The 278,758-nt window shown below is 38.7% G+C and overlaps 2 protein-coding genes and 1 non-coding gene across 53 annotated transcripts; 1 reads left to right on the plus strand and 2 right to left on the minus strand.

The window, feature by feature from the left end:
* Positions 1–95,724: 95,724 nt before the first annotated feature.
* IPO8 (importin 8) lies at positions 95,725–167,017 on the minus strand. 2 transcript variants are annotated; one of them, XM_069491799.1, is made up of 25 exons: positions 166,744–167,017; positions 161,724–161,805; positions 155,538–155,694; positions 151,881–152,039; positions 150,611–150,767; positions 136,213–136,302; positions 134,956–135,050; positions 134,262–134,346; positions 131,736–131,870; positions 129,979–130,078; positions 126,880–126,956; positions 126,434–126,550; positions 125,550–125,639; positions 124,105–124,270; positions 122,939–123,099; positions 121,364–121,489; positions 118,385–118,451; positions 116,049–116,174; positions 115,285–115,382; positions 111,791–111,886; positions 108,524–108,744; positions 105,854–106,059; positions 102,134–102,337; positions 99,310–99,426; positions 95,725–97,766 (listed from the first exon to the last, which is right to left on the minus strand). In XM_069491799.1, the coding sequence occupies exons 1-25, from the start codon at positions 166,825–166,827 to the stop codon at positions 97,669–97,671; spliced, it is 3,114 nt and encodes a 1,037-aa protein (XP_069347900.1). In that variant the 5' UTR covers positions 166,828–167,017; the 3' UTR covers positions 95,725–97,668. The 2 variants fall into 2 exon arrangements, with proteins under 2 accessions (XP_069347900.1, XP_069347901.1); XM_069491800.1 differs by lacking the exons at positions 150,611–150,767; positions 151,881–152,039; positions 155,538–155,694; positions 161,724–161,805; positions 166,744–167,017.
* Positions 167,018–178,344: 11,327 nt separating this feature from the next.
* On the minus strand, positions 178,345–222,324 carry CAPRIN2 (caprin family member 2). Of its 50 annotated transcripts, none has more exons than XM_069489911.1 (19): positions 222,124–222,324; positions 220,724–220,939; positions 218,800–218,862; positions 208,732–208,818; positions 203,875–204,113; positions 202,484–202,566; positions 200,256–200,423; positions 198,814–198,857; positions 197,216–197,890; positions 194,465–194,587; positions 193,203–193,284; positions 192,085–192,140; positions 189,108–189,212; positions 187,698–187,844; positions 184,771–184,939; positions 183,218–183,340; positions 182,327–182,427; positions 180,414–180,477; positions 178,345–179,267 (listed from the first exon to the last, which is right to left on the minus strand). In XM_069489911.1, the coding sequence occupies exons 2-19, from the start codon at positions 220,898–220,900 to the stop codon at positions 178,699–178,701; spliced, it is 3,075 nt and encodes a 1,024-aa protein (XP_069346012.1). In that variant the 5' UTR covers positions 220,901–220,939; positions 222,124–222,324; the 3' UTR covers positions 178,345–178,698. The 50 variants fall into 50 exon arrangements, with proteins under 50 accessions (XP_069346012.1, XP_069346040.1, XP_069346010.1 ...); XM_069489939.1 differs by having other exon boundaries at positions 178,345–179,311; XM_069489909.1 differs by having other exon boundaries at positions 183,218–183,397.
* A 50,081-nt stretch (positions 222,325–272,405) lies between these two features.
* LOC138397670 (U6 spliceosomal RNA) lies at positions 272,406–272,512 on the plus strand. Its single transcript, XR_011235803.1, has one exon. It is a non-coding gene; the product is annotated as a U6 spliceosomal RNA (small nuclear RNA).
* Positions 272,513–278,758: the final 6,246 nt, after the last annotated feature.

Raw genomic sequence — 278,758 nt, forward strand, 5'->3', positions numbered from 1 at the left:
TACATGCTCCCACTGGAACTTTTGTCTGACTACGCTATGCTGAGTGTACTTTAAGGCAGGTAACAGAAACTGATTTTGGAGAACTTAGATAGGAAGCAGAATCTACTGCAAGGGTCAGGAGGCCCACATGACTGAAGGGAACACTGAGGAAGCCGGCTTGTGGCAAATAAGAAGTGGAGGGTGCTACGGACTGACTTGTGTCCCCCAAAATCTGTAAGTTGAAGCCCAAATAGTCCCAGTACCTCAAAATGTGACTGTATTTGGAGACAAGGCCTTTAAAGATGTGATTAAAGTAGAACAAGACTGTTCGGGCTAGGAGGGGGGGGTCCCAAATCCCATCTGACTGCTGTTCTTATAAGAAAAGGAAGTTTGGACACACAAAGAGACAACACTAGGGGGCCAGAGGGGGGTGTGTGCTCATAGCAATGACCATGTGAGGACACAGCAAGAAGATGCCATCTGCTAGCCAAGGACAGAGGCCTCAAGAGCAACCAACCCTGCCAACACCTTGGTCTAGGACTTCTAGCCTCCAGAACTGTGAAAAAATCAATTTCTGTTGTCTAAGCCACCCAGGCTATGATGTTACGTTATGGTTTTGTTATGGCAGCCCTAGCAAACTGCAGGAAGAGTTGACTGTACAGGAGCCTTGAAAGTAAGCTCTGAGAACCATCCCTGGAACAAATGGGCAAATGCCCACTGCTTTTGTCTGCCCTCACTTGGAAGTCCCAGAGAGAATGCCATTAGCTGAGCTTGAATTTGGGTCACCTCTCCTTGTCCCCACCAGGTTAGATTCCATGATGGAGGCAGCAGAGTACCTTGAGTGCCACCAAGACTGCACACAATGGGCAGAAGGACTCCCTACAGGTAAGTCAGATGTGGCTTGGAAGGAGAAACAGATTCTGGGATGGCAAAAACAATGACAGGTATTCTCCATATTCTACTTCTGATAAACTATTTTAAAATAAATGTATCCATTTTTTAAAAAAAAAATTTATCTAATTTTTAAAAGTTATCTGATTTTAAAACCTTTATTTTTTGCTGGAAAACAAAAATTCACTTTGGCATGCATGTCTTCAATTTCTTAATACGCTATGTAGTGCTGGGTAGAGACCTTTGAAATTAACCTTCGCTGTTGAGTTTCATTCAGACTCCAGCACCAGTGCACCTTCAGCATCATTAGGACAGGCCACTTTGGACATGTTCTCTCTGACCACCCAGGGCCAGTCTTTCTGTAAAAACAGACTTTAGCATCCAGTAAAGTAACTTTCTTTTAGCCCTTTTTTTTCTTAAATGTTCTTTTCACCATTTCGTTGTCAGAGCTTTTATAAAGAACTTCAAGAGAGTTCTCCCCTGTGTTAAGCTTCTGTCTGGACAGCAACCATGTCTTACTCTAAGCAAGCTTCGGGACTGGCCCCTGAGAAGAAAGCAACTTATGTCAAGGATCACAGGTTGGGGTTCAAATCCTCACAGCTCTTGCCAACACTTCAAAGAAATCTCTTTGACCTTGACTATGCATCTAGAAAGGTGTTGTTCTTTTTGAGAAAGTTTGTAATAAATCAAGATTTATTAAAACACAACTCTTATACCTGTGTGATAAAAGAAACTTTGTAGTCTTAGAGGCCAGTAAGGAGCACTTGAGAGAATTTTACTAATATGCAAGAAAAATTATCGCTAGTTTTAAAAACCAAGACTACCGACTTTTTTTTAATTCTATGTCTTAAAATACCGTGTAAGAATCTAAAACTTTAAATATTAATATATACTTATTCCCTCAAGGCCAGATGTCTCTATATATTTGACTATGCTGAGTCTAACAAACATTTATTGCCATGAGGCAGTATAGGGAAATATAGCGCTTCGGTTTCTGTGGACTGTGCAGTCAGACTTCACGAGTTCTTCTCCCGGGTTTACCACTTAGTAGGTGTGTGACTTTGGGCAAGTTCCTTAGCCATTCTGGCCTCTGTTTCTTCATGTATAAATTGGATGGTATGGCGGTAAAATGAGACAGAACATGTACACTGCAGGCACGTGGTAAAGCGATGTAGGCTATTAGCATCATCGCTGTGACCTAAGCACCTAGGTGCACAGACCATGAGAAATCTCTGCCCCACAGGAACTGGCAGCGCGTGAGACAGATGCTGAAGTCAGCACAGAGGCCATTCAGGGAGGGCACAGGCCTCCTGTGCCCTCCCTGGGCACAAGCCAGGCCTTCAAAGACGCTTGTCTTTGGGTCCTGCACCAAGCTTCAAAGGATGAGAAAATCCCAAATGAACTGTGCTGGGCAAAACCCAAGAGCTGGCTATCCTAAGACATGCCAGTGATTTCATTCACTTGCATGTTGAAGTCCTAATTGCCAATTTCAACATGATCTACTTCAGAAAAGTAGCAGAAATGTCAACCGTTTGGGTGAGGATGATGTTTTGGCAGCGGCCCTGCGCCCGTTCCTCCTCTGTTCCAAACTATAAGCCCACTCAACCATCCCCAGGACATATGGTCCACAAAGGCCTCTCTAATTACGTGGAGTGGTTTTGCTTGGCAAGACTAGAAAGCAATCTTACAGAATACCTTAGCATAGGCCTTTGTCTTGGAGAAAATCCAAATTTCAGTTAAGTTCCAGCCTTTTCAAATGAGCTTCTTTGCACAAACAAGATCCCACTGTCTGATGCATTTTCAGGAGAAAAAGATGACTGGGCCCCCCACAGGTTCCACTGGCAAGAGTCTTATGCACAAGAAGTACAAGCACTTAGGTGCCATCGGGCTGCATAGCACTGCTAATGAGGGCCTCCATTCCTGGGGATGCTGTGCTCACTGGTTTACACGTTTTAACTCAGTCTTTAAAATCCCATTTTACACATGAGAAATCAGAGGCTCAGCAAGAGCAAGTCATCTGCCCAAGCTAACATAGCTAGTAAGAGAACCAGAATTTGAGCTCACATCCAATTTAAAAGTGCAAGAATACATATACTTCTGTTTTTATGTTTTTCAATCAAACTAGATTCAGTCAGTGTAAGAAAAGAGAAATGTTCATAATGATGATCATGTTGCAAGGAATTTTCTCTAACAAGAAACCACCTGATGTCCTGACTTGGGGACAGTGATAACCACACATCTTCACCTGGTTATAGTCACAGCCCATGCTACCGTACACTTGTTTGGATTGACACAATGACTGAAATAACATGATTTTTCCTCCAGTCTTCAACATACCAAGAAAGACACGGAATAAATTATCTTTTCTTTTATATCCAGTTCATGGACTCTCTGAAACTTGCTTAGGAATGTCCACAGACCTCAGGTTAAAAACCCATGGCCTTAATCAGGGGTAGAGACTAGGAGTGAGGACAATATTCCCTGACACCTAGGATACCTAGGATAACTTTCTTTCCCATTGGGAGAAAGTTAATGGGCTACTGAGGAAGTTGAGCTCACTGTGATTTATGGCCAAAAAATAACACTTCAGACCAGAGGTCAGCAAACTGAGCCCTTTGGGTCCAGTCCAGTCTTCCACCTATTTTTTAGGTAAAGTTTTATGGGAACACAGCCATGCCCATTTGTTTACCTATTTCATATGGCTGCTTTCATGCTACAGTGACAGAGGTGAGCACCAGAGATGGGATGGCCAGCAGATCCAAAAATCTTTGCTATCTGGCCCTTTAAGAAAGTGTTCCCTGATATTCACGTAAGTGCACATTTGGGAATGACACCAATTGGGTGTCGGACAGATGTGGGGGGGCGGAGGGAATGGGTGTGTACCTACATAATAAGTGTGATGCACACTGTCTGGGGAATGGACACGCTTGAAGCTCTGACTGGGGGGGATGGGGAGGGCATGGGCGGTATGCATAGCCTAAACTTTTGTACCCCCATAATATGCTGAAATAAAAAATTAAAAAAAAAGATATCAGTCTAAAGACAGCCTGGGCCAAATAGAACTACGTATGTCAGTGGTACCTGATTAGGGTTGCCAGATAAAATACAGAAGACCTGTTAAATTTGAATTTCAAATCAACAATGAATAATTGTTTGGTATGCAAAAAAAAAAAAAAAAAAAAAGGAAGTGTTCCAACCCCGGCCAAGGTTACCCACCCCCTCTGCAGGAAGCACGTTCCTCTTTTCTATTCTCTGAATTTCTGAGCCAGAGAGAATAGCTGACCTCCTACTGCTATAAACTCTGTGATAGTAAAATCTTTATGTTGCTTGTTTCCTGTAGTGCTTTTTGGTTTTGCATTACACATTGGCTTAATCTCAAGACTGATTTTAATCATGCATAGGAGATAGTTAAACATAATGACCAAGAGCTTGAAGCTTTGTTCAAATTCCTGCTCAGCTACTTTCTACCTTTGTGACCTCAGAAAAAATACTTAAGCTTTCTGTGATTAAAATGGAGATGACAATAATACTACCCACCTGATAGAGTCATTGATACAATTAATAATCATTGGTAGAATTAAATGAGTGAATCCATGAAAATGTTGTGTTTAGCCCAGAGCTTGATTTGTAGCATGCATTCCGTAAGAACTAGCTCTTAGAAATGTAGCCGTCACCAAAACTAGAGGCCAAGTCAAAGGAGGTTCCAAAATTTAGGGGGAAACAAATTTTCCCTTTCCACTCCTCTTGGCATCGCAGAACACACTCTGCCCTTTTCACATTTCCACAAGACCACTTGCATTTCTCATTTGAAACGTAAATTAGAGTAGCTGTACTAACCAAGCAAGAAGGAAAGGATCAATTTCAATAAAAGGGCACTCCTATCAGTGAGTGATAAAATGCTTTTAAATGCATTAAGAAGATGATGATCTTCTACCTCCATTGTCTTTGCAACCTACATCTTGCTCAGCACTCTTACCTTTAAATGGAATTTTCTTGGCTAGAAATCAGAAATGGAAGCCATTTCTACCACCATAATGGAGATCCTGCTCCTGTGCGTAAATTCTTAATTCATTCTGGGAAACATTTTTTTTTTTAAGTTATATTTCCAATGCTCGTGAACTCGTGTTGCTGGAAAGTCAATGAAGCAGCCACTTGTAAGTCTGGGACCTGTTGCTTCCAGGGGTCTCTTACTTCCCACACTTCCCGCCAAGTCTCATTTCTTTGAGGTTTCTTCAATCTCCCAGTGAGAAAGCAGCCTTGGCTGAGTCCTAACGTGCAAACAATCTCTTATACGCAAAAGTGTCAGCCAAATTTCAGCCAATGAAAGTTTACGGTGTCCAAACATATTTATTCAATAGGCTCCAACACTTAATACAAAATTTCCCTATTGATATTACCTTTACATTAAATATTACATTAGTTTTCTAGGGTTGCACTAACAAATTACTCCGGGTGACCAAAGACAATACATAAAAACAATAAATTTTTTCTCTCACGGTTCTGCAGGACAGAAGTCTGAATCAAGGTGTCAGCAGATTGTCAACGGGACAATCTGGTCCATGCTGTTGTACTAGCTTCTGGTGACTGTCAGAAATCTTTGGCGTTCCTTGGTTTGTAGCTGTATAACTACGAAGGTGTCTGTCTTCACATGGCCTTCTCCTCTGTGACCTCTCTTTCTTATAAGGACACTTGTCATCGGATTAGGGCTCACTTGGATAATACAGGATGATATCATCTCAAGATAACGTAATTACATCTACAAAGACTCTTTCTTTAAATAAGGTCACATTCACAGTTTTTGGGTGGACGTACTTTTGGAAGAGCCACCATTCAAACCACTATAAATATTAAACAAAAAGATGCTGTCTTGGGAAAGCGTGATTGTCCAGAAAGGAGGCTGTCATCGGTAACTTCTTCCTCTAGCCACTCCCAGCTTCACCAACTGGCCTTTTACCTTCACTCTAATCAACAAGAAGTCCAGATAATTTTTTTCCAAACAGACTCAGCCCATCTATTTTTATTTTTTTCCACTGTCAAATTCCCTTGTTAAAGTGAGGGAGCAGGGACTGAGCCAAAGTACTTAGGTTGAAATCCCAGCTGTGCCACTTACCAGCTGTGTGGCCTTGTGCAAGTTACGCAATCTCTCTGTTCATCAGTTTCCCATCCATAGTTTGGGAGTGATAGGGTTATAAGGACTGAAGGAATTAATACAGGTAAAGTGCTTAGAACAGCACCTGGCACAGAGTAGGCACTCATGAACGCTAGCTGCTATTCTTATTCTATTGTGAAGTCACAGAATTACAATCTCATTAAATAAACAAATTAGTTCTCATCATTTTCATTTTAAACTCGCTTTACTGGCAACTTTAAAGTCCAAACAAACTTAATAAAAAAAGTAACAGAAATTCCAGCACTTTGGGAGGCCAAGGCAGGAGGATCACTTGAGCCCAGGAGTTCAAGACCAGCCTGGGCAACATAATAAGATCCTGTCTCTACAAAAAAATTATAAAAATTAGCTAGGTGAGGTGGGGCACACCTGTAGTCACAGCGACTCAAGAGGCTGAGGCAACAGGCTCACCTGAGCCCAGGAGTTTGAGGCTGCAGTGAGCTATGATTGGGTCACTGTCCTCTGGCCCAGGTGACAGAATGAGACACGGTCTCTAAAAATAATAATAAAATCATAACAAAACATAAATATTGATGACCCTTTTAGGGGAAAAAAATCAATCAAATTATTTTCGGAATTCAAAAACTATACAATATTAACAAAGCCAATGTCAAAAGCCTTGCGTTTAGCTTAAGAATTACCAAGTAAACTAACAATTCAAACTTCCATTGATTGAGGTGCAAAAAGAAGAAATTCAGAAGATGGAAAATTCATTTTCTTATTAAGTTATGATACGTCTGATTATTAACAAATGTGGACTCTAAAAATACTGGTTGGTTTTTTATTTTGCCTTTCATATATGAAAATCAGAACAAAGAACGTTATTCTATCAATGTCACAAAAGGTAGAAGTAAGTAAGAATACCGATGAGTTGAGAGTTCATAAAAAAATCGTCCTTATTTTTGCGACAGACACTTGGGGGGAGGCCATAATGGTCTCTATTCTAAGAAATTTGCACTAAAGAGGAAGAAGGAAGGAAAGTAGGAAGGAAGGCAGTAAGGATGGGCACTGACTGATCATCCAGGGTTGTTCTACCAGACATAGCCCCCTACAAATCCAGCCACTCTGCATTTCTTGCAGTCCCTCAAAAGCCCCACACTCTCTTTTCCCTGACCTGCTGCTTAAGACATTCTGTCCTGGATACCCCTTCTCCTCTAGAGACTAATTTCTATCTCTTCTTAAAGCCTCAGCTTAGCTGCCATTGCCTCCTGGAAGCCTTCCTTGGTCTCCTCGTCTGGGACAAGCATCCATTCTTCTGCTTCCGTGGCACCCTGGGCATCCGTTGTAACAAGTAGCTTTGTCATTGCCCAGATTTCCTGCCCTCACGTAAGCTCCTTGAAGGCAGGAACTCCGACTGTGCCCAGCTTCTGACACAGGGCTTACTAGGTAGCTGGCCTGCATCTTTACTGAGTGACCACACCAATTATTTCAGATCCCAGAAATGCTTGACAATTAATTTGTTCAAAACCATCTCACTTCTGGAATTTTCCTTTATTAATGATTCTGCTGTGGTTTGTACATCCCTTCACCTTTTCCTTCCTTCCATTCAATTGGAACGCTACTGTTTCCATTGTTGGCCAGGCAAGGAATGGGATAATTATCTCCAACAAGCCTGACTTTACCACTTACCATAATTGAATAATTAAGGACTTTTCTGAGTCCCGGTGCACAGCCCTAGGATTGGAATGTGTTTTCCTTCCAGCGCGGCCCCCTGAGAACTGTGCACACTGAGGAGGAAGCAGCGATTCTGCAGCGGGAGGGAGGTGGAGTCTCTCACACCAACCGTTTGCCTGTGTTTATTCCCGCGTGGAAGGAAACTTACAGAACGGACGGGAGGGGAAGAACAAAAGGAAAGAACGCATTGAATAAAAGACACCACATGTTGCATCGCGTGCTTTGTAGAAGACGTGGTGGTTATGAGCTATTCCTATTTTATGAAAACCATTTAATCTTTTCTTTCTCTGGTTCATTATTGTGCACGTTGAAATTATACAGGCTGTTTCCTCCAGTCTCCATGAGTAAGAAGCCTGCCGCCGAGACAGACAGGAAAGGAAGGGTTTTCCTAAAGCTGAAACCCTTCCAGAAGGGCAAGTTTTGTCATCAACCTCTGCAGGGTCTCACTCTGCAGCAGCCCCAGTGTTGTCCCATCTTCTGCCCCCCGCACCCTACATTAGGAACGCCAGATCGAACCAATCACTGCAGGGCTATGCGTGTCCCTTGTTGTATGATGTGTTCTCAGGTCTGTCGTTGGGCCCCGCTGTGCCCCCCAAAGAAAGCCTCAGGAAGGACAACAGAGCCTTGCCGGGCTCCAGCTGTGTCCCTGGCACAAAGGCCCTTATGTTTACATGCTAAGCATGTTTTGTTCATACACAGATAGTGTGTTTGTTCAGATGTGCACACCTGTCTTCGTCATTTTCCAGATAGGCATGTATCTCATTCACAATTTTGAAGGTCTTAGAGAAAACAGACATTTCAAATACAGGTGTATAAACTATGAGTAAAATGTGAAGAACACTGACAACATTCCTAATCAGTACTCTGTGTTGCTTTTTAAAAAAATGTGTTACCTTCCTTGTTTTTATCCAGTTAGTCAACTGCATAGTAGACAGATTTAGACCATTAACATGAGTCAAGGATACGCCATCTGGAAGCCCTCCAAAGGCCAGGAGAAACACAGAAGCCTTTAAGGAAATCAGAAACCCATAGACACACTTCAAATTCTACAAGGACGTGCCATTGAATCAATGAGAGCAGTGGGTTGATAAAATAATTATGTTGTTCACAGTTATATTGTGTAGGGTTGGGTTCTTGTCCAGCCTTTCTTTTTATAAAGTAAATCAAAATATAAAATGGATTTCCAATGAAGGGACTGATTTATAGACTGTAACTGTTCCACTTGGAGTTGTTTTTGGCATAACTGTGCTTTCCTGTAGGGTATACTATTAAGTTAATCCTTAACCTTACCCAAAACCAAGAAAAGGAAAAGAATACTGACTAGAGTTATGCATTCAAAAAAAGATAATTTTTAAATTCTTACGCACATACAAAAATATATCCAGCGTCCAGGAGGATGTTACCACATCCCCACATAGTAGGCCTCCAAGCTGGTGTTCTGGCTGCTCTTTCAGCAAGCCATTCCAAACCTCTATGATGCTTATGACTTCTGGGTGGTACGTATGGGGTGTGACCAGTGACTCTTGTGGTCTTGAGTCCACTCCTGCACCTGCTTTTCTCTAAAGTGGGCTCCCTGATCCAATGCAATCCAGTACTCTGTGAGTCTTCGGTTAATAGTGCCGCCTGAAGCCTGGTAGGAGATAACTCCACACCTGAATGTCCATTTTAGCTTGTCCCCACATGCTGAGCCAGCCCCACCGAAAATTAATCTCTGGCTTTTTACTCCTGCTTAGCTGATCACACAGGACTCCCTGTAAGGCCATAGGTACAAGCTGAAGAAGGGGCATTGGCGCGACTGTTGTGTGTGATGTCTGGGCTGCCTACACGTGCGGTTTGCTTTGTCCTCTGCCCCAACAGGGTTTGTGCCTCCTTCATGATAGGAGGTATGAAATGCACGAATTTGGCTTTTTGTTTTTGGAAGGGACATCCTGGCATGCCCCCTCACCCTGGATCCCTAAACATTTTACAGATGTGGATTGTCCCTGAAACACTTTCTGGAGCTCCTGTGTCACATAAAGGTTTCCAGTGTGTCCATCATCGGCTGATCTCACTAGTCGACATTATGTCATTGATATAACGAATGGATATGATAATCTGCAGGATGCCGAGATGCAAATATGTTTGGACGATATTATGGCAGAGGGTGGGAGATAGCCCTGAGGCAAAAGTACAAATAAATGTATATTGTTGTACCTTTTATGTGACTACAAACTGTTTTCTGATTGTTATTTAAAATATAAAATAGCATGTAAAAAATAAATAAATAAAAATAAAAAATGTGTTAATTTTAGGTCTGAAGTTCAAATTCTGCTCCACGATGCCAAAGGTCACCACAACTATGCCAATTTCCTCAAGACCAAGGTCAGAACAGGCAAGCGAGCTGCTACAGACCGGCCCTCAAGTAAGTGCTGTACAGGGAAGGTGTTGGCTGTTGTGCTTTGAAAACCCTTGTGTATGTCATCTATCCGCTCCCAGTATATGAGGGGTTTGTTTGTTTCTCTTGACAGTGAACATACCCTTGGAGGTGGTATAGTTCTTATTCTCTGAGTCTTTTGGCCCAGTATTCAAGTCTGCTATAAATGTGATAACTCTAGCTCTTGGTGTTTCCTGGAAAAAATTCTCTATTGCTATACATTACGCAAATGAAGTGACTCTCAGTTGAGGACATATATGCAGGTAGATAGAAATCAGTTGTCAAAAATATACTGGAAAGTCCTCAGGGCATATATTCCAGTGAATTATTAATGGTGTATATATACAAACTCTAGTCATCACATTGCTTGAGAAAGATTTCTATGGAGACATTTGAAAACAATGAAGACGGCCTCACGTGTTGTGTTAGATTAAATGTAAAAAGAGAAGGCATTTCCTCAGGCCTGTGTCCAAAAAAAATAAAAATAAAAAATAAATAAAAAGAGAAGGCATTTTTATTGCCAGGTTTGGACTTTAAGCTTTTAAAAAATATGTATGCATTGATATTCTTTCAAGGTAGAGAGTTCTGATAGTTTCCTCGCACCCTTTGTCAGAAGCAGCATAACAGGCAAGCTGACAGCTGTGGCTTTATGTCACTCTTAGGAAGATCCCAGAGCTGCAGTGCTCTTGGATACTCTTTTCATATCTCCAATACTGAGTTCTCATGGGGGCCATCTCTCAAGATTTCAGATAAGAAATATATTTGACCTTGAACATATGAAGACTTGATAAATAAAATACATGAGAGCAAAATATATGAAACCAAGGTGAGTTCTCCCCTCCGTTGAATACCAGGACACTCACAGATGCCTTTTCAGTGGGATTCTGGGCCCCCCACATGGGCCCTGACTTCTTTCAAACAGTTCCACTTTTGTAAATGCATAAAACATATATACCAATAGGTATGTATAATAGAATAATATGTTTCCCTAAGATATTGAGGTCTGTTTTCTAAAGTTGCTGCCAAGATGTTCTTAAAGCTTGTGTTTTAAAAATTATCATTCTTAGGGTCGCCAGAATTTTCTTAAATTATCTTTTGGAACAGTATTTTGTACCGTGTATTATTGATCAGTTACTTAATATTCAGCATGGCCAACAACTTAAAATAATGCCCCAAAAGTTAGCCACCAAAAACATTCCCAAGGACCATAAGAAATAGAAGTTCCGGCCAGGCACGGTGGCTCACCCCTGTAATCCTAACACTCTGGGAGGCCGAGGTGGGAGGATTGCTCGAAGTCAGGAGTTCGAGATCAACCTGAGCAAGAGCGAGACCCCGTCTCTACTAAAAATAGAAAGAAATGATCTGGACAGCTAAAAATATATATAGAAAAAAAATTAGCCTGGCATGGTGGCGCATGCCTGTAGTTCTAGCTACTTGGGAGGCTGAGGCAGAAGGATTGCTTAACTCCAGGAGTTTGAGGTTGCTGTGAGTTAGGGTGTCTAGCCAGGGTGACAGAGCGGGACTCTGCCTCAAAAAAAAAAAAAAAAAGAAATAGAAGTTCCAAGTGGAAGTTAGAACAAAGCCTCATGTTTTGATTGAGACGTGGAAGACATAAAGTTTTAGTAAACATTTGTTAGGAGGCAGTTTAACAAAATGTTATAGCTCTATCTTAGATTGGAGAGATTCTGTTGATTTTTACATTCTTACACTGCTGTACTGTAACAATAAGAAAATATGTTAAATTTTAAGGGCATGGACCAGGTATATTTTGGATTTAATGGTGAATTAACATTTAACAATTTTACATGGCATTCTTTTGGGGAGAAAATGATCACTAAGTTTACTTGAAAAAAATATAAGATGAAAGGAAATGTTTTAGTATTTTATTTTGCATTCTTCAAAATCTACTCTCTGTCAGCTTTAAACAGAAAAACAAGGCAGATTTTAAGCCACTTAGACTAGGGAGTATAATTCACTGGTAGCTGATTTTAAAGGATTATCATAGTTGGTCAGATACTTTAAGCTTACCTCCAGTGAAACAATAAAATAAATGTCGTTTCATTGATTATGCTTTTGTGATAAATATGTCTCTTGAGAAATAAAAAACAAAACAATTAAAGCTATAAATATATCATATAGCAGTTGGTGAAATAGTTTATCTTCTCAGTCGAGACTCAAAATTCTAGCTGGTTGGAAAGTTCTCCCTCTGGCAAAGAGGCCCCTACTATCAATGGATGTTGGTATCTTTTGAAATAAATTTTCACTCTTTATCATCATTAGAAGGAAAAGAAACAATACCAGGACTAGTCATCATTCTGGCGATTATTTATCCCAGGTGACCCGCAGACTGCCCTTGTGTGGATACTGCCAACTTCCCATGAAAGTTGCTGAGGGAGAAATTCTTTCCCCTTCCAAATGCCTCTCTCCCCACTTCAGTGCATCTCATTTTTTCCTTATTTGTGTACAGCAAGAAGGAGAATGATGAGGAAATGCAAGGCTAAAGGATCTGAAATCGGTTTCAACAATCACCCACCACAGCTGTCAATGACTTCAGGGATTCCAGAAGCGGTCGTGGAGTTAGCCGTCAAATTGTGCATATGGACATCCAATCATTTTTTGACTGGCTTATCGTTCTCAAGCTAACTCAGTATTGTAACTAGCAATTATATACAACGTGACTACTGCTTTTAAATTTTTATTTTATTTTTACAATATTGCAGAATTACCTCTGTCCCCCTTCCTTTTGGCCATGGCCCTTTTAAATATGTGTGTATGGTGTGGGAATACCTCCCCCAGAAAAATACTGTATTTAAAGCCTACAGTTTCGGATAAAAGCCTGAATCATAAAAAAAAAAAAAAAAACTCAGAACATTTCCCTTAAACCTTGAACAAACATGACTGTTAGTTTTGCTTTGCCGTGAGGGGCAGCTCTTATCTTTATACCTATTCTGGGTTCTAGAAAGCTTGGGATTATATACGATGAAGAATCAGAAAACTACTGGCAGATTTGCCAAATACCTCCAAAGCTTTCTGACCATTCAGCTGCCTCAGGAAAGTTCACGCGATTCCACCTCACCTGGTGGGAGAAGAGAGTCCAGAGACCACCCAGTGTCTCAGTTCTCCCTACACAAGAACTCCCATGAAACACTTCCTCCAATAATCCCAAAGGGATCCGGGGTGACCCTAGCTGGATAGAGTGCAGGAGATGCTCTTTAGAGAACCTCTAATTGGCTAATGGTTGCTTGATACATTTAAAAAATTAAATTGGAGATTCATAAAGCAAATAATATATAACCTTGAATATTTTATTTTAACCTAAAGCATAGAAATGTACATTCATTCACCCATATTTTAAAGTCATGCGAAGCCCTTTCAATAAGAGCCCGTCACCATTTTCACATAAATCATATCCAAAATGCACCATCTATGATTAATATCAGTTTGGATATCTTTAAAACAACAATAATTTAAAGATGCTTGCCAAGTAAGTAGAAAATCCATGATTTTCATGATTTTTTTTCCTCCAATCTTTTACAGCATCTTGACACCTAACCAAACAGCAATTTTGTATTTCCTAGCAACCTTGTTATTTTAGTTGTTGTATAGTGTTCACTTAGTTTTTGTAGAAATGACAGATCTTGTCACACTCACATTTTATACTAATTTATGCAATTATAATAAAAAATGCAACTAAAATAAACTTGGGAATACAACTGACTCCTAGCAATCGATGAAACCAGTGGAAACAGGTATGCCCAGGCTTAAGAAAAAGCAATGCGCTTCCTCAAACGTGTATGAGGGCAAAACTCAGTCAATTTCAGAGGGATTGGAGAATCTCTGGTAATCTGGTGACTTTTCCCAAGTGGAGATTATTTAAAAGAGTTTCTACTGAAGGTGAAATATATCTCCTACAGGTAAAATAGTGAAAACTATATCTTCTACTATTGTTCAGACTTACTGGGTGATAATTACTGGTTGATTATTTTCAGCTGATCCTCAAGAGGCTTGCCTCCAGGAATGCAGAATAAGGTTTGCTACTGCCCAGGGAGTCCTGCTGGTCTCTCCAATGATACCAGAATATTAGCCCATGTTCCACTGAACATTGTTCACCTAGATGTCCTTCCTGCCACTCCATCCATAACACCCTGCTGTACCCAGTACTCTAAGAGTTGCTGATATGCCCCAGGTGTTTGGATACCAGCCATGTGCAGGATTTAATCCTGATAAAAGGGCTGAGAGCCTCAGTCACCCAGACAGCTATTTTCTTCACACATACAGTTTCAGCACAAAATATACAGTAAATCAACTGAGGTTGATTTGTCCCCCTAGTATTGCGGTCGAACAGGAGATATATTACGCTGCCCCTTGAGAGACTCAAATCTGCCTGGGCAGCCATGGGCAGCTTTAGAATGGCCCTTAATTGCTCATAATTGGTCTGTTGTTGGTATTTTAAACAGATAATCTGAAGGAAAAGAAAACTGTGTTCAAACAGGATTGACGTTCCTGATCATGTTGTTTTCTCTTTGTGTAACTAAAAAGGAAGAACTATGCTTTTCGTGATTCTGTACAAATGAAACCCTATACCACCTTTGAATTTGCTAAAACATGGTAAAGGAAGGGAAACTGTTTTTACCAAAACTTGCTTAATTCATAAAGTAGAGACAACATATCCACATTATGATAGTAATGCTCATCGATGTAGTACTTAGTCATCCTTCTTGTGTAGGCAACTGCAACGTATCAAGAAAATTCCATAAGATGTGGATAAATATTTTTTCAATACGAAAAAACATTTCTTATTAAAAAATATTTCATAAAGAAATAAATGGGTGCACATTAAAGAAACATATTATTATAGCTATAATGAAATACAACAAAAGCTAATTGCAGCTGCCAATTAACCTACTTTTTGATGACATCCTAAGTACATCAAAGACATTATTGTATTACATTTCCTATGAAAGGCTGCTCAATAAAACGTACGTAATTTGAACATTGTAAAAAACTAGGACCCATGGAGTCAGGAAAAACACCACCTTATTTATACAGCCTATTTTGAATGAACTTTTAAAATAACTTTCACAACTACAGATGGCCTTCGATGCCAGCTGCCATATGTTTTTGGAACGAATTAAAATTCCAACACCACTTGTTGCCTGGATTTAACACGTGGAGATAGTTCCTCTGCTGGTGTGTTGTTATTACTATATTGGTGCTCACATTTAGAGCCATGGATAGGCCTTTAAGGATATCTCACATGGAGACTTGACATTTTTGGGTCTTCTGTTGATGAAATTACATTTTCACTATACATGTTGTGTTAATGAAGTCTAGCAGTTTTGTTCGTGAAATCCAAGAAGCATTATTTTATGTAAAATATAAACTAGAGATTTTTTTTTTTAGTCACATAGTGGTCCCATGTGTAGATATATTTTAAAATCAAAGCACTATAATTTTTATTCAAAAAGACTTTTCTGCTTCATACCATTCTTACACATCAAAAACTAACCTGATGATCTGCTATGAGTCAATGAGGTAATTTTAACAGGATGTTGTTTAGATTCTCCATTAAAATGGGGATAGTGGTGTTACCTATCCACAGAGCTCTTGCAAGAATGAAATCAGTTAATTCACTTGAAGCACATAGAGCAGCATCTATCGGGTACTAACTGGTAAGGTGTCTGTACGTGTCAGCTGTTATTCCATTTAGCCTCTGGCCCGGCTCTGTGCCCCCACTTCCGCCTCCCCCCCTCCAATGGAGCCACCCTATTCTCCAGCCCGGTCACTGTCTTAGCTCCCGCTGGTCTCTCGCCTCCACCTTTGTCCTCTGCCCCTCAGTTCTCACCAGGGCAGTCTGGGACGGGAGCACTGGCTCAAGGCGCTCTTTTACTAACGGAGCCCTGCATGGGCCCTCATCCAGAGTGGAAGTCCATGCAGCCTGCGCCGTCTGGCCCGTCCCCTCTCTGACCCCATCGCCTGCTGCTCACTCTCTGCTCCACAGCAGCTCCAGCCACGCGGGGGTCCTCGCTGCCCCTGGAACTGGCGCCACAGGCACGGCCTTGTGTCTGGGCTTCTGCACTTGCTGTTCCCACTGCCCAGAGTGTGTTTCCGCAGCACCCACCTCCCCACTTCCTCCAGGCCATCTGTCACCTCTTCCATGAGGCCCTCCCTGACCACAGACATCACATTGCAACATTCCCCCGACCCCCGGTACCTCCTGTCTCTCTGGTTTACTTTCTGGTTTTGAGTCAGAGTCTGGCTGTCGGTTGCCCAGGCTGGATTGCAGAGACATGACCACAGCTCACTGCAACCTCAAACTCCTGCACTGGAGCGATCCTCCTGCCTGGGCCTCCCACAGTGCTAGGATTAACAGGCGTGAGTCACCGCGCCCGGCCCCCTGATTTGTTTTTTCTCCATAGCTCTCATCACCCTTTAATATACTTACTTAGGGTTGTGGTAACTGTCTCCCTTTTCTAGAAGGTAATCTCCTCAAGACCAGATATCCTTGTTTATACCCCCGGCACATAGGATAGCATCATGGTAGGTCTACAATAAATATTTGTTGAATAAATTAACAGTGCATGTAAACACACACTACTGCTATTTTTAATATGTGAACTATCTGAAATCAAAAATATTGCTTTATTAACACCTTTTTTATTTAAAATTTTTTCTTCTTCTATACCTTCCATTCTTCCAAGGCATTATCTGTTGTGCTTACTCATTCTTGTGTTTCTTCTATTTAATCTTTATTTCTAAACTCATTTTTTTGCTTTATTTCTAATTCTTTTCTGAACTCAGTCACCTTGTTTCTGTGGTTTTTTTTAATTCTGATGTGTTTTAGCTGGGTTGTGGATACATCTTCCCGGTGTGCTTTCATCTTCTCTGTACGTGTTATTCTGCTTTGTTTTCCTATAATAGCCTTATATGGGATTTTCACTAGATACTATTGTGATGCTCATGTTTACGTGAAATTAGCTTTCCTGAACTTTCAGGAAATTTTGGGAAGCTTTTCTAACTGCACAGAGCTCCCTGTCTGTGGTTTTGTGTAGAGTTCTGGTATTTCCTGCCTCCTTCACCTTGATCTAGATCTTCTCTTTCCATTGCTGACTGGCTCCACTCCCAGCAGTTTCTCCTTGGTGTGGGGCCCTGCCCTAACTGGCCAGTTGTGAGAGTTAGTGGGCCTCACGGCTACACATGCCTAGCCTTCCATTTGATAAGTCTTCCATTTGATAAGTGAAAAGACATGGAGAAACGTCGGTTTGGTGTCTGTGGGGATCAGCTGCTTTGGATGATAAAGCATCGATGCACTTTGGAAGACATGCTCAACAAAAAAACATTCCTGCTTTGTTAAAAAGGAAAGGGTCAGTCGTCCTTCACACCCCGGATCACACAGTGTGGAGGAAATGGATGGATACAAGATGACTTGAGTGTTCACTCTGTTAGTGATGAAGAAATAATGGATGATATTTTGGTGGGAGCAAGTCGAAGGCTGTGGATGGCAATGAAGAAAATTAGTTTCCAGAAGATGAAAAAGCCATGGGAGAGACTGAGAGCTGTGTATTTCTGCCTGGCACGGCTTCATCAGTGCTATGGATATAACTGAGTCACCACTCGGAGGTCCTGCACCTGCACGAGCTCCCTTTCCTCTCTATGGGGAAGATCCAAGGATCTTAAGACACACTGGTTATTGGAAGGAGTCAGCACGGAAGAGAAACAACCACTTTTGTTAGACAGCCTGTAGCAGGCGTAGCCATAGGTACTTTTACATAAATCACCTCAGTGGTTCACCAGCAGCCTAGTGACACGTGCTATTGGTTTCACTTTTGCCCAGAAAGAAGCTATGAGGCAGACACAAATCCAAGCCACACAACTGGAAAGTGTCATAGTTATAATGGATCTTAGGGCTCCTGACTCCCGATCCGATTCTGTTCCCATGTCTCCAAAGCAGCTTTCCATCCATCCTGCCCTCAAAACAAGAAAAGGTTAAGTTATGTTCACAATACTCTGTATACAAGGGCAGAGAAATGTGATAGTGCCTCTGAAAAAGAATTTCATCAGATAAGTTCCCTACTTTCTGGTACTTACAGGATTGAGCCTCAACTCTCAGAACAGTCAACTGTTTAGAAGATTTATTTCCTACCTCTTCGGCCTTGGTCTTACTCTAAATCTTGTCAGCAAATGAACAGGAGGGAGGTTTTCTGGATCACCCATGTTATAACAGGAGCTGAGTTCAGCTTAGATTGGTTGGTCATGACTTCCTGGAGATAAGGGAAGAGCTTGGGCATAAGGGAGGAACCCCACACCAAGCAGACTAACAAGGTGAGAGCATGGCGCCACATCCTGAAATTGAGTTTACCCAGGCTACTTTTTTAGTCCTGAAAAATCCAGGTTTTATGGGTGATTTGTTTTACAGTCGCGTTGTTCTCTTTAATTTTTTTCTCAACAGGAAATAGAAAATAAACATCTGACCTTAAATGTAGTTAACCTCCAACAAATAAAATCTGAGAATGAAAATCAGGCAAGTAAATCAGGGTGTGTACACTCAAAGGAAATTGCAAACTAGAGCACATGACACAATTTTACTTGAATACGGAAATTTCTTACAAATCACTTAAACAATGAAAAATTGACAACAGCCATGATTTTTAAACAGATTGTGCAAACCCTAAAGGAAATGCTTGAAATAAAAAATAAATCTAAGCTTCTGTTGTGTAAATTTCATCAATTGCTAATCTCTGTATGGCCTGGTATATGATCCTTTTATTTCTTTGAGACTCAAGCCTATAGAACTTGGGTCAAAGATAGAGCTTAAAAATACTAGAACCAAAAGCTCTGCTATATAATTTTTGTATGCTACTTGGTGAGCCAAGTCTTGTTCACTTGCTGAGTGTTATGGATTCTAAATAGGCTTTCTATGATGCCATAGTTTTCAGAGATGTAATGTTCATTTTGTGTGATAGCAAGCAAATTTTTCCAGTTAAAGAAGAAATCTAATTAGTTCAGTTTCTTTAGATGTATTTTACTTCTCTTTGAGTAATATATGCCAAAATATTATAGTTGAGTGGATTGGCCCAGGAAGAAAAGCAGCAGTTCTTCCACAATGAAGATCTGTTGGTAGCAATATATTTACAGCACATGCTATATGACTATTGAGCTATTTGACTATAGCTCAGAGGGCTGTCATCACTGTCAAATTGAAGGTGAAGTTATTGCTCATGTTGTTTGGGAAAGCAAATAGATTTACCAGAATCATCTGCCTCTTAACACTGTAGAATCACCGATGCTTCTGAGGTACTAGTTATTGTATTTGTTTGTTTATTATGATTCATAATTTACTTAATAATTTTAACTTAAAACATTGTAAAAATTAAATTAGGTAATACCTGGAAAAGTATTCTATAAGCTGCAAAGTACAAGACACATATAAGATGTCATTACCACTATTTTACATCATTTGGACTTATTTGCTTGTATTCCTGCATTTCTTTTTTTCTCAAGCAAATGTAATGGCTAGGAGGGAAGAAAAAACTTTTCTTGCTGACTTACTTAATTTCTACTTAATGAAATGCAAAGTAAGAGCTTCTTACACGCGTCTTAAATATATGTTGTGTTCATCAAACATTTAATCTTTCCAATATTTGAATATAAATTCTCAATAGATTAGAGATTTTTCCATGACAACTATCTCTTCCTCTTCCATGCAGCTCATCGAACTATTTATCTCTTCACTTATATTTATCTTTTAAAGTGAAAAACTGTTACTGGAGTATACTACACATCTCTTATAATAAAAATCTTTTTAATCGATCTTATAGAAAAAAATGATTTTAAAAAATTTTGAGAGCAACAAAATCATGTTTACACTGAGTCTTCAAAAGCGGGCTAGAACTCATCAGTCTTTTCCAGTTTGGTGAGGTATTTGCTTGTTATATCAATAGGATTCCAAGTTTCTTTATATGGGATCAGAAAAAACTACAAACAGAACTTTTATATAACATACCTGTGGACGTCAGATTCAGATATGCTTAAATTTATTCAGACAATTCACATGGAAACACAGACACCTTTTAAATTATTCACCTTTCCAGTAGAAATAATCCCCTCTTGGCTTTTCTGAAGACCTTGAGTTCCAATATAATTTAAACACATGTTTACTTAAAGAAGAAAAACACAAAGCAGGTTTCATCCTTGCATGGGTCCATAATAAATAAGAGAAAAGTATATGTTTTATAAAAGCACATTTATTCAAAAAAATCAAAAGTGGTATCTTTTACTGGTTGTTGAAGAATATTTTTAATAAAATTCAGCTTTGTTTCATAAATAGTATAGTGCTCGCCTGTGGTTGGGTGAAGCCTGCAGAAATTTCTACCTAGAGAAAAAGAAGATATTACTTGCAGACCTTTGCTATTACCAAGAACAAAAAAATGTCTACACATTATCCAGATGGAGATGCTGCACTTGGTAATAGAATCAGTAAATTACAATAAATGCCAGCAAGCCAATTCTAGTTAACAGCTATTTGTTATAGCAAAGTCTCCACTCTGACTTTGAATGCAATGTATATTAAAGGCCTTCTCTGCTCCCAGAGCTTTTTTGTTTTTCTCCTCCTTCATGTTTGTTTCTGGTTTTGAGAGCTCAGAGTGAATTTATTTCATGTTTCTGATCAAAAAGAAAAAGAAGAGGAAAACAATTGCATAGTTGGTGAACATGACTATCTAAATGCTGGTGGGATCACGAGTGAATACGAAATCCAAGAAGATGGGCTGAGAACCAGTGGAGAGGACCAGCTGCGTGCAGAGCAGACAGGCACCTTAACATACAGGTGAGCCCATGCGGGCAGCGCTCATGGAATTTGGTCGGACCTTTCTCATGGTTACTGCATTCACCTCAGATATTTATTTCAAGGGCCCAAAAACCCAGGGGAAAAAATGAGGGAAAAAAAATCAAGTTTTAAGAAACTACCTCTTCTGTGATAAGGGGAAGAAAATGTCCCAGGGATGCTTTCTATTTCTGCTTGTCAAGGAAACAGCAAGCATAGGAATTGCCCTCACCATGTTCACAGGAGACCCCTTAAATCTACTAGAGGTCAGAGAGGTCTACATACATCAATGAGTTCTGGCTGAGATATGCTCTTTGCAGTCACTTCCAGGGAGTAGCAGTGTAGTTCTCGAGTCTGAGTTACCCAGGATCCTTCATGGGCAAGCAACAAACACAAGAGTGTTTTTTTCTGGTACACGAGTATGTTTTCGCCTCGTATCCTAGTTATAATACTCTTTGGCTTCTCTCAGAGACAGCACTTGGGATTTTCTGTCCCTCAGTCACTGCTGACAAGATGCTTGGGGATATACAATACTCTAGAACTGTCTTTGCCAACTAAAGGTGCCCACAAAGAAATAGCAGGACATGTTCCAGCTCCATGTGTTTTCTCTGTCCAGCTGCCTCTAATAATATGTCTCTCAAAATAGCTTCCTAAGCTGTTGTGTGGGCCTTTTAAGCCAACACAACTTGCCTTCCTTGATCTTGCAGTAGGAACTTCTCCTTCAGAATTAAATTGATCTTTTTAAATAGGGAAGAACAGAGGGGCAAGCATGTCCTTTTATAATTACTTGGACATTATTTTGGCTTTTCTATATTAAAAGTCAGCTCCACAGTTTTGTTCCTTGGACAACAGAGATGGCAAGAACCTATTAAATCGCAAAATATGTCCACTCTAAATGTAGCAGAGATATCTAAATTAAGAAGCTGTGCTAGTGTGGCTTTTTGGTGTTTTAGGAAGTAAGCTGAACTCCTTGTCTCCTACATCAGCACAAATTTTCTTTATTGGTGTACATGCAGACCTCCTTGGCATTTGCTTTTGAACTTTGGGAGTGTTGGCCTTTTCTTTTAACAGAATTAGGCATCATTTAATATATTTGTGTGTGTGTGTGTTGCCAGAATTTTCATGCTATGAACTACACCAGCCAAGTGGAACCTCATGGCAAAAATGGGAAATGAGACAAAATGATGAATCCAGTTGAAGAAACATTTTAGAAGATAATGTATTTTTACATACATACATTTTGTATAGCTTCCTTCTTAGTAACACTAGCTTTACTGATGCCCTGATCCGAAGATGTTTATTTAAGTCCCTCAAATCCTAACTGAAGAATTCCCACCACCTTGTATCAGTGGAAGGCACTATACAACAAGCAGGTTGTCAGCAATTCCACCAGGCCAGAAACTCAGCACCTCATCAGGATTTGCCACCGAAAGAACTCGAAAATAACTCTATAAGCCAGGAAAGGTTGAAATTTAATCACGCTAGGTCTGTAAGTATTTCTAAATCTCGCATTACTTAAGGTTTATATTTATACTAATATGTATCAGATCTATGCTCTCCTGCCAAATTTGTATAACTCCAGCAGCAAAATTTTTAAACAACTTTAAAAAGCTATATTTTTAAAACTAAAAAGGTGACCATAAAGATCGGCACAGTCAAAATAAAGGAAGAATTCAGTGTTTTATTTTAGTCATAGAAAACCTGGGGGGTTAGAGAAGAAGGAAACTGTGCCAAAATGAGAGGTGTTTGAACAGTCATGGCTTAATTTTTCCAATTTCTGAGGTCATATCACACTGCAAGTGCCCTGAATAATGTGGGACCGCAAGAGACACAGCAGAGGCAAAGACACACTAGTAGAGGGCTCTCCAGCTACATCCACAGCATAACCGGGCTCTTTGCAATCTGAGGAATTTCTTTAAATAAGTGGAACATTAACCACTGATGAGGCAGCCTTGTGATTCCAAGAAATCCTTTCCTTCTCGACACTCATTTATTTAGTCGTGGCGTCGTCACGTCTACCCAGAGCTGAGTGTTAGGAATTTGAAGCTTTGGGAGGATGAAACATTTACCTGAATTGATTCTATCCCTTGTCAGTCAAGAGAAGCATTTGCCAGAGTATCTGCCTGGAAACATAAGTTCTGAGGGAGGTAAGTGAGGTTGGGGGGAGGGAGGGGTCTAATGGTCAAATAAACGTAGGAAATGCTGAGTTAAGCAAAGATAAATAGGTTCTTTTGTTATGAGAGTCATTAATATCCACTAATTCATTTTATAACTTTTCAAGAAAGGAATATGGTATCCAAAATTCCATAAGAAAATCTGTTCTTGGTAGAGCTTTCCCAGGACAAGGCATTCCATGGATAGACTTTTCGGGAAACACTGGTCTAAAAAAAAAAAGGATAGGGGAGTGATGTAAGTGTTGTAACCGGAATTCTAGAAGAAAATGTAGGAAAGACTCTTACAGACATTGGCCTAGGCAAAGAATTTATGAAGAAGACCCCCAAGGCAATCACGGCAGCAACAAAAATAAATGAATGGGACATGATTAAATTAAAAAGCTTCTGCACAGCCAAAGAAACAGTCACGAGAATAAACAGACCACCTACAGAATGGGAAAAAATTTTTGCATACTACACATCAGATAAAGGACTGATAACAAGAATCTATTTAGAACTCAGGAAAATCAGCAAGAAAAAATCAAACAACCCTATCAAAAAGTGGGCAAATGACATGAATAGAAACTTCTCAAAAGAAGATATAAGAATGGCTAACAAACATATGAAAAAATGCTCAACATCTCTAATCATCAGAGAAATGCAAATCAAAACCACAATGAGATATCACTTAACCCCAGTGAGAATGGCCTTTATCAAAAAAACCCAAAACAACACATGTTGGCGTGGATGTGGAGAGATAGGAACACTCATACGCTGCTGGTGGGACTGCAAACTAGTGCAACCCCTCTGGAAAGCATTATGGAGGTATCTTAAACAGATTCAAGTAGACCTGCCATTCGATCCAGCAATCCCATTATTGGGCATATACCCAAAGGAAAAAAGGTCATTCTGTAACAAAGACACATGTACCCGAATGTTTATAGCAGCACAATTCACAATAGCAAAGATGTGGAAACAACCCAAATGCCCATCAATACATGATTGGATTAGTAAGCTGTGGTATATGTATACCATGGAATATTACTCAGCTATAAGAAATAATGAAGATACGACATCTCTATGGTTCTCCTGGAGAGAGTTGGAACCCATTATATTAAGTGAAGTATCCCAAGAATGGAAAAACAAGCATCACATGTACTCACCAGAAAATTGGTTTCCCTGAACATCACCTAAATACACATCTGGGAAGGACATCAATCAGATGTCAGACTGAGGTGGGGGGTGGGGGAGGGGATGGGGGTATGCCTACACAATGAGTGCATTGCGCACCGTTTGGGGAATGGTCATGCTTGAAGGTGCTGACTCGGGAAGGGGGGGTGGGGAAGGGAGGGATATATACCTACATGATGGGTGCAACGCGCACTACCTGGGGAACGGACACGCCTGGAGCTCTGACTTGGGGGGAAAGGCGGTACATGGACAACGTATGTAACCTGCAATTCTGTATCCCCCGTAACAATAAGATGAAATAAAAATAAAATAAAATAAAATAAAGTGTTGTAACCGAAACAGCATGACTGCAATTTGTGACTCCAACAATTAACACTAAAAATAGGGGGGAAATGAGATTTACCTGCAATGAGTAGTGGTAGCTTTTGATCTTATTTATAACTCCTAGACATAATAAATGGTGTTTGCTTTTGCACTTGCTGCTCACTTAAAGGCTGGCAATAATAATCAGGGTTGTTGAACCCTGGGCACCAAGTGGGGTTATGTGTGTTGTATTCCTGTGAATACAACATCACACATTCCTGTGATGTCAGGCATGGTGGCAATGGTGGCAAACGTTGGGGAGGTCTACTGGGGAGAGTGGTGGGAGTAAGTGTTGAACTTCTGAACTTAATAGTCATGTTGAAAACAATATAAATGGTAGAACAAAGTTAAAATGGTTGAAATAATGGAAAGTAGAGATATATTTATCTCTACTTGTTAGAATATTACCAATGAATACTCATACTGAATTGGTTTCCATGTTTATAAGCTTTGGGAGGCCAAGACATATATATGTGTGTGTTTGTGTGTGTGTGTGTTCATTTTTGTACATCGCAAAGTACTTAACAATATTCCTTGCTTAAATAAGGCAAAGTAACTCATTAGAAGTTTAATTCAAAGGATTTTTTAACTCAAAATTTAATAAACTATTTTAATATGGTGATGAAGCTAGGTTTGTCTTTATGTATAAATGTTTAAGTCTCATCTCAGTTAATAATTATTCTAGAATTTTTTTTCTTTTTTTTTTTTTCTTTTTATTATTTCAGAATATTACGGGGGTAAAACTGTTTTGGTTACCTGGATTGCTGTTGTACTGCCTGAGTCAAAGTTATAAGTGTGCCCATCACCCAGATAGTGTACATTGTACCTGTTAGTTATGATTTCACCCATACTCTCCTCCCCTTCCCACCTACTTGATTTCCACTGCCTTTTACTTCCCTCTTTTAGTTCCAATTTAATAGTGACTACATGTGGCGTTTGTTTTACTATTCTTGTGATACTTCACTAAAGAGAATGGTCTCCAGTTCCATCCAGACTGTTGCAAAAGGTATTAATTCATATTTTTATGGCTGACTACAGAATTCTTAATTTGCCTAGGAATAAGGTGGCCCTAGGTTATGGACATGATACGTTCTTGAGAATATCTTTAGGTCAGATTTGCATGTAACTCAGATCCCTGATGAACACCGCATATACAGAATAATAACAATATTAATAAAAATACTATAATGGCTCATATGTGGTAATAATAATACAGTGTATTACTGTAATAATTATAATACCCCTAAATTGTAATAATAATAAAGTTACAGAAACTATTGTGCTCTTTTTTTTAATTCAAACAAACTCATACAAAATGTTTAGGTATGAGGTAGGAGAAATTTCAAACAAGAATATTAAAGGATAACACTCACCGAATGTTGCATCAACGTCCTGCTTACTGCATTTCTGAGGCAAGAAGGTAGCTGACAGTAATGGGAAGATGATGATGGAGATGGTGCTGGAGAGGGTGGAGTGGTCGCTGGAGAACCAAGATTTAACTCTTGCTGGCAGAGGGGAGCTGGCCACTGAAGTGAGTTTCCTGAAAGAGTTTGTTTGCACAGACTTTTTCTTTGTTCATCATAAACGGCCTTGTAGCAGCTGATGTTTTCACTAACTGCGTGGTAAACCTTTTTAAACCGTTCAGTGTTCAGATCTCGCTCCTCAGGCTGCTTCAATGAGACGAAAGGCTTCAGCTAATTCTTTTGTCACGAACTTTCTTGGCTCTGGATCTTCTGATTCTTCGTGTCCTTGTGTTTCTATCAGCTGCTTCTTGCTCTATCTTTGAGACTAGCAGCTAGCACAAAGATACTGTGGCCAAAGAACCACTTAAGCCATGTGGATTTGTTTACATGCTTGAAAGAAACTAGTTTCCAAAGCATTAATTTAATTATTTAATTGTAAATTATCCTTATGGAGAGCCTTGGGAGACCGTTCATAAGTATGGAACACCATAAGTCAGTTTATCGTAACCCAGAGACCACCTGTATATAATTGTCTTATGTATGCACTTGAACTTCCATAAGAGGCTGTTTTGCTGGCTCGGTCCATCTCTGTGAAAGTCGCAGATGAGCAGACATATACACAATGGTTGGCAGACTTACCTCCACTAAGGTCTTTCATTAAGACCCTGTCAAGGGCTCCATGTGCTCTCTTACCATTCCCCCCACTTGCGCTGCTTACCCTCTTTTCTCCCCCTAATCTAACTCTGCGGTCCCCAACCCCTTGTTAGGAACCAGGCAGTGTATAATGGCCTGAGCTCCGTCTCTCCACCCCGCCCCACCCCATCTATGGAAAAATTGTCTTCTATGAAAGCAGTCCCTGGTACCAAAAAGGTTGGAGGAGACTGCTGATATAAATGACTTAATCACTTCCACACTTCAGTGTAATGCAACTTCTTTCAATTCCCTCTTAGTGGCATATTCACATAGAGGTTTTCCTCCTTATTAATTTATGTGTGCATGTGCATGTTTATCTTCAGAAAAGCGCTGATTTGAGTTAATCATGAAATAATCTTAACATAGTATGAGGTGATAGATTCTATCATGTGTGTTTAAGGATGGTTTTATCTGTCTCGTCAGAACACAAAACCTGGGGGATATACTACACAAAATAGATGTGGGTAAAATACTATTAAAGAAAGTGAAAAGAAAAATGTAACTCAGTGCAAGCTAAATAAGTTTGAAAGTCAAATAATTTATTGCTATAATTTTATATAAAGTAAAAATGGTGAAATTCACAAAGAAATGAATGCTCTGAAAGTTATACCATTTTTGCACCAAGAAATTCCCTAAGGAAATAAAAGGGAAGCAAAGAATGGGAGAAAATGAGTGCTAGTTATTGATATATTATTTGGTTTTTAGAAACATGTGATGCTTATTATTTTACTCTACTATTTGTAAGCTTTTATGGCCACATTTATATTTTAAATCATTGCCATATCTCAATACTTGGGGACTAAATAACAGAAAAACTGAAAAAAAATTCCTTTCAATGCCTTTTTGGGTCCCTGGACCGTGTAGTATCATTAAAATCTTATTTCAAGACTCATGTGGATGTCTTTTTTTTTTTTTTTTCTGGACAATTCTTTCTAAAGAAGCCAGCTTTAATAGACTAGCTACAAATGCCATTTCATTGTAATGGAAGATTTCTTTCGGGTATAGATATAACATTATGCAAAATATGACTCCAAATGAAAATGATAGCAGAGATTCTCTTATATTTCATTTTTTCAAGTCCTAAGCAAGAAAATGATACTGCAAACTTTCCTTATAAATTTGCATATTATTTTTAATTAGTATGTGCAAATTAAATAAAGAAAAAGGTGATTTTTTGATCATGAAAATGGTTACTTTTTTTTAAAGAGACAATGTCTTACTCTGTCACCTAGGCTGGAGTACAGTGGCTCACAGTAGCCTCAAAGTCCTCTGCTCAACCAATCCTCCTTCCTCAGCCTCCTGAGTAGCTGCAACTACAGGCACAAACCACCACGTCCAGCTAATTTTTTTATTTTTTGTAGAGACATGGTCTCGCTATGTTGCCCAGGCTGGTCTTGAACTCATGGGCTCAAGCAATCCTCCCACCTCAGCCTCCTAAAGTGCTGGGATTACAGGTGTGAGCCACAGCACCTAGCCTGAAAATAGTTACTTTTTACAATAAAGAATATTTATGAATAATCAATCAATTAAAAAATGTTTAATTCCATTTTGGTGAAATCAAATGTAAGGCATTGTTGAAGCCAATGATAATGCCTTACATTTGTATATTATTTTGTAGATTTCTGAGTGCCAGTTATTATTTCATTAGAACACAATTAGTCCATTAAATAAAAAGGGACAGAGGCAATGAAAGCCCTGAAGATCCAATAACTTATTCAGGGACACACAGAAAATTACTTTCAGGTCTGGGGTTGCCACCCTGCTTTGCCATCTGCTTCTCCATGGGCAGTGTCTGCATCTCTGTAGTACAAATTGTACGCTCTGTAGGGAACTCAATCCAGTGGATTAACATAGTGATAATACATGGCCGGAAGCAGTGGCTCACACCTGTAATCCTAGCACTCTGGGAGGTCAAGGCCAGAGGATTGCTTGAGGTCAGTACTTTGAGACCAACCTGAGCAAGAGCGAGACCCCATCTTAAAAAATTAACAAATAAATAATAAAATAGTGATGATAGCTAACATTTGAATAATACTTTCCAGGTTGTAGAATTTTTCCGTATTCATTATTTAATTTCATCTTTCCAACAACCTATTGAGATTGGTAGTATTATAATCATTCCCATTTAAATATCAGGAAACTGAGGTTCAACAATATTATATGGCTTTGGCCTTGGTTGTAGAAGACTCAGGCCTTTGATTCCTAGTTCCTTATCCATTATTCTGTGCTGCTCAAATAACTCTAAATGCAGAAATTTATATTTAATTTTATAACCATGTGTTTCTGCCTCTTTGGGAAAATGCATCTTCCTAACTACAGTTATGCCCCTACATACCAACATTTTGGCCAACAACAGACCAACTATATGAAGGTGGTCTCGTTAAGATGATAAACAAAGCTGAAAAATTTCTATCGCCTACTGACGCCCTAGCCATCCTAACCTTGGCATAGTGCAATGCATTGCTGACATGTTTGCACTGACGCTGGTATAAACAGACCTACCACGCTGCCAATTGTGTAAAAGTAAAGCTCGTACAATTATGTACAGTATATAATACTTGTTAATGACAATAAACAACTATGCTATTGGTTTATGTATTTACTATACTATACTGTCTATCATTATTTTAGAGTGTGCTTATAAAAAAGAAGTTAACTGTAAAACAGCCTTAAGCAGGTCCTCGGGAGGTCTTCCAGAAGAAGGCATTGCTATCATACGTGACGATAGCTCCGTGCATGTTACTGCCCGTGAAGACCTTCCAGCGGGACGAGATGTGGAGGTGGAAGACAGTGATATTGATGATCTTGACCCTGTGTAGACCTAAGCTAATATGTGTGTTTATGTCTTAGTTTTTAACATAAAAGTTTCAAAAGAAGTAAAAAATGTTAAAGATAGAAAAGCTTATATGAAATAAAAGGATATAAATAAAGAAAAATATTTTTGTACAGATGTAAAAATGTGTCTGTGTTTTAAACTAAGAGTTACTACAAGAGTCAAAAATTTAAAATTTTTTTAAAGTCTCTAAAGTAAAAAAGTTACAATAAGCTAAGGTTAATTTATTATTGAAGAAAGAAAAAATTTTTTATAAAGTTAGTGTAGCCTAAGTCTACAGTAGAGCACAGTAATGTCCTGGGCTTTCATATTCACTCCCCACTCACTCAGTGATTCACCCAGAGCAATTTCCAGTCCAGCAGACTGCATTTATGGTGAGTGCGCTATTACAAGTGTACCATTCTTAATCTTTTATACCATGTTTTCACTATAGCTTTTCTATTAATACATTTAGCTGTATTTAGATACACAAGTACTTACCATTGTGTGACAATTGCCCACAGTATTCAGTACAGTAACATGCTGTACAGGTTTGTAGCCTGGGAGCACTAGGCTACACCATATAGCCTAGGTGTGTAGTAGGCGAGGCCACCATGATTTGTGTAAGCGCGCTCTATCATGTTCGCACAAGGACAAAATGGCCTAACGACGCATTTCTCAGAATATATCCCCGTCGTTAATCGATGTATTGTTGTATATCTTTCTTTCGGAGACAATAAAGTTAGTGTTCATTTCCTGACCCAGCATCCCTCAGTGACAGAGAGAAGTGACCTAGAAAACAGCAGAGATCATGCAAATTTAGATGACTCTGAGCTTTAATACACTTTCCTTAAGTTGTATCTGCTACTAGAATACAGCAATGGGTCAAAGGCAGAAAGAGAGAGATTTTCAATTTGATTTTTACTTAATTAACTTTATTTTTTTAAGATTTAATTTTTGCTTATTTTTCAAGGGCAGCTAACCTTTTTTTGTACCCTTTTAAACCATTGTCCTGTATGTAATTTATAGAAGAAAAATTGTTAAAGATTTACAGAGAACTGATGTAATGCAAATGATTCTTGTCCACAGAGATGTAAATTATTTCCAGTGAAATGCAATGGATTATTGCCCTGTGAATACTGACCAGTTTTATTTCTATTTGGAAATTCATCCCAACGTTCCTCTGAATTCTCATTTGAACTAGTTACAACATTGTACCGGCTCTCTCATTAATTAATGAGTTAAATAAAATCTTTAACATATGTTTAGTTTATAGTTGTATGACAGTCATTATTTTACCTTCAAGAAAAACCCCTTAATTCTGGAATGTAATATTCATTCTAAGAATTCAAGTTTACTCTTTAGATGTGATGATATTAGACCAGACTTGAGCATCCTTGTAAGGTAAATACTATTAATATTCTTATATTTGGAATATAAGAAACTAAGAATTAATAGAAGTACTGTAGTTTGAATATTTTGTCTCCCCCAAAATTCACATGGGGGTTGAAATCCTAACCCCCAAGATGAAGTTATTAGGGGCCTTTGAGAGGTGATTAGGTCATGAGGGCAGAGCCTTCAAGAATGGGATCAGTGTCCTTACAAGAGAAACCCAAGAAAGACCCTTCACCCCCTCCACCATGTGAGGACACAGCGGGGAGGCACCGTCTGTAAGTCAGAAAGCAGGCCCCGACCAGACACTGAATCTGCCTTAATCTTGGTCTTCTCAACCTCCAGAACTGTTAGAAATAAATTTCTGTTGTTTATAAGCTACCTAGTTTGTGGTATTTTGTTATATAGCAGCCCAAACAGACTAAGACAATCCAAACATAAGGCAACAAGACTGAGAGATGGGCAGGGTGCCGGAAACTCATTGTCAAACCATAAGCATAAGCATTACACTCTACTTCCTGTGCTCCCTGTGGCTTCCTCAGGCTGGGTACTGCCAAGAGGTCTTTATTGGTGGCTCATGCCAGTAATCCTAGTTCTCTGCGAGGCCGAGTTGGGAGGATCCCTTGATGTCAGGAGTTAGAGACCAGCCTAAGCAAGAGCGAGACCCTCTCTCTACAAAACATGGAAAAATTAGCCAGGCATGGTGGCATGTGCCTGTAGTCCCAGCTACTCGGGAGCCTGAGGCAGGAGGATCACTTGAGCCCAGGAGTTTGAGGTTGCTGTGAGCTAGGCTGATGCCATGGCACTGTAATCCAGACAACAGAGCAAGACTCTGTCTCAAAAAAAGAGTTCTTTATTAATGACCTGAACCCTAACAGAAATGAGAAGTTCTGTCCAGCCCCAAAACTCTAATGACATTGCTCAACCAAAACATCTGATTCCTGTAGGAACATCTTACAGCATTAAGAGTAAATTTTATCTGGACCCTTAGATCCATATGGCAGGCCAGCTTTGGATCTTCTCATAGCAGTAGACCACACTGACTGATACCACACAAACACATTAGGCTTCTCCCACGACCATCTCATTAAACCTTGAAGCTGATCCATTAAGATTCTGTGCAGCACAGTTCCAGTATGAGACACTGACAAGGAGCAATTTTCCATGGTGACATCCTTAATTTACATTAATTACTGCTGGTTTTGCTTGGAAACTAAAATATGAAAAAAATTATATTTCCTGGAAGTAGGCAAGATTAACATAAACTTTTTATGGATGAGCATATGTCCCTAAAGGATCATAAGATTATAATAGCAGATTTAAATTTAGGCTTGGGTAAAATGTTTGTTGATGCTCCTACTGAAACTAAAGATAAAGAAAACTTATATGTGTCACACCTACCCCAGCATGCTAATACCCTCAGCCATAACATAAACATTGCTAGAATAAGCTGCACAAACAATATTCATTGAACTATGTGCAAGATTATTTTGATAACAGTACATGTTGAGTGTGTTTTTACTCTGATTCTTTAGAAAATTAAATTTCAATAAAATTAAGGGACGAGAAGAAATGAAATCTTTTTTAGTAGCAATTACTTTTGAAATACATTCAAGTATTGGGGATAAATTTTTTCATAAGACTTTTCAACCAGCTATACTGTCTTTCATTCCATTTCTATTGTATCAGGATTGTAATTCAATCCTTTTCTACTTTCTAACTGAAGCTTCACTAAATCCATAATGCCAGGCCCCATAAGTAATGAAAAAGCTTTGCAGAGAGCCATGGCATCATGTTGTCATGGCAACACTCCAGTTAGAACTCTGGGAGTGACAAGCTCTACACCCTCATCCTAGAGTGAAATGTAACTGTGCCCCATGGAGACCCATCGATATTCCGCATACCTCCAACCTTCCTCTTCCCTCATCTCACCCCTCCCTTACATCCTACTCACCTTCAACTTTGTCCAACATATACCTGTCCCTTTCCAAGTTCCTTTGCCTCCTTCACTCCAGGGCCCTTAATTTCTACTCCGCAGCATAGAATACCACTGACTTCTGTATCACTAAGACCTGCCCTTCTACTACCTAAATTTTGAAATGTTCCCTTTTGACCTTAATCTCTTACCTCTACCATTCCTCTTATTCTCCTACACTCTCATTCTTGCTGACCCTAATCTTTGGAAGGGTCATGGTGGAGAACTGAAGCTGTTCAACCTTTCTCTATGCTCACCTCCCTCTTCCCAGACTTTCACTGCATTCCGCTCCTTTAATCTAAATGTCAGGATTTCTCCCCTCTCTCTCCTTCAGTCCTGCTGGCCTTGCTTGATACCACTGCTAGTATTTCTGGTGTCTCTACTTTTCACCATCTTCACAATCCCTGAGCCCATCTACACTCTCTCTTGGCCATCTCAGTCATGTGTGTGCTGTCACCCTAGACTTTTTCACATCCAAAAATACAAAAGACCTCCAGAGACTGTTATAAACAACTATACACTCACAAACTAGAAAACATAGAGAAAATGGATGAATTCCTGAAAACATACAACCTCCTCAGATTGAAACAGGAAGAAATGGAACTTCTGAATAGACCAATAACAAGCAGCAAAATGAATGAGTAATAAAACAATCTCCCTTCCCCCTCCAAAAAAAAGCTTAGGACCAGATGAATTCACAGCAATATTCTACCAGACGTACAAAGAAGAACTGTTGCCAATCCTACTGAAACGTCCAAAAACTTGAGAAGGAGAGAATTCATCCTACCTCATTCTACAAAGCCAGTATGACCCTGATATGAAAGCCAGGAAAGGATACAACAAAAAAAGAAAACTATAGACCAATATCTCTGATGAACATAGAGAGAAAAATCCTCAACAAAATACTAGAAAACCAAATCTAACAGAACACCAAAACGATAATTCACTACAATCAAGTGGGTTTCATCCCAGGGATGCAACCATGGTTCAACACATACAAGTCAATAAATGTGATTCAACACATAAACAGAAAAACAAAAAAACAAATGATCATCTCAATAGATGCAGAAAATGTTTTAAGATAAGTTAAGTCTCTTAATCAGAGACAAGCTACCGTACATATTTGTTGTGTAAATTGAGGACCTGCAGGTTTGTCTTGCATACCCTTAGGCCTGTTAATGGGTTACAAAGGATGTCTCCAAGAAGGGAGGGGGTATGATGAGGCCTGTCTGACCTCTCTCCTCGTGTCAGGCAATTTAGTTTTAGGATATTCCCTTGGTCAGGCTGGGGTCCCTTCCATCAGCCAGTGGGAGGCAAGCCTTAAGATTTTATTTTAGTTCACACTATACACCAAAAGAAAAAGTCATTTTTTTATTGAATGCAAAGCTTAAAAAAATAGTGGATTGAGACATCTCTGTTTTATTATTTATTACCTTAACTCTTCCCCAGTTTTTCATAAAGTGTCTGTGTTGCTCTTCTCTAAATGAGCAACCTTCCTTAATCTGTTTTTTACTAAGTCATGCATTTATCAATTTGTTGGTTACTTCTAAGTTTAGTACATGTAAGGTGTGCTGCATAAATATGGTTCAGGTTTTTGTAGGCAGAATTTCATAGATGGATGAACCTTACATATTATTTTCCTATTCACATATAAAGGTGTAGATTTCTTTGACATTAGAAACTGCCTTAAAATGTTTTCTGTATTAGACTTGAATATAGTCATTTGCCCATAAAAAACTGAGCTAAGGCTTGTGTTGAAAACCAGAAGCTAATGGTGTACAAGAGCTTCCACTCTGGGTTCATAATACTTGCTGTCTACCATTCATCACAAGCATTATAGGTGGCATTACTGCTTGCATCATGCAACATTTGCTATATATATTCTAGGTTGTTTTTCAGAACGTTGCCTGTGTTTGTAATTTCTGCTATATATCAGTGATGATCATCTTATTTCAGTTCTCCCTCTAATGTTGTGATATTGAAAAATATATATTTTGTCTTCATCCCATTTCCTGACATATGCTGAGGTCAAAATAAAAATGTAGAGACAAAGAAAGAATTGCCATTTGGGGCATACACACAGACCGGTTGGTCTTTTGTACATCTGGAAGAACAAAGAGGAGGTTGCAGGTTTTACAGAAAGGGGAAATGTTCAGTATTGTTTTGAAAGAAATTTTTTTAAAACTAGTAAGTTTCCAGGCAGCTGTCAAGTTTTGATTGGTGAACGATGGTGGTGGGTAAAATTTGTCTTAGAGTTGTAGCAGGTCATTTCAGCAGCTATACATTAGACATGTTTTAGGTTACAACGGGCAGTTTCCGCAGCTGGACTTGCAAACAATTAACATTTTTGGAGCAATGTTATGTGCCCTGAGTGCTTTTCCCCCTTGGCTTCTCAACTCTGTCTTAGTTGTGTGCAACAAGAATGACCCAATTTGTAGGATCAGGTTTCACACAAACAACTCCTAAAAGCCTTGGGATCTCCAAAGTAATGTCTTTTTTGTATGCTAATGATTGACTGATGGCCTGCAGCCCCTAGGTAACTTCAGGATGGGGACTGGTCACCAGAAAGACCAAGGCAGGATTAGAGGGTTGGGACTCTCAGCCCCACCCCCTCACCTATGAGAAGCGGAGAAGGGCTGAAAGTCAAGTGGATCACCAATGGCCAACAGTTTAATCAATCCTGCCTATGTAATGAAATCTGCACAAAAAGCCTACGAGGACTGGGTTTGGGGAGCTTTGGGATAGCTGAACACCTGGAGGTCCCTGGAGGGTAGTGCCCTGAGGAAGGACATGGAAGCTCAGTGTCCCTTCCCTTATCTGGCCTTATGCATCTCTTCATCTATATCCTTTGTAATATCCTTCATAACAAACCAGGAAATGTAAGTAAGTGTTTCCTGGGATTCTGTGAGCCACTCCAGCAAGTTAATCTAACCCAAAGAGGGGATGGTGAAAACCCCAACTTGAAGCCAGCTGGTCAGAAACCCTGAGGGCCCAGACTGAGGACTGGTGGGAGGAAGGAGGGGGGCTGTGTTGTGGGGCTGCGCCCTTACCCTGTGGGAGCTGATGCTATCTCCAGGTAGCTCCTGTCGGCATAGAATTAGAGAACACCCAGCAGGCATCCACTGCAGAATTCATGGCTTGCTTGGTGAGTGGGGAGAAACCCTCACACCTTTGGTCATAGAAATATTCCATGTTTATTGTGGATTGAGAGCAGAGGAAAAACAGTTCCACGTTTTCCATTCACAAATGTTCTTTTGTGAGGCAGCAAATACCACCATGGTGTCACCACAGCAGTCCTTTATCTGGAACCCCTGCGGGAGATGACATCACATACATTTATGTGGGAGTACATGTTTCTTCTGTACCTGTGTAAAAGTGAATTCAGTATCAGAATAAATCCAATTGTGCTAATGCAAGGTGTTTCAAAGGAACAGATGAAGAGAGGATTGAAAGCAAAATTACTGAGTACCTACTCTCTGTCAGACCCTGTGTGAGGCCTCATATGTGAGTCATCTCCGTCTCTGCTATCTGTGCAGAATCAGAACTTTTGAATAATTTTATTCCTCCACCTTCAGCTGGGGAGAGTGAAATGCCCCGAGGCAACCAAAGCTTTTCTGATCACATTATGTGGGAGGGGCTCCCAGGCTGCCTCCCAGGGTTGCTGCAAAGACCCAAATCTGATACTGCAACTGATCAATCAGTTGATTGCCTCTCTGATATTGGAACTGAAAAGGTTTCTTCCATCGCCACCACATACTACGAATTTATATCCTCCAGAAAGTTCTTACATATGGCTTCTGTATAAAGTCTATTCAGAAGAAACCCCCTCCCCAAAACTAGATGTTATATTTCCACTGTATTTCCCAGGGATGCATTTGGAAAACTTAGCAGTTTATGTAATTTCTAAGATCTTTCTGCCCAGTCTAATCATTTTTGGATAAGGAATTGAGGCTTAGGGAGTTTATGTGACTTGTTCAAATTTGCACAGCTGATTGGTGACAAATCCCGGACTGGCATTGAGTGTCATAAACACTCATATGACTTTCATTTTCACCGGGATTGGCATGCGTACTAAATCCACTTACATCATAATTAACTAGCCTATCGTGGTTTTACATTGACCAAACTCAAATTTCTCAGTTCCAAATACACTGACACCTAATCTACTCATAATTATTACTAAATTGCATTTTTAGGCACACCCTTCTTCCCCTAAATGGATAAAAGATGAAGAAGATACTGTGACAAATTTTGTGGAGAAAATTAAAGGGTATATTTCTATAGAACAATAGATGTTTTTGCAAGTTATTGTTACATCTTGAACATATAAAGGACTACACAGAATATAATCCAATTTTCCTCTCTTTGTACATAAGTGCCTATTTAGACTGGGTAACAGAGCCATAAAAAATAGGTGCTCTAAAAAGATTCTCTAGTTCAGACTTTTTACAATGTAACTCTTGAAAGTCAATATTTTAGAAGAGGTTATAATATCTGATCTTTATGCATAATTGTCAGAAAAAAGAAAAGAAAACATATTCTTTTTCATTTGAAACAGACGTCGTTTGGGGATCAAGAACAAAAAAGAAAATTTTTTAAAAGACTCCCACAAAGGAATAGAAATTAAGACGCCCGCCCAGCAGTGTGGATGCATGCTGTGGTTAATAGGGAGCTTACTGCCACCAAGTGGTTTGCTAAATCCAGTAAATTCTGTAACTGGTATTTTAAATTCTCCCAAAGCTGTTTCTCAAATTCTTTTTCAAACCATCTTGTTAGTCAGTTAGCCACTGGCTGTGCTTCACAAACTTTGCTACACAATAAGATAATGTAGGGATCCCTTTGAAAGTATTGCTGTCCGGCTCCCATCCCCAGACACTTCAATAGATTGGTATGAAGTGTGACCTGGACAGTTTTTTTGTTTGTTTGTTTGTTTTCAGAGATAATGCCCAGGCTGGACTTGAATTCCTGGACTCAAGCAATCCTCCCCGCCCCCCGCAGCCTGCCAACTAGTAGGAGTTTTAAAAGCTCTCTGGCCAATTTTAATGTGTCAGAAAGTTTGGGAACCTCTATCCTAGAGGGTTTATAAATCACCACCTGATGGCTATTTAACAGACAAGGAAACACAGGTGCCAAAAAGTGTTGACAGCGCCTAATCCTAGAGCCACCCTTACTCCAAGGTGCTTGTCTCAGTTAACCGGGAGTCCTAATAGTTGCATCAGTGTTAACTGAACACCGTTACCAGAAGTTTCCAGACTCTTTTGTGTATTGCCCTCAGTATCACAGAATCTTCAAAAAGGATTCAGGGCATTCTTCTCGGTAATTCGTGTGGACTGAAATGGACCTCTGGCTAATTAAACAGGGTGTGTACTGAGGTGGTGCCTACTTGTACTGCTTTTTAACCGTTTCGATTTTAACCATTCCTTCAACAAATATTGGATAATTAGCTCAGGCTGTGCTCATTAATATGGAGAAACAACCTGGGAACTTGTTAACCTATATCACATGGTTGATCAATTTAGAGGAAAATGTTATTTTACTGATTTATTTTTCCGCTTTCTGAATTAATCTGTCAACTCAGCCAAAATGGTTAACAGTATAATCCTATATAGATGTGATTTAGACCCATAATTGCCTTCTGGATTCCCAAAATTAGTTATTATGCAATCAGAATTAATACATCATGGTGTTTCAATAGTGCCTGCTGCCACCTCAGCGATGATCTGTGTTGTCAGAGTAGATGTTCTATTTGCATTGTTCAGAAATTGCATAACGCCCATCTGAAATTTCCTACATGTCTTTCCCCTTTTAACATTTAAGTAACTCCTAAAAAGCTGCTCTTCCAGGATGCTTGCTAGTCTCCTTAAAATAGAGTTTTCAAATGGCTCTTGGTTGTTGCTTACCTAAATATTCGCCTATTGTAATCACCCACAAAATATTTCATAACACCCACTCCCTTGCCTGGCCCTTACCTCAGCTGAGTGGATTCTGAACTATTTTTCTGCCATTTAGGCCTCCTCACCTCAATGTCTGCCTTAGAATGAGGCTTCTGGGGGTAATGACTCTGTTACAATGTTATTTTATAATTAATGTAGTACTATTACTATGTGTTTAATGGTGATTATTATATTGTTAATAAAAATCTATCATGGTATCATACATGAGGGAAACTCATTCTGGGGGTGTACGGATGTGCTCCTAAAAGACAACATTTTCATTTCCAAGGGAACTTTGTAGGACTCTTTGTACCAAATCTGGGAAAGTAACTAGCACTTAAGACACTCAATAAGCTTAAATACTTGGGGTCTTCCATTAACATCAAAGTCACACGCTGGGAACGGTCCTTCTTATGTAAAACTATGCCCGTAAAAACACCTGAGGGGATGACATATTCCCAAGAAACATATCTCATTGGGTAATTTAGTTTTATGTGGGAATATTAAAAGATACAAAGACTTCAGGCATAAGATTTCTTTTCTAGAATAATCCTACTTTTTCTTGGGAATCTTGTGGGTGTAATTAGTCTCTGGGGGTTCAGGCTGATAGGTTTAGTATACCTTTAAAGATGGTGTAAAATGTTTTTAAAGGAAGTCCTTGAGTTCAGAAAGTTAGTAGGTAGTCATTTGATATTTTAAAGTCAGCTTTACTGAGGTATAATACACACACGATCAATTACACATTTTAAGTGCACAATTCAATGAGTTTGGGCCCATGTAACTACCACTGCATGAAAATATAGAACATTTCCATCATTCCAGAAAGTTTCCTCATTTACTGAACACTTATTCTCTGCCAGATACCTTGCTAAGTGATTTATTTGCATTATTTTTGTTTAATTCTCATTAAATATTAGGCTGTTACGGGCTGAGTTGTATTCTCCCCTCCCCCAAATTCATATGTTGAAGCCTTAACCCCCAGTAACTCAGAATACTACGGTATTTGAACATAGGCCCTTTAAAGAGGTGATTAAGTTAAAATGAAGCTATTAGGGTGGGCCCTAATCCAGTCTGACTGATATCCTCACCAGAAGAGGAAATTTAGATACACCGAGACACCAGAAATGTGCACACGCAGAGGAAAGACCACATGAGGACACAGTGAGAAGGCGGCCATCTCAAGCCAAAGAGAGAGGCCTTAGGAAAAACCAATTTGGAAGACACTTTGATCTTGAACTTTCAGCTTCCAGAACTGTGAGAATATAAATTTACCACCCAGCCTGTGGTATTTTGTTATGGCAGCCCTAGCAAAATAAGACACAGGAATTAGCTTTCCTTTTTAACAATGAAAAACAAAAAACAGGGCTTAGGCAAGCCACAGAAGTTGCCCACAGTCACCCAGCTACTTAGTGGTAAGGCAGTGGGTGGATCCTGGGTATGTCTGGCTCCAATGCCATGCTCTTAACCACTGCATGCATCAACTCCCCAAGGACCCCAACACTAGGATATTAGTGACTACATGGGGACCTTATGGCTCCCTTTGGCACCAACAAGACAGATCCAGCTTCTTGCAATACAAATATGCACATTGTATTGCTGATCTTTTTTTTTTTGGCTGATGTTGTACATGCCTCATAGTTTAATAAGTGTATATAAAATTCATCCATCTTTGATACATGACCAGGCCTATCCCTGATAGGTGCTTTAGCTGCGCTTGCATCACAGGCTGCAGTGGTGTGACTAGTTCCTTAGAGTCCCAGTCATCCTCCAGAGCATTAGCTCCCAGGCCACCTGTACTGCCCTGGAAGATGCTCTCCCGAAGGTCAGCTGAAGGTCTTGTGAACAACTTGCCAAGTACTAAACAAACCCCCAAGCAGCACAGCAGGAATACAGGAAGCAAAATCAGAGAATTTCCTACAGCTCCACTTAAATCTTAACATCTCTTTCTACTGAGGATTCAGAGGCAGAGAATCTGTTAGCACATTAAGAAAAGTCTAGTTTCATGGACTTACAGTGAAAACCCATAGTGCTAAAACTAATGGGATTTTAAAATATTTCCAAAATATTTAAACAAAATGAAAGATATCCCTTCTTTCCCCATAATCTGTGGGTCCCAGGAGAAAAACGAAGAAGCTCTCATCTAACGGAAGGATTCCATTAAATTTGGTCCAGAGTTTGCAGGTGCATTTTCAGTTTTAGCTTCATTGTTGGCCAAGCAGGTAATTATTTCCATTCAATTTCACTCAATATTTTTTTAATTTAACTGTCAATTTTATAAATTAATCTTGCATAGATTTTCACATTATGGGCTCTAATTGGTAGGTCATGGTGGACATTGTATTAGTCTGCTCAGGCTGCCATAGCAAGATACCACAGACTGGGTGGCTTCAGTTCTGGAGGCTAGAAGTCCAAGATCAGGGTTCCAGCAAGGTTGGTTTCTGGTGAGCACTTTCTTCCTGTCCTACAAAGGGCCACCTTCTCTGCATGTCCTCACATGAACTCTTCTCTGTGTATGAGTGAAGGGGGACCGATCTCTGGCGTCTCTTCCTCTTCCTACACAAGGCTCCAGTCCTATTGGTTTAGGGCCCCACTCTTATGACCTCATTTAACCTTAAGTACTCCCTTAAAGGTCCTATCTTTAAATACAGTCACATGGGTGCTGGGGCTTCAACATCTGAATTTTAGGAAGATCCAAAACAGACATCTGATACCTATGTCAATTTTCTTCTTAAGAAAAATTACAAGCCTAGATTTCTCAAACAAAATTCGCTATTCCAGTGGTGTAGGTAGGTTTTAAGCCAGAAAAATCCACTATCAGCCATTGATATATTCTCTTTCAACTTGGGGAAAAATCTATCAGGAAAAAACATAAGCTTTTTGGCAGGCATTATTACCTTTTATTCATCAACCTTTGCTGGCAAGTAGGTTATGGATAAAAATGTATGAACTCGATATAAGCTCAATTATTATTAATAATAAGCAGACAGAGCCTGCATCTTAGCACCTCTCAAAAGATCACAGAGGATTGTAAGGATGTGCTCCTAAAAGACGTTTCTAGTGGCAAGAAACAGAGATTATCTTGACCCCCTTCCTTCTTTTAACTTGCTTCTAAATAATTTAATACTACTTTTCAATGTTCTGGTTCCATGCCCTCCTGCTATTTAGATTTTTTTAAAGTAAGTTCATTGTATTCTCTAAATGGATACATAGTTGTATTGATACATCAAAGTACCCTTAATAAGCAAGAGATTATTATGCTTGTGCCAAATAGAATGTTTTAAAATCAAATTCATCACCTTTGCCAAATGCACTACAGCTTAAATATAATGGTTTCTATCTAATGACTTAATTAGCTTATATCTAATGAGTAACTCCATATGGCAGGTCAGTTACCTAGAGGTACAATTTGCATTTTGCATTTAATTCATTTAATGGAGAATTCATCAGGAAGAAAATATATATTTTAGTGAGTTTTCCATGGCTGTGTTGAGTATATTTAATGCATATTTAAATGAATACTTAAATAATTTTGATCATGTTCTATGATACATACTGTCAGTCCTCACCCACCTATGTGTCTGTACATTGAAGCAGACACAGATTTCTGGAGAAAATCTGGGCTCTATTCATCCATATTCATCCACTCAGCCCTGAGTCCTTTGTTTTCATGAAAGGACCCTCCCCTTGCCTTGTCTGGCTGGTTATCAAGCATATGAAACTCTTATTAACTTGTAAACAAGAATAGACCCCCTACCCGTTCTCAGAGAATTTAACCCTAGAACCCTCTGCTTTCCCATTCCCACGAGTCCACTGTTAAGAAATAAAGAATATGAAGAACGAGTCATCCACCATTCCTGCCTGTGTTCTAATTTTACTCTTTTTTCAAGACAGATCATCAGTCAGCTGGACATACAGGCCTCTCTATTTTGGCCATAACCAAACTGCTTTTACTGGGCTCTGCCTTTGTTGGTTTTCAGACTTGTCTCCTAGCTAAGCCTCTCAGTTTCTTTAAGAATAGTGCTGTGTCCTCTTTGTATACCCCGTCTTCTTGCCAGGACTTAGCACAGTATATTGTACAAGCCAGGCAATCTCTTGGTTTAATTTACTTTGGGTTTCAGTTACCCAGTGGCGTTCTATAAAGAACATTTGAGTGTGAACTAGAGACCTGAGGTCTAGACCTCACTCCCCAAGTAACCAGCAGAACTGGCTTGGGCAGGGACTTGTCTGTCCTCTCCTTGGCCTATTTCCAAATCTGAAGATATAGTAAATGATCTTTAATGTCTTTTTAAAAATAGTTTAATCTTTTTGATAGAGGCGGTACCTGGCTGTGGAGGGTGTCGCGATGAGCTGGGCAGAACACCTGTGTCTCGCTGGGAGACTTGGATTCCAGCAGTTTTGCAGAATAGTGCTTTCTATGGACTCTACAATGAACTTCATTTAAAGAAACCCACGGACCATTAATGGACAAAAACATGAATCATTATGTATTGGGGCATTCAAATCCTGGCACTTTGGGAGAGCATCAAGTCCTGAGTATTTGAAGATCATGGCCTACCATCATTGTGCATTCAGGATTTGAGTCTGAATAACCTCATCAAGACTTAGGTCTTCTTCAAAAGCTTAAAGTCTCATCCACAGTAGAGCTCTCCATTAAACCCCCTCACAGAAATGAAAGCTTAAAGAGACTAATATCCATAAGTACATTCCATTTTGTATCCCTTCCTCTGTTCTCTTCAATTTCCTCAACCACTAGAGTCTTTCATATTGCTTATGTTTCTTTGCACTAGAGCCAAAGAAACAGTGCTTTCCAAAAAATACATGTCCTGTGGCCATCAGTTTTCATTGGTAGAGAAGCATATACTTGGCATGATCAATTCAGAATTAGGTCTTCTGTTATATATTCATATACATATGAAATGATCAACAATTCAAAAGTAATGAGCTCCAAGTTTATGAAAAGTCACTATTTGGAAATGATTGAGATGTTTAGTGACCTTGAAATTGAGTTTAGTCTATTTCTGCTATATTTCTGCACTCATTCTTACTCTTGACAATTTTTTATTGGAACTGGAAGTTAAAAATGGACAAAATATACATTTTGTACCTCATTTATGTTTAAGAAATGGCAGATGAATCATTAATAAAATGTTTGAATCAATAATAAAATGTTTCAGCTACGTAAACCACAAGGGTAAATTGATGAGAAATTTTGCATTTCACATAGCTGACATTGTGAACAATTTTTAAGAAAAACAGCATATTATTAGTAAGAATAAACCTTTTCCTAAATCCAAAGGTCACACATTCTTTGCCAATCTTTCATACCTTAAATGTGACACTAAAATGCTATGAGCTCTAAGAATGTAGTTGAAAGACTGCAAAGTTGTCACCTCACCTCTTTGGGCTATTTTAGGACTAACTTCACATTGCAGCCCGTCTCCCCCCGCCCCCCAACAATGGTTATTTCCTCTTCGTGTGTTGATTTCTATAGAATGCCTTAGACATGCCAGGCACAGAGACCCTATTAAAGAAAAATTTATTTGGCTCATTCTTTGGCAACAAAGAAATTCATTTCATAGTGACACCATTTTGTTCAGCAGCCCAACAGTTCAGGTGCCTACAGTACATTAAAGCATTGTGTTCAAATCTCGACAGGTCTGTTGGCGCTCCTCCCACTTTCACCTGAGAGCCTGCCATGTCAACGAGCCCAGCCATCATGGCACTTGTGTGACCTCCTTGTATGATCTCCTTTTTAAGCTGAACACCCTATTTCTTTTTACCTCTTCCTCATTTGCCTTGGTTTCCTTGCACTTTTCTTTCTGATCAGATTGCTCGTATTACCTCTCTATTGTTCATTCCTCCCATTAAAATAAGACACCCAGAATTAAACTGGTTTCCCCAGCTCTGGTTCAATAAGTTGAGGGTAAAGTAAGGAGGTTTACTTCCCTTGCTCTGGACCCTATATCCTTCGTACTACCTCAAAATGACTTTGTTGGGTTTTGCCTCCCTATGACTGTTGGCTAATATTGAAAATACAGTCAACTGAAACTTCTGCTGATCTTTTCTGTTCACATGAGCTTTTGTTAAACCAAGTCTCACCCATCCAGCAGCTGTGCAGCCGATTTCTTACACCTGAGTTGAAGGAGTCATATTTTTCTGTACTTTATTTCATCTTCTCAACATTAGTCTAAAATTTTAGGCTTTGAAGGACCTTTTTTTCTTTTTCTGACATTCATTACAAAGACAGGTTTTTCTATCTATTTTAATTGGACAAATTTGATGAGAATACTTTCTGATTATTTATTTAAGTGATCAAGAAAAATGCTGGAGAGATCAGCACCAGAGAGATCAGTACCCTGTGGTATGTCTGTAGAACCTTCTTTTCAAGTTGATCTATACCTTAAGATTCCTTGTAGTTTGTCAACCAACTATGAATTCACTCAAGTCATTCATATTATCATCCAACTCACATTTCTCAGTTTTAGCTACAAGGATGTCAAAAATACTTTTGTGCTGAAACTGTCCGCTTGATCAAGGCTAATGAACTCTGTCAGAATGAGTCTGGAATGCCTTGGTCTCCTTGCTTCTACCAACCACCATTTCGTGTCTTCAGTGACAACACATGTGTGGGTGCCACAGTTCTTTCTAGTATTTGGTCTCGACTGAAAGTCTGTTATTTCTAGACTCTGTTTTTCCAAATATTTAAAAACTAGAAAAAATATTAGCCATTAACCATATTCCATAAGCATGACGCTATCACAACATACTACCTACTATTTGTATAATACTTTTCAAATGTTGCATCACATCTGACTCTCACTAGGATTCTCAGAAAGTCCATGCTAATTAGGATTGAGAATACAAGGAGTAAAGCATCCCCAACATTGCTGTGATAGTTAACACGGGCTTGAGAGTGGATTTTGAGGGAGGAACCAGGAATATTGATAGATATGCAGCATGGAAGTGGAACCCAGAGAGACTTCTGGCAAGGGTGGAGAATTTGAGATGAGGATATTTGTAAAATGAGGTAAATCATTGAAGATAAATTATGTAGGAGAGGACAGTAAGACCAACACTGGAGTCCAAATTTGAAATTCATAGATAATAGACAGCAAAGGTAGGTTTCTGAGGAGAGGAAATATGTAGGGTATTTGGGGGCTATTAAATCCATTCTGGCTATAGTGGCCGAGCGCTCAAAGTGTGGTAATGGATAGAATCTGTTGTAGAAGATTCCACTTCACTTGGGGATAATTTGAGTCTAAGAGGTAAAAAGAAAAGAGAAGAAAATTATAAACTCCAGGGCAGAACGCCTAAAGGACTGAGAAGATACACAGCCCCCCATAGCCGAGGGGAAGCCAGGGACAGGCAATGGATGTGGTCTCTGGGTTCCTGATTCCCCTCTGGTCCTCCTTTGGCACTGAGAACCGGCTGTCACCCAGCTTTCCTGACAGACTTGTAAACATTTACAGGCCCACAAACATTATAAGCTGCCTAGTTCTGCCCCAGGTTACAGTCACCAGCAGTAAAACAAATCAGAAAATCAATACTCTTTTATGATTCTTGCCACCTATAAATTATTACTAGCCTCAGGTTTGTGAACTGTTGAAAAAAACGAGACTACTTAATTTAATAGTACATCCAATCTAATATTTTCCTTTCATGCATTTTGGTCTCTGTTTTCACTCAGAACAAAAATAAAAAGGAAATTGGGCCAATAAAATGGGTGTTTGCAGTAGAGACTTAGACTCAAGGATCCAGAGTCAATTTCTCTTCTTCTACAAGTACAATCCTTTGTGTATTTTCATGCATGCCACTGTCTGAGTGGGCAAGTCAAAATAAACTGTACTTTAAGGATTCCGGGAACAGAAAGAAGGTCGGTGTTCCTGGAAGTGTGGAGAAGGAAAGCAAACGTGTGTGAGGTGAGCGTGAGCGTGGAGAAACAGGAAGCTGTAATCACCTGCCACGCGGTGTTCTTTCCTTTTCCTCCTACCCCTTCCCTTCCATTTTCAGAGTCTCCTGACCATGCCATACCTCTGTGTTTGTGGTTTATGGCTCATGTCACACTTTCCTTCAACTTTTACAATCATTTGCATTTCCTCTTTAAAGTGATATTTCTCTCTCGCTTAAATTGTCACTGTGTGTTGTGTTGATCACACCCTGCTGGGTGCTGAGAAAACCCCGAATTAGGAAAAAAAAAAAAAAAAAAAATTTGCTGGGTAGGTGGGTAGACAGAATGCCAGACTCAATGATTCATCTCAACTGTATGAGAAAGATGAACTAGAGAGCAAATACTGAAAAGTGTTTCTTGCAAAATGTCCACACTGATGACAGATGAGTGAGTGGGAGGACGATTTTGTAGCGAGTGTAGAGGAAGCGGCATCTCTGCTTTATTTTTTGAATTGGTGTGTCTTGTAGTGCATGTTTCTTAGAAAAACAATTAGCGTAAGCCTACACTTTCATCGGTCCTCAACTTTTCTAGAGGTGTCAGATGACTTGGAAAGTCATATGGCGGTTGGGACATAACTCCGGATCTGTGCTTACCTGAGGGACTAGAGTGAAAGGACTTCCAGAAAGTGCCTCAGGCACATGACTGTGATGTCAGGACTCTAGGCAAGTTTCCAGAAGTGGCAGCCCACAAATCCATCTCCCCTTCCACAGCTACTTCACCACTTAGCATGCCACACATTCTCTCTTCTAGACAGTAGGGTACACATTATGGTAGGCCATCCATTAGGTAAATGCCCATTTCTCCTCCAAGCCGTTGCTACCAGAGTTACAAGGACGGGCTTCCATCTGTATTAGTTGTGCCAAGAAAGAAATTACCCTTCAAATATCCTTCGTGTTCTTCAGAAAATCTACTTTTCACTTTTTCTTCCTGAAGATAAAAAGTGTGCCAGAGTGGGTGATTACCTTACAGAAGAAAGGGGTGTTTGCTACGTTCTGTTCTCCTGCATGGCTCACTTTACTTTTCGCCCCGCTGCAAATGTTTGTCATCCACAGAGAGGACCCACCGTGAAATGCTGCCTCTCAACTTGCTGTCCTCCAGGATGATGGGCTGTGAGGTAGTGACGGATTGGGGACTCTGGTGTACAGCAGCCAGCGTGGTTGTCAGGGTGACCTCCAGGAAGCATGTGTTTTTAATTAAAGGTTTCCTATGTCTGCTTTATCTTCTTTTCCTCCTGAACAATGTCAATAGAGACCATGAATGGCCAGGCTTAGTTCAGAACCTTCTAACTTGAGGAATTAAATGGAAGTTGAACTGCTTGAACTTGAGCTTCAGTAATTAGACTACTTAAAACAAAATGTATTGCCTTCTCAGAGAAAACAAAAATAGGCTTTTTGCAAATTTCCCTTCTACAGTGCTTTCCCTTTATATATTTTCTAAGCAGAGCCTTAATCACTCCTTGAAATTTAGAATCGTGAGAGAACAGGAAAGAAAGCCAGTTCCTGAGAACATTTTCCATTAAGCCAGAGTGCTGAGGCTGTTCTCAAGGTTGAAGTTGTTAAAGAGATTATTTGCTCTTAAAACGCTTGGTTTTCTGGGATCCCTTGTTACCTTTTTGGACTACAAAATTGGAATCCAGCTCAGAAATTCAGAAATGGGGGCCCAGAAATTTTAAGCTAAAAAAATATGATGTCTTTGCCCATTTTAAGTGATAAAAACGTTAGCAATTGCACTTTGGAAAACTGTTGTTCACTGTTACATTTTACTTCTGAAAGTGACAATGTGAGGAAATTGATTTTAATATATCTTTTCAGGAAAAAGATTTTCAACTCTAAGAATTTGGTTAAAACAATGCTTTTGAAATCTAAGGTATTCACAGATTGTTTTTTTTTTAAGTAACTTTCTATTACCTAGGCCACAGGAGTTAGAGATAACAGCTGTAGTAGGATGGGCTGGCATTTGGATCTTGACGGCACCTGATGCGAATTTCTAACACATTTTTATTCACAAGCTAAAGGTGTTATATCTGAGAAATTGTTAATTTAATTATCACTCTACATTCCCTTTTCATTTTTCTGGTTGAATACTCAGTAGTAGCACGTTGGCAGACAGTTATGAAAAATGTCCATACTCGGGGCATCTTAAATAAAATATTGCTGTGGAATTTATGCTGGATCACTTGCTTGAACTTGACCTTCAGAGCTATACCATGAAGTCATGATATTGTTTCATCATGGTTGAATCTTAGTAGTTTAAATTTATTAATTCAATTCTATCAGCTATCATGTAAAGGCGAAAATCTGATGAAATGATTTGAGTTGTAAAAAATGCGTAGTTTGAAATCTAAAAGCTTATACAATAAGTGTATGTAACCGGTAGCCATGGGTGGCATCTGGATTGCTGCGAGCAGCTACACCCCACTCCTACAGGGCACAATTTTTTCTTAAGGAAAAATTAAAGTAGACCTCTCCCGGGTACCTGGTTTTATCCTGACTTGGGTTGTAGGTGCAAGTGGTGGTGTTGGGTGGCTCTGGGACATGGCATGGAGCCATGGCTCACTGGCCGCAGTCTGTCTGCTAGTTGGTGACACTGTCCTGCCACAAGTTAAGACAAGAGCAAGCAGAGCAGCATGGACAAAATTGCCAGGTACCTGGTTAATCAGGGCTACTAAAAATGTATCAATGGAGTGGACTCAAAACTTCCCCTCAAAAATGAATTAATGGACAGAGAGAGAAACCCTGAGGATGTGGTTAAAAATGACCGAGAGTTAATAGGCTAATCCTGATCCCTGCTGGCCTGTGACCAGAAATGAATTAGCGGCATGGGCATGTTCTCAGTTTGATGTGTAAGGGTCTGCACAAATGAATCGAATTAAGAGTGAAAGAGACTTAGTGTTGTCAAGTGTTTATTCAGGCTGTATAAAAGGCCTTAAGAATGAGATAGGTACTAGAAATAAACAAGGCAACTTGATAAGCAAGAAGACAAGCTTGCTTTGTTGGTAGCTGGGTTCATTCAACAATGAATTTGCACCCTATGCAAAGCCTGGCCCAAGCCAGCAGTCACACATTCAAATGCCCACAGGCGGGTCATTTAAGTGAAATGAAGAGCCTGTGTCCTCATTTAATAAGGAATCAGCTTAAGCTAATTGTGTCTATTAGAGACGTGTGAGTCTTGTGATGCCAGATCTTTCAGTTTTCCAAGAGAAGCCCAAAGTCTAGAGTTCTATGTAAAACTTCTCAATATTTGCAGCTAATTAAAAAAATTTAATTCATCTTACGGGCCAAACTAATTATGGCGCGTTTAATTGGGTGCATTCTCTGGCCTAGGCAGTCTGAGCCTGATTCTGCCCTCATGGGAGAGACAGAAGTTTGACACTTGTTATACAAGTCAGAAAGAGATAATGCCCAAATGAGTATGGGTGCCAAAGACTTGAGGCAGGGGCAACGAGGACAGGGCTCACAGGAAATGACATTGATCTGGGCTCTGGAGCATGGGTAGGATTTACAGGTGGGTCAGTGCCTCCTGCCCAGAAAGGGGTAAAACACAGGTTGGTTATTTAGCATGGCAAATATTAATAGTTCAGCCTAACCAGCCTTGGGCTGTGGAAGTATTCCAAGTAAGGAAAGGGTAAGTAAAAGCCTTCCCTATAATGAGCCCCCATCATCACACAGAACATCCCCAAACGAATCATGCAGTGTGGGTTAAAAGAGAATAAGAATTTTTTCCAGCTTTATTGAGACATGATTGACAAAAATTGTTTATGTTTAAAGTATACTACATGATGACTTGATACACACATACACTGTGAAATGATGACCACAATCAAGCTAATCAACATATCCGTGACCTCACATAGTTGCCTTTGTGACCCTCTTAGCAAATTTCAAATATACAATACAGTCATGCATCACTTAATGACAGGGATATATTCTTAGAAATGCATCGTTAGTCGATTTCCTCCTGCAAACACCATAGAGTATACCTACCCAAACCTGGACGGTATAGCCAGCTATACAACTAAGCTATATGGCAGCCTATTGCTCCTAAGCTGCAAACCTGTACAGCACGTCACTGCACTGAATACTGTAGGCAACTGTAACGCAATGGTAAGTACTTATGTATTTAAACATATCCAAACATAGAATAGGTACAGTGAAAATATAGTATAAAAGATTTAAAAAATGGTACACCTGTATATGGCACTTACTCTGGTGAAGCTTGCAGGACTGGCAGTGAGTAATGAGCGAATGTGAACCCCAGGACATTATTGTACACTGCTGTAGACTTCATAAATACTGTACACTTAGACTAAACTAAATTTATTTTTTAATGTTTTTGTCAATAATACATTAACCTTAGCTTAATGTAACTTTTTTACTTTATACATTCTAAAATTTTTTAACTTTTTGACACATTTATAATAACATTTAGCTTAAAACACAAATGCCTTGTACAGCTGCACAAAAATATTTTCTTTCCTTATATCCTTATTCTATAAACTTTCTACTGGTTTTATTTTATTTTTCAAACTTTTTTGTTAAAAACTAACAAACACACACATTAGCCTAGGCCTACGCTATCACTGCCTTCCACCTCCACATCTTGTCCCGCTGGAAGGTCTTCAGGGGCAGTAACATGCATGGAGCTGTCATCTGTGATAACCGTGCCTTCTTCTGGAATACCTCCTGAAGCACCTGCCTGAGGCTGTTTTGCAGTTAGCTTTTTTTTATAAGTTGAAAGAGAACACGCTAAAATAAGGAAAAAAGTGTAGTATAGTAAATACATACACCAGTATAATCATTTGTACTGTACATTTGTACCGTACAGATAATCATTTGTTATGATTAGCAACATGATCGAATAGTATGTTCTGTATGTGCTGTACTTTCATACAACTGGCAAGGCAGTAGGTCTGTTTACACCAGCATCACCACAAACACGTCAGTACCATGCTGTGTTACGATGTTAGATCAGCAAGGACACTAGGTCATAGGACTTTTTCAGCATTATAATTTTATGAGACCACCGTTGTATATGTGGTCCATTGTTGATTAAAGTGTCATTATGCAGCAGATGACTGTACATTAATATTAACTGTAGTCACCATGCTGTACATTGGACCTACAGAACTTACTCATCCTAACTGAAACTTTAAACCCTTTGACCAACATCTCCCTGTCTCCCCCACCTCCCAGCCCTGGTAACCACCATTCTACTCTATTTTTAAAATTTCAACTTCTTTAGATTCCACATATAAGGGATGTCATGCAGCATTTGTCTTTCTGTGTTTGGCTTATTTCATGCAACATAGTATCCTCCAGCCTTATCCATGTTGTCACAAATGGCAGGGTTATTATCCAGCCTTTGAAGTGTGTGTGTGTGTGTGTGTGTGTATCACATTTTCTTCATCTATCAAAAGGCACTTAAGTCATTTCCATATGCACAGTGCTGCGATGAACATGGGATTGCACATACTCCTTCAAGACAGTGATTCCTTTTCCTTTTGATACATACCCAGAAGTGGGTGGCTGGATCATATTGTAGTTCTATTTTTAATTTTTTGAGGAACTCCCATACTATTTTCCATAACTGCTGCACCAATTTACATTCCCACCAACAGTATACAAGGCTTCCCTTTTCTTCACATCCTCACCACACTTATCTTTTGATTTTTTGAAAATAGCCTTTTTACAGGTGTGAAGTGATATCTCATAGTGCTTTTGACTTGAATTTCTCTGATGATTAGTGATGCTAAGCACCTTTTCATATACCTGTTGGCCATTTGTATATCTTTTTTGGAAAAATGTCTGTTCAGATCTTTTTGCCCAATTTTAATTGGATTATTTGTTTTTCTGCTATTGAGTTGTATGAGTTCATTACGAATTTTGGATATTACTCCCATATCAGATATATGGTTTGCAAATATGTGCCTGAACAGTGCTGCAGATCTTGCATTTAAATCTAGTCATGGTACATGCTAGACATTAGTTCCCACAGATGATACAAACTTTTAGTATTGTTTTCTCTTTCCTTATTTAATATATCTTATTGACACAATATTATAATTGATAGGATGCTCTTGTATGGCCGGTGCTATATAAAATACACTTACTGAAGCTTATTTAATGTAAAATGTACTGAGCAGGAATTTTATTTTTTTATGATAGTTGTAGAGCTTCATTTATTGTTGACATGTAATGAATACTTATGAATAATGGAAAGAAAGATGTTGAGTTTGATACAAGAACATGATTTCATTCTCATTGACTAATAGACTTGCTGCCTACAGCAAAATTCAGTTTTAATTATTTTTTTAATAAGACAAACTCAAAGAAGTTTTTATTTTCTGGTACATTTGGAGTTTTTCTGTTTCCTAGAACATAAATTATATCATGAATTCATTTAAAAATGACCAGCCTAAGACATCTACTTTTATTCTTGCATGTAAAATTGCTAGATAATCTTACCGACTGATCTATAAGCAACATAATACGAATTAGAAGTCATACACATTAAGTAATTAAAAACCAGAATAGACCTCGAGAAAATTATTAATCTTTTTTCTTCTACTTCAATAACAGACAAACTCCCAAATCGACCCACTATCCACTGTATTTATCTGGCCCACAATGTACTTTCTCTTTTCCTTTGTATTTTCATACTATGAAGTTCCCCAATTCCTCCCCTGCCACCTGCTGTGTATAGATTTTTTTTCAGTAGAGTATCTCTTGTCTCCTGCTGGTCAAACTTGCATTCTAAGGCAGCCTGCCTGGAAAAATTACTGTGCAACTATCTGGGGGATGGGCACACTTACAACTTTGACTCAAATGGTACAAAAGCAATTTATGTCACCAAAATGTTTGTACGCCTGTAATATTCTGAAATTTAAAAAAAGAGAGAGAGACAGAAATTGCTGTACAAAAAATAATCATTCTGTTAGGGAAAATGTATATCAAGTCCAGTTATCCAAGTTCAGAAATCTTACTAGGAAGCTACTTTGGAGAAAGTTATCTAGACTAGAGAGACCTAATTCTACTTCTCACTCTAACCCTATCTTGCCCTGGGATCTTTGTCAAGGTACTTAACCTCTTTGTGCTTTAACTTCTGTGTTCACAAGGTGGTAGTTTTGTCTATTTGTTTTTATCGCTTATAAATCAAAGGGGCTTTAGGTAGCTACATGATTTTTTTTAGATACTTGCCAGGATCATGTGAGATCATGTAAACAAGTGTCTTAATCCATATACTACACTAGGCAAATACAAGGTAATGTTGTTACTATAGTATGGTTAAAAGTTCTGTTCAAGTAAATCCCTTTAAAATAAAATTGTAGTTTTAAAAAATTCAAGTTCTAACTGATATACACTTACTTAAAGCAATATCTTCAAAGTGTAATAATTAAGAAAGACCCTTAGAAATTGCTACAGGATGGTTTTCTTTGTGTAATATTCAATCCTTTTATCTTTGTTATAGGATACAAAGATATTTGAATAAATAAGTGTCCCTGATCATTTCAAAATGTCATATTAGCTGGGATATTGTTCCACAAAAGTTTTTACTAAAACATCTCAAAAAGCAAAAGAGAGAGGTTTTAATTGTTATTGTTATAATAATTATATATCAATATATACTTGTAAATAATAATGCATGATTCTGTATTTTTATTAAACATAAAAATTATCATCATTATTGTTACTCTGTTATGATACTCTTTGAGGCTAGAAGTAAATAGCAAAATACTCTAAAGTTAGGCAATGGCAAGGAAAAATATTTTTAAAGCATGCTAATTTACAAACTGAATAACTGATGGTATGACTCTGTAATAATGAGGAAGCTCAACATCAGAAGAATGACTGAAGAAATCAAGTGTTTTAGGAACAAGGAGGATTTTGCTCTTGCCAACCTATAAGTGGTCAGAGGGGATCCAGAAAAGGCAGCGACCGGCAGACCATCCACCCGAACCCAGTTTATCTCATGGCCCTGGGGACGCTGGGGAGACTCTGCAAGTCATCGAGAGAGAACAGTGTGGCTGAAAAATAGCACAAATGCCAAAGTTCCTTTTCTTTACTTTGCAAGCTGCTCAGAGACATCAGCAATTGCCCATCAACGTTTCAATTAATTAGAAGAGACATGATCTTAGGATATTCGCCAATTTCATCAGTTTAGATGGTACTGATTTTCTTTCTCAAGAGAATAATATATAGCACATAATAGATGGTATCCTAATTAATCACTGGTTAGAACACGGGGTTAACGAAGCCAAATGTGAAATTAATTCCCATGAACTAGTAACTTTAACAATGGGAGTAGATGCAGGACTGATCAGAGGGCAGAGGGGGAATGACCGCTGGGCTTGGCTCCCACGTTGTTGGCTCAGTAGAGGGAGGCATTGGAATATACACATGGAGGCATGATGACATTTTTTTTAACCTTTTTCTTGATAAAATCTCAAAGACCATGTTGGCACAAAATTCAGTCCTCCCTAAATCTAAATTTATACCTTTTAGAAATATACCTGTTTTAAAAAATGAAGTGTGATTCTCTGTTTTTAAAACTCAGTGCACTGCAAGTGGCCCACAAAAGGGGATATTATCACGCTCGGGCGTGCTGTATTAAAATACTGGCAGCGCGAAGAGGCTGTGCAGGTTTACTGGGAAGCTCCAGCGCTTCTGCCCTCCCCCGGGGTATTCTGCCTGGCACTGGTGAGTAGAATAAAATGCAAAAACAACAACAAAAAAAGGAAGAAAAAGGACCCAGGGAAATGAGCATGACCTGTAACATATGGAGGCTTTAATAACCTTCAGAATGGAACTAGAATATCTGTGGTAAATCCATCTTATAAGTATTAATGTGACCCAAATGTCAGATCTATTTACCAAAGTTACAGTTACAAAAAAAAGAAAATGCTTTTTTATCTCACCAAAAATCTTAAAATAAGTTCGTTCTTCTCATTAGAAATGCAATCCACGAAACGTTTCTTACAAACACACTGTTGTGTTGAAAACATAAGAAATCGTTCAGCATTGTAGTTCTGGGTCATGATTTGATGTACTTAGTCAATTTTTTATTTAAAAGCACAAATCATTTCTGCGGGTGTCTTTTGGCCATCCTTGCTAATCACACATATGCGCGCGCACACACAAAACTGTCAACTGGGGTACGTGCATCCCTAGCTGTGTGACACTAAATAAATGCTGCAAGTGTTTGTCAGAACAAATATAATGTACTATGATGTAATATAGTGTTCGCAAGGCATTTTCTCAAAGCTCCTATTCCGGAATGTTTTATTTGATAAGGTAATACAGTGTCTGCTAAGCCAAGCTCCATGTGATTTTGCAGGCTCAGGTTTGGGCCATGATAAGTCCCACAAAAGAAGCTGCAAAGATGACCAACCACATTGTGTCAGAGGAGACGGAAGCCTTGAATGCCACCACCTTTTGTCAGGAATCTACAGCAAGCAGGAACTCTTTGGTGTTGTGTTTGGACTCAAAAGTAGACAAAGATGTAAGCATAAATAATTCATAAATTTGCACATTAAAAAGGCTGAGCAATCTCGAATTTTGTCAATTGGCATATTATCCTCTCTGGTAGGAGCTTTTCATGGACATATTCTTAAAACTTAGATTTCCCTCTGAAATTTTTTTTTTTTTTTTTTTTTTTTTTTTTTGTTGAGACAGAGTCTCACTTTGTTGCCCAGGCTAGAGTGAGTGCCGTGGCGTCAGCTTAGCTCACAGCAACCTCAGACTCCTCGGCTTAAGCGATCCTACTGCCTCAGCCTCCCGAGTAGCTGGGACTACAGGCATGCGCCACTATGCCCGGCTAATTTTTTCTATATAGATTTTTAGTTGTCCATATAATGTCTTTCTATTTTTAGTAGAAACGGGGTCTCGCTCAGGCTGGTCTCGAACTCCTGACCTTGAGCAATCCACCCGCCTCGGCCTCCCAGAGTGCTAGGATTACAGGGGTGAGCCACCGCGCCCGGCCAATTTTTTTTTTTTAATCTCACCTTTGAGTTAAAGATTTTATGTGGTATTATCTCATCTTGTTCTCAGCAATCTTTATAATAAGTAAAGACTAACATTTGTGCACAGTGTGCTTTGCCATCCTCATGTTGCTATTGCGAAGTAGGTGAACAGCCTTCTGTAGAAGCTGTTATTATTTCTATTTTAAAAGACACATGACCAGTAAATTCATGAATTAAATCAACAAATATTTTTTAACGTCTCATATACTAGGCACTCTGTGGGTATCCAGAATTAAATGATGGGAAGAAAAAAGACACTGCCTTTGTCCTCATGAAGCTTACAGTTCAGGAGGAGGCGTACATCACACAAATAATCACAAAACAAATGCAGAATAATAGCTGTGCTCACTGGTGCCATAAAAGGTGACGTCGTAGCTAGAGAGCATGTAATCCAGAGACCCAAGTTGTCTGGGGGGCCCTATTTTCCTGTGGAGTGATGTGGAGGTGAGAGCTGGGTGATGAATAGGAGTTTTAGGGTAAAGAGGTGGCAAAACAGCATGTGCAAAGGCCCTGTGGCAGCAGCAGTATCTTGAGAGATGGGTGTGAGGGAGTAGGGACACGATGTGAGATGCAGATGCGGGGTTGGTGGAGACTGGACCCCACAGGGCTTGAAAACCACACCAAGAATTGTGTTCCTTATTCTGGAAAAAGGTTTGAGGTTTTAAGGAGAAGTGCAACATGGTCAGATTTGTACTTGGAAGGGATCTGTGGCTGTGGTGTGGGCAGTGGATGCTGGGAGCAGAGTGGGCACCAGGACCTCAGAGGAGGCTGTTGGAGTGGTCCAGGGTGGGGGGGACAAAACTAACTCCAAATCTTGTTTTCTTTCAAATATGTCACACAACCACAGCAAAGTGGTCAAGGACATTTTATTGTCATGAATCTATAAATGGGAAACCTAGATAGAGTATGGGAAAATTATTTTGTCAGGGCTAAATCATTTCTCAATGAGAAAGTCAAGAAGAATAAAAAGTGTGAGTGCTTTGATTCTCACCCCACTGTACTGTTTGACGTACCACGCCAGCTAATACATAGGAATAGGAATTAGATAGCTTATGGTTTTAGCAGGTTTTCCCTTAATCTGCTTTCATTCTGTCTTTACTTCCTCTAGAGGCGCTCCGGCTAAAATCAAAGGACCCTAAAGTCATATCTGAGTTTTGATTCACACAAAGAAACTCACTAAGAAAGCAAAAACTTCTTGACAAAGCTCTTGAAGTATGAACATTTATTCGAGTCAAGACATTGTATTTACGAATTAATATTAATACTCCTTCCATCTTTAAGCATATACAGTAATATCAAACATCATTGGCATGTTTGTCTATTGGATCTTTTGGTTAATTGATATGCTTTAAATTTGTTTTTGTAAGAACAAATTTGAACCCTGATGAAAGAAATTGTAGCTAATACAAACAAATGGAAGTATATCCCATGCTCATGGATCAGAAGAATCAATACCGTTAAAATGACCATACTTCCCAAAGCAATCTATAGATGCAATGCAATTCCTATCAAAATACCAACATCATTTTTCACAGAATTAGAAAAAGCAATCCTAAAATTCACACAGCGCCTTCCTTGCATGGAGTGAACACTCCAGAAATCTTCGAAATGCCTGAGGGAGTGAGCGATACTATGGGGTTTTTATAAGACCACTACAGCAGTGGTGTGCAGGGTATAGCAGTTACAGATCACAGTCATTTCCTATTGTCTAATGGGGAGTGGGATGACACTGGCGTTAGAGTTGGAATAAAGATGTTCTGCAGGGAGATATGAATTCCATTTTGAGGGAAATAAATCTGATTGAACTAAAAAGCCATAGTAGTTTGGCATCTCTCCCACAGCAATTTAATGGAATACAAGCTGCACTTGCTGACCCGTTGTTCTTTTTTTTTCCTATTTAGATGAAATTTGCCACTTCTTCAGAGGTGGTATCCAAATGGAAGGGCTTGGGATGAAGGAGGAAAGTGCTGATCTGAGTATTTATTTATCAGACATGAAACCTGCATTAGATTTGGAGCAGAAGCCATCAACTGAATTGGGTTTCAGGCCCAAGAATGTCGGTACCATACTGCTGTTCACCAGCCTTTTTGCAATATGTTTAACTCAAGTAAATACAACTTTAGTTGTGGAGAACTCAGCACTCCAGTGGGAGATACTGGGGTGGACAGAGACTTCATGAGACAAAAAGTCTGCCCTTGAGAAGCCTGAAGAGTACTGGATTCCATGCACTCCTGCCTGCTCAAGGACGTCTCTCCAGCAATTTCCCCTTCCCTTCTGACGTCGTGGTCATGATTTTGTGCTCTCTTCTCAATTACTTCCATGAGTATACAAATATGCTGCTATTTCTCCCATTCTGTAATTAAGCAAAACAAAATTTCTTTTTTTTTTTTTTTTTTGAGACAGAGTTTCGCTCTGTCACCCGGGCTAGAATGTCCTGGCGTCAGCCTAACTCACAGCAGCCTCAGACTCCTGGGCTCAAGCAATCCTCCCGCCTCAGCCTCCTGAGTAGCTGGAACCACAGGTGCACGCCATGATGCCTGGCTAATTTTTTCTATTTTTAGTAGAGACGGGGTCTCACTCTTGCTCAGACTGGTCTCAAACTCCTGACCTCAAGAGATCCTCCCACCTCAGCGTCCCAGAGTGCTAGATTACAGGTGTGAGCCACCTCACCTGGCCAATACAAACTTTCTTTAGACTCCAGTTCCTCTGCAAGCTACTGCTCTATTTCTTTTCATTAAAACTTCAAATTTGCAAACGTGTCAGTCTCATGAAAGATTATCTGGGGGGAAAAAAAAGAGTGGGGGAATGTTCTAGATCAGCCGTTTCCAAAGTGTTGTCTGTGAATCCCTGGGGGTCCCTGAGGCTAGGAAGACCACAAGGTCAAACTATTTGTGTAATGATATGAATAGACTATTTGCCTTTTGCACTGTGTGGAAATTTGCAGTTACAGTGCAAAAGCAACGTGAGCAAAACTGCTGGAACCGTCCCATGAACCAAGGCCGTGATACCAAACTGTGTTAGTAGTCATTGTACCCCTCACCACCAGGCACTCACAATTTTTTTTAAAATGCCAGTTGTACTTAAGAATGCCCTGGAAGCAGTCAAAATTGTTAATTTTAATAATTCTAACCCATGAGTACACATCTTTTTGATATTCCGTGTGGCAAAATGGGAAGTACACACAAAGCACTTCTGTAAACCAAAGAGTCATAATGGTTGTCCTAAAGAAAAGTACTCAGATGATTGAACTGCCAGCTGAGCTAGCCACTTTTTATCATGGAATAACTTTTATGTGAAAGAACTACTGATAGACTCATGGTTTTTTAGATTTAGGTATTTGGCAGACACTTTCTCAAAAAATAAACAGAGCCTGTCACCAAAGAAATCACTAAGAGTGTTTGTTGCCAATGATAAATTCTAGCTTTCAAGCAAAACTTAGAATCTTGGAGAAATCATATTCATCATCGTATTTATGTGTGTTCATCATCTGCTTTTCAATGCTCACAGACTTTTTTGGTGAGGTTGGTGGTGGCAGCAATGTATGTAATTTTTGATATGGAATAATGAAATGTGCTGACATCAGGGAGATCTGCATAACTCCGTGAATCGATGCAATGGCCAATGCATGACGGTACAAAACCCTGCATAGATAAAAGCTTCATTCCGTGCAAGACAGACCAACGGGTTTTAATGTAACACAGCAGGAAAGGTTTATTGATATGGCTTCAGACTCCATATTGCAGCTGACTTTTCAGAAACACCTCTTGTCCGGTGTTGATGTAGCATCAAAGGAAAAGAGAGCACTAACATTTACTGAGTACTCACTATGTGCCAGGCACTGTGCAAGTAGCTTAGATACTGTGCTACACCAATTTGGATTTTCAGCAAGCCCGTGACAGGGTTCCACCTCAAAAGCAACTGGAAAGAAGAGTAATATGGGGGTTGTTGAGAGAGGGGAGTTTTGTTATGCATTGAGAAATGCTTTAGATGCAAAGCAGACAAAAGGAAGGGCAAATGAGTATAACATGTTAAATTAGAAATTTTAACTAAGGCACCAAGATACAATACATACCAGATTCTAAAACTTTCAGAGTTGAGAGTGAGCAGATGCAGAGGGCATCCTCCATACATTTCTTTAGAGAAAACAGTTGGTGCACTGTGGCTCCCACCCTTGTGGAGGAGGGAGGGATGGGTGTTCTTCCCTCAACTTAAACTTAGGGCCAAAAACTTCAACAGGATCACTTGGAGAACTTTCTGTGCCTTGCAGTGGTGAGGGCACAAGGCACTGTGCCTGACTCACAAGAGGGACGCTAACGTGGCCTGGCACAGCAGAGTAAAGGGCTACAGGGAAAGCAGCATGATCCTCAGACGTTGTCAGGGCGACAGATGCAGGAGTGTTTCCCAAGACCAGATGTGGACCAAGAGGGTGACCTGGAGTCATTTTGACTACAGCCTAAGAGGGAAATGGGAATCTGAGGGTGAAAATCTGTGCAGAAAGGCCTAGCAGGAAAACGAGGGCTGACGCAGAGAATTGTGCAAAAGAAAGAGAACACATAACACATGTCAAAAAAGTTGTAGTGAGAGAGTAGTGGCTGGGCACAGTGGCGCATGCCTGTAATCCCAGCACTTTGGGAGGATCACATGAGCCCAGGAGTTGGAGGTGGCAGTGAGCTATGATGAAGCCACTGCACTCCAGCCTGGGTAACAGAGCAAGACCTTGTCTTTAAAAAAGAAGGTTGTAACCAAATGAACCAGGAAGGTGCCCAAACAAATCATTTTTAGACATGTGCCAGAGAGTACAAAGCCGCCTTATGATGGTAAGAACTTCCTGCCCCCTTTCTCTGCTTCCTTCTCATGTTTTGGAAGGAAGTCACTCAGGTAGAGGGGAGTACAGAAGAGGCCAACTGCCTCACCTTCCCAGGAGCACAGGTGACAGCTGGGAAGGGAGAGGGGAACGAGTCTCATCTTTAAAGCAAGATTGAAGTTTGCTTAATATACTGAACGTGACATCCTAATCCATGAATCTTCCAGATTCATGAATCCTTTCAGGATGTGAGCTTCAGGAAGAAATGCACAATGAAGTCCTAGAAGCTTCCAAATGACACCAAACTTTGCCACCTAGGGAAGAGCTGGACTGAAGGACGAGGCTAGACCGTGGACCAAGTCTGGTTAGGGAAAGGCCACACGATACGCCTGGGGAAAGACTCACTCAGGGGTCTGGAATTCCCTCTGGGGCTTTTCTTGTGATGTGCCTGGAGTGTTTCCTGGAGGGGCTGCATGTGGCCTCATTCTGAGGAATGTCGCTCTATCCACAGTCCTTTGCTTGGGGTTTTATAAATGCTCAGAGGTTGTTTTATCACGTAACCCTGACAATGTGGACACGACTCACCAAAAACAAACACACAAACCCCAAACCTGGCCCTTGACCACAGGTGCTCTAGAGGCTGACCACCCAGAGGCCTTCCCTGTGGTTCCGCCCAACAGGTGCCTTCTACATTGGAGGGCGACCCATCAGCCAGCTGCGTCCTCTCTCAGGGTGCTCAGAAAGCAGAAATGCTGAGAGGGTGACGTGTGGGTAGAGGGAAGAAGATGAAGACAAGCGCAGGGTAAGAAGGTAAACAGAAGCCATGACTTTGAGAGCCAGGTGTGGGCCATCCAGTGGAAAGAAAAAGCTGAGGGAAGAGAATCAGGTCAAAATACTGAGTCCAAGCAAAGTGACTTGGAAATCTGGGGCCGATCACGAGAGCGACTACCAGACTGTGATCCACCGCCGCATTCTGAATGGCAGTAAATGATGGTCCTATTTTCAGTGTGTGCAGTAGGTTAGATTCTCTTCCTTGCCTTTCTTTCTCCATCTAGTCCTGCAATTAAACCGCCATTGGTCAAGGCGACCATGCCACTGTTCCCAGTAGTCTGGAAGAACTTCAATCAAAGCTAAGGTGAATTCTGCCCAGTTTAGGTACTAAACAAATGACCCTTGGATCAGCCAGCAACAGATGTAAACCATCCCGCTAAAAGGTTATTAATACTTTCCCAATAATTTCCCCCTCTTGGATGGCCTAATTCAAAGGTCAGCAAACTTTTTCTGTAAAGGGCCAAATAGTAAATATTTCAGGCATTATTGGCAGTCTGGTCTCTGTTATAACCACTCAACTCTGCCACGGTAGCAAGAAGAGTCATAGACAATACTCAGACAAATGAGCATGGCTATATTCCATACAACTTTATTTATGGACACTGTAATTTGAGTCTTACATACTTTTCACACATTGCAAAATATTCTTTTGATTTTTTTCAACCATTTAAAATGTAAAAACCATTTTTAGCCTGAGAGCTATATAAAAATAGGCAGTCAACTGGCTTTGTTCCACAAGCCATAGTTTGCCCACCCCTAGCCTACCCCTGTAACCAAAAAGATAATTCCTTTTTTTTGGAGACACAGTCTTACTCTGTTGCCCGGGCTAGCGTGCCGTGGTATCAGCCTAGCTCACAGCAACCTCAAACTCCTGGGCTCAAGTAATCCTTCTGCCTCAGCCTCCCGAGTAGCTGGGACTACAGGTATGCACCACCATGCCCAGCTAACTTTATATATATACTTTTTTAGTTGTCCATATAATTTCTTTCTATTTTTAGTAGAGACAGGGTCTCGCTCTTGCTCAGGTCTTGAACTCCTGAGCTCAAAGGATCCACCCACCTCGGCCTCCCAGAGTGCTAGGATTACAGGCGTGAGCCACTGCGCCTGGCCGAGAATTCTTAAATGATTGGTACAGCAATACCAAGGCTACTGATTATGAGGTTTGGCTTATTAGGGCAAAAACTCTGCCTCCCCATGAACAGATAAGAATTGGGTGGGAAATCAATGGAATAAAGTAGATAGAAGTTTTTGTATAAGAAGAAAAAAATCAAAGGAGTATTCAAGAACAAAGAAGTAACTTGCACTTTATCTCCATGTACTTATATGTCATTGTTGTCATCTTTGTTATTCTTTAAGTAGAATCTAAAGCCTGTTATCATCAGCTGGGGCTGTAGCAGCAAAATGATGGGTCTAGAATGAGACCAGCAAACGTCCCAACCTGCCGTGTTAAAGCAAAGCAATACTGCAGGCGCGGAACTGAACTGCTGTTTATGAAGTTATAAGCCCTAACATTATGTGCTGTTTACACAAAGAAAAATTGCTACCTACAGAAAAAGTTCTTTTTCATGTATGATTTTACCCCAGGAGGTTCCAGGATAAAAAAAAGTCAAACTTTTGGGTTCTTGAGTTATATTTAACATTGGTTGGAGTTCTATATTTACCCTTCTTTATATAACAGCATTCAATGTTTTTTGAGTTGTGGATATATTTCAATATTTTATGAAAACTGTGGAATCTTCCTCTATAAAATATACATATAGATAACATTTTGCGTCCAATTTTATGGAGTTTGTGGTATCCCTGAACTACCAGGGACTCACATCGGAAAAAGTGGTTCCAAAACATGAAGGGTGAAGACACTTGTCTTGGGGTCACTCGACCAGCCATCAGATTCCACAGACGCCACTTTCTCTGACACTTTTCTTTTCATAGTTCATCTTTGCATACGTCTAATAGTTCAGTCACATTAGAAGTACTGAGGTGTGAAATCTTTCTTCTTCGGCAGCAATATAGAAAAATCATGTGCCATTTCAGGAAGTTTCTAGAAGGATTTCAGGGGTCAGCCTCTGGCCTCACCCTGGAGGTGCCCTGGCCGTAAATGATTTAAAGGATGCCTCTTAGAGGAGAAGGGGAGATACCACGTGGGGATTGAATCTGCAGTGCCTTCCACATTTTTCTCTTTCTCACCCTAACCCGGAGACTACCTTCATCCAGCTCTTCATGCTGTCTGACATCATCGTAAACCCACGGAACACTGGGTCTAGAAGCCCCCTTTGAAATCGCCTGGTCCAGTGCTTCTCAAACGTTAGTGTGCATCAGAGTCACCAAGAGAGCTTGTCAAAGCGTAGAAGCCTGCCCACAGCTCCCCAGTCCTGACTGAGCAGATATGGGTGGTACCAGAAGTTTCTAACAAGCTCCCACATGATTCCAGGCTGCTTTTTTGGGGATCACACTTTTAAGTCACAGATCTAATCTTCTTTTATAAATGAGGGACTGAGACCTTCCTCTTATTCTGCTGTTCTTCCCTGTTTGTACCCTGAAGATGGGTGCTTAGTTGACAAAACTGTTTTGATCATCAAATGAGATACTGTTTGCCAACATATCAAGCTCATTCCTGCCTCAGGGCCTCTGTACTGCATGTTCCCTCTGTATATTCAAAACAATGTTCTGCTCATATTTTCCTAATCGGTTCCCTCTGGTCACTAGGCCTTTGCTCAGATTTCCCGTCCTCAACTTTCCCTGACTATTCTGTGTAAAGTAGACCCCTCTACACTACCCCCATTGCCTCTCTTCTCTTACACTATTTTCTTTTTCTTCATAGCACTTACCCCTACCTGAAATCTGCATGTATTTCTTTACAAGTTTCTTGTCTTTGGCTGCAGCTCCCTCAGGACAGCTTCCAGCACGGTGCCTAGAACATAAGGGCCCCTCGGGGAATATGTGTTGAGAGGAGGAGTGAATAAGTGAGTGAAAAAACAAAGCCTTGATTTTATTCTGCTTTTTGATATTCCTTGAATTTATAACTTTTTCTGTTTCTTTTGATCTTTCCAGACACAGAGAAGAGAGGAAATATTTATTTTCTGCAAGCAGTGCTCATAAATCAATGTGATGGGCAGCGTATGGAAGCCAAGGTGGCCATAAATGAAATGAGTATTTGTAGAGAATTATTTAATTCAGAGAGAATTAAAGGAAATAGATATGTGGTTGCTGTCATTCATTCAGTTAATAAATATGTATGAAAAGCACAGTAGGGGCCAGACTAGGGTAAAGCACAGATCGGAGCTTTCACGGAGCTCACATTCTTAGAGGAGGAAGGAACAGGACAAACTACACAGTAGGAATACGTAAACGAGAGTGGATTAGAAGGCAATTGGTGCTTTGGAAAAAAAATAAAGAAGGTAAGGGGGAGTGCTGTGATTTTCAACAGAATAGTCCAGGAGGGCCTGGCTGAGAAGGTAACATTGGAGCAAAGACCAGAAGGTGGTGAGGCAGAGAACAAGAGCAGTTTCTTGAGGAAGAGGAAAGAGCAAGTGCAAAGGTCCTGGGGCTGGACATGCCTGCAGTGGCGGAGTGCACAAGAGGAAGCGGAGTAGGAGATGAGGTGAAAGCCAGTGGGGGTGGTGGATCACGCAGGGCTCCGTGGGCCACTGTGAGAACTCTGGCTCTTCCTCTCAGTGACCTGGACCTCCCTGGAAAGATGTGAGCAGAAAAATGACTTGATCTGACTTAGGATCGCCTTGCCTGCTATGTTGAAGAGAGGGGCTTGCCTCAGATCCAACTCTTGCTCTTCCTGCTCAGGAAAGCAGACTCCAGAGCTGTTTTAAAACAAAAAACCAATTGTTAACAACAACAAAACAATTTTTAAATGGGCAAAGGATGTAAATAGGCATTTCTCTAAAGAAAATATACAAATGGCCAATAAGCACACAAAAAGATGCTCAACGCCCCTAATCATTAGGGAAATGTAAATAAAACCACCATGAGATACCACCTTGCACCCATTACAACGGTTACCATAAAAAACAGAAAATAACAAGTGCTGCAGAGGATGTGGAAAAATTAGAACCCTTGTGCGTAGATGGTAGAAATGTAAAATGATGCGGACACTATGGAAAACAGGAGGGAGGGTCCTCAAAAAGTTAAACAGAATTATCATAGGACCCAACAATTGTGCTTCTAGGTTACATACTCCAAAAAATCGAAAGCAGGGACTCAAACAGACACTTGTACAACAATATTCATAGCAGCATTAGTCACAACAGCCAAAGTGTCGAAACAACTCGAATGTCCATCAACAGATGAATGAATGGATAAATAAAATGTAGTATATACATGCAATGGAATATTATTTGGCCTTAAAACAGAATGAATTCTGATGCATGCTACAACATGACAGAACCTTGGAAACATCATTCCAGGTGAAGTACGCCAGACAGAAAAGGAAAAAATATTGTATGATGCCACTTATATGAGGTACCTAGAATGGGCAAAGTCATAGAGACAGAAAGATTACAAGTTATCAGAGGGCAGAGGGGAATGGGAAGTTACTGCTTATTGGGTACAGAGTTTCAGTTCTGCAAGATGAAAATGTTCCAGAGATGGTAGCACAACACTGTGAATGTACTTAACATCATTGAATTACACACATAAAAATGGTTAAGATGGTAAGTTCTGTTGTGTATATTTTACCACAATAAAAGTATTTTTAATTGTTCCAAATTTCTAAGTTTTGCCTCAATGCAGTCTGTCATTGAACAAATATTTATTATCAGCTGTGAGCCAATGTGCATAAATTTTTTTAAGTAAAAAAAAAAGAAATGTAACCACCATTTATTGAATGCCTACTCTGGACACATTGGCTGTCTTATTTTCAGACTGTTTGTCTTCCTTGCGATTTTGAGATGGTAGAAGTCAAAAAACGTGCACAAACAACAGTGAGGACTCTATGAAAGGACTCCCAAGGGTACAAATAAAGCCCTACTGGCTTTGTGGAACGAAACAGGGCCCCCCCGCCTGGGTGCTCGGTCAGGCTTCACCGCATGGCCAACGCTGCAAAGGCCCAGGGGCCAGCAGTAGATGACCGGTGGTGGGGACAGAGCGGAGGCAATCATGGTGAGCACTCGGGATTCACAAGCAGAAGTAGGGAGAAGAAGAGGAGGAGGGAGAGAAGGAAGGAAGACAGGAAGCCAGGGGAGTGGGCTGGCTCCAGATCCTGAAGGGGTCTTGAAGGCCAGCTACAGCCTACGGGTCAAAGAGTCACTGAAAACATCCAAAAAGGAGACACCGTGGCAAAGTCACAGATGCCTGCAGGTGGTGGGAGGTAAGAAGCTCCTGGGTGGGAGAACAGCAGACGGAGGAAGGAGGACTGAGATGCTGCCTACGGGAAATTCTAGTCTGAAATGACTTCGTGTTGATACAAAGCATTTCTTGCTACCTTCTAAGCATATGGAAAATCTCATCTGCACACTCCAACTCCTGCTTGGGGAGGCAGAGCCAAGTGAGAATTTTTCCATTAAGGCTGTGATTAGGGAAAAATTCCTTAGGGCAGACAATTATGTCAACATATTTTTCTAATTTATATTTTAAAATGTGCAAATGTTCCCAGAGGCCTGGTGGCAGACACAACTTTTATAAATATAAAAACGTCAATCTGCACACAACTGCCAGCCTGCCGAAGACTCCCACCTCCTTCCAGATTTAACCAGTCTCGTTTTTTTTAAAAGACAATCGTGTTTTGAAATTTTAAACATGCAACTAATCAGTCTAAAGAAAAACAGAGTTTACTCCAATAACACTGCAAAAGAGCATCCCCCCCAACCCCTGTTCCTTCGACATTAGAGTCTGTCTCCTTGAAATCAGAGCTGGGAGACCCATTTATAGCAGCGAGCACGTGACGTGAGGAAAATGCAAAGCAGGTGGGGGGTGTGGAGTAATGAAGGCAGCCTGGGATCTGCAGTCAGAGGACAGGTACCAATCCCAGTCTCCTCCCTGCTAAGCGGCGCGCCCTTGGCCAAATGACCTAACCTCCCTCCTAAGAGGCAGCTCAGTGTGGTGGCTGAGGGTGGCTGACTCTGCAGCCAGACCTCCCCAGGCTCAAATGCTCCTCTGCCCCCATCCTCGGTGGTGACCTCTGGCAGCCACTTAACCTGTCAATGGGGCAATGATAAGGGCAGTACCCTCCTATGGCATTATTGAAGACTAACTGAGCTAACACATGTAAAATACCTAACAGGGTACCTGTCTCCTAGAGAGTAATGCTAGTTTATTATCAGTTAAAAAGACAAAAGGATTTAAGTCCTCACAGGGCACCTGTGACAACTGAGATGGGGGCGGAGGCACACACTCTATGTCAGTTCAAATCCTAGCTCTACCACTCATCAGCCGTACATGCCAAGACAAGCTCCTTTATCTTTCTGTACTTCAATTTTGAACTTGAGACGATGCACCCTTAGCATAGGACCTTGCACAGAGTGAGTAGGCAGGAAATGTTGGCTACTGTCCTGTCACATCAGGAAAAAATGTTACTTTCTCCTGTCCTGGTCATTCTCATTCCAAGATGTTTTCTCTTAAGAGGACAAGATCCTCTGGTCTGTTGGAGTCAATTCAGGGTGGTCTCCAGATGAGGGTTGTTATGGGCTGAATTGTGTATCCCCAAAATTCACCTGTTGAAGTCCTAACCCCCCAGGACCTCAGACTGTAACCTTATTTGGAAATAAGGTCTTCAAAGAGGTGATCGAGTTAAAGTGATGCCATTAAGGTGGGCCCTAATCCAATCTGACAGTTGTCCTTACAAGAAGAGGAGATGTGGACACACGGAGAAACACCAGGGACGCACACACAGAGGAAAGACCATGTGAGGACGCAGCGAGAAGGCGGCCATCTGGAAGCCAAGGAGAGAGGCTCAGGAGACACCAACCCTGCCAACACCTTGATCTTGGACTTCAGGCCTCTAGAACTGTGAGAAAATTCATCCATTCTGTTGTTTAAGCCAGCGGTCCCGAACCTTTTTGGCACCAGGGACAGGTTTCATGGAAGACAGTTTTTCCACAGGCTGGTGGGCAGTATGGTTTCAGGGTGATTCAAGCACATTACATTTATTGTGCAATCAAACCTCTCTGCTAATGATAATCTGTATTTGCACCCACTCCCCAGTGCTAGCATCACCACCTCAGCTCCACCTCAGATCATCAGGCATTACATTCTCATAAGCGGTGTGCAACCTAGATTTCTGGCATGTGCAGTTTACAGTCGGGTTCGCACTCCTATGAGAATCTAATGCCACTGCTGATCTGACAGGAGGCGGAGCTCAGGTGGTGATGTGAGCAATGGGGAGTGGCTGTAAATACAGATGGAGCTTCACTTGCTGGCCCGCCACTCACCTCCTGCTGTGTGGCCTGGTTCCTAACAAGCCATGGACTGGTACCAGTCCTCGGCCCAGAGGTTGGGGACCACAGGTTTAAGCCATCCATTCTGTGGCATTTTGTTATGGCAGTTCTAACAAACTAACACAAAGGTATAAATCTCTTCTCTTACATATTTTCAAGAAAAGGATACACCACTTTCAAAGTCCAAAGTGGGTGTCGATGTATTCAGCAAGCATTTGTTGATCAGTGCCTGACATGGAAGAGGCACTGTCATGGGGCTCCAAGCACCACGATGAAGCACTGTGCGTCCTTGGGGAGCTCCCAGTCCAGGGGGTGACTCTGACACTTAAAGGAGGAATCATAATTCAGGGTGATGGATGGTTTAATAGAGCCACACACAGGGTAACGAATTGGCACAAAGGGGAAAGAGCAACTCTGGGAGAGAGGGAGGAAGCCTTTTCCAGGAGAGGAAGTGGTGAACTGGGTGTAAAGGTGAGGAGAGTCTTGGGCAGGTACGGAAAGCGTCCTAGACAGAGGGTCAGCATGTATAAAAGACTCTCTGCTCAAGATGCTCACCACCTGTCCAGGGAGGCAGACTTGTAAATCTTGAGTATAATTATGTTGGTGGAGCAATAAATATTCTGCTGTGAAACTAAAGTTAGGAACATCTAACTGAGGCAGAGACCAGGGAAGGTGCTACTGAGCCAAATCTTGAAGGATGTGTGAGCACAGAAGGGCATTCCAGGTACAGGGACAGCATGAAGGCTTGAGAGACATGGCACGTGACGGAGCTCAGGGCAAGCATGTGCAACTCAAGACAGGATAGAAAGGTGTGTATCGAGCACTGTGCTAGGGGCTTTCGTGTGTTATCTCAGCTGATCCTCCTGACACCTCTGTGGGGTAGTTTGTCAAGGGTATCAATGCCGCTTCTTATAGAAAAACCCTGAAATTTAAGGGACTTAACACAATATTGGGTTTTCAGCCCACCTACGTTTACTGGCTTGCCATCCTGAGGATGCGTCCTCCAAGGTTGTCAAAGCAGGAAAAGAGAAAGACAGAGGAAGGTCACAGGGCTCACATCATCCCACTCCCAGCCAACTAGCCAGAAGTAGCCACATGGTCCTGACTTAACTTCAGGAAAGGCTGCGAAATGTAGGGAAGTGATGAATATTTGGTGAGTAACTGACAAGTAGAGATCTTATGTCCTCATTCTGTTAGGTTAGGTGTTTTTGCCCAAGGCCACACAACTAATGTGCAGTGGAGCCAAGAGTCTCACACAACTCACTCTACAACTTGCATTCGAGCCACTGCACTGTATTGCCAGATCATGCAGGGCCTTGCATTAAGGCAAGATTGAACATTATCCAGTAGACAATGGGGAGTTACTGAAGAACTTTAAGCAGAATGGCATGATCAGATTTTCTTTTTAGATAGATCACGTGGGCTGTGGTTTGAAAGATAGCTTTGAGAAAGCAATGTTAGAAACCAAAAAGGCCACATACGAGTCTCTTGCCATAGTTCAGATGAGAGATGATCAGGGTCCCATGTAGGGCGATGGTAGAAGGAACAGAGAAGCAGGACAGATTGTAGATGTTTTGGGGACATGAATAAAATTAGCCAGACATATTTAGTATGGGGGTGATGAGGAAGGACTGTTCAAGAAAGATATCCTTGTATTTGCGTGATGGCCTGGGAAGATGGTGTCACCAATGAAAGCAAAATACAGAGGAAGGAGCAGGTTTGCTGGAGAAAACGATGATTTCAGTTTTGAGAAATGCTGTTTGAGGAACTTAGGAGACATCAAGTAGCAAGGCATATTCAACTGCTTATAGAACAATTTCAAAGCTTGGGGAAGAAGTTGGGGAATGGAGTCATGGATATGCAGGTGGTAGTTGAATAAAAGAGGGAAAGCTGGAATCCTATGGAAAACAATCATCAAAAGACCAAGTTGCTAACTCTCCGCATCTACGCCAACATTTATTGTTTTGGGACTTTTTGATAAAAGCCATTCTCACTGGAGTTAAGTGATATCTCATTGGGTGGGAGGGGGCAGGAGGGGATGGGTATATTCACACCTAATGGGTGCGGTGTGCACCATCTGGGGGATGGACACGCTTGAAGCTCTGACTCAGGCTAAGCAAAGGCAATCTATGTAACCTAAACATTTGTACCCCCATAATATGCTGAAATTAAAAAAATGTTTTAAAAAGACCAAGTTCCCAAAGGAGAGCTGGGAGAAAGACCACGTGATGGCAGAATCCAATGCCACAGACCATCCAGTGTAAACAACAGCAGCTGGGTTTTGCCTGTAAAGTCATTGATGATGTCAGTGGAAACAGCTTCAGCGCAGTGGGAAAGGGCGGGGCAGAAGTCAGTCTCATCCCTGAGTGAACGTGAATGTAAAATGCTACCACTTTAATCTTCTCACTAAGGTAGTATTATCATCCTCACTTTATAATGAAGCTGTGATATTATGAAATATGTATTTGGTTTTTGTCCAAGTTTCCTGGCATACAGCTTCTATAATACTTGGAATCTCTGAAGTACGAAGAGTGTCTTTTTGTATGTATGAGATGACAGTCCCTAAGTAGCTTCAGGATGGGGCTGGTCACCAGAAAGGCCAACTCAGGATTAGAGGGCTGGAACTTTCAGACCCACCCCCAACCTTCATGGAGGGGAGAGGGGCTGAAGGTTAAGTTGATCACCAATGGCCAGTGGCTTAATCAGTCATGCCTACATACTGAGGCCTCCATAGAACCCAAGAAGACAGGGTTCTCAGAAAGCTTCCAGATAGCTGAACAGATGGAAGTTCCTGGAGGGTGGCACATCCAGAGCGGACATGGAAGTTCTGTTCCCATTACCCCATTCCTTGCAGTATCCATCTCTTCATCTGGTGTTCATCTGTATCCTTTGTAATATCCTCTATAATAAATCAATAAATGTAAGTAAGTGTTTCTCTGCGTTCTGTGAGCCCATGTGATACCAGCGTGGACCACTGCCTGTGATGGGTAGAGAAGGTTCTTGACCTCCACCCAGGAAGGAATTCAAGCACAGAGTCACAAGTGAGAGAAAGAACAGATATTAAGTATCGGCAGAAGCAGAAAGATTTATTAAAAGCAGAGTACACTCTTAAGAAAAGGCAAAAGAAGGGACTTATTCCAGAAGGAATAGTGCCACCCCAGGGTTAGGGTCTGTCCTTTTATGCTAATCCCTAATAATATACTAAGCTGGGGATGGAATATTCATGGTTTTTCTGGGAAAGGGTGGAGAGTTGCTAGAACTGAGAACCCTCCCCTTTCTTGACCTTCTAGGGTCTCTCCTGGAGCTGTCATGGCACCAGTGGGTGTGTTTTTATCATATTAATGAAGATAGTTCATTTAGGGACACTGTCCCCTCAACTGTGCATACGCTCCAATTAAAGGCATGCCCCTTCTGCTTCAGATGAGGATGTTATAGTCAAAATGGAATAACTAACGGGTCCCTATTGGCTACACTTATCTTAGCTGAGCATATTCACATTCTTGTAGCTTTCTTATCCTACTGGCCTTTTCCTTTGGGCCCCTGCCCTAACTGCTTGCAGGATACCCTGCTCCTATCTCAGTTCTAGCAAATAAATCAAGCCTGAAGAAGGGATCATAGGAGCTCTGATTTATAGCCAGCCAGTCAGAAGCACGGGTGAAACGACCCTGGGGCTTGGGATCGGCATCAGAAGTGGGTGCGTCTTGGGGACTGAGCCCTAGCCCTGTGGGATCCAATGCTACCTCCAGGTAGATAGCATTAGAATTAAATTAGACGACACCCAACTGGTGTCCACTGCAGAATTGATTACTTACTTGGTATGTGGTGAACAAACCACACACATTGGGTCACAGAAGTCTTCTGTGTTGATTGTTGAGTGGGAGTATGAAAGAAACTGAGTTTGGCTTTTTTGGCTATAACCTCAGGGAAGCTCAGAGTGGTGGCTATCAGAGTGGCGATATCATACAGTGGCTAAGAACTCAGAAGCTGGAACACAGCTATCTCAGACTAGGTTCCTTGGACTGGACTCTGAGATGGATGTTTGTATGCAGGTTTATTGGGGAGCATTTTCAAAACCAATACCTGTAAGGAAAGAAGGAAGCAGGACTGGGCAGAGGTGATGAAGTAGCCACAGAGGACTAATCTGATCTTGCAGAGAGCTCTGGAGTTGGAAAGGGACTTCGAGATGCTTCCAATATAGGCAAATGGGTTTCACCAGATATTGGTTATGGAGTAACCCTAAGAAAGGACCTAACCTTGGGCAAGGCAGCTCCCTTTGGTCAAGAGCAATGCCCAAAGAGGGGCTCATTCGAGAGCCGTCAGGAGCCAACCCTCCCAGCAGCGGGGGCATGAGCGCTTTAGTTCTGGACAGAGAATCTGGGTGGTGCATGACAGCATCCTTGACATTGCCTCAGTTCAGCCACCGACTAGCTATGAGGCCTTGGTTATGCTTAATCATTCTGTGCCTCAGTTTCCTCAACCCTAAAGTGGAAATAATAAATTTACCTGATAGGATTGTTGGTTGATGAATTAAAACTGCTACAAACACACCTGGCACAGAGCCAGCACTTCATGAGGATACACTACTCTCATTAAAGGTAGAAAACCCACGACGACTCAGGTTTTCTGATTTCCAGTCCTGTGACGTGTCTTCAAACCCCATTCGGCCCCCTCCATTCTCATTCTGTTTCCAGGATATGTAGTACGTAAGCATTGCATGCCACATTGGCAACCCATAACTATTTTGCTCCTTTACAAAAATGTGTATTAATTTAGTATTACCAAAACAAGAATGCTTAACAACCTGGAAGTTTCAGTGGCTTGCAGCAATCTGTTGCTCGCTCATGCATCTATGGGTTCACTGATATGGGCTGGGCGTGGCTGGGCCTGACTCCTAGCTGCAGGCTGGATCCAGACCTGCTCCACATGTCTCTTATCTTTCTTAGATTAGCAGTACCCACGACACGTTCTGTTCATGGTGAAAGGCAGGAGCTCAAGATGTGCGAGCACATTTCAAGCCTCTGCTCACATCAGTGGACATACTGCTAGCTAAAGCAATCCAGGTAGCTAAGCCCAAAGTCAAGTGCACACAGCAAGGAGAGGAGGGTACCCATAGCATCCATAAACGTTGAGACAAGGGGAGGATTGGAAATTTGCTGAACAATCATCTTCCACACATCCTGGTGAACAAAGATTCTGTGATAGGAGATACTTGTGACCAGATTGTTTTTAAAGCTGGAATCACAAACCCCCACTAAATACTTATTGCTGGCATGTCTAGATACATCCTTCTAGCCTCTCGCTGACTCAGTCTTCTCATTTGTAAAAGATGATTATAATACCCCCTTTCTATTTACCTCACAGAAATGGGATATCATCATTCTCATCCATATATCATATTTTTTCATGGAATACTGCAGCAGCTTTTTATGAAAAATTGGCATTTTCTGCCATCTAGCATGCTTGTCCTTCTGTATTGAGTGTTCCAACATGGAACTGATCTCCCAGGACTGCCATAAAAAGATGTGAGAATTACAGAAGTAATGATCTTATGTAGACAGGAGGGGCTGGAATCTAATTACTACAGATTTCTTAATCACTGGGTCTTCATCTTATAGGCTTCTCTCTACCCTGACAGTGCTGAGTATATCTAAGCCTTCCATTATAGCTTGTTGAATTTTCCTGTTTTCAAGATTGGTTAAATAGAGGTACTACCAAACACCGCTGAGATACCATTCAGCCAGCGGCCTCTGCTAAAAATCTAATGCAAGCCTCATTGCCTATCTTAGTTACTAAATACCCGGCTCAGCACTTTCCTTCATAATTCTAAAACCTTCTGTTTGGGCACTACCTATGAAGCAGCAGCAAATTTCTTCAAACTAGAACAAAAGAATGATGGCTCAGCAAACTACATCTTCTGGTCCAAAAAATTATATTTCTAATCCATTAAATTATAGCGAGACAGATGCCAAATTTTTATGGCTTCTTAGTCCAATCAAATTTGTTTACACAGAGATGAAATCCTCCTCTCGCTGCTTGCCAGAAACAACGCAGAATCTTTATTCCAACAAAAACATCAGTGCTGCAAGCATCACCCAGCTCCTTAAAGAAGCTCCGAAATCTTTGATCTCAGGAACTCTTTTTTTTTTTTTTTTTTTTTTTTTGTTGAGACAGAGTCTCACTTTGTTGCCCAGGCTAGAGTGAGTGCCGTGGCGTCAGCTTAGCTCACAGCAACCTCAGACTCCTCGGCTTAAGCGATCCTACTGCCTCAGCCTCCCGAGTAGCTGGGACTACAGGCATGCGCCACTATGCCCGGCTAATTTTTTCTATATAGATTTTTAGTTGTCCATATAATTTCTTGCTATTTTTAGTAGAGACGAGGTCTCGCTCTTGCTCAGGCTGGTCTCGAACTCCTGACCTCGAGCGATCCACCCGCCTCGGCCTCCCAGAGTGCTAAGATTACAGGCGTGAGCCACCGCGCCCGGCCTCAGGAACTCTTTCATACCTCTTCCAGACTGATCTTATAAAAGTGCTACAGGACTTCTGGGGGAAAAAAAAATAGAAAATCTTAGTGGTTTAGTGATTATTTGCTAGGGAAGCTATAACAAAGCATTGCAAACTGAAAACAAACAAATTTATTATCTCACAGTTCTGGAGGCTGGAAGTCCAAGATCAAGGTCTTAACAGAGTGGGTTCCCTTCATGCCTCTCCTCTTCTGGTGCTTTCCAGGCGTTTGTGGCATTCTTTGGCTTGTAGATTCATCACCCCAACTCCACCCTTATGTTCACATGGCTTTCTCCCTGTGTGTCTGTCCTCAAATATGCCCTTTATATAAAGACACCAGTCCTGTTAGATTAGGATCCACCCCAAAAACTCATTTTCATTTCCCTGCCTCAGTGAAGACCCTATCTCCAAACAAGGTCACATTCTGAGGTATTTGGGGTTAGGACTTCAACATATGAATTGGAGGGGTAGCAAAATTCAACCCATAACAGTGACCTTGTGTTAGGCAAAGATTTCTCACAAACTATAGAAGAAGAAAATTGATAAATTGGACATTATCAAAACTAAACACTTCTGCTATTTGAAAAATATCATTAAGAAAATGAAAAGACAAATCAACTACAGGCCGGGTAAAAATGTTTCCAAACACACATTTGATAAAGACCTTGTATCTAGAATATATATATTTTTAAAAATTTACCCAGTGATTCAATCAAAAAATACAATTCCTACTGAGACAAACAACCCAGGAAAAAATGGGCAAGAGATGTGGATGCATCACCAAAGAAGTTACACAAATGGCCAACAGGCATGTGAAAAGATTCTCAAAATCATAACTGGTCAGGGAAATGTAAATTAAAACCACAAAATACTTCTGCATACCAATACAATGACAAATCAAAATGATTGACAATGCCAAGTGTTGGCAAGGCTATGGAGCAGCTGAAACTCTCACACACTTTGGAAAACAGTATGGCAATGTCTTGTAAAAGTAATCACACATCTACCGTACAACACACCAATCCAAATCCTAGGTATTTGCACAAGAGAAATAAAAACCGATGTTCACACAGAGACCTCTACGTGAATGTTCATAACAATTTTATTCATAGCAGCCCAACACTGGAAACAACCCAAATGCTCATCAACTGTAGACTGGATACAAATAATGATATGTTTGTACAATGGACTACTACTCAGCAATAAAATGAATGAATTTACTAATACATGCATGCAAAAGAATACATGCTCCACATTTCCATTTGTATCGCACTCTAGAAAAGGCAATACTCTAGGGGCAGCAAATAGGCCAGTGGTTGATAGGAGCTGGGGTTAGTGGAAGAGAATTGACTGAAAACAACATAGTGGAACTCTTTGGGGTGACAGACATTTCTGTGTCCTGGTTGTGATGATGGGTAGATGACCGTATGGTTTGCCAAAACTCATTGCACTATACACTTAAAAAGATAATTCATTTTATGTAAAATATTCCTCAATGTTTTTAAGGTGCTCCTGTATCTTTTCCTCCCTCCAGCATCTACAAGGATTTCCAGAAAGCATCATCCGGTGCTCAAGTCCCCCAGCACAGAGTCTTCAAGGATGGTCAGTATAGCTCACTCCTTTCAGCTCACCACTAGAGCCAGCTTCCCCGTAGAACGTCATACTCACCTGCTGGCTTTGTTATTCTCCACCCAGTCATTCTCTGGGATGACATAAAATGGTAAACACACGCGGAAGTCTTCCCAGCCCTTCTCCCTGCCAGGTAAATCAGGTTCTGATTCTGCTCACTGTTCAGTTCCTTCCCCTCCTCCCGCTCTGAGCATATTAAGCAAAACTCAGGTTCTTGGGAGGCAGAATTAGGAAAGGAGCTGAGGAATGAACAGCCTATTCTTGTGAGAATAGTGGTGAGATTAAAAAGGTACTTCCTTCCCAGGAGCCATTGAGTGAGGAAGGATCTCAGGCCTGGAGAGTGTGCAGAGCCCAGGGCGGAGCTGGGAGAGGGGGTGAGGGGTGGCTTAGGGGTGGGGGTCCTTCTGTGAGAAAAGGGTGACAGGCCCCATGAGTTGCCAGATGGCAGAGAATATGAGGAAAGGGGACTTTAGTAAGATCTGCCTCAGAGTTGCACATTTGATTTGTGTGTGATTTGAATTCCTGTTTGTACTATTCTTTGAATGTTGCCCCATCCCTCAATGAACCACAAGGATCATGATTTCAAGATGATCATAAATGCAACAAGCACTTATTAACACCTTCTGGGTATCCAATCTTACTGCGCAGCACAGGGGAGGCAAAATATATAAAATACGATATTAGAGACACTTGGTTAGCTACGAGATAAAACATAACATTTGTGCAGCCATTAACAATTTCCAAAATCTTATATGTTTGATACATTATGATTTTATCGAATCTGGAGGTAAGAACTCTGCAGGATAGGGAACAGGCCATATTTTTATCTAAACTAAACGATCTGAAAATGGCTGATGTTCAACTCAGCAACAAGAATCTGAACCTACATCTGGGGACTCCAACGTTTGTTCTCTGTGCAACTTCTCGCTCTCTCTGGTCTGGGAAGAAACATGGAACACAAGACAGAGACCCTGAAGGGGAGGCCCAGTTTCTAGTGTATAAGGTGGCTTTTCAGGCTTACAAGAGACATGCCTGGCTACCTTTAGTGCAAGGGTCTCTCACAAGGATTCAGGAGCACATAAAGTCACAAGTCATCATCTCCCTCTTGGCTAGACGGTCACTCTTGGTCTCAAAGCCTTGGCCTATCCCTTGGCAAACACTGGGTATACCTTGCATGTCTTCATGTCTTCTAGAATCCATATTTGTTATAAAGAAGATCAAATTGATCAATGTGTCACCATCCCACTTGGAGTTCCTATAAAGAGCACAGTTTTGCCCAGGACCCCACAAAGACATGCGGCCGCCCTCATTTTCTTTAGAAAAGGGCTGTGGGTGTGGGAGGCAGTGATGTGTTGGGAGGCAGTGGTGAGTGCAGAGGGGCTGTGACTTGGAGGAGATAATACAAGTAACCCTGCTATGGTGCCACTTAATCTCCTGAAATAATAAACATGCAGCCTTGTTATTTCCTTTGGTACAATATAAACCTACTACCTCATGTGCACTTACATTTTTGTCTTCAATCCTTTCGGGCACCATGGGATTTTTAGAGCACTTGTTTATAATGCCCCCCACTCCCCCACTATTCTCCACTTCATCCACACAGCTTTGAGAGTGAGTTGATCCAAATTCAGTAAGGGAGGAGAAACATCCATGCTATTATTTTTTAAATGACTCTGAACCCAATTCAAAGGCAGCACTCATATGCACGTATCACTTGGCATTAAGGGATTAGAAAGGTCCCTGAAAGAAACATTTTTAAAAACTGATACAAATTATCAGTGGGTTATATTATTTACTATATTTTTAAGTTTCATGAAAAAGCATAAACAATCTGATCTATAACTCAAGGTTTGAATGTTATAAGATTTAAAAATACATAATTTTTAAATTAATATAGTACAGACTAATGAAGAGTCATGCCTATTGTATTCAGAGGAATTTAATATCATTCAATTCTATAACACCATCATAAAAAAGGATTAGGAGTTCAACAGCTGCACATAAGTACAGCAATTACTGTTGTTGGGATTCAGGGTTCTATAAACAACCCTGTCACATTGGACTAAATCAAAGCATATAGAGAACAGTTGTTGATTCAATATAGGATTAAAAAAGGACTGTTGCCATTACATCACTCAGATCATAGATCTTAATCCCTATAATAAAGTCAACCGTTGCAGTGTTTGCAAAAGAAGAATGAGATCATAGGATTGACCTTTTTACCTAAGATGAAAGAATCCATCTGGAGAGATCACATTACAGCCCCAGCCCTTGCAGTCACTCTTGTGTCCCGTCTCAGCATTTCATGGTAGGCATTCCCATCTTGTCTGGGTGAGTTTATCAAGAGTTATTAAGACTAGACTTAGGGGCTGAGAATTAGTAGGCAACTACCTACATTATGATTTGGAGGATTCTGGAAAGGATCCCCTTCACCAAATATATGTCCTTTACTATCTATTAGGATATTTTTTGTTGCTGAAGAGGTCAATTGGTTCTTTTTCCAAAGCAGAAGACTTTTAGAGATGACGCCTGATATGTGATGAGATTCATAATCCAGTCATCTATGCCTTTTCTGTTAAAAATAAATACTGGCTAGATAGACAATATAACACATACAGCAAGATTTAAAAGAATTACATGATACCTCTGTAATTTAAAGTCTATCACTTGAAACTTGACTTACTCTCAGCTTACAAACCTAAAATGAAAATTTTCTGAGAATATTACAAGGCTCTGAAATTGCTTTATTCAAAAAACCATGTGTCTACTTTTATGTGATTATTTGTCTAACTAGAAAAAGATCACTTTTTTATCTGGTCCTAGTCATTAGCAAAGCATACTCTTCACTTGCATGTTTTGTTCCCTTTTGCAAAACTCCATAACCTTGTGTGTGTGTGTGTGTGTGTGTGTGTGTGTGTGTGTCTCTCTCATCTATCTCTTTTTAATCTCTGACTTCTTTCCCCAAGATTAATTGAAAAAAAATCACCAATAAGTTATGATACTCTTCTACTTGCTGATGGCCCTCTTAAGGGGCTTTCCCAATCCTACTCAAAATCCTGCTCAACTTAGACATGTGACCAAACTCCTATGACATCATCCTGGTCCCCCGTCCCCACCCCCTGCTTTGTGTGCACTGAAAAGAACAAAACAACGGCCACAACATTTGCTTTTATCTTGTCTTTCTTCTGGACACTGTAAATAGATTTTGAAAATATGCTAGCATTTATAACATGTTGTAGGACATTTGGTATAAATATAGGGGTAGCTTAATTATGAATATTCCCATGACTTCTCCTGAAAACCACAGGCAGCAATACAGAGGATTTTTCTGAAGACACAAATTCAATTTTATGAAACTAGAATACAATTTTTAAAAACTCACTAACTCTAAATTGAATAAAAGTGTTTTCAAAAGTAGCTGCATTCAGCAGAGCTCTTCAAGAGACAGAAAGGAGAATAATATTAATAGGCGATAAAGGAGAATACAGAGGGCCTTAGCAGTAACTGGCCTCAGAAATCACCAGCAAAAGTAATCTCCTAAAAGGAGAAGAACCTCACCCTGAGTGAGAACTGCTGTGGGCAACGCTGAGCTTAAATAGGTTTCAAGTCCAAAGGAAGAGAAAGAAAAAAGGTGGAAGGTGCCCAGGAGTATTCAGAATGGCAAATATCAAAAGCAGCAACAAAAATATGCCCTTTAAAAATGAAGAGATCACCTTTGTCAGATAGATATGGCATTGGGTGAAGGAACCAGGGGAGGGAAGAACTGGCTGTAAATACATCCTGAACCAGGTGAAGTTCAGAGGGGCATGGGAACTATAGCTACACAAAGGTGCCATATTTAGAGAAAAAGAGAAAAAAGGGCAGAAAAAGATTTGAAGTAATGACTGAAAACATACCACAGTTGATGAAAAATAGTCTATGCATCCAAGAAGCACAATCTCTAGGTAGGATAAACTCAAACAGATCCACACCTAGACACTCCATAATCAAACTGCCAAAGGACAAAGAGGAAATTTTGAATATATTTAATAGCAAGAGAGAAACAATTCATCACACAGGCTCTACGATAAGATTAACAGCTGACTTCTCATCCCAAACAATGGAAGCCAGAATGCAATGGGTTGACACATTCAAAGTGCTAAAGAAAAAAACAGTCAACTAAAAGTTACATATCCAGCAAGACTGTCCTTCAAAAATGCAGGTGAATTAAAGACATCCCCAAATAAACAAAGATTGGGAGAATTTGTCACTAGCATATTTGCCCCTACAGTAATTACTAAAGGAAGTCCTTCAGGCTGAAACGAAATTATACCAGACAGTAACTTGCATCAACATTAAGAAATAAAGAGCACCAGTTAAGTAATTACAGTTAGTTTCCTGTGTCTTCTATAACAAATTACCAAAACTTAGTGGCCTAAAACAATGCAACTTTATTACCTTACAGTTCTGAAGTTTGGAAGTCCAACACACATCTCACTGGGCTAAAATCAAAGTGTCAGCAGGCCTGCATTCTCTTCTAGCAGCTCTGGGGGAAAATCCACTTAGTTCCCTCTTCCACATTCTAGAAGCTACCTGCACTCCTTGATTCATGGTCCGCTTCTTCTATTTTCAAAGTCAGAAATGGTGGATTGAATCCTTCTCATATCATATCAGTCCTTCCTACTTTTCTGCCTCCCTCATCTACTTTTAAGAACACACTTCACTCACCTGGCTAATCCAGGATAATCTTCCTTATCTTAAAGTTAGCTGATGAACAGCCTTAATTCCATGTGGAATCTCAATTCCTCTTTGTCATGTAACCTAACATTATCACAGGTTTCAAAGATTAGGACATGGATATCTTTGAGGGGCCATTACTTTGCCTGCGATATATAGGTAAACATATAATAAAAGACCCCATAAATGTATTTTTTTACTTCTTCCTCCTAATTGACTTAAAAGACAGCTACATAAAACTATACTAATACAGCTATATTGATGTACTTACATAAAGAGGTAATTAATATGACAGTATTGGTACAAGGTGGGGGGAGGAAAGGGAACTATTGAAGCAAAATGTGTATATACAATTGGAGTTTGGTATTACTCCAGATTTCTTTATATTAAGATGCATATTGTAATCCCCAAAGTGACCACTAAGAAAATAACTCAAAAAATATAGTAAAAAGAAACCATAAAGGAATTAAAATGGCATGCTAGAATACATATATTTAACATAAAAGTAGACAATAAAGAAAAGACAAAAAAAGACATAAGATATATAAGGAAAACAGTTCTTCACTTTACCAACAGAGGAGGTAATCCTTGCTCCTACTCACTCACACTTCCCCAATCACTTGCTAGTAGCTGGTTCAGGGAAGTTCAGTGCATTCAAATATGAATTACAAAAATAAATAATATCCATAAAAAATTCTATACAGTAGGAAAAATGTGGGAGAGCACAGCAAAACTTTCCTATAAAAAATTTCATGAGGCCGGGCGCGGTGGCTCATGCCTGTAATCCTAGCACTCTGGGAGGCTGAGGCAGGAGTATCGTTTGAGCTCAGGAGTTCGAGACCAGCCTGAGCAAGAGTGAGACCCCGTCTCTACTAAAAATAGAAAGAAATTATATGGACAGCTAAAAATATATATAGAAAAATTAGCCGGGCATGGTGGTGCATGCCTATAGTCCCAGCTACTCGGGAGGCTGAGGCAGGAAGATCGCTTGAGCGCAGGAGTTTGAGGTTGCTGTGAGCTAGGCTGATGCCATGGCACTCTAACCTGGGCAACAGAGTGACACTCTGTCTCAAAAAAAAAAATTTTTTTTCATGAGAAAGACATGTCACAGAGCAGATAAAAATCATATTCCAATAAAATCATAATTATGAAGGAAGATGGCAAAGCAGAACTAGAAGAACTGAGAGAAGGAAGGAAGAGACGGCAGATGGTGATGGTATGGTAGATACCAGGAAGAAGATAAAGCGGAACTGGCAGGACTCAGAAAAGAAAGCAAAACGATAAACAAATATAAAGAATAAGTTATTACAAAGCATGAAAGAAAATAGATATTATAGAAAGCACAGTAAGAGATGGACAGGAATGAAATGGGAACAGCATGCAAAATGAAACCAAAATAGAGAAAGAGATCATAGGAATGAGAGACAAAATCATAAGACACAGCACACAGGCAAAGGATATCCTACATATGTACAAATAATAGAATGTAAAAGAAGAAACTTTTTTAAAAATAGTGCAATACAACATATATTTGAAAATATAATTATAGGAAATATTCTTGAAATATAAGGAGATTTAAGTCTACCTATTGAACAGGTACACTGTGTGTCAGGGACAGTTGGCCCAGCAACAACAACACTTAGGCACGTCTTAGTAAAGTCACAATCTTTAAAGATGAAGAAAATCATTTGGAAATCCAAGCAAAATGATTATGTCACTTACGGAAAAAAAAGCAAGTAAATCAGAATGACATTAGATTACTCAAATGCCAGAAGATAGTTTAAACACTTACACACTTACAATATACTCAAAGTAATAAATAAGAACCAGCCAAGTTTTACTTCTAATACAAAGCCTACAGACCATAGCTTTATTTAGTTTTGGCCTCAGATGTATAAAATTAGATTAATAAGAATTCTTAGTTCATGACATATTTTCATTCTTAGTCCTTATGTATGGATGCATATATACTTAGTTAACCTAAGAGAAATTTGTTAAATTATTTTATTAAAAGAAATCATATTAAATAATATCATAAATACCCATGAAACCAACATGAGAACTAGAATAACTTTCATCTTTCTGTGCTCCACTCCCAGCCACTCTATCTGCCTTCCCCTACCAGAGGTCATCACCATTCTGACATGTTTGTTCATTATTCCCTCACACATATTTAGTATTATCATATATATGTACTCATAAATAGAAACTGCATAGTTGTAGTTGTTTTCAACTTTATACAAAAAGCATCACATAGCATGTAATCTTCTGAGACTTTATTTTGTCAAATAATAAGACCTCATCAAATGTAAGATCCAGAATTGCTTTATATAAGACTAAGAAAAAAAATCTTCTAATGAAACAATGACCTGCCGTCCATTGTAAAACACATCAAAATTTTATAGATGCTAAAAAGAGAAAGATGAACATTAATAAAATACAGCACATTGCTAAGATTCATCTGTCATGTTGGGGGTGACTGTTATTTTGACTGATGTGTAAAATTCAATTTGAGGTCTATACCTTGATTCACTTGTCCATTTGCTGATGGGTATTCAGTTTTTGCTCTCATAAACAGTGCTGTTAGGAACCTTCCTGTATGTGACTCCTGTTACGCCTGTGCAAGAGTTTTTCTTGGTAAGAAGGAAATTCCTGCATAACGAATGTTTAAGTTTTAAGTTGTTGCAAATCTGTTTTCCAGTGGTTGTCCCAACTGGCACTCTTGGCAGCAACGGAGCTCTTGATCACATTCCTTTCAACAGTTACTACTATAGAATTGCTTGGAACATTCAAGAATTCAGGGAATGCTGTTCATGTGAATTCTTATTTCACATGAAGGAAGCTACTAGAGGAAAATCTGTAACCAATCAAGGGATGACTGGGGAAATCTTAACAAAAAGACTTTTCGTGGGCAAATATGTCTGTTTGTATATAAGAGAAAAACAAAGGGGAAAATAAGGGTGACAGAATAGAATGAAAGTGATATAAGATCTGATAACTTTAAAAAAATGAAACTTTTTTAAAAAACCAAAAATGAGAGACAGAAAAGCAGACGAAAAGAGTAAGCCCACTGATTGCTTCATCTGTAATACCTGGAAACCAAGAGATATTTAAAGTTGAAAAGTCAAGTTTTATTTTTTTTTAATGTTTTTTATTTCAGCATATTATGGGGGTACCAATATTTAGGTTACATATATTGACCTTGCCCCACCCAAGTCAGAGCTTCAAGCATGTCCATTCCCCAGACAGTGCGCACCGCACCCATTAGGTGTGTATATACCCATCCCCTTCTCCCCACTCCCATCTGCCCAACACCCAAGGAATGTTATCACTATATGTGCACTTAATTGTTGATCAGTTAATACCAATTTGATGGTGAGTACATGTGGTGCTTGTTTTTTCATTCTTCGGGTACTTCACTTAGGAGAATGGGCTCCAGCTCTATTCAGGATAATATAAGAGGTGCTAGATCGCCATTGTATTTTGTGGCTGAATAGAACTCCATGGTATACATGTACCACATTTTATTAATCCACTCATGGATTGATGGGCACTTGGGTTGTTTCCACATCTTTGCAATTGTGAATTGTGCTGCTATAAACATTCTAGTGCAAATGTCTTTTTTACAGAATGTCTTTTGTTCTTTTGGGTAGATGCCCAGTAATGGGATTGCTGGATCAAATGGTAGATCTACTTGTAGCTCTTTGAGATATCTCCATATTACTTTACACAGAGGTTGTACTAGTTTGCAGTCCCATCAGCAATGTATGAGTGTTCCTATCTCTCCACATCCATGTGAACATTTATTGTTTTGGGACTTTTTGAAAAAGGCCATTCTCACTGGAGATAAGTGATATCTCATTGTGGTTTATGATTTGCATTTCCTTGATGATTAGAGATGTTGAGAATTTTTTCATATGTTTGTTGGCCATTAGTCTATCTTCTTTTGAAAAGTTTCTGTTCATGTCCTTTGTCCACTTTTTGATAGGGTTGTTTGATTTTTTTCTTGCTGTTTTTTTGAGTTCTATATAGATTCTAGTTATCAGCCATTTATCAGATGTGTAACATGCAAATATTTTCTCCCATTCTGTAGGCTGTCTGTTTGCTCTGGTGATAGTTTCCTTGGCTGTGTAGAAGCTTTTTAATTTAATCAGGAAGAAGACCCCAAACGCAATCACAGCAACAACAACAATAAATAAAAGTCAAGTTTTAGAAGTATAGCATACTTAGCAATATAAAAGTAAACACTAAAAAAAGACAATACTATCGAAGAAAATTATATGATTGAGGGGAAGGGGTGAAGGAGGAAAAATAGAATATAAGCTAATTTTAATATTGCTTATATTAGGAAAATTAGATATAATTCTAAAGAAAGAATAAAAATAGTAAAGGTATAATTATGTAGCCACTAGAACAAAAAGCAAGAGACCACATAGAAGAGATTTTTAAAATTTTATAGTATATAATACTATAGAACTAAGATTAATCATACCAATAAATTTAAATAAGTTCAATTTATTTAGTAAAAGAAAAAGACTGATTTTCAGATTAAATCACAAATCTAGGTCATAAACCCAGGTCCTGTGCTATACACAAGAGTCACCTTGACACATTAGGCATTTAAAAATTTGTTAAGAGGGTAGATCTCATGTTAAATGTTCTTACAAAAAGCACCAAAAAAAAAAAAAAAAAAAGGCACAATGAACCTGAGGTGATAGATATGTCTATTACCTTGATCATGGTAATTGTTTCATGGGTGTATGCATACGTTCAAACTCATCAAATTATATTTAAATATGTGCATTTTTTATATCAAGTATACCTCCATAAAGCTGTTTTTCTAAAGAGGCATCTTGAAAACAAAATTATTCCAAAAAGTTAAAAGTAAAAAGATGAACAAAAACATACCAGGAAAATGCAGAACAAAAAGAAAGTGATGGTTGCAATATAATACGAAAGGAAGCAGAATTCAGGCCAAAAAAGCAGTAAAAAAGACAACTTATAATGCTAATGAATACAAACCAAAATGAAGATGTAACAGTTATAAATATCTCTATCCTAAACAATGTAGCAGCAGAACAGAAGTCATAGGAGGCACAGGAAGAAATAGATGAGAACAGTAGTAGGAGACTTCATTTCTCTCAGCCCAAGTCAGATCAAATGGACAAAAGTGAGAACACACCTAAAAAGACAAACACTAAATAAAATATATTTCTGTTTCTGGATATGATGGAATTCATAGCAGGAAAATGTTCCCACTGAGAACAACTACAAAATCTAGATACATTTTTAAAAATTATATTTGCTAAAGCATCAGAGAGCTGTAAAAGCAAACAGTACTAGAGGGACTAAAATCCGAGGTACCAAGCAGAGAAAACCTTGCACAAATGAGCTGAGAATCTGCAGCTGCCTTCTCCAGGAGACATTTGCCAATTCTGGGAATAGGCTGGAGCTGATGGAGCTGGTCTTGGTCCAGGCAGAGGATCTCTTCTGGGGAGACAGAGAAACTAACAGAGCTTTGGGCGGTCATTCAAGGCTGGAATGACAAAATTAGAAATCTATTTGTAGCTGGTCTCCCCTCTCAAGGCATTCAGCTAATTCCAAAAATGGCTATAGTGGGAGACTAAAGAGCTAAGCTGCAAACCTCTGAAAAATAGGACAGAAATGCCCACAGTCCATTGGTACTGAGGAAACAAAGACCTACTCATCTTTTAACTAAAAACCCTGGAGGGCCATGCCCTAGGTAGAGGGGCACACATAAAGTGGACTAACTCTTTCCAAAACTGCACTTTAACCTCAACTCAGTCCTTGATTGTATTTAAATGAGTTCCCCCTTTATTCAACTCTAATTTCTTAGCAAAGAAAAATTTGAACTTTCTCTATTCAGTGGCATCTTCAACAGGAGCCTCTATTTTTTTAACACGATTTCCAGCATTGAATCAAAAATTACTAGCATGCAAAGAACTATACAACTAATAATCTAGAGAAACAAACAACATATTAAAGGGCTTGTGAAGGAGGTCTATGCAGAGTTTTCCCTAAATATGTCTTAGAAATAGGGGCAGAGGAAGCAGCCAAGTGTTTGGCAGTTTGGCAGAGTTCCCCCCACCCAACCCCAAACTCTAGCATTGCAGACCACCTACAGTGCTGGCCACTCTCAGTTTCTCACCTCTCAGGGATAAGGCCCACTTTGCCCTTCTAAATTCCTTCTTTCCTCATAGCATAGCAGAAAAGAGGAAAAAAAACATATTCATAATAGGAAATGATAAAAGTTTAGGGACAAAAAAAGCCTAATCCAAAATCCCATTAAATGGCCACCCCCACCCCAGTCAGCAGTTTCCCAGGCAACTAGTTTCAATTTTTTGACTTTCCTTTGTTCATCCAGGAGACATCTAAGTACGCTGTTTTTCAGCTCCTTTATGATTGTGGTTTCCTAAAATTTTTATAGCGTGCCCTGAGGTACAGCTGCACTACTTTTAGGAACCAAGCTCTCTTTGAAGAATACAGTATTGTTATAAATACAAAACAAGTTGTTTTTAAAATTAAGTATAAGATAATTTCTACATAACTTTTCCATTTTCCTCTCTCCCTGGTTTTTATTTTAAATTACAAGTTAAGGAAAAAACTAAGAATGAAGACAATCTTCCTTTTATAAAATGTCACACTCACAATTATGAGGGTATAAGTCACCGGGAAAGCCAGGTCTCCCTCTGCAAATCCTTATTCTACAGATAAAGAAAATCCTATCAAGCCAGTGGCAAAATCAGGAACTAACATGCAGAAACTCAGATTTCCTAAAAATTACCTTTCTCTTGCTGAATAGCTTTGGCTAATAATTAAGAGTAATATCTAACAATAATATTAAAAATAAAGAGTCTATAAAACAGAATCATTGAGTTACTGCTTAACCTTCTGAATAAAGAATGTAGATTTGTTTCTGGTTAGCACTAAGACAGTTGGCTTAATTTCCAAAACAAAAAAATATCATTTTACCTTTCCCTCTTTGATTTTGATTTTCATAAAAATCAAAGCATAGAAACCGGCTGTTTTCCAAGAGTCTTAGTTCACAAAGTCCATCTGCAATTTTAGAAACAAAAATAAAAACAACCAAATGATTGGTATACTCAAGTTGTTTTCTTGAACTGCTATCAAATTGATAGTAGCCTTTACCGTCCAAAGCAATACACCCTTTTAATACTTTATGTCTAAAATACTAAAATAAAATTTAAAAATTCAAGTCATCCTACAGCAGCTCTAATAGCTTGCTCATCATGAACAAGCTTCCATACTTTTTCTTTCCACCTCATTTTAAGTTTATAGGTAGGGTGTGTTAACAAATGGATAATTAAGTCAACTTCATTTTCTGCCCTTCAGGGCTGTAAGAATGATCTCTTCTTGGCTATGTTCTATGTTACTGAGAAGAGCGGTGGGAAATCAACAAGTCGGAAAATAACAAGTACTGACCACAAGTGCTAACAATAAGTCACACCTACTGTGTGCGCCACACAAAGCAGGGGACTGGGGCAGGGGTGGGACAAGTAGAGGTACAACGGAAAAAGATATACATCTCAAAGTCGTCACCGTGCCATCTCTGGCATCAGTTTCAGCACCATGATCACCCTTCCACCCCACACACAAGCACACAACAAAGCCTTTGGAACTGTGCAGGTTGGGTGAATTTTTCACTGGGAAGATTTGACTGTGTTCCCAGCTTTCCCAATGAGGGCAACATGTTTTATACCATTAATCACTTTGTTCCTACATCTACTCTTCTCCCTCCATCTGTTTTTTTTTTTTATATATCAAATAGTCAAAATAGAGTGAACCAGATTAAGAATCATTCCATCTCTAAAACTCTAGTAGATATTTAATGAGCTTAGCACTTACAGCTATGTTTCTAATAAAAACTAAATTATTAGAGTGAAATAAAGAAGCATATAAAGAAAAACTAAGAAAAAAAAAAGAAAAACTAGAAATTGGAGTGTAAAATAAATGAGAATGACAAAGTACAAAAACTTGCCAAAAATGATATCAATGACCTTTAAAAGGCATGTGGGCATATAAGTCCTCTTTTTAAAGGCAAGAAACAATATATCAAGAGTTAGAAATTCTAGAATGTTTTAGAGAGTATCAGGAAATGTGGGTAGGCAAAAATACTCTTTGAAATGCTGGGGATAAGCAAAGTCACCCTATCTCTGTCCAGTGTTAGTAACTGAACGAAGGTGGCCCTGGGGTGAAGGCAAATAGCTTGATAGCCTCTCCTCTGTTGCCAGTGTGCATGGCCAAGGCAGGAGCTGGCCACGGCCCAACTCACTTCCATATTCTTACATGGTGATTTTGAGTCATTCTTCCTCCTCCATTTCTGGTGACTTCTGTACATTTCTACAGCTTTGAAAAGAGGGAATTATACAAAGGTACATTAACTCCATTTTTAGGACATTCTCCCTCATGTTTTTAAACTCCATACTTAAACTTTGCTTTAAAAGGGTCATAATATCCTGAGGACCACATTTACAATGCTCTAGAAAGCACGCAGTGGAAAATAGATCCACTATACAGAAATGCACTTTACATTATTTAAAAAACCTCTCTCTTTAATGAGGGTATACTGTTAATCACAGTTAGTACAACTGGACCATGTTTGATTTCGTCCCACTGCAAAATCTCTTAGAGGTTCTGTCAAATCTGATCGGCAGCACAATCCATGACTCTAATTTAGTGGTTCTCTATACGGCAGAATAAAATTGACAGTGTCACCATAGCCAAGTGACAGCTCAACAAAAGATGTGGGGGGCCAAAAGCCTGTGTTATTACGTTACGCGAGCGATTCTGTTCGTGTTTAGACCCCACAATTCACTGTAAACCAAATATCTCTAAAAATCGGATTTCCAAGTTGAACAGAAACATGAGATGGTAAAAATAGAACCCAAAGGCAGAGAGGCACGCCCAGGCTTGTGAGTGCTCTCGAATAATTCTGAGAAACAGCTTTGCAGCAGTGCCAGTTTGTCATGCACTTTACACTGATGTATTGAAGAACTATCCCAACTGCAGGGGTTAGGAGATGATCCGCTAAGTCACAGACACAGCCATTACTACAAATGAGCACATTCAAAAGTATAACTCAAGATAATGTCTGAAAACATGAAAAATTAATTCACCCATGGCTGCAAATAAGGTTTTATGGTCATGTAAATATGACCTATAAATTAGATCATGCCTTTTCATTTGTAGAAAGTTTTACATATTAAAAAAATGAAGGCTGCTAAAAATAAAAACAAATAATAGTCCCAGAGAACAAAGGCCTAACATCTGTAAACATACGCAAACTGAGTCTAAGCTACAGATTGTCCTGTTTTTAGGTATAGCTTAGTTTGAAAGTAGACAATTGAGACCATTTTTAGGAAAATTCAGGTATTATATTCACTCTCCGTTTTTAGCCTATCATAGAATCTTGATATGGAGGAATTTTGGAGATTGCCTAGTTCTGCCTCAAATCACATGTCCACACATTGCCTTTCCAGTGTTCTTGTTTGGGCAATGTCTGACTGTTTTGCTAGCAATACAGGGTATGTTGTCCTTACTCATACTGCAAAGCGTAGGAGAGAGTATGTAATCCTAGTTTAGAAGACAGATAGGATTTCTGATAACACAAATAATCCATCCTGTAGTCCTCAAATAAACAGAAGGCTTTTAAAGGCTTCTCCTGCCTCACTTGTCAAAATGATTAATCAGTGTCTTCACACTCATACTGGAAAACATAGTTTATCCTTTGTCTTCTGTTCAATTTCTCTTTTTAATAACCTTTGTCTCATTCTCTTCATCGTGCCTTTCCCCCAATATTTCTCACAGATTTCTACATTTTCACAAAGTACTAGAGAAAATATTTATTGGAACTTTCTGAGCTTTGTGCTATATTTTACACAAAATCACTGCTCTTTAAAATGGAATACGTTTATCTTTAAGCAGGTCACTTTCAAAGGTAAATGGTAAATAAATAGCAACAAGAGTCAGAAGTGATGTCAGAAAGCATGTGGACTTTTATTTGCCAACAGACTTCTACCTTAAGAAACAGGGAAAAGTTAAAAGTAGCTTCCTTGAAATCAGAAAGTTGTTTTCCATGTGCTGATTGAAGCCTCAGACCCCAGGATGATTTCTGTACCCACAGGATGGATGATTTTAGCAGACAGTGAAATCTGTCTTCCCACGTTCCTCAGAAAGATATCTCTTATCAAGAGGTAGTCTGTCTTCAAACTATACTACAAGGCTATAGTAACCAAAATAGCATGGTATTGGCACAAAAACAGAGACAGACCAATGGAACAGAACAGAGAACCAATATATAAAACCATCACATACAGTCAACTGATCTTTGACAAAGCAGACAACGTACACTGGGGAAAAGAAACCCTATTTAATAAATGGTGCTGGGAAAATTGGCTAGCTACAGGCAGAAGGTTGAAACAGGATCTATATCTCTCACCACTCACAAAAATTAATTCAAGATAGATAAAAGACTTGAATGTAAGGCATGCACCATAAGAATTCTAGAAGAAAATGTTGGAAAAACTCTTCTAGAATCAGCCTAGGCAAAGAATTTATGAAGAAGACTCCAATGGCAATCACAGCAACAACAAAAATTAATGAGAATTTATTACATTAAAAAGCTTCCGCACAGCTAAAGAAATAATCAACAGAGCAAACAGACAACCTACAGAATGGGAGAAAATATTCGCAAGCTATGTAACTGATAAAGGGCTAATACACAGAATCTACAAAGAACTCAAGCAAATCAGCAAGAAACAAACCCCCCCCCATTAAAAAGTGGACAAAAGACATGAACTTTTCCAAAGATGATAGACAAATGGCCAATAAACATATGAAAAAATGCTCAGCCACGGATGGTGGCTCACGTCTGTAATCCTAGCACTCTGGGAGGCCGAGGCGGGAGGATTGCTTAAGGTCAGGAGCTCGAGACCACCCTAAGTAAGAGTGAGACCCCCATCTCTACTAAAAATAGAAAAATTAGCCAGGCATGATGACGTGCGCCTGTAGTCCCCGCTACTCAGGAGGCTGAGGCAGGAGAATCGCTTGAGCCCAAGAATTTGAGTTTGCTGTGACCTAGGCTGATGCCACGGCACTCTCGCCCAGGTGACACAGTGAGACTATCTAAAAAAAAAAAAAAAAAAAAAATGCTCAACATCACTAATTATCAGGAAAATGCAAATTAAAACCACAATGAGATCACCTTACCCAGTTAAAATGGCATTTATTAGAAAGTCCAAAAACAACAGATGCTGGCCTGGATGCAGAGAGAAAGAAACACTTACACACTGTTGGTGGGACTGCAAATTAGTACCACCTCTGTGGAAAACAGTATGGCAATTCCTCAAAGAACTAAAAGTTGACCTACCATTTCATCCAGCAATGTCACTATTGGGTATTTACCCAAACGAAAAGAAGTCATTTTATCAAAAAGACACTTGTACTCAAATGTTTATTGCAGCACAATTCACAATTGCAAAGATGTGGAATGAATCAATCCAAGCACCCATCAATTCATGAGTGGATTAACAAAATGTGGTGTATGTATACTGTGGAATACTATTCCGGCATGAAGAAGGATGAATTAAGGCCTTTCGCAGCAATCTGGGTGGAACTGGAGACCATTATCCTAAGTATTTAAAGAATGGAAAAACACACACGGCATATACTTGCTATTAAATTGAAACTAACCAACGAGCACACACGGCATAGACAGAAGTAAAACTCAATGGAAATCAAGCAGCAGGGAGGGAGTGGGGAGGGATGGGCGAAAACCTACCTAACAGTTACAATGAACACTATATGGGTGATGGGCACACTTGTAGCCCTGACTCAAGCATTACAAAATCGATACATGTAACCAAAACATTTTTACCCTTGTAATATTTTGAAATAAAAATAAAAATTAAAAATACATTCACCTACTGATGGGCATGTGAGTTAAGTTTCTGGCTATTAAGAATAAAGTTGCTATGAATATTCATGTACAAAAAAGCTTATAGAATAACGATATAAAGGAAAATATTTTTGTACAGCTGTACAATGATTAAGCTAAGTGAGTCAAAATGTTAAAAGTTTATAAAGTAAAAAAGTTACAATAAGCTATAGTTTATTAAAGAAAAAGATTTTTATACACAGTGTAGCCTAACTGAACAGTATTTATGCAGTTTGCAATAGCGTAGTGTCCTAGACCTTCACATTCCCTCCCCACGGACTCACCCACAGCAGCTCCCAGTCCTGTACGCTCCATCATGTTAGGTGCCCTATACAGATGTACCATTTTTTACTTTTTATACTGTATTTTTACTGCACCTTTTTTATGTTTAGATATGTTCTGATACACAAATACTTACCATTGTGTTATAATTGCCTACACCATTCAGTACAGTTAACATGCTGTACAGGTTTATAGCCTAGGAGCAATAGGCTATACCATACAGCCTAGGTGTGCAGTGGGCTATCCCATCTAGGTTCATGTATGTACACTCATGACATTTGTATGATGATATTGCCTAAAAAAGGCATTTCTCAAAATGTATCTCTGTTAAGCAACACATGACTATATTGAGAATCAGAAGGCCAGCATTTACCAGTTCAGTTTTGACCACTCCTAATTTGATAGTAGCCCATCAGAAAATGGCTCCATTTTAGTGACTTGTCCCTTTCCTCCAAGGTCCTGAAATGGACCTTTCAGAGCCCTGTCACTCTTGTTGGACACCCTGGTTTGAGATGGGCTCTGGCTCCTACCATTCTCCCCATGCTTTAGCTGTTCCTGAGGAGACCTTGTTACCCTCCCAGGCCAATGGTCACCTTGCTTCAGGTCCCCAGAAATCAGGAAAACATACTGATGGGTTTTAGCACCTGCCCAAGGCACCTTCCTATTTCAGAAAACATTTCACACAAGAAGACTTCAGAATCCTGGGAATCAGTCCGCATTTTATTTTACAGTACATTCGTGTAAGTTCCTGCATTTCCAAAGTAACCAGGTCACATTCAGGTTAGCGCTGCTGGTAACAAAATCATACAACTACCCTGGCTTCAAAAACAAGATAGGGTGATGCACATTAATACTTCTTTCCCTTTAATACTGTAGAAGACAAACATCACAAAATAAAATCTCTAAAATCAGATGCCTTTTACAATCCAGTGTGAAGGCATACTATTTACGTTAAAATTAATATGAGGAGAATAAAAAGAGTTTCAAAGCTCTCTAAAATTTCCCCCAGTGCCATCTTTCTCTTCTGACTGTCGTTGGCACATTCAGCTTCAATGCCTTGTGAAGGGAAGGACAGAGGAAAGCAGGGGGTCATTTAGCTCCAAAACTCATCGTTTTTCAGGCTACTTCTGTAAAAATTACTTAATCTAAAAGTCTAAAAAGAGTTAATACATGAATAGGGAGGGCAATATATGAAGCCCCTGAAAAAAATTCCTCCAGTCACTGATGGGAAATTTAAGCTGTGAATTTCTGAATTTTCCATTTCACAAAAATGAAAAGTTGTATCACATCCAGTAATATGTTAAATTCTGAAGATACATTTTCATTCCACTGAACGAAAACACTGTGATCCATGTTCTGGTCTTGAACCAGTTCAGAAAAACAATTGTGATGTCCATCTGCAACATTGTCTATAGGCTATCTTACATCATAACCCATCTAAGAGTGCAGCTGAACCAAGCCTTGGAAAAAATTTTCTTCTTCTTTAACATGGAGTCTGCACAACCTTTCAAAAACTTCAGTTGTCAAACTGAGCTATAAATAAAGACTAGAACAAATTAGGCAGGAGAAAATTCAAATGTGTGAGAAAGCAAAAAGTTAGATTTGTTTGGGTCTTTTTGCTAGATTAAAAAAATCATTATAAAATGCTTTGGACCCTGGTCCAACATAGCTGGAATGATAAGTTATTGAAAATGCAAGCCCCCATATCAAGAAAGACAGTGTGCCTATGTAGCACCTTTCTCCTAGAAGTTCAATGTGCTTTAGGTATAACTATGAATTAACTGTATAGTTAAGTATGTGATTCAGAATATATTCAGACTTACTGTTGACTCCAGTGACTAAAGAGCCCCTGCCACTTGTTGCCAAGAAACTGTTGGCAGGACCACTCGTAACTTACAAGGTTATGAGTGAAACTGATATGCGTATTTCTTGACCCCAAAAGAAATACCACCCCTTTCAAGGCAGAAAAATATGATGGAAGAAGGAATAAGACACTTCTTAAGAAAGCCACAAAACATCTTATAAAAAACCAGAGCCAGTGCATGTTTCACAACCCCTGACGCAGGCTCCCGGCAGCAGGGTGAGCAAAGGGAGCAGTGATGTTTTTGAAACCAGAGTGACTCGCAGCTAACTGCCTAACAGTAAATTCACAGAGTAAAATGCAGAGTAAGTTGACATATAACCAAGGTTTACATTATATCTAGAAATATGTTTTATGCTTTAAAAAAAATTGCAATGCACTCCAAAAAAATTTTTCTGATAATTCATGTACAACAGAAGGCACTGTTATCCGCATAAATCCATTGATTCTGCATGGCAAAAACCTGAGACGTGCAAGTCGATCCAATCCTCTAAAACCACCTTGGGCACCCAGCCTTTGAAGCGTATGGTTTGTCCTCTTCAATCTGATGATTCTGTTTTTCTTTCATTTCATACGTTACAGTAGCTGTTTATTAATAAAATATCTAGATTTCCGAGTGAGAAAGGTCAAAGGGGAAAGGGAGAGTGGAGAAAAGTGCTGCCTGATGCCAGATGGGAACTAGCACAGCAGGAGGGCCCTGAAAAGCAGCCCCTCGTTTCTCCCCCTCTTGACCCTCACGCTCCCCTTGTGAAATAAAATGTGGCCATGATCTCTGGTCGGCTGACGTCCCCTCCTTCAGTTGTTGCTGGGCACAGTCCCAAAGTTAAATGCAGAGAGGATGCCTTTGTTTTCAAATGTGAAGCCTCCCTGTTGTTCAATCTTCTTCTTTGCCTCTAGCATTTTCCAAAAGAAAGGAGTTGCAGGAGAGAGGGGAAAAAAGAGTATTTAAGGTGACAAGGTTGGAGATAATGTCAAAGGTGCCAAATTCTTTATATACTTAGAAATCTGAAGGAATGTGACTTGTGGTAATACTTACTCTGCCAAATTGAATGTCAGCGTTTAATAGACCCCAACTATCAAGGAAAAACTTTGCAAAAAAATGAATGAAATGAAAACCAGTCTCAAAGTTGTATTCGACTAGCTTCACAGTCTCTATTGCTGAAAGGGCACCCAGATTTCTCACATTAGGAGGGACAATCTGTGCGTAGAACTGAAAATCTAAGTCCATGCAGAAGAACCAGAGTTCTAAACTGTAGATGCCTAGTGCATGATGTTTCCCACTAAATTTTTTTTTTTTTTTTTTTTTTTTGAGACAGAGTGTCACTCTGTTGCCCGGGCTAGAGTGAGTGCTGTGGCGTCAGCCTAGCTCACAGCAACTTCCAACTCCTGAGCTCAAGCGATTCTCCTGCCTCAGTTTCCCAAGTAGCTGAGTCTACACGCGTGAGCCACCATGCCCGGCTAATTTTTTGTTTCTATTTTTAGTAGAGACTGGGTCTCCCTCTTGCTCAGGCTGGTCTCGAACTCCTGACCTCAAGCAATCCAGCCGCCTCAGCCTCCCAGAGTGCTAGGATTACAGGCGTGAGCCACCGCACCCAGCCCTACTAAAATATTTTTGTAACTACAAAATCTTTTCCATTAATAATCTAAAGTGGCCATAATAATCAACATAAAATAATTTCTCCAGTTTAAAAACTGAAAATCAACAAGAATCAATAACACATAAAGCCCAACAAATTGGAATGGAGAGCATTTAATTTCTAGGAACACGACCTCCTCACAAGAACTCATTATGTCCCTTTGGTCCACCTGTGGCTGAGATGTTTACGTGGGTGATCTAGCTAATTAAGTCTTCCTCAGTAAGAGGCATCCCAACCCTCACTTTGTACCTTTGCCTCCAAAATACAATAAGGATGTGAATGAGAACACCACTAATAGACATGTGTCAATGCATAGGTTTTTGCAGAGCTAAGACATCACGATTAAAAAGAATAATCAGGCCAGTCACAGTGGCTCAGGCCTGTAATCCCAGCATTTTGTGAGGCCAAGGCAAGAGGATGACCGGAGGCCAGGAGTTCAAGACCAGCCTAGGCAACATAGCAAGACCCCATCTCTACAAAAAAATCTTAAAAATTGTCCAGGTATGGTGGCATGTGCCTGTAGTCCTAGCTATTTGGGGCGCTGAGGCAGGAAGATCACCTGAGCCAGGAGTTCAAGACTGCAGTGAGCTATGATCGCACCACTGCCTGAGCAACAGTGGAGATGCGGTGTCTTAAGGAAAAAAATAATAATAATCCTACAACAATGACAATTCCTTATTATCTTGAAGGCTGTTCTCTAACAATTTTAAAAGCAGTATTTAGACAACCCTAGCTCATCAAGCAAGAATGACTGTTGGCACTGACACATGCGTCCAATCGGGAGGTGACTCCAGCTGACCTGCCACTGTCCTGCGGTGCTCTGCCAGTGTGTACACCTCCTGCAGTGCGCTCCTCTGGTCTTCGCTGAGTGGAGCCATCAGCAACTGGTACCAGGCAGCATCCCGACTTTGCACAGCTGTTGCATTTTGGGGGCAAAAAGGGGGAGGAAGAAAAGATAAGATAGTACAGTGACCATTATTATTTCAGAGAACTGGTAACATGATCAAATTACGATGAAATTATCACAGACAGTAAGAAACAAAGAGTACAGTACTGTAATGAACACAAGATAATCCAACAGAGGATTACCTCTGAGCACCCACTCAGCACCCAACTACATGTGGTGTCAAAGGAAGGTTAGGACATGGTGAATCTCTGCCTAGTTCTCTGCCTCCTTCACTGTCTTCTCTCTATGGATGTTCTCTAAAATCTGGGTCTTGGTAAACACCTCTACTCACTTATAACCATTTTCCTCTTGAATTTTCATACTACTTGCAGCTTCAGCATTGCTCCTACACCAAGGACTCAAATCTATACATTTAGGCAAAACCTTCCCCTAAGCCTACTGAACTGCTCCATTTGAATACTGCACCTCAAACAGCACAACTATTACAAAACCAAATTTGACATTTTCCTCCCAAGCCCTCTTTATCTCATGTTCCTCACCAGTTTATTAGTCCCCCAGTCAACCACTGTAAATCCTTAACATCTTTGACCATGCCCCCCTCTCCACACCCAAACTGTTGCTTTTTTTTTTTTTTTTTCCAGACAGGGTGTCGCTCTATTGCTCAGGCCCAATGACACTTCATTGCAACCTCAAACTCCCAGGCTCAAGCAATCCTCCTGCCTTATCCTCCCAAGTAGCTGGGACTACAGGTGCATGCCACCATGCCTGGCTAATTTTTTGTTGTTGTTCAGATGGGGTCTTGCCATGTTGCCCAGGCTGGTCTTGAACTCACAGCCTCAAGCAAGCAATCCTCCTGCCTCCTCCTCCCAAAGTGCTGGAATTACAAACATAAGCCACCATGTCCGTCCCCTCTGCTTCTTTATATCTTTCACCTATATGCTCCTTTCCATCAAATGCCACCCTCCGACTCCAGGTCCCTCAATAAAGGGATCAATCTCATGCTTGGTTCCTGCATCTCGCCGCCTTCAGCTCTTTCTGCATCACCTGGTAGCTTCCCTGATGTGAACCACCACATCCCCAAGGTCGCCCTCGCACGGAACAAGTTTCAACACTATTCCAGGGGGAAATGGGATAAAGACCTCCTCAGTCTAGAATTCAAGGTTACTACAATCCAGTCCGACTTGATACCTTCATAGAGACTTTGGGTAGTGGACCCTACATGCTGGTCCCAAGCTGGTTGCCTAACGTTGACTTGAGCGTTTTTAAAATACATTTCCTGAGATAGCACCCAAGATCTAAAAGCTTCCTTGGTGACTGTGACACACACCCATGTCCAGGAACAACTGCCTAAGAGCACACTCTCCATATGCTCATATTTTCTCCACATTTTAGAATATCATTCCCTATGCTCTCTGCGTCTAATTCCTGCTAAATTTCAATAAAAACATGAGGGTGTTTTTTTCATCATTAATGGTATTTGTAGCGACACTAAATAGTACCAATGTACTAGTATTGCCTTGTTAATAACAATATTTTCTACACAAGAATGTTTACTTTAATATTGCTTATAATAGCAAAAAATTGGAAATAATTTTAAACATCCAACAGTTGAAATAAATTATGGTATCACTGTAGAAATACCATCTAACCAGCCAGGCACAGTGGCTCACGCCTGTAATCCTAGCACTCTGGGAGGCCGAGGTGGGTGGATCGTTTGAGCTCAGGAGTTCGAGACCAGCCTGAGCAAGAGCAAGACCCCGTCTCTACTAAAAAAAATAGAAAGAAATTATCTAGACAACTAAAAATACATAGAAAACATTAGCCAGGCATGGTGGCGCATGCCCATAGTCCCAGCTACCCAGGAGGCTGAGGCAGGAGGATCGCTTGAGCCCAGGGGTTTGAGGTTGCTGTGAACTAGGCTGATGCCACAGCACACTAGCCCAGGCAACAGAGTGAGACTCTGTCTCAAAAAAAAAAAAAAAGAAAGAAAGAAATACTATCTAACCATAAAACAAATAATCTACATTAATGGGATTCTGAATAATTTCTTTTGTTAATAATTTCCTAAATATTTTCATTGGCTTTTTATTTATTTTTATTCTGTAAATTTTCCATTTACATCTCCCATTTTTATACTGGGTTACTGGTCCTATCCATTTGTAGATGGCCTTTGTACCCTGTGTACATTGAACCTGTAATAGTGTACGTAGCAAATATTTTCTCCCAATCATTTATGAGTCCTTTAACTGTATTTATAGCTTCCCTTGCTGTACGAAATTGGCAAACTGCTTATATAACAGAAAGTCACACCAGCAGCTCCTTCCCACAGGGACTGTGAATTACTAATAAGTTTGTGGCCACAATTTTTAAGCAACATATGCCTGAAGTTTTTCATTCTTTTCTGTAAAAATGCTTGTCCATTCATACCTAAAATATATGCAGATATTCTTGCCCAAAATTGCTTTTGTGAGGATAATCTATAAGCTCACCCTGCTACTTTACAATGATGAAGGTTGCTAGGATTGGGTGATAGGTTTGTATTATTTTAATCGCTCTCATTTCATATATGCTTGAGGATTTCTACAACAAAGAACAAATAAAATTTAAAAAAAGAATCTAGACCAATTTGGGGCAGATCCCAAAACAACTTCTAACAGGAAGAAATGAAGAAAGAATTTAGGAAAAATATATGAAGATTCAGAACATAAAGACATACTTAGCAGAGCTTGTGTAAAAAACTGATATTCATCCACACTACTGTCAAGGTCAAGCGGAGTGCTGAATCCCTCAAGGGCAGTTTCTTCCAATATTTCTTCATCCCAGTCATCATCGTCTTCCTCCTCATCTTCACCTCTTCCATTATTTGACTGCATTGCTTGGGCATTTACATTCGTCTCCTCTTCATCACTCGAAATCTCCTCTGTGAATCCGTTCATGTTTTAAAAGGAATCAAAACACATAAGGACAAAATATAAAATTTCATTAAAAAAAGGTTATAAAATAACATTCTGGAAATGGAAAAACTATCACATAATTTTACCTAAAATTATAAATTAACCTTATCTTTCCTGTAATTTGCTAAATTGAGAATGACTTTATCCTCCTCACTGAAAAGCCTCTCTAAATCTGTCATCTGACTGAACAGTACTACTGCTACGCTATGGCTGCCCCATGTTCGTTAATGTAAGAATACTATTTAATTAAAGATGCCAAAATTAATTTTTTTCCTTTTTAGAGACAAGGTCTTGTTCCATTGCCCAGGCTGGAGTACAGTGGCCCAATCATAGCTCACCAAAGCCTCAAACTCCTGGGCTCAAGTGATCCTCCTGCCTCAGCCTCTCAAGTACCTAGGACTACAGGTACTCGCCGCCACACCCAGCTCATTTTTTTTTTTGTTTTTGGTAGAGATGGGGGTCTTGCTATGTTGCTCAGGCTGGTCTCAGACTCCTGGCCTCAGGCAATCCTCCTGCCTTGGTCTCCCATGCTGGGATTATAGGTATGAGCCAATGCACTTGGCTCTTCTCTTTAAAAAAAAAAAAGGGGGAAGGGAGACATAAAATGATTGTGCAGCCAGTGCATGTGTTTTAAACAACAGTGACCTCCCATTGAGAATTCAGGTCTCTTAATTAACTAAGTTGTTTATGAACTGCTTGCAAATGCCAAAATGATTTCATTTCTGCTAATAGAAATAGTAAAAATATAGATCCAACAATCCCACTTCTGGGTATTTATCCAAAAGAGTATGTGGAACAGATATCTGCACTCCCATATTCACTGCTGCACTATTCACAATAGTCAAGTTATGATGAAATCAACCTAGTATCCATTAACAAATGAATGGATGAAGAAAATGTGGTGTATATACACAATGGAATACTATTTGGACTTAAAGAAGAAAATTGTCATGTGCCACATGGATGAACTTGGAGGCCATTATGCTAAGTGAAATAAGCCAGGCATGGAAAGACAAATATCACATGTTCTCATTATATGTGGAACCTAAAACAATCAAACTCATAGAAGTAGAAAGTAGAATGGTGGTTACCAGTGGCTAGAGGGTGGGTGGGAATGGGGAGATGTTGGCCAAAGGGTACAAACTCTCAGACAGGAGGAATAAGGGTTTTTTGTTTTGGTTTTTTGAGATCTATTGTCAGTATGGTGAATATAGTTAATAATGGTGTACTGTACATTTCAAAATTGATAAGCCGGGCGCGGTGGCTCACGCCTGTAATCCTAGCACTCTGGGAGGCCGAGGTGGGCGGATCGTTTGAGCTCAGGAGTTCGAGACCAGCCTGAGCAAGAGCGAGACCCCACCTCTACTAAAAAATAGAAAGAAATTATATGGACAGCTAAAAATATATATAGAAAAAATTAGCCGGGCATGGTGGCGCATGCCTGTAGTCCCAGCTACTCGGGAGGCTGAGACAGGAGGATCCCTTGAGCTCAGGAGTTTGAGGTTGCTGTGAGCTAGGCTGACGCCACGGCACTCACTCTAGCCTGGGCAACAGAGTGAGACTCTGTCTCAAAGAAAAAAAAAAAAATTGATAAGACGGTAAATTTCAAATGTTTTCACTACAAAAAATAAGTATTGAAGGTGATGGATACGTTAATCAGTTTGATTTAATCACTCCACATATCATAAATCATAACATCACTTTGTACCCCATAAATATATATAATTAAAACTTGTCAATTCAACTAAAAATATATAGAAAAAAATTAGTCAGTTATGGTGGCGCATGCCTGTCATCCCAGCCACTCGGGAGGCTGAGGCAGGAGGATTGCTTCAGCCCAGGAGTTTGAGGTTGCTGTGAGCTAGGCTGACGCCACGGCTCTCTAGCCCAGGCAACAGAGTGAGACTCTGTCTCAAAAAAAGAAAAAAAAAAAAAAACCTTTCAATTTATAATTCAGAAAAATAGTAAAAATGTAAATATATATATATATATATAAATATATAAAGTAGTTAGCTACGTGTGACTTGAAAAGTTATTATAAAAAGCCAAATTGCATATCACCATGGATTCTGTATCTATTTGTAGCGCCAATCTGTTCCTAGCAGTTAGATTGTAACTGGAATACTGTAACAGGAAGACAGCAAATATAAAACAAAAACCATAAGAGGAAAAACCTGGAGTAAACCCAAACCAGGCAATATTAATCTAAAACTAGTTCTATAAAGCACACCATACTGAAGCAGCTAGGTTAAACTACAAGATAGTTTTAGGAATGAGGCAATTAACCATAGTTTGGACCAAACTACAAAAAAAATACATGCTAAAGATATAGTTATAAAGAGAATAAGAAATAAGAAATATCTTTGCTAGTTAATCATTCCACACTTTGGTAGGAAACCAACAAGAAAGTCTGGGGTATTATTAGAAAATTTTCCTTCAAGCCATAGTAATATAAGCCAATAAAGAGTTTGCAAAGCAAAAAATTAGAGACAATAACATACTAAAAAAAGGAATTCTATAATTGTTGGAACATATTTAGCCAAAAATACAAAACAAATTAAACAAGCAAACAAAATTTCTAATAAAGAAGCATTACTTCAAAAGACCTACATAAAATTCAGAAAAAACAAATTCAAAGCTGTATTGTGTTGAGGGTAGAAGAAAGGTAGTTTACAATTCCTGTACATGAACAAACTGGGATGATGCCAGTTAAGTTAAAAGTGTTTGAAATCTATACATGCTAAAAATCACAGAATTTAGCATCAAAAATAGAGTTGTATGTTTTTGAGGAAGAGTTCTTATTTTTCTGAGCTAACAAAATGTCTGTTTTTAACCAGAAGAGGAAAAGCTCCCCTTGGAATTGGATAATGCTACCTCCTGGTCTTTGGCAAGTAGTTTTAATCTCATTGCTAAGCAAAATAAAAGCCTTATATTCTTGACTCTAACAATCTTATTCTGATTCAATTAAGCAAATCACCTTCATTTAAGTACTTTACCCATAACTTATATTTAAATCACAAATATATCTCTCAAATACTTTTGGTCATGAGTCACTTAAGAACCTTAAAAAAAAAAAATCACTCTCTACTAACTAATCTGTTGTACTAACACTTCTGCTCTTAATCTAATGGTTCGTTTAACTCATGGCTGCTGCCTTCATTGAGGCACAAAGAAGAAGAAAATGAAATACTAGGTTCTAACTTGTAGTCAAGACCACTTGATTCTGTTACAAATATATTTCCTAATGTGTAACATCTACTAGTCTCCATAAAAACTCATTGACAGTTTTAAATGTCAAAGGGTGCACAAACCTAAGTTTATGCCACATTATATAATTAATATCAAGTCAACCAGGCCCAAACTATTTGTTCTATGTGCAGAATGTAAATCTGTTTTATGACTCCATATAGACAGATATTCAAAGAAAATGCATGCTCAAATCAAAATCAATTCTAGCATTCATTGCAATGAGAAGACTTTACCATTTTCTTCCATATCAGCTTTTTCTGCTTTTGAGTGATCTTCCCGGTTTAGCAGTTGCTTAGTGGCACAGATCTGCTTCAGGCCAAGGAAAAGGAAAAGAATTGAGGGAACAATCTGTCCCACCACAGCATCTACTGCAGGAGGTCGATTCTGCAATTCCAAAAGAATACTCAGTCCTATTATACACATCTTCCGGTCATGATGCCTGCAAATTTGGGGGAAAAAAAATGGTGAACATGAGAAATGCAACAAAGGACAAATTCTGGAGAAACTACAAAAACAAATGTCCGAGGTGTGCTCCAAGGTTCATTCATCTTGTACTATATGACAGCCTACATAAATCAAATTTTGTAAACCAGTTATATATCTTCTGCAGTTAACATGGTGACTCTTAATGCAACACTAATTTATGATTAATATAAATGCTATATATGAGCCTTGGCGTAATGAGTTTTATTAAAACAGGAATACATATTTTATGTTCCTGTTTTAATAAAACTCATTTGTATTTGACAGCATAAAGTTCCCATACAATGGGAAAAAAATAAAGAGTTTCTTAGACTTTTCCATCATTAGACTGATCTACAAGTTTCTTGGCACATATACTTTACACTAACCCTGGATGCCAAAAGCTATTTCAAAAAACGCAGCATCTAGTAAGTTGAACTTAATGTAAGTAGTCTATTAAAAGTCCTCTGCTATAACACAGATAAGGAAAATTTAAGGATAAGAAAAATTTAATTCTGAGGGGGAAAAAAAGTTCAATATACATTAAACACATTTTTCTACTAAATGTTCTTCTACATTGTTTAAAACTAAAAATATTAAGAATTAAACTACTACTATATTGGTAAAAACACTCTCCAGATTGCAGGCATGAACAAAAAATTCACTAGCCATGACTCAATTTGTTTAAAGTGGGAGCAATATAATGGAACAAACCCAATAATGAATATAGTACAAGCTTCTGTAATTCTTCATTATTTGCATTCCCTGATTCATTCAAGTTACTGATGCCCAAGTAGGATGCTATAATAGGAGCTATACTTGACTGAGGGCTTTCTCATCCATATAGCCCCTAACCGTAGTATGCACCAGATGTCAATTGGATCATAGCAGAAAAGATGATTATCAAGTGGGGCTCTAAACATTCCAAGGAAGCACAACACAGGAACTCCCTGTCTATGAAATAGCTAGGAGAGATAGCCTTTCTATCTTTGGACAATTGCTTATAGATGCTAATAAAGACATAAGCGTACCAACTGCTCAACTTTGAATGACCAAATCTCTACTTCCTAAATCTTTGTCAGAGAAAACTTTAAGCATAAGTTCTTTTTAACGTACATTGTTCCCTTTAAGGATTTAATAAAAAAAATCTCAATAAGGACAGAGTCCAGTGGCCTGCAAGTAGACAAATTATAACACACACAGCAGCTTGTAAATATGTTCCTCCATCCCTAGCCCACCATCCTAGTCCAGGCCTCCATCTTCTCTCACCCACGTAGCAGTGTCCTAACCCTTTCTGCTGGGAGTCTATTCCTCTCAGCAAATTTTTCTAAATGGTATCTGACAAAACTTAAAAAGAACACTGTTTCTACTGGGTAGACTCCAATTCTAAAGTGTAGTACTGATGAACTCATTAGAAGTATTTTCTGATAGTTATTTTCAGTTAAAAAAGATGGGCTGAAATGATTTGTATAAAATATAACTCTGAAGTCTTAATATGAGCCCCTTTTAAAATTAACTAAGTAATTAATTTTTTTTAGAGATGGGATCTCACTCTGGCATCTGGATGGAGTGCAATGGTGTGATCACAGCTCATTGCAGCCTCGAACTCCTGGGCTCAAGTGATCCTTCTACCTCAGACTCCTGAGTAGCTGGGGATTACAGGTACATGCCACAACTGGCTTTAAAATTTTTAAACCATAAAAATCAAAGTTTCGTGCAGAAGTTTAAGAGTTAAATTTAAATTTGCCAGATTTAAATAGGCCAAACTATACAAACATCTGGATCAGAACATTAGTCTTATTTAGGATGACATATTAAATCAAAACAAGTTAGACAGCGATCTAGCTCAAACTGTAGCATAACACAATCACTAATATGTATTACTAGACTTGAGGTGGGCACTAACCACTAGTTGGGACCTCACTCTTCCTATGTTTGAAAACTAGGAGGGTGCTTGACAAAAAGCCAAGTACTACGGGAGCAGGACCCAGGCTACAACAAACAAGCCTTCTGATCCTACATTTGAGAACAGGCACCCTTAAGATCTACAAAGAGTTAAACATCCTGGGATATTACATTATTACTTTGCCAGACTGGTATCTTCCTTAGAAACCTGACTCCATTTAGAATCTTTTTGCCCACAGACACTTAAGAGTCACAGAACCCAGATGGACACTGAATTCTCGTTGCCTAGAGATATGACATACATTAAGTCAAAAATAAGTGGGGCAGGACTATATCTAATTTTCAGAGCCTGCATTATTTCCACTACATTATACTGTGGAAATACACTCTTAATTTCCTAAAAATTAATTCTATCAATGCACTAAAAATAATTCCTAAGATATGGAAATTATCTTTATACATGCTATTATATGCATATATTAAAAAGTAAACTTCCCAGAAACAGAAAAGCAGTGTAAAATCCAAAAGACACATACCCGAGAAAACAATCTGTATCATTCATCCACTGATTTATAAACTGTACAGTGATAGGTCCAGGGTTGTGAGGCAACTGAATTCGTTCTAAAGTATGTAGCAGCAAATCAGGATTGTAGTACAAGGCAGCAATTGCAACCTGAAGACACATAGTACGGAGCTCACTAGTTTTGACCCCTCGAGTTAATCTCTCCAAAACAAGCTGAATGAAGAGTGGAATACACTAGAGGACAAAAAGAAAAAGAGTCAACCATATAGACAGCAACCAAGTAACTCTGACAGAAAGCTGAATGTTGGCAAAGAATGCTTTCAATAAATAAGACAGGCTTAATGACAATGAAACTTTTGCTTATTGAAATAATTTGAGTTATTTAAAAGATTTATATCCTCATAAAAACCTACAGAGATTAAATAGATGAAAAGAAGTCCTACAGCAGTGCCAGATAATCTTCCTTTTTAAGTGCAGATTAGAGTTAGTTGAAGATTGATCTGAGAGACTACACACAAATGGTGGCAATAATCCACATGTGGACTCAGTCACCTCCACGTTTAAGGTAAAATGACTGCATGTCATTTTCTTTGGCAAATAAAATTGGAAATAAATAAATAGAACTGAGAATAAATATGATGTAATCAAATTGTTCCTTGAGAAAGAAAATTGCTCTTAGTATAAGCGAAAGAAAAAGATTGAAGAAAAAATGGTGGACCCCACACATTAAAATCATCTAACTCCAATTCTAAAGTGCAATATTGATAAAGCAATTTTATTAGAAGTATCACCTGTTATTTTCAATTAAAGAAGATGGGCTGAAATGATTTGTATAAAATAAAATTTATAAATTTTTATCTGTCAATTATACCTCAAGGAAGCTAGGGGGGAAGGTCACTCTCAAAAATAATTAAGATTTTGGTGGAAAGCAAATAAGAGGAAGCTGGTAGTTACTATATTGAGAGCAAAAATATAGGCCAGCAGTTCACTGGAGAAAGCAAGGAAGGAGACAGCCAAGACCCCACCTGGAGTCAGAACAAAACTCAAAGATAGACTTTGAAAACTTCACATCGGCCATTATAAATGTTTAAAAAATAAAAGAAACCATTGTAAAGTAAAAGAAGCTATGATGACAATATCTCAAATATAAAATATCAATAAAGACAGACACAAAAAAAAGCAAATGGAAATTCTGGACTTACTAAATACTATAAGCAAAATGAAAAATACACTGGAGGAGCTCAACACATTTGAACTGTCAGAAGAATTGGTAGACTTGAAGATAGATAGATAAAGATTATGCAACCCAAAGACCAGAGATAAAAAAGAGAATGAAGAATGACCAAAGTCTCAAAGAAATGTGGAATACAATTAAACACACCAACATATATGTAATGAGAGTACAAGAGAGAGGAAAGCAGAAAAAATATTCAAAGACATAACAGTTGAAAACTTCCCAAATTTGACAAAAAAAATCCCTACACATCTAAGAGGCTCATGAATTAATTCTAAGCAGTATAAATGCAAAAAGATCCACGCACAGAGACATTATAGTATAAATGCTGAAAAAAAGAAAATCTGGACAACAGCACCAAGAGAAAAACATCCATCATCATAACAAAGGAACTCCAATGAGATTAACAGCTGTTGATCATTTCTCATCAGAAACAATGGAAGCCACAAGATAGTGGGGTGGGATGTACAAAGTACTAAAAAAAAAAAAAAAAATCGTCAACCAAAGATCCACCAAAACTCTCTTCCAAAAATGAAGGGAAAATAAAGATATTTTCAGAAAAACAAAAACTGAGATAATCCATTACTAGAAGATCTGCCTTAAAAGAAATACTAAATGAAGTTCTTCAAGCTGAATGCAAGTGACCCAGATGGTAATTCAAAGTCACTCACACACACACAAAAGAGCAATTATGACTTTGTATAATCATAAAAGAAAGTACAAACAATATTTCTTTGACTTATTTCTCTTAACTGTTTTAAATAGCAATTGCATAAAACAATGTTATAATTGTATTGTTAGGCCTATAAAATAGAGAAATGTAATATACTCAACATCAACAATACCAAAGAGGTAGGAACAAAGTTGTATCAGAGTTACAAAATGATACCAGATGGTAACTCAAAGCCACAGGAACAAGTAAGGAGAACCAGAAATGGTAAGTGAGGAGGTTAATATAAAAAACTCCATAAATACATATTTGTCACATTTCTTTTCTCAGCTTCTTTAACAGACATAAAATTACAAAAAGTAATAATTATAAACAATATACTGTTGGGTTTGTAACATATATAAATGTAACATGTATAATAATGATGCAAAAAGGGGGAAGAGGGAATATAGTTATATAGGAGTAATGTTTCTGTATCTCACTGAAATTAAGTTACTATAAATCTGAAGTAGATTCTAGTGAGGTAAAATATATGTTAAGCCACCAAAAAAATAACAAAAATAAATGGTGAAAAAATATAGAGCAGCCACTAAGAAAATAAAAAGAAATAGTGAAAAAAAATTGAAGGAATTAAAATGTGACATCAGAAAATATTTACTTAATTCAAAAGCAGTAAAGGAATATGGAAACAAAAACATGAGACATATAAAAATAAAATAGCAGACTAAGTCAATTTGTAATAGTAGTAATAATAAATATGAATGGATTAAACAATGAAAACTTACAGAATGTCAGATTGGATAAAAACCAAGATCCAACTATATAAAATACACTTTAGACTCAAAGATACAAACAGGTCGAAAGTAAAAAGAAAGATATATCATACCACAGTAGTATCAAAAATTGAATTAAGCATGTTGAAAATTTATAAATTTATACCTTATAAAAAGTATAAAGTATAAAATTATACTTTTTAAATAGGTTAAGAGAAATTTTTCTTTTTTTCACAGTATCTTAATTTCTGGTGCGAAAAGGTACCTGGGGGTATTTAAATAACATGCACAAAAACAAACGGAACATATAAATCTCTGGGACTCCAATTTGAGTAGAATTTACACATTTCCTTCACTAATAGCTTTTTATATGATCACATATTTTTCTGTGCATCCCTTTCTCAGCTAGACGCAAGTGGTATAATTTCCAAATTACATGGCTGTTTTTATCATTTAAATAGGATTTGCACCAGCAAGCACAAACTAACTATAGGCTGTCTTTCTAGTTTTTCATCATAACATAAACAAAATGCCAATCAGGTATGTAAATTTCAAATGTGAACACCTTACAGGCATGTAAGAAGCTTTCCAGACATACAGTACCTGATCAATTCCCCTTCCTTTGCACTGAAGAATGATGACTTCAAGAAGTTTGGCTGCATGGCATTCTGCATCTTCTCCTCCATCTCCACACAGTACCTGCAGTAATCACAATTTAGTCGGCAGTGAGGGACACTGCATGGAGTTTAATCGAGGCCACATAAAGCAACTATCCCATATAAATTCGATCTTAGGAATCATAGCTTTGCTTACTTGGCCAAGTTTACCCTGCCAACCCAAAGAAGGAAGATCAAAATGAAGTCTATCTATCTTCTCTATCTATTCTATTCACTAAGACTTTAGATTAATAAAGTAGGCTATATGAGTTAATTGTCCAGATAAAGGAAGCTTCCCTTTAAAGACATCAAAACACAACAAAATGAAATCCAAATAGAACTGCCTTTTTAAACAACAAAACTCTTTATTTTTTCTGTTTCTTTTGAATTCTTGTCCATATGTACCTATTTTTTCATAATAACCATAATATGATATTACACACTTTCCCATTTCTCCACATGAACTTCACAATTAGAAATATTTTCTGTGGACATAACCATTTAGGACTATACAATATGACAGTAGATTAATATAACAAAGTTACCGGACTATTCCTCTATTGACAATTCTGTATTTTCACTATTATAAACAATCCTACAATGTACATGTTCATACAAAAGATTGGGAACATGATTGCCTTATAAGATTCCCAAAAGAAAGGCTCCTAGAGTAGAACATGCTTATGTTAAAAAGATGGGAAAATTAATAAATTAAGGGTCCAAACACAAGATATAAGAAAAAAAGACAACCCAAAGAAATGTGAAAACAGAAATTTAAAACATAGACAAAAAGAGGTAACAGAGAGAAACCAAAAGCAGATCTATTGAAAAGGGACTTAAAGTAGGTAACTTTTGCCAAAATTTTAAAATATTAGGTATGAAACAGATAATAAATACAGACAGAAGAGAGATTACAAATAAGAGAATAAAGCCAGATGCAGTGGCTCACACCTACAGTCCCAGCTACTCAGGAGGCTGCGGTGGAAGGATCACTAGAGCCCAGGAGTCTGAGGCTGCAGTGAGCTCTTACGTGATCAGGCCACTGCACTCCAGCCTGGGCAACACAGCAAGACCTCATCTCTTAAAAAATTTTTTTTTTAAATGAAGAAGACAATACTATGAAGAACACTATGTTCTTTATATATTTGAAATTTTAGATGCATTAGATAATTGCCTAGAAAATTATAATGTAAGAAAACTGAATTAAAAAGAAATTCCAAATAAAGATTGAACCTTGCCATTTAATCTCATTCTCTCCCCAAAGCCATCAAAATGACAGTAAAGAGATTTTAAAGGCACACATATACAAAGACAGAGAAAAGGAAAGAGATACAATAAAAGGTTTGGAAATGTGGCCAGGCATGGTGGCCGAGCACTTTGGCAGGCCGCAACAGGAGAATTGCTTGAGGTCAGGAGTTCAAGACTAGCCTGGGCAACATAGCGAGACCCAGGATCTACAAAAGATAATAAAAATCAGCCAGGCATGGTGGCACATGACTGTGGTCCCAACTACTCAGGAGGCTGAGGTGGGAGGATCACTTGAGCCCAGGAGTTTGAAGGCTATAGTGACCTATGATCATGCCACTGTATTCTAGCTGGGGTGACACAGCAAGACCCCGTCTCTTAAAAAAAAAAAAAAAAATTGGAAACTGGAAAACAGTGAGTTAAATCATAATCAGATAATGGGCAAAGCCAAAAATCAACCCTATTTACATAAATTTAAAATTCTATCTCTAGAGCGGTACATCGCAATCTACTTTCTAAATGAAAGTGGGCTCTGGAACCAGAATGTCTTCGTTCAAATCACAGCTCTGCTACTTATTAGCTGTGTTTTTAGAAAAGCCTCTTAACCTCTGTCTCTTACTGTCCCTATCTATGAGAATAACTGTACCCACCTCATGGGGTTGTATGATACAGAAAGAAAAATAATCACTCTCTTTTCCCAAAATTGCATTTACTTGAGGTTTTTGTTTTGTTTTTGTTTGCTAAAAGGAAAAGATATATCTTATAATTTAAAAAATGGGCTCTGGAGCCAGACTACTTGGATTCAAATCTGGCTCCAATACATAGCAGCTATGTAACTTAGAACAATTTACTAAATAAACCTCAGGCACAGTTCAAGAAATTATGCCTCAGTTTCTTCACTGATTAAAATGGGATACCTTCCTTGTAATGTCATAAAGATTAAATAATTTAATATACATAAAGTGCTTAGGAAACACCTGGTATACGATAAATATTAGCTAGTATTAAAACCTGGAATATGAAATATATTTTAACTACTTAATAAGTATAAGGACATTGTTGTGAATATCAATTTACTCTGTTATCATTCAGAGCAGCTGTGAATTACTAATGGAATACACAGGACTGCTATGTTTTCTACTTGTTGCTTTCTTTCCCCTTTCTCTCACTATAGGCTCTCTCTGTAACTTAGAGAAAAACTGAAGATTGACAGGTGATTATGATTTAATGAGATGTGTTATCACAGAGCTAAATGAGTCATGAAAAATCATAAGTCAACCCCTTAAGTTTATACTTGAAGCAGCCTATTGACTTTCCAAAATTTCCAGGCTCTTTATAACTGAACTGGGATCTAAACCAGATATACTGATTATGAGTTCAGAGCTCTTACCAGATCCTCATAAACTCCTCTTCTATTGAAAAAAATGGGTCGTACACTAGTTATTTTATTCCCTACTCCAAGGCCAAACTTTTTAGTTTCTGGCTATTTGAGCTTTCCAAAATCTGCCTGCCAGCTTTATGCAATATGGTTTTATATTTATGTACATACATATATTTAACTAAAGAAGGAAAAGATTATTTGGGGATCAAACATTCTAAGATATAACCAATAAAGGGCCAAATCTAACCTTGTGGCAAAGACAACGCAGTAGATGGTCATTTGTGTGTAAATATAACAGTAGCCATTATATGGATTATAAATTATCTTGTATTGAGCTAAATATGTTTTCCAAACTATTACAATTTTTGTCTTATATTGCTTATGTTCAAATTACCTACTTCTAGTGCCTTTCCAAATATACACTCAATTAGCAGAAAAAAGATCAGTGCAATTCTGTCACTGATTGACAAACTGTGGTTAATTTTTCTAGCACTTTTCTTGAATCAAGTAGCAAGTTTATATTTTTCAAGTTTATATTTTTGAAAGGAAAAAAATACGAAAATATTTACCCTGAAAATTATAAAGTACACAGATATAAAAATGATGAACATTCTTAAGCACAACACACATGACACTTTCAAATTACAACATTCCCAAGCTCCTTTTGAAAATACAAAATGACAGATATATGTTGATGAAGATAATGAAGATAAAACTGAATTAAGTGTTTAATAAACAAACTGAAAAGGTGTCTGGAAATAAAATACTCAAACATCAGTAAGAACCACTGCAACAATTGATTAGGACATGCTTACCTTTCTGCACATTGTGAAAAGAATTTCTAAATGCTTTGGATTTGATAGTAAGGTATCTGTATCTATTGTCACATAATTATGCAGGAGAGGCATCATGTCTGGAAAAAAAATTCAAAATCCCACTGAGTCTTGAGTAACAAGAGCAGAAATAACTTAGTCCTGCTGAAACCACATCTCTCTAGCACCCACACATTACTATCTTCCCTTGTGACCACAAACTGCTAGAAATGAAAGTGATAAATCTGCCTACTTATAGAGGAGGAAAATAAGGTTCAGAAAGACTTAAATGCTCACCATTTATTGTAGTAATCGTTCTGAATTTTTTCCTTTTCTTCATCGTACCCATCACCATCTGACATACTTTATATCTTGTTGCTTGTTTGCTGAGTGTTTTTTCTGTTCTCCCTCCTCCCCCACACTAGAATGTAGTTTCAAGAGGGCAAGGGGTATTTTGTTCAGCTGTATTGGTGAACTCAGAGGAGTGCTTGGAATTGTATTCAGAAAATATTTATTGAATTAACATATGGATACATGCTCTGGCTATAAGGTAACTTGAGATACAATAAAAAATAAATACAACGAAATCTTCTGCCTATATACCTAGGGCTGAAAAACATTACTACCATAGCTCCACCCTTTACTTGACAGGGAAATAAGAACATTCTCTGATCGGTACTGGAATCATACATGTTTTTATTTCAGGTGTCAATGGAAGTAATATCTAGATACAGAAAAGCAAAAATGTTATATGGTCAAAGCCATACCTGTAAAGTATTCAAAGCAATCCTGTTGAAAAACTTCATATAATATGACGAGAAGTTGCCACATCTGAGGGGAAATACTGTGGCAGGTTAAGCTATATGCCAGTGAAAGAATCTCTTCATAGAATTCTAGAAAGAAGAAAATCTCTAGTGAGAATTCTGGGAAATAGCAAAAATTAAACACAAAGACTACACATAGGAGGGTTTAGACTATACACTCAGATACGGTCCTCCTATATCTAATGTACTTATAAGCCTCCCTCTCTCAGCAATTGCATCTTGAGCTACATATATGCCACCTTCCATTTCTTACCGAGACCTGGCCTCTATTCAAGGCCAGATAAAAATGTGTTTTACTAAACTTTTACACTACTGAAAAAACATAGATTTTTTTTCTACTTTATAATATATAGAATGTAGTTTATATTTATAAAACTATTAGAAATGGATACAAGAAGGAAGAGATTATCTTACCTCTCTCATGCAGAAGACTTCAAATTTACAAATAATTAACACTATTCTTCGGAGAGCTTAATTACACTGGGCTAAAATATCTGCCTATCTCAAATTTATATTTTACAAACAACTATATATTGTGCAATATTCTGTCAATGTACAAAACTTGTAAAATTTATAGAGTATTCTTCAAGTTACTCAAAACAATCATACCTACTATAGAGTAGAAGAGTCCAAAGGAAATGTTCTTATATTCTCATATATATTGTCCTTACCCTCAGCCAAAAGTAAATTATATTTATACATATAATCAGAAAACACAAACCTTATTACAAAAATTTCAAGTAATTAATAATTCCTATCATGTCACTGAGCAAAGAAGTCTAACTTGAAAGGTTTTTTTCTTTTTTCCTCTTATAAAGAGAGAATACTAATACCCTGGAAACTTGATTAAAATTTTTTTTCTAACTTAAGACTTAATATATTTAAAAACCAGTAGTACAGATACTTCCCTTACTGAAACCAAAATGAGATGGAAATTACAGATACTGGGAAATAATTTAAGATAATCATTTGAAAATAACAAATTATCTAAATACAGGGTTTCTGAAAGTTCTACCATGGTACTGGTATAAAAACAGACACACAGACTAATGGAACAGAATAGAAAGCCCAATAGTAAATCTACCCACTTACGGTCAATGGATTTTCGACAAAGATGTCAAAAAAACACAATGGAGAAAGGACAGTCTCTTCAATAAATGGTGCTAGGAAAATTGAACATCCACGTGCTGAGGGAATTAGACACTCATCTTATACCATATAGAAAAATCTACGCAAAATGGATTAAATACTTGAACTTTAAACCTGAAATTATAAAACTACTAGGAGAAAACATAGAGGAAAAGCTCCAGGACACTGGTCTGAGGAATGATTTTTTTATGGAAATGACCCCAAAGGCACAGGCAACAAAAATGAAATTAGACAAATAGGATTATATCAAACTAAAAAGCTTTGGGAAGCAAAGGAAATAATCAACAGAATGAAAAGACAACCTAAAGAACAGGAAAAAATATTTGTAAACCATGTATCTGATAAATGGTTAATATCCAAAATATATAAGGAACTCAAACCACTCAATAGCAAGAAAACAAATAACCCAATTTAAAAATGGGAAAAGGGCCTGAACAGACATTTCTCAAAAGACAACATACAAATGGCCAACAGGTACACGAAAAAAATGTTCAACAACACTAATCATCAGGGAAATGCAAACTAAAACCAAAATAAGATACCATCTCACACCTTTTAGGGTAGCCATTATTAAAAAGATGAAAGGGGCTAAGGGAAGTGGCTCACTTCTATAATTCTAGCACCTTGGCAGGCCAAGCAGGAGGATCACTTGAGACCAGGAGTTCGAGGCCAGCCTGGGCAACATTTTTTTTTTTTTTTTTTTTTAAGAGATGAGGGTCTCACTAGGTTTGTCCAGGCTGGTCTCAAACTCCTGACCTCAAGGGATCCTCCTGCCTCAGCCTTCCCACTTGCTGGGATTATAGGCTTGAGTCACTACACCTGGCTCAAGCACAGATTAAAGTAACTTCACCTAAACCTTATCCCATTTCTTCATTTCTCAAAATGTAAAATTTTAAATTCTGCCCTTCAAAAATTCCAAGATCAAAAATTCTTAACTGGATATAAGTTTATCTGTGAATGAAAAAATATATATCTAACATTAGAAAAGATATCAAAAAACTGAAGAGAATGCAAGTTTCTCTTTCTCAAAATTGTCCATCTTGTTAAATTTGAAGGGCTAAAATTATACTGTGTTAATCAAATTAAATCAAATTTTCCCATTCACCTTTTTATTTAATCTTTGAACTTACCAATCACGTGTTTTTGTAAAACAACATCAATGATCCGTAGACAGATATTCTCTAACTGCTGTGTAATCTAAAGATAAATTTTAAATATTTAGTTTAAAACTCATCATGATACCCTTAATGTACAAGTGTAGTATTATCCCAACAAAAATATCAACAGGACATTTTTGAAAGGGGAACTTACAATTCTAAAGTACATGTGAAAAATTAAACATGCAAGAATAATCAGGAAATTCTGAAAATAGGCTAACGATGGGAATAGGAGTTAAATCCATAATAGAATTACAAGTTAAATTAGTTCCTTACCTCATGTTTTATACCAAAATAAATTCCTAATGGATCAAAGATTTCAATGTGAAGAATTAAACCATAAAAAATGCTAGAAGAAATAAAAAGAATTCTTGTATACATGAAATCAATAAATCAACAGAATAGGCAAAGGTTATAAAAAAGAAATTCAAATACACTGTATGTAAATGTATCTTTTTCATAACTTTTGCCTATGTTTATAAAAAGATGTTCACGATAAGAGTACAAATTCAAAGTGCAACATTATTACTTTTGACCTATCAGACTGGCATTGTTCAAAAAGTATGGGGCTGGGAAGATCCTGTTGTACATTGACTTGGGGAGTATAAATTGGCATATGCTGTGAAGAACAAGTTAGCAACATCCTTCTAACTTACTCAGGCATGTATCCTGCAACTGCAATTTCATTTCAAGGATTTATCCTACAGATGTATTACTACATGTGCAAAATGACATGTAAAAGGCCACTCATTGCCACAATGTTTGTGGCTACTTAACAATCAAATGTCTGTTTAAACAAGGGAGAGCTAAATTATATCCATTAACCAGGGAATGGTTAAATAAACTTGACACATCATACCAGGGAATATTATGCGACCATTAAAAATATAACTTTATTGACTGATATGAAAGGATAACCAAGATATATTAAGTAAAAAATGGCAGATAAAAATTGTGGACAGTATGCTATTGTTTTCGTAAAAGAAAAATATACACACTCACTTTTTGCTTGTATGTCAATAGAAAAATATCTGGATGGATACAAAAAACCTGGTAAAAATAGCTACTGCCTGGGAGGGAAATTAGATGGCTGGGGAGCTGAGTGAGAAGGTGAAATTTCAGTGAGTAGCTTTTGAATTTTCTTCAACATGTTTGTATTAAATATTTTTAAACAAGTAAAAATTAAAATCCATTGTGGGTTACATTTTTCATGTAAATATCCTATTTTAACTTTGGAGCATATTCTAATATTTAGCTTAAACTACTCTCTTAAAGCTCAAATTATCCAAAATTTCCCAGTTTGAAAAATTAAAACCACTACACAAAAATGTATATGCTTAAGCACCTATTTTAGATTTCCAATTTGCTTTTCATACATCAAGTTTTTGTACATGTATACATACACATGATTTTTCCTTTTAAGGACATAATGTTTTCAAAGTTTGGTTTTACTAAGTCACAGTTCAAAATTAAAGGACAGGTGGTCAGGAGACCAAAATTCCAGTTGGTTTTGCCTCTAATTATCTATGGCCTTGGTAAAGCCGTTTATCTGAAGGTTTAAATTTTTTCCGTCTGTAAGGAAGCTGGGTTTGACAGTGTTTCTCAATTTTAATCCACACCTTCCTTGTCAATCACAGTAAGTTCACATGCTCCTTTAACATTATTTGAAATTCAAAATAAATTTAATATCAAGAGTAAAAAATTAAAAAGACAAAACGCTGTTCTGTTTTCAAACTATTCCTGCGCTCATTCTACTATTCCTCACAGCTCCACCCACCCACACATTTAGGGAAATTGGACAAGGTGATTTCTTTTCAAATTTAAAATACAAGTTCTAAATATAAGGTGAAAGAACTATCCCTTAAGTATACTTGTTGTAATTTAATTTGAAACATCTCACTGTTACCAAGAGGACCATACAGTTTCAACACAGAAGGACACAGAAATAAAATAATGAATATGGAAATTAAAAGTCATATTAAGGCCTTTAGGTGAAGGAAGACCAGTACAGGAGAAGAATATTGAACTATTTTTAAGAACCTAGGAAGTTTCCATCAGTATGTGGCAAACACAGGATAAACCAACAGCTACGTGGTTTAACAATGCTATTTAAAGAACTGGCACCTGCTTCCTCAGTGTTCACTTTATAAAACAAGAGCTGCCATCAGTGCCAAACAAGTCAACTTGCGCTCACAGAAGTAATGAACAAAAATCTGAGTTAAGGAGTGATACTTGGGAAGGAGAGATGCAGGTTTTAAACATTGATAAACTGATATTATTAGGATGATCTTACTACAAACTCAAATGTACAACTTACTAGCCCTGTGACTACGAGCAAATCCCTTGAACCCTACCTGAACTTTGTTTTCCACTTCTGCAAGAAAGACTACTATATCTGCTCTATCCATCCCACAGTGGCATTACTAAGATCACATCAAGTAAAGAATATGAAGGCACTGGATAAATATTTGTATAAATTCTTATCTCAATACTATTCTGGAATTTATGAAAGATGTTTTTCAACTCTTGCTCATATTCCCTTCTTTTATTATAGTATTTCTTACATCAGAATTCTGTTCCATTACCTAATCCATGTCACTGTGATTGAATGACTGCCTGTTACTCTCCAACAACACTAGACTGTGGGTTCCCAGAAGGCAGGGCTGGTGTATTACTCAATTTGGTATTCCCCTAGCCTATAACCCCTTCCCCTAAAACCTACCTAGCCTATATACTTTACAATATTTACAATATTACAAACAGTATAATGTACTTACTATTTCCCCTCAATCGTTTTAATGTTTCTTTAAAATCTGAGGGCAATTTTAAAGCCTAGCAACATAATTAAGTAGCAATTTAAAAGTCAAGACTTTAAAATTCATGCCCACTGATCACATAAATTTCAGGTAATGCTACCTACTATTATGATAATAAAACACAAAGAAATCTCACCTCTTTATGGTCTTCTACAACAGTTAAGATAGTATCAATGGTATGTAAAATTCCCATAGCCATTACTGTTTTGTCTTCAACTTCTTCATATTCATCACTTTGAAGAACTTTGCCAAATATCTCAGCCTATGAAAATAACATTAAAATATTCAACAATTAGCACTGTTATACCCCCCCATTATAAAAGTTAGCAAAAGGGCACTGCCACATATGTAAATGTCAGCATTGCTCAAACTTTAAATTCTGCCCTTTGCTGACTGAATCATCTATTTTCTTATAATGACAGAACCTGTCATGTTTTAAATATAGCCATTTTCCTCATCCAGTCACGAGAGTGGAATATTTATCAGCTATTATAACCAGATAGCTAATATTTCGCTTTTGGTTGTCATTAAGCAAATAAAATCAAAATCTAGGAAAACTGAAATCAAGTAACACTAAAACAAAAAATGTGATAGAAAGTTTAGAAAATCAAGATATCAACTAGAAAAATAAAACAAAAAGAACAGACATGGAAAACACCAGAAAAAACATAAGGAAATTACAGACTCTATATCAGGAAATACAGAACAGAAAAAAATGGCAGGGAGAAATTTATCAAGGAACTAATATAAGAAATTGTCCCAAACTGAAGTTTCCAGATTCAAAGCCTAGAAAGTAAAAATTTAGAAGGCTCACATGAAGGCACATCATCATGAAATCTCAGAATATTACAGATGAAAAGAGATTATCCTAAATGTTAATAGATGTAAGCCCATTAAACTAGAAATATCAGAATTATTATAGTAAACATTTTTTTTTTTTTTTTTTTTTTTTTTTTTGTTGAGACAGAGTCTCACTTTGTTGCCCAGGCTAGAGTGAGTGCCGTGGCGTCAGTTTAGCTCACAGCAACCTCAGACTCCTGGGCTTAAGCGATCCTACTGCCTCAGCCTCCCGAGTAGCTGGGACTACAGGCATGCGCCACTATGCCCGGCTAATTTTTTCTATATAGATTTTTAGGTGTCCATATAATGTCTTTCTATTTTTAGTAGAGACGGGGTCTCGCTCAGGCTGGTCTCGAACTCCTGACCTTGAGCAATCCACTCGGCCTCCCAGAGTGCTAGGATTACAGGCGTGAGCCACCGCGCCCGGCCAGTAAACATTTTTATATTAATATTTTAGTTACAGTTATGTGTCACTTAATGACAGGGATACGTTCTGAGAAATGCTTCATTAGGCAATTTCGTCCCTGTGCGATCATCATAGAGTGTACTCGCACAAACCTATGTAGTATAGCCTACCACACGCCTAGGCTACAAAGCTGTACGGCATGTTACTGTACTGAATACTGTAGGCAACCGTAACACAATGGTAAGAATTTGTGTATCTAAACATGTCAAAACATAGAAAAGGTACAGTAAAAACTTGGTATTATAATCTTATGGGAACATCACCGTATATGCAGTTTGGCCTTGACCAAAACATCATTATGCAGCACATGACTGTACGAATGAAACTGAATTCCAAATTTTAGAGTTTAAGTTACTTACTCAAGGGTTCTATACCAAACTAACAGAAAACTTTGCCCAGTCTTACCAAGTGTTGGGTCATATCAACAGCAATTGAGGCTACCTCTTGACTGTATTCACATATCATCTTCTGGATCACATTAGTAACATCATCATTTTCTGTCTCTCTAACAATGTGCAACAGCTCCTGCATAATAGGCCTCACATGTGGCTTCATATATTCCTTAGCTATCATGATAAAACAAACAAAATTAGTAAAAATTAGCCACTCACAGATGGTGAAAGGAATCAACTAGGTCACAAAGTAAAGTGACGCAGGACAATACCTAGATAAGGTTCTAGATACTCACTTGCTTTATGGTGAATAAATTGCAAAGCCATACCAAAATAATACTCATCAATACATCAATTTCCCCAAGAGTAACATAAGGATAAGCAGTTCTGCTCAGGAAAAAAAACTGTCTTGCCCAAAAATGCCAACAGCCCCCACTAACAAATTCTAAATATACATATGGCTCTGTCATCACCATGACTTGGAGAGCAGGAATGTTACACCCCTCCTGATGGCAAGTTTAAAAATCATGCACATAGAGAGATTATGCCCAACACTGATGGGGACCATCCATGCCCCAACCCATCTCTACCTACTCTCCCTCCCCACATATCCGTATATGATATTCATTCCTCCCATTGAAACATTGTTGAATAAAGGTAAAGTAGTTTTATGTTCTTCATAAAGCTGAATTTACTTCCAAAGGTTTATTTGAACTTTGAACAGAACACTGTGAAAACAAATGAGATATCTGTGTTCTCACTCACTAGAAATACTACTTGCTACTCTCAGAACTAGCAGAATCACAGAACCCCAGAATTGAAAGGAATCGTGAAGCCATCTAGTCCAATATCCCTAAATTTAAATATGTAGAAACCTAAGCCTTGATGGATCATGAGCCTCACCCAGGTTTACATGGCAAGTTAGGACCCCAGGCCCCAATTCCCAGTCCACCCTAGTGCTCAACAATTATTAACGTGTTTCCTAATCTAAAATTTTTCTGGAAACCATAATCAGTAGGAACTCCTAAAAAGGGCAAGAATAAACCCCTATAAAATTCTCAGGGGCAAAAGCTCAGAATTCCAAAGCCTGAACCCTCAGACTTAGAGAATCAAAATTATTTGAGAAGACTATCTCAAAAAAATTATTTTAAAAAACTTCTAGAAAGTATTTAGCTTTACCTTGTATCTGGTTAGAAATTAGGGACTGAAGGGCAAGGGCAGCTTCAACTTTGACAGGCATCTCCTTATCTTCAATCAGGCTCTTCTTTGCTAATTCAACTGCATTTCTTAAGTTAAGTTCATTATGAAACTTCAAAGAACTAAATGCGTGAAGTACCCAGCAGGACTACAAAAAGAAAGTAAGTAGGGAGCTATCAGAAGTACAGCATTCTGTGATAACGTCACATATATAAGAACTTCTTAGTAAAATATTACTAATTCTACCAAGAAAAGTTCATTTGTTTTTGGATGGTGTTATGTTGGCCTTAGTTTCTAACTTCTGGATTTCCCACTCTTTTTATAAGAAAGATAGTTTCATTACTTCTAAATTACCCACATGCAATCACATTTTTCACAGGAAAGGAAAAAACAAGTCAAATGTAAATATCCCTGAAACACAATCCCATTTATCCTTTTAATAAATATTATAATTCATAACCAATTTGTTACATGTAAAAGCAACTCCTAATCAGTATTTCAAATTCATTTGCTGATCTTTTCATTGAGGTGAAACATTATTTTCCCTTATATTAACTGGCTTGGCAAACTTCCTTTTTCACTCACAGAAGGCACCAAGAATTTTAAACTTTTTATAGATTATCAAATTTTAAACTATTAGACCACAGAATCATTACTACTTTATTTTATACTCTATGTGCATAAAACACAATCAACAGAAATTTGAATTACTGAAGATTTTTGGAAGAGAATTACAATTCACACAGCTTCTCAAAGGTAGGAGCCCAACTATAAAAATGTTCATGTGCCCTCAGCATCCCTAGTCTACAACTGCCCAAATATTTCTCTAGTGACCATTATGTTTTTAAAATGCTTCCTAGTGTACAAGGCATTATTAATATATGTTGTTTTTAGCAAGACATTTTTTGTATTGATATTTTTATAAAGACAAATACTAGGCTCTTGAATTAAAGCTCTACTTGTTTCTTCATAAAAATGTATCAATTCTAGAAAGAATTACACTTAGAACACCAAGTAAGTTTACATGGAATATTATTTTCTCCATATTACTAAGGCAAATCTACCTAATATACCAGAAAACAAATTCAACTTTTTAGCCAAACTAGGATTTCATGCCATTTTAGACACTGAAAATGGATCTATTTATAAATTTACATTGTACCATTGCTCTCAAATCATCTTCTGTTTCACATATGCAGCAAATGATATTAGGGTGAAAAATGAAATCAGCTGGAGTTAAAAATCCATACAAACCCCTTTCTTTACTACTTGGTTCTTTACTCAGCTAATGTGACCACAACAGACATTCTAATTGACTCCATTTCATCTCAACATGTGGTAAAAGGCCAGTTTATCCAAAAACATTTATTTCAATAATTATCTTACAGGTAAAGATTTCAGACACAACAGAAATATGGAAAACTTACTCTGGCTCGAAGATATCCTAGGTTAGACAATAATAATGGAAATACATGATTCTGTAGAAACAACTCCATTTGGTCCTTGAATAGACTCTTCTGTTAGGAAACAGAAATTAAATTTCAATTTATCCATGCCTTTTTCTCATGTAAGAATTACGTTATAATAAAGTCCATTATGACTTGCATTTAACATACCTCTACTTACAATTTTGTAAAATCATTTAACCTTCATATTGCATGTTTTAAAACAAGACGGAAATAGTACCTTCGATCAATTTGATATTGATTTTTATATAAATAAGAAACAAGTTCTTTCGTGTCCTTTTTTTTTTTTTTTTTTTTTTTTTTTTGAGACAGAGTCTCACTCTGTTGCCCAAGCTAGAGTGAGTGCCGTGGCGTTAGCCTAGCTCACAGCAACCTCAAACTCCTGAGCTCAAGCGATCCTCCTGTCTCAGCCTCCCGAGTAGCTGGGACTACAGGCATGCACCACCATGCCCGGCTAATTTTTTCTATATATATTTTTAGCTGTCCAAATAATTTCTTTCTATATTTAGTAGAGATGGGGTCTCACTCTTGCTCAGGCTGGTCTCGAACTCCCGAGCTCAAACGATCCGCCCACCTCGGCCTCCCAGAGTGCTAGGATTACAGGCGTGAGCCACCGCGCCCGGCCTCGTGTCCTTTTTTATACAGCGACAGTTTCATACAGAAAAACTAAAAAGTCAAATTTTCTTTTTAATTAATAGGTGACAGAAAGAAGGCCATTTACAATCAACTCAATTATCCAGAAGTAGTCACCAGTTTTAAAGTATTAATACCCATAACTTTCATATTCTTTCATTTGCCTTTGCTTTACAGATTTCGTAAATAAATTAAATTTTAATTATCTTAACCTTTAATAAAATCTCAGCTAGGGAACCAATCACATGCAGAGCTCCATCTTTCTTCCTAGGGTCAAAGTTCGGGTCTGTTAGGATTTGATAACAGAATGCCATCATTTTTGGCAACACCTAAAGAAATAAAAGAATCCATTTTAGTCTACATGAACTTTCATTGCCTTAATGCAGTAAGTAAATATGATACACAAATTTTCAAAAATAAAGCCATTTTATTGTGTTTTATCAAGCAACTATAAGCTCAATAAAAAAGGTATAATTTATTAAGAAAACAAAATAACCAATGATACATAACTCTTTTCCCTTACTAGGACAGAAAAAATATTCTTAAAGTGATAAGGTATAACTAGTAACAATATAATTTTTCAAATATTATGGGTTTATTAGAGTTTCAAATCAAGATAGGCCACCTCTTTAATTTTTAATTTAAAAAGAATAACTACCTCTTTTCTTTTTTTTGCAGCAGTATATAATAGAGTCTGGGCTGCTGTGGTAGGAGAAGCATAATCTTCAAAAATATCTAAGATTTTAAAAAGTTAAATCATGTTAGTAAAAATACAATTACTTATTACAGATTTTAAACCTGACTGAACACTATTCCAAACCAAGAAATAAAACAGTCCACATATGACATTGTTTTACAGCATTAAGAAGCTAAGGATTTATCACCAGTGCTCTCATGCACAACAATATTTATCAAACTCGATACATTGTCCTTTCAAACACTCATATTTTTTTTAAAAAACATACTAGGGATATCTATTTTGCTGAGGACAGGAAAAGTGCTTTATCTCTATCAAAAAAACAACAAAAATTTATTTAGTGCTTACTATGTGCCAGGCACCACTCTAGACTCTGGGGATCCAAAGACCAACAAAAAAAGGGTCTCATGGAGCTTATGTGGTGAGAGAAAAAAGTAAACATATTACACACACACACACACACACACACACACACAATAGGTTAGGATAAGAACAAATGTAAAACAGGGAAAGGAGACAGAGTGACAGAGTATGGGGTGCTAGTTTAAATAGGGTGTCAGCGAAAGCCTTTTCAACTCTCTGTTAAGATAACACTGAAGCAGAAATTGAATGAAATGAGGGAGAAAGCTATCCATAGATAAAGCACTCCAAGCAGAGGAAACAGCAAGCCTAAAAGCCTTGAGGGATTCTAGGACAGTGCTTGGCTCTGTCAAAAGATAGGCTCAGCAAGTATTCATATCACTTAATATTATAAAAGTTCTCACAAATTTCAGAATAGGCAGTTTTATATAAGAAACTGAAACTGAAAATTTGAGAAGTCTCTGATATGTCCTTGTTTAAATATAAAAAAGAAAACCAAATTTAAGTGTACTTCAAAATATAAAATACTAATAACTAACTTTTGAGTACTGTTAAATATCTAGTATTCTACACTAAGCAGTTCATGTGTATTATCCCATTTGGTCCTCCCAGCACTACTATCATTACCCATTTTATTGCATGTTAGAGAGGTTAAGCAGCTGCCTACAGTCACACAGCCGGTAAGCAACCAAGCCAACATTCACACCCAGGCTGTCCTAACATCAAAACCTAAGCTCCTTTTAGTTTTCACCAAATCTAAAAGCATTATTATTAAGGGAAATGGGGAGATGTTGGTTAAAGGGTACAATAAAAAGAAAAATAATAAAAACATTATTAATGTCAATAAATTTAGATAGAAATGGTTCGTTCACATAAATAATTGCAAGTAACAAAAATAAAATACAGTAATTGTTCTTCCTTATAGTTATCCAAAAGTAAAATACACATTAAAATATTTAATAAACATATTAAATAAAAGCCACTGTATTCTAGTCCACAGAAGGAAATTATTTTTTAAAAAAGCATAGCACTTCTGCTAATCTTGAATTACCCATATTCTCATCTAATCAATAAAATGTAAATTCCCACTGTTAATCAACACACACACAGCTCTTACTATATTATCTAAAAACTGAGATACTTATACATGTCAGATATGAATAATGGTAGCTTTCTGAAAGCTAAACAAATATTGTGTACATTATAAAAACACATAGAAAAGGTAAATGCTAAAAGAATGCCTTAAAAAAAATAAAGATTGGCTAACCTACTCTGTCAAAGCAAACTAGGAAAACAAGGGCCTAAGAAAGGGGAAATAATAAATTATGCATATGAGTAACGATTTTCAAAAGACAAAGGTAGAATGGAGAAATAAAGCACATGGGAAATGTTGCTTCTCATTCATTTGCTTTTCTTGTACTTTGTCTCCAAAAGAGGCACCTCCTCACTTACTGAATCAAATAATACGAAACAGAAAGCACTGTAAAAACAACATGGCCAGGCCGGGCGCGGTGGCTCACGCCTGTAATCCTAGCACTCTGGGAGGCCGAGGCGGGTGGATTGCTCAAGGTCAGGAGTTCGAGACCAGCCTGAGCAAGACCCCGTCTCTACTAAAAATAGAAAGACATTATATGGACAACTAAAAATCTATATAGAAAAAATTAGCCGGGCATAGTGGCGCATGCCTGTAGTCCCAGCTACTCGGGAGGCTGAGGCAGTAGGATCGCTTAAGCCGAGGAGTCTGAGGTTGCTGTGAGCTAAGCTGACGCCACGGCACTCACTCTAGCCTGGGCAACAAAGTGAGACTCTGTCTCAACAAAAAAAAAAAAAAAAAAAAAAAACAACATGGCCCGATAATCTAGCATCCATGCCAGTAGGGTTAGCTCAGGTAGCTAGAGACACTCAGCTCAACAAGGGGAAGCACTGCACTGTCACCGCCCCGTCAGCATGCCTTAGGTTTAGCAATTATTTATTGAAGACATACTAGGTGCCAAACAATAGTAGAGGGATGCAGAGGTGTAGAAGGGATAAAGAAAATAAAATAAAGCAAATAAATAAAATTCCTGCCCTTTGAAAGCTTCTAAGTCGTAGGAGACACAGAGGTATTCAAACTAACATTTTGCCATGTTAAGTGTGTGAGTATTCCACAAAAAGAAGAACATAAACTGGGGATACAAGGGAATGAGTGAGGCAACCTGCACAGCTCAACAGCTTCCAGAAGATCCAAACTATAAATAAAAGAACTGGGCCACACCCAGTGGGACCACTGTAGGTAATTTCATTCCCTTGTGGAATAGTCAGTCCCTAGGATAAGGAGGCAAACCAAATCGGAGTGCTTCTAAAATATGCAGAAATTCGAAGGATCTCCCAGAGTGAGAACAACCCAATCTATAAACGGATACTCAAAGGACACAGAAAGGTCCCTGCAGGTCAGCACTTCAACATCACAGCTAACAGATGGCTCTGTGAATGCTCAGGCACACATGAGAGAGACGAATAAGGTGGCTTCTCATTTCCCACACCCAAAGGCCTTAAGTTCTCTGGGTCAAAAGAACAAACTCTCATTAGTTTACAGAGTTGATCATGCAAAGTTGAACTTTGGAGATTTACCAAAGTAATAAAATCTACTTTAAAATACAAATTTAGTTATATTACTTTATATATCCAGGAAGTGATGAGCAATAAAACCATCCCAATTACCAAATTTCATCCTTATATACTCATATGGATCTTCTTGCCACAGCTCTTCATCCTCATCTTTATAACACATCACAGAAAAAATCACATCTTCAGATATATTCTAAGATGAGAAAAAAAAAACAAACCAACAAATGGGTATAAGCTATTCAAATTTCAGGAATACCAATAACATATTTATTGACAGCCTTTATGATGTTAGTTTTCCAAACTGTTATATTAATCTTTCTTTTAAGCATGCATTCCCTAAGGGGAAAGCAGGAAAGCAAGAGCCTCTGCAAAGGGGTTGAGGTTGAAGAGTTAAACATGAGATTGATTTTAAACAAAATGGTTAAAGGAGAAAGAGACAAATGTACGTGCTATTCTTTGAAGCAACAACAGGGATAATAAAGTTTCATTAATAAATCAATATTAAAAATACTTTGATTCTGTAAGGAAGGAAAATGTCAAGTCAAGGTTATATTAACTATCATATTTCTTATTTTGAAATTTTCAACATTTTCATTTTGGACCTAAATGGAAATGTTATTAACTACAGTAAAGTTTTCTTTTCTTCTTCCATTTTTGAAAAACCAATTTCTTAGTCAATAAATGTGGGTTTCAATGGGAAAAAAAAAATTCCATCTTCTACCCTCTCTAATTGCTGCTAATGCTCTATTAAGCCCTTTTGTTCTTTAACAACCACTTATGTAAAAACAGGATCATCTCTTATCATTTATTCCTCATTAAATAAGTCTCAGAGAAAAAAAATCAGCCTAAGGATCAGTTTTCTTATTCCTACTTTACAGCCATGTAAAAATAAGGCCAAACGTATCAAGTAGAGAAGAAACACTATCACCACTCACCCTTACTTTATAGGAACACAGTAAATAAAATGAAATTAATATCTTTATTAGTTGCAAAGAAATTATCACTATTTGATCAAAGTGATTAGGCAAACAGTTATTAAAATATACACACAAGGAAAAGATACTATATTGGTAAGACCTGTAATAACACTAAACAAATTCTATCCTGGACACCAAAGGCAAAATGAAAGAATTTAATTTTCTTTTCAGACCCCATTTACAGAATTTAAGAACTCATGGTCTGAGGGAAGATGGGATTCAGTTCCTAAAGTTTTTGAATTACCCAAAGTTATCTGTATGCAAATAAGAATTCATTTATTAATGGCCCATAATTTTCCATTCTCATTTGTTCTTTAATTAAATAACAATGCTGAATTCTACTTTAGGTAAACAATTGATTAAAAAACAGAAAACTTTAACTTCTGCTATAGAACTTAACAGATCCAAAAAAAGAAACCAAAACCTTTCTTGCTCATACCTACAAATGAAAATGGTCACAAATGAAGCTTCATTTCCTGCAAAATAACACTACCTTAGTAGATCCCTGGTAACAATTTTCAAAACACTTTTACACTAAATACCTCATTTGATCCTAGCAACCTTTAGATAAGAAAGGTAGAAAAACATTATTTGCATTAATGGAGGAGAAACTGAAGCTAAATGAGATTTCAAACAAAATCACCTGAATCCAAGTCTTCCAACGCATAAAACTTGAAGGCCTCACTCTTCTTAAATGCTTAAATTTCCAAGCCCCTCATATCAGATGCAAGACTGTACCCATTAGAAATTATTAATGGAAATAAAAAGATTAACTATAAAATATAGGATTAGTAACACTTAGTTTGTCTAGTAAATTAGGAAAATCTAATTTAACCAGGGAGTAACTTTGGAAAACTGCCCTCTGACACTAACCTGTATGTGAGGCTTCATCTGCTTCCAGGTTACAGAATGAACGATCCCTTGGTTGAGATAATTGAATGCTTGCTGGAGAACACGAGGGGCCACATATTCTTTCTGTCTATATTGATCTAAAATGTTTAGCAGAACCTATAGGAAAACACAGACAATATGGGAGAACATAAACAATTTTAAGGTTAAAACAGAGCAGAGGCAGTTTTGGCATCACATAAAATCCAGAATCCATAGAGATGAAAATTAACAGATTTTGGGGAAATCAATATTTTGTGTGAAAGTTTATATGGGTGGTTTTAGTTATCAGATAGGTCCATGTTATACTGAACTAAAGGGTGTCTCACTATAACTTCCAGGCATTTGTCCTACTTCTCACCTGTAGAATTACTCAGAATAAGTCTAACTTCTAGCTCTTCAAATAAAATAAGACTCCTGTTTTTTTTTAAAAAAAAAACAAAAAACAGATTTGACTAAGTAAACATTTAAAATTTCCATACAGCAAGAGACAGCTCAAAGAGTTTCTGTTATTTGATAAAGGCTCTTTCAAAATTAGGAGAGAAAAGTTATTCAAAAAATAGTACTGGCACAGCTCATTAGCCCTCTGAAAAAAATGAAATTAGCTCCCTAACTAAACTTCATACCAAAATAAACTCCAAGATGGGGAAATATTTCAACAACAACAACAACAAAAAAATGAAAGCACAGAATTCCTAGAATAAAATGTGGGAAAATTTTATTTTATAATCTCAGACCACAGAAAGTCTTTATAAATATAACACAAAACTGAGAAGTTACTTTTTAAAACACTGATTTAAAAAATTGTTTATAAGAAAGGAACCATGCCAGAGCAGCTGGGACTGCAATGCAGGCTAAAAGTGGGTGATACTGAGCACGATTCTTTCTAATACAGCTGTGGCTCACACAAAGCAGGCGTGATGGGAGATGAAACAACAATGGAGGAGAGAACAGCTCTTGATAAGAAACTGTTTTTATACATCAGGAATGCATACCTTAAATAACCATGGTACAAAGAGTTTATGACATGAATGAAAAGGCATGAGATTTTCAAATATGTCTGTTACACATATATACACACCCAAACACGCTTATATGATACTGGAAAAATTCTGCTGAACACGCTTCAAGTGGACACAAACTTTAACATGCTCAACAGAGTTTAATAGCAGTGGAAAGAACAGAAAATACCTAACCAGCTTCCTGATTTTCCTGGTATCCATGGTGAATGGCTAAACAGATAATTTTACTCATTATTCACCAATTTTCTCTACAGGTAAGAAAATTATACTATAGCTTTCCTAAAGTGTCACATGGTACTCTTTAGAAAGCATTCTACTCGGCCGGGCGCGGTGGCTCACGCCTGTAATCCTAGCACTCTGGGAGGCCGAGGTGGGCGGATCGTTTGAGCTCAGGGGTTCGAGACCAGCCTGAGCAAGAGCGAGACCCCATCTCTACTAAAAATAGAAAGAAATTATATGGACAGCTAAAAATATATATAGAAAAAATTAGCCGGGCATGGTGGTGCATGCCTGTAGTCCCAGCTACTCGGGAGGCTGAGACAGGAGGATCACTTGAGCTCAGGAGTTTGAGGTTGCTGTGAGCTAGGCTGACGCCACGGCACTCACTCTAGCCTGGGCAACAGAGTGAGACTCTGTCTCAAAAAAAAAAAAAAAAAAAAAAAAGAAAGAAAGCATTCTACTAGACAAAATGAAAATTCACAAAAAGAAGTATGTCATCTTAAGACAACAAATTCATAGTACTTAGCTTTATACTGCTGACAATAAAGATGTATAAAAATCCAAAAACACCCTTTATCTCACTAAAGCCTTTGTCCATGTCTGATTAATCTTTGCTTCCTCAATAGGGTCCCAAAACAGCCAGTGGTCAGTAATTATTAAATTTTCTTTGTTGAAATATAAACAAAAATATCTTGATCAACCAATCTTCATAGCCCACTTGTCCTTTGTAGTTTTTAAAGTTTTTAAATACTAATATCAACTTGGATTGTTTTTCAAGAAATCCTAATTTTTCACTGCATAGAATTGTTTCCAAACTTCCATAGAAATGTATAAGTTCTCAGCTGAGAGTCTTAACACCTAAGCAACTTCTCTTGAAATAGACCAATTTGTATTACTTACATCCTCTAATATAAAAGCTTAACACAAAGAGGTGGAGCCCAAAGAAATAAAGATTAAGAAACTCATAAGAGGTCAGAGAGCACTAACAGAAGAACCCAATCTAATACTGGTGACAGCTACACCAGTATCAACAAACTTGAAAGCTTTGAGTTCAAAGTCTAGGAGTCTGGAAGTGCAGTTCTTGTCGTGGCTGTCCTAGGACATTTGGTTCTAAAACTACTTGAACTGTATTAGATACCCAGAGCTGCCATTTCATCCTCCATAAATATGCAATGAATTAACCTTTGTAACCTACTTCTAAACAGATAGAAATGACTTAACTACTTTCAGTAGTAATAGGCCTTCTACTTAGAAAGCATAAGATTATTACCTGTTGAATTCCCACAGCATAGGTTTTCAAGAAGAATTCAGAAAATTCAAAGTATTCTTTTGTGACATTTCCTGGGCTTCCATATCTTCAAATACAAAGAGAAAATGTTTAAATACTGTGAATTTAAAAAACAAAGCATGCTTCCTTGTTTAGATACAGTCTCTGGTTGAAAGATGTAGTCTAATGAGACAGAAAACACTTTACCCTTTTTTCACATGCCACTAAATGAAATCACGATAAGACTCTGAACCTAAGTTTCAGACAGAAGCATTCACCTATTAAACCAAGAGCTCCTAAAGGGCAAATATTAGAAATAAAAATGTTATGACTGACATATAACAGATTTTTTTAAATAAGTGCTTTTATAATTGAATTTGACTTTATTATGGAGCTGAGTGGCCATGCACCTTCTTACATAATTCCTGGATATTTCCAATGGGCTGAACAATGTTATTTTTCGTGTTTCTCACAGAAGAATAGAAAAGACCCAGAGAAGGCTGCTTACTTCGTTGTGATCTCAAAGCGAATGACAGACAATCAGGCCTACTTTAAACAGACTGTAACTCTTTGCCCTCTGTGGCTTTTAAGACAAATAATCATATACTGTAGAACACTGAGCGAACTAACCAATTTTATTGTATCCAATACTGAGGTAATGACTGTAAGATCATAAATGTAATAAACAGAGAATTACCGTTCAAAGAGACGAGCTACAATATGCAGTGCCCACTTCTTACACTTCCACCATACCAGTTCTGGTCTATCATCCTCATCAATTTGCAGAGTCTCCTAACAGGACAAAATCACCCAGATTAAATTTCTGGAAAGGATTTATGTGAATAACAAAGGCACAATAAACCTTAGATAGATCAAGTCATTAAATGTGAAGTTAGATTGCTATACAAATGCAAATTCTTACTTCACAGATTGCTAGGTAGGAATTAAATAAGCAAAGCAAATTTCAGCTAACCAATACTTTTGTTCACATTTATCTCCCATCTTCAAAAGGCCCAAATAAAATAGAAGAGAAAATACAAAACATGATGGGCCCTCAAGGAAACTCTGAGATGACAAAAAGTTTCTATGTTTTGATCTCAGTGATGTTAAGCCAAGTATATGCTTGTCAAAATTCACTGAACTGCTCACTAAGTTCTGTGCATTTATGTATGTAAACTAAAGCTCCATATCCTTTGTCTCAAGATATGGACAACAGAAATAACACTATACATTTTAAGACACGGTAACATTTTAAAATATACAAGAATTTGATAAATGAAAAGTAATATATCGTTATAACAGATCAAAATGAGACACCATCTTTTACCTATCAAACAGACAAATTTAGAATTAAGTGTGAATTCGTAACAGGCATTCCCAGTCACTGATTATTAAAGTATAAACCAGGACACCCTTTCTGGAGTACACTTTGCAAGCTCTGTAAAAAGTCTCAAACACTACTAAGAGTTTATCCAAAAAAAAACATGTATGTGCACAAAAATTTAACTACATTCTTACAGTTAAAACACTAAAAAAACTGAGACAACCTAAATATCCAGCAAATGAAACATCTGACAAAAAGACACAGTATAAAAATATTTATAATCACAAAAAAATTAAAATTGTTTATAATAAATTTTAAGTGGGGAAATGAATTTCAAAATAGTAAGTATACTATTTTATAAATAAAATGTGGCTGTACATAGAATGCAGAAGGAAAAAAGACTAGAGGACTATCAAGTTTTAAAAATGGTTTGTGCCATTTTTAGTGGGATTAAATAATTATTTTATTATTTTCGTTTATCTGAGCTTTCTAAAAATGAACATTATGAATTATTTATTTTGTTACAGTAATTTTTTTCCACATAGCATGCTGGGATAATGAATCAGTCTACCATTAGTATTCCAAACCCAAGTTTCCCCAATTTTTCTTAGCAACAGAGCTTTTCCTTACAGGAGGAACAGTCCTGTCAATAATAGTTCGGAAGATCTCCATCCATGTTGTCATGGTTTGGTTATTCACCAGCTGAAGAGGCAATGCATACTGGAAGATGGAAGAACAACACAAACAGTAATTCCTCTTTTCCAAGAAAAATGAGCAATTTTATTTATATTGGAAAGTTAAAATCAGAAATAGCCAACATCTGAGCATGAAAATAGCATGTTTCATATGATTCAACCTAAAATTTAACATAAAATAGATCCATAAGCATATACATGAATTTTTTAAATTTAGAAGACTACATGCCATGAGTCATTTCTCTGGGCTACTTTTTAAAATAAAAAAAAAATTAATATCATTAAGGTCTCATTTATTCAGCATGAGATTCTAGGTGAAGTAATTTTTACCATTTACCCCTTTGAGTGTCAAACTTTCAATTTTAACTCCTTTACTGAAAATCTTTACCTCATTAAACACTCATGAAACACTTTTACAGTTACTCTCCTCTACACTATGGCATAACCAGAGCCACTCTGTATCACACAGGTTTGTGTTCCCTCTGCTACACTGTGAGCCACAGGAGAGGGGGTACACTGCCTCCGCATCCATGCATTCCAAAACACGTTTCATGCTAAAGACATAACGATGAGTAAGAGACACATTACCTTTGCCCTCTCAAAGCTTACACTCTAGTTGGCGAGGGGTGGGGGGGAGTCATATACCACATAACATTTCACTCAACAATGGACCGCATACATGGCTCCATTGGATTACAACAAAAATTCTTCCCACCTAGTAACATTATAGGCATCATAACATCATAGCACAACACATTACTCATGTGTTTGTGGTGATGCTGGCATAAACAAACCTACTACACTGCCAGTTGTATAAAAGTATAGCACATTCAATTAGGTACGGCCCATAAGATAACGATAATAAACAACTATGTTACTGGTTTATGTATTTACTATACTATACTTTTTACCATTATTTTAGAGTGTACACCTGCTACTTATTAAAAAAGCTAACTGTAAAATAGCCTTAGGCAGGTCCTTCAGGAGGTATTCCAGAAGAAGTCATGGTTAGCATAGGAGATGACAGCTCCATGCATGTTATTGTCTCCTAAGACCTTCCAGTGGGACAAGATATGGAGGTGGAAGACAGTGATATTGATGATCCTGAACCTGTGTAGGCCTAGGCTAATGTGTATGTATGTGTCTCAGTTATTAAACAAAAAAGTTTAAAAAGTAAAAATAAAAAAAAGCTTACATAGTAATATAAAGAAAGAATATTTTTGTTCAATTGTATATGTTTGTGCTTTAAGCTAAGTGTTATTACAAAAGAGTCAAAAAGTTAAAAAATGTTTCCAGTTTATAAAGTGAATGAGTGGCCGGGCGCGGTAGCTCACACCTGTAATCCTAGCACTCTGGGAGGCCGAGGTGGGAGGATCGCTCGAGGTCAGGAGTTTGAGATCAGCCTGAGCAAGAGTGAGACCCCGTCTCTACTAAAAAAAAAAAAAGAAAGAAATTAACCGGACAACTAAAAATATATAGAAAAAGTTAGCCGGGCATGGTGGCACATGCCTGTAGTCCCAGCTACTTGGGAGGCTGAGGCAGGAGGATTACTTGAGCCCAGGAGTTAGAGGTTGCTGTGAGCTAGGCTCTCTAGCCCAGGCAACAGAGTGAGACTCTGTCTCAAAAAAATAAAAAATAAAAAAATAAATTAAATGAGTTATATAGTAAGCAAGGTTAATTAATTTTTGAAAATAATTTTTTAATAAATTTAGTGTAGCCTAAGTGTGAAGTGCTTATAAAATCTACAGTAATGTCCTAGGCCTTCACATTAACTCACCACACATTCACTGGCTCACCCAGAGAAACTTCCAGCCCTGCAAGCTCCATTCATGGTAAGTGCCCTACACAGATGTATCATTTTTTATCTTTTATGTTGTATTTTTAACTTTTATAGTGTGTATGTATGTTTAGATATACAATTACTTACCATTGTGTTACAATTGCCTACAGTATTCAATAGAGTAACATGTATAGGTTTGTAGCCTAGGAGCAATAGGCTATACCAGGGATGGGGAACCTGAGGCCTTAAGGCCACATGTGACCTTCTAGGTCCATAAGTACAGCCTTTTGACTGAATCCAAATTTTACAGAATAAATCCTTTTATTTTTAATAACACATTTTTGTTCATCTTTTATATTTTTATTTTCTTTCTAAAATTAACATATTTGAAATATCAAACAATAAGTTTCAATGAAATAATCTTCCCAGATTGACCAGCGCAATGAGAACATTAGTAAGCCATAAGGGCTACATTGACAGCCACTACGCTCATGATTTAGTTCTAACTTCACCCGGCTGACTGGCACCACTACCGAACGAGGCTGGTTGGCAAGAGTTTATGGGGGCCAAGTACACCAGTCTGTTATCAGCTTTTGACAACAGCGCACTGTGTTTCTTTTTTCTTTTTCATTTTTTTTTTTTTTGAGGAATATGAACATTTAATTTTTTCTGAAAATGTGGTTCCTAAGAATGCACTCTTTCAGAAGTAATCACTTCTGAAAAGTATATACTTGGCATGGAAAGTAACTTAGAAAATTTCAAAATGCACTGCATAGATCTAGGACTTTGCTGAGAAATCGGTAACACAATAATTAATCTCAATGTATTATTTTGCATTAATAACATTTTAGATAGCATATGCACTTTTTTATTTTTTTTATTTTTTATTTATTTTTTATTATTATTTCAGCATATTGTGGGGGTACAAAAGTTTAGGTTATGTATACTGCCCTTGCCCCTGCTCCGAGTCAGAGCTTCAAATGTGTCCATCCCCTAGACAGTGCTCATCGCACTCATTATGTATGTGCACTGTGTTTCTATTGAAGTAGAATTTGTGAATAGTTGCACAGCTCAACAGTATTTTTTTAATTCTGTCTTAACAGCCCAATCATGTCAAAGATGATCAAGAAAACGCTGAAGAAAACAGATATTTAAATAAGGATTGGGAATTGCAATAGTATCTTGTTCCTGCTAAAGATAAGATGATTTGCTTACTTTGTGATACTGCAATATCAACATTAAAGAAATTCAATGTTCATCAACATTATAACACTCATAATACTTTAAATTAGAAGGAGAGGTGGAAGAGGTTGTACTACAGAAGTCAAAAGATGAAAAGCAAAAGCAAAGATAATTCTTTCAAGCAGCAATAAGACCTGGAAATAATGCCACTGAAACAACTTATAAATAGCTTATATACTCGTGGAAAAAAGGGAAGCCATTCAGTGATGTTCTATATTGTGAAAGAATGCACTGTCAAAGTTGTAGGATGCTTAGACCCGGATAACATTTCAAAGTACAAACAACTGCCTCTTTCAAGGAGAATCATAACTGATCGGCAGCATGAATTAGCCTTCAACTTTACAGAACAACTTCATGCAATACTTCAAAAGGAAATATATATATTATTCAGTCACTTTGGATGAATCAACTGATACGACTGACTTGGCATAGGTTTTACACTTCATTTGGGTCATTAACAGAAGATTTTCTTTGCTACAAAGAGTTCCTCACTTTGGGCACTCTTGCGAACAGAACATGGGGAATAGTATCCTCACCAACTTTCAAGATAAATGTTGTAGGCCAGGCGCGGTGGCTCGTGCCTGTAATCCTAGCACTCTGGGAGGCGGAGGCGGGTGGATCGCTCAAGGTCAGGGGTTCGAGACCAGCCTGAGCAAGAGGGAGACCCCCGTCTCTACTAAAAATAGAAAGAAATTATCTGGCCAACTAAAATATATATAGAAAAAAAATTAGCCAGGCATGGTGGCGCATGCCTGTAGTCCCAGCTACTCGAGAGGCTGAGGCAGTAGGATCGCTTAAGCCCAGGAGTTTGAGGTTGCTGTGAGCTAGGCTGACGCCACGGCACTCACTCTAGCCTGGGCAACAAAGCAAGATTCTGTCTCAAAAAAAAAAAAAAAAAAAAAAAAGATAAATGTTATGAAGTCGGACTGAATTTGGTAACTTTAGTAAGTGTATGTACAGACAGTATACCTTCCATAACAGAAAAACATGAAAGGTTTATTGCACAGATAAAAAAAAGTATTAACAGATCCAGTTGCTCTTATTTCTTTTCACTGTATCTTGCATCAGCAAAATCTCTGTGCTAAAGCTACTATTTTAAGTGACACTTTTTAACAAATTATAAGTATTGTTCGCTATATTTGTGCAAATGCAACATAGCATTGTCAGTTTTGTAACATGCTATAGTTGAATGATGAGGTATTCAGTGTGGATTTGCTGTATCACTCTAAAGTGCATTGGCTATCGCAGGGAAAGGTGTTAGCCAAAATTTTATCTCTGCCAGAATAGATAAACTTTATGAAGAACAGAATCAGCAATGTATATTATTGAAGGAACATTTCTATAGGAATGTAGCATTTCTGTGTGATATCATGTCAAATCAAAATGACTTGAATATTTCTTTGCAAGGTAAAACTAAGTCTGTATGGGACATGTGGCAAAAAATACAAGCATTTTGAAAAAGCTATCTGTTTTCAGAACACTTCTTCAAAAGCAAATTTTGGATGAACATTTTCCCCAGTTAGCAAAGGTCACTGATGAATAGGATGATATATGTGAATCATCTGAAGAACATGCAGCTGTTATAGACACATTAATTAGAGAATACAATGAAAGCTTCACTGACTTTGAAAATCATGACATCACACTCAAATTAGCATTTCAGCCTCACCTAGTTAATATCACCAAGGCACCTAAAGAACTACAGATGGAATTGATTGAGCTCTCAGTAGATGACATTTTAAAGTCAGTGTTTGATGCTAAGAAAGATCCAATTGAAATACAGAAAAATGCAGAATACCCACACCTTCAGCAACATGCCTGAAAAATGCTTTCTTGCTTTTCAACCACTTATAGCTGCAAATCTACATTCTCCTACCTAACCCAAATCAAGATGCCCTTAAGGTCACAAATGACTGATACCCATCTAGAGGATCAACTGAAACTGCAGACCTCCATGCTGCAACCAAATATTCAAATGTTTTCCTACAAAAAGCAGACAAAACAAAGTCATTAAAACGTTAGCTAACTTTAAAATTAACAAATAGTTTTCATTTCTTGAAATTATTAAATACACAGTAGATTAGATTAGATTTTTACAAAATAATGTACATTTTTAACACATTGACTGCCACACCAAAAAAACACAAACTTTTCCTTAGGGCCACAGTGTTTTATTACAAAAATAGAATAAAAATTTCAAGTGTAATATAAAGGTAAACATAGATAGAAAAATGAAATTTACTGACTTCTATCATTAATTTACGTTTTTAGAATTAAATTGTCAATATTAATTGTAACAATAAGAACATCAACAAGATTTTATATATGCTTCATGTGGCCCCGGGGTCAAAACTAGCGTTAAATACAACTCTCATGGCAGTTAATGTGTTAAGTATACCTAATTGAAATTTCTTGAACACAGCCTTATTTGATTACAGCTAAATTAATGCAGCCTTCCAACATGAAAAGGTTCCCCACCCCTGGGCTATACCATAGTATAGGTGTATAGTAGGCTATACCAGTAGGTTCATGTTCTAAGATGTTTGCAGAAGGAAGAAATCACCTAACAACACAGTTCTCAGAACATATCATCATCATTAAGCAATACATGAATGTGTAAGTACAAAGGTAGGAATGATAAGAGATGAAGGTAGAGAGATGAAAGGTTTTATAGGCTAGGTTAAGAAATTCAAACTTTATTCTAAGGGCACTGGGAGTCATTTGCACTTGAGAGAGGGAACAGAGGAGGAGCAGGCTGAGGGTGAGGTTATGTACAGAATATCCAAGTGCTCCATAAAAATAAATGGTTAGACAAAAAATCAGTTTCACTGTATAATATTTTTAATAACAAATTTTTCTGCCTCTTCCCATATCCTAAAGCCTTCTAAATTTTTACTTCCAGAGAAGCACATTATTATATTAGTATACAATAGATTACCAAAATGGTTAGAAATGTTAAAGTTTTTCACTGGTCTTTCAGGTTTTTAGTATGTATAGATTGAGAGAAAAAATTTAAGATTTTGCCCTCTGCAAACCAAGTAGAGATAAAGGCTTTAGAAAAATTATGTCATTAGTTTTTGTATTACTTCCCAATTTCTAGCTATGTTTCTCTAAATAGGAAAGAGAAGTCTGAATAAATGAGCCATTACTGTAACTGCAAAACATCTAGCTAAATAAAAAGTTTGCTTCAGAGTACAGTGATTCTCCTGAGGAAGATTCCTAAACTCTGTTTTAATAAGCAGAGGCACCATTCATCTTCTTTCCCTATTATTTAAAAAAAAAATGTGGAGGAATATATTTTCTTGGCATCTTAGTTTTCTCCTCTCAAATTCGCCTCCTTCCCCCTTCTCTCTCCCCACAAAAAGGCTCACCTAAAAAAAAAAAATCTGACTCAGATTGTCTCTATTCAAGTTTAAAAGATGAGGCTTTAATAAAAATATAACTCTTTACTGAAGTGAAATATTCTGAAATAGTACAAAAGTACCTAAGTCAGATAAGAAGCCAAGAACAAATTATCTTGGCTCTCTAGCAAAACAAAACCATCCTCTCGTCATGACAAATTTAATTAGAAAGCATGTAATAGAGCTTTCATTCATTCATCAGTTAAGACTGACAATCATTATTCTTCCTCCAACCAGACCCAAATAATTTACCCAAGTCTTTCAAGGATTTAATGTTAAATATTTTCATATTTCAAATATATTCCATCTCCATTTTCTAATTAATTTTTAGATCCTCATATTAGTATCATTTATAGCATTCTTATTTAAAAAAAAAAAAAAAGGTAGCATTTTAAGCCAAAGGAAGTGACCCACTAAGTCGTCTTTGCTAGTTTTATGTTAGGTCACAGGCAAAGACACTACCATTAATATGATAAAAGAGGGACACGCCTCTTCCTTCCTCATCTTCTATAATCATTACTAATCTACAGGAAAGGATTCTATGGACTGATAAACCAAGTAATCAGGTTTTAGGGCAAGTAATTACCCTGATTCTTCCTTCCCCAGGATTCAGACACTGGAGTGACACAGGCACTGAATTTCAGCTCTGCCATTGAAATGATCTTGGACAATTAATTTCTGTGAACCTGTTCTCCATATGGATTTTTAAAAGAAATGTATGCAAGAGAGGGGCCAAGATGGCCAACTAGAAGCAGCCCACACGTGCCACTCAAGTAGAGGACTGAATGTTGCAAGTAGATGCCCACCCATGGATGGACCCTCTTGGACAGAGCACAGTGAATCATCAGAGAGGCAACAGGATATGTGGAGTAGATGGGGATGGGGAGTTCTTGCCAAGATCGGAAGGTACCTAGGGGAGACACCTACACAGGGAGAAGGGATGAAGGACAGAGACCCAGGGCCTCACACTCTGTGTGGACACTGCAACTCAAGCTGTGGGGGACCCTGACCACTACTGCAAGCCTCGGTTCTCAACAGGAACTGCCTGGAGACTGTATGGTGAAGTTACATGAGAGAGCTGGCTCAGCAGGGACCTGCTGATTTGCCTGGGTTCCTAGGCTGCCGCAGCTGATGCCACTTTGAGCTATTGGGTCCCAAGCTCCTGGTCTACACAGGGACAGGCTTTGCTACAACTCCCCCCCAACATTGCCCCTTGCCGGGCTGAGAAGGAAGCAGGGAGAGCAAACACTCTCACTTGCCGGTGACTGGGAGCCAAGCACCACCCACCCTCCAACAACCAGGGAATTCGAATGGAGCAGGTAGGGACACCACTCAAGAGGTCCCACAGAAGCAGCCCCAGTGAGACCCATGTGAGGAGAAAGCCCCAGCCATCCAGCAGCCCAGCCCACAAAGGCCCACCTAGTGACCCTCAGAACAGGCCACCCTACCCTGCGTGCTACAGTGCCAAGGTTAACGCCCCCACAGAGCCGCTCACCTGCCAGTGAGCCACGCCCCATGGGCCTGTCTGCCAACCAGAGGAGCAAGCCTCCTCATGCCCCCACCTCCCACATGCCACATGGAGTTCCACGAACCCACACACCACATGGTGGAGCACACCGCCCCAGCCCTGTGTGCTGGAGGGCCATACCTCCCCAAAACCCAACACCCTGCAGCGGGCCACACATCCTGGCTCTGTGCACCAGCTGGCAGGCCACAACCCTGCAGCCCCACCCAGTGGTCCATGGCCCCATGAACCCGCATGGAAGCTGCAGGCCACATCTCCCAGCCCTGTGCAGTAGCTAGAAGGCCACATCCCATGGCACTGCATGAAGTCATGCCTATGGTCCACACCCCGGCAGCATCACACCACAACACACCATGCCTGCAGTCAGGCTCACCACCATGGAACTACAAGCCACAAGCCACCCATACCACATATGGCCATCACATCTAGACCTGGGTGGAGTAAACATCTGCAGCACTGACACCTACAAACAATGCCCAGACAGCCTCGCCAAGCAGCCACTGCTACAGATACAGGGAGACCCAGGCAGAGCAATCTCTTGCAACACCTGCTTCGTGGAGAGGGACTCACCCAGCCCCCTGCCCAAGCTTCCAATAGCGGCCTAGGGACCAAGCACTCCACATACAGATCCCCCAGTGCTGGCTTGGACTGTGACAACCACAGAGGAACAGGACAATGTAGAACAGCTACATGACCAAGATCACAGTGCATCCGACCCTCTCCTACTGAGGATAAATCTTCCAGAATAGGACACAAAAGCACCACCTAGGGACTTCTCCTTCTTCTAAGTAAATGAGTTCCCAGCAAGGCAGAACTGGTGCACTGTAAACCTATCTGCCCTGAACTGCGAGGTTTCAGATGAGAAGACACCAGCACAAGAACTCTGGCAACATGAAAAAACAAGCTAGTTCAACAGTCCCAAAAGATCACAGCAACAGACCCCAACCAAAAGGAAACTGCTGAAATATCAGAAATGGAATTCAGAATATGGATGGCAAATAAGATGAATGGGATTGAAGAGGAAGTTGAAAGCCAACACAAAGAAACTAAAAAATTATTTCAGGACGTGAATGAAAAAAACCAAAAAGTCACTGAAGAGATAGACAAGATAGCCTAAGAAAGGCTATAACAGAACTTAAAGAAATGAAAAAGTAACATAGGGAACTTCAAAATACAGCAGAAAACTTCAACAATAGACTCACTAGAGTCTAGACCAAACAAAAGAAAGAGTTTCATAGCCTAAAGACAAAGCTTTTGAACTAACCCAGTCAGTCACAAAGCAGGAGAAAGAATGAACAATCACTCAGAGAAATGAGACTATATGAAGTGAGCCAATATACAAATTATAGGTATCCCTGAGGTAGAAGAAAGCAAAATGCATGGAAAAGTCACTCAAGGGGATTATTGAAGAAAACTTCCCTGGTATGGCCAGAAATTCAGATATCCAGATACAAGATGGTCATCGAACACAGGAAAGATTCATAACAAACAGGACATCTCCAGGACACATAGTTATCAACCACAGCCAAAGTCAAAATGAAAGAGAAAATTCTACAAGCTGCAAGATGAAAGCAACAACTAACCTACCAAGGAGAGCCCATCAGGCTAACAGCAGACTTCTCTGCAGACTTAAAAGTTGGAAGGGATTGGGGTCCCATTTTTAATCTTCTTAAACAGAACAACTGCCAGCCAAGAATTCTGTATCCTGAAAAACTAAGTTTCATAAATGATGGACAAATAAAGACTTTTCCAGGCAAGCAAACACTAAGGGAATTTGTCATCACTACACCTGCCCTACAGGAAATGCTTCAATAGTGCACTATAAATGAACAGCATAATAGATAATCACCAGTGTAAAAACTTCTGAAAATTAAAGCTCACAGCTCTTATAGAACAATAACACAAGAGAGAAAACAAAATATCATTCAACATGATGAACAGAACAGTACCCCACATATCAGTACTAACACTGAATGTGAACAGTCTTAATACTCCAGTTAAAAGACATAGACTGCCTGAAAGAATGAAAAATCATTGCCCAAGTATATGTTCTTCCCAAGAAACCCACCTAACTCACAAGGATGCACACAGACTCAAGGTAAGGGGATGGAAAAAATTATTCCAAGCAAATGGAAACCAAAAACAAGCAGGGGTAGCCATTCTCATATCCGATAAAATAGACTTTAAATCAACAATGGTATAAAAAAAAGACAAAGATGGTCACTATATTATGATAAAGGGGGCAATTCAACAAGAAGACATAACAATCCTAAATATATATGCATCTAACACAGGAGTTCCCAGATTCATAAAGCAAATTCTACTACAGCTAAGCAAAAAAATAAACAGTAACATCATAATCACTTGGGACTCCAATACCCCACCGGTAAAACTGGACATATCATTGAAGCAGAAAATCAGCAAAGATGAGGCAAGATGATTGCTTGAGCCCAGGAGTTCAAGGCAGCAGTGAGCTATGATCACACCACTGCACTCCAGCCTGAGCAACAGAGTGAGACCCCATCTCTAAAACTAAACTAAAATAATGATAAAACAAAGTTGTTTCTAAAGAGTAAAGTCAAGATTCAGAGCAGGAAAGAGAATTAGTCCTTACCTATCTCTTTTGTAGTCTTTAAATTTTTTAAAATGTGTGTTATTTAAAAAAACAAAACTAATAAAAAATTGCTAGAAATTTTGTAACTAAAAAGAAAAGAAAAGAAAATCAGCAAGGAAATACTGGAATTAAATGGAACTGTAGAATAAATGGACCTAATAGGCATTTACAGAACACTCTACCCAAAAACTACAGAATATAAATTCTTCTCATTAGCACATCGAACATTTTCCAAGATTGATCCTATCTTAGGCCACAAAGCAAGTCTCAGCAAATTCAAAAAAATCAAAATCATACCATGTATCTTCTCAGACCACATCAGAATAAAACTAGAGATCAATTCCAAGAGAAAATCTCAAATCCACACAAAGTCCTGGAAATTAAACAACCTGCTGGTGAACAATCCTTGAATCAATGATGAAATTAAGATGAAAATCAAAAGATTCTTCAAAATGAAGGACAAGCTTGCAAAAATCTATGGGATACACAAAAAGCAGTACTAAGAGGAAATTTCATAGCCTTAAATGCTTACATCAGAAAGACTGAAAGATTACAAATCATCACCCTCATGTTACATCAAGGAACTAGAAAAAGAACAAAGCAAACCCAAAGCCAGCAGAAGAAATAACACAGCTCAGAGCAGAACTAAATGAAATGGAACCAAAAAAAACAATACAAAGGATCAATGAACAAAAAGTTGGTCTTTGAAAAGATAAACAAATCAATAGACCACGAGCCAGATTAACCAGAAATAGAAGAGAAAGGAGTAAAATAACCTCAATCAGAAATGAAAAAGGTGACATTACCACTGATACCACAGAAATACAAAATATCATGTGTGAGTACCACAAAAATTTCTACACACATAAACTAGAAAACCTAGAGGAAATGGATAAATTCTTGGAAACACAACCTCCCAAGCCTGAATCAGGAAGAAATAGAAATCCTGAACAAATCAATAACTAGCAGTGAGATTGAGGCAATAATAAAACATCTCCGAACTAAAAAAGGCCCCAGACAAGATTGATTCACAGCCAAATTTTACCAGACCTACAAAGAAGAACTGGTACCTATTCTACAGAAATTATTTCATAACCTCCAGAAGAAGGGATTCTTCCCTAACTCATTCTATGAAGCCAGTATCATCTTGATACCAAAACCAGGAAAGGACACAACAAAAAAAGGAAACTACACCCCAATATCCCTGTGAACACTGTTGCAAAAATCCTCACCAAGATACTAGCAAACTGAATTCAGCAGCACATCAAAAAGATAATTCACAATAACCAAATGGGTTTCATCCCAGGATTGCAAGAATGGTCCAACATACACAAATCAATAAATGTGATTCACCACAAACAGAAGCAAAAACAAAGACCATATGATCGTCTCAAAAGACACAGAAAAACTATTCAATAAAATCCAGCACCCTTTCATGACGAAAACCCTCAATTAACTAGGCACAGAAAAAACATATCTCAAAATTGTAAAAGCTATATATGACAAACCATAGCCAACATATTAAATGGGAAAAAATTGAATGCATTCCCCCTAAGAGTTAGGACAGGACAAGGGTGCCCACTGTCACCTCTTCTATTCAACACAGTGCTGGAAGTCCTAGCCAGAGCAACCAGGCGAGAGAAAGAAATAAAGGGCATCCATATTGGGAAAGAGGAAGCCAAACTATCCCTGTTTGCCAATGACATAATCCTGTATCTAGAAAACCCTAAAGACTCCACCAAAAGACTCCCAGAATTGATAAATAAATACAGCAAAGTCTCAAGTTACAAAATCAAAGTATACAAATCAGTAGCATTTCTATATATTAATAATAGTCAAGCTTAGAGTCAAATAAGGACTCAATACCATTTACAATAGCTACAAAGAAAATAAAATACCTGGGAATATATTTAACCAGGGAAGTGAAAGATCTCTACAAGAAGAACTACAAAAGAAATCATAGATGACAAAAACAAATGGGAAAATATCTCATGCTCATAGATTGGTAGAATTAACATCATTTAAATGTCCATTCTGCCCAAAGCAATTTAGAGATTCAACACAATTTCCATTAAAATACCAACATCTTACTTCACAGATCTAGAAAAAATAATCCTAAGCTTCATTTGGAACCAAAAAAAAAAGCCCAAATAGCCAAAGCAATCTTAAGCAAAAAAAAAAAAAAAAAATCTAGAGGCATATTACCTGACTTCAAATTGTACTACAAGGCCATAGTAACCAAACAGCATGGTACTGGTATAAAAGGAGAGAGACAGACCAGTGGAACAGAGTAGAGAACCCAGAAATAAAACCATATAGCTATAACCAACTGATCTTTGACAAAGCAGACAAAAACATACACCAGGATAAAGAAGGCCTACTCAATAAATGGTGCTGGGAAAATGGGATAGCCACATGCAGAAGAAAGAAACAAGACCCCTATCTCTCACCATATACAAAAGTTAACTCAAGATGGATAAAAAACTTAAATGTAAGGCATTAAACCATTAAAATCCTAGAAAACATAGGAAAAACTCTTTTAGACATTGGCCTAGGCAAAGAATTTATGACTAAGACCCAAAGGCAAATACAGCAACAACAAAAATAAAAAAAATAAGACTTAATTAAATTAAAAAGCTTCTGCACAGCAAAGGAAATAACTAATAGTAAACAGGTAACCTACAGAATGTGAAAAAATACTTGCAAACTATATATCTGACAAATGACTAATTTCCAGAATCTACAAAAAACTCAAACAAAACAGCAAGGAAAAAAAACAATCTCATCAATAACTGAGCAAAAGATGAACAGAATTTTTTTCAAAGACAACAAATGGCCAACAGACATATGAAAAAATGTTCAATATCATTAATCATCAGAGAAATGCAAATTAAAACCACAATGAGATACCATCTTACCCCTATCAGAATGGCCATTATTAAAAAGTCAAAAAGCAACAGATACTGGCACAGATGCAGAGAAAAATGTACACTTACACACTGTTGATGGGACTGTAAACTAGGACAATCTTTATGGAAAACAGTATCAAGATTCATCAAACAGCTAAAAGTAGACCTACCATTTGATCCAGTAATCCCACTACTGGGTATCTACCCAAAGGAAAATAAATCATTTTATCAGAAAGACACATACACTCGAATGTTTTTCTCAGCACAATATACAACTACAAAGATATGGAATGAAACATAAGTGTCCATCAATACATGAGTGGATAAAGAAAATGTGGCCTATATACAAACACACACATACACCATGGAGTACTACTACTCAGCCACAAAAAGGAATGAAATCATGTCATTTGCAGCAACTTGGATGGAACTAGAGACTATTATCCTAAGTGACATATCTCAGGAATGGATAAACACCACCACATGTTCTCACTAATAAGTGAGAGCTAAGCCATGGGTGCACATGGTGTAAAAAGATGTAAAGGACGTTAGAAACTAAGAAGAGTTAGTTTCCACCCTCATTCGGTGGAAATCCATCATCAATGGATAAAAACTTACCTATTGGATACAATGAACACTGTTCTGGTGACAGGCACGCTGAAAGCCCTGACTTCAGCATTCTAGAGTATATCCATGTTACCACCACTTTTGTACCCTCTTAGTATTTTAAATTAAAATAAAGAAAGAAATGTATGCAAGAATATATAATAATTTTTAATAATAACTGACACTTACTGGGCACTTTCCATGTGTCAGGCAGAAATATAAGGCCCTATATTTGTCTTCTGCAACAGACACCTACCTGAACGAGTGCATAAAAGATTTTCAGAATTTGTTTCTGTAGTAACACAGAATAATGGGAGGAATCAGGAAGGAGCTGCATGATTTGTTGCTGAATACGAGGCAGAAATATTTGCATTGCTGCTATAAGAGGTTCTCTTTCTTCTGCTTTCTTATATCTACATAAGCAAAAACAAAAAGAAAAATAATTTCTCCCCCTCCCCAAAGAGCTATAAACAATGAATGAAAAAATATTCCCTAAATATATAAAACTAACAAAACATTCAAACATTGATTACATTTTCTGTTTGAATTGCTAGAATAAAGTTGAATAGAAGTTTAAAAGAGCGCATCCCTGTTTTAGGCAGAATATCTAAAATCTTTCTAGAAAGATTCAAAAGAATCCAAGACTTTCGCAGCTTTTCTACATGAATATTTCTAGTATTTAATTGTCATCAAAATACAATTCTTCCTATAAAATACAAGTTGATACACTAGTTTAAATAGACATTCAAATTATATAATAAACTAGAAAAAACATTTTTTTTTTATGTTACCCTAAATTGAGCAGTTGAAATAGTTTCCAAATTTAGGTGCTTTTAGATCATTTTAATTGCTATAAATCTAAAATATTCTTTAAAAATTCTATAAATAGTGTATAAACTAGCCAGTTTAAAAAAAGGAAAACTACAGGACTTTGTATGTACAAGTAGCAATCCTCCTAGAAATGAGAAAGCAATAGGTACCTCAGAGTTTCCAAGGAAACCTTTTAATAAATGGTCCTCCAAAACTAGTAAGTTTGAGAAGTATTGCATATTATTATATTACTGTCCTAGAGATTAGCAATGTACATTAGCAGATTAAAGTTTTCTTGAATAACTACAGTAAATAAACATGTTTGCATTTATCCCAACATTTCCCAAACCAACCTGATTCTGCAAAAACTTGGAAACTCATATAGAAGTACCTTAACATTTGTCTTCTAGGAAGCATATTATTAAGTAAAACAAAACATTTACTGTTATGGATGCAAGATAGAAAACGTTAAAGTTTCTTTGATAGTGGCATTCTTTTCCATAAAATTGCTTGGGAGGTGGAGGACTAGTATCACATTTACTAGTATTGCTTTCTGGTTTCTAGGAGGATTCCTACTTGTAAACACAAAGTCCTGTAGTTTTCTTTCTTTTAAACTGGTTAGTTCATACTCTATTTATATGAACAGCAGACCCTTCTATGCGACTTAATTCTAAGTTACACAAGGCTGTTTCTTCAGCCAATTGAAATCAACTTACTCATATGTCTTCACCAGCTGATACAGACATAATAAACTGCCAAGCCAGCTTCCGAGGCCCTGTGATTGCAAGTAATAGTCTATCTTGTCGACTATTGCAGGCCAGTGACCAGGAAAATCATATTTAATGATGACACGGAGACACATTGTTAACTGGACTCTGTAAGTTGGGAAAGAAAAGTCCAAAATCTAAGTAGTTATAAATACCATGTTTCAAAGACCTCTAAGATTTTACATAAAAGTCCTCTAGCTCCTATTTACCTATATTACATAGAGATATATATGTGGGATGGGGGGAAAAAAGCAGTCCTATTAAAAAAAAAAAAAAAAAAAAACCTCCTCAGTGGCTCAACTTACTGAAAATATACAGAATGGGTGATTTCCTAAAATGAATGAAACCTTTCAAACTATCTTATCCTAAAAACAGCTTTTTTTTTTTTTTTTTTTTTTTTTTTTGAGACAGAGTCTCACTCTGTTGCCCGGGCTAGAGTGAGTGCCGTGGCTTCAGCCTAGCTCACAGCAACCTCAAACTCCTGGGCTCAAGCGATCCTCCTGCCTCAGCCTCCCGAGTAGCTGGGACTACAGGCATGCGCCACCATGCCCGGCTAATTTTTTGTATATATATATTTTAGTTGTCCATATAATTTCTTTCTATTTTTAGTAGAGACGGGGTCTCACTCTTGCTCAGGCTGGTCTCGAACTCCTGACCTCGAGCGATCCACCCGCCTCGGCCTCCCAGAGTGCTAGGATTACAGGCGTGAGCCACCGCGCCCGGCCTAAAAACAGCTTTTTAAAAAGTTAATTTTAAAATATTTTTTAAAAGTTTTTAAAACGACTGTGAATCTACCTCAGCTCTGTAAAACTTCCCAGTTTGTTATATTTTATATTTTGGTTATCGTATCCTAAAGGAGGGAAGGAATGTTCTTTCATTGCAAATGAACAAACCTAGCCTAAAAGATGGTAAAAGTAAGTAAAACAGAGGCCAGCATAACTGTGGGAAGCTTCTCTGTGGGCCAAAACCTTGAACCCATCCGTTATCCGTTAACAGCCAGCATAGTATGTTGAACCTACCAAAGCAGCCTGAGATAGTAATTTTTGTACTTTTGAATATGAGAAAGAAACATGTATTCGCTAGGCAATTCCTAAAGAGGAAAGCTAAGAGCTATTTCCAAAGAAATAAATAAGGAACAGGAAAGACATAAAAACAGAAAAAGAAAAATCCCCTTTAATAAAAACACAAAGTTAAGTGATAAAAGAAGTTACCCCATAACTAACAAATCAGTAATCATTTCCTCAATGGGATCTCAACTGTAATTGAAATTGAAAAGGAAAATAAAGAAAAAAAAATTCTCTTCTACAAATTATCAATATTATTACCAAATATGTCCTTACATGGTTATTTGCAAATGGCTAGGGAGTTAATCTGGCAAATTTAGGATTCCACAGTGTAAAAAAAATAAAAATAAAGTGTCCAGCTGAACAAGCAATAACTTGGATCCACTGAAACTGGTGAAATTCAATAAAATAATGCCTTTCCCTTACATTACCAAATCTATTTCAAAATTTCCTCTGTAATACTCTTAAACTTTGAGAACAGGAAGAAGATATTTCTTCAAGAGTGATTACAGGTAAGCCTTAAGTACATAAAAGAAGCAAAGTCACAAAGAACTATCTCATAATAAAGATCTCTCCTAGTGCCACTAGCAGCTGTTCCTTTAAAGAACAAATAAGTTGTATTTGTATGCAACAAAACTGAAGGTTTTCATTTTTTAAAATGTCATCTTCAGGTTGACCCTCCCAGTCCTGTATCATTCCAAGCAAAGGATGGTTATGAAAGGCCATCCTTCATATATTACTGTGTAGAACCACTGGAAGATTCAGGGAAATCTGAAAATGTAAAGATTTTGACAAATGGCTACATGATGGTATCATAGGAGTACTGGTACCATGACTGGCATTTGGGCAACCAGTGAGAATAACAGTGATTTTCTTTAATCAGTACACCTATTTTTCTCCTCTCAACTAACAAAATAACTGCAAAAAGAGTTCAGTGTTCTTCCTGTTACCATTCTCTTCACACTTCCTTCCTTTTCTACTGCTTATGTCATGATGACTATTAGATACTCGGGGCTAAAGTTATATGTAATCTTGACATTGAACATTTTCATTCCCCTTTCTTTGTTTCACCTATCTGCCCCTCCCTTTTCAAAAGAAATCCAATTATTATTAATACTAGCTCATACGTTGAAAAGAATTTGTTTCTCCTATTTTAAGATTACAAAATTTTTATTACCCTACAGCTGTGGTGTCCAATAGAGCAGCCAATAGCTACTTATGCATACTTTAAATGAATCAAAATTAAATAGAATTAAAAATGCAGGCCGGGCACAGTGGCTCATGCCTGTAATCCTAGCACTCTGGGAGGCCGAGGGGGGCGGATCATTTGAGCTCAGGAGTTCAAAACTAACCTGAGCAAGAGCGAGACCCCATCTCTACTAAAAAATAGAAAGAAATTAGCTGGACAACTAAAAATATATAGAAAAAATTAGCCGGGCATGGTGGCGCATGCCTGTAGTCCCAGCTACTCGGGAGGCTGAGGCAGGAAGATTGCTTGAGCCCAGGAGTTTGAGGTTGCTGTGAGCTAGGCTGACGCCACAGCACTCTAGTCCAGGCAACAGAGTGAGACTTTGTCTCAAAAAAAAAAAAAAAAAATGCGGCCGGGCGCGGTGGCTCATGCCTGTAATCCTAGCACTCTGGGAGGCCGAGGCGGGTGGATTGCTCAAGGTCAGGAGTTCGAGACCAGCCTGAGCGAGACCCCGTCTCTACTAAAAATAGAAAGACATTATATGGACAACTAAAAATCTATATAGAAAAAATTAGCCAGGCATAGTGGCGCATGCCTGTAGTCCCAGCTACTCGGGAGGCTGAGGCAGTAGGATCGCTTAAGCCGAGGAGTCTGAGGTTGCTGTGAGCTAAGCTGACGCCACGGCACTCACTCTAGCCTGGGCAACAAAGTGAGACTCTGTCTCAACAAAAAAAAAAAAAAAAAAAAAAAAAAAATGCAAATGTCACATGGCTAAATGTTGGCGAGCATGAATACAGAACATTGCTATCACTGCAGATAGTTCTATTGGACAGTGCTATTCTACAGCATCCAATCTATTAATCTGAAAAACTGGAGACAGTTCTTCTGATTTATATCTACTCTATCCTGTTTTCTCCAAAGGAAAAGATACTCAATTCATTTTTTTTAAATGAATAAAAATATAGGTAAAGGGTTCGGAGATGTGGTAGAATTCCCAGAATCAATCTCCCTATATCAAAGAAAAAAAAAAGCAGGTAGTAAAAAAGTCAAGAGATCATGACGAAGAACATAGATTATTTACATAGTAGGGATTTACACAATCATTTGGTTAAGTATGATTTTTACTTTACTTCTTTTTCGTAGCAATTATGGCAACTAAATATTTTCCAAAGTATTCTGAGGCAAGGAATGACAAATGCAAAGATAAATAAGTAAAATATTCTTCAAGTGTCCGTCTTCAGTATTTGACACCTCTTTAAAAATATAAACTTGAGGCTCATGATTAGATCCAACAGCACCCACTCTCAAATATTTCATGCTTCCTAGTAATAATACAGATATAACATAAGGTACCTCACTAAATCTGGAGACCGAATTATTCCTTCCACAATGTTATCACGTATTTGCTGGCGATCATTTTCATGAATGTTGAATGGAAATATTACTTCTCCCGGTGGAGGTTCTCGGTCTGGCCAGTATTGTGTCACCATGTTCTTCAGGTAAATGGCAGCTAAGTTTGAGGGGAAAAAAATGCTAATATAGCAGTATCAAAAGGATGGCTTCAATTCAGCTTTACAGAGCATGAAAGGCTAGACCTCTCAATGTTAAACATGATACGCAGCAAAAATGTAGTATCTTACAGGTATAAATAGCCAAGTTGGGAAGGGAAAATGGATAAGAATTTAAAGGTTTCACTTCAGCTAATCTAAGCAGAAAACATTTTGTCAAATCAAGCTTCAGAACTTACATGACAGAAAAATCATCTAGGACTCATGTAAATATCCTTAGATAAATGCAAGGCGGTCTAAGTGAGACCATACTAAACATACTTTCAGATCATAAAAATCACACTTTTCACAATGCTTAATATTGAGTTGACAACAAGTGAAGTTCTACTTTCCTTCATGTAGATTGCCTTTTTTGTTTATTTTCTTTCACAGGCTACTATCCTACAGTACCATTTTGGAATATCTATGCTCTTTATGGTATTGGTAATTTTCTTCTAACTCTTTTGAAATATTTACTAATTATAATAATGGGGAAACAGACATCAGCCTTGAAATATTTTTGGAAAAATCTCAGGAAATTTTTTATCTGTTTACTTCTATCAAAATGCATAATTGATGACTTTGTTCCTATTCCTTTTAACCGTCTTCAACTTTTAACAAAAGGCTGGCATACTACCACAGGGTTTTGAGAGGGAATGTGAAACTTTCTAACCATCTCAGTTGAACACTGAATGTAAGTAAATACTTATTTATAATGTCATAATCTTATATCTATAATAAAGATAGGTGGTCTGCAAAGCATCATAACTTTCTCCTCTCCCCTTCTTCCCCTACCCAACCCTCCCTTCACCGTACTTTTAACATAAAACTGGTAAAAGCATTACACGAGAATAAACCAACATGATAGACATTGGCTAAAACAAAAGAAATTTAATGAAATTATGAACTTGATATCCTGTAAGTTCCTCTTTCATAGTTGTGATTCAAAGGTCTGAAAAAAACTATTCCACCTAGGATTTCAATTTGTTGGAGTGAAAACAAAAATTATTCAAAGATGTGTATGTTTGAGGGGGGTTTTTTTTATTTGTTTTTAATTTAAATCACAAAGGATCTACACTAAGTATCATATTTTATCCCAATACAGTTATTATACAACAGTGATTAACAAAAATGTAGACATTCAATAAAAACATGTAGAGCATTAAAAAAAAGAGAGAGAATGAATTATCTAAGCATACAGACCAACCTGTCAGCAGTTCAGACTGATTTCAAGGGATTAATCTTTGCAAAAAGAAAAATCAACTATAAGACACACAAAATCATTTCAATCCTTATGGACCTAGTCTTGAAAATAAATAAAAGCAACCGTCAGACAGCAAAGATACAGACATGGTAAAATCAGACTTATCGTGATTCAGTCATTAAATACTTTTATAACTAAAAAATGATTTTATTACAAGGCACCATACAAGACAGCCTATATAAAAGGCACACTAATTTATATATGGTTAAATTAATGTACAATTAGTTAAAATGAAACTGAACTTAATGTAATAATTAAAAAGAGAAAAGTACTCTTATGGGTAATCATGCATTACTAAGAATAATGAAGGAAAAATACCAAAGATAGTTATAATCACATCAATAATCTAAAAACCTCCCTTTAATCATTTAATTCAAGTATTTTACCAGACTTAACAAAACACTATTATTTTAATCCAATTCATAAAGAAAGGAAGCATTAAACTTAAGTTTTCCTATGAAATCTACTTACCATTTTAAATAACTTAAGTTGAAATTAACTTTCTAAAACATATACACACTTTTCTCCTTCTCCAGCACAATAAATCATCACTTAAACTCTGAATAAATGATCAGCTGAACTCTGGACCCAGCAATGCAACTACAGAGGTCAACTGGATTCCATAACCTCAAAGGGGAGAAAGTGCTGTTATAAACTCAGTGAAGGAGAATGCCATGCTTTTTATTTATTTATTTATTTTTGAGACAGAGTCTTGCGCTGTTGCCTAGGCTAGAGTGCCATGGAGTCAGCCTAACTCACAGCAACCTCAAACTCCTGGGCTCAAGCAATCCTCCTGCATCAGCCTCCCAAGTAACTGGGACTACAGGCACACACCACCATGCCCAGCTACTTTTTTTCCTATTTTTACTAGAGATGGGGGTCTCACTCTTGCTCAGGCTGGTCTCCAACTCCTGAGCTCAATCGATCCCTCCCACCTCGGCCTCCCAGAGTGCTAGGATTACAGGCATGAGCCACCACCTCTGGCTGGCCATACTTTTTAATTGATGTTTTTAAGCCTTAACCTTTTTCATTATAATTTGGTTGCACTTTTCTCCCTTGTTATTACTTTAATCTGTGAAAGGCTAGATCAGATAACAAATGTGTAAATTATATCTAAAATAAGATTAAACAGATTCTGAGTAAGAGCCAAGAAGCTTCCTAAAAACACCTGAGTTTTAATGAAAGCTTCTTGGACTGATCAGAGACATCTTTCTGTTTATTTCTAGGTTCTGCACTCTAGAATGCTGATGTTAATCTTAACAAGTAAATAAGCTCTGAATAAACAACCATAGACTAAATTTTTATATCCTGTCCCTTTCTGTCTTTTGGAAATAAGACAAAAGGTCAGAAGAACAAAAAGCAGGCAACTTACGGAAAATAAAAACCACACTATTTTTCAAATTATGGTCCCACATCAGTCACCACCAACAATTTCTTCAGGTCCAATAAAGTACCCCTCAACTGCCACTTTTAAATTAAAACTATTCTTCTCATAGCAACTCCAAAATGCACTAAAGAAAGTACATTTCTAAACTTAAGTTTACATGTATTAGAAAAATTTTAATAAAGAGCCTCTGCAGAGGTAAGGAGTAAAAACTTAGAAACAAAAGAAACTTGAAAAATTCCTGACCATAATTAATTTAAGATAGGCTTCTTTCTCTGCACATTAAGTGAAAATAGTAATAACGTCATTAAATCTATCAACACTTCAAAAGAAAAGCAGTAGAGCAAACATTCAAGTTTATTTTCTATTGCTTGGCAACATCAAAATATTAAATTATTTTCCTATTTTTTTAAAAATTCATAGTAAGAAAGGATATCCACTAACTAGTTTGCTTGATGGTAGCAAGAATATTTTATAATTGCCCACAAGCAAAAAAATTAAAAACTGAAAGAGCTATGTCTTTCCATTTAATATTAGCATAATTTTTTGACAGCTTTATACAGGCTGATTTTTTTTTTTTTTTTTTTTTTTTAGAGACAGGATCACACTTTGTTGCCCTAGAACAATCATAGTTCACTATTGCCTCCAACTCCTAGGCTCAAGAGAACATCTCACCCCAGTCTCCCAAGTAGCTAGGACTACACACTACCATACCTGGCTAATTTTTCTTATATTTTTGTAGAGGGGTCTATGTTGCCCAGGCTGGTCTCAAGCTCATGGCCTCAAATGACCCTCCCACCTCAACCTCCCAAAGTGCTAGGATTACAGGTGTGAGCCACCATGCCTGGCCTCAGGCTGATTATTTTTTTAAAGCAAAGATCACATCATTCGCTTTTAAGTGTCTTGCTAAAATGATAAAACACCTATCTGGGTGTCACCATAAAGTTCTTGGAGCATCCTTGTATATTAATATTAAATAGAACAGAAAATTTATAAATGACACTTAAATGTAGGATAGTTATAACGTAGAATTTTACACAATGTATTTCAGACTCTATGGTAAAAATGGCTGTTCTAAGACAGAAAATTGTCCTAGTAAGTTAGAAATTGATCAATCACCAAGATAAATTCTGGCTGGTGGCTAACAGATTTGAAATGCACATATAAATTATGAAGAAAAATTGTCTTTAAATGCTATTTACATTTTATATCAAAACTTCAGGGGCCGGGCGCGGTGGCTCATGCCTGTAATCCTAGCACTCTGGAAGGCCGAGGTGGGCGGATCGTTTGAGCTCAGGAGTTCGAGACCAGCCTGAGCAAGAGCGAGACCCCACCTCTACTAAAAAATAGAAAGAAATTATATGGACAGCTAAAAATATATATAGAAAAAATTAGCCGGGCATGGTGGTGCATGCTTGTAGTCCCAGCTACTCGGGAGGCTGAGACAGGAGGATCCCTTGAGCTCAGGAGTTTGAGGTTGCTGTGAGCTAGGCTGACGCCACGGCACTCACTCTAGCCTGGGCAACAGAGTGAGACTCTGTCTCAAAAAAAAAAAAAAAAAAAACAAACTTCATGAAGTTGTGCAGAGTTGGTGAGTATAGGAGGAACCTAGCATTCTAATGCATTGTTGATAGAAAAAGTAAGCAAAAATAATTTAGTGATAAGATTAAAAATTCTGAATGTTGACATCATTAGTATCATTAACTAGAAGTTACATTCTTAAAATACACTCTATAAGAACATTGCCATGAGTACTCAGAGATACATGTTCAAAGACACTCATTTAGTAATGCCTCTATCAACAACAAAAGGACAATAAAGGAAATGTCCATCAATATCAGGTTGTTTAAATCAACTGTGATAGTTCTATACAAAGAAATACTGAACAGCTATTAAAAAGAATGAAGTATACATGTAGTGACATGGAACAACCTCCAAAGAGTACATGGGTTAAATGAAAAAAAGAAAACTAAAAAATAGCATGTATAAGAATTAGAGAACCGCACATCAAAGTTGATGGCAGCTATCTTTTGTGGTACTAACAGTAATCTAATGTATTAAATATAAACTCTGTTTTCGTAATGTTTATATATTATATAAAGAAGACATTAGTGTAATAACTTGTTTTAAGATCTTTTTAAATGCTATTTCTAAAAAGCTTCAACAGTATTGTCACAATGGCTCTATAAATACTTAGGCTATTAAAATAGCAAAACGTTGTTTTGGACAGCCCCATTCTATGAAACAAAGATTAAACTACTGAGAATTTTGGTTTCAAAAAATTTATACAGATGTCTTATAAATCTTATTAAAGTAAAAAGTAATTCCAATATGAATATTTTTTCCATAGGTTTTTATTTTAGCCACAAAAGGAACTTTTAGGAAATCATATATATTATTATAAATTTTTCCCAAAGCTTCATAATTTCCTATTTTATTCTATGTTATAATGAAATTAAATACTTTTACCAGCATGCAGATTATGATCCCATTTCTATAAAACTGTTCATCTATCCTTCTACCTTAACACATGCAAAGACTAATGTTCATCTAATATTAATGATGGTCATTTCTGAGTGAAGAATGTTGGGTGATTTTACTTTCTTCTTTGTATTCTCCTATATTGCCCAAATTTCTTCCAATGAGTACATGTCACTTCTATAGTAAGTCTTTTTAAATATATTTATTTTTTAAATTAGCTGTCATTTTACCTGCATCAGCTTGTAACTATTATCTTTTCAGGACTCATGACATTCCAAGGCTTTCCCAATTTTTAACCTTCTGGGCTCTGATGACCAGTCCATTTAAAAACCAAACAAACAGAACAGCAATGCATCACATCATGGAACTACAGTAAGACCCCATACACATAAAAGGAAGTTTCATGTTTAAAACAAAGTCCTGCTCCCCAATCACCTGGTTAGAACATCTATACAACACATTACCTCCACAATCTGATACATGAATAGAGCTCAAATTCATATATATAAATACATGGTGTTAATCTACAAGCCTAGAGGCAAGGCTACCAGAAATCATTTTAAAAAACTGGGAGATTAAACTATTAAAATCAAGAAATCTAAGGGGAAAAATGGCAAAGTTAGAGGCAAGGAACTAGTGGATGGGAGGGAAAGATGGAAAGAAAAAGCTAGAGAACATCTGAGAGCTCAGTATCTACCTCCAAATTTCCAGGGAAAAGGAGAGCAAGTTTTTTAGCCATTAGAAACACTTCAAGTCTACTTCCTAATTTTCTAAGAAATTACAAATATTTACAACCAAAATAAAACTATATCATTCTACTTTCACCTCTAGGTAAATTTACAAAGAATAAAAAGCCAACTCACCTGCCTGACGCACTGGGAATTCCACATGGTCAGAGACTATAATCCGAAGTAAACTGGGGGCAAAATTGATAATCTTGTAGGACTGAAATTACAAAGCAATGTTTTATAAAATAGGGCAATATAAGTGAATAGCTGTTAGCACTGCTACTGAATATGTTACTGTCCAAATAAAAGAAAAACTTTTTTAAAGAGACACTCTCCAAGGCAAAATGAAGATTACTAAAATACTTCAAGTAAAAAAAAATGCTTAGAATAAGTTGATGCATAAAAGAATATGAACATTTTTATGATTTTTTTGACATATATTGTCAAAATGCTCTCCAGAAAGGGTATACCAATTTACACCTGCAACAGTAGCATGTGAATGAAGGTGTCCATCTAGACAACACACTTCCTATCATTCCTCTGAAATGTTAAAACCTTATGTTTTAAATTACATTTAAATTATTTAAAACTTAATTACATTAATTTATTTAAAACTTTATGTTTTAAATTACATTTCCTCTATTACTAAGGAGGTTGGATTTTTTTTTTTTTCCTGATCATTGGCTATTTTTTCTACAAATTTCTTACTCCCTTTAACCTTTTGTAAATGAAGTATTTGCTTTATTCTTAATAAACTCTAAGAACTATTTATGAATTTCAAACCTCATCTTTTTATTTACCTATACATGGCAAGTATTTCTTCCCGGATTATTTGTGCTTTAATTTTGTTTGTGGTATTTTTGACAAACAGAAAACAGGAAAACATGGTCTACAGAAAATCAGAGGTCTGACAGCAAAACAGACAAGGTAATTTACACAGTTGAACTTGAGCTATGGAGAGAAGCCAGTCCAGACTGGAACAGTGTGATTCACCAGACAGAATTGAGAGCTGTCATCACCAGCTGCCCTCTCCTGCACTACCATCTTTTGAACTTAACAATGCCTAAGGGAGCCTATGCTGATGAAGTTCCTGCTTTGCCCTGTTGCCTGGGTCATTTCACCCGATAGGCGTGTTCTACTTTGATCTGCTCCTGAGTTTGGCCATGGTGACCTTAGAAGCAAAAATATACAGAGCAGCCCATTCCTTCTGACCATGTTCTATCCAGATGTCTAGTACCTGGGCTATATTACAGCCCTGCCACATTCTCAGAGCCCACACATAGCCCTGTCCACTGACATTCCCAGACAAGATTCATAAATTCCAGTGAGGCCAAGCCAGACAATGACCCAGAGAGTCTGTCAACATACTTTCTCCTGGGAGCCTGGTTCTATGGTGGCATCCCTTTCAATACACAGCTAGGTTTGTGCATACCACTCAATTTTTTAATTAATCACTTTTCCTATTCATTTATTTATAATAGCATTTATTAAGGCAAATGTTTGATTTAAAAATTAATTTGGAGAAAACTGGCATCTTTATAAAGTATTGATTCTTTCCATCCAAGAACATTATGCTTTCTAAATCTTTCCATATCCTTCAATGAAATTTTGAATTATCATATAATTGTTCTTCCTTTCATTCTGTGTAGGCTTCAGAATCTCAAGTCTGTGGTATGTAAGGCAAATTCTTTTTTATCCATAAGTGAAACCACCAGAATTTTAAAGTAGTTTTTAAGAAAACAGATTTGTTTTAACAGCAGTTTATAGGAGGCAAAATTAATACAGACTTAGCCCAACCTTCTTCACCTTGTACATATACATTATAATTCATGTTTGTAACCTTCTAGATACTGAAAGATCTTATGGTGAATCACAGATTAAAACATCCATGTAGTTTATTCTAACCACAAAAACTGACTTCAGTTACTTTTTAACAAATTTTATTACATATAAATACAAAATAACACCTTTATACTTAGATTAACCCTACTTATTTGAAAGCACTATTCTTACTGGGAGACTACTTTTATTTCACAAATATTTAACCTAATTTCTTTGTCTCTCTTTGGGCTTCGAGTTTCTAACATAAGACTCATTTCTCAATGATTTCTTGAGGGTATTTATATCTGTGAAATTTTCTACAAATAAGGAGTTTTCTTCCTTGCTAAATTCTGTATTTTCTGAGAAAATCATATAAAGCAAAGACCTGATGTTCTCCCACTTTCGACTCACTGCTTTAACTACATTAACTTCCCTAGTCCTCCCGCCCGCTATGTGAGGGCCTTCTCTGAACTGCTATTACCTCTGTTCCTCTCCCTGTTCTTCACCTGGCTCATTCCTTCACAACATCCAGATCTCTGGCTCAATGTCATTCATTAGAGAATGACTACTCTATTTATATATTCCAACACTCTTTCTTGGGTTTTATTCTCTATTGCACTTATGACCTGAAATTACATTACTTATTTGTATCCCCCACTAGCATGGGAGCAAAAATAAATTATATTATGTACTTGTCTGCATCCCCAGCTCCATGAAAGCAGAGTCTTATACCAATGCCTGCAAAATAACTCAATAAATATCTCTTATTCATATAAACAAATTCTCTTAAAGAGTAATAAAAAATGGTATGTACAGATACATGGAAAGCAGGGATTCTAAAGCTTGGCAATGAAAGTAAATACCTTTATTTCCCTATTGAAGCCATGTGGAAAATGATTTATTAAAATAAGAAATCTTTCTAGATGAGTTACTGAAGCAAGATACCTATCCATTCCTACTCCCCTATGCTGCTACTAAAGGGACTTCCGGTCTGGAGACATTGAGGAAGGTGTATAGGCTTCATTCTTAATATCCTGAGATAAAACTGAAAATATTTTCCCATAAAAAAATATCACAAATAGCAGTCAGGGAACCAGTCACTGGTAACAAAAAAATGTTGGCTTGAAAAAAATATAACTCCAAATAAGAATTTATCCTTTCGAACACACGCTGTCGTGCTGAAACTGCCTACTCTTCTAAATAGCAACTGACAGATCAATCAGTACACTGCAGAAGCTGCCCCCATATTTCCTAAGTGGGGGGGAGCTAGACTAAAATAAATGAGCTGGACCATCCGTAATCACTTATGGTAGATTATACACCCGTTTATTCAACAAAGTAGGATGTTACAGTGGTGGAAAAGGATAAGCATACAAAACCCAATACTATATAAAATGTAATACTCTAAGGTTATGTGACATTATATTTTGGTCTTCTACTTACAGCCTGTTCAAAAAAACTTTGTGAGAACATATTACAATCCAGAGCATTATATAAAATATAAATGCTAAAAAAGTGGTATAGCAATTAAGCTTTTAGAAGTTGCAGGGGAAATCATGGTCTGTTAATGAGTTGGGTAGATGTGGAACAGGGCAGAGTGATGGAATGGATTGGATTGGACTGAAATATCATGAAGAAAAAAAAATAGGATTGGATCTTAAAGGTCTCCTAGTTTTATGGGCTTTCCCACTTACTTTTACCACTTCTCTAACATCAACTACACTTAAATACTGATGAATTGGAAAGAAATGAAGGTTAGACTAAAGGCAGGAAAGTGTAACATGATATCAAAGATATGCTCCCTATCAACACTATCAAAGGAACATCTGGCCTCATTGTCAGGGGAAGGGGGTCACAAACAGGCCAACCTCCCTGTTCATACTAGTAGATTGCAAGTTCAGCTCTTGTTTTGTTCTTCCTAACTAACCCCTGGATTACTACTCTTCCAGCCAATCAATATACAGTACTTCTATTCTGCAAAGCCTGGAACAGGTACTGACTTCAACCTTCCCCTATTCTGAATGGCAGTCCTTTTCTTTTTGAAAGACCAATACATTCTCTTTGGGCTTTAGTTCAACTCAACCTCCTCTCCACAGTCAGTGTTTTCACTCTCCCTTCTATCTCTGAGAATCCTGGGTTCACACCTACTCCAAACTCCACCCAGATTTTCCAATTAAAATAATCCCTTTCAAAGATTCACAATAATCAGATTCAAACGTCTTAGAAAAAAAAAAAAAAGATTCACAACACCTACCTGCTTTTTAAAGCCAATTCCAACAGAAACATCTACTTATAACAGTCACACTTTAGGAGGCACAGAATCACCTGGAGAGCTAGTTAAAACACAATTGGGCCCCACCTCCATAGTTTCTGATTGTTTAAGTCTGGGGTGAAGCCCCATAATTTGCATTTCCAACAAGTTCTCAGATGACGTTGCAACTGCAGGGCCGGGGCAACACTTTGAGAACCACCGATTTAGGACTATTCCTTTACATTTTACAGATTATCACAACCTCAAACAGCTGTCACTCCATCCATCCTAGGGGTAGATCTTAATTCCTACGTCTTAGTGAGAAGTCTATAATTCATTCGTACAGGTAAAGAGGAAGAAGCAAGCTACAGTTTGGGATCATTAAAATTTTGAAATGTTGGGGGCAACGTTGGAAAGAGTTCAAGGCTGGTTAGGAAGACTAGAGGATGGAGGGAAAAAGAAACTTACACATTTAAGCATTTATAAGAAATGCCTTCAAACACATTGCTTTGATGTGTCTTTGACAAGGTAGTACCAACATAAAAACTGCCTATTCTTCCCTGAGCAATCTCCCGACAGCAATGCCCAGTGCTCCGACAAAACTCTGCCAATCAGTGTCAAAACAGTCCTGTCAACCCCACAGAAGAGCAGCGTTTCCCACAGCAGCACCTAAAAGGGGCTGAGTTTGGAGAAAAGCTGAACTCCGATTTGAATTGGAAGTGAATTTTCCCACCTGTGACCCCAAGTCAGCGCAATAAAGAAAAAGAAATCATACCCTGAAAACACTAGCAAAGGTTGCAAAAGCTTTTTTGCGGACCACTGTGGGCTGAACAAACTGCACCGGGGAAGGAAGGCGATACGAAAAGATGCAAAGCTGGCCAACAGGTGCGCGAGCTGCTTAGCAAAGAGCCTAAGAGCGCTGCTCAACTGGACCGGGGAGCGGAGGGCGGGACGGGCCGAGAGAGGCGTCAGGGTCCCAGCCCCGGTGGGGTGGAGATGAGGGGCGCCGACCCGGGAGAGCCCGGGAAGCCGGCTCGGGGAACCGCTCCAACGGAAGCGGGGCGCCGCAGGCCCGCTCCTCACCTGGTTGAGCTCGTTCTCCGCTGCAATCCGCAGCTTCGGGTCGATGGTGCCCTTCAACGCCTGGATAATCCGGTTGAGGTCCATCGCCCCGGGTGGGGGCTCCGCGGCCCCCGGATCAGTAGGCCAGAATGCAGCTTTAGTTTTCTTCTGAACCTCTCAGCCTCCTTCTCTGCGACCCCTGGACTACCTCACTCCCCACCCCCCGCCCTCGTTGCCACCTGCAGCCACTTGCTGCGCCACTCTGACTCCGCGCCCCCTGTCCTCCCTTTTTCCCCCCCACAACTCGCTCTCCATTCACCCTTTTACGACAGCCGGTGGGAGGCGGGAGAAGCAAGAAGAGGAAGCGGAGCTTCCTTTACGGCGGCCTCTTCCCCCAGGCGTAATGCTACGACCGGTTCCCGTGGGCGGGCGCCATGCTGCTGTACGGAAAGCCGTCTCGGCTTCTTCCCCGGAGGGAAGACGAGCTCCCAAGCTCCGGCAGGCGGCCGCCATACTGCCGTAAGGAAAACAGCCTTCCGCCTCTTCCCGGGAGGAGAAACTTGAGCTGGCCCCGAGTCTCCTTACAGCTGCTTCCAAATTAAGCATATCTGGATGGAGTGACGCTTTTTGTTAGTCCGAGAACCGTTTGGGCATCACAACTGGGTCTGTTCCAAGACAGACTTGCTGGGACCTTGAGACCACGTACCCTACGGGACAGGATCCCCCCGGTGTGTGGAGCCATCATTCTTTCGTTCATTCATTCACTTTCACTGAACATTTAACATATTTTTTGAACCAGGGTACTAGAATTTTTAGGTACCACGTTATAACAAGATGAATTCGATACAGATTAATATGAAGGAACTCACAATCTGATAAAAGTGACATTTGTAATATAAACAGAAAAATATATACAAAATATGGAAACACAGAGGTCAGAATATATGCCTGAGAATTTTCTGACAATTTTTCAGACCTCAGAAAAGTAGTGAAAGGCAAGGAGAAAAGTTATGCTGTTTCCATCCACTGTGCCCATATCTGGCTCCACAATTTCAATGGCATAAAAATATTAAGGAGCTAGTTTTTCCTGCGGTTAACCCAAAAAAAAAAGAGTTCTGATTACATTTAGTAAAGAACATGACTGCGGGCAAAATACAACTGAGGGGACGTGATCTTTTCAGAAGTATATAATCAAGATAGATTGGTTCAATTAATTGGGTTCGATCAAGATGATAGAAAATAGATGGCAGAAAACTTAGTGCCTGAAAGCTTCCCCCTCAGCTGGGTGCAAAAATCCCTAGCAATAAACTTAACATGCCTCTGATTGCTTCCATTATTGCCCTTCTTTAATCCATTATCCACACTGCCATCAGAGTAATGTTTCTGAAATGTTAATATTGTCATTTCTCTTCCTTGGTGATTTCCCATCAATTTCAAGATAAAATACAGGCCGGGCACGGTGGCTCACACCTGTAATCCTAGCATTCTGGGAGGCCGAGGTGGGTGGATCGTTTGAGCTCAGGAGTTCGAGACCAGCCTGAGCAAGAGGGAGACCCCATCTCTACTACAAATAGAAAGAAATTATATGAACAGCTAAAAAATATATATAGAAAAATTAGCCAGGCATGATGGCACATGCCTGTAGTCCCAGCTACTCGGGAGGCTGAGGCAGGAGGATCGCTTCAGCCCAGGAGTTTGAGGTTGCTGTGAGCTAGACTGATGCCATGGCACTCTAGCCCAGGCAAAAGAGTGAGACTTTGTCTCAAAAAAAAAAAAAAAAAAAAAGATAAAATACAAACTCCTTAGCACTACAGGGTCTTATGAAGCATAATGCCTTTCATCTCCACACTATTTCACTAATCCACTCTCTTGTACCTCATGATTATCTAAAACTCCTTTACCTATAAACTCTTAACTCCAGTACCATCTTTTATAGTTAGAACCTGTTCTTCTATTGCTCTCTCTTTCAATAATTCTATACCTGTTCTCCAACTCAATCACTGCTTCAGGTCTCTTTACTCTATCCATTCCTAACTACACATCCTTTTCTGCTATTAAACTCCCAATTCAACTTCAAGACTACCCTTGACCCACTGTGCAAACTGACACCACTACAAATATGTGTTCTCTCAGACTTAACAACTCTATTCCTTGTCTTTAATCAGCACCATCTTCCGTTCCCTCAGTAGCTGGTCCAACTCTCGGGATTCCTCAAGTTCCCTGCCCATTCTCAAGCCCTGCAAAGATGAGCAATGCCATCAGGCTCAACTCTCCCAACAACCAATTAATCTCTGCTTACCCTCTTCAGGCCCTTCTCTCCAGTATGAACCCAATATTCTCTGATCTCCTCCAGGACCTTGTTCCATAAATCTTTCTTCTCTTTTATATTTTTCATTAAGATAAATTTGGAGTATTATGTGCTCATTGTTGAAAATTTATAAGATTTTTTTCCTATATTTTCAGCTTCTCTACCTCCACTGATTCAACCTTGGCCTAAAAACATTTCTTCCAGCTAAAACACAATCTTTCTTCCGTAATGCTAATTATTGCTCATTCTTTTCACTTTTCATTCCAAAGAATGGTCTTCATTCATTGCTTCTATCAGACACCCCCAGACTTCTGCTCCCATCTCCCTCTGCCATTGGCAAGCAAAAATCTTGTCAAGCAACTGACCCCCTTAGCGAATGCAAAATACACTTTTTAGTTCTTATATTAAATTCTCTCTCTGGTATCTGACATTGTATTATATTCTTTTTAAAATATCTCTTTTGTTTTCTCTTACAGAATATATTCCTAACCCTTTGATTATGCAATTAATCATACAACTCTTACACACTGGTGCCTCTCAGGACTCTGTCTTCAGCCCCCTTTCTCTTTCTCTTCTACCAATTCTTGTGTCATTTCATCACTTAACTTTAACCATCAACTCAACAAAGACAACTTACAAAAATAGTTCTAACCAAGATCTCTTTCCTTAAACTAAATGTATCCAAATGCCTTCTACACTTCTACCAGTATGTAGAAATCACTTAAGGCACACATCTAAAACTGAACTCTTGTAGTACTGAAGAAGATAGTTTGGAGAAAGAAGAGACTTGATGCAGTTATTCCAATAACATAAAAGGAGAGATAAAAGATAGTGACACCACCAAATGCTGGTGAGGATGCAGAGAAACTGGATCACTCAAACACTGGTGGTAGGAATGTAAAGTGGTATAGCCATTCTGAAAAACAATTTGGCAGTTTTTTTAAAAAACTAAATATGCAACTACCATATGACCCAGCAGTTGGATTCCTGAGCATTTATCCCAGAGAAATGAATAGTGCTCATACAAAAACTTGTTTATAGCAGCTTTATTATAACCAAAAACTGGAAAGAATCCAGATATCCTTCAATGGGTGAATGATTAAACTGTGGTACATCTATACCATGGAATACCACTGAGCAACAAAAAGGAACAAAGTATGCAACAACCTGGATGAATCTTCAGAGAATTGTGCTGAGTGAAAAAAAGCCAATCCCAAAAGGTTGTATATTGTCTGATTCCATTTATATAGCAGTCTTAAAATTAAAAAAATTATAGAAAGATCAGTGGTTGCTAAGGGTTAATATGGAGGTTGGGGCAAGAGGGAAGTGAATGTGACCATGGAGAAAAGGCAACACGAGGGATTCTTGTGGTGATGGAAATGTTCTTAACTGTATCAATGCCCACATCCTAGTTGTGATGTTCTACTATAGTTTTGTGAGATGGTTACCACTGAAGGAAACTCGACAAAGGGTACATGGGATTTATTCGTATTATTTCTTACAACTGCATAGGAATCTACAATTATCTCAAAAATTTTAACTAAAATTTTTAAAAAGCTGATGTTCCCATGAAAATTTTGTATGCTTTGGACAGACTCAATAAAGATGAGTCACTAAAAAACAATGCCGTCAAATTAGGAGTGGCCAACAGGAAAAGATCAGAAAAAACCACAAGCTCTCAGATTTCTTTGCAAGTGTTTTAAAATGGTTTGCCCTAAACTATAATTCATGTTTAACCTATACATGGCTCATTATGAGTCCTCTTTTATTGCTTTACATAATGAGAAGATTTCTGTATTTGATACCCTCACCTTGTTTCAGGTAGAATTTGAACCAGCTATATTGTCTTGTATTATTATGGTTTGCATAATAATGCCTCACCTGTGTGCCTGTTTCTTCATCTGCTTCCAAGAGCTGTTGTGAGGATAGATAAGCACACTACCCATGGGACATGCTCAATAAATATTATCATCATAGTCTATTTAAGAGAAGAGAGACCTTATTCAACCTTTGATGAATGTGACATAGTCTCACACTATGCCTGGCACATAATTAGCAATCCGTAAGTAGTGGTTGAATGAGTAAAGGAATGCATGTGAGAGATAAGGAGTCTGAAACAGTATGTCCACACACAGTAGGAAAGAAGGTATTAAAGATGAGACATTTCACAGGTAGAATCAACAGGAATTTGTCATGGATTAGACATATAAAGTCTTATAACTAAGGGAAGTCAAAAATGATTTTAAAGTTTCAAGCTTTGATGACCTACAGAAGTCATTAACCAGGGAACACAGATTTTGGAGGAAAGATGAGATTGCCTTTGGACATGTTGAAATGGAAGTGCTTATAGCTTATACAGCTAGAGATTCCCAGTGAACAATTTGGAAATCCACATCTGGCACTCAACAAAAGATCTGGGTGAGAAGGCAGGAAGCTATGGCAGGGGCAAGAGGAAGGAATAAAGGTAGGGATTTAAAGAACTGTGAGTCACCTATATATATAGGGTAGATGACACCATAGGCGCAAATGGCATTAGCCTAGCATAGAGTAAGAATAACTGGCATTACACCTCAAATTACAGAAAGTAACTTTTACTCCAAGCATGGACTCTGTGGCCTTATCTGAGATTAAACGTTTTAGTCATCTCCATGGAACATCACACAGCTGTCCTCCCCCCATCAGTTCGCAGCAGTTTATCTGCTGGTCTATGTTTGTAGGCTTGAATCTAGTCCGTATGGTAAAGAGAAAGTGGGAGTTAAAAACCAAAGCATAAAAATTCCTATCTGTAAGTTTAATAATGCATCTTTTTAAAAAAAAAAAAAATTTTAGGCCTTGTTCTGTGTGAGATAAAACCATCTTTTAAAACCAAGTTAAGTAAGCTCTAAGTGAATGCTGTAAAGTTTGTGACTAAATGCCTCTTCTCCAAAAGCGTCTACTCTGGCAGAGCTCTCCATCGTAGCACCTGAAATACAGTCAGCCAGCAGAGTATGCGGAGGACTGGTTCCAGGACCCCCGTATATGCCAAATCCACGTATACTCAAGTCCCCCCGTCAGCCGTGTGGAACTTTGTTAGTTCTCCCTACACTCAGGTTTCACATCCCACAAATACAGTATTTTCGATCAGCATTTTGTTGAAAGAAATCCAAGTATAAGCGGACCTGTGCAGTTCAAACTCGTGTTGTTCAAGAGTCAACTGTATATGCAAGAGTATACATATATTGGCCAGGCGCGGTGGCTCACACCTGTAATCCTAGCACTCTGGGAGGCCGAGGCGGGTGGATTGTTTGAGCTCAGGAGTTCGAAACCAGCCTGAGCAAGAGCGAGACCCCGTCTCTACTAAAAATAGAAATTATATGGACATCTAAAAATATATATAGAAAAAATTAGCCGGGCATGGTGGCACATGCCGGTAGTCCCAGCTAATCAGGAGGCTGAGGCAGAAGGATCCCTTGAGCCCAGGAGTTTGAGGTTGCTGTGAGCTAGGCTGACGCCACAGCACTCACTCTAGCCCGGGCAACAAAGCGAGACTCTGTCTAAAAAAAAACAAAAAACAGAGAGTGTGTGTGTGTATACATACCTTGTAAGTATGTATTTTGTTACTAGAAGTCAATGTTAATCTTCTTTAAAATGGTGTGTATAACCAGAAGCCTAGAGTAGACTTTCCTAAAAGAATGTGAAACACCACTCAGTTAAAAAAGGAATGTTTTTTAAAAACAAAAAACCAGTGATACATAAGCTAAAGTATTAGGTTAGAGCAGTGTTACAGTTTCTCAGCAGAAGTCAGGAACTTACTTTTCCAGAGGCTACAATGGTAGTGGTGGTGGGAAGGGCCATAAGCTAAAGATGATAGCATTAACTGGGACAAAAGAAAATATTTACTTTCAAATAAGTTGTTTCTTCAAAATGGTGGTTTCTTCATCTCCTCAGGCATTCCACATTTCACACTGACAGAGGAGCCTTCCCTTGCCTCAGCTTCAGGACCTATAAGAAGCTAAGGCTTATGACAACTGTATCTGAAAGTTGTACAGTTCACAGACAACTGTACGGTTCACAAAGTGTATGGTTTGCCATAGCAAAGTTGAGTAGTGCACCAAAAGCATGTGTACATAAGGCAGCAGTGGAAAATGCAGTGAAGGCAGCGGCACTAGAGAACTAAAGTAGAAAACAGCACTGTAGAAAATTCTACACTGTATTTGGACTTGGGAAAGCTAACTCTGGCTCAGGTGCTTCTTCTAGTGGCCTTAGAAAGTCAATCTCCAAAAGTCTCCGTTTTCTTATCTCCTAAAACAGTATCTATCCCACCAGGACCACTGTGAGGATCAAGTAAGATTACATATCTGACAGTACTTTGTAAAGTATAAGGTGAAATGCAAAAATTAGTGAAACGTGGATAGTACTTAGGCTTTTACGGTAAAGCTCTTCCATCTATTATCACTTAAGGATAATTAAACCCTCAAATTCGATCCAAGAAAAGATAAGTTAGGGTTGGTACTATAACAATCTACCATCTTAAGTTTATCTTCTACTTTAAAATTTTTGGCCAGGCCCACTGGCTCACACCTGTTAAGTCCTAGCACTTTGGGAGGCCGAGGCAGGAAGATCACTTGAGCCCTGCAGTTCGAGACCAGCCTGGGCAACATAGTGAGACACTGTCCCTACAAAAACATTTTAAAATTAGCCAGGCATGGTGGCACATGCCTGTAGTCCCTGTTACTGGGGAAGCTGAGGCAGGAGGATCACGGGAGCCTAGGAGTTCAAGGCTACAATGAGCTATGATTATGCCACTGCACTCCAACCTGAGTGAGAGCACAAGACCGTCTCTAAAAAGAATTAAAGTAATAATGTTTAACAAAAAAGTAACACGTACATTTCAAGTTCTACAGTAAAATTCACAATGAAGTCTTCCTCCCTACTACAACCCCCAAACCCTTTCCTCAAAGCCAACTACCAAATTTCTTGTGTATCTCACCAGAAAAAATTTCAAGTCATTACATACATGTTTTTTAGATTTTCACACAACGAAATATTGTACACTCTGCTCTGTGCCTTCCATTTTGACTTACTTAATTCCCAATTCCTGGACATCTAGGTTGTTTCTCCAGTTTTTGCTATTATAATTAATGCTATACAAACTATCTTTATGCATGTATCTTAGCATAATTCCAAAACTATTTCTGGGGTAAATTCTCCTAGCAATGAAATTTCTGGGTCAAAAGCATGTGCCTTTTTATCTTGACAGTTGCTGTCAATATTCCCTCCAAACACATACAAGCTTGCCAAAGTGTGTATACTTTAAAACTTTACATATGCTCACTGATCATTTTTTCATGTATGAACTGCCTCTTCATATCCATTGTCCTTTTTTATTGATGTCCTCCCACCGCAGGTGGTCATTTGTCCTTTGACATTGCTATTTTCCTCTAAACAGATGTTTTGGGGAAATAAATTCTACTTGTCCAATTTATCTACCCTTATGGCTTCTGGGTTTTGTGTCCCACTTAAAACGCTCTTCCATACCTCATCGTTGTTTTCCCACCCAAAAAAATCACGCTACCATGAGGCCCAATATCAGTAAGTCCCAATTCTGCATTCAAAGCTTCCAATCATCTTTTTTGGTGTCCCATTCTTAAATAGGAACAGCCAACCAATTATCACAAGATTCTGAGCAAATATAACCATACAAATAACTACAACAGAAAAAGCGTAGAAAATAGACTACATGGGGAAAAAACTTAAAAACTATCCTTAGGGTAGTGATAAATAATGCAGTCATGAAATAAGAAAAGAATACACATACAGTTGGCCCTCCGTACCTGCAGGTTTCACATCCACAATTCAACCAACCACAAATCGAAAATATTCAGGGAAAAAAAGAATGGTTGTGTCTACACTGAACATGAACAGACTTTTTTTCTTGTCATCATTCCCTAAACGATAGAGTATGACAACTATTTACACAGCATTTACATTGTATTAGGTACTGTAAGTATTCTAGGAGATTATCTAAGGTATACAGGAGGATGTGTGTACGTTATATGCACATACTACACCATTTTACATAAGGGACTTGAGCGTTCAGATTTTGGTATCTACTGGGGTCCTGGAACCAATCCCCTCATGGATACCGAGGGACAACTGTATGTGAGGAAAGATAGTAAGTGTACTTAGAAGTCTAAAATGTTAACAAAAATTTAAAACTCCACAAAAAGGTCAGAAAATAAAATCAAGGAAATCTCCAAATAAGTGAAACTACAAAAAAGATGAGAAAGCTAAAGAAATGGTCCAAAGAGTCTAGTTTTCAAATACTAACACTTGCAGATAGAGAGGAGAAAAAAAAATTGTGATAGAAACCAAAGAAATAATTCAAGAAGAGAGAGGCTCTCAAAGGATGAAATTGATATGTCTGATGTGTCTGCACATTTAAATGTCATTCATCTTCATAGCCCCAGAGTCAGGTAAAAATCAGGCAACCTAAATATTTGAAAGACTAAATCATTAGCAAGATATGGGATCTTTGAAATAAAATGAATAAAGGAAAAATTCTTGAGAAACTTAGAATTGGTGAGCCTAAGTTCTTTTGGTATTGATTTTTTTTTTTTTTTTTTTTGAGAAAGTGCAGTGGCATAATCATAGCTCAACCTCAAACTCCTGGGCTCAAGCAATCCTCCTGCCTCAGCCTCCCAAGTAGGCAGGATTACAGGTGTGTACCACCATGCCCAGGCTAATTTTTTTCTATTTTTAGCAGAGATGGGGTCTCGCTGTTGCTCAGACTGACAATATGTCACAATCTGGCATTCAACATCTTGCATTGATAGTAAATGAACTGTACCTCTACATTGTCAATAACTGCGCAAAAGCTGAAAAAAGATAAAGTTATTGTGGTCTAATCACCCCGGGTCAATAAGAATACCCCTGAAATAGAGTAGCAAGTAGAAGACCCAGAGAGATAAACCTAAATTTTTTCATCAAAATTATTTAAAGTATTTGGTAGGTGAGGGGTGTAGAATTCATATGGGAAAAATTTCTATATCTTAATTATTTTACCTTATGAAATACATAAAATATCATCCTAGTTATCACAAGGATTACAATAGACTATCATGTCATTAAAGCTAGAGTTTGTGCAAACAAGATAGATTAAAAGTATAAAAACACAGTATGTGATGTCAAAGGATTGTAAAAATACAGCTATTATGGAGTTAAAGAAGTTTAAAAAAAAGGGGGATGGTTGGAAGATAACTGGTACAGGGAACAAGCTTTCAAAAAACATCCTGCTTAAATACCTGCATCTACTCAAATCATTTTAGAGGAGGTCAGAGTCAGTGGCTCACAATTCTTAGATGTGGAAATGACACAACATTTAACAAAATAAAAGATTTAAAGTAAGAAAGAAGAACTTGAGGGAGAATCTAGCAAATAGGAAACCTACTTTACCTCCCCCATCTCTGCCTTCAGTAAGACAAGTATTTATATATTCATGTACCTACAAAAAATAGTAATTATATGGAATGCCATTCCACTTCAGTCATACCTATAGTAAGATATTCACAGCAAAATAAAAGTTCTTTCCACAAGGTCTATAAATGGGCTTTAGATATCTATGGATCCAGACTCCATCTCTTGCAAATGTATATAAATTCTGCATGTATGTATCTTATCTATAAAGATATCTGAGCTTTTATTAAAAGCTTCCAGAACTATCGTCAAAAAGGTAAACTGCTTCAGAATGAAACATCTTGTCCATTTATTCTTAATAAAGAATTCCTAGTTCATTATCTTTATACTTAGCAAAATAGCATTTTGTTTTAAATATTCTCCTAAAAATGACTATCATCGTGAGGGACCCCAGTTAACGAAAGTCTTCTTGTTGGACACTTACCTTAAAAAAATACGTAAGTTGCTCACAGAATTTTAAACAAACATTGATTGTAAGAGAGAAAGACTAAGCTAAAGACATTAATGCAGTAGGAAACAACAATGGGTAGAAAAAGGTCTTGTTGAACTTGACCACTAACTGTTCTTAAACATCAAGTTTTCCCCTCACTTAATCATATTACCACTTTTTTGTATACATTTTTAGTTTGTTATGAACATAAAAGCCCTGAATTAATTTACTTAACTGGAATACGAATATCCCTATCCCAAAGTACCTACCATGAGCTGTAAGAGTTCTGTTAAATAGTGAATGATATTACATCCAGTATCTTGAGAAAACTATACTAGCATTTACAACCACAGAGAGTTAAACATGGCTTCAGGGTTTAACTGCTGAACCCACATCCAGTTCAAAAATATTAACTATAATAAATATGCTTTTAGACCATCTTCCTGAGATTATTTAACACCTCAAAGTGAGAAGAGGATCAAAATAACTTTCTGCTTCAGCAGATGACTTGCCTTAATGGGTAAGAATGCCTTTCTCCAACCCGTAATATATTTCTGAATATGCAACCAAAATGCTCACTTTTTAAAATCATTCTTTAAAGTAATTGAGAAATAAAATATTTCCTAAGTTATTAATGAGGAAGATACACAAGCTTAAACTAATTGTGAGAAAATGTTCTATGTCCAAAATGAACAATAAACTCTGGAAGTGCCTGCTATACTGCATACGACAGTGTATACACATACGTAGAACCCTAAAGTTTTCAGAATGAGAAAAAAATTACAGCATCTAACATTTATTAAATGCTTATGTGCCAGGAACTCTGTTAAGTATTTTGGATATAGTCTTAGTAGAACTTCACAACTGCCCTGAGGATGATCTATCATCATCTCCATTTTACATCTGGGAAAACAGTCTTTATAAAAAAGAAAGTGATCTAAAGGTAACACAGCTTGCCCAAGATTAGCTACTAAGTGGCAGAATCAGGACTCTAAAACACAGCATTGCTTGACCACAGAGCCTACGCTTTTTAATGACTTAGCATTCTGCCTACTCAAATTGAGACTCCACTAGAAAGCATTAAGTCATACTGATGGTAGACCAGTAGTATTACCTGTTATCTCCTATTGCATATTACACATGTAGATAGCTAACTAAAGGAAGCACATGCTCTACTGCAAAATAGCTTTAAAGAGAATGTGTGATTTGGCCCATGGAAATAGATCAAATCCTTTAACGAATGACATGTATAATAATATCAGAGAAAAGTAACCCTAGAAGGAACTGTTATGCATAAAAGTTTTCTTATTTTAAAATAAGAGCATGAACCCATGTATAAATAACCATTCAAGAGTTATCAGTGATGAATACTAAAAATTAGATATTTTACCACTCAACTAAATGTTTATTCAAATAGGAACACTGAAGGTGCATGTAACTTTTTTATTGAGGCACAACAAGGCATTGTAACTTGCCTGAACTTGAGGCAGTCAGTTTAGTAAGCTGAACGTTAATACAGTTAAGGATTAAGTGCAAACAATATACATTCACAGCTTGACTAGCAAGGCTACATCACAATTTATAAAGTGCCAGATTAGTGCTAATTGTCATTCAGCTTGAAATTTTTCACCTTGGGGAGGAAAACAAAAAAGTAAGGACCTCCTCCTTCCTCTAGGATTGAAAATATTTTCCTAAACCAATCAGTCATGAGGACAAGGACTGCTTTTCCTTTAATCCCACTAATTAGAACACCATCCTGTATGTGTCAATTCTGTACTGACTTTCAATCTTGATAAAGAAGATAGCCTGAAAATGTAGAGTATTTCCAACTACTTCCATAAATTGCTCCCCTGTGCAAACGTAACCATATCTGGTCTCCCTGGAAGAGCTGAAGAATTGCGTGATTGCTAGCAGTTTCATGGTCTGGAGCACCATCATTGGCATAGGCTGATACCAAGACTTCTTCATTCTTCATGAGGTTGACATACAGTGGCACATTCACCGCCAGCTTTAGCATGTGAAAAATGAAAACATAAGTGCCATTCACCGGGCAATTAAATCTACCAAGCTGAAGATCAAAAGTTTCTCCTAAGTTGTTCAGAAGAAGATCAAACACAATAGGTTGGTCTAAAGTTCCAGGGGCCAGATTAGAGGTTCTGGCTGCTGAGAAGGCAACTCGCATCTGCTGGGGCAGGGGATAGACGTGTACTGGCAGTATGGTGGCTGCTGGATTTGTCACTGGCACATCCACGGGGGTCATGCTACGGGAGTCTCCTTGTCCAGAGTCACCACTGTTAAAGGTTTCGTTGTCTCTTTCTGGGCTGCTCACCTGAGAAGAATCACTCCACCCTGCTGTTTTATTAGCAACAGTGAGTTTCTCATAATGAAGTAGTTAGCTTTGAACACAATATTTAACATTAGTCGGCTACTGAAACACAGATAAAGATACATTTCATAGTAAATTCCAAAACAAAACCAATAAAGTATAGCTGGGTTATACTTTTCTAGATTTTCTGGCAATAGGCTTTTATAACACTATTCTAAAGCCAGAAGGGTCCAAGATAATCTTGTCTAATTGCCTTTTTTTTTAAGATTAAGAAAACATGCCCCCCCCCCAAAAGGTTGGATAACTTATTACAACTAGTTAAGGTCAGCAAAGTCTAAAACTCAAGTCTGAACATTTTTTACTTCTTTATCTTTTTCCCAGAAGTCTCACTGAGTTAAATGATCAGTGATCAATCTTCTACAAAGTAGCTAATGTAGAAGGACTCAAGAAAACTGAGATTACATAAAAGAATCAACTTTTAGAACTGCTAGTCACTAGCCATTCAAAGCTATATTGATATGGTACTAAGCCCCATGATGAATGCTTGTTATTTCCAAGTTAATGTAACATCATAAAATGTTAATGTTTTAAGTGCTATACAAAAACACTGCTCAAATATAAGGCAAAGACAATGTGAATACTGGCTATTTTCTCAAAAAAAAAAAAAAAAAGATTGTTTTCCTATGACAAAATGAGTTGATCTTCTGTAATTTTTTATTTTCTCAGTTATACTCAATCTTTTAAGAGTCCCATCACATTTTAAAGTGTTCTATCTTGTTTTTGTTTCAAGTCATTACATCTTAACTGCTGCTTATTTGATCTATCAATGTAGTGACACTAGAGTAACTAGAAGTAACCATGATTGTAAAAACCATCATCTTGAAACATCACATGAAACTATGTGAAGTCAGCATAGAGAATATGTAAGGCTAAATTATGTCAAGCAGATTTTTTTTTAAACATACACTTCTCATCAAATTGACAATTGGTTTCCATAGCCTTTCTAATAGTCTAATATCTCCCTCAGTACCTTAGTACTACACTTAAGCAAACTTAAAACCTCAAAAAAATAAATGCTGAAAGCAATGGGCTGTGGGTAGAACTTGACAGAGGATGCAAAAAGAATTAGAATTATGTTTTGGGTAAATAAACTACTCAGTTAATTACCTTACCTCTTGAATTTGCTCGCGGACCACCAGATGTCCCTCCTCGCTTATAACCCTGCTGGAAATTATCCTAAAATGAACACATAATATTTACCGTGGCACCAAAAATGCAGAACTGTAATTAGTTATTATACAGGATTACTGGCTGGCAAATCTGTAAGAATAAAGTCCTTTTTTATCTGGCCGTCCCCAGCAACCAGAGGCTCAGATGTTTCCAAATACCAAGAAAAACAAATAAAATGACGGCAACGGTGGCAATATTTGCTTCAGCTGTTAATTAACCTCACCAATTAGATGGTATGTTAATACATGCAAAAATAACAAAGCATTTAGAGAACACTATGTAAACGGTACAATGCTAGGTTAATGAGGGAAATTTTAAAATGTGGCATGGTCTTCTGTCCTTCCTCTCAACATAAAAGGACACAATAAAGCAAGAACACAAACTTTTCCAGTCTTGCTCTATTTATAAACCAAACTGGGAAGACTAATACAAACTATGCTGGTTTTTGTTTTTTTTAAAGACAGTGGAATTTATAAGCATTATATTGTATAAATGTATTCACTGCCTAGGGATGTGATCCAATAGATTAAGAAAAAACTGTTCAAGAGGCAGCATTTCAAACTGACTACCAAGTATGAAGGAAGTCATCGTCCATACAACCCATGAAAGAATAGCTGGTGGTGTGATTAAATTACTGTATGAGATAAAAAATTTAAACAGGACAAGGTCTGCAATAAAAATAATTAAATCTCCTACTCTAGACTCCTTTGCATAGCAACCACTATTATCAATTTCTTGCTTCCTCGGGAAGAAACTGAAAGCAACACAGAAAAATACTGGAATATTATCATTAAAAAGATAGTTCTATCCCTTAAGTCTAATTAATAAACATCCTCCCCTCACACACAGTCCCTGAGGATCATGGCTAACATTTGCATGGTTGATATACACCTGGCACAGTCATGCTATGCTAAGCACTTACATGTATTAGTTCATTTAGTCCTCAGAATATCTCACGGAGAAATCCTCACTACCCCTCAGAGTTGGATGAGTAGCAGAGGAGGAACTGGAGCTCAGGAAGTTTTAGTAACATACCCAAGGTCAGAAGCAAGAGTGTGATGAAATCAAGGGTCAGACCCAAGGTATTTAGATTCCAAGGTGTGTTTTTCACCCCTTTTCAATACTGCCTGTGTAGACATCTAACCTATAACTATAAACTCTTCAAATATAGATAGGTATTTTATATATTACCAACAGAACTCCCTATGTTACCATATACATACTCAAAGTTTGTAAAACTTCAAAGTTGAAAATGCTCATGTGGTATAAATTCTTATCTGTATATGTCCAATGACAGGAAGTCACTCCAAGGTTTGTTAAAGAGGAATGTCTAACATCCTATCAGTCTTTTATCATATGTATAATAGCAAAGGAAATCTGCTGAGCTATTCAAATCAGAACAAAAAAGTAAACTTATAAAAAAGGACTATGCTGTACTTGATATTTGGACAAGCTAAGTTGAAGGCAATCTAGTAAAGTTAAGATCATGGGCTCTGAAGGTAAGAAAGTCACATTCTAATCTTAGCTCTACTATTTACTTGCTGAGTGACCTTAGATAAGTTATTTAACCTCTGAACACCACTGTCTCTTATAAGGTGGAAGAGTAAATGAGTTAATGCAAACAACATGATTAGTAATGTTCTTAACACCTTCTGAGTTCCATGTAACTGGCAGTTGTCATTCATCCTCCTTAGGTGATTGGAAAACCTTCCAACTCAACTCTCCATAGGACTTACAAGTAGTTCTAAAGCTAAGAGTGCACTTCTACAAAACAAATTATGACTCTGCTATAGTTTAATCACTAGCTTATCAATAATTCTACTACCATTCAACTGTGACAACTATCCTTACTTACCCTCTGGGGATAAGGTGTTCCAGGATACTCTCTAGCTTGGAACTGCAGCTGGCTATAATTTCCATTGGAAATTGAAGGAAGTCCTCTATAAGTATCAAAACCTAATAAACAAACAACATACATAAAATTATGGGCAAAAATCGTACTAAATTTTCAATAGTCTAATTCTATATCACTTTAAAAGTTTAAGTGACCCAATAATGCCATCATTAGATTTATGCCTTCTTTAAGCAAACTCTACTAAAATCACTTCCACAGCAAAACATACATTTTTGAAATATTGCTAACTTAGAATAAGCCCGGTTTAGAAATATACTACTGCTGGAATGCAGGTGGAGCTTGGTAAAGGGTCCTGGTAGGGCAATGAGGTACTTAAGGTCTCTGTCTAGAGTATTTTTGTTAATACCAAGCAGCAACTAGAATACTCGGAACCATAACTAAAACTTAAGAGAATATCACTATTACAGTCTCAAACTCTATGTTCTTCTCTGTGGTGCATACACAGTCTGACAGACAAGTACCTAGAAGATGGGCTCTGTCTAATTATGACATACTGTTAGCAGAGGTAAGTCAATTAATTGAAGAAAGACATTATTCACATATGAAAACCAAAACTCATCCTTTGAAAAAGAAGGTGGTCAAACTTCCTACCTCAGTAACTCACAGGATCAATCTGCTTTCATACAGAAAGTTAATTCCCCACAGAGAACAGCTATACTAAAAATACTCTTATCCACAAATAGGGAGCTCTCTACATTATAAATGGCATGACAAAAGGAAAACAAGGTAAAAATGGTTTGAGTCAAGTAAGTATATAGACAAAATAGACAAGCCAGTTCCAAAAGGACAAAATACTTAGTTCAGTATAATTAAGTTTTATTCAGAGCATACCTTTATAACCACCAGGGGACCGGTAGGAATTGGTCAGTAATCTTCCACCACGAGTACATCCTCTAACAGATCCCCGGCTATTGACAAACGGCTGTGTAGGTCTGGGAAATACATTCGTCTGTGCTGGGTAAAAGGCAAGGCCATTGCTTACTTGAATAGTTCCATCAGGATGATAATTTGCTGCTTAAGGAAATAGTTTTAGAGTCCAAGAGTTAAATGATAACAAAGGTTCAGTACTCTCTATACTGAGAAGTCAGTATGTATAAATATGTTTAATACAATATTCTCCCTTTTAAAATAAACAGGGTATATACCCATATATAATTCACATATGTATAACTCATATATGTAATTCATATATATAATGGAACAGTTAGTATTGAGCTTGAAAAAGAATGGAAATTTTGACAAATGCTACAATACGGATTAACCTGAAGACATTATGCTAAGTGAAATAAGCCAGTTTCAAAAGGACAAATATTGTATGATACCGCTTATATGAGGTCCCTAGAGTAGTCAAATTCAGAGTCAGAAAGTAGAATGGTGGTTGCCAGGGGCTGGAGGGAGAAAAGGGGGAATTAGTATTAAATAATTACAAAGTTTCACCGGGGAAGATGAGAAAGTTCTGGAGATGGACGGTGGTGGTAATTGCACAATTTGGAAGTACATGATGCCACAAAACTGTACAGTTAAAAATGGTTAAAATGGTAATTTTCATATTATCTATATTTTACCACAATTTTTAAAAATAGGCTAAATATTCCAGATAAGGGAGTAAAGGAAAAAGAATTCTAATTAATACTATAATTGAAAAGGCATATGACAAAAATATCCTGTATGTAAATCATCTGTCCTATCTTTTGACAGTACAGGTGAGAACAGAATCAGGTCATCTGTGGCTCGGTCCAGGGATTTACATTTACCACCTCTTCATCATTTGATTAACCAAGTACCTAGAACGCTCAATTCATTTCCTCAGGCTTAAGTTTTAGAAAACTCAATAGGGGTCTGAAATATCAACACTAAAAATCTACAAGTGCTTCTTAAATTAAGAAGTATAAAGTTGTCTATTCTTTCATGATTTAGGACAGCATGAAAGATCAAAACAGCCTCCCATCTCTAAGCAAACAGTACAATCAGCATATTAAGTTGTATCTTCACATTAATATTCTATTATGCGAGGAAAGAAAAAAGGACAGATAACGGTGCTAAAAGGGTTAGCAGAATGGTTTTAAAACCTTCATACAAGCAGCTGGATAGCACCTATATATATCAATCACTGGCTATCATAATCAAAGCCATTAGATTTAAAAATAGAAGCCTACTTCAGGGTTAAATCGGCCATTTAAGTTCTACCTCCACAAAAATTAAAATTAACATGTAAACTTAACTGAAGAGAGGAAAAGGCATTAGGTGTTTCCCAACATTGGAGGACTGTGTGAAGAAATAATGGGTATTAATCAGGAAGGAACTTCTAAGTGTCACTACAGATGTGCTTTCCACTCAACTGGCTGTCATGTAAGTCTTCAAAATATCATATGCAAAGATCTTACCAGTCTCTTGAGAAAGGACAGTTTGTTCTACATGGATAGCTGGCAGTTGGCACTGGGGTGGTGTTTGTGTACTTGCTGTAGTAAAACTTTGATTGTAGCCAGGTGAATAAGGGGGTTCTTTTATTTCTTGTTCTTTCCGTGGAGGCAGAGGTGCATTAACATTAAATACCTTAAAAGACAAGGGTACACTGAGTCATCTGTGAAGTTTCATAGAAAATGCTTAAGGGTGGTATCTAGTAAAACTATACAATATTCAAAATTGTCTATTTGGTGGGCAAAGGAACTGAATAGACGTTTCTCCAAAGAAGATAAATGGCCAAAAAGCACATAAAAACATGCTCAACATCATTAGTCATAAGGGAAGGGTAAATCAAAAGCACAGGGGGATAACATTTCATACCCATTAGGACAGTTATTATCAAAAAGACAGAAAATAAGTGCTGGCAAGGATGTGGAGAAATTGGAACCCTCTGCATTGTTGGTGGGAATGTAAAATGATGCAGCCACTGTGGAAAACATACGGTGGTTCCTCAAAAAGTTAATCACAGAATTACCATATAATCCACTAATTCCATTTCTGGGTATATACTCAAAAGAATCGAAAACAGGGACTCAAACGGGTATTTCTACACCCATGTTTACAGCATCATCATACATAATAGCCAAAAAAGTAGAAACAACCCAAGTATCCATCGACAGATGAATGGATAAATAAAACCACGTACATACATAAAATGGAATATTATTCAGCCATTAAAAAAATCAAATTCTGATACATGCTATAACAGGGATGAACCTTGGAAACATTATGCAAAGTACAATAAGCCAGATACAAAAGAACAAATATTATATAAGGTACCTAGAACAGGCAAATTCACAGAGACATAAAGTAGAACAGAGGCTACCAGGGCCGGGGGGGCTAGAGGTGGAGAAATAGGGAGGACTTACTGTTCAGTGGGTGCAGAGTTTCTGTTTGGGATAACGAAAGCGTTCTGGAAATAGTGGTGATGGTTGTACATTATGAAAGTACTTAATGCCACTGAATTGTATACTTAAACATGGCTAAAATGGTAAATTTTGTGTTATGTGTATTTTTCTACAGTTAAAAAAAAAACAAACTTCTATTTGATTCCTTACAGAATTTATACCCAAGAACAAAAGTTAATCTTCCTGGTATTATGGGAATAATGATAATAAAAGGTATATAAAGGAAGAGGGTCCTTTTTCAAAAACTAAAAATGAATAAAAAATAAAGTACCATGTACTGAATTTTTACCACGTAGCAGGCAATGATCTGTCCCCTGACCACAGTTATAAAAGAGCACTTCTCATACTCTCCAGCTCCCTCACCCTGTTCCATTTTTCCGCCCAGCACATAGCACCTGATATATGTGTGTGTGTCTCTCCAGCCCTCCCACCTCCACAATAAAATGCAAATTTCTTAAGCATACTTTTTTTTTTCATGGCTACAATCCCAGTAATTAAGAGCAGTGCCTGGCTTCACAACCACCTCTTTAATAAATGAATGAGAACCAACCTGAACTGGACAGGATTCAAACAGAGAGAAAAAGCAGATTGGCGTGAACAAAAAGGTATGGTGACAAGAACATACAAGGCAAGCTCAGGGGACTAGTCTGGCAGGTTATACCAGACTTCAAAAGGTATTGAGCGCCAAGCAAAGGACTCAATTTCATGCTGTAATAGATCATTGCTTGCTTTGAATTAGGAAAAAGAAAATGTAAAACTATTGTGGCAATACTGTGCAGGATGGACTGATGGGAAAGAGCGAAAGCAAGGGAAGTAAGGTATTCTGTCTAGAACTGAGGTATCCTAAGTGATGAGGTTAGTGAATTCAGGTATCTGAATTCAGCAGCCTATCTCCCTGCATTGGGCCTGCTGTCCGTTGCTGCTACACCAGCCCCAGTCCACCACCATCACTCTAAAGTACCTGGAGTGGGGCATTAAGCACCATCAGGAAGGATACTTGTTGGCCCACTAAGGTTTGTTTTTTTATTCCTGAAGAACTGTTTTATACTAGTCTGTGTTTAAAGAATAAACATACAAATCTAGCTGTAATATTACCAAAAAAAAAAAAAAAAAACCACCCAAAACTTTAAACTACAGTGTATAGAAAAATACGTTATCCAAAACACACAACAGCTGGGTATGGTGGCTCACGCCTGAATCCCAGCACTTTGAGAGGCCGAGGTGGGAGGACTCCTCAGGCCAGGAGTTTGAGATCATCCTGGACAACAGAGCAAGACCCCATCTCCACAAATTAAAAAAAAAAAAAAATTAGTCAGGTGTGGTGATATGTGCCTATAGTCCTAGCTACTTGTAAGGCTGAGACAGGATCACTTGGGCCCAGGAGTCTGAGGTTACAGTAGGCTACTACTAGGCCACTGCACTCTGGCCCAGGAGATAGATTGAGACCCTGTCTTGAAAAAAAAAAAAAAAAAAAAAAAAAAAACGCCACACAAACCAAAAACCAGCATGAGATCAGGATGAAATCAAACGAAAATTTCAACCATGATAGAACACCCAAGTCCTCTATTTCAGGCCATTGATGTTACAGAACATCACTAGTATTGGTATTAGTAATGGTTAGTATTAAGCTGTTGCTAGAAAATTATGTTTCATTCCATACATTTTGTGTGTTTAACAGGGGTCCCTCAACTTTACCTCTTACTAATTTTCAAAGAAGGAATAATGCTCTGATAAAATACCCATGCAAATTCTAGAGGTTGTGGATTTAATACTCTTCTGCCACAAAATATTTTCATTGACCAAATGTAAATTCTACCAGCCCAAACAAAAGCTTTACAAAAGACAAAATTTTCACATACTATCCAATATTTTATGTAAGAGAAACAATGGCTTTCACCAGGAATAATGAACTATGATCATCATTCACGTTTCATACTCACTGTCTGCATGGCTTGAAAGGGCGCTGTGTTAATGGTTACTGAACTACTACTTGCAGGAGGTGACTGGAAGCCCTGGTCAGAGCCCTTTGACATGGGAGGATTTGGAGAAGCTAGTGAAGACAGTTGCTTGCTTGGGGGAATTGCTGCCTGGGGAGGAGAAATGCAGCATCAGCCAATCACCTGCCATATAACAAGCAGTTAACTTACACTAAACCCCAAACTGGCGTAAGTCAGCAAGTTCTTTAGGATGACATTTGGACACAGGAATGCAAACGAATAGCTTTCGCTTACAATTTCAAATCTCAATTGCTGAGGATGCACACAGTATTTGCTTTGCACAGCTTGCTGACTAAGTCAAAGAGTCTTACCAATAATCAGTCGAACAGATGAGGAGCTGAATTTTTTATGAGCACCTAGTCCTTTGCAAACCCTGAAATGGTATTTTCCAGTTAAGAATCTAATAGCATTCCAAATTTATACAATAGAATTGGGCTTAAGAAAAATCTTAGGTTAGTTGCTTAGTGTTAATTTTTTTCTATTTTAAAGACTTATTAGTAGATTTCTAAGTCAGCTGCCTAAAAAAGAAAACCAACTCTGATTTAAGTAATCCTTATCTAAGGAAACAAACAAGTTTTTGACATAACAGATTATAAAGCCAAAGGTTTAAAAAGACAACAAAAACCAATCTCAACTGAGATTATAAAGCAGATAGTTGTGAGTAACTTGGTAACAATTATTTCTTGTCTTAAAATGAGGAGCCAAAGTAACTTAAATTTAGACAGAGTCAGCACCACAAAAACTAAAGACTATTTTTTAATATTCTCTAATGAATACATATTCTTGTATAATAGTTATCCCCCAAAATAAAATGTAATAGTTGTTAAATTACCCCCCTAAATTCATCTACCCTATTAAGTCTATCTTAAGGATTTCCTCAAACTTATCAAAAACTGTAACTTAGAATTAAAAGCACAAACATAATACTGTCAAAAATGCTTTTGACAGTCAGCCAAAAAGAGATATAACTCATTCGAACTCAGTGCTAATATTAACACTATAAAGCTACTGAGTCTTCAGTTATAGGAATAAAAAATTTTTCTCCTAAGAAGTCCTTCCATGTAAATATACTAAGAAACTTGACCTAATCCTACCTAAAACTTCTCACTCTTTTGATATTTGATATTAAAAATTGACATATTTATTGAATCAGGTAAGGCAATATTAAATTTATTTATATGCCATGATAAAGTTAGCATATAAGTTCCAAGACCACCACATCTATAGAAGCAATACATTAGTAAAGTACAACTGTTACATCACTCAACTGATCGTCCCTGTAATTTGTAAAATAAGCCGGTTCTGCTATTCTTTAAGACAGAAAAAAAATTAAGACAATTGGTCTTTTATTACCTCAGGAGTCTCTGAGGTCATAAACTCTGTTTCAGATCCGGAAGAAGCCTGATCAGTAGTAACCAAGCAAGCATTTGAGCTACAAGTAACTGGAGAAGAAGCAGCCTAGACACAGGAAGATACAAAATATTGTAAAAGGCATATTTTGTTCACTTTGTATTTCTTGGGCCTGGGGCTTCCAAATATGTTACTCTTACTGAGCAAACACCAAGCCAAATACCTTACACATACTAATATACTTAATCCTAACGATAATCCTGTGAGGTAAGTACAACTATCCTCATTTTACTGACAATCAGGCAGAGGTAAAGAAAGGTGAAATTATTTACCCAAGACCACACTAAAATTTAGTGGCAGAGCTGAAACTCAAATCCAAGCAGTCTGCTACACTGCCTTTCCAGGCCTGGTCGCTACAACCACACAGCCAATCCCATCTTCATTTATTGAGATTGTTGGCTCTACAATCACAGGAAGATGAACTCCGGGCACATTTAACACTGTTAGGCACAGCTCTGCCTGAGATCACAATAACTATCCTTTTACTCTAAGTGCTTTCAGTGGCTTAAAGTAGGTTGGGCCAGGCATGGTGGCTCACACCTGTAATCCTACACTCTGGGAGGCCAAGGCAGGAGGACTGCTTGAGCCCAGGAGTTTGAGGTTGCAGCGAGCCAATGATGATGCCACTGCCCTCTACCTGGGTGACAGAACAAGACTGTGTCTCCAAAAAAAAAGAAAAAGTAGGTTGAAGTATAAATATGAAGAATAAGCTCTACATAAATCAAAATGGCTCTAAAATTCTAAGGAAAAATTAAAGCTGATAGTATATATAAAATAAAAATTGGGAGCAAGCAAAGTAGGAATTAAGGGAGTGACAACTATAATATAACCAATAAGAAAGTGGCTAGGAAAGAATTCTATGGCACGACAAGTTTTAGAATATAACAGAGAGACAGCCACAAAAATCTAGCAATAGTAAGGTCTAAAATGTCAGTGAATCTACTCCTTTTAACTAAATGCTTCTATGTTGTTCTCAGAAGCCCAATAAAACAGGTGAATCGGAAAGCAATGAGTGGTAACTTGACATCAGAGAAGTTGTGTTTCAGTGACCTTCAAGGAGCCATCATGATCCGCTGCTTCTTGGGAAGGAGAGTGGGGATCAAGTTTTAAAAAGATCTTAGGGGAAAAAATTTTGAAATCCTTTAGAACATTTTGTATACCTAAATAGGAATAATTTAGATCCAACCAAAACATTCGGACTATTATGAGATTAGAGTCTAAACTAGGCCTTTCTTCTGGCTTTCTCATTAAAATAATGAGACAATAGCCCAAGAAACGTAGGACTGGCTGTTTTGGGGACATAACTAACTTTGGCTAAGGGAATATTCACAGATGATAAGTTACAGTAGCTTAGGCCACTTGATAGATCATCTTTAAAAGACTTGAATTTCAGTTAAAAGGTTCACTTAACAAAAAACATAAGGACACATTCTTTACATTAGTATTTATTGAAAAGTTACAGCAGTTCTTCCAAATTATTACTTTTAAGTAGACCAGCTGGAGGTAATTTAAGCATTAGTGAGTAAACACAATGTTTGAAACAAGTGTTCCAAAAATGGATATGCATATTCACCCAGGGAGCTTAAGAACACAGAAGCCTAGAAAACACCTCTGAAAATTCTACCCCAATAGGTCTAAGGTGAAACCTAGAAATATATATTTTATTTATATATACATAAATATTCTGATGTAGCCATTCCACAGGCCAGCACCAGAGAACTACTACACTAGACCAGTGGCTTTTCAAAAAAAATTTAACTTGCCCATTGAAAGTCTTATGTAGAACCCTAAACAGCTGGAACAGATAAAATGGAACTGTGTTAGTTAAAGCAGTGAGTGGCGCCGGGCACGGTGGCTCACACCTGTAATCCTAGCACTCTGGGAGGCCGAGGCAGGAGGGTCACTCAAGGTCAGGAGTTCGAGACCAGCCTGAGCAAGAGCGAGACCCCCGTCTCTACTAAAAATAGAAAGAAATTATCTGGCCAACTAAAAATATATATAGAAAAAATTAGCCAGGCATGGTGGCACATGCCTGTAGTCCCAGCTACTCGGGAGGTTGAGGCAGGAGGATCGCTTAAGCCCAGGAGTTTGAGGTTGCTGTGAGCTAGGCTGACACCACAGCACTCTAGCCAGGGCAATAGAGCGAGACTCTGTCTCAAAAATTAAAAAAAATAAAAAAATAAAGCAGTGAGTGGCCTGGGGGAAGGTAGGGCAAAACCCCACCAATATACCCTGCTCAATAAACACTATTTGAAAACTGAGCCACATCTCACCAAACTACATATAAACCACTGTAAACAAATGGTATTTACTCAGAAGTTTTTGGATGAAAACAACTGTTGAACTGGTCAAATTATTTACATTACTGTTAAAATAGCTACTGTCAAAAAAATTGCCAGAAAGTTTTCAAAGGGACACTGAAAAATTTTTTGAAGGTAATGACCAGAAAATGAGTGAACCTTGGGCTATTAATGGAAATGCAACTGGCATTTAGAGATCTCAGTGATCTAGTCCTATTGTATCTCTCAGTACATTCTGTGAAAACCAGTTTCTCAGAATGTTAACTATTATGCAGGGGGGAAACTGGCTAACTATAGATTAAACAAACTAGTTTCTTTCTTCAAACCCTTTACTATGCTGGTAAGTGACTTAACGTAGCTCAACTGCAAAGTATTATTCTTAGACAAGGTACTTCTGAAATCTTCAAGCTTGCTCTTTCTTTACTAAAGTCAACAAATCTTTATTATGATAGTTGTTTTCAGTATAGTCATCAGTGAATCTTTTTAGGACAAGTTGTACTTAATCTAAAAAGCTACATATCCTGACAACACTTGTAATAATTTAGGCACATCAGAATCAGTTAAATGCTACTCTTGCCTGAGTAGCAAAGAAAAGTAAGTGAAAGATTTGGAGAAGTTACCTGTAATGGCTCTTGAAGAAAATCACTTTGACTGGACAAATTTTGTTCTGTAGATGCTGCAGAGAGTGAAATAAACAGTAAACTGAGGGGGGAGAACAGTTTATGCATATCAACTGGAAGGAAACTAAAGTGTACACTTTACCAAAAAAGCATTAGCTGGAAAGTCTAAGTCTCAAGGCCATCGTGCACTATTATAAGTTTTAAAAAGAGGGAAACTGTAGAATAGTAAAGAATTATTAAAAAATACTAGTTCCATCTGCGACATTCAGTGATGTTTTAAGGTTAAACAGGCAAAAGCAGCATTTCTGGACTTCCAAAAGAAAATGACTTTCAAAAATAACTTATAATAGTAATCTGAAAGATAAGACATAAGCTACCATGAATAGTAATTAACTTCTACTTTGAAGTTTCATAAACTTCAAAGTAAATCTTAGCTGGGTCATTTGTTTAGGTTTTTTCTGACTATAGATATTAACATTCTTTCACAATTACATAGTTTTCAGTTTTGTTTCTCCTTGTTAATGTCCATCACTTTTGTTACCTATGCCATCTCTCCTTACTTCACCCAGGATAATCTTCTGGCTGGTATATACTGCTCACTACAGCTGGACTATGGCTTTATGTCATTCCTCGCCTGAAAGAAACCAGCGTGGAACAAAAGCCTACGCTTTGAAGCATCAGATCAAATTCAAATGTAGGCTCCATCATTATTTACTGTGTTAATCACTGTTCTACACATCACTGAGGTAATCTCACTCAGAGTTAGGATTCCAAAGCCTCAACCATAGATTTAAAGTCCAAAGGGGTCAAGCAAGTTCTAGTAACAATTCACTCACAGAATGACATAAAAAACTGCAACATCTATTGGGCATTTCCGTTCACCCATCTAGAGACTCTCCAAAAAATGCAAACAGGTCAGTTAAGTACACTAATGTTCTAATGATAATTTACCCACATATAACTCTGATAATAGATATTACAGTTAAGAATAAATTAACACACAGACATAGTTTTCCCATAGGACATCTACAGTAAAATCATTTGTTAAAAAAAAAAAAAAAAAACAAAAAAACTCAACAGCTCTAAAACTGTTGCAAGTTTTTAGAATGATTACTTACCTACTGGGCTACCTGGAGCAGCTGAAGGCGGCTGTGACGATGGAATTGCACTTGAAGGTTTGTCAAAATCAATAACAGACTCCTAAAGATAAGATTGTAAATAAGTTATTCATAATGTTGCCCATAGTTTATTAGCTACAGATACCTAGCTAAAGCTATAGGTATTTAGCTAATAACCATCTCAAGATGTCAAAAACTTAGTCTTCACAAAAAAAGAAACTAAAAAGTTAAAAATAAAATCTAAAGTAACTGCCAAACCTTGAGGTTGTGTCAAGTGTTAAAACTACAACAGTAATTCTAAGGCCTAACTTGGAAAAGAAACTCCTGACCTGAGGCCTTAAACATAACCATTAATCCCAGTCTTTCTTATCCGACTCTTATTTTTATTATACTCAACCAGTAAGAGTGTGTTTTCTCTCAACCACTTACTAGCTCATGCTGTTAAACACTTTCACAATGAGAAACCATCCTCTTCTAACTGCCTATCTTGGTTCTCCCAGAAAAGTTTCCAACTTTTTGCATACTGAAGCTACACCCTTGCAGCCAGCATTTCAGTTCTCTTATCTTCAAGTAATCTGGAAGAGTAGGCAATTCCTTCATTTTGCAAATAAGTAGAGGGTTGGACGCTAAATAACGAGCTGGTAAGTGGTAGGACTGGGATTTAAACCCAGGCCTAAATCCAAAGCTCAAGATGTTTTTACTGAACAAAAATTATTTAACCACTTCAGCTCTCAGTAATATCACATCGTTCTCAAATTCTGTAAGAGTCTGTGTCACACAATTAAACATACTGTATCATACAATTTAGCATTTAACTATTGATTCTGATTTATTACAAGTTTGCAATCTTCTACAACTGTAATATAAACTACATAAAGGCAAGGAATGTCCATTTTCTATACACAATGGTACCTAACAGAATACAAAACATAGAGTAGCTGCTCACAGTCCCAATGGAAACTATTGATGATCTATAGCAGCAATAATACTTGAGCAAGCTAAGCTTTTTACATGTTTAATTCATTTTTTTAATTCACAACAAACTTAGGAAGTAGAAACTATTATCCTCATTTTTCAAATAAAGAAAATGAGGCAGAGTTAAGTAATTTAAACCCCCAGAGCTGGGAGGCAACAGAGCCAGGATTCCTATTCATCCTAGACATCAGAATTTATGCTTTTAAAAATTTCACTGTAATGCTTCAGATCAGAAGTTAGGAGCCCCATGAATATCATTTAAGATTCTTTTTTAAAATGACTCATACTTGCATAAAGTTACAAGTTCCTTGAATCTGGGTCATCAGATCCTGTAGTTTTTCTTTCCTCAATACTGGATCCTTTGGAAGGGTAGAGGAAGAACCTACAGGCTGATGCATAGGCTTAGGCACCTACAAGATAAACCCATAATGTGTAAGAGTGAAATTCAAATTCAACAGCCTAATGCAGGAAACTTAGCTTATCACTACATCTTAAAGAAACCCAAGCAAACAGCAATGCTCATTTATCATTTATCACAGATTTCCACATAAACACATTTTCTAAATAATTTAAGCAGACTTTGAACAGTTTTTCCCCCTTCACAACTTTAATGGAAATCTTTCTAAAACCTAAAACATTCTCTTTTTAAAGAGAAGACCCAGAATAATAAAACTTCCTTGTTAAGAGTATTTTCATTACAGACATCAGTTAGCATATGTCCTCTATGATAAGATGCCACAAACTATGAGACACGTCAATGATTTACTTTTTCCAGGGCAAAAATTATTACTACCACATTAAATATACATCCCATTTTTAAGATGCATCTGAGTTTAGAAATCAAGATGTAAAAATATATACATATACACACACACAAAATTGAGGGACTACGTTATATTTTGTTATAAAGTAAGTAAACTCTGGGGGGCCACTGCTGTTTATAAGATGGTTAGCTCTCATGCTAAACTGCTTAAAACTCTGCACATCCTGAATTAGGCCTAATTTACAGTTTACAGTTACAGCTGCCAGCCCACCCGTCTCCACCAGCTCCTCTTCTCCACCTTCTAACTCAGTGAGAAGTCACACAGCTAAGCTTGTCAAAGGCACCAGATAAAATAAAAGCTAACAGAACCTAAGTGAATATGTAAGAGGCTTTTTTAGGAGACAACTATGAACACTGGTGATTAATTTAGTGTTATCTAGTCTTTTGGCTTTGAACTCTATTTTGCCTTTTGCCTCTGAACGTACTTAGTCATGTTCCAGACAGCTGAGACTGCAAGAAAGAAAGACAAATAGTGTATTATACATACAAGTGTCCTCTCAGTCACTGAAAAACCCTACAACTTCAATATATTGCTGTCTGTGCCATAAAAACAAACTAAATATGCGTTTTGACTTGTCCAACTAAGCAACCCTGATTTTAAATCCTATTCAAACAGCATGATATCAATATTCTGGTATGCTAAAAGTACAACATTGCTATACCTCGTAGAATTTTAAACTAGGTTTTTAAAAATAGCTGTAATAAGGGATTAAATTGTTTTTTTTTTAAATATAAGTTTCTCAAAATAGTTATCACATTCCAATTACTGTAATGTGATAGCTGGTTAATAAATTAAGGCTATCAATCCTCTGTTGGGTCAGGAAGAAACTAAAATTAATATTAGCACTTGAAAAGAAGGAGAAAGGAGAACAAAAGACAACTCTAAAATTCTCTTCCTATAAGGCAGAACTGGACTGGGTTAACCTAGTTACAAAATGCAATGCTTTGCTTTCCCTAAGCAAAATGTTTACCCTATTAGAGGACCAAAGATTTATCAGAAAGCCTTTGGCTTCAGCCACAAAAAAGAATGAAATAATGTCTTTTGCCACAACGCAGATGGAACTGGAGGCCATTATTTTAAGTAACTCAGGAACAGAAAACCAAATACCACATGTTCTCACTTATAAGTGGGAGCTAAGCTATGGGTACACACAGTCATATAGAGTGAAATAATAGACATTGGAGACTCCAAAGGCGGGAGGGAGTGAGGAATTAAAAATTACCTCTTGGGTACAATGTACACTATCCAGGTGGTAGGTACACTAAAAGACCAGACTTCTTATCACTATGCAATATGTCCATGTAACAAAACTGCACTCTCCCCCCTAAATATATTGAAACAGAAAAAGAAGAAAAGAAAGCCTTTGGCTAAAATAGCACAGAAGTGCAAGGCAGACCACTACATAGAAATGGAGAACACTGGGAAGATAAGTTCACATTTCATGTAAACAAGGTAGTAACAAGTTTGCATTATAAATAGTGGTAAATAAGTAATTTATAATTTAATAAAAGGCAATACTAACATAGCAATGTACCCAAGGATTATTCATTATAAGCCTTATCTTCCTGAAATAGGTTATCATTAACAGAATGAGGCCTTTTTTCTTTTTTTAACTAAATCTCATACTCTAAAACCTAACTACAAAATATCTAATTCCTATAGTTTCCTACCTCTGGAAAATTCTTATTTTGAAATGGAAATCGAGAACTAATTCAAATTCTTTCCCAGCTACTAGAATATCTGCAACCACCCTGTACCTTCTTCATAAGAGGAAAGGCTAATCTGAGTGACTATAAATGAGTGAAAGAGAATATAGAAAAATGTAACTTCTGTCAGAAAAAGTCACTCATGGAGCAGGCATAGAGCACAACACATCTCCCATCCTGTGACAAGCATTTACCTTACTCACTTGTTCACATTACAGTCTTGTCTGAACTAGCCACCATTTTGAGGTCATAAAACGTCGTTAGAATTTTGGCATTAAAACTTAACATTTTGTAACTGTGGAAAGTTCATCTCCAGTTAGGCTCAAAGACAGACTAGGTTAACTTCCAATTTTCTATGGAAAACAATACATCTACCCATTAAAGAGTTAAGTAAAATATTTTATACATTAATTTACCATTTTGTTTTTAAATAGAACTACAAAGTTGTCAATACCACAACTCATTTATGCCTACACTGACAGAAGCAGACAGATACAGATCAACTCACATCTTTGGGTTCTGTATTAAACTTCCTGGGCAGGAGCTGATCATTTGGTATGAGGCTTGCTGTAGCCACTTCCCAGGACTTTGGAGGAATCTGTGACTGTGGTGTTAAAGAGTGTTTCTGACTCTCAACATTATTTTCCCAGGATTTTGGCGTCTCTGGCTGTTTTGAATCCTGTTCTTCACACATGGGAGTAGTCCACGATTTGGTGATGTTCTGTTCACTCTGCATAGAAGGTGTCCAAGATTTTGGAGTTTGCTTCTTTGGATCCTGTTCTTTCTGCAGCTGAACCGGCCAAGGCTTTGGTGTCTCCTTCTTCTGTTCCTCTTGAACGTATCCTGCCTTGGATTTAGGAGTTTCTTGCTTCCACTGGCTAGGAGGTGGCTTGGATTTGGAGATGACCTGCTTCTTCTGCTCTTCCGGCAGAGTAGACCTGAGTTTTGAAATTTCTTGTTTCCTCTGTTCTAAGGAAACTGCAGACTTTGATGCCTCCTGGTGCTTAACAGGAGACTCCCAGGACTTGAAGGATTCCTGTTTCTTCTCCTGACCATCTGGTTCAGTAAGCATATCCCAACATTTAGGGAGATTTGGTTTTCTAGCATAATCTGCTTCCCAAGATTGCTCTTCATCTTGTTTGTTTGAATACTCTACTTCCGTCATATAGCGTCTGTTAAGAAACTAGACCAGAGGAAAAATGTGCTTGAGTCACAAAATTCATAGACGACTGCGAAGGGAATGGTCAACTATATTAGTATTCCTATGTCCACTGGTCTGAGCCATTGTGCTGACATGAAACTTCTGTCCTTATCCTACTTGAAAAGACTGTCTTACTTCTTTGTCCATTCCTTTTTCCTCAACTAACAGAAATACAAATTTTTATACTTCAAATGTAGCAATTTCTATCTGATTCACCTAAGACCAGCAAGAATTGCACATCGTGGTACCACGTTTGCTTGATTGAGCTTTCACCAAAGTGATTCTACCTTTGCCAGCCTTAGGAGCCTGGCGCCCACGTGACTCCCTCAGAAGTTAAGGCAGAGGATGGTTCAACTTTCAACTACACAAGTTACAGACCAAGTTATACTGTTTGACTTTAAGCCTAATGTTTCCTGAGTCAATAGCCTTTGATTTCCCTTTTATATCAATTATACTGTGTTTTTGCATCTCCTATTCTTTTCAGCTTCTATGAATTCCAATGTCACTTCAGAAAGAAAACAACGTTTTTTGCTACCAATGTGGGTAAATTCTGCACAGAGCAAAATCCCACACACCTTTAAATTCTAAAACAGGGGCCAAAAACAGCTAAAACTTGGGCAGTTACTGTGTGCCAGGCCAAAATCTAAGTAATTTAGGAATTAGATTAACTTCTTTAATCTTCACAACAACCTCATGAAGGTAGGCATGATCATTATTCTCATTTTACATGTGAGGATAACAGACCCAGCTGGGCTAGACATCTTGCCCACAGTCACTAAGCTAATAAGCTGAAGAACCAGGATTCGAGTTTGGGCAGACTAGCCCAGGGCCTCGGCTTCCAACCACAAATCTATATACAAAAGTCTAAAAAATCAACATCAGCAAATTACCTTCTATTGTCTTACCTCTTGTGGCTGTATCTCTGGCTGTGCAAGTTCCATAAGAGATTCTAGAAAATAAAAGGAATTTAAATAAATACTAGGTAAAATATAAGTTTTTAGACAGATTACAATGACAATTCATTCCAGCAACATATTTCAGAAGACTCATAAGAGAAACAGAAAAAGGACAGTACAATTAAGCATATGGAAGGAGTAATTTTAACTATTGCTCGTTTGGTCAAAAGCATGTGGGTTGAGGCTAGCTGAAGCTAGTAGCTCTCCTTACATAAGACACTTACAAAAGTCAAGTTTCAGTTAAAAACTGATTTCTATACCTGCAGAATATCAAAAAAAAAAAAAAACAACCACCTGATTTCTGATTGAAAATAAGACAATCTCCTCTCATCCACAAACATAGCTTTTTCTCAAGTTAGAATTATAGCTCAGGTCCCACTGGGGTAAAATTAGTCATCTCAGCTTTAAACAGAGGCTTCAAGACATCTTACAAGCCAGTTTAAGGTTAGAAGGTGTTGGGGAGGTAAGGGAGTGGAGATACTGAAGCACTAGATTTAAAATTAAGAACTAAGGGGAAATAAAGATGGCAAATGATTTGAGTTTTGCTTGTGGCTAAGAGAATCCTACTTGGACTATCTTCTTAGAAAAGATATTTCTTTAATAAATCCAACTTCAACAAACAAAAGCAAAAGTGCCATTTGCTCAAAATATTTCTTCCCTTAGAAAATGGTAATTTAAAAAATATATTTCCTCTATTTTGGCAATTTTTGTGTGTGTGGGGGGGGGGGGGGACAGAGTTGCTCTGTTGCCCCAGCTAGAGTGCCGTGGTGCCATCATAGCTCACAGCAACTTCAAACTCCTGGGCTCAAGCAACCCTCCTGCCTCAGCCTCCCAAGTAGCTGGGACTACAGGTGCAGCACCACCACACCTGGCTAATTTTTTCTATTTTGGGCAAAGACAGGGTATCACTCTTGCTCAGGTTGGTCTCAAACCCCCTACCTCAAGCATCCTCCCCCCTTGGACTCCCATAGTGCTGAGATTACAGGTATGAGCCACCGCACCCAGCCCTCAATCAATATTTTAACCCTAGGTTTACATTCTCATTCTACTACAATATTGGATTCTACTATAACCTACATTTTAAACAACAATTTTAAACAGAATTATCCTACTGGTAGTTTAACAGACAGGTTCATTCAAATTCCACAAATGCCTCATTTTAACCAATGTACTCTCCTGACACAAAGTATAAACTAATATTTCTATTAACGTTCACTTTGTAAATTATGGCAATAAAGCCTAGAGACGTTTTCTTAACCTAGGTTTATCCTACAGCAAGTAAAGATTTCCATGCATATAGAACAAATTAAAAATAAAATAAGGCACTTATTGCACATTTTGGGTATTAAAAAATGCAACCCCTTTATAGAATTTCAGAGATCACAACAAACCTGACTCTTTGACAGATTCAGTCTTCAATAATTGTTTTTTCTTCTCTGATTGTATTAGCATTTCTTCCTCCAATGGTACTTCTTTTTCCTTGGCATTTTTGGGAACTGGAATACTTTCAAAATAGCCTGAGTTCAGCAATTTAGACAGCAGATCTTTCACATGTTTGTCTAAGAAAGAGTGATTAAGACTTAGTTATCACAAAACCTAACAGTTCATTGAAAATTACTCAGAATAGATATCCTAATTTTATCCTATTATAGGTCATTACAATAGTTTATTTCGGGGGACTAGAGAACTGGTCAGTACCATAAAAAGTAAATATGCAGTCCATCTCTGTTTTATGCTAAATCAATATAAATTTTAAAGATTAAAATCTCAGAGTTCAGCAAATCATTTGAGTTTCCACCATTTGAAAAATGACTAAAAATCAGAGTCCCTAATCAACAACTCTAAAATGTTACAAAAGCACACATCTATTCCCTCAGCTGCGAAAACAAGTCAGTTTTCCCATCTTCCCCCAAGACATCACAACTAGTAACTACTCTATCTTCCCCAAGTAATTAAGGCTTTAGAGAAATAGAAGACAGTTCCTCAGACATAACCCTGTTAGACAGGGTTAGAAAATCCTATCTTGGACAAATCTCTAAAGAATTTTTAAACTACAAAAATTCCATAATTAAGATTTTACTCTGGAGATACGCTGTATGTCACTTCTAGCACATATGATCAAGAAAAATCAAAATGAAGTTAAATTCACTATACTACAGAAAGGTCTAAAGTCATTTTATTTTAAATATCCATTACTAAGCAGAGTTTCCATACTTTATTTGGATCTACATTATTCCTTTCCTAGGAGTACTATAACACAGATTTTGTCTTTTTTTTAAATCAGCTTTCAGATTTAATTTACAAACAAAATTCACCTATTTTAAGTATACAGTTTTAACAGATATGTAGTTGTATTACCACCAGAACCATGAAATAGAGCGTTTTCATCAATCCAAAAAGTTCCTTCCCTCGCCTTTTGCAATCAATCCCTCCCCTGACCCTCTGACCCCCTAGAAACCAGTGACCTGCTATCATTCTAGTTATGTCTTTTCTAAAATTTCATATAAATGAAATCATACAATATGTACTCATTTTAATCTGGCTTCTTTCACTCAGCATAATTATTTTGAGATTCATCCATGTTATTGCATGTATCAACAATTCATTCCTTTTTTATTGCTCAGTAGATTCCTCTGTATAGATATGCCATATTTTGTTTATCAATTTATCAGCTGATGTGCTGTGTCCAGTTTGAGGCTATTATGAATAAAGCTAGTATGAACATTCATGTACAAGTAGTTACAGGAACACACGTTTTCATTTCTCTTGGGTATGAGAAGTGTAGCTGCTTGACTGTACGGTAAGTGTATATTTAATTTTATAAGAAACTACCCAACTATTTTCCAAACTATTTTAGTACCATTTTGCATTCTAATCAATAAATGTTTAATTGTGACTTAAACTTGAATAAACTTAGAAATCTTGAGATAGTTACAGATACTTGGGTATTTTTTTTAAAAGGAAGCAATGGCAACAAAAATGTCTACCAGCTTCTAGCGAGTTTTCATTATTCTAAGCTAGTACACAAAGCTATGTACTTCATGTCCCGCCATCTGTACTTGGTCATTTGGCCAAAGGCTATTTAGGATGCCAAAAGCACACTCTCTCTCTCTCTCCAGATCATTTCCAGATCGATAGACAAAAATGTTTCAGTAGATTATGTAGCCAAACCATTCATATTTTCTTTGGCTAATCTGGTAGATAACCATACATTAATATCAAAGTAAATAACCTTGATATTAAAAGGTAGATAACCTTGACATTAACAATGTGTAGATTTAAGATTCTTAAATAGAACAGGTACTACCATGCAGAATAGAGAACTGAACCCCAAAATGATCAAGCTAGTGTTGAAGCCAGCACTAGTACTTAGCTCTATTCCTAAATCATATTGACTCTCCACTTCAGAACTCTCCCTAAATTCCATTTTAGTGACCAGGGTCACACAATAGCTGCTTTTAACAGAACTAAACAAAGGGATCATTCTCCCAATGAATATAGTATTGTCAGACATGTAAGTTCTGATGGACTGACACAGTTTAGACCCTCAATATCATACTAAACTTCTAGACATAAAGTTTAGTATTTACTGCATAAGTCCAGAGTAGAGAAAACTCACATGTCGTTCCTACCACTGCTTTCTCACTACCTTCCAAAAGGTCCCAAAAGTACAAGGATGACTGCTCCATCTGGTCTTCAACACTGACAAGGAAAAGCAGCAGCAGAACAAAGTGGCTTTAGAAGTACATAAATATATGGAGCAGTACAATTTATGCAATATAACCCATCAACAGTCGAGACATGCAAATGTTAATTTTGTCCTTTTACTCTTTGGAAATAAAAAATTGACATTTATACAAAGTGACTAAATGCCTATTTATAGATTTCCAATATAAGAATTTTTCCTTACAACAACAAGGATTTTACTAAACACAACTATTAAAGAATAGACCAAAAGAGTTTAAAGCTGCCAATGCAGTATCATTATTTATTAAGCATATGCCACAGATGAAAGAACAGTGGAATGAAAATATTAAGAGCTGCATTTTTTACTTTAAAGAGAGCAGCTTAATTTGCAAATTATGTTTTGCTTACATTTCATACATTAAAGTAAACTACATTCCCTAACCCACAAAAGTGAAGTAGAAGAAGGAAGCAACCATATAAATGATGATGATGGAGTAGGCTATCAGCATGGGAATAAAAAGATACAAGGTTTTCTTAATTAAGAGTTTTGTTAGTTCTTCCTGATCAGAGGCTGATTTCTGTAACAGTTGAAATCTGACTCTGTTTTAGCAGGGCTGGCTAACAGACACAAAGTTGGAACAAACTGTATCTAAACAAAGCAAAAGCACAGACATCTGTCCCTTAGCTGATTTACTCTACCAAAACAAAAATAGCAAATGGATAACTATATGGGGAAAAAACTGGGTAGCCCCCATTTACAGATTTTGTATTTTAAATTCTCAGATCTATTTCTCAGTAGTTATTCACAGCATAATAAAACCACCAAATAATTCTCACTTTGAAAGATTAATGATACTGGCCAAGTTAAATCTTATTTACCTCTACCTAAGTATCGTAGGAGTAAGCAGGCAAAGATGCTGAGAAAATTACAAAAAAATGTTTTAGAAGTATACATAATTAGTATTATAGTTAATACTTGTATAAAATTAAAATCTGACGATCAGACATCATTTCTAAAATCAATGTTACAATAAAGAAGCATGTTAATGAGACCATTCAAATTCATTTTCCTTCTAGACAATTTATCAACCCTGGCAGAGTCTGCGCCAGCCAAGGTTTCCCATATTGAATCAAATTAACATTTTCTTAGTTAATTACTAACTCTCTCTTTCTCCTCTCCCCCGTGTCTGTGTCTATATGTGTGTGTGTGTGTGTGTGTGTGTTGTATACACACACACACACACACACACACGCAAATAAAACTGAAGAGCTAGACTATAACGTCATGTGTTCTATTTCAGGAAAATCTCTTCATTAGCTTACCTCAGACTTTCATTTCTTTCAGGGCAGGTCAGTTTTGAAAATTTAATGAGGTAGTCAAGGTCTTTTGAAGGCAAATACACCGCACCATTCAAACCCCCTTTGAAGTCTTTTTGTACGTGTTCCTGTGTCAAGTTCTGTAATACATACTGAACTTGAAGAATAGTTCGAAGCTTTTTCTTCTCAGCCTCAAGTTTTAGCATGTGCTCCCTTCTCTGGGCCTTCTTCTGCGCTTTTAGAAGCTGTTAAAACAAATGCTAATTAAGGTTGACAACTCTCTACCACCCCATAGTAGCGATCCCTAGTCTACAAAGGCTAATGTCAAAATAGCTGAGATTAGATGATAAATCTCATGACTGTCAAACTGACCAGTTTGTTTAATCCCTGTCTCCTTTTTGAGCTAAAGAAGTTACTGAGTAATTAACTGGTTTGCCTCAGCTAACCAGAACCAAAGGAGCCCAAATATCTGACTCCCAAATCTAGGCTGTATCTAGGACCTCAAACATCACCATGATGAGAAGCAAAGTATCCATCACCATTGATGTCCATATTAATCTCAAGATTTTATCTTTCCATGTTTATGTATACCAAGCTTTTCTATGCCAAATATTTTAATACTTTAGTTTTGGAGTTTTTTTTTTAAATCTCATGTTCCAGGGGAAAAATACTTAAACTAAAATGGTCAGTTTTCAATCAACCAAAGATGACTGGCTAAAGCATAAAAAATTGAAAAGTTATCAGACATAAAATATAAAATATCTTACAAATGTAATGCCAAAATACAGCCACAGATTTTTACTTTCTTAAGTAAAATTAAAGATATTTTTATAATAGTTTGCCCCTGTCAGTCTGAATGGAGCTGCATCCTCCAATGTTTAGCTGACAAAACAGACATGGAAAATTAAGGGAACTTCAGTTTTAGCTCAATTTGTGTACATAGACTCAACAGCCCTGGGTCTACTCTAAAGCTCAGAAACATTATACCTTAAAATCTGACATAATACATGGGTCCCAGAAGTGGCTTGCCGTTTAAACTAAAAAGTACCATCTGTTTCCAATAAGAAACCTAAAAGGTCTTTTCCCTCCATAGTTTTTCTGATCGTAGTGTTTCCATCATATTGGATACATCACAAGGTAAGATTAAAACACAAAAAAAACCCTTAAAAGATTTTTCCTATAGATGGCTTAAAGTACTTTAATATCCATCAATATTTTTTTTTGTCTTTTTATTTTATTTTATTTTATTTTAAAGATAGGATTTTGCTCTGTTGCTCAGGCTGGAGTGCAGTGGCACGATCATAGCTCATTGTAGTCTGGAACTCCTGGCCTCAAGCGATCCTACTGCCTCAGCGCCCCCAGTAGCTGGGATTATAGGTATGAGCCACCGTACCCAGCAGCATCAATATTTTAAACTCTATGAAAGAGATTTTCATAAATTCCAACGGATTAAAATTAGGGGTAAAACCTCAGAAAAAAGATTCACTATGGCATAATTAATCCCTTTCTAGGGGGTGTGGAAACAAGTTGATAAATTTGATTTGTGCTAGTTACTCCGAGGGACAGAAGACAATAAATTTTTTTTTTTTTTTTTTTTTTTTTTTTTTTGAGACAGAGTCTCGCTCTATTGCCCTGGCTAGAGTGCCGTGGCAACAGCCTAGCTCACAGCAACCTCAAACTCCTGGGCTTAAGGAATCCTTCTGCCTCAGCCTCCCGAGAAGCTGGAACTACAGGCATGCGCCACTATGCCTGGCCAATTTTTTCTATATATATTTTTAGTTGGCCAGATAATTTCTTCCTATTTTTAATAGAGACGGGGTCTCGCTCTTGCTCAGGCTGATCTCATACTCCTGACCTTGAGCGATCCACCCGCCTCGGCCTTCCAGAGTGCTAGGATTACAGGCGTGAGCCACCACGCCCGGACAGTAAAGATAAAATTTTGAGAATGAAAAACAGACTGATGTGGAGTAATGTGGGCAAGTATATGTTCTCAGGATGGCAAAGTCTTGGTAATGCTTTTTCTAAGATCTAAGCATAGACTGCACCAATAACACTTACCCAAACTACAGGATTCTCTGTTTCTGCTTGAGACAAGGTAAGAGGATGGAGGTGGCACTTCTAGCTCTCCAAGACAGTGGGGTTCTCTTGGACACAGTTTCTTCATGATATAGGGAAAGGCAACTGATTCTCAAGGTGTCTTCAGGACTATATCACATGGTTACTTCATATTTCTCTTTCAGCCAACCTCCCAAAGTTGGATTAGGTGTTCCTATGGACTCATGCCACCATGAATTTCCCCTATCAAAGCATTTATCTTACTAAATGATTATCTTTTTATTTATCTGCATCCATGATGACGGGGACTCTGTTGTTCACCAGTATATCACTGGTGCTCAGCACAGAGCCTGACACAGGACAGGACCTTAAAAGTTTGTTGAACAAAAACCAAGTATCAAAAAAGTCTCCTAGATCATGATTAGATGTCATGAAAAGCTACTGACAACAGTCTATTTCTCCTTATTTAGGTGGAAACTAGGATGGCAGGTTATATATGTATTTCTTCTCTTCTTCCAGTTGAGGACTAGTTTGGAAAGAAGGAGAACATAAGAAGCAAACCATTCTCAATCAATAATAGAATTTATTTTCATGACTTAAAATGATGAATTCCTATCAAGAGGCAGAGTTCATCTCATGAAGATGAAGAATGTGGATGAGTTGAAAAGGAAGGCTTCCAACTTTAGTTTGAAGGGAAAAAAGAAAATGTCCACAAGTGGCCAGATGTAGTGGCTCATGCCTATAATCCTAGCACTGTGGGAGGCTGAAGAGGGAGGATCACTTGAGGTGAGGAATTTGAGACCAGCCTGAGCCCTGAGCAAGAACAAGACCCTGTCTCTACTAAAGATAGAAAAAATCAGCCGGGTGTGGTGGCACACACCTGTAGTCCCAGCTACTCAGGAGGCTGAGGCAGGAGGATCTCTTCAGCCCAGAAGTTTGAGGTTGTAGTGAGTTATGACGATGCCACTGTACTCTAGGTGAGATGACAGAGTGAGACTCTGTCTCAAAAAAAAGAAAAAAAAGAAAAGAAAATGTCCACAAAACTGGCTATCACAGAAGAGGTCTGACAAAAGAAAAACTTTAGTAAAAACAGAGCCCAAAAGTTATCAGGAAAAAAAAAACTGAGCACTAGCAAGCACCTTTAGGGTCTTGATTCATTAAGGCAAGCTCCAGAGTACTTTATTATCTCACTTAAAATCAAAGTACAGGCAAGTAAAAATAGCCTCATGAATAGCAACAAAATTTGGTGAGTTGTGAGTTACCTCTAGACTATAGCCATGGAAAAACATAAATAGATAAGATACTATACATGGTATAGAGAAAAAAAACACCACTGTTTTAGAGGCAAAGAGTACCTAGGGTCCTATCTTGGCCCTACCACTTACTGGCCTTTGAATAAGTCCCTTTTGTTCTGAGCCTCATATTTCTTATATTTAAAATGGGGCTATTTATATCTACTTGAGCAAGAGCGAGACCCCGTCTCTACCAAAAAAAAAAAAAAAAAAATAGAAAGAAATTAGCTGGACAACTAAAAATATATACAAAAAATTAGCCAGGCATGGTGGCGCATGCCTGTAGTCCCAGCTATTTGGAAGGCTAAGGCAGCAGGATTGCCTGAGCCCAGGAGTTTGAGGTTGCTGTGAGCTAGGCTGACACCAGAGCACTCTAGCCTGGGCAAAAAAGTGAGACTCTTTCTCAAAAAAAAAAAAGAGTTAATTGACATCCAGAAGAAAACAACTCAAAACTGTATTGCAATAATTAAGATGGTAGATGGTAGGAAAACACCAAAAAAAAAAAAAAGAGAGAGACTATCTTACGAGGCATGTTTCCCACCCCATGAATGAATTTATAAAAAAAATTCCTCAATTGTTGGTCCTTTAAAGGTCCTTCTAATGCTAAGATCCTGAAACAATGAAGAATACTTCATTAAGGAATGCTTAAGACTTCATAATTAATTATTGATTAAATTTGTCAGAGATAAAAGTTTGAGGTGTCAACACAGAGGACCTAAAAAGTAGAGACGCCAGATTTAACTCTATTTAACATGAATCATAAATTTTCCTGGTAATAATTTTCATGCTTTCAAAAACAGTACCAATTCTATGTTTCCTCATATATTAAATAATGCTAAACTTACAAGCCTATGTTATGTAAATTTACAAGCCTATATTCAATTTTTTTTTTTTTTTTGAGACAGAGTCTCCCTCTGTCACCTGGGCTAGAGTGCCATGGCGGCAGCCTAAGCTCACTGCAACCTCAAACTCCTGGGCTCAAGCAATCCTCCTGCCTCAGGCTCTTGAGTAGCTGGGACAACAGGCACATGCCACAACACCCAGCTAATTTTTCTATTTTTAGTAGAGACGGGGTCTCACTCTTGCTTAGGCTGGTCTCAAACTCCTGAGCTCAAGTGATCCTCCTGCCTCGGCCTCCCAGAGTGCTAGGATTGCAGGCATGAGCCACCACGCCCAGCCTACCTATATTCTAAAAATAGTGACATTCTATATTCTAAAATTAAGTTTTTATTCCCCTTGTCAATTATTTCTGTAATTCCATAATGAAATAACACACATTAAATAACTAATATTTTATTCACAATGTCTCATATTCAGATGCCATCTGTGTTCCCTTGAGACTACAGAAATCTGAAAAAACTAGTTCTTTATTAGCTATTCTCAACCTCCTATCACCAATAAATTATCAGCAGAAATGAGATGGATGGTAACCAAACACAATTATTAAACCTGATGTTTTTTTTTCAAGATCAGTGGTTTAAGCCGGTTTCAGGAAAAGCAAAGAAAACATACTCACATCTAGGCTCAGTCCAGAAAAGGTTTTCTGAAGCTCCTTGGCAAATTCCAAATTATGTAGCACTTCCTCATATTTCTCTACTGCTTCCTACGAAAGAGGATGAGAAAACATCAATTTTATGACCTTCTAAGTATAAATATGTGAAAGTAAGTGTTCCTTAAATACAGCAGAGGAGATTTAAGACTTTATGAACTAGCCGTTTACTATACATATACAGAAAAGCACTTACCTAAAGAAAAAGTAGGGAGAAAGAATATCAGTACAAGTTATGTAAGGTTATATTTAAAAATTCAATTTTAAAGCTAGAAATTTAATTTTTATATCAGAAATCTGAGCCCTAATTCAACCCTAGCTATAAAGTCTAAGGTCAGAGAGGCCTGTGGGTTTTAATAGCACTGAGCCAATGGGATTCCTCTGTCAATAGTCATTCACTACTCAAATGTATTACACAAGTAGCGTAGTGAGTATCACACAGATGAACAAGCAACTTCATGACATTTATAATATGGTGGAAAAGACTTGTAAATAATTACCTATAACAGACAAAATTAAATAAGTATTGTAATAGAAATAACAAGCAACATCCTATAGGAAATTTAAAAGACCAAATTTATTTTTAAAAACTTCACAGATGAACAAAATTGGTAATTAGATAAAAGGGGTTTTTCATGGGACATAACTAACTCAAATCTATATGGAAAAAGAAAGGACCAATCTGAAATAGAACAAGGTGGGGAATTTGCCCAGTCACATAAAGGCATGTTATAAAGCCTCAGTAATTAGAATAGTATAGTAACCCACTCCTAGATAGCTACCCAAAAGAAATGAAAACATATGTCCACATAAAGACCTGTATGCAAATGTGTATAGCTGCATTATTTACAATAGCCTAAAATAAAAATAATCCAAATATCTAGCAACTGATAAATGGATAAGCAAAATGTGGTGTAACAATACATGGAATACTAGTCAACAAAAACAAATTAAATACATGCTATAACATAGATGAACCTCAAAAACATTATGCTAAGAGAAACAAGCCCGATGTAAAAGACCATTTTATGTGAAATGTCCAGAAAAGACAAATTTATAGAACTAGAAAGCAAATCAAGGCACAAAAGAGAACTTTGGGGGTATAAGAAATATTTTAAAACTGGATTGTGGTGATAGTTACATATTTATATATATATACAAATTTACTATAAATCACTGAATTGTATGCTTACAGTGGTTTTATTTTGTGGTGTGTACATTATACCTCAATAAAGCTGTTGAAAAAAATAGTCTGAAATATTAAGTCTCTATAAAGATATAGAGCAATAGGAACTCCTATGTACTACCAGTATTAGTATAAACTTGTGCAATAATTTTGGAAAACAGTTTGGCATTTTTACCTATGAAGTTAACTATGGGCATACCCTACAGCCTAAGGATATATACTCTGAAAAAATCTTGCACTTGTCTTTCAGTAACACACATGAGATTGCTCAAAGTAGAACTGTTCATATTATAAAAAAAAAAAATAAGAACTCAAGCATCCATCTATTTGCAGACTTCTACTGAGTAGCAAAAAACAAATGAAACATAGGCACTTGCATAGAAATAGAAAATCCTAAACATAATGAGTGAAAAAGACAAACTACAGAATATACAGCATAATACCATTTATTATAAGATACAAAAATGCAACTCTAACAAATTTAAGGGTAACAAACAAGTACTATTAAAATACAAGCAAGGGACAAGTTTGGGGTCATGCTTACAGGAAAGAGAAAGTACAGAACTGGAAAAGAACTTCAACACTTTTGGTAACATACTATTTGAGTTGAGAGGTGGGTTCTGCTGCTTGCTTTATTATGCTCTAACTTTTTGCAACATTTTATTTGGACCATATATTTTATAATGAAAAAGGGGCCGGGCACGGTGGCTCACGCCTGTAATCCTAGCACTCTGGGAGGCCGAGGTGGGCGGATCGTTTGAGCTCAGGAGTTCGAGACCAGCCTGAGCAAGAGCGAGACCCCATCTCTACTAAAAATAGAAAGAAAATTATATGGACAGCTAAAAATATATATAGAAAAAATTAGCCGGGCATGGTGGTGCATGCCTGTAGTCCCAGCTACTCGGGAGGCTGAGACAGGAGGATTGCTTGAGCCCAGGAGTTTGAGGTTGCTGTGAGCTAGGCTGACGCCACGGCACTCACTCTAGCCTGGGCAACAGAGTGAGACTCTGTCTCAAAAAAAAAAAAAAAAAAAAAAAAGAAAAAGGTAGAAGCCTTCCGGCTACAGAAACAAAAACGGGCGGATAACGTAACAGAGTATATGGTCCTCAGAGGAATGTAAAACTAGAAAGAAATACTCCCCCATATCCACTCCCAAATGGTACTAGATTCGACTCAAGAAAAGCAGCGTCAGATGGGAACTACCTCAACTGCCCAGCATTTAATGCGGACCTAACCCCTTTCATTCCTCCTTTCTTTACACAGTGAAGAAGGTATCCTTCTACCTGTGCCCTGGATCCTGTTCAATTCTGCTTTCATAGGAAACCTTACTTTATAATTCCCTGTTTTACTGTCTTCTAACAGTAGTTCAGAAGATGATCTTAGAGAGCCTCCAATATGCTAAAGATTCTGAAGAGGATTTAAAACTTTTGAAAGGAATAATATAATGATTGTTTCAAGAAAAGTAGAGGCAATAGGACTGGTGAACTGGAAAGTAAGGTCCCAAGATAAGGATATCAATGAGGAAGCTTAAATACAATTTAGGTGGCTTGCCCAGACTAGGCCAACAGCGATTGATCTACAAAGGAAAGAAGATTCCATACATATGAATTTATCACAGATGTATTAAATATAACACAGGCTCAGAGCTTAGCAACAAGGGATAGGTATTAAATCCTAATTCTTTTTTTTTTTTTTTTTTTTTTTTTTCTGAGACAGAGTCTCACTCTGTTGCCCGGGCTAGAGTGCCATGGCGTCAGCCTAGCTCATAGCAACCTCAGACTCCTGGGCTCAAGCGATCCTCCCGCCTCAGCCTCCCGAGTAGCTGGGACTACAGGCATGCGCCACCATGCCCGGCTAATTTTTTTCTACATATATTTTTAGCTGTCCAGATCATTTCTTTCTACTTTTAGTAGAGACAGGGTCTCGCACTTGCTCAGGCTGGTCTCAAACTCCTGACCTCGAGCAATCCTCCCACCTCGGCCTCCCAGAGTGCTAGGATTACAGGCGTGAGCCACCGCACGGGGCCTAAATCCTAATTCTTTAACAATACTTCAGTAGAACCAAAAACATCAAGCATCATCCTTGCCTACTGCTTCAGAACTCACTTGAATTTTGGTTCTCCATTTCAAATCCAGATCTGAACCAAAACATATTAAAATTACAAATGTGACTCTAAAAACAACTTCTATTTGAAAGAGAAATGTAGGTTTACATTACCAATCTAACATAAAACTTATATAGCTTAGCTCGACAGGTTACTTAAGAGTTGCTATTCCAGAGGCTACAAGAGCCATACAAACCATAGAAAGTTTTATTTACAGTATTACAAATATCTGTTGAGTTAAAGAAGAAAATCACGCTGAAGTTATAAAACTTCTCACAAATATTGAAAATATAGTATCAAGCCTAATACAACTAAAGCAGTGCTTGAAGGAAAATTCATAGCCTTCAATGAATTTTAGAAAATGAGATTTTCATAGTTAGAAAAAGCAGCGAATAAGCCAAAAGAAAGCAGAAAGATGAACTGAGTAGAAAAGATACAAAGTGGAACAAAACAAATTCAAAAGTTGATGGTGGGGGGAAGTACACCACTAGATAACTTCAGAATAAACTGAGGCAATAAAAGCACACAAAATTAGAGACAGAAAGTAACCAGAAACAGGCTGTATTGAACTTCTATTACAAACTACTTTGCCCCAATCTATGCGAACAAATTTTAAAAACTGGATAAGTGATTTTCAAGAAAAATAGAGAATTTCAAAGAGCTCCAACCCAAAAAAGAACAAGGTTCAGATAGTTTCACTGAAAAAATCATACTTTTAAAGACTACGTATCAGAGAAACACTGTCATGAAATTTTAAAAAAAAGGAAGAGTAGGCAGAGCATAGAGAATTTTTAAAGTCAATGAAACTATCCCATATGATACATTTTGTGGATACATTTGTATTCATCAAAACCTATAAAATGTACCACTCCAAGAGTGAACCCTAATGTAAATTATGGACTTTGGGCGATGATGATGTGTCAATGGATGTTTATCAAAAGTAACAGACATACTTCTCTGGTGAGGAATGTTGACAGTGGAGGATGCTGTGGATGTGTGGGATGAAGGTACATGAGAACTCTGTACTTTCTACTCAATTTTCCTGCAAACCTAAAATCATTCAAAAAATGAAGCGTGTTTAAAAAATAAGAAGAGGCAAAATTAAGACCCCCAAAAACTGTCTATGATAAGCTAAGTTGTATAAAAAATGAGAAGAGAGAAAGTAGGTAGGAGGGAGAGTATTTGTTTAAACAGGCTAAAAGAAATTCTGGAAGGAGACATAAGAATCTATTAATACCAACAATCATTATATATAGTAAGATAAGAAATGAACAGAGAAAGAACAGGGGTTAAAGAAAAACATCTTTTTTTAATATTCCCTAATTTCTGAACTATGTGAAGTACTACCAGTTTTAAAAACTAAACTTAGAGCTTTTCAATTAAATACTACAATATAGGCATACCTCATTACTTTATTGTGCTTTACAGATATTGCATTTTTTGCAAATTCTAGGTCTGTGGCAACCCGAATTAAAAAAGACTATCAGCGCCATTTTTCCAACAGCATGTGCTCAACTCTGTGTCTGTCACATTTTGGTAATTCTCGCAATATTTTAGACTTTTTCATTATCGTTATGTCTGTTATGGTGATATGTGATCAGTGATCTTCAATGTTACTATTGTAATTGTTTGATGGCAAATTTAATCAACAAATGTTTTGTGTGTTCTGACAGTTCCATTGACCAGATAATGTTCCCCTGCATCTCTCCCTCTCCTTGGGCCTATTTCCTGAGACACGACAATATTGAAATTAATTCAGTATTGAATCCAGTGGCCTCTAAGTGTTCAAGTACAAAGAGTCAAATGTCCTCCACTTTAAATCAAAAGACAGAAATGATTAACCTTAGTGGAAAAGGCATTTCAAAAGCTGAAATAGGCTGAAAGCTAGGCCTCTTGCACCAGTTAGCCAAGTTGTAAACTCAAAGCAAACGTTAAAGGAAACTAAAAGTGCTACTCCAGTACACACGCACACAATTAAGAAAGCAAGAGTCTTACTGCTGATATGGAGAAAACTTTAAGGATCTGGATATAAGCCACAAAATTCCCTTAAGCCTAATCCAGAGCAAGGCCCTAACTCTTTTTAATTCCATGAAGACAGAGAGGTGAGGAAGCTGCAGAAGAAAAGTCTGCAACTAGCAGAGGTTGGTTCGTGAGGTCTAAGAAGCCAGCTCTACAACAAAAGTGCAAGGTGAAGCAACAAGTGCTGATGTAGAAAATGCAGCAAGTGACCAGGAGATCCAGCTAAGATAACTGATGAAGGCGGCTACACCAACAACAGATTTTCAATGTGGACAAAACAGCCTTCTGTTGGAAGAAGATGCCATCTAGGACTTTCATAGCTAGAGAGAAGTCAATGCCTGGCTTCAAAGGATAGGCTGACTCCCTCCTAACGCAGCTGTTGACTTTAAATTCAAGCCAATTCTCATTACCATTCTGAAAAAGCTAGGGCCCTTAAGAACTATGTTAATCTACTCTGCCTGTGCTCCATAAACAGAACAACAAAGCCTGGATGACAGCACATCTGTTTACTCTAAGGTTTACAGGCTAGTTTAAGCCCACTGTTGAAAACTACTGCTCAGAAAAAACAATTCCTTTCAAAATATTACTGCTCACTGACAATGCACCTGGTCACCGAAGAGCTCTGACGGAGATATGCAAGGAGATGAATGTTGTTTTTATGCCTGCTAACACAACATCCGTTCTGCAACCCATGGATCAGAGTCATTTTGACTTTCAAGTCTTCTTATTTAAGAAATACATTTTGCAAGGCCATAGCTGCCTTACTCTGATAAATCTGGGCAAAGTAAATTGCCTTCTGGAAAGGATTCACTATTGTAGATGCCATTAAGAACATTCATGATTCATGGAAGGCCTCAGTATCAACATTATCAGGAGTTTGGAAGAAGATGATTCCAACCCTCTTAGATGACTTGGAGGGGTTCAAGACTTTGGAAGTAACTGCAGATGTAGTGGAAATAGCAAAAGAACTAGAATTAGAAGTGGATCCTGAAGATGTGACTGAATTGCTGCAATCTCAGGATAAAACTTGAACAGATGAAGAGTTGCTTCTTATGGACAAACAATGAAAGTGGTTTCGTGAAATGGAATCTACTGGGAAAGATGCTATGAACATTGTTGAAATGACAACAAAGGATTTAGAAATATTACATAAACTTAGTTGATAGAGCAGTGGGAGGGTACTAGAACAGATTGACTCCAATTTTGAAAGAAGTTCTACTGGGGGCAAAATACTATCAAACAGCATCACATGAGAATTAATGCGGCAAGCTTCACTGTTGTCTTATTTTAAGAAATTGCCACAGCCACCCCAACCTTCAGCAACCACCACCCTGATCAGTCAGAGGCCAACAGCATGGAAGCAAAACCCTTTAGCAGCAAAAAGATTACAACTTGCTGAAGGCTCAAATGACCATTAGCATTTTTTAGCAATAAAGTATTTTTTTATTAAGGTATATACATTGTTTTTTTAGACATGCTGCTACTGCACACTTAACAGACTACAGTATAATGTAAACATAATTTTATATGCAATAGGAAACCAAAAAAATTGTCTGGCTTCATTGCAATATTCACTTTACCATGGTGGTCTAGAAGAGAACCCACAGTGTGTCCAAGGTAAGCCTATACTAACAAGAGTTCTCGTGAGTATTTTTTCTTCTGTCCTAACTGCATTTTCTAAATTTTCTACCTTAAATATATATTGCTTGTATGAAGGGATGTGATTTCTCAAAAGTGCCACAAACACTTAAGTTTAGTCACATCTAAAGACCTAATCCTCATTTTGTATTTAGTAAATCTATATGTAGTAAACACTTTACACGCCTACTCTAAGCACTAGTAATAAAGCACTGAACAGACAAAATCCCTACTTTCATGGAACTTACCTTGTAAGGGTAGGAGAGAGACAAACAATAAAACTTCATAGCCTGTCAGAGAAGTGCTAACTTCTATTAAGAAAAATAAAGCAAGGAGGCCCAGGGCAGTGGCTCATGCCTGTAATCCTAACACTCTGGGATGCCAAGGCAGGAGGACTGCTTGAGGCCCAGTTCAAGACCAGCCTGAGCAAGAGCGAGACCCCCAACTTAAAAGAAAAGAAAAGATAAGATAAGAAGAAAAAAGAAAAGAAAAGAAAGAGAAGAGAAAAAAGAAAAATTAGTTGGGTGTGGTGGAGCGTACCTGTAGTTCCAGATACCCAGGAGGCTGAGGCAGGAGGATCACTTGAACTAAGGAGTTCGAGGTTGCAGTGAGTTATAATGACACCAACGCACTCTAGCCCAGGTGACAGGGCGAAACCCTGTGCACCCCCCACCCCACCCCCAAAAACAAGAAATAAATAGAAAAAGAAAGCAAGGAAAGGAGCTAAGCAGTGTGAACAGGGGCGTGAGGCTATGGTGTGGTCAGGACAGGTCTCACTGAGGTGCCCTTCAAATAAAAAGGTGAAGGAAATTGAGAATTGAGCCACTTAAACATCTGGAGAAACAAAGCATCCCAGGCAGCAGGAAGAGCATGTGCAAAAGCCCAGCAGGAGAAGAGAAGCGTGCCTGGGATGCTGGAAGACAGAAAGGCGGCCAGTGTGGCTGGACTGCAGCTAGTAAGGGAGAGAAGTGCAGGGAATGGAGTACGATGTGAAGGCAAGCGGGGAGGATATTTAGCAGGGCTTTGTAGACCACAGTAAGGACACTTTTTATCACCCTGATGGGAACCAACGGGGATTTTCGAGCAGAGGAATAACCATCTGACTTACATCGGAACAGGATCTCTGAGGCTACTGTGCTGAGAATGGACTTTGAGAAGATGAAATAGAAAAACCTGTGAGGAAGCTATCATGGTAACACAGATGAAAGATGATGTAGCTTGGACCAGGACAGCAGAAGTGGAATTTATGACAAATGGTCAGATTCTTGATTTATTTTGAAGGTAGTATTGACCGGACTTGCTGAGGAGCTGGATGTGAGGTATGAAGAAAAAGAAGATAAGAAATTCTCCAAGGTGTTCGGCAACTCCATCCTTCTAGTTGATCAAGCCATCAACTTACGTAGCAAAGATTAAAAGAGCAGGTTTTGGGGAACAGGAAGAAATCAGGAGGTGTCAGACAGGCAACCGGACATAGGAATATAGAGTTCAGAGAACTGATCTGTTAACCATATAAATTTGGCAGTTGTCAGCATATTACTTGAGAAATCAAAGTTCATGTATTTATTATGTGTTATAGAAGCAATATGTGGCTATAAATACAGAAATGAAATACTGAGATTAAAGTTTGCCTGGTGGAAGCAATGAAATACAGCACATCCTTGACATTTCTTAGAGAGCTACCACGAGAACTTCCAATCCTCCCCACCCCCATGTTTCCCAAAAATAAAGAACACTACTCTAATAGGACACTTCATTCCAGGATATTTACACAAAGAAAAGTTTTATCACTTTAAGAGTTATTGAACACACCATGACTACTTGAAAACAAAGCCACTTTGAAATGCTGGATGTCCAGCTAAGTCCTCTCACCAGCTAAGTGAGCACACTATTCTCAGAGCTCACACAATTCAAATCTGCGCCTCAGCAAAATTATAATTTACTACATCACAAAAATTCTGGGTCAGTGAAGAACAGTCAATAAGGCAAGGGAAAAGTCCTTGAATGCCAGTATCTCTGATACATAACCAAAAAATTTAATTGAAATGATAAAAGACAATAGACCCAAAAGCTAGATCAAATAACTTTTAAATAAATTTTGTTCCTTCTTAGCCAGGAGATGTGATCAGGTCAAAATGGCAAACATCAATGAAGCATTTTTTTTCTTTCCATATTGCAGAAACTCTCCTTCACAAATAAGATAAAATTTGCAATTACCTGGTATACTATGGACAAGTTCAATGATGTTTAAAAAATTGTAAATAATCTAATATTTATAGTAAGTTTTTTCTTTTTTTTTTTTTTTTAAAGACAGTCTCGTTCTCTCGCCTGTGGCTAAAGTCCAATGGTGTTATCATAGCTCAGGGCAACCTCAAACTCCTGGGCTCCTGCAATCCTCCTGCCTCAGCCTCCCAAGTAGCTGGAATTACAACTGTGCACCACCATGCCCAGCTAATTTTTTCTATTTTTAGTAGAGATGGGGTCTTGCTCTCACTCAAGCTGGTCTCAAACTCCTGACCTCAAGCAATCCTCCCTAGACTGCTAGGATTACAGGCATGAGCCACCATACCCGGCCAAAGCCAGATATCAGATCAGCACACCTCCTGAGAGGGGACGTGGCAATCCAGGATAGAAAAGTAGGGAGAAAACATGAAAAGAATTAAGGAGAAGCAACTGGAGAAAACTGAGGCAAGCTACAACAAACATACTTTAACACTGTAGAGCAGAAAGATGTCAGGTTTAGAATATACCAGTAAAAAGCTGAAAGCTGGACTATTCCCTTCTCTTCACCTTCATTCCACCCTAGCATTAGTTTTAATTTCAGTCTGTATGGTAACTCAGCAATAGTCTACATTTTCACTCCTATCTAACAATCTAACCGCCATCCATGCCATCGACTAGTACAACAGACAGTCAAATCCAAGACCTAACAGGCAAACAGACAAAAAGTCTTTTTGAAAAGTCCAGTGGATTCTAACTCTCTTTTTTTTTTTTTTTGGCCTATAATGTCTGTGGTCCCACTAAATCCATCTAGAATTTTATTAAAAAAAGAAAATCAGCAAGTCTGACCTAAGGATCATAAGCCACTTACCAACTGGTCTGGATTAAGTCGCTCTCCACTTTTCAGGCGATCCTTATAATCTTCCAGTTTGAGCTACAAAAGAGAAACTTGTATCTACTATAGTCTGATATAAAATGTTGAAGCAAATAAACTAAATGCCAGACCTTGTTTCTATGAAAACGAAGAAGCTATCAGTCTGCAAGAATATCATTTTACTACAAGGCAAGCAGCAATTGTAAACAAGTTCCAGTCAAGGGGAAAAAAAATACACAGAATAATATGAATCTGGAATTACAAAAGTTAAGCAGTGATAAAACCCTTTTCTACTTACCTAGTTAATCATATGCCCTAACCCAGTGGTATGGAATCGGGGGCAATTATGTCCCCTGGGGATATATGGCAACATCTGGAGATATTTTTAGTTATCAAAACTTCGGGACGGGTAGGAGGGCAGAGAAGAGTGCTACTGGCATCTTGTGGGCAGAGGCCAGGGATACTACTAAACATTCTAAAATGCACAGGGCAGCCCTTTACAACAAAGAATTATTCAGCACAAAATGTCAGTGGTGTCAAAGTTGAGAAGTCCTGCTCTAACCTCATGCGTAAACTATTAGTTCAGTTACCTGATGAATTATGTGGCATTTCCCAATAGGAAACTTCCCACTAGAAGTACAGAAATGTAAAAGATGTCTTTTCTAGCATTATAGTAACCTCAACTTGAAGCTATTTTTCATATTAAATTTGATATTTAAGGAAATACTTAAAAAATAAATTGCATTTATTGGCCCCATAATAATGACACAAACCCCCTATGGTATTCTAAAACCATTTTTTAGGCTCCTCCTATATTAGCTTTACAGTCTTAAAACGCTTTCTCAGAAGTTTGGAATGAAATACTGGTACTATCAGATAGGTATCCAAAATTAAAAAGGAATTGTAGTTAAGCTAGAGAGTGTAAGTATACATATATGTAGTTCCTCCACTTAAGGAAATCTCCTGTTTTGACTAGTTCTCATAGTGGTAGGGAACTTGTGCTGACCTGGCACTCTCACCTTACCACACTTGTGATCAACTACATGCATTCAAAAGATAAACTGTGAGAGCTACAGAGAAGCTATTAGCAACTGGCCCTTCTTCAGTACTTTTCTGGCTTTAAAAAAAAGGAAAAGAGTCAACCAGACTCTTAAAAATATCTTCATACTCCTCCATTAAAAGCAACTTTCTTAAGGTTTAACTAGGTCTTGGCACAAAATATTTAAGAGCACATAGGTCCAGACAGTCAGTCAACCTTACCTGCCAAAAACAGAAGAAAACCATAAAACAACAAAGCAACATGCAGTACTGATTCACAGGCTACATGACTCAGGAAATAAGGAAGGATTTAGATTTCTACATCAGCATTTATTGTAACATTAGGCTGATTATAACTTCTGGGTCTCTTTCCAAGGCTGTCTACAATGCTTTCACCTACTAATCTTAAACCCTCAACTAACAACACAAAAATTACTGCAAAAACACTTTCTAGTTCTACCATGACTAAAGCTTCCAATGACTGCAGCAGCTATACTGCAATATCAACTGCTGCAGAAAGTCACAAGGAAAACAAGCTAAAAAAAATCAGGCCATTAACTCATCTACGAAAAGAAACATTAATACTACACTCAAGGAATTAATCTGACCTAAAATAGCTAGCTCTTAAAGTATTTCAGTAGCAGCATGCATAACTTTACTAAGAAGAAGAATTTTTATTCAGCTGTATTGACAAATGAAACAAAATGTTTAATACTTCCAATATTTAGCCTGCTTGTTTAATTATTTTCAGGCAGCTACATCCCAAGGTTAAATTTTTAGGAAGGAACACTTACAAGCCCTGATTAAAAAAAAAAAATGTTAGCTCTTTAACCCTTGCTTAAGATCATGTACATACAGGGCTGGGAGGAAAAAAAAAAGTTACCTTCTTTTTCTCGATGTTTCTAATTTTGTGTTTAAGGCATATGAGTCCATTATCAATATAGGTCTCATACGCCTGGGAAGGAGATGCAGCAGCACTGAGAGCAGACTGCAGGGGGCTCAAGGCCCGCTGGCGTTCCCCATGCTGATTGTGGTTCACTTGGGGCTTGGCTGACTTCATATTCCCCTCTCTTCCCTCTTCCGAATGGCCTGAAGGTGACTGGTAACCAAAAGGGGATGAAGAGAGTTGCACCATTGAAACAGATGAGGCTGAAGAGGGTGGAAAAGTTAAGTATAAAATTAGGACTACAGGGACACAGCCAGGCATTAACTTCCCTGGAAAGTGTAGACTCCCTCCCTTAAAATTCTTTTCCACAGAAATGAGCTCAAAAGCCAACGGTGCTTCAGATACTGCACTTCCATCCCACCACTTTTAAGGTAATTAATGCCAAGCACTAGCCAATAAGGTCAGCCTTTACGTAGGCAGAAACTACAATATGGAAGATGTTTCCAGAAATTCGATTTTCCCCACAGTCAGGAAGAACTGCTAATCAGCAATGGCTTCGGAGCGCCTCTCTTCTCACGAAGGCAAACCACATTCTGAATAACTCCCCCGGAACAAGTGATGACACCAGAAGAATAAGCTTTCCACATTGGGACCTTCAGGCAGCCACTCGGAACTCTTTGCGTGGTCCCTCGCCACCAGCCCCAACCCCAACAAGAACATTTAAAAGAAAATCCCAAACACAATTCTTTCCTGGCTCTCACAGGCTAAGTGAACCAGCAGCTTCTTGAACACGGATGCCTAACTTCCCTCGGATTGCTCCGGGGCCTGCGAGGCACCCCATCCCTACTGGATATTTGTAGCCTGGTACTCTCAACGTGTGAGCACCCCGAGTTGATTTCTGGCTGTTTTATTTAGATCAACCCATAACCACTCACACCCAACCGGTTTAAGAGCTCATTCTAGCGAGTCTTCCACTGCCCTAATCAGCGGCCCTTGGGCACCGAAGTGTCCGTCCCTTCACCTCCGGGCACCCGAGGTATCCCTCTCACTCCCCCAAGGAGCAACCCCAAAGCAAGGACATATCAGGCCCCGTGCGCGAGCGCTCATCCCCTCTAGTCCCCCAAGGGGCCTGCGCGAGGGGCACCTCTACCGAGCGGTCACCCGCCCCCGGAAGGCACCGACCCCCACCCTTCCCCCAGCCCTTGGGACGCTGGGGCCACTTCTGCAAGGCCCCTGGGGAGGCCGACCTGGAGGAAAACGCACGAGCCGCGGCCCCCCAGGACCCCGCCCCGCCCCGGGGATGCCCGGCCGCCCACCCCCCCCCACCTCACCGCAGCCGCCCAGACCTGCCCACCCTCGCCGGGCCGACCGCGGCCGCCGCCGCAGCCCGGCTTCACCTCCCCAGGCCGCCGAGGCCGCCGCTGCCGCAGCCCGGGCCCGCCTTCAAAAGCCGGCGGGAGCCAGGAGAGCTGCGGAGGTGGACCGGCGCCACCCCGCACTCGCGTCTCCTCCTCCTGTCTCCTCCCTCTCCCCTCCCGGTCCTCGCCCGTGGCGTCTGCGGCGCCGGGCGCTCCGCCGACTCCGCCGCTCGCGCCCAGGCCCGCCCTTTCCGCCGCGCGCGGCTTATATGGGCCGCGCCCCGTCCCGCCCCTGCCCGCCCGCCGGCCGCCGCGGCCCCGCCTCCTTCCGGGGCCCCTTCCCCGGCCGCGGCCGCCCGGGCCCGCGGGGCGTCCCTTCCGGGCGGGGGCTGGCGTTGTGTCGGGGGAGGGCGCGTTCTCCCCGCCACTGCGCAGACTGCGGGCACCAGGTGGGCCCGAGGGGACACCCAGCGCGGCCGAGCGCTGAGCGGCGCAGCCCTGCCCGACCTTGCTGATTGCGGGCAGCGCCGATTGGCTGCGCGACCTTGAACAGGTGATTTCTATCGCTCCGAAAGGGCAGCGCGCGCTTGCTGGAATTGCCGGATAAACCGAGCTTGCGGCTCTGGTAGTTTAGGTGGGCGCTCTTGAAATGTGGGGGCGCCTTTGCCCCCGCAGATAACACCCTCCACTGTAGGAGAGGGACAATCGCCGTTTCCTCACAAAGGAGTCATCCTGTGAGAGCAGAATGCCCCAAATCAGCATTGCCATAAAGACGGAGTAGGTGACTCTGCAACCTTCAATAATGGCATCGTGTTTATTCAAGCTGTGTTATTCGTTGAGACGAAACAGATTAATTGATTGGCACGCAGAGAAAGCTGGTAAAATCTTTGTAAGGTTGCAGAAAATTAAGTGAAAAGGCTGGAAATACGTAAGTATCTTAAGAAACGGATGGTGTTTCTCGTACCAAATGAGAAGAAAACAAAATTCCAGCAATACCTTGCCCCCAACATTACACCAAATGTTTTTTTTTTTTAGCTCCTGTCCCTGACGCTCTGATAAAAATTATTTAGACTAGGAAGAGAGAACACAAAAAATTAAAAAGGATAATCAAAGAAACAAAGACCTAATTTAAAAAGTCTTGGCCTAGCCCACACAAAAATTATCTTAATTTTAACGTTTCTTGATACAGTATTTTGCCATCTGTTATAATCTGTGTTCTTTTTCGTCCCTGTTGACACAATGTACCTTAATGTTGCATTTCGGCTTTGAACTTCTGAATCCCATATGTGTTCTTGAGGGTCAGGGAAATATTAGATTATCTCTTTGTCTCATTGTTTATAACCAAAGAAAACAGAAGCTGCAGAACATGAGGGGAGGACGGCTATGCCTTCACCCTTAAGGACAAAAAAAACGGTGGACATGATCAAAAAAAATGTGAAGGACACACTTTTGAACCAACCGATTGACACAAAGTTACAACACAGGTTATGCCTGTTGTAGCCTTAGCTAATAATGAACCTAAAAATGGTATTTCAGTCGGATTAATTATGAAATGTTCGTCTTCTAATTGGCCAGACAAAAGCTATCCCTTGGGTCATATAGATCTGGCCGTAGATTCTAAATAGTCTACTCAATGGAATAATTCTGAATAAATCTATACAGATTTATTTTGCAACAGGGATTGTGAAAATGAATCAAGAAAGAATTCAAAAGCAAAAATAATTAAATTTCAAGTCCAGTATTGTCTGTATAAGCATAGCATAACGTTTGTAGGAAAATGTACCACAATAATGTTGCAGCAACGTCTTCTGAAAAAATTAAAAAGCTGATTTAGAAAAAAGTTTTCCTGTTACAGAACATCTTTCAAACCAATGAATTTGGCTTATTTTAAAAGCACATGCCCCCAAAACTTTCATTTGTCAGGGGTTTGGTTTGTTTTCCCCTCCCCCACTCCCTATTTTTCTATAACACCTTGATTTATCTTACCAACTGTGAGGCAGTATTTGTGGAATGCCACCTCCAAGCTTAGCAAGGAGTTACTATATTTAAAATATGATTTTAAAATGTTTCAAATCCGTGAAGGAAGAATATATTCATTCATTCATGCAAGAGTTATTTATGGGGCACCTGCTATATGTGTTGGGTCACAGGGATATAATGGTAAGAAAGACAATATAGCTCCTGGTGTCATGGAGTGGGCATTCAATAAAAACTGCATGTCTATGGGGCAAACAACCAAATAATAAAATAGAAAAAGTACTAAATACTTATAATGAGTGGCTTGATTTCTGCAAAACAGCCAGACTTCACATCCCTTGAGAAATGGAAAGGTCTTAAATATGCATTGTCTGACACATGTACAGTTACTGCAGGGATGGTTATGCTGTAGTCACTTAAAATTAATGTAGCTTCATGTTATTGAAACTGGAAAGATTAATTCACCAAAGGATGTGAAAGCTGCTAACATATGAGTAAAGATAGGAGAAATTATCTTGGACATTTATTTGATTATAAGTGATAGAAGTCTGCTGCTCAATGGCTCTACAAGACTGTGGAGAGTTGTCACACACACATACAAAAAAAGAGAAGTGATCAAGAAAAATAACAAGAAGGCTAAGAAAGATAGAGACTACTAGGGAAAAGTTAACATAGATTGTTGAAAATACTATACTTTCACATACTTCCAGATTCATAAGGGTCTCTTCAAATATTTGAGACGAGAAACTTTGCATGACAGTGAAGAACTGGGCAAGATAGACCTCAGCTAGGGAAAAAAAAAAGTTGCCATAATAGTTAAGAGTATTTTTAAGAGAATTTCTAGTTTCTAAGATTAATATTTTTGTGGGTTTGTTATTTCCATAAAATTATAATTACACATTCCTAGTGGTTTTGTTTATACTGTTTTTTCTGGCATTGGAATTAACACATTAGTAGTGCTTCACCATTAATTACCTTTGAAGTAAAAGCTCTTTAGGAGAGGAATGATCAAATGATCAGTGTAGAACTTGTAAGTGTATGTGTAGCTAAATCAATAATAAATATCAAGCCCATAAAAATATGATTTCTGTCCAACTTTGAAATACTGTAACACATCAACAGCACAGACTTTGGGCCCAGATACGCCTGAATTTCATTCTTATTTCTGCCCCTTACTAGCTGAGTGATCTTGGGCAAGTTAACTAAATTCTCTGGGCTTCAGTTTCCTGCAGCTGTAAAAGAGATAGTAATACCTATTTAACAGCATGGTAAAGAATTTTATTTCATTTCTGAAAAAGCATATATCTGGAGAATGGGTGGTGAAAACATGTATTCTCCACTGAGGTGTCTTCATTTGCATCTTCTGCTACAGTATGAAGCCTGCCATTTCTCCTGGCAGCCTGAGGAGAACTAGAGAACTATGAAATTTATGGCTATGACACCCATCCCTTTATTTTAAAGATACGGTATATAAAGCTTCTGGATATTTGGGGAATTTTCCAAGGACCTAAAGAATCTAGGTCTCCTACCCTCTAGTGCAATGTGCATTCCAGGCTGCCTCAATCCTTTCTTTCCCGTGCTGCTTCTGTGGAGTAAATATAGTGTAGAAATAGGCAATTGCAGTTAAAGAATTGACACCAAAAAGAATAAGCAATTTGGTGTGACAGCGTCTTCAAAGTATTCATTTAATAAGACATTTTCAAATAGTCATAGCTTTTAGTGCAATAGCCCTTATTTTAGGAATCCCTCCTATGAAAATAATCAGATATGCAAACAATAATTTATTGATAAAAATGTTAGGCATTGCATTTTGTTAAGTGGTGGGAAATTGTAAACAACAACACGGACATTCAGCATGGCTAAATAATGTGACACTGACCCATGAATTTTAATTCAGGTAGTACAAGTCATCTTTTCAAAGCACATTCAATGACATGATATTATATGAGGTGAAAAAAGGCAGGATAAAAACATGATATAAAACAGTTTGTATGATTGTGATTTTGTAATATATTTCATTTTAAATATGCATGGAAAAGGCTGCAAGATATTTTCCTCTTTATTTCTTATACCATATGTTTAATTTTTATATCAAATGAGAAAAAAGTTTTCCCAGAAATATGAAAACTATCCCCTCCATAGATAATTACTATTAACTTTTTGCTTATATCCTTCCAGACTTATTTCCAAGAAAATATCTAAATGACTTTTTTACAAAAATGGGAATGTACTAAACATATCCTGTAATTCTGCTATTTTGACTTAAAATTTAGTAAACATCTTTCTATTAAAATAAATTTTAACTTTGGGTTAGCTTTGGGAAGTGGAATTTCATATGATTTTAATTATCTTCTTTTTACTTTCCTGTGAACAAGTTAAAAATTAGAAAAATAATAAATAATGCTTTAAATGATACATTATTATTTAATAGAAATGTCAGTTATTCAAATGGGAACCACAACAATTTTATGCAACAGTAAATATTTAAATAAATGGTAATCTATATAATTCTTCCTCCTATAACAGGGATAGGAATCCTAAATGAAACATGAAAAAGTCACTCTAAAAGAAAAGCCTAAAATGGTACAAGTTATTTCATCATTTGAAAAAAATACTTCTTATCTACCATCACTTTGTTACTCCAGAAGTTTTCACATAAATTATTCACTCATTTTTCATAAGCAATACCTCTAAAAATGAGTTCTATTTCTTAGATACCACACGGAAAGCACAAGCAACAAAGAAAAACATAGATAAGTTGGACTTCATCAAAACTGAAAACTTTTGTGCTTCAAAGGACACTATCAAGAAACTAAAAAGACAACCCACACAATTGGAGAAAATATTTGCAAATCATATGCCTAATAAGGTACTTGTACTAGAATATAAAATAATAACACTTATAACTAAATAATAAGAAGACCAGTTTAAAAATGGGCAAAAAATCTGATTATGCATTTCTCCAAAGAAGAGATAAAAATGACCAAAAAGTACATGAAAAGATGCTCCACATCACTGGTCATCAGGGGTATGCAAATCAAAACCACAATGAGATACCACTTCACACCTACTTAGATGGCTTTAAAAAAAAGACAAATAATAACAAGTGTTGATGAGGGTGTGGAGAAATTGGTTAGAATTCTCATACATTGCTGGTGGGACAGTCTGGCCGTTCTTCAGTTAGACATACATTTACTATATGACCCAGTACCTCTATTCCTAGGCATATTCCCAAGAGAAAATGAAAACATATATTTACACAGAAAGTTGAACATAAATTTTCATAGCAGTGTTATTCAAATAACCAAAAGGTAGAAACAACCCAAATGTCCATCAACTGATAAGTGGAGAAATAAAATGTGGTATATCCATATAATGGAACATTATGTGGCCATTAAAAGGAATGAAGTACATGGTATAGCTTTGATGAACCTTGAAAACATCATGCTAAGCAAAAGAAGTCAGACACAAAAGGCCACATGCTGTATTCCATTTATATGAAATGTCCAGAATAGGCAAATCTATAGAGACAGAAAATAGATCAGTGGTGGCCAAGGGCTTGGGGAAGTGTTGGGAGGAGATGGCAAATGACTGTTAATGGGTACAGGGTTTCTTTGTGGGGTGATGAAAATATTCTAAAGTTGATGTGATGATTAGACAATCCTGTGAATATACTAAAAACCATTGAATTGTACACTTTACTTGGGTGGTGAATTGTATGGTATTATGGGTTGATTTGTATCCACTAAACAGCTGTGTTGAAGTCCTATTCCCTGTCCCTGTGAATGTAGCCTTATTTAGAAATAGGGTCTTTGCAGATGTAATCAAATTAAGATGGGGTCATAATGGATGAGGATGGGCCCTAAGTCCAATGCCTGGTGTCCTCATAAGAAGAGAGAGATTCAAAGACACAGAGGAGGAACAGGGACAAATGCATGTGATGACAGAGACAGAGACTGAAGCAATGGGTTACAAGCCAAAGAACACCAAGGATTGTTGACAACCACCAGAGCCTAGAAAGAGGCAAGAAACGATTGTTCCCCAGAGCCCTCAGGAGCACGGCCCTGCTGACATCTTGACTTTGGACTTCTAGTCTCCAGTACTGTGAGAGAATAAATTTCTGTTGTTGTAAGCCACCCAGTTTGTGGTAATTTATAGCCCTAAGAAACTAATACATAGGGGCGTGTGAATTATATCCTGATAAAGCTATTTTTTTAAAGGGCTCTGGGTTTATTTGTCATAAGTGGAAATGTATATACTCTCCTGGCATGGAGCATTGGAAGTCTAGAGGGCAAAAGGAGGCTCTAACATGCAGATTTCTCCTCGGGAGCATGAAATTAATAATGCATTTTATATATGTGTAACTGTCTTAGCTGCCCGGCAGTATAATTCAGTTGTTCCCATTTCCTCTCTGAAGAGGTATTTTATTCTTTCTCTCTCAGGAACCTTCTCCCACCTGTGTTTAATTCTGTCACTGGGGTGACAGAATCTTGTTTTCTCTTTTTTCTTTCTTCACTTATTTTCTCAGTTTATTACAGATTCTCAGATTCCTGACACAAATTGTGACACAGATCTCCCAGGAAGAGATTGGACTAGAAGACAGTTGTAGACACTTTGCCGCCTTCTACACACAAAATTTTCTCCCAAATAATATTCATGATACAAAGTTGGCTCCTATCTCATTCGTACCCATAGGAGTTTAATTTATGGAGGTGGTTGAGTGACAACACAGAGAAGTCAGCGCCACTGAATGGAAATTTTTATGACTTACATTTTCCAAGAGGAAGGGCATGTTGTACCACACCACACAGGGCCACGTGGGAAGCGCTGGGCCTCGGTCAGGGGGCAGAAGCAGGAGGGAAGGGAAGGTGCAGGCCTAAGCCCAGCTGTTTTGGGGCTTGCCTTAGGAATGGCAAGGCAGGGCAGGAGAAACAGCTTAGCACTGGCTAGTTTGAGTAATTCTGGCAGGCTTTAGGCTATAGAGGTGGTCTCTAGTTGCCTGGCACCTGGCCCTGGGATGACTGGGGGCAAGGGAAATACTGGCTTGGTGTGTGAGAGTCAGATGGGAGGGTTTGCAGAAGCACAGCCTTCGATCAGCCCATCTGCCCGTGAGCTGCAGGCAAGCTGACTTGCAGGAGAGACTGTCAACACTTTGGCTGAGAGTTTGGCCCTGTGATTAGTGGATACCAAATAGACATTTCCTTAGACAGAATCTAAGGAAACACAGTTACCCAGACACCATTTACCTTCAGACTGAGTCCTCTACCTACTCAGTCCGGTACATTGCCTGAGAGGTTAACAGCTGATACTATTCCCATATTGTTCCAAGATTTAGTCCTGGGAACAAAACTAAACTTTTGTTCCTCTCCCATTAGGCTCCCTGAAACTCTGCATTCCTCCCAACTGCCAGTCTGTCCTAACAAGTCAGATCATGACCCTCCCTTATCTTCCATGAACGATCAAAACAAAATTTAGCAGCTCCCAACTTCCCCTAGATAAAACATTCTTTGTAAATTATTTAAATTTTATTTTTGAATAGCTAATACAATACAATCACTCTACAGAAGCAACAGTCTTCCTTCTCTCTTCCCCTCTCTTCAAGGTAGTAAGTGTTAACTGTCTCTGGTGGATCTTTCCGTAGATTTTTTGCATATACAACAAATACACACGTATATTCCCCTCCCACCACCATCATCTCTTCTAGCAAAATGTTTGCATATAAACACTGCTGCACCTTGCTTTTTGTTCCCAATAGTATATCTTTGCAATCATCCTATACTATTATTCAAGGATCTTCCTCATTCTTTCAAATCAGCATATATAGTATTGTTTAAATGTATCATAATTTATTGAACCAGTTCTCTAGTGAAGAATATGAAGGATTTTCCAGCCTTTTGCCATTACGAACAATGATGCAATGAATCATCTTATTTATATATGATTTTGTACATTTATGAGTACATCTGTAGAAGAAAACCTTAAAAACAGAATTGCTGAATCAATTATGCTTTTGATGGGTGTTTCCAAATCCACAGAAGTAGCAACATTTAAACTCCCGTGAGCAACATATGATGAGACCTGTCTGTCCTCTCCTGCCGTGCTCAGCTTACATTCCTCACACCTGTCGGTCTCTTCCTATGACTTCCAACTGTCAATACCTGCATCCCTGTGTCTGAGAGCCCAGCCTCCCCATCCCCAACTGCAGAAGGCACCTGGTGGGATTGTGGGGAGTCAAAAGCATAGAAAAGTACCACTACCACTCCCCTTCCCACACCACACACACACACACACACACACACACACACACACACGGAGCACACTCCACCTGGGACTTCAGTTCCATCATTCCTCGGGTGGGATAATTCTGAGGTTTGTATGTTATGCTATCTCCCAGAGTCTGTCCACAGGATAGCTGGCTTAATAATGTACCTTTCATTGGCTACCTGACCTTTTCTATGGCACTTCCCTACTTCCCTTTCCAGTGGCTCCTCCTCACTGCCCAGTGTAAAGTGCCTTCCCCTAGCTTCTTATTTATGATGAATATCGGGCAAAAGTGGGGATGAGCAAGCTCTACCTCCCCAAAGATAACTGAGCTGCTTCTTGTTATGTGATCTGAATGTTCCTACATCTGTTTCACACTCATCATAACGTTGATATTTTTTTTCAGGCTATTGGAAACTAGCCTCTTTAAAACCATGCAGCGTTAATTAAAGCTTTAAAGCAGATGTCTGTGCCAGAAAAGAATTCAGTGAATGATTTATTTTAAAAATAAGAATATTTCTCTTAATCTCAGCAGGAATCCTGAGGACATGCACATTCTTCCTGTAGGTTGGCAATGAAATGATTTTTAGGCTACGGAGAAGAAAGGGAAATAAACAACATGTTGATTTTCATAGAAATAGGAAAAACAGATGCACACTTTAAAAATCTTCATGATTTTTTTTCAAAATGCCTAACAACTAATAAATAAAACAACATAGGAGGGGAAAAGACTAAATGGAATTTCACTTAAATGTTTCTCTCTTGATGCAATTATCTTTTTCTAGGAAAGAGATTTATCTTTAAACGCAGGTAGGTAAGAGCACTAGCTAAATCTGATTCAGCTTCTTAGAGCTTTAGTTTTATTACCTTTAAAATGAGATAATACTTCATGGGAGTATTTTGATATTTAAATGAGCATTAGCACATTTCCTAGCATATAATAATAATTGGTAGTTATTCTTACAAAAACAGCTTCCACTCATATGCCATTATCTATTCTAAAAGACTAGTAAGGAGCCGGGGAAGAATATATCCCATCAAAGTTCTTGACCATTATGACAGCCTAGGGAAAGGAAGTAGGCACTGTATAACAGATTCGTAAGACAGAAACCCGACAACTCAGGAGAGCACAAATCCAGAAAACAGCACAGTCTCTTACACCTTGCTTTGCATTGCTTGAGCTGACCAGACTTCTACAAATGTGTACAAGAGGGTATCACAGGAGTTGCTACACACAGGATTACATAAGGCTTCTTGCCAAGCTGGAGTAGGCATCTTCTTTCTGAGATACTTACTTTTCCTACCCCTACCTGCTACTATCACTGTTAATGTTACCAATTCCAAAAACATTATTTAGAGTTGTAGCAACAATGCTGGTCCTTCAAATCAGCCCGTGCTATTTTGTTTGTTTAAAACAAAATTTGTGTTTTTTGGTTTTTTTTTTTTTTTTTTTGAGACAGAGTCTCACTCTGTCACCCAGGCTAGAGTGCAGTGACATCAGCCTAGCTCACAGCAACCTTCAGACTCCTGGGCTCAAGCCATCCTCCTGCCTCAGCCTCCCAAGTAGCTGGGACTACAGACATGTGCCACCATGCCCAGCTAACTGTTTTTCTATTTTTACTTGCCCATCTAATTTATTTTTATTTTTATTTTTATTTTTAGTAGAAACAGGGTCTCACTCTTGCTCAGGCTGGTCTCCAACTCCTGACTTCAAGTGATCCTCCCACCTCAGCCTCCCAGAGTGCTGGGATTACAGGTGTGAGCCACCATCCCTGGCCCTAAAAAAAAAAAAAAAAAAAAAAAAAAAAAAAAAAATTGGAGGTGAGAGGTGGAGGGCAGAAAATGAGAGTTGGCATAGACATAATGTACCATATGCATCATGGCATCTATAATGGCGTAGTAGAAAGAGAACTGGACTAAGAACCAGGCAGGTAGAGTTCTAATTCTGGCTCTTTCAATGATGATTTGTGAACTTGAGCATACTACTTAGTGGTAAAATACTCTCAGGGGACATATGCAAAAATGTTCACTGTAAAAATATTTGGGGTATGGTGAGTGGTAGATAATCTGGGTGTCCATCACTGGGAGGGTAGTAAAATATGGTGGGTGCACATAGAGAGTTCTGTGCAGCAATTAGAAGCAATAGATCAAATATGCGTATTGTAACATGGCTGGACTTAAAGCATAATGCCCAAGACTAAGATGTATATTATGCACATTTTTGTAAACAGAAATACATATGCACACAAAGATACTTGTTTTGTAAGGACTATGCAAACAAACAAGCAAAAAAACCACATTAAATAGATTAGAATGCTCACCTACAAGAGAGAAAGAAGATGCAAGTGGAAAATGGGGTTAATGGGAAATAAATAAAACAAGAGAAGGACCTGGCACAGACTAATGATGACAATGTGCCAGGAATTGAACCGTGTGATTAATTCAATCTTCGGCATCTGAGAGCCAAAATTAAGGCAAAACAAAACTGTGTGATTCAGAGATCATAAGAGGTATCAACAGAGTGTCACCAGCCTAAAGACAGGAAGTGGTAGATTAAATACTGGAAGGTGACCCACATTAGAAGTCTCACTCTCATCCTTGACTCCTACCTTTCCCTCCCTCTCCTTTTGGAACTAGGCATCTGGGTGCTTCCAACTGTTTTCTCAAATTAGTCTCCACCAACCATCTTAGGTTTCTATTATGGTTGGACTTAGGTTGAATTTTCTCAAAACTGCTGTTTCGCAGGTAGTGCCATGCTCTTGCATTCGGAAGTAACTAACGTAGGATTCTCTCTTTTTTGTGATGTTAGAGCTATTAATGATCAATGCCAACTGCCTTTATGTCAAGATCTCTTTAGATATTTTTATTCTCTACATATGATGTGTTGTTTTTTTTTTTCTTTTAAGAGAGGGGATCTCACTGTGTTGCCCAGACTGGACTTGAACTCCTGGCTCAAGCAGTCCTCCTGCCCCAGCCTCAGCCTCCCAAATAGCTGGGATGACAGGTGCAAGGCTTACATATGTTTTTTAAAAAACATCTCATTCTTTCTTCCTGAATGCAGTAGCTTCTTTTATCTTTCCCAGACCATAACTTGTAGGTCTTCATTTTTCTGATTTCTCTATTCTCTTGGTTTCCTCCAAATTCTTTTCTGTTTGTTTTATCTCTGTTTTTCATTCTGTAGACTTTCCTCAAATGTGAGGAAACAGATGATTCTTTCCTATTCATTTATATTTTAGAGTGACGCACTAAAACCTAATAACAAGATCTTTGTAGAGAAATGTAATATATTGAATTGTAGACTTTATTGCAGAATGATTGGGCAGGGGCCCAGCCATTCCCTAGGGGAAGTCTCCCCAGAAAAGTGTCCGTTTCTCTAGGTTATTTTTCTTGGGGTAGTCATTTTCCCCAGGCAGTAATTCTCCTGCCGATTCCTTACCTTATTGGGTGTCCTAGATGCAAGCATTCTAAAAGCCAAGGTAGGGAAGGAAGTTTTAGAATCTTACTTTGAAATATAGTAATTTCCACTCTCTCCCTCTACTTTCTGCAGAGCTCCCTGCCTTCCAGGTATGCCTGACTCTACAGTCCATCAATTCAATGCCCTTCCGTTTTCTGCTGGGGTGGGGGGTGGGTTACTTGGTTGCCTGGGGTGTGGAAAAGGATACAGGAGTCTACCTGCTTCATTTACAGAATGACAACCTGTCCTTCTGTTTTCAGCATCACTCCTCACCCAGCCTTCACAGATGACTAGTACCACTGATTCCTGAGATTTTCTAGGGTTCTAAGGCAAGGTATTGTTTCTTGGCTTCCCTCTCTGCAGGCAGTATGGTTTTAGCCCTCTCTGGTCTGCTAGATCCTTAGCAATCCTAACTTATTTGTGGGCTTCAGAAATTTGATTGGCATCTCTTAACAGTTCTACCCACTCCTGTTGTCTCCCTTCATGGTCTCTTCTTTCTCATAAATTTATGCCTTTTTATATCCCATTAGCATAATCTTGGTGGAGATTCAGGAAGGAGCAAGAGTAAATGCAAGTATCCAATCTTCCATGTTTAGCAAGAAACCCATATTTTTAACCTCCCTGTTGTGCTGTCTCTGTGTTTAGCTTCCATGTCTACCCCCTACCTAGATTATGATTTTCTGGAAGTCAGAGACCTGAAAATAAAAAAGTTCCCACACTCCTAGGAAAAGATTAAATGCTCTGTAGCTATGGCAACAAGTAACCGCCAGAACCAATTGGTTTAATGGAACGAGGACAGCTTGCCTCAGTTTAATGAATCAATGGCAACTTGCCTAAATGAACACACTTCGGAAAGCCAGCCAGAAACAGCCCCCTGCTTTTGAAAGCCAGCCCATCTACAACACTCTCATCCGAGTAACCAGGTTTCACAGCTGGCATCAACCAACACACTCCCACCTCTGGAAGTCTACCAATCCCCTCGACCACACGCCACAAACCCCTGTATAGGAGCAGCTCCTTGCTGTGCTGGGGGAGACTGGGCTTCAGTAAGTATTAAATTCAGCTTTTTGTTTCGGTATTGAGTGGTATTCTTTCCCTTTGTCAGACCTCAGAGACCACCACTGTGTCTGTCGCATCTACAGTCTCCAACTTCCCAGGCCATGGGCTGGTACCAGGAGGTGAGCACAGCAGGAGGTGAGCGGAAGGTGAGGGAGCAAAGCTTCATCTCTAGGTACAGCCGCTCCCCATCACTTGCTTCACCACCTGAGCTCCGCCTCCTGTCAGATCAGCGGCGGCATTAGATTCTCACAGGAGCTCAAACCCTACTGTAAACTGCACAGGTGAGGGATCTAGGTTTTGGGCTCCTGATGATCTGAGGTGGAGCTGAGGCAGTGATGCTAGCGCTGGGGAGTGGCTGCAGATACCGATTATCATTAGCAGAGAGGTTTCACTGCACAATAAATGTAATGCACTTGAATCATCCCAAAACCATCCCCACCCCCACCACCAGTCCAAGGAGTCCAAGGAAAAGTTGTCTTCCATGAAACTGGTCCCTGGTGCCAAAAAGGTTGGGGACCCTGTGTCACATGGAAAGTACTTAGTGGGCAGATAAGGGAAGGTGCAGAGGGCAACTGTAAATTCGTCCTAAATGAAAGAGTCCTGACTGTTTGCCCTAGAGAGCATTGTGGCGAGGCTACACCAGGTATAAAACTCATTCAGCATTCACCCATCAATCCTAATCGATAAACACCTGAAGTATAAGAAATACTAGCATCTGCATGCAGAAGCAATTATGTTTGCCTGCCACCTTTAATTCAATATTGATAACTATGTAATCTGAACGAGTAGGACTAGGTAATGAATGGGGTTTTTTGTTTTGTTTTACTGCACTATATTGTCAACTATGTTTTCTTTATCCCAGATTTAAGAAGGGAAGGAGAATCTCCCCTCAATAGATATCTTACAGTAGCAAAACTAATTCTAACAGATTAAGGGAAAATATCCCATATAAAAGTTAATGTATTGTCAGGTTAAATGTTCTCCAGGCTACATACACCAACAGGGAGCAGAGGTGCACTTCAGAACCTAACTCTTGCTGAGAGCCAGAATCCACTTGCCTCCAGGATCCCTAACATGATGCAGCAGAAGTTGCTCCCAGAAATCTAAAGGGACCATAAGGAGCAAGTTATATTCTGGAAAAACAGGACTGCAAGGCTTAGAGCACCAGAGGGGAGACAACAATTGCTAGCACAATAACATCCCAATGGGAGAGAAATCTGAGCAGCGCGAGGCTCCTGCACCAGAGCGAGGCAAAGACCTTGCCTAAGCCCCACTGCAGGGAGGATGGGGCCACTGCAACCCCCTGGACCTTCTTTCCTAGGATTTTCTCAGCGTCCCTACCTGCTCAGCTTCCTTGCAGCCGCAGGTCCCTACTCTAGCCGAGGGTGGAGCCCGACCCCACACCGCCTCTCCACCCTGCCAACCTAAGAGCTGCTCGCCCTTGCCCGTGGGCCAGGCTCTGCTCAGGCACCGGGATGTCCCTTCTGCCCAGCCACCACCGGAAGATGTAGCTTGGCACCTTGGGCTCACGTTTCTGACGGTTGGTTTTGGAAGACTTGGTAGTTGTAGAAACTGCTGAGATGAACCTCCACTAGAGGAGATCCAGCCCTGAAGGGGCAGTGCCCCTGATTATGCCTCAAAATGTCTCGTAAGCCCCCAATCAGGGGTGCTGGTTTGCCTACAAGGGTGAGCATGCCTCGCAGAAGATGCTCCTGCCACCTTATGCATCAGTGAAGGAGTCTGAAGGTCAAAGTACAGGTTAATTTTGGAACAACAAGACCCCCTCTCCCTCTGTCCTTTGGACAGGTTTTCAGAAGTCAAAGGGAAAGGACTAAGACACTATCCAAACCCATGGGGTCAATCGCCAGCCAGTTGGTGATGAATCCCAGTGTTTTCTAGGCACAGCTCTCTCACCTGACTCCAGACCTGCAAATCCAAACACCTACGGAACAGCTGCCACAGATGCCCAAAACCCAATATTGTCCCACTTTGACTTCTGCACACACCCATGCGGCCCTCCTCTGTGACTTCCTATCCCAGGGCTAGGAAGCCTGTAGGTCGTTCTTGACTCCCTGTGCTTAGCCCTTCACCACCCCACGTCCCCTAAACCCTCCCACATTCACTGAACCAGTAAATCCCAAGACCCTGTCTCTTTAATAGTACTCAATCCTATCTGTTTTTTAAATTCCCCTACTCATACAGCATGAGCTCAGATCACCATCATCTCTCAGCTAGCTTGCAGCAGCTCTAACTGGTCTTCTTGCCTTCATTTTTGCCCCATCCCTCATTTAAAATCTTCCAATGACTCCCCATTGCTCTTGGCATAAGGCCCAATATCCATAAGAAAACTCACCGGACCCTTCATTCTCCCGCTAGAAGCAGCCCTCCAGCCACACTGAACAATTCCCGGCTGGCCACACTCTCCCTCACTTGGAGGCCTTGCATACCCCGGACCCCTGGCTTTCTTCTCCTCCCTTGTTGCCTAACTCACAGTCAGGCTTAAGGCTCAGCTGAGCCATCCCTCATCCACAATCTCTTTTTAACTCTCCACAAAGGGCTTCAGAGCACCCTGACTTTACACTGCTCTTATGTCGATCCACTGCATTAAAATTTCCCTCTTCCCTGTCCCGGAGCCCCAGCAGAGTGAGCGAGCTGAAGGCAAAGACTACGTCTGGGTCAGCATTGTATCCCCAGTGTGCACTCCGCACCCGCGACATCCTAGACACTCAGTAAATATTTACCTAACTACATTTAATCCAGTAAAACTATGGTTTTTACTGATGAGGAATTTGAGGTTAAGGGCTTGAGTGGTCAAAATCACCCCGTAAATTGACAGAGGTAGAAATAAAGCCCAGCACCTGGGCTTCATCAACCAGCCGGCACTCCTCTGCGACACCAGCCAAGCCACCGGCTTCAGCTGCACCAGTGTGTCAGCCAACCACTTTACCTGTTGGGAAGCAATGCGTTTGCTACTAGAGAAAGCCTGTTAATTGAATTCTACAAAAAAAAAAAAGAAATTATTTTTGGTGAATATGCTGTCAGTCTCTAAGAGAGAGTGTTTATATATATATATATATATGTATGTATGTATAGTTTGTTTGCTTGTTTGTTTTTTATGATAGAGCCTCGATCTGTGCCCCAGCTCAGGTGCCACCACATCATCCTAGCTCACTGCAACCTCAAACTCCTGGGCTCAGGCCATCCTCCCGCCTCAGCCTCCCAAGTAGCTGGGACTACAGGAATGTGCTACCACACCTGGCTAATTTTTCTACTTTTAGTAGAGACAGGGTCTCACACTTGCTCAGGCTGGTCTTGAATTCCTGACCTTGAGCAATCCTCCCGCTTTGGCCTCCAAGAGTGCTAGGATTACAGGCATGAGCCACCACGCCTGGTCTGAGAGAGTATATGAGTATATTTAAAATACTATACTAAAATTATAAACTTGTGTATTTCTTCTTGTAGTTCCACCTGAATTTGATTTGTGTATATTGAAAATCTGTAGCTGGTTCCCATAAGGTCTTAACTGCTATATCTTTTTGGATAAATGTTTCTTTTATCATTTGAATTTTTTATCCCTTTTAATGTTTTCATCCGTTTTAATGTTTTTCATCTAATTTCTCATTTGCCTGATATATATATATATATATATTTTTTTTTTTTTTTGTTTAGACAGTCTTCGCTCTGTCACCCTGGGTAGAGTGCCGTGGTGTCAGCCTAGCTCACAGCAACCTCAAACTCCTGGGCTCCAACAATCCCCCTGCCTCAGCCTCCCAAGTAGCTGCGACTACAGGTGAGAGCCACCACACCCGGCTAATTTATTCTATTTTCAGTTGGCTGGCTAATTTTTTCTATTTTTTTAGTAGAGACGGGGGGGGGGGGGTCACTCTTTTGCTCAGGCTGGTCTCGAACTCCTGACCTCAAGTGATCCTTCTGCCTCAACCTCCCAGAGTGCTAGGATTATAGGCATAGCTACCACACCCAGCCAATGTTTTTTTGTTTTGTTTTTTGTTTTTTTTTTTTTTTTTGAGACAAAGTCTCACTCTGTTGCCCGGGGCTAGAGTGTCGTGGAGTCAGCCTAGCTCACAGCAACCTCAAACTCCTGGGCTCAAGAGATCCTTCTGCCTCAGCCTCCCGAGTAGCTGGGACTACAGGCATGTGCCACCATGCCTGGCTAATTTTTTTTCTATGTATTTTTAGTAGTCCAGTTAATTTCTTTCTATTTTTTAGTAGAGATGGGTTCTCCCTCTTGCTCAGAGCTGGTCTCAAACTCCTCAATGTTTTTTATATATATCTTTTCTCTAACCTTTATGTATCATTTGAAAATAACATTAATCTTTACCTTCTTAGGCCTATTTTTAATTCTTTGTAATGGACTATGAGAAAAAAATTTTAGAGCACCAAAAGACAGAAACCAAAGAGTATTTCTGTTTTTCCCTTTATTATCTAATCATCAAACAATGCTAGAGATTCCTCGAAAAGTTAAAAATAGAACTATCAAATGACCCAGAAATTCAACTCCTAGGTATACATACACCCAAGAGAAATGAAAACATATGTCCACACAGAAACCTGTATACAAATGTTTACAACAGCATTATGCGTAACAGCCAAAAGGTGGAAACGACCATAAATGCCCATCAACAAATGCATGGACAAACAAGTTGTGGTATATACGTACAGCAGAATATAATTTAGCCATAAAAAGCAAAGCAATACTGATACATCCTGCCACTTGGATAAACCTCAGAAACATTATGCCAAGTGAAAGAAGCCAGACACAAAGGTCACAGATTGCATGATTCCTCCTGTATGGCGTATCCAGAACAGGCAAAGCCATAGAGACCAAAAGCAGATTAGTGGTTAACAGGGGACAAGGGGACGAGGGGAGAGGGCAGTGGGGAGTGACTACTTAATAGTATGGGTGTTTTTCTGGGGTGATAAAAAAAGTTTTGAAACTACAGAGAAGTAGTTGTGCAACATTGCAAAAACACTAAATACCACTGAATTGTGTACTTTATAATGGTTAACTGTATGTTATGTAAATTTTACCTCAATAAAAAATAAATACGTAAAACAATGCTAGATATTACCCTCTGCTAGTAAGACCGATTAGTTTTTGCAAACAGGTAAGCAGTTCTGATCTTCTTATCTTGGTAGTAAAAGAGGAGGTTTGTCTGCACCTTACAGCCAAATGCGTGACATGACCAAGTGTCTGCTTCAAACGGGGAAAGCGTTCTAACACTTTTTATAACCTCTCTTGGGGCAAAAATTATGGGCTGTGGTAACAGTCAGCTGTAATTCTAGTATGTGAGTTACACTGAGGGGCAGGCCTCATGGTCAGGCTCTTCTTTTTTAAAAGCAACATTAAACAACAAAAAGAATAATTTCTGGATAAAGACATTCTCTTAGGTAGTTGGCAAAATTTACCCTGTTCTTAACTCACTTTGCAATATACATGATTTATCTTCCAGAAGAAGGAACCACACATCTTATTGGATAAGATATTTCATGGTTCATTTTTCTGGGCTTTGATAGTTATTTTTCCCAGGTGACTTCAGACACACAATCACTGCCCTTCTGTCTCAAGCACTGCTCCTGCCTGTCGCCGACACATCCAAAGAAACACTGCCTAGACTTCTGAAGGATGGAAGCTGGAGATATCTGCAAGAGTTTCTTTTGGCGGGAAGTTAGCTTTTGCTGCATCCCAAACTATGCCAAAATTCAATGGCTTAAAATAACAACCAGTTTTTCAGCTCACAACTCAGGGGGTCAGCAATTTGGGCTGGACTCAGCTGGCAGTTCTGTGGTCTTGTTCATGCATCTGTAGTCGGCTACTGGATATAGGGTGGATTGGCTCGTCCAGTGGGGACGGAGGGGTGGACCCGAAGTAGCCTCACTTGCATGTCGGCCGGTGGACAGCTGTGGGCTGGGGTACCTTGGTGCTTCTCCACGAGATGCCATCTTCCACCAGACTAGCCCAGGCTCATTCACATGGTAGCAGTGTTCAGAACTCACACGATGTCACTTCTGTCACGTCCTTTCAGTCAAAGAAAGCCATGAGGCCAACCCAGATTCAAGGGGTGGGAATATATTTCTCATCTCTTTTGTTGGGAGATGTACTGTGACCAATTTTGCAATCTATTATATTACAACTGAACTCACTATTCCTGCAATAATTGCCCACTCCTCCCCATACTGGTTGCTCCCAGACCTTGTCCTGACTTTGTCCTGACCCTTTAGGCATGAGGCCCCTCTGGTCCCTGGCTCATTGTGATCACACCCTTCCTTACATCAGCCATGGTCTGAGTTACTGGCTCCCTCTCTCATCTGATCCCACATGCATTCATTCTCAGAAAATCCCCACGGTTTCTGATCCACTGAGAATTTCCTTCCTATTTTTTGAGTATGGCTGTGTATTCACCTAGATCTAGTGTAACCGTATGATTTATCATTCAAATTGGGACTTCTGAGAATAAAATGTGACACTATTAATACAAGTAATTATGCTAATTCACTAACTATAATTTGAGATGGCCCTGTTTAAAGCCCAGTGGTTATAAGCACAGGCTGTTGGACTCATGTTGCTTGGGTTTGAACCTCAGCTCTGCCAATTATTTTCCAGTTACTTAAACTCTTGGAAACGGTTTCCTCATCTACTAAATGTAGACAATAATAATAATACTTTAGAGGGTTTTTGTGAGGCTTAAATGGGTTAACTTATATAAAATATTTAGCCATTATTATTATATTATTTCTAAGCTCTAGCATAAAGAGATTACCTTCTTCATTTAATGTTCTATCATATCCATGTTTGATAAAGTTATTTCATAATCTTTGTATCAGTTTTTTTCCTATTCAAATCTCTTGTAATGAGGAAAAGTATCAATCAATTTTAATGGGTATATATAATTTCATTAAAGTTTTCATAATTTACCTAAAAACTCTTCTATTAAATATTTAGATCAGGCTGGGCATGGTGGCTCACACCTATAATCCCAGCACTTTGGGAGGACAAGGCAGGAAGATCACTTAGGCTCAGGAGTTCGAGACCAACCTGAGCAAGAGTGAGACCCCATCTCTATTAAAAAGAGAAAAATTAGGCTGGGCACGGTGGCTCACGCCTGTAATTCTAGCACTCTGGGAGGCCGAGGCGGGAGGATCGCTTGAGGTCAGGAGTTCGAGACTAGCCTGAGCAAGAGTGAGACCCTGTCTCTACTGAAAATAGAAAGAAATTATATGGACAGCTAAAAATATACATAGAAAAATTAGCCGGACATGGTGGCGCATGCCTGTAGTCCCAGCTACTCAGGAGGCTGAAGCAGGAGGATTGCTTGAGCCCAGGAGTTTGAGGTTGCTGTGAGCTAAGCTGACGCCACGGCACTCTAGCCCGGGTGACAGAGCGGGACTCTGCCTCAAAAAAAAAAAAAAAATAGAAAAATTAGCCAGGCATTGTGGTGCTTGCCTGTAGTCCCAGCTACTCAGGAGGCTGAAGCAGGAGGATCACTTGAGCCTAGGAGTTGGAGGTTGTAGTGAGCTATGATGACACCACTGCACTCTAGCCTGGGCGACACTCTGTCTCAAAAAAATATATTGAAAAAGATACTTAGGCATGTTTGCTGATCACTTGAGAGTGAGAGGAAAGGCATAAATATAAGGAATAAAATCCTAGACAATGGGGGTCATTTAATGGGCAAGCATATCTTCAATCTTCAAAAATCCGTGACATATTTTTATAGGATATAACAGTTAATGTTCAGTACAATAATAACTCTAGATGATCTATCAAGAAAAATCCAGAATGTAGTAAACAAATTTTGTTTTAAGGTGATTTCTCTTAAATAGTAAAAATAAAACTTATGCTGAAAGAGGACATCTATCCCTTGGCTTTCTTTTCTTTTTAGGCCTTGAGTTGGTATGAAGCATCGTATGGCTTTGCTAAAAAGGGAATGAGAAAATGGGGAGTGTGTGAGCTCCATATTCAGGAATAAAAGTGCAGGTACAAGACCAGCGACCAAGACAGAAAGGCTTGTTAAAATCCCAGAACTTCTGACACTTATATGTATTGGTTATTATTTATTATCCCTTGTCTGTCTTTCTTGGAAGCAAAAGGGCGTCTCTATATACATTCTTGTCTTCCCAAGCAGCAAGGAAGTGGGAAGTTGAGAAAGATATTTCCCTCCACACTTCTTCAGGCATGCTAAGTGTAAGAGAACCCCCAGGGTAGAGTGGCTGGCCAGGTACCCAGAAAGAGTAAGTCCTATTCCCGTAGCTCTGCAGCCAAGAAAGAAAGAAGAGCTTGGGCATCCATCTTAATCTGAAGAAAAGGCCATGGGACTCAGTAATATAAAAATCTAAAAAATCTAAACTGATTCTCTAACTTTATCAAGCATCAGAATCACCTGGAGGGCCTGATAAAACACAAATTGTTAGTCCTCACCGCCAGAGTCTATGATTTAGTAGGTCTAGGTAGGGCCTGAGAATTTGCATTTCTAATACATTCCCAGGCGACGCTGATGATGTGGGTCCAGGGACCAGACTTTGAGAACCACTGCAGGTATGGTTGGTTCTCAATCCTGACTAATCATCAGCATCACCTGTTGTTTAAAAAAAAAAAACCCCAACCAGATTCCCAAGAGCCTCGTGCCAGAACCCACCAATTAGAATCTTCAGCAGTGGGGCTATGGGGAATCTGTTCATGTGTTTATTCGACAAAGCTCCCCATTAGATCTTGAAGTTGAGCAGGTGTGGAGGTCCACAGCCCCAGAGTGTCCAGAATTATGCTAAGCACGTGTCGGTGTTTAAGAGAGCATTGATTGATGGGCTGAATTAGACCCCAAGAGCACTTTCAGCAGTTAAATGTGAATCCTTTTGTATGCTAATTTTTTTATTTAATTCACTATGATGATATTCGTTGGAGAATACATGTATTGGTCTCTTAGCTACATAAAAATGAGCACTTTTGTAAAGGAAGTTCTCACAATTCTAATAGACAAATAAAAAATTCTAGCACAACCATGTAAATCATTGGAATATTTCTATGGCAACAGCACAGAAACTTTTTAAAAAGCCCAAATGGAGCTATCCATGCAATTCTCTCAGATTTATCCCTCAGAAATTAATAGCTGCCTTTTATCAGAATTTCCTAGCAGTATAACCAGATTAGTGGCTCATACACTTATCAAAATGCAATAGGTTAGATTTTCCAGGCAGCATTACTTGCTTTCCTGATATTATCCATGTGCTGGTTTTTATAACATATTTCTCTTGGTAATTGTCTAACTATTTGGCAGAGATTGAAAGCAGAACAATGTTGTTCTTATTTTTTAAAGTATCTTATTGCCTAAGAAGCAGGCTAGCCACTCCACTGATCTCTGACTATAAATTAGGGATAGGAGAATGTGGGTCCAAACTGTGTAATTTCATCTTTCCTTCATTTCTGCACCGTCCTATCTTGGTTCTGGGTCACATTTCTTGCTAATAAACTTCTAAATTCTGTCTAACCTATTTAACTGAAGTGAACCATCAAACTTTGACTTGTTACAGATTTGCACAAATGACGAAAAAGGGGATTGAGAGCTTATGTCTGAATTGTGGTTCATTTGGAGAAGTTGGTCACTGTATAATTTGCAGATTGGGTATTGGACTCAGTATTTCTGAAATTAGACAATAGTGAGCTATTAATGACCCAAATGGAAAAACACACCCAAGCTTCATTAATAAAATGTAAAACAGAATTTTATCATTCTACATATGATGACAAAGAATACAAAAGCAATCTGAAAATTAACTTAATTGGAAATATTGTAAAATTATTTTCAACATCATATGTGCAATGAAGGAATTGCTTTGATTGCTAAGTAGATAATAGAGAAAGCTGAAGTAGTAAGCCCGGTTAGAATTTGTGCAAATGCTTTATAAATTGCTTATTTTCTAGTACAATCACAACACTGAATAGTGATACATTTAATAGGAAGACACAGCCTGAGCAAGAGTGAGACCTTGTCTTGACAAAAAATGGAAAAGTTAGCCACGGGTGTGGTGGCATGCACCTGTAGTCCCACCTACTTGGGAGGCTGAGGCAGGAAGATCACTCGAGCCCAAGAGTTTGAGGTTGCAGTGAGCTGTGATGATGCCACTGCACTCTAGGACAGGAGACAGAGCAAGACCCTGTCTCAAAAAAAATAAATAAATAAAGGAAGACAGTTCTAAATGAAATAAATGACAGTTAAGTAGATGATTTAAACAAGTTATTCAAAAACTTCTCAAACTATATTTCATCTTTTATATGCAGAGAGCTAAAAATACATTCCCTAGGATCTAGTACTTTCCTTTACACATAGTTGGCAGTCAGTAAACATTTGTTGAAAGAAAGAAAGGAAACAAATGAACACCAGGAGAAAAGCTTATCTTCTTGGCACTGGAGAGGAGTCTGGGTGCTACAGAGAAACAACTGAAAATGAGCTGTAATTCTTCTAGGATTAGTTAACTTCATCTTCAAAATCTCTTTTGCCGGTCCAATCCTCGTCTGAAAAGTCCAGATTCCACCTCTTACACGACCCTCCACCCCAGACAGAACAGCCAGCATGTTAAGCATACAGTTGCTGAAGCAGGACAGCCTAGGTTCAAATCTCTGTACCCCACTGACTTTAGCTGTTTGACCTCTGGCAAATTACTTTACCTCTTGATATCTCATTTGTGAAATGGAGACAATAATAGCATATCTATCTTAAGCTGTACTGGAAGGATTAAGTGAATGAAGACACGTAAAGCATTTAGAATAGTGCCCACATACCTGGGATAGGCAATTTCTCTTCTGACGTGGCTCCCAATATCCCCAGCTCTTGGCATTCAGCCCTTGTATCATCCTTTCCCCTTGGGGGGGGGGGGGGACCTAATGACTTGCTTCTAGCACACAGAATATGGCAAAAGTGATGGTGCAATGGTTAATTTTTTAATGTCAACTTGACTAGACTAAGGGATGCCCAGATAGCAGGTAAAACATTACTTCTGGGTGTGTCTGTGAGGGTGTTTCTGGAAGAGATTAGCATTTGAATCAGTAGACTGAGCAAAGAAGATTGCCCTCACCTGCCCTCGGGCATCTGTGCTCCTGGTTCTCACATCTTCAAGTTTGGGCTGCAACTACACCACTGGTCCTGGGCCTCCAGCTCTCAGAGGGCAGATCATGGGACTTCTCAGCCTCCATGTCACGTGAGCCAATCGCTCTTAGTTAATCTCTTTCTATTTTTTTCCTATGGGTTTGGTTTCTCTGGAGAACCCTGACTAGCACAGATTTAGTGTCACGTTTGTGATTATGTCACAAAAGATTTTGACTTCCATCTTGCGAGCACTCTCTCTTGCCCTCTCGGGTGAAGTCAGCTACATGTTGTGAGCTGCTCTGTGGAAAGGCCCAGGTGGCAAGGAACTGAGAGAGGACTCTGGCTCACAGTGTATGAAGAAATGAAGCCTCCATCCAACAACCTGTGAGGAACTGAGACCTGCAGTGACCACCCAAGTGAGCTGGGAAGATGGTCCTTCCCAGGTGCGTCCTAGAACGACCATAGCCTTGTGAGAGTCCCAGAGCTAAAGAACCCAGCTAAGCCACCGTCATATTCCCGGCCTCCAGAAGCTGCGAGATAATAAACGTTCTAGCCTCCACATTTGGGGATAATTTGTTATGCAATACTTAAGCACTCTAGTAAGCTAGTAACTGACATCTCAGAGTTCACAGCGCCTCCCCCGTCCTCACACCTCAGTAAATGCAACCACCATCCATCCAAGCTGATCAAGCCAAAAGCCTAAAAAAAGAAAATCATCTTTAATTCTCTTTTTCTCAATTCTTTCTCCCCTAAATAGACCAGCTTCATGAATATCTGAGTGTGTTTCAGGAATAGGAAGTTCAAAGGGTCTTAAGGCAAAAAATAAGTTTGGGTTATTTTAAAATGAGAGAAAGAGAGAGAGATGTGAAAACCTATGTGGCTAGAGCTGCTAGCAAGAAGGAGAATAACATGTTAACAAAATAGAACTGGAGAGAAAAGCAAGGGGCCAGATCACTTAGGGCACCGAATGTCGTGAGGAGGAGCTTGGGGTTTTGCTCTGAGTGCAACGGGAAGCAGATAGGATGTTAAGCAGAGTTAGGACATCATCTCACCATTTTAGTCCTGGTCTCAGTTCCAGGAACTCTTTGGCCGCTACAGGGAATAGTGATTATAACAAGACACGCATGAAGCAGAAAGACAAGTAAGGGAAATCCTCTAGCATTCTAGGCGAGGGGTGGCAATCCTTTAGGCCAGGCTGAAAGCGCTGGCAGTAAAGAGAAGTGGATGGGCTGGGGGTGCGTTTTGGAAGTAGGGCCAATAGAATCGTGGAATGATTGGATGGGGAAAACAGAGGCTCCAAGGATAGCTCATAGATATTTAACTTGAGCTACAGCGGAAGGTGGGGGAGGAACAAGTCTAAGGGTAGAAATAAAAATTTGTCTTTTGATCAGGTAAATCCTAAATGAAATTAGATATCTAGGTGGAAATGTCAAGGGAGCAGATGGATATACCCATGAGTTCTGAGGAGAAGTTTGCCCTGGAGGTTGGGGACAAATCAACATAAAGATGACACTTAGCATCCAAGAACTGCAGGAGATTATCTAGGAGAGAGTGTGGGTGGGGCACGAGCCCTGGGCTACTCCCAAACGCAGGGGCCTGGCAGAAGGGGAGCAGCCAGCAAAGGAGGCTGAGGACAGCGGCCTGAGAACCAGGTGAGTAACCCCCACCTGGGCAGCTGTATAGAACTATCTGAACTTGACTAAACCCTGCAGGCAGCAGAGGAGCACCCTAGACACGACTGGGGCTAAGCTTCACACTTGGACTGAAGGAAAGCGCAGAGTCAGAAATTTTCCCTGTCATAGAAAATTTTTAAAGTTGTACTTCTTGTGTACCTGAATCCGAGGAGTGAGAATCATGCCCACTACTGATAATCACATAAAATTTTATATATACATAATTAGCTAGGTCATTGATATGTCTTCATATACGTATTACAGAATAATTAGCGCTCTGAAGGCAAAGAAAGAGAATGAGAAGGGGCTCACTTGAGATGTAGCCTTCAAGGGGGCACCTCTGTTGAGCCGGCTTCACAGAGAGAAGACAACTCCGGAAAGTAAGTTCTTGTGATCCCAAAGGGAGGAAGAATTTTGGCCAAAGGGTGAGAGAACAGAAAGATGAAAGCTATTGAAAGGATAAAGGCCCAATTTAAAGCTTAAGAAACAGAAGGTATATGGGAATGGCAAAAAAAAAAAGCCCACAAACCCTGAGGAGATTTGGGGCTCAACTAAGTCTTCCGAGGAAAGAACGTAAATTAAACATTGTCTGAAAAGCTTTAAGGGTATAGATAGATTGCAACTCTTCTCAATGAGGCTGCCTCTTCTCCGTGGGGGTCCTCCTTCCTCATCTGAACCAGAGCACGTAGCATGACTCGAGTGACTATTTCCTAATTCCCGAGAGGATGGTAAATCTAGAATCTGAAATGCATGGCACTGCTCCAGATGCAGGGGGGTAAAGTTCATGAATTCCATGTAATGGACGATATAGGGCACCGGGGCTTCATTGCTCTTAGAATCCTGGTTGAAAAAGGCCTCCCGTAAAGACATGTGTTGAAAAAAAAACACAATGCCAATAACAGAAGACAGGAATCAATGCCTAAAATTTAAAATAAAAATGGAGATCTCACTCAGCAGAATTTCAGGCTTCTCTGAGACAAAGTGGCATGATTCTGGAGGGGGTAGAAAGCCCCTCCCGACCCAGACATCCCATCGTTCCTGCCACCTGTCCTCTGTGATTTCGGACCCTCGCGTCCCTGTTGCTAGCAGTAAGCCCAGCGCTGTAACGCATCTCCTACCCTCAGCCCTGCCCTTCAGAGCACTGGGGGCCACTCGGAGCGTCTCAGTGATGCTGGTGCCCTTCCACCAGCCGAGCCTGCTCACACGGGGAAAAGCACTGTCCCCCGGGCCCTCATATGGAACACTGTGGACGGTGGGTTTCCTGGCCTACATAGTATACCCAGTTTGGCATGCACACTTCTACTCTGGACATTTTGATTCCTTCCTTCACCATTTGCCATGGCAATTCTTCCAGTCTACCTCACTCACTTAATATGGGTCACTGCTTTTGTCAAGCATCTGCGAGGCAACCTTGCAGTGTATTAGCGCCATCTCCTGGGGTCTTTGCCAAGGTGTAAATCCTGGTACCATGAGAGAACGTTCTCATGAATAATCTCCCTTTTCCAATTTTATATTCTGTCTGCCTTGGTTCAGCACCCTCAGGATCCTGTCCCAGTATTACACTCCCAGTTCCTGATGGTGGACTCGGACCAGGCCCATAGCTTCCTACGGGTATGGCCCCTTTTCTCCCTCAGCAGCCACAGCACGTCTGCGGCCGGGTTATGTTGTGACTTGGCCCTAGCTATGGGTCTGATGGCCAAGAGAGGAGGCAGAGATGGCGCCTGAGCAGGGCACGGGTTTTCTTGCAGGGCAGGATCCTCTGCATGATCTCCAAATAAACAGCAGGCACTGGCCTTTAACAGGGAGGAGGGGTCACTTCTGCAGGCCCAGAGGGTGCAATGGAACCTGATTCAAGATATTTTAGTGCTTGAACCCACATGTCCCCATCCAAAGTCTCAGAGTCTTACTCCTTCCAAATCAGAGCCCTGACCAGAGTTGAGAATTCAGTATTTTCTGGAACTTTGCTACTCATAATTTATAAACCCTTAGCTTTACTGCCCCTAGGCTACAGGAGATGAGGTTCTATTTATATACAGCCAGGGAGGCACTCTGGCTTCACCCTTCCCCTTACATTGGTGAGTGAGTAATCATCTCCAGGCTTTCATTGTCTTTCCTCAAAGCATTTTTGGCCCCCAAGCAACAGCTATCTAATTCCGGAGTTCTTTTATTTACTTAATTTCCCCTTAAACTCTCAAACCCCCGAGACGCTGCAGTTGCCAGTGTATTCCCTTCCACCGGTACCCCAACCCTAGTTTACCACCAGTGACAGTTTGAACGCTTGCACTGGGACTGCGGCCTGGGGCTGTTAGTGCTCTTCCTACTGCTGGGGATGGGGTCCTTGTCCAGCCAGCCTCATGGAGCAACAAAATCCCTTTTAGAGAAGGTTCCTAGGAGTCCATCCAGTACCAGCTGTGGTAGGTGGGGTTCACTGGGAAACACATTCTGAGACACTCTGATTTCTATGCAGAAGTTACTGGAGGGTAGTCACAGAAACAGCACCTATAAGGCGTGAAGGACGAAGGATTTGGCAGAGGGAGAGGTTGAACTGCATCTCAGTGGATCCCCTGGGGAGCTCTGGAGCTAGGATGGACAACTGAGGCAAGGTGGACAAGTCTTTGTACTCCACATGAACCAGTCATTGGATATGCACTGTCCCTAGAGTGGAAGCATAATCTTTGGTAACATGTCTTTCTTTGACTAAGGACAATTCCGGGAGAGCAGCACAGCTGAGAGGCATCAGTCAACAACTCCCCCAGCAGCTGGAGAGATAAGCAGTCCCCGTCCGTGCTGGAGAGGGAATCGGTGGCACACACAGCACCCACAATGCAACAGTAGGCACATCACTCACCTTCCTGAGACTGTTTCCTGACCTGCAAACTAAGGGAATACAATTGACCCGTGTACAACGCAGGGGCTAGAGGGGGTGACTCCCCAAAACTTAACTGCTAATAACCTGTTGACCAGAAGCCTTACCAATAACATAAAGAGTTGATTAAAACATTTTGTGTATTATATATATATATATAGTATCCTGTATTCTTACAATAAAGTAAGCTAAAGGAAAGAATATGTTATTATTAAGAAAATCCTAAGGAAGAGAAAATAGATTTACTATTCATTAAGTGGAAGTACATCATCCTAAAGGCCTTCATCCTCATTGTCTTCATGTTGAGTAGGCTGAGGAGGAGCAGGAGGAAGAGGAAGGTTGGTTTTGCTGTCTCTGGAGTATCAGAGGTGGAAGAAGTAGAGGAAGAGGAAGGCGAGGCAGGCACACTCAAGGTAACTTGCATTGAAAACAAATCCCATGCATAAGGGGACCCGCACAGTTCAAACCCGTGTTGTTCAAGGATCAACTGCAATAGCTACCTCACAAAAATATCCAAAAGAGCAAATGAAAACCAAGTGCAATTTGTGAACTTTTAACAGGATTATTCTTTTTAGCCTGAATTCTAGAGCAATCTCATCATTGTCTTTCTATTATGCCTCATACCCACTTCTCATCTTAAGAACAGTCAGTATTTTACTTTTCTACCGAGATTTAAAGTCAATCTTATTGCTTCTTCAAAAAGTTGCAATTATGACAAATGACTAATTTATTATGTATACCTTGGGTTATTTTTCATCTTAGATTATTTTCTCAAATAGGTCCTTTAATAACCAAAAATTCTTTACTCTCTAATCTGATACTTTATAAAAATAGAACTGGATAATTTATAGTTCTTAAAAATTGAAAACTGGTCTCAAAAATTTTTACCAGTTCAAGTGAGTCATCAATGAATCATGTAATTTCTTAAAATCTTCACTAGAGGGAGCTAGTTACAAATAAGTGCTTTTCCACATAGCCGCAATTCCCAAGCTTAACTGTGTATTAGACATGTTTACTAATTGTGTGTCTAATTCTGTCTGGCCAATATGTATGAACACATTTTTAAAACCCTGAGATACTTTCCATTGGAAATACAGATTATATATTAAATAAAATTCTAGAGTGAGCTTAAGTATCTCCTCCTTACCTTTTCCAAACATTTTGGGACATTTGAAATGTTTGTGCAGTAATCCTAATGCATTCAATTATGATGTCACTTGCGTGTTCAGGAAGAGAGAAGCAGCCTCTGTGATCTGTAAGTTTCCCTCCAACTCTGACCTCTGTGACCCATCAAATGATGAAGTTTGGTATATGAAACATAAAAGCATAATTTATGCAGGCAATGATTTGAAATATTTTAGCTTAGAGTTACTTTAAAATACTTTTGTAACACATGCAGCTACAACATGGTGAACTGCAAGGAATTTAGCATATCTGTTTGATTCATTTTGTAAAATGAGGCAACAACTTGAGAACAGAAGACACTAGCAACACCACGTTTAAAGGTGATTTTTCCTGTCGATTTAGTGCTCTCCATAGCGTCACTGGCTACGTAAAGCCCTTGTTTTCAAAAAGGAAGTGGTGGCAGGAGAACTAGTTCCCAAATTTTTCTGGGTGGAACTTTGTATGATTGCTGTTTTTCTGAACTATCCCAAACAGAATTATATCTGTTGCTTCTTCCCCCCGCCCTCCGCTTTAACTTCATTGACTTCTAAAATCTGAAAGTTTTCTACTCTTTCTTACTTTAATTTCTTGTCTTGGTGAAGACTGGGACATAATAATCAGTAGCAAATAGGAAATAAGAGTCAACTGCAACGTGGTGCAAAGTAAAAAGCTCTAAGGTCGCTCCATCAGGGTTCCGAAGCTCAGTTACGCTAGGTATTAGTTAGCTATGTGGTCTGCATAAATTTCACAACCGCCTGAAACTTCCCCATCCTCGTGTGTAAATCGCAGAAAGAATAAGATTCTTGCAAGGCTTGGGTGCCTGTAAGCTACGTAAAGCACTCAACATAGCGCCTCGCAAGTGCAAGGCCTTCAGAACTTGTCCGTAACGATGGGGAGGGAGACAACGCCAGGGAGGTGGGAATGGCAGGACCCCAGGCTGAGTTCCTGGCCAAACTCCTGAAAATCAATGACCTCAGAGATCATCAGACCCAATCCTCTTCCTTTTGAAATGATGGAAACTGCGACCAGAGGCTACCTGCTTTCAAAAGTTCACACAATAATCTGCTCACACTAAAAGAGCCATAGCAGGCCAGGTGCGGTGGCGCACGCCTGTAGTCCCAGCACTTCGGGAGGCCGAGGCGGGAGAATGGCTTGAGCCCGGGAGTTCGAGGTTGCAGTGATCGCACCACTGCACACCAGCCTGGGTGACAAAGTGAGACCCTGTCTCTTAAAAAAAAAAAAAAAAAAAAGAGCCACAACGATAGATTTAAGGTCATCTCACTCCTCAACCATCAGTCTTTGTGGGGGCTCTGAGTCCATGACCCACAACCTCCTGTAGGAAGAGGACGCTCAGCTAGAACTCAAGAGTACACAACCAAACACCGGAGGAGGGCGGAGCTTTCCCTGGGGACCGGAGGGACGGCAGAAGCTCTCTCTGGCTTGCACATGAGGATATTCGGTCATCACTCTTTTTAACATGGTGCTTTCTGTTGGGTTTACTTCCTATTTTCCCCTTTGGGCTGCTATGTAGGAAATGATTAGGGGCTCAGTAAGATCAGGGTGGGTCTCTGAAGCTAGGACACAAAGAACAAAGTGCTTAAGGGTGGAGGCATTTTGTCTACTTCCCTAGCTTCTCTTTTGCTGGGGCAGTAATCTTTCCCACTCCTAAAGCGATGGCGTGGCCATAGAAGAAAGGAAGCAGGACAGGGATTGACACTCTAGTCTGTACCTCAAACTAAAGGGGCCCAGCGTTCCCTGACTCAGCTGCAGCCTGTACAGATCACTGCAGTAACTAGTCATGACAGACCTGGAGCCAAAGCCCTGGCCAGCAATAAGGCTCAACAACTGGAGTCATGACAGCTTTTCTCCCAGACGGTGATAACCATCCAGCGCCACCTCCTGGTGGGTTTTGTGTTCTATAACCTCCACCTGTAGCTTTCTACCAGCATTTCACATATACTGGTTATTTTGTGCTCTAGACAGATGAAACCGCTGTTTTACTTACATTTCTGCCTTTGAATCATGAATCCAAAATATTAGCTATAGCACAAATTAACTGATGTCAAAAATATCCCTTTTCCTAAGTCTTTCGCTTCCCACTCTTCATTCAAAGTTAAATGGCATAAAATATATATACTCAAAACCAGTTGATTTAATCTAGGACATATGAGAATAATGTCAAATAACTGAACTAAATGATTCAAACGCAATGACTTCTATTGTTTTTCCTAAAATTCTTCTATGGTATAATTTTGAGAAACTATTTTCAGGGAGGAAAAGAACAAAAAGAATTGTTCTATTTAAAAAAAAAAAAAAGTAAAGAGAGAGACACTAGTGATTTGCTTAGTCAGGGCTTCATTTTTTAAAAATAAAATAATACTGGGTCAAAGAGGAAACAAATATATCAAACTACTTACAAAATAATGAAAATGAGAACAATACTTAGAAAACTTTGTTTAGAGGTTGTAGCCAAGCTACAGTCAGTGGTAAATTCATAACCTTACATGTTTTCCTTCTCAAAAAAAAAAAATCTGGAGCCAGGTACAGTGGCTCACTCCTGTAATCCTAGTACTTTGGGAGGCTGACTTGGGAGGATTGCTTGAGCCCAGGAGTTCAAGACCAGCCCGGGCAACATAGCAAGACCCTATCTCTAAAAAAATTTTTTTAATTAGCCAGGTATGTTGGCACAGACCTGCAGTCCCAGCTACTCAAGAGGCTGAGGCAGGAGGATCACTTGAGCCCAAGAGTTGGAGGTTGCAGTGAGCTATGATCAGGCCACTGCACTCTAGCCTGGGTAAGAGATCAAGATCCTATCTCAAAAAAAAAAAAAAAATCCTACTATTCAACTCATTAGAATAGCTAAAACAAATCTAAGAAAAGAGAAATTAAAAGAAAATAAAAGCAGTAAATTGATAAATCCGGGCTGGTCTGATGGCAGTGGGTTATTAGAACTTAATAACATTATCGTCACTAAAGTTGGTATACAACCTTCCACTGCTAAATTTGACTGGCTTAAAAAATATGATAGGGCAAAGGCAACATACATAACCTAAACTTTTTTACCCCCATAATATGCTGAAATAAAAAAATGATAAATCCAATAGTAAGTATTTGGGGGAAAAAATGCAAATGAAATAAGCATCTTCCTGTCAAATTCAATCTAAAGAAGCTTTCTAGGATCAGAGGAGTTGAAACAATAGAATTTTTTTTTTTTTCCAGTCAGAGTCTCTCTCTGTTGCCCAGGCTAGAGTGCTGTGCCATCAGCCTAGCTCACAGCAACTTCAAACTCCTGAGCTCAAGCAATCCTGCCTCAGCCTCCCGAGTAGCTGGGACTACAGGCCTGTGCCACCATTCCCGGCTAATTTTTTCTCTATATATTTTTAGTTGTCCAGCTAATATCTTTCTATTTGTAGTAGAGATGGGGTCTCGCTCTTGCTAAGGCTGGTCTCGAACTCCTGACTTCAAGTCATCTTCCTTGGCCTCCCAGAGTGTAGGATTACAGGCGTGAGCCACCACACCCAGCCAGTTGAATTATTTTAAACTTTTCATATCTTGCAAAAATATGAAAACTAACTTATTGTTCAAACTTTGTTTGTGCAGCAGAATTAATTTACATCCCTGAGTTTGAATCCTATCATTTCCTCTTTCTTCCATTTACTCCTGGAAGTCTGCCTCCAACCTGTCTCTATTAAAACCCTTGACTTTTAGTTTCTTTGGCTCTTGGAATGTTAAAATGTTTTTTTCTGGCCAGCTCCACAGAACTGTGATTTTGATGAAACTTTGCGTTCTTTCATATTCTTAGTGACCAGCCACCCAACTCTTTGACATTTTTAAATGGCATCTGATTGCATTCTGGAAAGGTCTGTGGCTTTCAGAGACCATGAGGTCATATTTCTTAAAGTCATTCTACTAATTAGTCCTTCCAGTCATTAAAACATTATAAAACTACAGTAATTAAAATGGGGTGATATTGACACAAGAATAGCTTTTCAGTGAAGTAGAATAGAGAGCACACCAACAATCACGGGATTTTTAAAACAACTTAATGTACAATAATTACCAACCAATAGGAAAGGGAGAAATTGTTCTATTTATTGCATAGGTAATAGCTTATAGAAATTGGCTAGCTATTTGGTGATACAAAAAATAAATAGGCTGGATGCAGTGTCTCACACAAATTACTAATGGAAAAAAGCCTCTAAACTATGAAATAATTTAAAGAGGTTTATTCTGAGCCAAATATGTATGACGGTGGTCTGGGGAATACGGTCTTAAGAGGTCTTGAGAAAATGCACCTGCAGTGGCCAGGTTACAGCTTGATTTTATACATTCATGGAGATAGGAATTACAGGCAAACCATAAGTGAATACATGGAAGGTATCCATTGATTCAGCCTGAAAAGGAGGGACATCTCAAAGCGGGGATTTACGAGTCATAGGTGGGTTTTAGGGATTCTTCCTTTTTTTTTTTTTTTTGAGACAAAGTCTCACTCTGTTGCCCGGGCTACAGTGCCGTGGCATCAGCCTAGCTCACAGCAACCTCAAACTCCTGGGCTCAAGCAATCCTCCTGCCTCAGCCTCCCAAGTAGCTGGGACTACAGGCATGTGCCACCATGCCCAGCTAATTTTTTCTATATATATTTTTAGTTGGCCAGATAATTTCTTTCTATATTTAGAAAGTAGAGATGGGGTCTCTACTTTCTATATTTAGAAAGTAGAGACGGGGTCTCGCTCTTGCTCAGGCTGGTCTCGAACTCCTGAGCTCAAACAATCCACCCACCTCGGCCTCCCAGAGTGCTAGGATTACAGGCGGCATTCTTCTTTAGTTGGCAATCGAGGGGAAGAGTTAACCTTTGTCTAAAGACCTAGAGTCAGTAGAAAGGAATGCTTGAGTTAAGACAAGGAGGTCTTCTATCTGTCATGTGATGCTATGCTGGAATCAGACTGGAAAATTAAGCCACATTATACCAGGTTAATATTATAAAAACCCATTTAATGAGATTTTATTGTTTGTAGGCATGATTCACCAGGCCTCTTAGAAAGGAATTTGGGCAAGAGAAAAAAAAAAAGGTCAGAGTTCAGTCTTAACCTATAATCCCAGCACTTTGGGAGGCTAAAGCAGGAGGATCCCTTGAGCCCAGGAGTTTGAGACCAGCTTGGGCAATGTAGTAAGACCCCATGTCTACAAAAAAAAAAAAATTAGCTGGGTGTGGTAGTTTGTGCCTGTAGTCCCAGCTACTCAGGAGGCTTAGGTGAGAGAATCACTTGAGTTGTGATTGCACCACTGCACTCCAACCTGGGCAAAAGAGCGAGATCCCATCTCTTAAATAAATAAATAAATAAATAAAGCCAGGAGCAGTGGCGTGTGCCTATAGACCCAGCTACTCTGGAGGCTAAGGCAGGAGGATCACTTGAGCCCAGGAAATGGAAGCTATAGCTATGATCACGCCTGTGAATAGACATATGCACTCCAGCATAGCGAGACCTGTCTCTAAAAATAAATAAATAAATTGCAGATGCATTAAAGATCCAAATATAAAACAAAACCAAAAATGATACCATGAATACTTATCTTCTCTTTGAATAGGAGAGCCCTTTCTAAGCTTAAACACAAAAGAATATTATCATATAGTCCACTGATAAAAATTTAAAACATCTATATATCAATAAACACACAACCAAGAAGCAATAACCACTTGAAAAACAATATCCATAACAAATATGACAAATGGTTAATATCCTTTATATATAAATAGTTCATGCAAATCACTAAGAGAAACACTAAGACCCCAGTAGGAAATTGAGCAAATTATATATAAAGAGGTTTCCCAGAAGAGGAAATACAAATGGAAAAGAAACATGAAAAAAATTAAACTCACTAGAAACCAAATAGAAGCAAAATTTTAAGTGGCAAAATGCCCCACTTTTTCTATGATATTACAAAGATTATAAAAATAAATACTCAGTGGTAATGAGCGTATAATAATATAAGCACTCTCACATTCTTCTGTTGGGAATTAATCAGTATAACATTCCTGGAACGCCATTTAACACTAACAGGCATGTTTAAATTTAAAGGCAGAAACCTTTAAACCCAGTTTACCTATATAGTACTAATTTATTACTACATAACAAAGCACCCTAATATTTAACACTTTAAAGGACAATAACAATTATTATCTCACATAGTTTCTGCAAGTCAGGAATCTGGGAGCAGCTTGGCCTAGATGGGTCTGGTTCAGGGTTTTCCAGGAGGTTTCATTCAAGCCTCTGGCCAGGGCTTCAGTGGTATGAAGAAGGCTTGGCCGGGGCTGGAAGATCTGCTCCCAAGGCAGCTCATTCACATAGCAGTTGGCAGGAGGCCTCAGTTCCTTACCACGTGAACCTCTCCAGGGGGATGCTAAAGTTTTCACAACATGTCAGCTGTCTTCTGCCAGAGCGAGTGATCCAACAGAGAGAGCACAAGGAAGAAGCCATGATAACTTTTGTGACCTAGCCTCGGAAGTCACACTTCATCATTTTTGCAGTATGCTATTGGTTACACAAAAAAGCTCTATTCAGTGGGTGTGGAGGGGATACTTACAACAAAGGCAGGAATACCAGAAGAGAGGACCGTATTGGAGGCTGGTCAACAGGCTCTTTGTAGAAATCTAACTTAATCAAATAATCTGAAATGTAAACAAGACTGTATGCATTAAGATATTCATTGTAGGCCGGGCGCGGTGGCTCACGCCTGTAATCCTAGCACTCTGGGAGGCCGAGGCGGGTGGATTGCTCAAGGTCAGGAGTTCGAGACCAGCCTGAGCGAGACCCCGTCTCTACTAAAAATAGAAAGACATTATATGGACACCTAAAAAAATCTATATAGAAAAAATTAGCCGGGCATAGTGGCGCATGCCTGTAGTCCCAGCTACTCGGGAGGCTGAGGCAGTAGGATCGCTTGAGCCCAGGAGTTTGAGGTTGCTGTGAGCTAAGCTGACGCCACGGCACTCACTCTAGCCTGGGCAACAAAGTGAGACTCTGTCTCAACAAAAAAAAAAAAAAAAAAGATATTCATTGTAATAATATTTATAATAGTAAAAATAGAACAAAATACTCAACAACAGAGCTGGTTAAGTAAATCATAGCATATATATATATACAATGGAATATGATATTCAATTGTATGCTATATTGCTTCTTATATATAGTATCATATAAAATATGTATCATTTTCACATTTCTGTATATATTTATATGCACAGAAAAAGGATGAGAAGAAAACACATTAAATATTAATGACTACGACCTCTGGGTGATGGCATTATGAGTTACTATTAATTTTTCATACTTTTCTCCATTTTAAAATTTTCTAAAATGAGTGTATATCACATAGATAACCAGAAGCAATCCTTTCAAGGAATTGCAAATACCATTGGGACACTGTGCTTATAGTCTAATGGTAAAAAAGAAAAGGAAGGAAGGAAAGAAGGAAGAAAAAGAAAAAGAAAGAGAAAGGAAGAAAGAAAGAAAACCAGAAAAACTCACTGATCTCAGAAGAGTATTACCAAAATTATTTCCTTTTCAGTCCAACACACTGCAAAATCATTTCGTGCAAGCTGTAATATATTAGTCTGTGTGCATGTATTATGTACACAAGTAAAAAAAGAATGACAACAAATATTTTTAGAGTGTCTCCTAGAGTTTACAAAGCACATTCACATAGCTATTTGCGTGATAAAAGAGTACTTCTACAATTAACACCCTTCCCAGCTATTTATATCACCCTTGAGATGTTTGAAAAATGCCCTTTGTTAATTGCAACTGAATGGAGTCAAATTCTTCCAGGGCATGTGGCTGCACAACATTCGCTGAGAAAGCAACCGATTGTCTGTGTGTACACCCCAGGGCAAAATTTGTTTAAGAGAACTGAAATATGTTTGAGTTGAATTTTTTCCTACTCTGGCTAATGGTTATCACTTTGACTCTGTCCTTTTCAAAGCTTTATTACACAAGTGAAAATACTGAGCTTCAGCCTGCTGGTGGGAAGCGAGTAATCTCCTCATTCTTTACAGGTGCATTCATTCTTTCAGGTCAACAGGGTCACGTTGCAAGATCCTGAAAGTTGGCATGCAGTTGTATTAGAAAGTTTATAATTAAATTTGCCTAGCTAAGTATCTTAGCTACTCAGTTATCCTCAGCGGAACTTTGTTGAGCGGTATATTTTCATTATTTCTTGCCAGATTTTTTAAGTATGCCATGTAGTATTGCTAAAACTAAGTAATTCTCCCATGAGGGTGAAACAACTACCATTGTAGCTATTATATATTTTCTACTTATTTAAGAAAGCACAAAAAGGTATTGCCAGGTGAATAGAATGCTTTATTCTGAGCCTAAATGACAGCGATCTTTTAGAAGGTGTAGAATCAAGAAAGAGAAGGAAATTTGGAAATTTTTCCAGGGATTGAGGGTGTGGTTATGAGCACAGGGTAATAAAGGACAGAGGTAATAATTTAAATTGCAGACCAGTGCCTATAAAATAAACAAAGGGCACAGCTGACAAGGTGTTTGGTTGATATAATGGAAAAACCAATAATTCAGGCTTTAAAGGAGATTTTTTTTATGCTTGAATTATCTGGTTTGTCAGATTTAACTATATAATCACCAGCTTTCCCCTTTATGTTAAAAAGTGACTAGGTATCACAGTATGACCTAGAAAGCTCCATGTGCCTCAGAATATGTCCACCTGGACTCCAATGGTGTGATCCTTTGACTAGCTGTCAACAGACTGTCATGCGCTTCACATCACTTTCAAACCATTGTACTAGATGGCAAAAAATAAATCACCACAAATTCTTTGCAACAACTTCCATCAAGATGTTCCCCAGCCCTTGAACCTATCCTAGCCTTGTGACTTGCTTTGGACAATGGGACATTAGCAAACATGATGCAAGTAGAGGCCTGAAGAGCATTTATGCAATGGGGCTTGTCCTCTCTTGCTTTTGGAAATAAGCTGCCAAGTGGGGCTGAGATGTCTTTTCCGTTTCAATAACCATTGAGCTCAACCTTTCTGGTAAAACTGTCGTTTTAATTAAAATGTTGTTTTTGACAGTAGATATTTCTATTTACTTAACAAAGAACCATGCAAAGAGATTTATGAGAGTCATGAACATGAATACATTTCTGTCTATGTCTTAAAGGAAAATAAAGTCAGTAAAAAAGAAATAAGGCAATAATCTTAAGTATATATAGTGGGGTCTCAACTTAGATTGTATTGTAACAGTCATTTATAAGTCAGTTGCCTGGATCTTAGAACATGTATCCACACATCTCTTACAGTATATGGTACATAGCTGGTGCTCAAAAAATCACTATTGAATGGATCTACGAACAAACGTAAAATACAAATGGCTGTTATAGTCCCTGACCGACAAGAAGAAAGAAACTTGGGCAGGGCGCTGTGGCTCATGCCTATAATCCTAGCACTCTGGGAGGCCGAGGCGGGAGGATCGTTTGAGCTCAGGAGTTCAAGACCAGCCTGAGCAAGAGCGAGCCCCCATCTCTACTAAAAAATAGAAAGAAATTAGCTGGACAACTAAAAATATACAGAAAAAATTAGCCGGGCATGGTGGTGCATGCCTGTAGTCCCAGCTACTTGGGAGGCTGAGGCAGAAGGATTGCTTGAGCCCAGGAGTTTGAGGTTGCTGTAAGCTAGGCTGATGCCACAGTACTCTAGCCCAGGCAACAGAGCGAGACTCTGTCTCAAAAAAGAAAGAAAGAAACTTGATGTGCTTTGTGATGGTTAGTTTTATATGTCAAGTTGGCTAAGCCATAGTACCCAGTTTATTCAATTAAACACGAATTTAGGTGAAGGTATTTTGTAGATATGGTTAACATCTACAATTAATTAAGTGAAGGACATTATCTTTGATAATCTGGGTGGGCCTCATCCAATCAGATTTAAATTTTTTTTCAAAAATTAAAAAATTTTTGAAAGGCAGAAGGAAGGCAAATGGAGGAAAAGTGTTCAAACTTCTCACAGTATCCAGGAAGTGGTAAAAGCACTTAGTTATATTAACATTTTAATCAATCAAGGATTCATATTATAATCTCTTGTGTAACCATTAAAATAGTAGCAAAAGAATGAATAACAAGCTAATGGCAGAGTGGGGAGATGGAATAATAAAAATAACTACTCAAAAAAAAGGCAAGAAAAATGAGAAAAAAGAAAATAGAACAGGTGGGATAAATTGGAAAACAAATAGATGGTAGACTTAAATTCAAACATATTCGTGACTACATTAAATGTAAACAGACTAAATGAGAATGGATGTACAAATTAGAAATAATTATGATAGGAGAAATTATGAATTATGGATTTTAAAATTATTCTATTCTCATACTAATAGTGAGATATTATTTGTCTTTTTCACTCTGTTGACATTTGCACTGATGGGGGGAAAAGCAATGGTGGGAAAAACTGCCGACACCTTAGCCCAAGTCAAGGTGGTGGCGCCAAACTGTACTAAAAGCCATTGTACTCCTCAGCTCCAGGCACTAGGGGGGAAAAAGTCAGTTTCACTTAAGGATGTCCTTGATGAAGCATTAAATATTATTAATTTTATGAATCTCAATTCTCAAGTTCTTTTAGGACATGAAGAGTTTTAGCAGTCTTCTCCTCCTGCCCTGTTCTTATATACAAATCACCTCTTCAGGATTCTGACAACTCTTCAATTCGTTTTGGCCTGAATGATGCAAGGGATAGGAAATGTCTTCTTATAATAGAGTTTAATGAGAAGTCATCTATCCCCACTGTCCCCTTAGTACCCTGACCAACCTCTTAGTACCCCAGAGAACAGGTGCTCACTTCTCTGCAAGGCAAACAGTGCCATCTTTGACCATGCTAGTTGTTGAAGACAACTTTTCAGCAACATTCTAATACCTTGCTAAATGTTTGGTTAAGAAAAGCTGGAGATTTCATAAAAGTTAAAAACCAGATAATACCAAAAAGAGCCAAGAATGCACTACATTAAAGATAATCATATTCACATTGTATGATTGTATACGTTTTATTTAACCATAAAATAAGCAGACAAAACTTAATAAACTACTATGGCTCACTCCATAATTTACACACACACACACACACACACACACACACACATTTTAAGACTTTCTCTAGGCTGGGCGCGGTGGCTCACGCCTGTAATCCTAGCACTCTGAGAGGCCGAGGCGGGAGGATTGCTCGAGGTCAGGAGTTCGAAACCAGGCTGAGCAAGAGCGAGACCCCGTCTCTACTAAAAATAGAAAGAAACTATATGGACAACTAAAAATATATATAGAAAAAATTAGCCAGGCATGGTGGCGCATGTCTGTAGTCCCAGCTACCCAGGAGGCTGAGACAGAAGGATCGCTTGAGCCCAGGAGTCTGAGGTTGCTGTGAGCTAGGCTGACGCCATGGCACTCTAGCCAGGGCAACAGAGCGAGACTCTGTCTCAAAAAAAAAGGGGGGGGTAGATTCTGAAGCACATGCTGATGTCAAACAAGAAATTGTTTATTTTGTGTTGGATTTACTGAAAAGCACAAGAGATTTCTAAAATTTTGATGGCCAGCTCCATCTATCACTATCAATTAGGTGCTCTCAATTTGAAAATTATGGGAATCATGTCATGGGGGTATTTTGTAAATGACTTCATAAGAATTCTAGAAGAAAATGTTGGAAAAACTCTTATAGACATTGGCCTAGGCAAAGAATTTATGAAGAAGACCCCAAAAGCAATCATAGCATCAATAAAAACAAGCTGGCACCTGATCAAATTAAAAAGCTTCTGCACAGGCCAGGCACTGTGGCTCATGCCTGTAATCCCAGCACTTAGGGAGGCCAAGGCAGGAGGACTGCTTGAGGCTAGGAGTTTGACACCAGCCTGAGCAACCCAGCAAGACCCCATCTCTACAAAAAATTTTTTAAAAGCCAGGTATGGTGGTGTGCACCTATAGTCCTAGCTACTCAGGAAGCTGAGGCAGGAGAATTGCTTGAGCTGAGGAGCTCAAGACTGCAGTGAGCTATGATCATGCCACTGCACTCCAGCCTGGGTGACAGAGTAAGACCCTGTTTCTAAAAAAAAAAAATCAATAAAATAAAAAATAATTTTAATAAATGGTCAATGCGCTTGGGAATGACAGAAAAATCTAGCTAATCTATTTATCTCTTAGAAAGGTAAAAAGGCTGAGGAAGCTCAAGTTTGCAATGGACAATTTAGTGACGGCAATAGTTCTGGGAAACCTTTGGGGGAATAAAAATAGTGCCCAGTCTAGCAGAAGAAGGTGACAGACTGAAGTTACCAACTCAAGAATCTCCTTAAAAACAGAACTTTTAAATGCTGTCAAAGAATTCTTATGGGTGGGTGTGTGTGTGTGTGTGTGTGTGTGTATCTGTGAATGAGTGGTTAAGAGGATATGACAGGCCCGGCGTGGTGGCTCACACCTGTAATCCTAGCACTCTGGGAGGCCGAGGCAGGCGGATGGTTTGAGCTCAGGAGTTCGAGACCAGCCTGAGCAAGAGCGAGACCCCGTCTCTACTAAAAATAGAAAGAAATTATATGGACAACTAAAAATATATATAGAAAAATTTAGCCGGGCATGGTGTTGCATGCCTGTAGTCCCAGTTACTCAGGAGGCTGAGGCAGGAGGATTGCTTGAACCCAGGAGTTTGAGGTTGCTGTGAGCTAGGCTGACAACACAGCACTCAAGGCCAGGCAACAGAGTGAGACTCTGTCTCAAAAAAAAAAAAAAAAAGAGGATATGACATATAACATTGTTTAAATATTAAATAAAATTGTCCTCATAGAATATGTATTATCTTCATGCACACTTTTTTCTCTACTCTTTCTTTTGTTGTCTTTAACTTATTTGCCAAATGCTAATCAATATTTGTTTAAATTTTTCCTTCATAGATGTACATCAACAATAAAACTTTCATTTAAAAAAAATTAATCAGTGTATATGCAATCTTATATACCAGTAGAAAAAGACGGTGGAAACCAAATCAGGAATAAATGAGAAAATTGTGGTAATCAAAAATAAAAATTCATTTTAAAAAACCAATCACATCATGCTAGTAACATTAAACATTCACTGAGGGCTTACTGTGTGCGAGGGACTGTGTGGCATTTTTCACGTACTGTCACACTTATGGCTTATGACAAATCTGAGCGTGTCCATTGGGTCCTCTGGGAAGCTGGTGGAGTTGCAAGTACAGGAGGTTTACGGGAGGACAATGCCTGTGAAAGATAGAAGACAGAAACAGCAAGACCTGGCAGGGAAAGTCTTCAGTCCACACTGCAGATCTGACACCTATTAACAGAAAGGGGGAGGAAGCAGGTCGGGCAGAGGGAGCCTCAGGTCACAGTGCCGATCTGACCAAATCCTGGCCAACCTGAGAGAACATCAGCAACTCCGGAGCAAAGTAGGCCCAGGAGAGGAGTCTCATTTGGGGCTGAGGTGCCCACGCCCACACCCCACTGAGCTTAGCCACTAGCTGGGGCTACCGCAGAAGATCATGGTCTCACCTGAAAAGTGAGGCAGATCCGAAGGTGCTAGCAGCTGAAGGCATCCGCTCACTGCACTGCTTAGGAGCCGAACAGCAAGTCCTTTCTTGAAGGGAGATCTGAGCGCTGTTCCTCCACGGCTGCCACCATAAGGGAGGTTTTATAATGATCCCCATTTCTCAGAAAGAAAAATAAGGCATACAGGTTATGTAAATTTCCCAAAGTCACACAACTAGTAAAAAGCTAATAAATGTCTCCTACTTGCCTTGTGGCTGATAGTAAAAATAATGTTATAATTTATTGGGAGTTTTTAGATATGTTCCCCTTTCATCGATGTCATTTAAAAATGTTTTTTTTTTTAATATTAAGTGTTCTATGTTGCTTTTAAACCTGCTAAGTAGACAAAAAAAAAAAAACTATCATGGAAAATGTCTCATTTTAAAAAGCAAAATGACGTGGGAGAGTACATCTTAAGTTCTAGAAATGTTTAACCTTATTTTTCTTTTCTCCCCAATCAAAAGGTGTTGTTTTTAACAATTTAATCTCTGGACTGCAGTCAAAGGTGCTAAGTTTCGATGTGGATGAAGGGTTTGCAACATAGTTTTAAACCTCTGAAAATTGGAATTGCAGGAAAGTGCTCAGAGACCTACAGCTACGGTAGCGCTCCCAGGTGCTGCCATGACAATTTTATTGCCAACACTCTGGCCCTTTTTACCTCCTTCACTAGGGAGGTAGAAGAACCAGCAGGAAATACTCAAGCAGCAAGCGGTCTAGCAGTTATGGGTACTATTTGCAGAATGACATTCTCTAAATTAATTTATTACCTGGAGACCCTTCTCCTTCCCTTCAATTTTCGTGTTTCCTGACGCAGAGGAAAACACAGCTTTGGGCAAGCCAGCGCATCTAGGCGGCACAGGAGGTCGGAATTTCTACATTCGGTTTTAGCCAGTTCTTTCACTATTATCTGTTCGGGGAAGAAGAAGAGTAGAGGAAACACAAGGAGGGAAATTTTAGAGCTAAGGTTGGGATCACCCGATCCTTCTGGCTGATTAGTTTTGTTTTTAACATAACTTTTAAAAAACACAATATAAATTTATTGTAGAACAGAGAACACTAGGAGAAAAGAAAAGGGAAACCACCACCCAGAGCTCTCTCACATTTTTGTGTAAGCCCTTCCAGCCTCTCGCTCTCTGGTGTCTTTTGTTTATTTCAAAAAATAGGATCATTCCTTAAATATTATTTTATAATTGATTTTTCTTCACTCAGTATCATGAACATCTTTTCACATCAAGTTCATTTTTATAAATTTGTACCTATGATGCTACCACAATTTATTCAAATAATACCCTATTGAATGCTTTAAATTTTTCTTTTCCTTCTTTTTCTATGTCAAAAACAGCTATTGAGTGAACATCCTTGTAGCTAAATCTTTATTTTGTAATTTTTTTGAGGTAAAATTAATAAAACATAAAATGTATCATTTTCACCATGTTCGAGTATACACTTCAGTGTTTTTTATATATTCACAAGGTTGTACAACCATCACCACTATCTAATTCCATCAGAAGGAAACATAGGGCCGGGCGCGGTGGCTCACGCCTGTAATCCTAGCACTCTGGGAGGCCGAGGCGGGAGGATCGCTCAAGGTCAAGAGTTCCAGACCAGCCTGACCAAGAGCGAGACCCCCCGTCTCTACTAAAAATAGAAAGAAATTATATGGACAGCTAAAATATATATAGAAAAAAAAAATTAGCCAGGCATGGTGGCACATGCCTGTAGTCCCAGCTGCTTGGGAGGCTGAGGCAGGAGGATTGCTTGAGCCCAGGAGTTTGAGGTTGCTATGAGCTAGGCTGATGCCACGGCACTCTAGCCTGGACAACAGAGTGAGACTCTGTCTCAACAAAAAAAAAAAAAAAGAAGGAAACATAGGTATAAATCCGCATGGCCTGGGATTAGGCAACAGTTTCTTATTTAAAAGCACAAGGAACAAAAGAAAAAAATAGATAAATTGGACTTCATCAAAATTAGAAACTGTTGTGCATAAAGGACACTATCAAGAAAGTGAAAAGAAAACCCATAGATTTGAATAGCCATTTCCATCACCCCAAAAAGAAACTCCAAACCTATTAGCAACCACTCCTAATTCTGTTTACTCCCATTCACTGGCAACCACTATATTAGTTTTTGTCCCTGTGGATTTGCCTACCCTGCACATTTCATATCAATGAAATCATAATATACGTTCTTTTGTGTCTGGCTTTTTTCACTTAGCATAATGTTTTCAAGATTCATCCACATTGTAGCATGTATCAGTGCTTCATTCCTTTTTGGCTGAATTATTTTGTATGGCTGAATTATTATTGCACTGTATAGCTATACTATACCACATTTTGCTTATTAATCAGTTGATGGACATTTGGGTTATTTCTGCCTTTTGGCTATTGCGAACAGTGATGATATGAACGTTTTTGTACATGTTTCTGTGTGGGCATGTGTTTCCAGTTCTCTTGGGTATACAGCTGGAAGTGGAATCACTGGGTCACATGGTAACTCTATGTTTAACATTTTGAGGAACCACCAAACTTTCCATAGCAGCTGCATCATTTTACATGTCCACTAGCAATGTACTGATACGAAGATTCTAATTTCTCCAAATCCTTGCCAATGCTTGTCATTTTCCTTTTATAATTATTTTTGGCATTCTGGTAGGTATGAAATGGTATTTTATTATGGTTTTGATTTGCATTTCCTTAATGCCAATGAAATTGAGCATCTTTTTATGTGCTTACTGGCCATTTGTATATCTTCTTTGAAGACATGGCTATTCAAATCCTTTGCTCAATTTTTAATTGGGTTGTTTATCTTTTTTTTATTTGTTTGTTTGTTTTTTCTTTTTTGAGACAGAGTCTCACTCTGTTGCCCAGGCTAGAGTGCCGTGGTGTCAGCCTAGCTCACAGCAACCTCAAACTCCTGGGCTTAAGCAATCCTCCTGCCTCAGCCTCCCGAGTAGCTGGGACTACAGGCATGTGCCACCATGCCCGGCTAATTTTTTTTTTCTATATATATTTTTAGTTGGCTAGGTAATTTCTTTCTATTTTTAGTAGAGATGGGGTCTCGCTCTTGCTCAGGCTGGTCTCAAACTCCTGACCTCGAGCGATCCGCCGTCTCAGCCACCCAGCGTGCTAGGATTACAGGCGTGAGCCACCGCGCCCTGCTGGGTTGTTTGTCTTTTTATGGTTGCAATCTAAAGGTTCTTTATGTATTCTGGATACCATGACTTATCGTATATATATTTTGCAAATATTTTCTCCCATTCTATGGCTTTTCTTTTCACTTTCTTGATAGTTTCCTTTATATACAAAAGTTTCTAATTTTGATGAAGTCCAAATTATCTATTTTTTTCTTTTTGTTAGTGTGCTTTTAGTGTCATATTTAAGAAACTGTTACCTAATCCAAGGCCATGAAGATTTATACCTATGTTTCCTTCTACAAGTGTTATGGTTTTAGCTCTTCCATATTGGTCTTTGTTCCATTTGAGTTAATTTTTGCATATGCTGTGATATAAGGGTCCAAATTCATTCCTTTATGTAGCTAAATCTCCCTTCCAGCTACTAAATATGTAGCTAAATCTTACACACAATTTTACTTATACACTTTGGATAGATGCCTAGAAAGTGGGAATACAATGTTTTTGTTTTTATTTATTTATTTTTTTTTGAGACAGAGTCTCGCTCTGTCACCCTAGGTCTCGCGGGCTAGAGTGCAGTGGTGTCATCATAGCTCACTGCGACCTCAAATTCCTGGGCTCACATGCTTTAGTTATAAACATAGAAGTTGGATTTCTAATTTCACTCACAATTCCATCATCAATGAAGACAAAAGAAGAAAGAGTGCACCCTTTAACAAAACATTACAGTGACTTTCTTTGTAAGATAAGGATTAAAATCAACAAGAAATTATTGGATTGCTGCCTAACTCATTTGCTATCACTATTTCTATCTGCTACCCCTACTATCTTAATTACTTTTGTCTGTCGCTTTTCAGAACCATCACTGTGAAGGATTCATTTTGGACCTTAACTGTCAGATCCCTGTGGCGGGGTTTCATCTTGCTAAGGATTCCACGTGAAGAGATGGCTCGGAGGAGATGGTAGGTACAAGGCTCTTCACAAACATGGGAACCTGGAGAAACCATTTGTGGCCAGCAATCCTTGTTCATCTAAGAAAATAAACTTGCCTTTATCCTTTAATTTCCCAAACACATTCTATTACCTCCTCTTTCCCTGAACTTTCTTTCCTTCTAGCTACACAATGGAAACCACAGAAGTTCCCATCCCTTCTCCCTGCCAGTATTTCATCAGGCTGATGATGCTGTAGGGGAAAACCTCTTTGACTCTTCTGCCGTCTACTGACTCGGAAAACTGTTCAGGGAGCAGTGGAACCTAAGTCACTACATGAAAGAGGACCTGGACTCTGAGCTCTGAAGTGGAAGACAAAAGACCAAGGCTGTTACGAATTGGGGAATGGGGTGGAGAGTTGGATTTACAAGTGATTTCTTTTCTTGTTTAAAAAAATGTTGTTGTTATTACATTATCTTTACAATGACAACAATACCTATTTATACACACACACACACACACACACACACATATATATATTTTTAAAGCTAGACAGATTGACATGTTAGCTGTCATTATATGGTCTGCTATAAAGAGGGTCATGAGTCCATTGCACCCTACAGAATAATGTCTGCTGTCAAGGAAAACTGTGTGAACTAATTCATCATTTATATATTATAGATATATTTTTAAATCAATAAAAGAAGAAACCTATGTCTAACCAAGCAGTGATTGAGTTCTCTTATAATGTGAAAAAAATAACTAAAATGTGGCCTTTAAACATCATTGAGGCCTAAAACCTCTCTCCGTTAGGAGAGGAAAGGAGCAAGCAGCTTGGCTCTCCAGGCTGTCTGGTACAGCTGATATTGAGAATATGCACTATGACAAGGGTCAAGTTGGTGGCCTTTTCTGTGGCGAGCACACCTTGCAGTTTCAATTTAAACCATATAAATCCCAAGCGATGCTGCTTTTCTGACTTCCTTTGATCGGAAAGAGACCATTCCACATCACATTACTTTTTCCTCTACTTCCTATCAGTGGCAACCCTCCTTTTCCATCACATATAAAGTCAATTTAACAGTACACCTTGTAGCAAAGCTTTTTAAAAATCTTTTAATTTTTTTCTTTTAGAGACACGGTCCTGCTATATTACCCAGGCTAGAGTGCAGTGGCAAGATCATAGCTCACTGCAGCCTTGAACTCCTGGGCTCAAGTGATCCTGCTGCCTCAACCTCCTGAGTAGCTGGGACTACCACAGCATAGCGGTTTAAGCTTAGACTTTTAGTGGTTAAATTGTTCCTTTTATCTGTAAATACCTTTCAAATTATTTTTCAGTTTCTCAGACTTCTACTTAACTTACAGACTTTTTGGAATTGTTATGAAATTAGTTTCTTACTACTTAGCCTTTCTAAGCCTCAGTTTTCTGAGCCTAGTTTTAAGTATTTTTTAACAGCCAACGTGCTTTGGGCCGGGTGCAGTGGCTCACGCCTGTAATCCTAGCACTCAGGGAGGCTGAAGCGGGAGGATCACTTGAGGTCAGGAGTTCGAGACCAGCCTGAGCAAGAGCAAGAGCAAGACCCCCGTCTCTACTAAAAATAGAAAACATTAGCCAGGCCTGGTGGTGCATGCCCACAGGCGTCCCAGCTGCTCTGGAGGCTGAGGCAGGAGCATCTCTAGAGCCCAGGAGCGTGAGATTGGGCTGATGCCACTGTACTCTAGCCCGGGCAACAGAGTGAGACTGTCTCAAAGAAGAAAAAAAACCAATGTGCTTTCTACTTCAAGAAGGACAAAAAAAAAAAAAAAAAACTAAAAAAGAAAACAAGTTTTATTAATAAAAAAATAGGAAAAAAACCAATATGCGTCTTTTTAAAGTGCCTAGCACAGTGCCTGGCACAAAATGAATAAATGGTAACCTGATACCTCTCCCTAAACCAGTGGGACCACAGCACATGTGATGTAGCACATGTCCTCACTACTTAGGAGGCTGAGGTGGGAGGATCCCTTGAGCCCAGGAGTTCAACAGGCCAGCCTGGGCAACTGAGCAAGACCCCTATCTCTAATAAATAAACAACCAACCAGTGGGACTGGTTTAGGAACCTTCTTCCTGTACTAACATAGCACCCTGTACTTATCCTTATCTTAGCATTTCTTACTATTTCCCAGGTCTGTAAGGCACCAAGTGCAGGGAGAGTATATAGTCCACCATAATACTCCCAGCCCCTAGTTCAGCATCAGATGTGGAATAGGAACTCAATGTTTATGAAATAGATACTTGAATAAATAAACTTCTAACACTTTACAACTACTATGCATTGTTAAGTTACAGATCACATTCGTCTTCACTGACATAAGCTTTCTTGGTTTCTCATAGCTACTAATTATTTCTCCCACAATGTTGTGATTTGATTCTGTTCCAAGTGAACTTTCTACTATTTCTTATATTCTTTATTATCTGTCATGCTAGGACAGCTGTGAAGCTCATTTTTACAACTGCTGAGTCTAAATCTAACCCTCTACTTCTGCACCCTCCTCTCTCAACCTTAAACAAGGTTTGCAAGTAATTTTATCTGTCATGGCCCACTTCAGTGCCCTCAATAGTTTAACTGACAAATGCAGGGAACTATCATTAATGACTACAGACCAGTTTTGTCATTCTATTTTCTATGGATTTTCGACATGATCAAGAAAAAATAATTTGGGGCAGAGAACTGTGGTTACCCCACTGAATGGGAGGCAAAGAAACTAGAAGTCCCCAGGCAACTGCCAGGTTTTGGGGTTTTTGGTTTTTTGGGGTTTTTTCCTTTCTACCAATGACAAGGCATGCTTAATAACTTAACTCCCAAAAGAGGATATCCCATTCTGAAAAACACACCACTGGATGCGATAAAGGCGGGGGAAGGAAACATTACACTGTGGGAGAGGAAACAACCGTTTGATAAGCAAGTGATATAAAACAGTTCTGGCAACTATTATTTCTTCTTCTCCTGCAATCTAAGAAAGGTCCATGACCCACTTTCTCTAATATTTCACCAAAACGATCTCTTGGATTGGAAAACAAACAGCCCTCATTTCCAATCCTCCATCATTCTATAGTCTCTAGAGAAGCGATCTTCAAATATTTTTAAAGCAGTGCTCACTTTGGCAGCACACATACTAAAATTGGAATGATACAGAGAAGATTAGCATGGCCCCTGCGCAAAGATGACACGCAAATTCCTGAAGCGTTCCAGAATTTTAATTTAAAAAAATATTTTTAAAGTAAACCAATTGACCTGTAATATGCAACTCTCTCCAAAACTTTCTGATCTTTCTCCAATTATTAAAAAATTTGAGTATATACCCCTAGCATGCTTCTCTTTTAGGAATTGTGCACTTTTTATCACTGCAGTAACATTAAACCAATTATAAAACACATACAAAAAGGATATACAAAAAGTATAGGAGAGGCTGGGAGCGGGTGGCTCACACCTGTAATCCTAGCACTCTGGGAGGTGAGTGGATCCCTCGAGGTCAGGATTTTGAGACCAGCCTGAGCAAGAGCGAGACCCCGTCTCTACTAAAAATAGAAAGAAATTATCTGGCCAGCTAAAAATATATATAAAAAAATTTAGCTGGGCATGGTGGTGCATGCCTGTAGTCCCAGCTACTGGGGAGGTTGAGGCAGTAGGATTGCTTGAGCCCAGGAGTTTGAGGCTACTGTGAGCTAGGCTGATGCCACGGCACTCTAGCCCGGGCAATAGAGCGAGACTCTGTCTCAAAAAAAAAAAAAAAAAGTATAGGAAAGAAAAAGAATGAGAGACTAAATAAACAGAAATAGGAGTTGTAACTTTTACTTTGTACATTTCCATGGACCAGCCTCACATAACACTCTGGAAAACCACAGCTTTAGAGACAGTGGCAACATGCCGCGTTCACAACCAGATCAATTGGAGAAGTTTGGTAACTTCTGGCCTGAACTGTATGACATCAACTCAATCTCCAAAAATATACTGGACAGACACCCAGCCTGTCTTAACAGTTTAGAACTGTGGCCACAATAGCTGTGCTATCCAAGAATTGCAACCCACGTGGAATGTCTTTATCCCCAATAGCAGTCTTCTGCGATAATGGCACCTGGGGAAGGAGAATACAAATTTGCTTTCTTTCTCCTCTGTGATCATTTACAATTAACTACGGAAAAAGGTAAGGGTTGGCTCTTAGTTCTTATTAAAGATGAAAAATATCTTGGTCAAAGGGAAATAGAAATAAGATTCTTCAAGCTTTTTAAACACGTTCCTAAGGCTTACATTTGAGCTGAAACAATTGTTTACCTGACTGTGGATGAAGCAATGGATTAGCTCCAGTTTTAGTTCTACAATAACTAGCTGGGTGACCATTAGTAAGTTTCTTCCTCTGTAAAAAACAAGGGTGTTAACACTAGATGCGCCTAAAACATTCTTCGTAGCGTGTGTGACTAGCACCACCTTGTGGACATTCACATAGTCACATACGACAGGGCAAGCTGCATCGCCGGACAGAAAAGCTGCTGGTTAAAATAGCAGCAAAGGGCTTAGTTCTTCCTAGCAGTTCTCTATGGCAGCCTCCTCAATAATCCATTACTGAGAATATATGAAATAGTTTTGGTTCTTCAGAAGAAAATAAAATTTATAGCATTTATATTATGACAGATTTTTTTCCTTTTAACAACTGAGAGACGGACATCCCAAGGATGCTCTAGAAACAGCCATAAAGATATGCCTATGGAGGGGGGTGGAAAAATAAAATTAAATTAAATTTAAAAAGAAATAAGATATCCCTACTGCATCATTTGGAAAAATTAAATTAAATTAAATTTAAAAAGAAATAAGATATCCCTACTGCATCACTCGTCACTGGCTCACTTGGCAAAGAAAGAAAATCTGTCCGATGGAGAGTTGAAGCAGCAGCCTCAAGCTGCTAGAGCCAGGAGCACCCGTGGAATCGTGTACGCGAGTGCCACTGTCTTTAGTGCTAGCGTAACTGAAGGAAAGGGGCACCGTTTCTGTAACCTACAACTTGAACGGTGCTCCCGTGGAGTCGTCTGAGTCCAGGCTGGCTGAAGCAGGCAACTGGCCTAGCTTGCACTGACTGTGCTTGGAGCTTCGGGCCTTGAGGCTAAGAGGTATGCTGTACTATTTCAGCATGTTTTATGAGTTGGTTCCACAGTGCTATTAACAGCACAGTCAAATTTTAGCCTTCAAAAATCATCCTGAGAGTCTATCTTGGCCACCCCCTGGATTTCACACACTTTTGTACAGCTTAATTATATCTGGCATTGCTTCATGCCCTTGGTACCATTTCCCAATCCTGGGATTCATGTGCTGCCAAAGCGTAATAATCTTACATTTTCTCCTTTAAGCACTGAAACCTAAGAAGGCTTTAGGGCTTTGGGGAGGTGGGGTTGGGGGGAGCAGTTCTTGATGTGAACTGTTTAAGACCTTTCCTGTGTTCACCATACCTATAGATCAAAAAAGTTTTCATTTCTAGTATATCCAATTAGACTTTGGCACTAAAGATTAAAAGAACAAACGATGAAACAAACTTATCACTGTGCACTTTTTCTAGGCCAGTCCCTTAATGATGCATCCTTATTTCACTCTTACTAGAGCTGTTTGGTAGTATTTCCTCTAGATCACAGTGGAGGAAATGAGCTCAGAAGAAAATTTATCAGAGATCAGAAAGCCGGTAAGTAGCAAAATCAAGATTTGAATTCAAGTCTCCTAACTCTTTCCATTGTTTCTTCATCTATGCTTGATGATATTAACCAATAAGCTCGTGTGCTAAACATGACACTTACCCCTTGTCCACCACATATTTACTTCTGAATGGGAACCACAGAGAAATAACGAAAATAAAAGTCATATGCAGGCCAGGCGTAGTGGCTCACGCCTGTAATCCTGGCACTCTGGGAGGCCGAGGCGGAAGGATGACTTGAGGTCAGGAGTTCGAGACCAGCCTGAGCAAGAACGAAACCCCTTCCCTCTACAAAAAATAGAAAAATTAGCCAGGTATGATGGCGTGCACCTGTAGTCCCAACCACCCAGGAAGCTGAGGCTGAGGCTGAGGCTGAGGCAGGAGGATCGCTTGAGCCCAGGAGTTGGAGGTTGCAGAGAGCTATGATGACACCACTCTGGCCAGGTGACAGAGTAAGACTCTGTCTCCAAAAAAAAAAAAAAAAAAAAGTCATTCATGCAATTAAATGGTAACAATAAAGCACAATAATCTTAGTATGCTAGGATTCTCAAAAAGGACTTAAGGATTCTAGGATTTCTCTCGTGTCACGGGACTATTTAGAACACTTAGTAGGGCCTGGGACTTAGGTGCTCAATGAATATTTGAATGAATGTTTAAAAACAGTCTCACAGTATCACCTCACAGATTATCTTATTCATTTACAAAAGAAAACAAGGAACTTTAAAATGGAAAGGTCTGGCACTCACCATCTTAACCAAGTGATCAATCTCAGCATCACCAACAGTGGGACAACTTGACAGCGTGTGCCTCTTGCCACGACGCAGTCAGAAAGGCACCACACACTCTAGGTTATATTCTTGCCAAAACTGTAATCCAAATCTACTAAGAAAACAAGAAAAATCCAGGATACGGGACACTATACAAGACAATTGGCTTGGACACTTCACAAAGTTCAATGACCTGGGAGAAACAAAAGCAGAGAAGACTATTCCAGATTAGAAGAGGAGAGACATAACCAAAGGGATGCATAAACCTTGGCTAGATCCTGGAAGGGGGGGGAAAGCTTTAAGAGACATTTGGAACAATAGGGACAGTTTATACCATACAGATCTATCATATTAGATATTACTGAGTTATTATTAATCAGCTCAGGTATGGCAATTACGGCTAGGTAGGAGACTATTCTTATTCTTAGGAGATGAAGGCTTAATTAAGTATTCAGGGGTGAAGGATCATGGAGTCAAAATTTACTTTCAGTATTTCAGCAAAAAAAAAAAAAATCAGATAAAGTACATGTGGTCAACCGTTAACAGTTTGTGGATCCAGGTGTGGGGGTGAGGGGAAGCTTCCTTGGAAGGTTTGCTGAAAGAGCAACCCACAATAAGGCAGACTAATAAGAGGAGATTTATTTACTGTGCTCATGGGGAGAATCACAGAGTGATTACCCGATATCCCAGTAGGATCCAGAAATTTATATACCCTCATTTTAGAGGGGAGGAGGAGATGAGGAATATAGGTAATTCTGTTTAGGGGCAATAAATGGTTACTAGGGAGGATGAATAGATACTTGGGAGAATGTATGGATGAGGGGAAAGAGATTGACTTATATATAATTCTCTTTGGAAATTAACCTGAGAGACAGGTATTATATTTAAAATGATTTGGGCCAGGTCTGGTTGCATTCTCCATCTTCTTTCCTATAATATATTGAGATAACAGGGAGGGGAAGAGAAGTTGGGTCTGTCTGATTTTATGCAGATAGAGGGAAAGCCCCTTCCAACACCTGTTGATCTCTAAGGGCCTTTAAATCAAAATACTCTAGTTTTTATACCAAAAGTTATATTTTGGGGTGAAATTTCCTGAGCTCCTTCACAAGTGAAGTTTATACTATTGTACTAATCTTTCAACTTTTCTGTATACTAAAAATTTCTTCAAAGTCAAAAATATTTTTTACCAGCCTGAGCAAGAGCAAGACCCCGTCTCTACTAAAAATAAAAAGAATTAACTGGACAACTAAAAATATACATAGAAAATATTAGCCGGGCATGGTGGCGCATGCCTGTAGTCCCAGCTACTCGGGAGGCTGAGGCAGTAGGATCGCTTAAGCCCAGGAGTTTGAGGTTGCTGTGAGCTAGGCTGACGCCACGGCATTCACTCTAGCCTGCGCAACAAAGCGAGACTCTGTCTCAAAATATATATATATATTTTTTTAAACTCTTGAATAAAATTCATCAAGACTGTTGACAAAAATGCAACTCTTCTATGAACATGACTTCTGAAAATACAAAGTTATAATTAATCAGTCAACTATTAAGTATAGTGACCCTACCAACTACTAATCAACCACACTGGGCTAGACTCTGGGAGCTATATTGGAGACTACACAGACATGCCTCCTGCTTTCATGGCACCCATTTAGCATGTAATTCTCTGCCTGTGTGTTGGGGGAAAGAGGGGTTATCCTGGAAGGCTTCCTCAGGTGGTGCCTCAGCTGAAACCCACAGGATAAGTAGATATTGCCTGGCTATAGGGTGGTGGGGAAATGAGTCAGAGGGAACAATGGGTGAAGGTACTCACGATGGAGCTGGTCAGTCTGGAGGGGAGAATATTCCTGCTGCTTCCTCCAAGCGCCCATCCTTTTCACACAGCCTGTTTGTCTCCTGGTTCCATTAACCACTCCCTCCCCTCAACCTTCAGACCCAGGAGTAGTAATGACCGAACCATATTACTAGCCCGAATGCTACTAGTCCCCCAAACTGTACTCCCCCTTGGGTTTTCCCTACACCCTGCACACACCTTTGTAAAAAGTCCTTTTATTAAACTTTCCTCGAATTATCCAGTTTCAGTAAGCCATCTATTTCCTGCCAGCATGATGACTGATAAAAGTCTCTAGAGATAGATTTGGGAAATGCCTGTAATGTAGGGATAAGGCAGAAAAGGAAGGTTGAGAGAGCCTAAGTACGGCCATTTTGACGGATACCAGACCCTAACCACCCGGAACAAGAAAGTCGCCGGCCAGACCACGTGAGGTTGTTTGAATTACTAAGCCAGAGGCCTTACAAACTGTTTGCACTTACCTTTCTGTGACAGTAGATTATGATGAATTAACCTTTACGGCCTGACCTCAAGACAATGCTGGTCACACATGGGGTTTCTGAACATTTAAAAACATTATCATTGCCCCCATAAAGGGTCCCCCTCTTGCTTGGGAAAGGACCCCTACTCCGTGGAGTAGGATCTGTTGTTTATCTCAATAAAACCTTCCTGTGTTAGTTTGCTCTCTTCATTCCTGTGAGAAGCCAAGAACCCACTTGGGGGGTTCAGGGGGGTTTCCTCTCTTCACTGGGGCACCCCATGCATCATCTGCATATTTCCTATGGTATTTGGGACCATTGAAATGGAGATGGTCTGGGAAGAGGACTGAAGATAAAGCCTGAGCCAATCAGCATCCGAGTGAGGCAAGTGGAAAACCTGCAAACTGGGGTGTTATCAGTCAAGAATATTTCAAGAAACTATTAATTGCATATTAAGTGCTGTGGAGAGGCTGGGTAAATTAAGATGAGGGCTTTGGAATTTCCCCTGAGGAAGCCATCAGTGACAGAATCAACAATGGAGTGGTTTGTAAAGGTAGTTGGAGGCTAAGAACGCACGTTACCTTAAAAAAAAAAAAAAAAAGGTATAATTGTTAAGGTTCCTAACTTTACCAGGGACTTGCTGACGACCTTAGGAACTTAGGATTTTTGAGCCTTAATTTTTGAGACTTAAATATA

Source organism: Eulemur rufifrons, chromosome 16, assembly GCF_041146395.1.
Source record: "Eulemur rufifrons isolate Redbay chromosome 16, OSU_ERuf_1, whole genome shotgun sequence".
Classification (NCBI taxonomy): domain Eukaryota; kingdom Metazoa; phylum Chordata; class Mammalia; order Primates; family Lemuridae; genus Eulemur; species Eulemur rufifrons.

What these genes read in the sequence shown, in the direction of transcription:
- IPO8 (XM_069491799.1), bottom strand. Translation starts at nt 166,827, where the DNA reads ATGGACCTCAACCGGATTATCCAGGCGTTGAAGGGCACCATCGACCCG. An exon ending in TTTTCACAATGTGCAGAAAG is followed by an intron (nt 111,887 to 115,284) that starts GTAAGCATGTCC and finishes TGATTACTGCAG; the next exon opens with GTACTGTGTGGAGATGGAGG. An exon ending in AAGGAAGGGGAATTGATCAG is followed by an intron (nt 108,745 to 111,790) that starts GTACTGTATGTC and finishes TTTGTCCTCTAG; the next exon opens with TGTATTCCACTCTTCATTCA.
- CAPRIN2 (XM_069489925.1), bottom strand. Translation starts at nt 220,975, where the DNA reads ATGGTGCAACTCTCTTCATCCCCTTTTGGTTACCAGTCACCTTCAGGC. An exon ending in TGCTCCAGGTAGCCCAGTAG is followed by an intron (nt 192,141 to 193,202) that starts GTAAGTAATCAT and finishes CACTCTCTGCAG; the next exon opens with CATCTACAGAACAAAATTTG. An exon ending in GTCCCCTGGTGGTTATAAAG is followed by an intron (nt 182,428 to 183,217) that starts GTATGCTCTGAA and finishes TTTGTTTATTAG; the next exon opens with GTTTTGATACTTATAGAGGA.